Here is a 288,358-nt window from a genome sequence, read left to right as displayed (position 1 = left end):
TCAGTTATGCCTTCAGGCTCATCAGGTATGCAAGTACAACATTCCTTACTGGCAACCACGCATGTTCCCCTTTTAAATGTTAAGAAAAGATCTAATGCATATGATTTTGAAGAACCATCTTATGTATGACAACCACTTTTGCTGTTTCTTTTCCCAAGGCTTCAACAGTGTCATTGCTTGCTGTAAACATGACTCTACACTTGACCTTTCATCCGAGAAGTTTTAATAGCAAAACAAAAAAAGTGAGTTGCAAACAACTACCTATGCAATGGACTCCAAATGAATCAAATCTTTAAACCATTTCCCACAAAACTCTAGTGCAAATGGTTAGAAAACAACAACAGATGAAGAGACAAAGCTTTCAGCATTTGGCCAGAATAAGTCTAACCCACAAATCTCACAGAAACCAACTGTTACCAAAGGCTGATCATTAACTTTGGTTTTATGAAACTATTAGATGTGAAATACACTCAGCAGTCACTTTATTACGTACCTCCTGTATCTAGTTTGTGGGCACTAGGTATATAAAGCTGGTCACTGATTTTATAGTTGTGTTTGTGGCTGTTGACACTGAGTGCAAACATTAAGTATTATTAACTTCTATGGAAATTAATAAAATTCCATGAAATCAACATAATTTGCCCTTTTTTTACCTCTCCTGATTTCCCTGAAGCCTTTTATCTGATTCTCTCAGATGGTCCCATTCACTCCTAATCTTTGAGATTCAGGGGAAATAAAACAAATGCATATAGGGCGCGCACACACACAACACGCAAACTCCACACAGACAGCACCAAGGTCATAATCAAATTGGAATTCTTCCATCTGTGAGGCAACATTAAATATTGCTGCACAACACACACAATGTTCTGGAGGAACTCAGCTGGTCAGGCAGCATCTATGGAGGGGAAAAGCAGTTGACGTTTTGGGACTGAAACCCTTTGTCAGGACTGGAAAGGAAGGGGGCAGGAGCCTGAATAAGGTGGGGGGTGGGGAAGGGGAAAGTACAAGCTGATAAGGGGGAATGGTGAATAGGTGGATGGGGTGGGGTTAAGGAAGTAAAAATCTTGGAGACAATATGTGAAAGAGGTAAAGGGCTGTAGGACTTTCATAGGAGAGGACAGTGGACCATGGAAGAAGGGAAGGAGGGAACTGGAGGTGGTGATGGGTAGGTGAGGAGAAGAGAAGGGGTGAGGAGTAACCAGAATGGAAATGGAAAAAGAGAAGAGGGAGAGAAATTAGCTCAAGTTGGAGAAATTGAAGTTCATGCCATCAGGTTGGAGGCTAGCCAGATGGAATATAAGTTGTTGTTCCTTTAACCTGAGTGTCTCATGGGGGGCATTGAGACTGGACCCAAATGCAGGACACAGACACTGAAATACTAGGGACAAGGCGGGACAAAACTAAAGGACGGGACAGGCTGCAGTTTGTGGCATTCGTGGGGTTCTTGGAGGCTTAGGTATAGTGAGGCTAGAGACTTGGAGTCTTGGGTTGCTCAAGGCTAGAGTCTTGGGTTGCTCAAGGCTAGAGTCTTGGGTTGCTCAAGGCTAGAGTCTTGGGTTGCTCAAGGCTAGAGTCTTGGGTTGCTCAAGGCTAGAGTCTTGGGTTGCTCAAGGTTAGAGTCTTGGGTTGCTCAAGGCTAGAGTCTTGGGTTGCTCAAGGCTAGAGTCTTGGGTTGCACAAGGCTTGAGTCTTGGGTTGCACAAGGCTTGAGTCTTGGGTTCTTGGAACTAGCCTCCTGGGCAGGGCACAGGACACAACCTGATAGAGGCTAGGAACAGGGAGGGACAGTACCAACCGCAGGGTAACGGCAAACAGCCTGGCTTACCCAACAGAGGCGAGTAACAGAACCAACCACAGGATAACAGCAATCAGCCTGGCTTACCTGATGGAGGCAAGGGACAGGACGCGAGCTCAGTCTGGGGTGGCTTCAAGACTGAAGGCAGCCAGTAGCCTTAACAGGCCATAGAACATCCAAATCCATAACTCACTGAAAGAGCTCACCTTCCATTGACAGGACTGGGACCAGACGACCCCCCCCCCCCAACTACACTCAACAACCCAGCCAACAAGATGAGCATCAGGTGCAAAGGACCCGGAGTCCGGAGTACGTGGACTGGAACGTGAACCGGAATGCAGACTTCGGACCAGACCATGACAGAGCGTGGCCTCATCATTGGCAGAAGAGGTCACAGACTGACATGTCGGAATGGAAAGTAAATTAAAATGGGTGGCCACTGGGAGATCCTGCCTTTTGCAGCAGACAGAGCAAAGCAGTCCCTCAGTCTACATTGTGTCTCACTCACAGGTGATGTGCTGCCTCATCCCAAATGACTATTTGGGGTACTGAATGGTAGTGAGGGAGGAGGTATAGGAGCAGGTGTTATAGTTGTCACACTTGCAGGGATAAGTGCCAGGAAGGAGATCAGTGGGGAGGGATGAGTGGACAAGGGAGTCGCGTAGAGTGTGATCCCTGCAGAAAGTGGAGGGCGGGAAGGACGGAAGGATGTGCCTCATGGTAGGATCATGTTGGAGAGGGTGGAGATTGCAGAGAATGATGTTGTAGATACGGAGGCTTGTGGGGTGGTTGTCATGGTCCGGTCCATGAAGTCCGTGTTCCAGTTCACGGTCCAGTCCGTGGACTCTGGACCTTCCGGCTGTCCCTTGTTTCAATTGGGCTTAATCACAGGCACCTGATGCTCATCTTGAGGCTGGGAATATAAGTGGCCCTGGGTTCACACATAGGTGCTGGTTTGTCTTGTCAGTATCTTGTCTCTGTGGGGTAAGTCAGGCTGTCACCCTGAAGCTGGGCTGTTCCCTTCTTCTTTCTATAGTCCTTGGCTGGAGCCTTGCCTATTCTTGCTGTCAAGTTCTACTACTGGAGCAAGACCAGAGCCTTGCTGTATCTAGATAAGGAGCTGTCTTTCATTGTTTGGAACTGTCTCATTGTGTTCTCACCTTTGTGAGGTAGGTCTGGCTATTTGCTACTACCTTGTGTTGGGAACTGTCTCATTGTGTTCAGGTTTCTGTGTATGAGTCCTGGCCCTATGTCCTGTTCCCAAGGAGGGATCTTGGCTCTGTGGTCTGTGTTCCTGTCTCCCAAGTCTGAATCTGAGCTTCATGTCCTCTAGCCCAGAAGTCCTGCATCCTGCCCCCATGTCCAGTCCTGTTGCTCTGCTACATCTTGTCCTTGCCCAGACCTGGAGTCTGAGCCTGAGTTAAGACCCAGGTTCTGGATCCCTGTCCGGTCTCTGGCTCAGTTCTTTTCCAGGTTCCTAGTTCCTTGTCCAAGTCCTGCTTTCCTAGACTTGTCCTAGCCCAGGTCCTGTAACCTAGTCTCACCCAGGGCCTGTGTCTTGTCCAGTGTTATTTCTCCCCCCCCCCCCACTTCTCTTGCTTTCTTGACACATCTGGTCCTGTCCCTAGTACTTCAGTGTCTGTGTCTTGCATTGGGGTCCATTCCCAATGCCCCTCATTATGACAGAACAAACTGGCCATACAGCAATGCAGACACTATTGTCTAACACTCATCATCCTGGGTTCCTTCCTGATTGAATACCCCCCACCCACCCACCCAGGTGGTCCTGAGTCCTGGAGAGCCTGTTAGGTTGCCTGGAGTCTCTCATTGAGGGGGGGGGGGGGGTAACTGTCATGGTCCAGTCTGTGGACTCCAGACTCTGGGTCTTCCGGCTATCCCTTGTTTCAATTGGGCTTAATCAAAGGCACCTGATTCTCATCTTGGGTCTGGGAATATAAGTAGCACTGGGTTCGCATGTAGGTGCTGGTTTGTCTAGTCAGTATCTTGTCCTTGTCTCTGTGGGGTAAGTCGGGCCATCTTTGCTGTTACCCTGAGGCTGGACTGTTCCCTTTCTTTCTGTAGCCCTTGGCTGGAGCCTTGCCTGCTACCTTTTGCCTGGGTCCTCTCCTGCGTCCTTGCCTATTCTTGCTGTCAAGTTCTACAGCCGAAGCAAGACAGGAGCCTTGCTGTGTCCAGATAAGGAACCGTCTTTCATGTTTGGAACTACCTTTGTGTCCTCACCCTCACTAGGTAGGTCTGGCTGCTGGCTGCTACCTTGTTGAGAACTGTCTCGTCGTGTTCAGCTTTCTGTGTACGAGTCCTGGCCCTACGTCCTGTTCCCAAAGAGGGATCTGTGTTCTGTGTTCCAGTCTCCCAAGTCAGTCTGAGCTTCATATCCTCTTCCAGCCCAGAAGTCCTGCGTCCTGCCCCACGTCCACTCCTGTTGCCTTGCCATGTCTTGTCCTCGCCTAGATCCGGAGCGGATAACACAAAGGTTGGGAGTGTTGTGGGTAGTCTGGAGGGTTGTGGTTGTCAGCGGGACAGTGATAGGATGCAGAACTGGGCTGAGAAGTGACAGATGGAGTTCAACCGAAGTAAGTGTGAAGTGGTTTATTTCAGTAGGCCAAATTTGAAAACAGAATCTAATATTAATGGTAAGACTCCTGGCAGTGTGGAGGATCAGTGAAGTCTTGGGGTCTGTGTCCATCGGACGCTCAAAGCTGCTGTTAAGAAGGCATATGGTGTGTTGGCATTCATCAACCTCGGGATTGAGTTCAAGAGCCGTGAGGTAATGATACAGCTATATTAGGCTTTGGTTAGACCCCACTTGGAGTACTGTGTTCAGTTCTGGTCACCTCACTACAGGAAGGATGAGGATACTATAGAAAGAGTGCAGAGGAGATCTATAAGGATGTTGCCTGGATTGCAGAGCGTGATTTATCAGAATAGGTTGAGTGAACTTGGCCTTTTCTCCTTGGAGCGACAGAGGATGAGAGGTGACCTGATAGAGGAGTATAAGCTGATGAGAGGCATTGATCATGTGGATAGTCAAAGGCTTTTTCCCAGGGCTGAAATGGCTAACACAAGGGGCATAGTTTTAAGGTGCTTGGATATAGGTACAGGGGGGATGTCAGGGGTACGTATTTCACACAGAGTGGTGGGTGCATGGAATGCTCTGCCAGCGATGGTGGCAGAGGCAGATACAATAGGGTCTTTTAAGAGACTCTCTGATAGGTACATGGAGCTTAGAAAAATAGAGGTCTATGCGGTAGGGAAATTCTAGGCAATTTCTCATGTATGTTACATGGTCAGCACAACATTGTGGACTGAAGGGCCTGTAGTGTACTGTAGATTTCTATGTTTTATGTAATACTGAGGCTTTATAACCGCATTGGTCAGTCAGTCTTTGCAGTAGTGTGAACAGTTTTGGGCCGCTTATCTAAGAAAGGATGGGCTGGCGTTGGAGAGTTTTCAGAGACAAGAATGATCACAGGAATGAAGCAGTTAACATGTGAGGAGCTTTCGGTGGCCCTGGACCTGTACATATTGCAGCTGAGAAGGATGGTGGGGGGGGGGGGGGGTCTCATTGAGACCTATCAAATATTGAAAGGCCTAGATAGTGCACATGGAGAGGACGTTTCATATAGTGGGTGAGTCTAAGACCAGAGGGCACAGCCTCAGAATACCAGAGATTGTGAACCTTTGGACTGGTCAGATTTCTTAATAGATATTAATAATTATTATTATTTATAACATTATTATTATATTATAAATAACATTATTATATAACCAATATTATTTTTATTTCCAGTGTTTTCTTTTGCACATTGTTGTTTGTCAGTCTTTATTTACTTTTAGTTTCTTTGTAAAATTCTATTATATTTTTTCCTGTAAATGCCTGCAAGAACATGAATCTCAAGTTAATATATACAGACTTTGATAATAAATTTACTTTGAACTTCAAACTTCCTTTCATTTCATATGCTTCAATCACCTGTGCTTCTCTAAGTCTTGCAAATTCCCTGAATTGAATTGACTGTATTTCTTACATCCTTCACATACAAGAGGAGTAAAAATCTCTTATGTCTGTCTAAATGTAACACAGATGCACTCAGATCAGCGTGAGTTAATCAGTCTGATGGCCTGGTGGAAGAAGCAGTCCAGGAGCTTGTTGATCCTGGCTTTTATGCTGCGGTACTGTATCCCGGATGGTAGCAGCTGGAATAGATTGTGATTGGGGTGACTTGCATCCCCAATGATCTTATGGGCCCTTTTTACACACCCAACTTTGTAAATGTCCTGGATCATGGAAAGTTCACAACTACAGATACGCTGGGCTATCCGCACCACTCTCTGCAGAGTCCTGCAATTGCAGGAAGTACAATTCCCATACCAGGCAGTGATGCAGCCAGTCAGGATGCTCTCAATTGTGCCCCTGTAGAAATTGTTGTATAAAATGTTTATTAAAAGTTCCTAAATACTAATAAAATAATACCCAATGATTCAGAAAGACTACTTATGCAATACCAGCAACGTCCCAAAAGAGCCAGATTGATGGAGGTTATTTTGTAGTGTGATCACTTGACCTGAATATGAGGGTTGTCTGTTTGTGGGTCTTTAAGTGGCTGCAGTGACTGACCTTGTCAAGAAATGTAGAGGAGGCTTGTCCCAAAAGCAGAGCCATGAAGACTATTCAGCAGTAAATGATATTTTACTAATAAACTGCAAAATAACAACCCACAAGGGGCTACAAAACTAGAGAGAACAGATAATTAACATGACAAACAACAAGGTAACCAAAGGCTAGGAGCAACTGGTTGAGGATGGCTTGTTCAATGGGTGAACAAAAGGCTGTGGATGAGAGTTGGGTTTAAATAGGCTGCAGGTGATGAGTTGCAAACGAATGGTAGGCGACTCCTATTGGAGACTGGAAGGTGCCTGCCTGTGCAGGCCTGAGAGTTCTGGGATGCTTGAATGGATTCCTTCAAAGGAGGACGCCTGTGTGTGACTTTGTATAACGTGGAGAGGTTGATGCACAGGAAGCTACCACATGGTCCTTGACAGATCAGGGTCAGCGTCCAGTGGCATGGAATTCAAGACAAGTGGGGACCCTGCACTGCCATTGTGATGTGTAATCATCTTCTGCCAGCTCCACTGCTGAGGTCTTGGTTCGATTGCTATTTATCTGGAACCTCCCTCTTGATCTTATTGCCACAACTGAACTTACCAGGCGCTAAACACCAGATGACATTGCTGTAGGGATGGCAGGAACTCACAAGCGTCTCTGCCATGAAGATGATCCTAGGAGGAGAAAGCTTTATTCTTCAAATACACAAAGAGAGACCTCAGGAGAAAGTTCCTATTGAGGTCTGTAAAGGAATGCCAAGCAGGTTTTGACCATTTGAATCAATAAGTGAGAAGAAACACTCCAAAGTTGCTACAGGTATTAGAGTATAGTAAGTGAAACAAAAAAATAGAAACACAGAGACAGATAAAACGCTCGGTTTAAAACAAGGTGTAAAACAATTGATAAAAGAACAAGTTCCATACCTTTCTACCAAGTGATGCAAAGGATTAACAAAATAACAAGTCTAAAACAGAGTACAGGATAATTGATATGATAGCAAATCTCAAAACCTTCTGCTTTTCAAGGACTCCAATTTAAATATCCTTTGCACTCATTGCAATTCCAGTCCGAGAACAGAAGTCCAATCAGCTAGATCATTGCTCATATTTACTGTATATTACTGTTTGTTTTTTAATCTCCATATACAGTCATCTACTATTCTAAAACAATTTCTTAATGATAGATGAGGAGGATTTTACATTTCCATTGAATAAGTCTGACTTGTTTCTGAAAATCTTGTCAGTCAAAACTATGCAAACCAAGAAAGAAAACAAGTTCCTTAAGAGCTTGCTCCATATACTTCAAGACCTCATTGACCTCATGAATCAAGACCTTATGTTTTAATTTTCTTTCTAATAGGCTTGCTCATTATAAGTTCCATGAACAGAAAGCTCTATTCCAAGTAAAAAAGATCTGTTTTTAACCCTCTCATTACAAGGTCACAGAAAAATGAAAGGAAGAGGGAAAATGTCGGGAAAGGACCATGCAAATAGGTGTAGATCATATCTGAATTGTTTAGGCAGATAAAATACAGAGAGCAGACAGAGCAGCAAAGAGAGGAAGTACGCTTTGCTGTCTACGGCCATCAATGCGTGAAACTGAAGAGCTTTTCCTATCCATCTGAAATCCATAACCATCCAAAATCCTCTGGGTTATCTCCATTTCCTCATCTGTCAGCTGAGCTATCAGAGTCTTCTCCGGATCCTCCGCACCTTCTGCCAGCAGACATCTTTGCTCCAGGCACCACTTTTCATCAATTATTGTCACCTGGAGAACCAATTAGAGTCAAAGTGTTATAAAATTCTTACAGTCCAGGAAGCCTTTACTTGAAATTTTATTTCTTTACATGCTTAATGGAATTTAATTCTTACCAGATCTCGTTGTTTCGATATAATCTTTGCCTCAACACAGTGCGCCAACAGGATTAAAGTTTCAGGATCCATTTCTGAAAAGGAAGCAGAAATTAGAGGTGGCATGGTTGTGTGCTGGTTAGCATAACACTTTACAGCACCAGTGATTGGGGTTCAATTCCCTGCGCTGTCTGTAAGGGGTTGGTGAATTCCCATTGTGACTGCACGGGGCATCCACAAGACATAGGAGCTGAATTACACCATTCAGCCCATTAAGTCTGCTCCATCACGGCTGATTTATTATCTCTCTCAACACCCTTTTCCACCTTCTCCCCGCAACCTTTGACGGCCTTACTAATCAAATACCTATCAACCTCCATTTTAACTATACCCATGGACTGGCCTTCACAGCTGTCTGTGACAATTAATTCCACAGATTCTCCCCCCTCTGGCTGAATAAATTTCTCCTCATCTCTGTCCTAAGTGGATGTCCCTCTATTCTGAGGCTGTGCTCTCTGGTCCTAGACTCCCCCACTGTAGGAAACATCCTCTCCATATCCATTCTATCCAGACCTTTCAATGTTTGATAGGTTTCAATCAGATCCCCCCACCACCATTCTTCTAAACTCCAGCAAGTACAAGCTCCTCATACATTAAACCCATCAAACGCTCCTCATACATTAATCCTGTCATTTCCAGAATCTTTCTCACGAACCTCCTCTGGACCCCCTCCGATGCTAGAACATATTTTCTTAGATAATGAGCCCATAACTGCTCACAATATTTCAAGTACAACCTGACCAAGGCCTTATACAGCCTCAGCATTGCATTCTTGCTCTTATATTCTAGTCCTCTCAAAGTGATTGCTAACATTGCAATAGCTTTCTTTACCACTGATGCAAACTGCAAGTTAACTTTGAAGGAATCCTACACGAGGACTCCCAAGCCCCTTTGCACATCTGATTTTTGAGTTTTCTCCCCTTTTAGAAAATAGCCTACGCCTTTAATCCTTGCAACAAAGTGCATGACCATACACTTCCCTACACTAGATTCCATCTGCCACTTCTTTGCCCATTCTCACATCTGAATTAAGTCCTTCTAATGACTGCCTGCTTCCTAAACAATATCTGTCCCTCCACCTATCTTAATATCATCCACAAACTTGGACACAAAGTCATCAATTCCATCATCCAAATCATTGACACGTTACATGAAGAGAGAAGGTCCCAACACCAACCCCAGTGAAGCATTATTTCTCATCAGAACCCCTTTAGCCCCACTCTTTGCCTCCTCCCAGTCAGCCAATCTTCTGTCCAAGCTAGTACCTTTCCTGTAATACCATGGGCTCCTATCTTGTTAAGCAGCATCATGTGTAGCACCTTGTCAAACGCCTTCTGAAAATCCAAGTACACAACATCCACTGACTCTCCTTTGTCTATCCTGCCTGTTATTTCTTCAAAGGATCCCTACAGATTTATCAAGCAAGCTTTCCCCTAAAGGAAACCAATCTGACTTTGGCCTATTTTATCATGTGCCTCCAAGTAATCCAAAACCTCTTCTTTAATAATGAACAACATCTTCCAAACCACTGAAAACAGCTAACTGGCCCATAATTTTCTCTTTTTTTTGCCACCCTCCACTCTTAAAGCATGAAGTGACACTTCCAAGTTTTCCATTCTACCAGAACCATTCCAGAATGTAGGGATTCTTGAAAGATCATTACTGATGCCTCCACAATCTCTTCAAGTGTCATCCCTCTGGTCCAGTTGACATATTTACCTTCAGACATTTCAGTTTCCCAAGAACCTTCTTCTTACTAACAACTACACTCACTTTGCCCCTGACTCCCTCTAATTTCTGGCATATTGCTGATGCCTTCCGCAGTGAAGACTGATGCAATATACTCATTAAGTTCATCTGTCATTTCTTTGTCCCCCTCTAGCATCATTTTTCAGCATTTCAATATCCAGTCTGACCCCTCTTTTACTTTTTATGTATCTGAAAATTCTTTTGGTATCCTCTTTTATATTGTGGCAAGCATTTGGTTCATGACGACAGATGAGGAAGCTCATTTAGCTCAACAACCATTTTTATTGGATTAGATTGGATTCAACTTTGTTGTCATTGTGCCGAGTACAGAATCAAAGTCAATGAAATGCAGTTAGCATCTAACCAGAAATGCAAAGAATACTGTTACTTAAAAAATAACTGTGCATAAAAAATAAGTGCTACAGCACACAAATATAAATGTACTGAGACAGTACAATGTGGGTGCGATACTGCTTAGCGCTGAGGTTCAGCAGGGTCTCAGCCTCAGAAGAATCTCTTCCTGTGTCTGCTGGTGGGGAGCAGAGGCTCCTGTTGCGCCTAATGGATGGGAGGAGAGTAAAAAGTCCATGGTTAGGGTGAGATGCATCCTTGATAATGCTTTTCGCCCTGCCCAGGCAGCATTTATGGTAGATGTTCTCAATGGTGGGCAGTTGAGTGCTGATAATTCGCTGGGCAGTTTTCACCACACGCTGGAGAGCTTTGCGGTCCGATACGGGACAATTGCCATACCACACTGAGATGCAGTTGGTGAGTATGCTCTCAATGGTACAGCGGTAAAAGTCTGTCAGTGTCCTGGGACAGAAATGAGCTTTCTTGATGCTCCACAGGAAATAAAGGCGCTGTTGTGCCTTTTTGATCAGGTTGGTGGAATTCAGGGACCAGGTGAGATCCTTGGAAATGTGGACACCAGGAATTTGAAGCTTGATACACGCTCCACTACAGCTCCATTAATGTAGATGGGGACGTGAGTGTGGCTCCGAGCATGCCTGAAGTCCACAATGATCTCCTTGGTCTTCTGGGTGTTGAGGGCCAGGCTGTTGTCGGCACACCACGTGGCCAGATGCTGGACCTCATCCCTGTAGGCCGTCTCGTCATCCCCTCTGATCAGGCCAACCACCGTGGTGTCGTCTGCGAACTTGATTATGGAGTTAGAACCATGTACAGGAATGCAGTCATAGGTGAAAAGGGAGTACAGAAGAGGGCTCAGCACACAGCCTTGAGGCACGCCGGTGTTCAGGGTGAGAGTGGAGGAGGAGAGGTTGTCTAACTTAACAGATTGGGGTCTGTTAGTCAGAAAATCCAAGATCCATTTGCAGAGGGATGAGCTGATACCAAGCTGGCAAAGTTTGGCGATCAGCTTGGAGGGGATCACAGTACTGAATGCCGAACTAAAATCAATGAACAGCATTCTGACGCAAGAGTTGGGGATGTCCAGGTGGGTCAGGGCAGAGGGACGTGCCGTGGAGATGGCGTCCTCTGTTGACCTGTTGGTGCGATAGGCAAATTAATGGGGATCCAGGGTAGTGGGCAGACAGGATTTCAGATGTGATAGAACCAGTGTCTCAAAGCACTTTGCAATGATGGGGGTGAGTGCAATGGGACGGAGGTCATTCAGGCCCGTGGCAGTGGATTGCTTCAGCACTGGCACAATGGTGGCAATCTTGAAGCTTGTGGGGACAACTGCCCGGGCCAGGGACAGATTGAAAATTTTTGTGAAGACCCCGGCCAACTGCCCTGCACAGACTCTGAGCACATGGCCAGGTATTCCGTCCGGACCAGCTGCCTTCCGTTCATTCACCCTGCACAGGGTGGCGCAAACATCGGAGGTGGGAAGTGAGAGAGGCAGTTCACCAGGTGGGAGATTCACTTTGAGGGTGACCTCCTTGTCCTCTCGGTCAAAGCGAGCGTAGAAGTAATTGAGATCATCAGGGAGAGAAGCAGAGCTGGAAGGGGGCACAGTACTAGGTGGTCTGAAGTCTGTAATAATCTGTATGCCATGCCACATGTGCCGGGGGTCCAAGGAGTTGAAATGCTCCTCAATTCTCTGTTTGTCTGTGTGCTTGGCCTGAGAGATTCCCCTCCTCAGGTTGGCCCTGGCTGAGATCTGAAGGCTGAATCTCTGGCTTTGAACGAGGTGAACCTCTCTGTTCATCCATGGTTTCTGGTTGGGGAAAACTTTTATTTGTTTTTGTGATGTCACTCTATCTACACACTTGTTGATGTGCTCAAGGACAGAGTTGGTATATAAGTCAATAAGTCAAACACCAAACAAACAGGGTGTTATGACCCAGGGAGAGAACAGCTCAGTCTCATACAGACAGGAGAAGTGATTATCACACACACCGGATACAATCAGGGTGACCCCCAAACACACGCGAATAACTGTGTAACCCAAGCTAAAATGTAACAATAAATGAACTTGTACATACCACCATAATCTCTCAAAAGCATTTTAACACAAGAACAATAAATACCAGTGGTCATTAGAAATGCTGGGGCAGGTTATCAACGAACACCCGAGATTCACAATATGATCTCTCTTTATGGCTTTTCGTTTGCCTACTGTTGATTTTTAAAGGTTCACAATCCACTAACTTCCCACAGATTTTTTGCTATATAATATGCCCTCTCTTTTCCTGTTATCCTGTCTTTGACATCCCTTGCCTCATCCACCCTTTAGAATACAATTTCTTCTTTGGGATGCATCTTTCCAGTGCCTTCCAAATTTCCCCCAGAAACTCCAGCCATTGCAGTTCTGCCATCATCCCTGCTAGTGTCTCCTTCCATTCAACTCCCTCTCAAACTGCATGGTGAATCCTATCATATTATGATCACTGTCTCTTAAAGGTTCCGTTACTATAAGCTCCTTAATCAAATCTGCTTCTTTGCACAACACTGAATCCAGAATTGCCTTTCCCCTGGTGGGTTCAACCACAAGCTGCTCTAAAAAGCCATTCATAGACATTCAACAAATTCCCTCTCTAGGGATCCAGCACCAACCTGATTTTTGCTAACTACCTGCATATTGAAATTCACTGAGACTATCGCACCATTGCCTTTTTACATGTCTCTTCTATTTCTCATTGAAATTCATATCTCCAATCCTGTTCAGGGGCCTGCAAATGACTCCCATCAGGGACTTTTTAATCTTTCTTAACTCCACTCACAACGATTCTACATCTTCCATTCCTCTGTCACCTCATTCTAATGATTTGATTTCAACTTTTACCAATAGAGCCATCCACCTCAGTAAAAGTCTCATCGGTCGGGTTCTCAGCCTCCCGGATAGTCCTGTGTACGTCTAGCTCCAGTTCCAGTTCCTTGACTTTGTCAGTCCTGAGCTGAAGTTGGGTGTACTTCTTACAGATCTGGTCATTAGGGAGACCATTATCTACCCTACAATCCCACATTTTACAGGAAGAGCATTCCACTTTCCTCCGGGAGCTCTAGTTTGCTCCCATGTTTCAAACTTTTACAGGTTAGTTAGTTAATTGATCAAATGGGTGTAATTGGGTTGCGAATGCTCATTGGGGATGGAAGGGCCGGTAACTGTGTGGTATCTCTAAATTTAAAAAAAAAATTACAATTCAGACTGTCCTACAATGTGGTATCCCTCTCCTCTCAAGGAGAATTCCTCAAATTCAGGCCATTCTACCAACTCTTTTCTGCACCACAATGGTTTTCACTTAAAGTGTAATGACCAACATCAGAGGCAACTCTCGGATTAAAATTGAGCTGGTATTTATACAGATTTACCTTGAATTCCTTACACCAAAATTCACTCTTAATACTTCTACTTTCTGTGTCCAATATTAAATCTCGGATCCAATTTCAGGAACAGGAAGAGGACACAAATGCAAAGATTCACAATCATCCAAGCAAAGAAATCTCTTCTCATATGTCCTGAACGACTAATATTTTATCCAGAGACTGTCACCCTCATGCCAGGGAAAACAATGATCCGGCCAAACCCCAGAGGAATTTCCTCTATTTCAAAGAGATGCCCTCCCATTCCCCTAAACTCCAGAGTATAGACTCTGTCTCCTTAATCCTATGAACACATCATGAAATGGATGATATCCTGTCCTGGGTTTGCTCAACAGAGTGTGTAATATGCTCTGCCAATGAATCGTGTTGCAATTCACTCCAGGTCAGGTGCAGATCTCCTGGTACAATATGGAAATCCCTCTCTGACATTGCACACTGAGAGTTTTAGGTCTATAATAATGCTGTGACACAGCACCACTGCACCACAAGACAAATGAAACAGTGGAATCAGTAATCTGTCCGTAATTGGAAGAGACATCCCATATTTACACAGCCAATTTTCCAGTTTCCCTGCTATGTCCATTTTCCGGGCTTACTAACATTTGACGAGGGGATTCAAAGAGACAAGAGGTTCTGCAGATGCTGGAAATCCAGAGAAACACACACAAAATGTTGGAGGAACTCAGCAGGTCAGGAATGAATAGTTGACATTTCTGGCCAAGACCCTTCATCAGGAATCGGCCCCAATTAGGGATATGTATTCAAATACCAGGAAATGTCGACTATTTTACCAGTCTATATGGAATGATTGTTTCTGCGACACTGCACTCCCTCGCATCAGATATCAGATACTATGTACCCATGATACTCCTGCGAGTCAGTTTTTCATTGCACCTGTACAGACATGTACTTATGCATGTGACAATAAGCTTGACGTAGACATTTTTTTGGATATACCACAGGGTAAGAGGCTCTTCCAGGCCAATGAGCCTGCACAGCCCAGTTACACCCATGTGACCTCTGGTTATGGTACAAATCAATGCATAGGCAACTGTCAGCTATTTCACACTGCAACCATGTGCATTTCCATAGCACCTTAATAGCACCGATCCCCAAGATAATTTACAGGTATGCTGTCAAAATGTATTGACATTTAGACAATGAGGAAATATTGAGACAATTGAACATGTTCAGGGAAGAGTTAAAGGACACCGAGAACATAGACATCTGCAGCTCATTAACACGCCCTTCAACTTACCTTGTCTATGCTGACCTGATCCGCTGTACAGTTTAATCTGGCCATAACTGAACCATATCCCTCCATAAGACCATGAGACATCGGAGCTGATTAAGCTATTCAGATCCCCATCATTCTCACTCATTGCATCCTGTCAGTCGGTCAATCTTCTCTCTATGCTAGTATCTTTCCTGTAGTACCGTGGGCTCTTATCTTGCTAAGCAGCCTCATGTGCGGCACTTGTCAAAGACCTGCAAACCCCTCCCATTCAGATACCGATGCATACTTTCCTTAAAAGTTGCATTTGAACCCTCATCTACCACTTCCACTGGCAGTTCATTCCACACTTGCAACACTTGTCTTCAAAGGGTCCTCGAGGGAGATCAGTGAGGTAGTGAGGGGAGAGGTTTAAGGAGGGACTTTCAGAAATCAGTGCTGAGACTGCTGAAGGCAAAGGTTAATACTTTTGCTGAGTGTGATTAAATGACTTCAAAACTTACCACTGAGTGATTGGATGAGAAAGTTTACTGCCTGGATGATGCTGTTCTGATCCTGAGTTAAGGTGAGGGGCTGTCCAGGTGGATCAGCCTTCTTAATTCCCAACAGATCCAGCATCTTCTCCACACTGGCTCTGCTCCTTTCCTCCATCTGATCCAGCACTTGAAGATCAGGTTGCAGACCTTCATGCATCTGCTCCAGCTGGAAACATGTGGCAAGGTCAGGACAAAGGAATAATTTCCAAGTGTTCTATTGATTACAGAAATGGAATTCATGCTAAGCAGTACAACATTTTCTCTTTTCTGATCTACACTCAGTGGCCATTTTATCAGGTACACCTGTACGTCAATGCAGATATCTAAACAGCCAAACATGTGGCAGCAACTCAATGCATGCAGACATGGTCAAGCAATTCAGTTGTTGTTCAGACCAGACGTCAGAATGGGGAAGAAATGTGATCTAAGCAACTTTGTCCATGGAATGATTGTTGGTGTCACACAAGGTAATTTGAATATCTCAGAGATTCTGCATACACAACACGTCAAACCTTGACATGGATGGGCTACAGCAGCAGAAGACACGAACATACACTCAGTGGCCATTGTGTTACGTAGTGGAGGTATCTAATAAAGTAGCCACTTAGTGTACAATGCAGGGATCTAGTATATTCTTCTGAGCTGTTCTGTGGCTAAAAATGAACACAAATTCCCATTCTGCATCAATGAAGTATTCCACCCTCACCATAGCTGTTCTTGTTAATACATCTGCTCTCTGCTAACGGCAAGAGGTCTATGTGATATTCATTTGGCCTTTTCATTTGTATGTGAGACAATCTGACACCGTTATTACCCACAGACCTTGTGCTGAGCAATAGAATGTTTTCCTTCTTCTGAGCTGTTAACAGCAAGGGGTCTCTGTGATATAAATTTGGCTTTAACTTTAAACAAACAACAAAAATTATCTCCTGTAATTTTGCTATAAGACCGGATCAGGTGGATGGAAGTTGATATTACGAGCCTTCTTCTGAAATTAACTTAGAAGATGACACATACTCACTGGCAACACACTCAAAATGCCAGAGGAATTCAGCAGACCAGGCAGCAGCTAAAGTTTCTCCAGCATTTTGTGTGTCGCTTGGATTTCCAGCATCTGCTGGCCAATTTAATAGGTACACCTGTACACCGGCTTGTTAGTGCAAATATCTAATCAGCCTATCATGTGGCAGCAACTCAATGCATTGAAGTGGCTCAGTGATCAAGAGGTTCAGTTGTTCAGACCGAACATCAGAATTGGAAAGAAATGTGATCTCAGTGAAACTGACAGGGGAATGATTGTTGGTGCCAGATGGGGTGGTTTGAGTACCTGAGAAACTGCTGATCTCCTGGGATTTTCATGCACAACAGTCTCAAGAGTTTACAGAAAACAGTGTGAGAAACAACAAAAACATCCAGTGAGCAGCAGTTCTGTGCGCAAAATGCCTTTTTAATGACAGAGGACAAAGGAGAATGACCAGGCTAGTTGAAGCTGACAGGAAGGCAACAGTAACTCAAATAACTATGTGTTACACTTTATGAGACAGCTAGTAAAATGGAGGGTCCAGGGAGGGGTAGCCCCTCTGGTGAAGGAGCTGGTTGTGTCCAGTCCAGGGCAGCTCGCTCACCTTTGCTCCCACCAGACACTCAGCTATCACCTATGGTTCCAAGTAGCTGTTTGCATGTGACTGTGGCCACACCCCGGTACACCGCTTCAACGGACGGGCTTTCCTTTCATTGTTGGACACACTGGACAACCACCAATAAAATTGTCACTGGGTGTACATGCAGTACGCCTCGCTCTCCATGCACCCGATGAATGCAAAGGAACGGAAGAGACCAGTACAGTCATAGGAGTTACCAGTCAATGTTGAACTCAACATAGCTCTAGATATTTCCTCTGGATTTACCCCTGAAGCCTTTCCCATGCTTTGCTTTGCTTTCCTCCTATTTCTCCACTCCTTATATTTTTAAGAACCATTAAACAACGTTCCCTAGAAAATTATCTAATGTTGCAATTAATTCCAAGGTTTTGAAAGCCTGCCATAATGCACAGCCTGGACAATAGTGCTGCAATCCTATCCAGGATAAATTTCATGCAACTCCTTGTTTAAGATGAGATGCCAAAACACTGTGGCTGCCACCTTGGGTGCTAGTTTAGAAATAACAATCTCAGGACTATTAAAACAAGAACTTCACTCCATCTTCAAAGTTCCTTTCCCCGGCAGTTAATCGGATCAACCATTCTAATTACCACCAACTCCCCCCCCACCCCCCCCCACCGCATCACTGCACAGTAAATAGTTCAAATCCCGTTTTGTAATGCTGTTTACATTGTAAATGCATGCTGGTATTTATGCACATTTTATTCCACATCTATGCTTATATATTTGGTATAAAAATTATTTATCTTTATTCTTTATAATTGTCAAACATTGCTGTTTTATGTTGCATGTCACAGCCTGACCAACACACCGCAGCACATTCCTAATACATGTAAATGTGTATGGTGAATAAATTTCATCCTAACTCTTGATAAGCATAAAAATGTTTTGAGAAATAGTCTTGAAGTGTAACCTCACTCACATTTGAGGATCTGTAGTGTCTTAAGAGATGTTGGTGTTGGTTTTAATGTCAATCAACAGTGCAGAGATTCAGTAAAGGTTTAAGACCACATCCTGCACAGTTTCAATGCACGAAGCCAAGATCCCTTGCAATGTAGAGAGAAGGTGTTTGGTACAAACCATTGCATCAAGAACTGGGAGATTTTCACTGCTGCTGAGAGTTTCGAGGACCACCTTGAGGAACAGCAGTCTCTGCTCTGCAGACAGCTTTGTCAGCCCATCGACCGAAGAAGCAATCGTGCCTTTCTTGTCTGTTTCAGCTGTCACTGGTGAAACAAGATCATAACTGAGATTGAAAAGGCAGAATCTTTAATACAATTTTAAGCACTTTATTTTTTTTTGCTAGTAATTTAATCCAAAAATCTAATATTCAGAGCAAAAGGAAAGATAAATAATGTTCTGAGATGTTTCATCGATCGGAGAATCGTACAGCACTGAAACAAACCTGTTGGGCTCAGCCCATCTATGACAACTGTAACACTTATCTACACTAACTCTACTTGCCTACATCAGAACCGAATCTCTCAAAATTCAAGATTCAGGATTGTTTATTGTCATTCTTCAGTACACGAGTGTAAAGGAAAATGAAATGATTGTTACTCCAGATCTGATGCAGCATAAAAAACACACAGTAAGCAATAAAACACAATAAATAAAAATATAAAATCAATCCTATAAAACACAATGTACAACTGCTGAGTGTGGATCTATATACATGAGATTTGATTGTATCAGTACATGAACTGATTGTATGAACTGACTGTGATGCCAGTTGCAGGAGTATCTGAACAAAAGGTGAAATGAAAGGAAATGATAAATTGGTTGTTGTAGATGTAGTAGTGGTGTTGGGGGCTGGGCTGCTGTGGGTTACTGGTTGGAGCTGTTGATCAGCCTTACAGCTTGGGGAAAGTAACGATTTTTGAGTCTGGTTGTCCTTGTGTAAATGCTACGAGGCCTCTTCCCTAATGGGAGTGGGACAAACAGTCCAAGAGCAGCATGGATGGGATCCTTTATGATATCGCTGGACTTTTTCTGGCAATCCTTTCTGTATATCTGTCCTTCATGGCGGGCAGGCTGCTGCTGGTGATGCGATGGACAGTTTTAACTACCCATTGTGGAGCCCTCTTGTCTGCTGCAGTGCAGTTTCCATGCCAAACAGTGATGCAGCTTGTTGAGATGCTCTCCACTACGTAACATGTAGAAGTTCCTGAGAACTGATGCACATAGTCCATCTTTCTTCAGCCTTCTCAGAAAATAGAGGTGTTGGTGAGCTTTGTTTACTGTGGAACTAAGCCTTTACAATCTAAATACCTGTCCCAATATCTTTGAAACTTGGCAGCAGTGTCTGACTCTTTCATTTACTCCGTGGCAAGGCGCAGCTCAAACGCCATCTATAAATTTGCAGATAAACAACTATTGTTGGCAGAACTTCAGATGGTGATGAGGGGTTATACAGGAATGAGATAGGTCAGCTGGTTGAGTGGTGTCACAACATTTGCACTCAATGTCAGAAAGACCAAGGAATGGATTGTGGACTTCAGGAAGGGGAAGTCGAGGGAACACACACCAGCCCTCATTGAGGGATCAGAAGTGGAAAGGGTGAGCAGTTTCAAGTTCCTGGGTGTCAATGTATGTGAAGATCTATATTTGGGCTCAACATATTGATGCAATTACAAAGAAGAAATGACAGCAGTTATATTTCATTAGGAGTTTGAGGAGATTTTATAGGTTATGAAAGTCTCCAGCAAATTTCTACAGATGTACCATGGACAGCATTCTAACTGGTTGCATCACTGTCTGCTCTGGAGGGGCCACTGCATGGAATCAGAAAAAACTACAGAGGTTGCAAACTCAGGCAACTCTATCATGGGCACTAGCCTCCCCTGTATCCAGGACATCTTCAAAAGGCAATGCTACAAAAACTTACCCCACACATCTCCTTTGAACTTTCCCCTCTCATCTTAAATAAATGCCTTCCAAAAGTTGACATTTCAACCCTGGGAAAAAGATACTAGCTGTCTACTCTATCAGTGTCTCTCATAATTTTATAAACAGTTATCAAGTCTCCCCTCTGCCCGTACCACTCCAGTGAAAACAACTGAAGTTTCTTCAACCTTCCATGCTCTCTAATCCTGTAGACCTCTTCTGAACCCTCTCCACATCCTTCCTATAATGGAGTGACCAAGATTGATGCAGCCTCACCAGGGTTTTATAAAGGGGCAAAATAACTTCCTGACTTTTAAACTCAATCCCTGACTAAAGGCAAACATGATATATGCCTCCTTCACCACTTTGTCAACTTCTGAGGCCATTTTCAGAGAGCTAAAGACTTGGACCCCAAAGATCGCACTATACATCGATGCTATTAAGGGTCCTGCCACTAACTGTTTACTTCCCTTTGATTTTTGATCTCCCAAAGTGCAGAACCTCACACTTGCCTGGACTAAACTCCATCTGCCATTTCTCCACTCATATTTACAGCTGACCTATATCCTACTGTATCTTCTGACAATCTTCAGCACCAGCCCCAACTACACCAATCTTTTAAAAGGTAAAACAAACACAACATCTAGCTGTAATTAGCACCACCCTGCTTCACTCCACTGCAATATGCAGGACATATCCCCAATCATCTAATCTAGTTCTCTCCTAAATTAAGGGAATAGGATCACATGGAGATTTTTGGGAATGCCAATAACTGCTTTCCAGGATGCACAAAACATGGGAGCCCTGAGGTATCAATCTGACACACTGAGAAGTTTTGGGTGTCACCAAACTTAAAGTGTGAAAGACAGATACAAAGTGAAATGCAGATACACTTAGAGTCATAATGCATGGAAACAGGCCCTTTGGCCCAACTAATGCATGCTGACCAGGATTACCAGCAATGGAAGTCCCACCTGCCCTCCTTTGACACCCCTTCCAATCAAGAACCTATCAACCTCCGTTTCAAATATACCCAATGACAGCATCCACAGCCATTTGTGGAGCCAAAATAGAGTTAACATGCCTCAGACAAGCAGGCTTGTTAATTCTCAAATTCTTAATGCAAGTAGGCTTTTTCCATTGAGGTTGGGTGAGACAGGAACTAGAGGTCATGGGTCAAGGGTGAAAGGTGAAATATTTTAAGGGAACACGAGAGGGAATTTCTTCACTCAGAGGGTGGTGACAGTGTGGAATGAGCTGCCAGCGCAAGTGGCGGATGTGGGATGGATTTGAGCATTTAGGAGAAATTCTGATTAGTACATCAATGGGAGGGATATATAGGGCTTTGGACCAGGTTTAGGTTGATGTGACCAGGCAGATTAATACATAGTTTGGCATGGACTAGACAGGCCAAAGGGGCTGTTTCTATGGTTCTATCACTCTAAGACCATTTTATCAAAACACATTCATCAAAAGGGACTGAATGGCCAAATCTTATTTCTCATGCTGGTGTTTAATGAAGGCAATAGTGACAACTTCCCATCTGTATGAAGAGCCATGAAAGCTCATTTCTTTGTGATGATATAGAGAAGTTTCTTCATGCCGAAATCTTGAGCCAATTAATGTAGCAACATTCTCACAGTTTGTGTTAATATTAACATTTTAAGAAGATATTGTAACAGTGGGCAAGGATTACCCCTGTGCTTTAAGACAAGGAATTTGGAGAGAACACTCAGTCTTTCCATCAGTCCTATTTGATTCTTTGGGGCCATGACAGTGTGTGTTTGGAGTAGAGATAGTTTCAAACTAAGACACGATCAGGAAAGTGAAACAACTTACGACACTTCTGTAACCAACACCAATTTAATTCTGAAAAAAAAAACAGAAAAATTGTGTCACATATTTGGACAGTTAGCATGTTCTAAGTTATCATTGGAAAAAGTTAAATAGTTTATCAACCAGTCTCATATTCAAGTAATCACTTTATCTTCATATTATCCTTTTACATACCCATGGTGTCTTCTGAAGAAATCCTCAGTTCAGAGACGTTGTACGCAATTGTTGTTCCGGCTGAAAAAGTTAACTTCTTCTCCAAGTTTATACCGAATCCACTTTTAACCTAAGGCAACAAAGAAGACTACAATATTTAACTGTGAAAGTCAATCGTACAGAAGCTCATTTTGCAGGGAAGTCAAGAATCACATAGCTGGACTTTAACCTAACTTCAGTAATGCAGAATAATTAAGACAATTTTAATCAAAACTTAAATGGACCCCACAAACCAAAGGAATAAAAGGAGAAAAAATAAACCATTGAATACTCTGCCACCACCGAGGTCATGTCATTAGGACAGCAAGCTGTTTACTGTTTCCTGCACTGTTGAGTGTTTACCGTTTACCGGTGATCCATTTTATAAATTATATTTATTAACTTATTTGTTGTGTTACATCCGTAGCCCCCTCCTTTGTGAGAATCGCAAGATCACTGTTGGGTTGGGTCAAGGGGCCCAGGAAATGGGAGAAGAGACGTGCAGACTGTCTTGTTTCCCCGGCGATGTAAAGCTATGGGACATGGCCATTGTCTCTTAGAGACCAATTTGTGGATTGAGATACTATGCTACGTGAACGCCCTCAGGCAAAGTCGGCTGGTTGAGGGAGAGAGTGCACACCCCCAACCTGATTGACATCTACGACCCTGCGAGTCAGGATAAAAGAGGGTCTGTAGGAACAGTCCCTCAGACGCACCAGAAGAAACATTAAGCGACCACGTAACAGCAGGAAGTCATCTGAAGGAGGCCACATGCATTCAGTTCCGTTGCTGGAATTGGTGGCTGGAACCACGGAAAACGGCTTTTAGCTAACAACGGGGAAACCCACTCCCCTGACTCAACGGATTGGCATCATAAAAGACTTGGGCAAGTTTAAACCACCTCGCTCTTAAACCCAACGACGCTGCAGCTTGAACGAACTAACAGTGACTGTTATCTTTCCATCGGACAACACATTAGCCCCTAGACAACGATAGAGCTATTTCTTATTGGTTATTATACCTGCGCTTTAGATTTAGTATTGACGACGTATATTATCTGTATGTTTGCATTAATCTTATTTTCGTGCCCTTTATCAATAAATACTTTTAAAAATAGTACCATCAGACTTCAACGGACCTCTCTATCTTTGCTGGTAAGTGATCCAGTTACGGGAGTTCGTAACAGTTGTAATATTTTGTTTTATGTGCTGTGTGTGATATATGTTTTGTAGATGCACCATGTTTCATTTGGTTTTATCTGTGTTCAGTCAGATGACAATAAATTTGAACTTGAACGTGAGAAAATTAAAAAGGCAGTGCTACACCATGTTTCACAAAGATAATGCCAGAGAGAAGCTGCAAAATTGGATCAGGGCAAATCTTGGAAATGCGCATTGGGTCAGGCAGCATCTGTGGAGAGAGGTACAGAGTCATGGTTGCATATCAATGACCTTTCCTCAGAAAGGTTTTGATGGTAAAACAAAAAAGAGTCGATAAACAATTGCCAATGCAAGACTCGGAATGAATCAAATCTTTAAATTGTTTCTCAGACAAAGCTAACTGCAAATGGTTAGAAAACAATAAAGAGACATTACCTCATCATTATAAAGGGACAGATAAAGGCCATTTGCTCCGTTGGGCCAGCTCGCAGGAGAGCAAACTCATTTGCCCATTTATCCCTCTCCTGATTTCCCTGCACCCTTTTAACTTATTCTCTCAGATAGTCCCATCAACTCCTGATTGATTCTTTTCCCACTAAGTGATTCAGAAGTCAAATAACCTGGATCTGCGCAACTATGAGACAGCATTAAATACTATGTCGCCCAGGATAAGTGCTGAGATATCTCAGAGAGCTCCAAGGTTCTCTTGAGGTCTCGATGCAACCATAGCCAGGACATGACCTGTGTAGCTCAGTCAGTAAGCTCAGGATTGCCGTATTTGCACGTGACCCTAAACATACCCACGCTTATCCTGAAAAATGTGAAAATGCCAGCAAGAGACAATCCAAGCTTCTAAGTAACATGCACAAAATGCTGAAATTTGTTTTCTTTTAATGCCCTCCATGGGTCAGGATCGACCGTGGATGTAGCGTCCTAGCCGCTACAGCCGCAAAATAGGGGAGGTTTGAGATCAGAGTTGTCCTTCTCCTCGGAGAGTTGCCAACCACGGCTGACAAGTCCCATCTGCCCGAAGCGACTGGGTTTAATTGGTCAGTTACCAGCGCCAGTAAACATATGAGATTTTGTAAATGCTGGAAACCCAGAGTAACACACACCAAATGCTGGCAGAACCCAGCAGGTCAGGCAGCATCTGTGGAGAGGAATAAATAGTCAATGCCTCAGGCTGAGACCCTTCATCAGGGCTCAGGTCTCGATCCAAAACATCGACTATTTATTCTTCTTCATTGATACCTCCTGACCTGCTGACTTCTTTGATTTTGTGTGTGAATTCTTGAGCAACACACACAAGTTGCTGGATTTCCCTATTTCTTTATGTATTGGTTGCTCAGGTTTTCCAGCATCTGCAGAATCTCTTGTGTCCAGGTTTCTAAGGATCTATTGGCTGACTTGGATTTTTATCTCTGCTTCAGTGTTTCAAGATTCAAGATGTTTATTGTAATTCTTCAGTACACAAGTGTAAAGGAGAATGAAATGATTGTTATTCCAGATCAGGTGCCACATAAAAAGCAATAATTATAAATATAAAAACAAGGATAATGATAATGAAAGTTTAAGGATTATGAAATAAATAAGTTATACTCACACTCAGAATATTAAACCGTATACCTAGTTTTGATTCTGCCTCAGATGTCCAATCTACAGTACATGACTTTTCTGTCTCTATCACTTCTGACACTACATAAACAACATCCGCCATAAGCTGCTTCATAAAGCTGTGTTCTCTGTTCACCTTCCTGAAGAGATAAGACAAGTAAAAATGGTACTGATTATTTATAAAAGACTGACTGAGGAAGGAGGTGGTGATGGTGAAATTAGACATCAGTTCATTCAAACTAACTTTCACCTTACTCATGAATCTTTTCAGAGTTTGTTTTTTTCCGATGTTCGTCACCTGACCTGGTGCACAGACATGCAAGTTCCTGAAATATCAGGAATGATGCTGATCATTGATGCTGAACTCCTGGTAGGGTCACCTGCGTCGGTAAGGTCGGGGGAGTGAGGGGGTTGGTTCCAGACAGAGAGCGATCCAACCAAGACCTCAACTGTGGAACTGGCAGAAGATGATGACACATCACAATGACAGTGAAGGTGGAGGAAGGCTACAGCAGTGATGGGTCCCCAGTCATCTTTTATTCCATGCCACTGGACCCTGACTCCAATCTATCAAGGACTGTGTGATGGCTACCCGTGCATCAGGCTCCCCATGTTTAAACAAAGTCACAAATTACCTTCTCCATTAAAGGAATCTCCAACTCTATCACCATCAGAGTTTTTATCAAAAACAATAATTAGAATTATTCTGTGCAATAATCTGGTGTATTTTTAATCTACTGCTGATATAGTTTTGTTGGAAATAAAATTGTACAATTTGCCAGTCTATTGCATTCTCCATTGACCCGCACATTAAATCCGCACTGACCTGCAGTTGATCCCCATGATTGATGCTACATGTAAGACCCTGTGTGATGTGGGACCGTGTGGTTGTCAATCCTATCACATACAGGAGGTTGAAGCAAGTCTCACCTGGCAAATTGTTGGAAATTACATTTGCAGCCAGTTTGTCAGATATTTTGCCTCAGCCAATTGTCAAGTGTTTCTTATATTTGGAAACATTAAAATGTTATAAAAATATTTAACCCATTACCATCATACAGCACTGCAGCACAGAAGCAGGCTCATCGGCCATTCTAGTCCATATTGAACTATTATTTTACCTAGTTCCATTGAGCTGCACCAGGACCATAGACCTCCACACCCCTCTCGTCCATATACCCATCCAAACTTCGCTTAAATGTTGAAATTGAACCCATATGCACCACTTCCGTTGGCAGCTCGTTCCACACTCTGAGTGAATAAGTCCCCCTCATGTTCCCTTAAACATTTCACCTTTCACCCTTAACCATGACCTCCAGATCTTGTCTCATCCTGCTGCAATTTACCCTATCTATACCACTCAATTTCATATATGCGATCAAATCTCCTCTTATTCTTCTATGCTCCAGGGAATAAAGTCCTAATCTATTCAACATTTCTCGATAATGCAGGTCTTCAAGTCTTGGCAATATCCTTGTAATCTTTTCTGCATTCTTTCAATTCTATAGCTACCTTCCCTGTAAGCAGGTGACCAGAAGTGCACATAATACTCCAAATTAGGCCTCGCCATCATCTTATTCAACTTCAACATAGGTTGGAAGTTTAATAATTTGTTTAAAGCAGAGTTGAGTCTGAAAGGATATGCCATTGGTTTTCACACTCTAATGCCAAGGAAAGAAAAACAAGCTGCCTAACTCCAGACCACAGTGAAAAATACACTATGTCAGCTTACACCCAGTGGCCACTTAATTGGGTAACTCCTGTACCTAATAAAGTGGCCACTGAGTGCATATCTTTGGCCTTCTGCTGCTGTGGCCCATCCACGTGAAGGTGTGACACATTGTGCATTCAGAGCTGCTCCTCTCCACACCACTGTTGTAACACGTGTTACTGTTACCTTCCTGTCAGCTTGAACCAGTCTGACCATTCTCCTCTGACCTCTCTCTTTAACATGGTGTTAAAGCCCATTGAAATACTGTTCACTGGATGGTCTTTTTGCACCATTCTCTGTAAATTCGAGAGACTGTTGTGCATGAAAATCCCAGGAGATCAGCAGTTTCTGAGATACTCAAACCACCCCATCTGGCACCAACAATCATTCCATGGGCAAAGTCATTCAGATCACATTTCTTCCCCATTCTGAACAACAACTGAACCCCTGCATGCTTTTATGCATTCAATTGCTGCCACGTGATTGGCTGTTTAGACATTTGCATTATCAAATAGGTATACCAGTGTATCTAATAAAGTAGTCACAATGTGTACTTTGGCTTATTAGCCTAACCTGGAATTGAATGTAAATATCTTCCTTTTATTGCTCTATCCCAATGCCGTTGCCACTATTGATTTGTCCTACTCCACACTATGCTCTTCCCCTCAGATTTTGGTAGTTTAATATTGACCTCTACAGATCCTTTTTTGACTGCTGCTTTTGCCAGCTTATTTCCCATAATACCAAATAGATATGGGAAGGAGTAGGGGAGTGAAGTGGAAGGAGCAAGTAATTAAAAGTAGACTGAAAATTGGGCATAGCAACCTTAATAGTACTCTGGCCATCATAAATAAACGTCCAACAAGTTTTTGTGATCTATGTCAGGAGACTGAAACAGTAGAGCATATCCTTATTTCATGCAGGAAATTTGCACAGGAAAGACAACAAATGCTACAACAATTACGCAAAATAGGACTGGTAGAGAACAGTGTTAAAGGTTTATTGGAATGTGGGGAAAGTGATCAGGGGAGGAGATGGTGGTTTAGTTTTTTTAAGGGCGATGGAACTGGACAGACAACTTTAGGCAGTCAAGTGAATGGACAATGAGGGGCAGTAAATCCTGAAGATTGGAGTAATGCAACAGTGTGGATGCCAACTGCCGTAAAAACTCAAGGAAGAAGCCTAACCTGGTGAAGTATGATTACCTGCTTCCAATAACACCCAGTAATTTATTTACATCTATTATTTGTTTTCTCATTTCCACGACAGATACAGAATTCGAAGTACTTCCTGACACTTGTATTCCTGACTCAATATTACTGACATTCACATCAGCATTCCCGCTGACTGAGCCGCTGAAATCCTCAGAGTAACTGGGAAGGCTTGAGCCAGTCAATCCTAGGGAGAGAAAATAAATCCATTGTTAGCTCCGATTGGTTACTTTCTGTTGTAACATCAGAGAACTAACTAGTGTTTATTAACGATAAACTGATAACAATGTCCACCCTAATCAAAGGCACAACAGCACCTTTATTTCCTGTGGAGCATCAAGAAAGCTCACCTCTGTCCCAAGACACTGATTTGCCGTCAGTGACGATGGAGACTTCTAAAGAGTGAATTGCTTTAATCTTCACAAAGCTCTGTCCTTGGATAATTTATTGTATAAAATACATCTGGCCGCCCATTGCCTCAAAAACTGCTCAATTTTAATCCCATTTGTATGCATGAAACTTTACTTACAGTAAAATGTTGTTAAAAATAATTGATTTTTACATCGTGATTCATTGTCTTTTGCTGGAGAACTCTTCCCCATAATCGATTGGCCAACCTTCATGAAGGTAACAGAGTTCCTGATTCTCACAGTCTCTTACGGATGGTCTACACTGTAAAGTGTGTCACAGCGGACAAGTCTAAAGCCACAGTGCCTTCTACAATTAGGTGAGAAGCTTTCTTTACCTTCCCATCACTTCCCTCTAGTTTTACTCTTCCTTCCCTTTCTTCCATGGTCTGCTGTCCACTGTCTTCTTCCTCAGCCCTTTACTTCTTCCACCTTTCCCCACTCAGCAGCTTACTTTATCCCCAATCTGTCACCCACTGGCCTTCCCCCATGCCTGGCTTCAGTTATCACTTGATAGCTTCTACTCTTTCCTCTCCACTTCATTCTGACTTCTTCCTCCCTTCCTTTCCAGTGCCAAGGAAGAGTCTGGGCCAGAAGCATCAACTGTTTATTCCCCCAATTGATGCCACATTGTGTTCCCCCAGCATTTTGTGTGTTTTACTCTGGATTTCCAGCATCTGCAGAATCTCCTGTTTCTAGTGGTGACGAATGCACTTTCATTTCCAAATGGAAGTTCAGGCTATTATTACATTCATTTGCACTTCCTCTTTGTTTTACTCTCTCTCTCTCTGCTTTCTAATATTGAAGACATTGGGTTTCACAATTTTCACATAACAAACTGAACTTTCTTGGACATTTGTACTGATAGCAGCTTATTATTCTGACTATATTTAATTACTTGTATTGAAATCCTTCTGTTGTCACAGTGTGACAAGAAAATGGATGTTATTCTGGGTAATTGCCACTGAGCAAACATTTCCCTTTTACAACATTACTTCACATTTGTAACCACTTAAGATTGCAATGTCGATTTGAATTCTCAGAAATTATTCTAAAAATGGCAAATATTACCAAATTTTAAATCTTGGCCATCTTTCAATATATCTCTCAGTGTGAATGGTGTTGCACGATATTTATTTCTACTGGAAAAGAAGGATTTCTTCATCTTGATGAGGAGACGAAGAGGCTTGTAGCGATCAGAATTATATGCGCTTTCTATAGGGATCAATGTGCCTTCAGGGTCCATCTCCTCCACAATTTTCTTGGTTGTCTTTCGAAACATGGTTCTAAAGATCAACAAACATTAAGTGGAAAATTAATTATGGAAATACTTAGCAAGTTAGGAAGCAACTCGAAAGAGGGAAACAGCTCGTAAGTTATAAACAAGAGAAAATCTGCAGGTGCTGGAAATCTTGAGCAACACACACAAAATGCTGGAGGAACTCAGCAGGTCAGGCAGCATCTATGGAAAGTTGGGGGGAGGGGAAGGAGGCTGGCTGCAAGGGGGTAGGTCTAGCCAAACTGGTGGGAAAGGTCAAGGGATAGAGAAGAAAGAATCTGACAGAAGAGGAGAGTTCACATAGAGAATCCAGGAAAAGATGCAGAACTTAGAACTGACAGTCCTAACGAACCATGAAATGTGTATGAGTAACCTCCAGCTGACCAACGAACTGCCTGTTCCTTGTGGTGATTCCAGGGTTTTAATCCAGCATTTACTGATGGGAAGCAGGTGTGTGTAATTAGTGGAACTAGGAAAGATAGGAAATTAGACGAGGGGATTGAAGCCCAATTACTGAGGTAATAGCAAGGTGGGGCATTGCCCTATGGGACAATGACAGTACCACCCCACCCCCCCCAAGGGGAGCCTCCAGGCTTGTCTGGATGGTCCCAATGAAAGTCCTGGATGAGGGAGCGGGGAACCCAGGAATGTTCTTCTGGACCGTACCCTTCCCAGCCTACCAGGTATTGGAAACCCCTGCCCCGACAGCGCACATCCAGTAGTCCGACGGTGTATGCCACATGCTTGTCCACGATACGGGCAGGTGGGGGAGTTTCAATAGGAGGACACAAGGGGTTGACGGAAACTGGTTTTAATTGTGAAACGTGAAAGTAGGGGTGGATGCGCATTGATCTTGGCAGTTTAAGTCGGACTGCTGTGGGATTGATGACCCCTTCGACCTTGAAAGGTCCCAGGAAGTGAGGGGCGAGTTTCCTAGGCTCCTTTTTGAGCGGGATGTCCTTGGATGAAAGCCAAACCCTCTGCACAGGTCGGTATTCTGGTGCCGGAGACCAGTGTCGGTCAGCCGTGTTCTTATTGTGATTAGCTGAACTGAGTAGGGACGTGTGTGTCTCCTCCTAAAACTTAAGGCACCGATCGATATGGTCATGAACAGACGGCACCGCAATCTCCTCTTCTTGCGCGGGAGCAGCGGGGGTTGATACCCAGGGAGCACTGGAAGGGAGACCTTCCAATGGCAGAGCTCATTTGTGGGCGTCCTCAACCCACGGGAGGAGGTCATTGCAGGTAGACGGGTTGTTGGCTGTTATACAACGTAGCGTCGCCTCCAAGTCCTGGTTGACCCGTTCCGTCTGCCCGTTCGTCTGTCCGTTCGTCTGTGGGTGGAAGCCGGATGACAGGGGGACCGATACACCAAGGCTTGACAGAAGGCCTTCCATACCTACGAGATCATATGATCTTATGATCAGTCCACACAACAAACGCGTGTTCCGCTCCCTCCAGCCAGTGCCTCCATTCTGACAATGCTAGTTTGACCGCCAGTAGCTCCCGATTCCCCACGTCGTAATTCCGCTCGGCGGGGGACAGTCGGTGAGAAAAGAAGGCACAGGGGTGAAGTTTTTCGTCCGAACTTGATCGTTGGGACAGGACTGCCACCTATCCCGGAGTCAGAGGCGTCCACCTCAGCAATGAATTGGCGGGAAGGGTCCGGTTGGACCAGGATGGGAGCAGTTGTGAACCGCCTCTTCAGGCCAGTGAAGCCGAGTCAGCTTCGGCGTCCCAACAAAAAAGTGTGGTGGCGAGGCTAAACTAGGGAAGGGGGTCCGCCACTCGACTGTAGTCCCTGACAAATCGGCGGTAGAAGTTGCAAACCCCAGGAACCGCTGGAATTGCTTCAGGGTCATGGACCTAGGCCATTCTTCCACTGCCCGGCTCTTCTCGGGATCTGCCCTCACCTGCCTCTCTCAATGATATAGCCCAGGAAGCTGACCGAAGGGTAAACGAATACGAAGCGATTAACAAAGTCCCTCAGCCCATCATTAATGAGGGCTTGAAAAACGGCGGAAGCACTGGTGAGGCCAAACGGCGTGACCAGGTATTCAGAGCGGCCCTAAGGAGTATTAAATGCCATGTTCCACTCGTCTCCCTCCCTCACCCTGACTAGATGGTGGGCGTTACGAAGGTCCAGCTTCGAGAAGATGGAGGCTCCGTGAAGTGGTTCAAATGCCGAGTTAATGAGGGGTAGTGGGTACTTATTTTTAACTGTTATATTGTTTAAGCCTCGGTAATCAATACAAGGACGAAGCGACCCGTCATTCTTTTCTACAAAGAAGAAACCGGCCCCTACCGGGGAGGATGAAGGACTAATAATGCCCGCCGCGAGGGACTCGCTAATGTATCTCTCCATGGCGTCTCTCTCCGGTCGGGATAGGTTATAGAGACCACTGGTGGGTAGTGAGGACCCGGGGAGAAGGTCGATGGCACAATCATACGGGAGGCAGGGGAAGAGCTACTTGTTTACTGAATACCTGTCCCAGGTCATGGTATTCTGTGGGGACTTTGGACAAATCGAGGGGCTCCATGACCGGCGGGGTCGTGGTCGTCTCCCTGGGAGATGGGACCCACCGCAGACAGGTGGCGTGGCAAAACGGGCTCCAGCTGGCTATTCTCCCGGTAGACCAGTCGATGTGGGGTTGTGGTGGTTCAACCGTGGGTATCCTAGAACTACAGGGGCTTGAGGCGAACGGATGAGATTGAAACGTACCTTCTCCCGATGGTTTCCGGTTAGAATCAAGGTCAAGTGCAGCTTACAGTGGGTCACTCGAGCCAGCAGTTTTCCGTCCAGTGCCCGGGAGTCCAGAGGGGTATTTAACGACTCCCGAGGTATTCCGTCCCGGGAGGCGATGTCTTCGTCCAGCAGACTTCCCTTGGCACCGGAATCCACCAAGGCGGATATGGTCATGGACTGATGTTAATGATTTTCGATAGCCGGGATCTGCATCGGGTTTGGGGACCTGACGGGAGTGCCGCCTGACTCACCAGAACAGTAGGAGCGGGAGTTCTGCGAGGAACGGAAGGGAGAGAGAGGTTAGGGCTGGTTGAAGATGGTAAGGTGGGACGTGGGCTAACCCGAGGAGCGGGGCGACTGGTCTTTTCTCTCAGACGCTGTCGGAATCGATGACCTAGCCTGGTGGTTAGACAGACCAAGGACTCCAGGCTGCGAGTTTGAACTCGTTCAGTTTGGTGGTTACACCCCTGGAACTTGTCCAATAAATAGTCAATCTTCAGGTTGTTATAGCCAGGGGTGGTGATGCACCATCAATAACTCTCGCAGACGGGAGGCGAACGACAGGCTTTTATTATCTGCAAGAAACGACCACACAACATCCTAGAGACTGAGAGGGGGTCGGGGAAGGAGTGCCTCCAACCGCCTTTATACAGGGGTCTGAGGGAGGAGCAGTCAGAGGGGGCGTGTCCAGACAGGTAAATGTAGTTCACCACAAGTGTTAATGGGGACAAGCTCCCACTACTTGTTAAATGCTCTCAATGGTGTGCATCTCAAATAGCCTCTAACAACCAGGTCCAGCTCCTGGCTTTCACATGGGGCTTAGCTACTTGCCTAGTGGAACTGTTTCTACTGATGAGAAGGGGCAAAGGCGGGTCGTGTAGGAGAAGGAAAACTCTGATCTCAAACTTCCACTGTAGCTATACCCACTTGTGAGGAAAGCTTCAGGAGCAAACCCCAGGGGGGTGGGGGAATCTGGGTCTGGAGTCCCTAAGGCAGTCCTACATCGAGTTCAACACTGACTGGCAATTCCTGTGACACCACTGGTACCAAACTGTATTGGTCTCTGCCGTTCCTTTCAAATCATCAGATGCGTGGAGAGGGGGAACTTGCTACATGGGCAACAGCTTGCTCTCCATTTCGTACTGCCCAGGCTTCTGTATCTAGACAGCCAGGGTGCAACATCCATGGTCAACTCTGACCAACTCATCAAAAGTTAAAATATTGCTTCTGGACAGTTTGTACATAAAGTCCCATACAATGTCCAATTAATGAAGTCAATGGATTATGTCTATTCCCAAAACTTGTGAAATGTATAATGCAGTCTTTTTATAAAATGACTTAATTTGTTTTTTTTTAAGTGAGAAATGGCACATGAGTCACATGCCAAAGAATCATCCTTGGAAAATGTGCTCATTCCGGATCTGTCCAGATACTTCTTAAATGTTGTTACTGTTCCTGCCTCCACTACCGCCTCAGGCAGCTCATTCCAGAGAGTAACTACTCTGTGTGTGAAAAGGTTGCCCCCAGATCCTGTTTACACCTCGTTCCTCTTACCTTAAACGTGTTCCTCTAGTTCTGGATAACCATATTATGGGAAACAGAGACTGGCTATCTACACTGTCTTCTTCTTAAGCCCATCACCCATATTGGGGTACGGGCTGCCGAAAGCAGCTCACCAGAGTCCTCTGTCCCGGGCCAGTCTTTCCAGCTGTCCCCAGGAGAAGCCCACAGAAGATCCTTCCTCTCCTAAGGATGAGGTGCTTGGAGCTTGTGTTGGTGTTTCTGTAGGGCTGGACATTTACTGGATGGGGTTGCTAGCCCTAAGCCCAAGGCTCCTCTTTTTGCAGCCAGAAATGGGACCATCCATGGCAGAGTTACGCTAACTATGACTCTCTTAATTTGACAAACCACTATCACATTATCTGAAACATGAGAAATTCTGGAAACCCAGAGCAACACACACAAAATGCTGGAGGAACTCTGCAGGTCAGGCAGCATCTATGGAAATGAAAAAACAGTTGATGTTTCGGGCTGAGACCCTTCTTCAGCACTGTTACCTCTCTTCAGGACTTCAGCATCACGTTATCTCTCAGCCTCCTTCGGTCCATGGAAATGAGTCTTAGCATATCCAATTTGTCTTGATAACTCCAATCAAGGGCAACATACCTGTAAATATTTTCTGCACCCTCTCTAGCTTAATCATATGTTTGCTATTGGGTGGCAGGGCAGAGAAACATCTCTACCAAAGGAGGTGTACGGCGTTCCTTCCCTCCACTAGCCTGCAGGTCACCCTTGGGCAAGGTGTGGCACCTGCTTAGCTCCCAAATCACGGTCACGTGAAGCTATAGGAGTAGGTGGTGATGGTCGTATGAGCAGCCGGTGCACATCACAAGTCCTGGTTATGTGATCACTGATGCCAGGCAGACAATCTCTGAAGAGTATTGATAATGGTTGGGGTCACCCATCTGGAAAGACCAAGGTCGCCCATGTCATACAACACAGCACATAATTAACGAACTAACTACATAGCAGGATTGAGGGACTTGCTAGTTCTAGTGGACATGCATGTGTTACGACTTAGATACAAACTTGTTCAGATTAAACTGCATCTTATATTTTTCCCTGCATATTTCCAATTGATCCACGTTCACAACTTTTCCCACTATCCACAACTTCACCAATTTTCGTGCCCGTGAATAGGTACCTGGTCAGAAAACTTTAGAGGATATGGGCCAAATGCAGGCAAATGGGATTAACATAGATGGACCAATATGACCATAAGACCAGAAGATATTAGCAGATTTAGGCCATTCGTCCCATTGAGTTTGTTCAGCCATTCCATCATGGCTGACTTATTGTCCTTCTCAACCACATTCTCCTGCCTTCGCCCCGTAACCTTTGAAGCCCTGATTAATCAAGAGCCTATCAACCTCCACTTTAAATATACTCAATGACTTGGCTTCCACAGATTCATTACTCTCTCACTAAAGAAATTCCTCCTCATCTGTGTTCTAAAGGGACATCCTTGTACTCTGAGGCTGTCCGAGACTCCCCCACTATAGAGGACAGCCTCTCCACAACCACTTTATCTAGGCCTTTGAATATCCAATAGATTTCAATGAGATACCCCATCATTATTCTAAATTCCAGCTAGTACAGGCCCAGAGCCATTGAAACTGCTTCATACATTCCTGCAAACTTCTTCTGGATCCTCTCCAATGCCAGCAATTCTTTTCTGAGATAATGGGCCCAAAACTGTTCACAATTCACCAAGTGCAGTCTGACCAATGCCTTTTAAAGACACAGCATCACCCTGATGCAGGTGACTTATCTGCCTTCAGACTTTCAGCTGCAAGCACTTTCTCCTTGGTAATAGCAATTACACTCACTTCTGCCCCGACACCCTCGAATTTCCAGCACACTGCTTGTGTCTTCCACAGTGAATATTGACGCATAGTACTTAAGTTTATCTGCCATATCTTTGTTCCCCCACTGCTACCTCTCCAGCATCATTTTTTAGCAGAATGGATGTTGAGAGCTGAAGGGCTTAAGAGTTGATTGTGGATTTTAGGAAGGGTATGACAAGGGAACACAAACTCATAGAGGGATCAGAAGTGAAGAGAGTGAGCAATTTCAAATTAATGGGTGCCAATATAGCTAAGGACCTAACCTGGAAGCAACATATTGATGCAGCTATAAAGAAGAGAAGACAAGGGCTATATTTCATTGGGAGTTTGAGAATTGGTTTGTCAAAGCCTTCTACAAATGGACTGTAGGGAGCATTCTGATCTGCTGCATCACTGTCTGGTATGGGGGGGGGGGGAGGTCTACTGCACAAGATCGAAATAAGTTGGAGAAATTTGTAAAATTAGTCATATCTATCATGGGTACCAGCCTCCATAGTATGCAAGACATCTTCAAGGAGCAGTGCCTTAGGAAGGTGGTGTCCATCATTAAGGATCCCCATCACCCAGGACATGCCTCCTTCACACTGTTACTGTCAGGAAGGACTTACAGAAGCCTGAAGGCACACACTCAGTGATTCAGGAACAGCTTCTTCCCCTCTGCCACCTGATTCCTAAATGGACATTGAACCCTTGAACATCACGTCATCACTTTTTTTTTGGTAGTTTACACTACTCATTTTAACGTAACTATTTAATGGACAGATATATACTCAATGTAACTCAGTTTTTCTCTCTCTAAATAAATATGGTGTACTTTATTGTACTGCTGCCATAACTTTAACAAATTGCACGACATATGCCGGTGATATTAAATCTGATTCTGATTCCGTGCTGTTCAGTTGTCGATCGGCAAGATTACATGATGTTATTTGGAAAAGTATTTCATTACATATCTATCCTTTAAACAAATTATCTGCCACCAATTTAGCCGTTGTGTTTCTTGTATAGCAACAGAAACGACACCTTGGAAAAACTTACGATATATATGTGACATTGATGTACAATTTCCAATTGATTATTAAGCCCCTGGAGCCCGCAGAACTATTTTTCAATCAGGAGGACATATATTGCAAAGGACACAGGCCAGTTTATGTCATATACTTGAGAAAAGATTTCCTTGGTTTAACAAAGAGACATGAACTGTCTGACAGCTTTGGTGCAACTAGCACCTTTTACCTCTAGGTTCGCCAACAGTCCTATGCCGAATTATTAGTGCGCCGGATGTGAGGTCATAATCTGCGCCGAACGAAGGGAGGGAAGGCGAAAATGGCGGCGATACAGGGGTTTCCCGTCTCGATGCCTTTTGGTTACGGCGGCGCCGCGGAGCCTCCGGTCGGTGCACAGCAGCCGGGGGCCGTTGAGCGAACCAAGGATGAGGCGACAGGTGAGTTTGGGGTGGGGGTCGGGCAATGCACTCGGGTTCGGAGTTCGGCGTCACATCACAATTTTCATTACTCTTCTTCTCCATCCACGACGGCGCCTCTTCTCCCTCCCCATCCCTGTTTACTCTACGCCTCTCTCTTCTGTTGCCCCCCCCCCCCCGTCTCTTCCTTTACCTCCCTCGTCCCCAGACTCCTCCTCTAATTACCGCCCCACCCCCAACCTCCCTGGCCCCCTTCCCTTCACCGCCTGGTCGAAAGTGAGTAAGGCAGTAGCATCTCTCTCCAATCAGCTTAAGTGAAAATGGATTGTTCGAATAAAATTAATGTAGTAATTTTTGAAGGAACTCGGGACCTGATGCAGGGTTTCAACTTGAGACATCAGCAGCTCCTTTTCCTCCACAGACGCTTCTCGGCCGCTGTGTTTCCAATTGTTATTTGTTTCCCCTTCTAGCATCTGCACTCAGTTGTGTCTCCAGCGATTGTTGGAGCTGGCCTAGTTGATCTTTGTAGCAGTCCTCGTATGAGGATACTCTATCCACACACAGTCCTTATAAGTAAATTTTATTTGAAGTTTCAACAATTGGTTTAAAAAAATCAAATACCCTATGATATTTATTAAACTTAATATCGCTAGCTTAGAACTGTTTAAATCTTAAAATTATGTAGCAAATGGACTGTTTATGATTAATCATTGCATTTCGTATTGGCCATGATCCTTCAGATTTTGTGACTGATGAATCCTATATATAATCTCTTAGGCTTGTATTAGGACAAAATGTGAGAAACAAACTGAAACTGTTCCTTATTTTTCTCTTTTGAGAGTTTTAGTTTCTTCAAAGTAAGGTCCGCTTCATGTGGGGAAACATGCTAGATGCCACAGTAGCTTAGCAGTTAGCTATAACATCTCGGTGTGTTGGAGTTCAGAGTTCAATCCCACTGTCTCCGTAAGGAGTTTGTATGTTCTCCCTGTGAAATGCGTGGGCTTTCTCCGGATGCTCCGGTTTCTGCTCACAGTTCAAAGATGTACCAGTTGGTCAGTTAATTAGTCGTTGTAAATTGTCCCATGATTAGATGAGGGTTAAATCAGGGGTTGCTGGGCAGTGTGGCTTGGAAGAGCCTGTTCCGCGCTATATCGCTAAATAAATAAAATGCCATGTGTGCAGGTACGTAGAACATAGTTATACCATTGCTTGTACCTTGTTCTAGTCGTAGCGACAGAGATCTGACGCAAGAATTAGTTTTGTATGCAGCTCCTGTTAATACTACAAAAGAACAGACATTTCATTAGTATTTATAATCCCAACACAAAATCAAAACACTGGAAGAACTCAGTGGGTCTAACAGCATCTCTGGAGGAAAAAGGTGACTATCTGGGTTACACCTTGCACTGACACTTGCAACACTTAGTGACGCTTGCGGGTTGTCTTCATCGGATGTGTTAGTTGTTAACACAAACAATGCATTTCACTCAGTTTCGGTGTACGCATGTTAAATTTGAATATTAAATTCTTCCAGTGTTTTATTTTGTTCTAGATTCCAACCTAAGCAGTTTCTTGTCTTGTATCTTACTAAGGCTCAATGATTGTATGTTTGCTGTTTTCAAAAATTTAATGATTTCAAGACTTGAATGTATCATTCTTATGTAGTTTTGAGGAACTGTTACGGTCTCAGAGGTATAGACTTCCATTATGGAGTTAAACAAGAGGAGACCCAGGGGAAAGTGATAGTCAGATGAGAAGAGGTAAGAGGCCAGAGTGAGGAATAGAAGAGAGGAGGGGGAGGGAAACATTTTTTTTACTGGAAGGAGAAATTAATATGCCATCAGATTGGAGACTACCCAGATGGAATATAAGGTGTTGCTCCAACACCCTGGGGGTGGCCTCATCACGGCAGAAGAGGAGGCCATGGATTGTCACGTTGGTATAAGAATCGGAAAGTTCCGTTTTTGATGGGGGTTCTTGATGGAATGGTCTGCCAATTTACGATGGGTCTCACCAACATAGAGGAGGCACTGGACACAATAGACTCCTGTAGATTAGCAGGTAAAGCATATCCTCACCTGGAATGAACAGAGGTGAATGGGCAGGTGTAGCATTTTGGCCGCTTGCCAGGATAAGTGCCAGGAGGGACGAATAGACAAGCGAATCACAAGTGGCATGATCCTTGCAGAAAGCAGAGTGGGGGGATGTAAAGATATGTTTAGTGGTATGGTCCCTTTGGAAATGGCCAAGTTGCGGAGAATAATGTGTTGGATGCAGAGGTGAGGACAAGAGGAACTCTATTCCTGTTGAGGTGACTTTGGAATTTGAAAGTTTGACTTGATGCTATAGCGTTTCTGCAGCTAATGTTCAGGACTCCAAAGGCTATTCCCCTCTGCCAGTTTGGTGCCTCTGATGCGTTTGCCCTGGGAGCCATATTACAAATTAAGTTGATCTTTTGGTAGTGTCTAGATTTTATTTTCAAAATGTCATGGTGTTCTGAGAGCACATTGTGTCAAGTTTAGCTTTACTGGATGAAGTGAGAGGGAGTGTTGTCCCTTTTAGAATTTGCTTTTTATGGAGTGATGGCTGTGCTGTTTTACAGCAGATGAATCTCTCGACTTTTCGGTCAAGCATTAATTGTGCAGCGTAGGATCACACAGTAGATGAGGAGCAACACTGAATTAGCCAGCGACTACACTGAGTGTAATGATCAATATCGTCTGATCCTAGTTCATGATTACATGCATTCTTTTCAAATTGCAGCAGACAATGGTAACTTCTAATTTCAATGTGCCATTGTGTAACCGTTTCACAGCTCTTTCGAGCTGGTGAGCTGACATGGGATTTGAAACACAAAAATACAACTGCAGATGCTTTGGATCAAAGAATACGTACACAACGCTGGAAGAACTCAGCAGGCCAGACAGCATCCGTGAGAAAAGAGTAGCCAATGTTTCGGGCCGAGACCCTTCATCAGGACCCTTCCTGATGAAGGGTCTCGGCCCGAAATGTTGGCTACTCTTTTCTCACAGATGCTGCCTGGCCTGCTGAGTTCTTCCAGTGTTGTGTATGTATTCTTATGGGATTTGATAATCCTCTAAGGGAAAAATGGGCAGTTTAAGCCCATATACTATGCCATTTGCAAGAAGGAGAGGTGATCGTCCAGAAGCAAAAGGTTTCTAGGAGGTTTGACAGAGTAAATGCTGCAAGCTGTTTTCCCTTGTTGAAGAATTTAAAAATAAGCTGGATAGCTTCAGAATAAAGGGCTGGAAATGAGGTTCAGAATCAGCCATTATTTTGAATGGCTTCTCCCACAAAGCCAATGTGTAATCCAATTTGCTACCTCTTCTTGAATGCCGAGCGACTGAACCTTGTCCAGCCTCCCATGTGGGGCCTTGTCAAAGGCCTTATTTGTAAAAGGGGGAAGTTTAACAAAAGGGAAATATTGTTGCAAAAAAGTTTTTTTCTCTTTGCAAAGGAGGATGAGAGGTGATTTAATGGATGTGTACAAGATGAAAGGCGTTGATACAAGTGGGCAGCCAGCACATTTTTCCCAGAGTGAAAATCAGGGTGTAATTTTCAGGTGACTGGAGGGAAGTATAGTGGGGGTGCTGGGTAGTTTTTCCCCCCACAGAATAGTGGGTGTGCAAATGTGCTGCCAGGGTGGAGATAGAGCCAAATACATTTGGAGCATTTAAGAATCTCAAGCAAATGGATGGAAGAAAATGGAGGCTTATGCAGGAGGGAATTGTTCGATTGATCTTGGAGTAGGATAAAAGATCAGTAGAACATTGTGGACCAAGGGCCTATATTGTGCTATACTGTTCTATGTTCTAATGTACAATTTACTCCCTTTATTTAAGTAACGATATAGTGACCTTGGGGAGCAGTCCAGAAGAGATTTGACTAGGCTAATTCCTGGAATAAGGAGGTGGTCTCATTATGTGGCTGCAGAAATTACATCATATATTGTTTGAAGTTTTCAGGAATGAGGGATGATATTGAAAATTGATCCTAATGGAAGCGTTATGTGCATTTTGTGTGTGTTGCACAGGAAAAAGTCAATGTTTCCATTAGTGGGAGAATCTCAATCACACTTGCGGTAGTCATTTAAAACTGCTGGATGGTAGGCTGGAGATGCGTCTCTAAAGAAGTTGCATAGCGCTTCTTCCCTCTGGTAGCCTGCAGGTCACGCTTGGGCAAGGTGTAGCATCTGCTTAGCCCCCCACCATCCGATCAGAGTCACATGAAGCCATGGGAGCAGGTAGTGGATGGTCGCGTGAGCAGCTGGTACATATCACAAGTCTTGGTTATGCAACCACTAATGCCAGGCAGACAACCTATGAAGAGTATTGATAATGGCAGGGGTCACCCATCTTGTAAAGTCACTGCTCAGAAGAAGGCAATGGCAAACCACTTCTGTAGAAAAAAATTGCCAAGAACAATCATCATGGAAAGGCACTGATTGCTCATGACATATGACATGGCACATAACAAACAAACAGTTTAAAACTGGAGCTACACAGGAGCTCCTTCTCATCGAAGGCGACAAATGTGTGACATTTTTACCTCGGTGTTACAGATGCCAGATCAGCTGGGGTATTTAAAGAGGAAGAGCAATTTGGGTTTGATTCCCACTGCTGTCAGTAAAGAGTTTGTACGTTCCCGCTGTAACCATGTGGGTTTCCTCCGAGCACACTGGTTTCATCCCACGTTCCAAAGTGGTATGGGCTAGTAGGTTAATTGGTCACATGAGTGTGGTTGGGCACCGAGGGTTCATTGGGCCAGAAGGGTCTGTTACTGTACTGTATTTGAATAAATAAGAAATAAATTGAAGGCTATATGGAACTGGCACAGAAGATGAAATGAGGCCTGGGGCTAATCTACCACAACCATATTGAATAATAGGGTAGACTTGAGGGACTGTGTTGCCTGATCTCCAGGTTTTTTTTGTGTTCTAATGAGGCTTTCTGCTCTTAATGTTTTACTGCAGTTCAAATTAACAATTATAGAACTTAGTTTTTCCAAACTTATTTCACAGCTGCAGAGACCATTGTGAAGCACATTATTCAAAACAGCCACCCTAATAAATGTGAAACTTGTTTTCTTTCCTGTTGTTTCACAGAAGCCGAGAAGTTGAGTAAAATGAACTCTTTGCTGGAAAAGCTGCATGCGAAGTATGGTCAGACAAGACCCTGGTCTGAGACAGCAAAACTCGTGCGACAAGCTATGGTAAAGTTATAGAGCAGATTTAACAAGAAGCAATGTGATGATTTGATGCTTAGATCAAAGCTTGCACATCAGTCCGAAGCTGTGTGGACTGGCCTATCTCTTATTATTATTATCAACTCAGGGATCAGACCTGATTTGGTGAGGAGTGCAGAAAGGCATGACAGCATTGGATATATCCAAGTATGAGGTGTTAGTCCAATGCATTGGACTACAGGAACATTGATGCACCATCAATAACTCTCGAAGACGAGAGGTGAGATATAGGCTTTTATTGGCTGGAAGAAAGAACAAGCAGCAATTGACCACCACACTGCATCCTGGAGACTGAGGCCTGGGCGGTGTCTAGACAGGTATATGTACTTCACCACAAACGTAGAACAGGAAAGCTTCTCTAGCCTACAACGTTGTGCTGACCTTTTGACCTAGTTTAAGATCAGTCTAACCCTTCCCTCCCACGTAGCCCCCATTTTTTTTGTTCATCCATGTGCCTATTGAAGAGTCTCTTAAATGTCCCTAATGTATCTGCCTCTACCACCACCTCTGTCAGATCATTGCATGCACATACTCAGGGTATATGTTTATATTTTAAAAAAACATACTTTCTTCTAGACACCTTTAAAATTTTAGCATTGCCACTCTGGGGAAAAAGGTGTTGATTCTTCATTCTATCTATGTCTTTTATACATATCTATCAAGTCACCTCTCATCCTCCTTCGTTCCAAAAAGAAAAACCCAAGTTCACTCAACCTATCCTCATGAGACGTGCTCTCTAATCCAGGCAGCATCCTGCTAAATCTCCTCTGAACCCTCTATAAAGCTTCCACATCCTTCCTATACTGAGGGACAAGAACTGAACTTAGTACTCCAAGACACGAAGAAATCTACAGATGCTGGAAATTCAAGCAACACACACGAAATGCTGGTGGAACCCTTCGTCACCCGAAATGTTGACTGTACTTCCTATAGATGCTGCCTGGCCTGCTGCGTTCCACCAGCATTTTGTGTGTGTTGTTAGTACTCCAAGTGCGGTTTAACCAGAGTTTTATAGAGCTGCAACATTACTTTGATGCTCTTAAATTCAATCACCCGATTAATGAAGACCAACACATGATATGCCTTCTTTGTTACTGCTCTGCCACAAAACTGGCATGCAATAGAGGGGCCAAAAATCTCAACCAGTGAATCAAACCTAAGTTCTGCAGTCCTACCATAGCAAATTGTAAATGGTGATGGACAGTTAAACAACTAATGGGAAGTGAAGTCTTCAAGAACATTTCCATCCTCAACAATAGTGACACCCAGCATGCAAGTGCCAAGGCTGACCTATTCACAACTGTATTGAGCTATTGATCCATTGAAATAAATTATGAATCTAATCTTGGTGGTGGGTATTTTGGTATATTTTGTGTAGTGTTGGTAAAATGGTAGTTGACCATTGAGTCACATTAACCAATAAGAGTGTCACATTCTAGCTACTATATTGTCCTGTTATATAGGAGAAACGAAGTATAATGAACACAGGAGGCCACCAGCATCTTATTGCCTGTTTGGAGACCCTGCAGAAAGCACTTAAAGGTTAGTGAAACTTTTTTTTTGGCCCAACACTGGCATTTACAAATGTGCAGAATTTATTTTTGTTAAGGTTGTGATAATCTGTGTGTGATTTCTGCAGGAACACAGCCAGTTAGTCCATCAATTCTGCCCTTTCACAAATCATGCGTATATAGTCTATCTGAATTGTTGCCTCCATGTATCCGAGAAAAGCTTGCAGATAGTTTTAATGATTTCAAAGCTCGAAGTAAATGTATCGAAGTATGTGTATGTTACCATATGCATTAATTGATTTTCTTGCAGGCATTGCAGGGGGAGAAAAGAAATTCAGTAGAATTGATTAAAAACTATACATAAAGACTGTCAAATAACCAATGTACAAAAAATGACAAACTGTGTAAATAAAAAATGCTGTGAACCTGTGTTGTGAAGAATCCTTGAAAGTGAGTCTGTAGGTGGTAGAATCAGTTCAGAGTAATAGTGAATGCTGGCTCAGAAACAAGGTGGTTGTAATATAGCTGTGTGGGACTGAGTGACTTGCATGGAATTTCAGAGTACCAATGTTTCCAATATGTAAAATCTGGACTAAAACTGGAGAATCAAAATCCTCTATTATTATCATTCAGTATTTTTCAAATTGTCAACAAAAACATACCACATGCCCAATGTATGTGTGCACACGTGACTGGCAGTAAATTGGCTACTCGCTATTGGACGACTAATGGAAATAAAAGTGTGATAGCTTCTGCAGCATCATCTGCCTGTTGCTCTCCACTCTGCCTCACATGCTAAGCTATGAGAATGAAAATGGTTTTAAATTCTGTGATAATTTGTATTAAATTATGGTTTACAGTACGGAAGCGGGTCAGTCAGCCCAACTCGTCAACTGTATTGGCCAGTGAGCTGATCCCATCTGCCCACATTTGGCTCATAGCCATCTAAACCTCTCCTATCCATGTAGTTATTCAGATAGTTGTTTAATGTTGCTAATATGCCTGCTTCAACCACTATTTATGTCAGCTGATTACAAATACCTCAGCAAACTGTTCTGAAAATGATCTATTATTTGCTATGTAAAGATAGAAGAGCTGGTCAGTGATCATAATTACCCTGCGTGGTCATTGCTGAAGTAATGTTTTCATACAGTTCCTGCCCTTTAGCCTCCTGTACTAATTAAATCTACAATAAAAGTTGGGTTAGTGCATAAACATATATCTTACATTCTCTTTCATGAGGTGCCTGAATTTTGGGAGAGACTGGGCAGGCTAGAATTTTATACCTTGGAGTGTAATAGTTAAGAAATGTCCTCAGGCATGTATAAAATCATGGGGGGGAGGGGTGAGGAGTGAGGATAGATGGGGTGAATGTGGGTAATTTTTTTCCAAGGGAAATCAAAAACTAGAAAACATTGATTTAAGGTGAGGGGGAAAGATTTAAAAAGGGGTTTGAGGGGCAATTTCTTCACACGAGGTAATCTGTATATAGAAGGAGCTGTCAGGAAGTGGTTGGGAGGTAAAATATCTTAAAAAAACAGTAGGGTGGGTACATAGATAAGTAAGTTTAAAGGGAAATGTGGAAACATGGGAGTAAGTTAAATGGCTGTCAAGGTCAACATGGATGAGCTGGTCAAAGGGCCTGTATCCGTGCTGTACTGTATTAGTCTTCTAATCTATAAGACATTGAAATAAAGACCGAACAACCCTGCCTGATTTATCTCTTGTGCAGCTCAGTGGTTATTACAATCAATTGTAGTGACCCTCTTCTCTAAGTGTAGTTCAAATCTGCTAAATACACAAACCAGGATTCAATCCTGAAGCTTTCAAATCCTTCACTCAAAGCTATACTGCCTGCAAGGTCATTTTGACAGGAATTTTATCTTTTTGTTTGCATAACTTGGCACACTGGTACTGTTGGTCAAGCCACTGACTCACAGCATCAGAGACTGGCTCAGCCCTGACATTGTGTAAAAGCAGCATGTTTTCCCTGTGACTGTGTGGGTTTGATACTGTTTTCTTCCCACGGTCCCAAACGTGTGGAAGTCATAGGCTAATTAGCTGCTGTAAATTGCTCTTAGCACCATATAATCTGGGGTGTTGTTGAGAATGTGGGAAGAATAAAAATTGGGATTAATGTAGGATTGGATTAAAAAAAGTGGTTGATGATCGGCACAGGACTCCATCTGCTGTGTTTCCATGCTCGGTCTCTGACTGACTGTCTGACATATGCGATCTGACTGACTGTCTGTCTGACATATGCGACCTTGCATAACCCTTAAAGGCTCACTCTTAAAAATACGACAGACATTCTTTGATATTTATGTACAGCCATTTGTTCTCATGTGCATATATATTTGGTAGTTCCAGGTTAATTTTAGGCCCGTGATCTTTACTACAGGAAAATCTTTGAATTTGTGTATCTGTGTTTGTCAGTTCCAGACCCTTGGCACTTGAACTCAGCGGCTAGCTGCCAAATCATTCTGCCAAATCCAAAATTTATCTAAAACTTTATAACCATTTTAACAGCAAACTTCTCAAATTCAAGAGCCTTCTCTGAACAATATCGGTCGCTAACATTCTTAACTGACCTTTACTGGCAATCAACTTTCAGTGGATGCAGTTTAAGAACCATGTATATAAATTCACTCCACAGCTTGTTCTCTCCTCCCACTGCAAGATTCCCAGTCCTGTCAACCTTACTGCTTCCCTCAAACACCGGAATTCTGTTCATTTTCCTGCTTCTCCCTCCAGCTCATTGGTAGCAGAGCCTTTGAACACTGTCTTATTCTCTGGAGCCTCCTTCTTAATCCGCAAAGCTCTTTTGGAAAGCCTTCTCTAAACTGGTTTCTTCACTTAAGTAGATCTACAGGCATAGTCTTGATCTATGTAACACCTTAGTTCTCCTGTGTTGTTCTGATAAACCTGGCGGGCATTCGATATGTGGCGATACTTGCGGGCTGCCCACAGTACGTCCTTGGTGTGTTGGTTGCTAATGCAAATGACACATTTTACTCTGTTTCAATGTGCATGTAATAAATCTAAAACTAATCTCAATCTCATTTTACTTTAAAGCCCATCTATAAATTATTTTTTATACCTCAACTAGCCCTTAAATCTTCTCACTGATGCTAACTCACTGCTTTTCAGTAATGTCTTTGCCTGCAATGACGGACCGTCTAGAGTCGATTGCCAGACAAAACAGGTAAGGGCTAAATTCATGTAATCTGGGCACCGTTTTTCAGCTTTTGAAAAATAAAACCAATTATTTCTATGAGTTGTAATTCTAAGCCAGCCTTTTTTCTCAACTAGCCTTTGTTCACACCTGAGTCCTTCAGGCACTGAATGCTACATCACGTCAGACATGTTCTATGTAGAGGTGCTACTGGATCCAACAGGACAAGTCTGTGATGTCAAGGTGGCACACCATGGAGAAAATCCTGTGGTAGGACTTTTGTTATGATGCTATTGAAGATTAATGGCTAATTCACTGTCACTAATACTCTTAATCCTTGTTAGAATATTCTTTTTTAAAACCAATATCAGTTTATGGTTGCTCAGCAAATAAATAACTAAAGGTATCATTTTGAGAAGCACAGAGAAGTACGCCTTATTTTCAGAAGGATGTAGAGGTTTTAGAGAGGCTGCAGAGGAGGTTTACTCAGATGCTGCCTGGATTAGAGAGCATCTCTAATGATAGATTGGGTAAGCCAGGGCTTTTCTCTTTGGAGCGAAGGAAGGTGAGAGGTGACTTGATAAAGGTGTATAAGATGTTAAAAGGCATGGATCAAGTAGACAGCCAGAGATGTTCTCCCAGGGTGGAAATGGCTAATATAGGGGGCATAATTTCAAAGTTATTTGAGGAAAATGTAGGAGATATCACCACCATGGGTGGCGATGGAAGAGGGAGATACATTAGGGCCTCTTAAGAAACTCTTAGGCAGATGGTTGATTAAAAAATGGAGGACTCTGTAGGAGGGATGGGTTGGATTCATCTTAAATAGGTTAAAAGGTGGACACAAAATTGTGGGCTGAAAGATGTTCGGTGCTGTAGTGTTCTATGTTCTAAGAATTTATAACCATATAACAATCACAGCACAGAAACAGGCCATCTTGGCCCTCCTAGTCCATGCCGAACCCTTAATCTCACCTAGTCCCACCTACCCGCACTCAGCCCATAACCCTCCACTCCTTTCCTGTCCATATACCTATCCAATTTTACCTTAAATGACACAACTGAACTGGCCTCTACTACTTCTACAGGAAGCTCATTCCACACAGCTATCACTCTTTGAGTAAAGAAATACCCCCTCGTGTTTCCCTTAAACTTCTGCCCCCTAACTCTCAAATCATGTCCTCTAGTTTGAATCTCCCCTACTCTCAATGGAAAAAGCCTGTTCACGTCAACTCTATCTATCCCTCTCAAAATTTTAAATACCTCGATCAAATCCCCCCTCAACCTTCTACGCTCCAATGAATAGAGATCTAACTTGTTCAACCTTTCTCTGTAACTTAATTGCTGAAACCCAGGTAACATCCTAGTAAATCATCTCTGCACTCTCTCTAATTTATTGATATCTTTCCTATAATTCGGTGACCAGAACTGCACACAATATTCCAAATTTGGCCTTACCAATGCCTTGTACAACTTTAGCATTACATCCCAACTTCTGTACTCAATGCTTTGATTTATAAAGGCCAGCATTCCAAAAGCCCTCTTCACCACCCTATCTACATGAGACTCCACTTTCAGGGAACTATGCACAGTTATTCCTAGATCTCTCTGTTCCTCTGCATTCCTCAATGCCCTACCATTTACTCTGTATGTTCTATTTGGATTATTCCTGCCAAAATGTAGAACCTCACACTTCTCAGCATTAAACTCCATCTGCCAACATTCAGCCCATTCTTCTAACCGGCATAAATCTCCCTGCAAGCTTTGAAAATCCACCTCATTATCCACAACACCTCCTACCTTAGTATCATCGGCATACTTACTAATCCAATTTACCACCCCATCATCCAGATCATTTATGTATATTACAAACAACATTGGGCCCAAAACAGATCCCTGAGGCACCCCGCTAGTCACCGGCCTCCATCCCGATAAACAATTATCCACCACTACTCTCTGGCATCTCCCATCTAGCCACTGTTGAATCCATTTTATTACTCCAGCATTAATACCTAACGACTGAACCTTCTTAACTAACCTTCCATGTGGAACTTTGTCAAAGGCTTTGCTGAAGTCCATATAGACTACATCCACTGCCTTACCCTCGTCAACATTCCTCGTAACTTCTTCAAAAAATTCAATAAGGTTTGTCAAACATGACCTTCCACGCACAAATCCATGCTGGCTACTTCTAATCAGATCCCGTCTATCCAGATAATTATAAATACTATCTCTAAGAATACTTTCCATTAATTTACCCACCACTGATGTCAAACCGACAGGTCTATAATTGCTAGGCTTCCTTCTAGAACCCTTTTTAAACAATGGAACCACATGAGCAATACGCCAATCCTCCGGCACAATCCCCGTTTCTAATGACATATTAAAGATCTCCATCAGAGCTCCTGCTATTTCTACACAAACTTCCCTCAAGGTCCTGGGGAATATCCTGTCAGGACCCGGAGATTTATCCACTTTTAAATTTCTTAAAAGCGCCAGTACCTCCACCTCTTTAATTGTCATAGGTTCCATAACTTCCTTACTTGTTTCCCACACCTTAGACAATTCAATATCCTTCTCCTTAGTGAATACCGAAGAGAAGAAATCATTCAAAATCTCTCCCATCTCCTTCGGTTCCACACATAGCTGACCACTCTGATTCTCTAAGGGGCCAATTTTATCCCTCACTATCCTCTTGCTTTTAATATAACTGTAGAAACCTTTCGGATTTACTTTCACCTTATTTGCCAAACCAACCTTGTATCTTCTTTTAGCTTTTCTAATCTCTTTCTTAAGATTCCTTTTACATTCTTTTTATTCCTCGAGCAATTCCTTTACTCCATGCTGCAATTTTAATTGATTATGGTCGTGGATGCTCTACCAAATGTTAAATAAATTTTTAGCATGAAAAATGTTAGAGGGCAGAAGAATTGGACTGTGTGTTATTAATTCAGAATTGCTGCAGATATGGGCTATGGTATTCTTTTCCAAGTATGATTGAACAAAAGATGAAAAATGGCAATTAAACATAGAAACATAGAAAACCTACAGCACAATACAGGCCTTTTGGCCCACTAAGCTGTGCAGAACATGTCCCTACCTTAAAATTACAAGGCTTACCCATAGCCCTCTATTTTTCTAAGCTCCATGTACCTATCCAAAAGTCTCTTAAAAGACCCTATTGTATCCGCCTCCACCACTGCTGCTGGCAGCCCATTCCATGCACTCACCTCTCTCTGAGTAAAAAACTTACCCCTGACATCTCCTCTGTACCTACTCCCCAGCACCTTAAACTATTTCAGCCCTGGGGAAAAAGCCTCTAACTATCCACATGATCAATGCCTCTCATCGTCTTATACACCTATATCAGGTCACCTCCCATCCTCTGTCGCTCCAAGGAGAAAAGGCCAAGTTCACTCAACATGTTTTCATAAGGCATGCTCCCCAATCCAGCCAACATCCTTGTAAATCTCCTCTGCACTCTTTCAATGGCTTCCACATCCTTCCTGTAGTGAGACAGCCAGAACTGAGCACAGTACTCCAAGTGGGGTCTGACCAGGGTCCCATATAGCTGCAACGTTACCTCTCAGCTCTTAAATTCATTTCATTCATTTCCACGATTGATGAAGGCCAATACACCGTACACCTTCTTAACCACAGAGTCAACCTGCGCAGCTGCTTTGAGTGTCCAACTCGGACACCAAGATCCCTCTGATCCTCCACACTACCAAAGGTCTTACCTTTAGTACTATATTCTTCCATCATATTTGACCTACCAAAATGAACCACTTCACACTTATCTGGGTTGAACTCCAGCTGCCACTTCTGAGCCCAATTTTTTATCCTATCAATGTCCTGCTGTAATCTCTGACAGCCCACTACATTATCCACAACACCCCAAACCTTTGCATCATAGCAAACTTATTAACTCATCCCTCCACTTCCCCATCCAGGTCATTTATAAAAATCAGGAAGAGTAAGGGTCCCAGAACAGATCCCTGAGGCACACCACTGGTCACCGACCTCTGTGCAGAATATGACCCATCTACGATCACTCTTTGCCCTCTGTGGCCAAGACTGTTCTGGATCCACAAAGCAATGTCCCCTTGGATCCCATGCCTCCTTAATTTCTCAATAAGCCTTGCATGGGGTACCTTAACAAATGCCTTGCTGAAATCCATATACATTACATCTACTGCTCTTCCTTCATCAATGTGTTTAGTCACATCCACAAAAAATTCAATCAGGCTGGTAAGGCAGGACCTGCCCTTGACAAAGCCATACTGACTATTCCTAATCATATTATACCTCTCCAAATGTTCATAAATCCTGCCTCTCAGGATCTTCTCCATCAACTTACCAACCACTGAGGTAAGACTCACTGGTTTATAGCTTCCTGGGCTATCTTGAACTCCCTTTCTTGAATAAGGGAACAACATCCGCAACCCTCCAATCCTCCAGAATCTCTCCCATCCCCATTGATGATGCAAAGATCATCGCCAGAGGCTCAGCAATCTCCTCCCTCGCCTCCCACAGTAGCCTGGGGTACATCTCATCAGGTCCCGGCGACTTACCCAACTTGATGCTTTCCAAACGCTCCAGCGCATCCTCTATCTTAATATCTACATGCTCAAGCTTTTCAGTCTGCTGCAAGTCATCACTACAATCAACAAGATCCTTTTCCATAGTGAATACTGAAGTAAAGTATTCATTAAGTACCTCTGCTATCTCCTCCGGTTCCATACATACTTTTCCACTGTCACACTTGATAGGTCCTATTCTTTCACGTCTTACCCTCTTGCTCTTCACATACTTGTAGAATGCCTTGGTGTTTTCCTTAATCTTGCCCGCCAAGGCCTTCTCATGGCCCCTTCTGGCTCTCCTAATTTCCCTCTTAAGCTCCTTCCTTTTAGCCTTATAATCTTCTAGATCTCTAACATTACCTAGCTCTCTGAACCTTTTGTAAGCTTTTCTTCTTGACTAGATTATTACAGCCTTTGTACACCACAGTTCCTGTACCCTACCATAACTTACCTATCTTATTGGAATGTACCTGTGCAGAACTCCACACAAATATCCCCTGAACATTTGCTGCATTTCTTCCGTACTTTTCCCTGAGAACATCTGTTTCCAATTTAAACTTCCAGTTTCCTGCCTGATGGCCTCATAGTTAGCTGGCTAGTGGCATAGTGGCATCAGCGCTGGACTTTGGGGCGAGAGGTCCCGAGTTTGAATCCGGCCGGCTCCCTTGCATGCTCTCCATCCATGCCTGGGTTGAGTGTCGAGCTAGCAACTCGACCTCGTAAAGGAAAAAAACCTGGAGAGGGATGGGCTCTGCCACGTTTCAGATGCCCAAGACACACCATATGATGAGCAATCACCAAAAAGAATGGTACAAGAAGCTTGTCATGACGGTACTCTGACGACTCCACCAGGAGTTAAGGGCGCGTGCACACACACTCATAATTCCCCTTGCTCCAATTCCCCTCACATTTTTCTAACTTGTCTGTTCCTATCTCTCTCCAATGCTATTGTAAAGGAGACAGAATTATGATCACTATCTCCAAAATGCTCTCCCAATGACAAATCTGACACCTGACCAAGTTCATTTCCCAATACCAGATCAAGTACAGCCTCTCCTCTTGTAGGCTTATCGACATACTGTGTCAAGAAACCTTCCTGAACACACCTAACAAACTCCACCCCATCTAAACCCCTCGCTGTAGGGAGATGCCAATCGATATTTGGGAAATTAAAATCTCCCATCACGAGAACTCTGTTATTATTACACCTTTCCAGGATCTGTTTCCCTATCTGCTCCTCGATATCCCTGTTACTATTGAGCGGCCTTTAAAAAACACCCAGTAAAGTTATTGACCCCCTCCTGTTCCTAACCTCCACCCACAGAGACTCCGTAGACAATCCGTCCATGACGTCCATCTTTTCTGCAGCCGTGACACTATCTCTGATCAACAGTGTCACGCCCCCACCTCTTCTGCCTCCCTCCCTGTCCTTTCTGAAACATCTAAACCCTGGCACTTGAAGTGACCATTCCTGTCCCTAAGCCATCCAAGTCTCTGTAATGGCCACCACATCATATCTCCAAGTACTGATCCATGCTCTAAGCTCATCCGTTTTGTTCACAGTACTTCTTGCGTTAAAATAGATACATCTCAAACCGTCCATCTGAGTGCGTCCCTTCTCTATCACCTGCCTATCCTCCCTCTCGCACTGTCTACAGGCTTTCTCTATTTATGAGCCAACTGCTTCTTCCCCAGTCTCTTCAGTTCAGTTCCCACCCACCAACAATTCTAGTTTAAACTCTCCCCAGTAGCCTTAGCAAACCTCCCTGCCAAGATATTGGTCCCTCTGGAATTTGGTACAGGTCACACCTGCCCCAAAAGAGGTCCTAATGATCCAGAAATCTGAATCCCTGCTCTAATCCCTCAGTCATGCATTTATCCTCCACCTCACTCTATTCCTATACTCACTGTCATGTGGCACAGGCAGTAATCCCGAGATTACTACCTTTGCGGTCCTGCTTCTCAACTTCCTTCCTAACTCCCTGTAGTCTGTTTTCAGGACCTCTTCCCATTTCCTACCTATGTCATTGGTACCAATATATACCATGAGCTGTGACCTGTGACTGCAGGATATCTTGGACGCGATCCGAAACATCCTGGACCCTGGCACCTGGGAGGCAAACTACCATCTGAGTTTCTTTCCTGCGTCCACAGAATCGCCTGTCTGACCCCCTAACTATAGAGTCCCCTATCACTACTGCCTTCCTCTTCCTTTCCCTACCCTTTTGAGCCACAGGGCCAGAGGCACAGCCACTGTTGCCTCCCCCAGGTAGGCTGCAACAGTACTCAAACGAGAGTACTTATTGTCAAGGGGTACAGCTGCTGGGGTACTCTCTAGTGTCTGACTCTTGCCCTTCCCCCTCCTGACTGTGACCCACTTGTCTGTCTCCCATGGCCCCGGTGTGACCACCTGCCTATAACTCCTTTCTATCACCTCCTCGCTCTCCCTGACCAGACGAAGGTCATCGAGCTGCATCTCCAGTTTCCTAACGTGGTCCCTTAGGAGCTACAGCTCGACACACCAGGTGCAGATACGGGAAGCTGGGAGACTCTAGGACCTCCCACATCTGACACCAAGCAACAGAAAACCGGCCTCACACACATACTTCCTTTCTGCAATGAACACAGGTAAACCTACCTCGCCTCATTACCGCCTAGGCCCATTGAGCCAAAGCCCTACCACTCTGCTACCCTCTCACTCCGATGCCCACTGGATATGGTGGTCTTTTTAACCTTTTCCCACTCTACTGGCTGACATCACACACGCCTGCACAGTCTTGCCTCTCTTTTACCCCAAGTAGAAAAATGCCTTGGCTCCAGAAATCCTTAGCCATTCCACTCATGGCCTTCGTGCTCTGAATCAAAAACCGCTGAAGACTTCTTGCCTTTTTAAACTTTTCCCGCTCTACTGACTGATGTCACGCACCTGCGCAGTCTTGCCTCTCTTTTACCCCGAGTAGAAAAATGCCTTCGCTCCAGAAATCCTTAGCCATTCCACTCGCAGCTGCCTTGCTCCAATTGCTATTGAAATCTAAGCAACTTCCCCCACCAGGAAAATAAGGAAAGAATAATGGAGGTGACATCTTGTAGATAGCTGCTTCCCCTGAAAGTGTCAGTATCCTCTGTCTGTGAGAACAACATTAATCCTCATGTAGTAGTAGGCCTCCGTTAGTCTCGATAGACCGTGGATTTGCACCTTGGAAAGTTTCCAGGTTTTTTTTATGGAAGACCGGCAGTTGCCCAAGCTGCAAGTCTCCCCTCTCCACACCACCGATGTTGTCCAAGGGAAGGGCATTAAGACTGATACAGCTTGACACCGGTGTCGTCGCAGAGCAATGTGTGGTTAAGTGCCTTGCTCAAGGACACAGCACGCTGCCTCAGTCAAGGCTTGAACTAGCGACCTTCAGATCACTAGACGAATGCTTTAACCAGTTGGCCACGTGCCAACACTGATCCTCATGTATGTCTCACAGTCACAACATACCTTCTGGCCAATTTAGCACTTCCATAATGTGGTGGCATTTGTAATCAGGTGATATATGGCAGCCAATTTGTACGCCTCAGTAAGAAAAATACAAGGTTCATTAATCTGTTTTTGGTACTGGTGGTTGAGGGATGTTGGGTTGGGTAGTTGTGGTCATCACACAATAGAATTGTGCTGAAGGGGATGCAGGAGATGTTGTCTTCATTGGAACATTTTAGTTATAAGGATCTATGTGAGCTGTGTTTGTTTTCCCTGGAGCGGAGGAGGCTGAAGGATGACTTGATAGTGGTATGTAATGGTGGGACTGTCTTAAGATGAGGACAAATTTAAGAGATTTAGTCAGAATCTGAGGGGGGATCTGGAATGGGTTGTTTGAGGAGGCGGTGGAGGCCGATACTCTCACAACGTTTCAGAAGCATTTAGGCAACACAATTCGCCAGGGCATAGATGTCTACGGACTTAATATAGGCAAATAGTATTGCTGAATTGAGCAATCAGTGCAGACGCAGTGGGTTTATGAGCCTGTTCCTTTGCTGTATGACTCGATGACTGCGGATAGCAAGTGTACTAAACGACCCTTCACTTCCACAGAATCTTTTATAGTCACCCCAAGCAATACCTCCAAGCAGTATGGTATCCCTCATAGATGCACTGTAAAGTACCGTAAGAGTGGCACTGCAGGACCACAGCTAAAATAGTTTCTCAAAACTAAAATCTTCTTAGTACCACAACCAGCCACAAGTTACTGATGACAACATGATGTACTTTTAACTGTATTGTGTAATACATTGTTTTAAAAGAATAAAAATGGTTGAAAAGATATTACTCCGAAATGACTGATCGTGTTCTGTTTTCCACAGAGCTGCCAGGAGCTGGTGCAGTATCTGAGGTATGCCATTTTTAACAAGGCGCAAAACAAATGTAGCATTCAGACCTTGTGAGTAATTTTAAATCTTGGTGCAGGGTCAAAGCCAGTCTGCTGGTAACTACGTGGAATTAGTTAATGTCAGTGAGGGGTTGCTTTAAGCAATGCCAATTCTGCTGAGAAACTAGATTAAGTAACAAGACTCTAATGTTCTGTTGTATTATCTGTGGTTAGTTCCTCTGCTGTTGCAAAGTTTGTATTGAAAATGGAGGTAAGCAGAACAGCATGTGGTTCTGCTGCTTCCCCCCCCAGAGACAATAACCTTCTGTGACTAGCAGGAAGATGGTTTAGACCCAGCACCGCCTCTTGATTGTTGAATGACAGCTGCTGGTCAAGACTCCCCATCTGATTTGCTTTCAGGATTTAAGATTGTTTAATGTCATTTCCAGTACATAAGTGGAAAGGAGACCAAAATGATTGTTACTCTGGATCCGATGCAGCACACAAAAAGCACAAGAAGATAAAGAACACAATAACAAAAAATCAGAATAAATATAAATGATAGCTTATGTACATGAAGTGACGCTAAGTACAGAAGTGTCTGTATATGTGACTCTGACACAAACTGATAAAATGGTTGGTGGGGGGGGGGGGGTTTAGTAGGTGGAGGTGTTGACCAATCTCACTGCTTTGGAGAGTTAACTGTTTTTGAGTCTGGTGGTCCGAGTGTGGATGCTACATAGCCTCCTCACTAATGAGTGTGGGGCAAGCAGTCCATGATTAGGGTGGGTGGGATCCTTCTTGATTTTGCTGGCTTTTTTTCTGACATCTTTCTATATGTATATCTGTGATGGCAGGTAGGCTGGTGCCAGTGATACTTCTGGTAGTTTTGACTACCATACACCCTGTGGCCTGCATCTTGGTAACACTGGACAGCAAATTTTTTCAAAAGCGTTGCTTTCTCAGAAATTTGTGTGGTTATGATAGACTGCTTGAAAATGAACACAAGTAGAATTTCAGACTACTTGTATCACGTAGGAATTTGGCGAAACAAGAAATTAACTTTTATTGAATATAATGCATTTTATTTGCATAACTGACGCTTTGCAAGAGTTCAACTAAGCTAAAAATGTTTTGTTGATGATTTTCATTTGTACTCTGTGTCTAAGGCTTCTCGCTTAAGTGTCCAACAATAATCAGCCAGCACTGATGGGTTCCAGTTGCCCTGATACTGTTTCTCCATGACCGCAATGTCCTGGTGAAACCTTTTACTGTGCTCGTCACTGATAGCGCCAAGATTTGCAAGAAATAAGTCTAAATGGGAATGCAGAAAATGAAACTTTAGTGACATGTTACGCCTCATGGTTTTGTCTGCTTGAAGCATGTTGTCAACCAGCTGCACGTAATTTGGTGCTCTGAGGTTGCCAAGGAAATTTTCAACAACATCCATGCGATTTTCTCTGGTCCCACTAGGTTCTTCGAATTGCTTGACATTGATGATCTTATTTATTTGTGGGCCAACAAAAATGCCTTCCATAATCTTGGCATCAGTTATTCTGGGAAACATCTGTCTCAAATATCAAAATCCTTCATGGAAATTTTTGTGCCTGGTGACAACAGATCCCATCGTTGCAGTCTTGAACCCAGTAATTCTGCTTCTGCCTTTGACAAGCCCAAGTCTCTGACCAGGTCATTTAACTCAGATTGAGTTATCAGATGAGGCTCACTTGACATAAAGGGTTCAAAATCTGTATCAGTATCTGTCATTTCCATTCCTGGCTCATGCATCATGACATCTTTGTCTATCTCCTCTAGACCCCATGTCTCTGGTGACTTTGGTACTAGAAGATTATCATCATGTGGCACGGGTCTCATGGATGAAGGGAGATTGGGGTATTCGGTGGATTTCTTATTTTTAGCAGAGGAACCATGGTCACCTGGTCAGAGAGAAGTAGCAGTCTGTCATATCATCAGGACAGTGAACGACATTGATTTCCGAGTACCTTTGAGCCAAGGTCTAAGATCAACAGCACATGTTGCACAACAAATGTGAGGAGCCCAGGCTTTGTCTTGGACCCCAATTTTTATACCCAAGTTAGAGCTCTTACGATTTCTTAATATGAGGAGTCATGCTCAGTCTTTGAGAGTTAAGCATAGACTCGTCACAAATATAACAAAGTATTGCGGCTGTTGCAACACTAGCGATGTTTTGCTGTCACAAATACTCTTGAAAATACTGTATGTACTCATAATAAAGTAACTGTATGCTATGAGCGTAGAGCAAGCGCATCAATGTGATCGCAAACTGATATACAAGTAAACGCAATGCACAAAACGGTGTGTGTGATGCTTTTATAGCCTTTCTAAAACCTGTCCTGTCATGCAGCAACTGCCCTGCCTGAGCCCGCCCAGGAATGCCTGGACAAGATAGAAAACTTTTCAGCTTACGTTGTGGGCAACAATTTAATTAACTTGAATTATGAGTTGAAATAATAAATATAAGTGATTTTAAAAAAAGGTGTGTAATGGGGAGCTTTCATGGTGATTTTCATGATTAGCAGCCCAAAATCCATAAGATACACCCAAAAGTATTCAGGAAACAAAATGTTTGTTGTCCAGTGTAATTTATAAGGCATCTGGATCAGAGCAGGTGGATTGGAAATTCGGTTCTAATTCCATCACTTATTACCATCATTCATTTCTGGAATAATCACCAATAATTTATAGAATGAAAAATAAGCAGGTTTTACATTCATGCCTTGTTTGATTTTTGCATTGTATTTTCTTGGTTCTGTTACAGAGAGAAGAATTTCTTGGAGTTCTCAAAACACCTTAAAGGCCTTGTCAACTTATATAAGCTCCCTGGAGACAAGTAAGAATCTAAATAACAATTTCATTTGACGTATAGGTGATGTTATTGCTGTTTGCTTACAAATGGATTGTAGGCACTTTTAAAACTTGTATTTATGAAGCCATAATCTCATATCGAGAGAGCTTGGTTTATGAACATATTAGGGTCAAAATATTCACAAGGACAGGAGAAGGAAAACAAGGATTATATAATCTTTCCAAGTTCAGGTTGCAATAGAGCACCCCACTGTCATAAAACTTTTAATTGTCTGCTTTGTAGGCATCATGTGTTCTCTTACTATGTCAGATCCAAGTGATTTACTTCCAAGAAAGCTGATGAATTTACCTAGAAAAGATGACATGGGCGTGGTATAGAACATAGAATAGTACAGCATATTATAGGCCCTTCAATGTTGTGCTGACCCTCAAACCCTGCCTCCCATATAACCCCCCCACCTTAAATTCCTCCAACTATTTCTGGAATTTGTTCAGTATTCAAAACTTGATCTAGCGATTAGTATCTGATAAATATGTGCAGTTATTTTGTACTTCAATCCTAAATTGCATTGCATTTTCTAAATTGCAATATCAAAACCATCTTGAATATTGTTTTACCATCCATGCCTGGTCAAGGTTTATTCAGGACACTCTGACCTAAAATTTTTGATTTATAGTAGATTAATATTTCACCTTATTTCACCCCTTTCCACCCACCCTTGGTTGTCCGTATGTTTAACTGCATTTTAATGTTTGCGCATGTGTATGTGTTGAGTCTAGACAGTGAATCCTACCATCTCTAGTTAAATTAAGTGATAATTGAGCTTGGAACTGCTGAAACAATGTATAATAGTGACTGCACCACTTATGTTGTGGCTTTTTCTTTAATATCATCCAATTTTTCTGAATTTTGTTTTTTGTTTATTTTTGAGTAAAAGAAATCGATGTATTTACTGAGGTGCATTTTGAGTCATGGTTGTAACACATCCAGTAGTCAATACAACTATTGATAGGCTATTAACTTGAGTTTGGAGTAGAAATACAAATTTTCTTGAATGTGATTTGTGCTTGAGAGTTCAGAAGTAATCTGGGGGTTGAGTTTAGAAGAAGCAAAAGTTAAGAGTATTTCTGTGGAATCTAAAATTAGCCGTGTAGTTTAAGGTCAGCTACAGAGAGGAAGTCTGCATAATGTAAGCTTAACCGTCAGTGAAACATGGAGATAAAGTCCATTGAAAGGAAAACCTCAGAAGAGTTCAGATAGTTACAGAGGAAAAGTGAAATAGAACACAATTGTTTTGTAAAAATATTTCAGTGCCATGAGAAAGTATGCAGATGCTGGAAATCCAAAGCAACACACAAACACTGGAGGAAGTCAGGCAGCATCTATGGAAGAGGATAAAAAGTTCCAGCCTAGACCCTTCAAGACTGAGAAAGGAAGGGAGAAGATGCCAAAATAAACAGTTGGGGGAGGGGAAAGAGGCTTGCTGAAAGATGATGAGTGAAGCCAGGTGGGTGGGAAAGGTCAAGGGCTGCAGAAGAAAGAAACTGATAGAGGATAGTGGACCATAGAAAGGTGGGTAAAGGAGAGGACCCAGGGGGAAGTAGTAGGCGGGTGAGAAGAAGTAAAAAGTCAGAGTGGGAAATAGTGGAAAGAGGGGATGGGAAATTTGTGTACTGGAAGGGGAAACTGATATTCATACCACCAGGTTGGAGAGTACCCAGATGGAATATAAGGTAGTGCTCCTCCACCCTGAGGGTGGCCTCATCTTGACATAAAAGGAAGCCGTGGATGGACATGTCAAAATGGGAATTGAAATTAAAAGGTTTGGCCACCAGCAAGCCCCACTTTCACTTGCTTCCCTGAGCAAGTATTTTTGGTTCCATCCAACACAGATCATGAAGATCACCACTGTTTTGACTCCATGGAAAGGGGTGACTGTGAATTATGGGAATGTGTTTAATAGGGGAATCTGTTTGTTTACTTCTACAGTAAGCTGAAAACTAAGATGTATTTGGCTCTGCAGTCCCTAGAACTCGATCTTTCAAAGATGGCGCACATGTTCAGGTAAATATTACATTCTTTGATCTGATGCAACTTTTGAGATTTTGTTAATGTGTAGAATCTACAGGGAGTTAACACAAGATGGGGCAGCACAGTTGTAACACTTTGCACCACTGTCTGTTCTCCCTGTGACCTAGTGAGTTTCCTCTGTGTGCTCTGGTTTCCTCTCCCACTACAGGTTGGGGTTTGTAAGTTGTGAGCTTATATGGGCACTAGAAGCACGGCGATACTTGCAGGCTGCCCTGAGCACAGTCCTTGGATTGTGTTGATCGTTGACACAAATGGTGCACTTCACTGTATGTTTCAATGTACGTGTGACTTTAAAGTCTCCATATGAAAATAACTCCATGCACACTTGCTTTTCATTGGGTGAGGGGAAAAACTTGGCTTTAAACAAATTCATATCTTGAATGCTCCAGAAAGGAAAGGTAGATGAAATTTGGGTATACATAGACTTTACGATAATATTTCCTTTGTGTACCTGAGTGGTCTACTAATAAATTGCTCATTTGTATTTTTAGAAATGAGATAAATTTGGCGTCTGTGTGGATATCATTCATATAAAAATTGTGGACTCTTGCTGTGGGTTCATATGCTGCTTTAAGTGTTAGCTGTCTCATTTAGTGACATTTGTGCATCTATATTGGAAAGCACTCCCACTTCAGGCTGACATTCCAGTCTGTCACTGAGGAAGTGCTGTGTGGTTAGAATTGTCTTTCCACCAATCCATTAGCTCAAACCCCTTCCCCTTCCGTAGCTCATTTTTAAAAAATTCCTGATAGATTACTTTGGAGACACAGGATACTTTGACACTACAGGACACTAGATACTTTGCATCTAGTCAATGCTGAACTGATTTATTGCCAATGTCCTGAACAATATTTATCTTTTGAAGCAACTTAACTAAAACTAATTAGTCATTCTCATTGTCATTTACAGGAACTTGTTGTGCAGAAGTTAGCTATTTCAATTACAGTATGATAACAATAATTACCCTTCAAAGGAATTCATTACTTGTATTTTGGGAATGAAATTTTGTTTTTAAACATATTCATATCCTGAATGCTCCAGAAAAGAGCTTTTGGGAGCTGGCAGAATGGATGGGATGAATTTGAAGGCTGCAGGCATTTTCTGCTGTGTGGGAACAGGACATTTCTTTTTCTCTTCTCCCCACCTCCACCCGCAACCCAGAACATCAATGATCAAGTCTGGTTTGGGTTAAGCAGAGCTGGGAGCACTGAGCTTTCAGTGAGGCCAACTGGTGGTACTCTCTGTTATAGCTATTTCTGTGTTCTCTCAGAGTTTTTGTTCATTTCTGACTTATGAACAGTTTGGGTTACAAACAGTTCCCAGGAATGCGACCCTATTATAACCTCTATTCTGTTGACAGCCTGCACAGTGCTACATGTGTCCAAGTTGTCAGAGCTCAGGGCTCTCTGGGCTGCCGTGGCAATCAAGCCCAAATGAAAGGCATTTTCTTACTGGGTTGCAGGAAAGGAATTGAATATCTGGATATATTTTTGTCTTCCCATCCTCTTCTGTATAATGTTCCTGCTGAGCTTTATTAACCAACCAAGGTTTGTGAATGTAAGCTGGTATTGAGAGCCACTTAAACTATCTAAGTTGCTGCTGGAGTTTTAGAAGCTTTTAGTTAGTTTTCTCCCTTCTGAATTTGTTGACTTCTCTATAATATTCCCGTATAAATTTCAAACTTCTCGCTCTTCATTTGACAAATAATACTGAATAATGTGTCAGTTATCTGATTGAGGACCAAGGCCACTGCCTTTGGTTTCTGCCACATCCTCAGCTCCATGACTAGCATTCCCAACCCAGGAACTGAAAGCCCTCCACCACAGAATTTACATACTTGTGATTGTTGAGGAGCTGTGTTTTCATTTAAGGATCTGCTCTATCACTAAAACCAGCTAACTTGACCTTGCTACTGCTTCACTTTATCTTCTACGTGATTCTTCAATGCCTTCATTTCTTCTGAATGTGTTAATTTTTTTTCTGGGAAAGTAACTACCTTCTTCATGTGCTGCTGATACTCTGCTGCCCGCAGTTTAATTTGCTCATGTCTTGTTCATTCATGCACCTGTACTTGTTAGCCTTCACCAGCAGCTGTTGTAACAATGTTCCCATGGACTTATTCCTACCTGCCTTCCTCTCCCCTGTCCTTCACCACCACTGTGTCTGTCGTACTATCCCACCCTACAGAGCCTACATATATATGAAACCAGAATATGTGTGTGTGTGTGTGTGTGTGTGTGTGTGTGTGTGTGTGTATATATATAGTATGTTTTTACAGACTTTTGTTTTTCAGTTGCCTTGTTTGTACACTTAGGAGCTTTCTTATATCTCCACCTTACCTCTTGTAAGAAGTAGCTTAAAGCCCATCTTTTTAAACAAACCTGTGTGTGGCTTGCTCTCTCAACTGTCTGGAACGTCAGATTTTATCGATTTGTTAAAATACTACCACCTATTGGGGTGTTTCATTTTGGTAAGAAGGTTGTAAGGATTAATTATCAGTATTCAGATAGTTGACTTTCTGGTCCAAGTACCCATAGATTAATGCCAGCATGTTTTTGACTGTGAAGGAAAAACAATTTGTGAAAAGTTTAGAAATTTACTTTACAATTTTTTTCTACGTTCTTTTTTTAATCCATCCATAATTTTAATTTATTTCAGATTAGCCACCAATGCAAGTAACCTTGATACAATACTCCAAGGAAGCGTTGGCTATCTTACACCAAGAAGTGGCGGTATGTTGTTTGACAATACAGTGGATTCTGGTTAATTGGGACACATCGGGACCAGTGCATTTTGGCCTAATTCAGTGGCTGCCCCAGCAAACTACCATTTAGCTGAGTAACAAATTGTGTATTTAAAAGAAATATAGAACCTGTTAGAGCTCTACCAATACTACTACAGTACTATCAAACTGTGTATTAGTTCTTAATAGTTATCAACGGTGGAATTTCATCCAGTGTTCACTGCTGTGTTCTTTAGATAGACTGTAAATGAACAAAATCAGTACAGGCACCTATTGCAGATAATGGACTGCCTTCCTACAATGCTTTTGACTATTGCATCTTCCAAAACTTCAGTTTCATTGTAACATTTAAGGTGGTTGTTGATATCTTCAAATTCTTCATAGTTCCTAATTTGCTGAAGTAGTGAAATTGTTTCATTTTCACTCCTGACGGTTGCTGGCATCTCTCAGCCTGGAATGCTTGAAACCGCAGTGAGCAAAACCATCCTGAATATCTTACTGCTTATGTCTCACCAACTCTCAGTGACAAAACACATGCAACTGACACTATTTAAAAACTGTTTACTCTTAGCACGGCATAGTGTCTAATGGACACATAAGTTCATCCATTAGTTAGTTGGCTAGTTAGAAACTGACAACAATCTCCTTTCCCAATTAAGCAGCATAGTGTCCTAAATAAACAAAGGAAATCCTGGTTATTTTCTCGATTAGTTTTTGTTCTTTAAGAGTTGTCCCAAATAAGTGGCTACCCCAATTAACCGATGGCCCAATTAATTGGAATCCACTATTTGCTATTTCTGAGTAAGGGGCTTGGGGAGGAAATTGGTGTTAAGTATGTTTTGTGTCTAGTCTCTGAAATATAATTGGCTTTCATATCTTTGGAAAGATAACTTGAGATTATTTAACAATATTTTGAATTTTAGTTCAATCTCATCGTTGTAGGCCAATCCAGTAGCACCGCTATTCCCTTTATAGTGGAACTTTCCCCTTCACCTTTGTAGGCAGGGCTGTAATTGACAGGATTAAAGTTATGTATGGAATTTGTATCTCATAACTGTCATTCATTATCTTGCTGGAGAAATGTCTTGTTTTTTACATAGACCATAGATATTGCCTTGACTTGGACTCATAAGAGGTCAATGGTGGCCACAGATTTTTTTTGTCCCTCTCGCTTCTCACCTTTGTAAACTGGTGATTCATGTTAATTTTGCTGCAGCAGTTCTGAAATTTCTCATACAGACCCTATTCTTTGCCCTGACTTCACCAGAGAAAGTTTCAGAACAACTCTTCTTTAGAACAGATGAAAGCAACCCCACAAAATATTAATCTTTTTCATGATCAGCTGACTAATTTGTGTATTTCAAATGCTTTTAATTTTGTGAACCAGTTTGTTTATCAATGGATTTTGACTGAAAATATCTTTGCTGATTTTACAGGACACTTAATGAATTTGAAGTATTACGTCTCTCCGTACGACCTGTTTGAAGATGGAACTGGTAAACTTACGAACCTGAACGAAAATAATGGTACAGTTCCAGGATCCTTTTCATGTTGGTGAAAATTAAATAGGTGGGGATGGGATGAGTTTATGTCCAAGACAGCAAGTTGGTGTTGGATAGAACTTTCTGTGAAAACATGATGCTCTAGTCCAGGAGTGGCAAGCGCAAAATGTCTCACACAAAAGTGTTGTTGGCATGCAGCATGCAGTGCTGCTGCTCGATTCTTTAAACCCCACCCATAACAAAAAGATACACAGTGGTTATCTTTACTGCCAGATGAAGCAGTGAATGATTTTTTTTAAACAACCTGTGGGCCATGAGATTTTTTATTGAAAGGGAAACTTCTCATGCCAGCTAAACAGTTGCAAAAATTTATGATGTTGGGTGATACATTTTCAAATCCTCGCAGACCTGATGTACACAGTAGTAATTAGACAATAGACAATAAACAATGGGTGCATAAGTAGACCATTCGGCCCCTCGAGCCTGCACCACCATTTTGAGATCATGGCTGATCAATTACCATCAATACCCAGTTCCTGCCTTGTCCCCATATCCCTTGATTCCCCTATCCATAAGGTACCTATCTAGCTCCTTCTTGAAAGCATCCAGAGAATTGGCCTCCACTACCTTCCGAGGCACCCCACAATTCTCTGGGAGAAGAAGTTTTTCCTTAACTCTGTCCTAAATGACCTACCCCTTATTCTCAAACCATGCCCTCTGGTACTGGACTCTCCCAGCATCTGGAACATATTTCCTGCCTCTATCTTGTCCAATCCCTTAATAATCTTATATGTTGCAATCAGATCCCCTCTCAATCTCCTTAATTCCAGTGTGTACAAGCCCAGCCTCTCTAACCTCTCTGCGTAAGACAGTCCAGACATCCCAGGAATTAACCTCGTGAATCTACGCTGCACTTCCTCTACAGCCAGGATGTCCTTCCTTAACCCTGGAGACCAAAACTGTACACAATACTCCAGGTGTGGTCTCACCAGGGCTCTGTACAAATGCAAGAGGATTTCCTTGCTCTTGTACTCAATTCCCTTTGTAATAAAGACCAACATTCCATTAGCCTTCTTCACTGCCTGCTGCACTTGCTCATTCACCTTCAGGGACTGATGAACAAGGACTCCTAGATCTCTTTGTATTTCTCCCTTACCTAACTCTACACCATTCAGATAATAATCTGCCTTCCTGTTCTTACTCCCAAAGTGGATAACCTCACACTTATTCACATTAAACGCCATCTGCCAGGTATCTGCCCACTCACCCAGCCTATCCAAGTCACCCTGATTCTCCTAACATCCTCATCACATGTCACACTGCCACCCAGCTTAGTATCATCAGCAAATTTGCTGATGTTATTTTCTATGCCTTCATCCAAATCATTAACGTAGATGGTAAACAGCTGTGGTCCTAATACAGAGCCCTGTGGTACCCCACTAGTCACCACCTGCCATTCCGAGAAACACCCATTCACCGCTACCCCTTGCTTTCTATCTGCCAACCAGTTTTCTATCCATGTCAATGCCTTCCCCCTGATGCCCTGTGCTTTGATTTTACCCACCAATCTTCTATGTGGGACCTTATCAAATGCCTTCTGAAAATCGAGGTACACTACATCCACTGGATCTCCCCCGTCTAACTTCCTGGTTACATCCTCGAAAAACTCCCAACAGATTAGTCAAGCATGATTTACCCTTGGTAAATCCATGCTGGCTCAGCCCAATCCTATCACTGCTATCTAGATATGCCACTATTTCATCCTTAATAGTGGACTCTAGCATCTTTCCCACCACCGATATCAGGCTGACAGGTCGATAGTTCTCGGTTTTCTCCCTCCCTCCTTTCTTAAAAAGTGGGATAACATTAGCCATTCTCCAATCCTCAGGAACTGATCCTGAATCTAAGGAACATTAGAAAATGATTACCAATGCATCTGCAATTTCCAGGGCCACCTCCTTTAGTACCCTAGGGTGCAGACCATCTGGACCTGGGGATTTGTCACCCTTCAGTCCCATCAGTCTTCTCAACACCATTTCCTTCCGAATGTCAATCTGTTTCATTTCCTCTGTTACCCCATGTCCTTGGCCCATCCATACATCTGGGAGATTGCTTGTGTCTTCCTTAGTGAAAACAGATGTAAAGTACTCATTAAATTCTTCTGCCATTTCTCTGTTTCCCGTAACAATTTCACCCAATTCGTTCTTCAAGGGCCCAACATTGTTCTTAACTATCTTCTTTCTCTTCACATACCTTAAAAGAAGCTTTTGCTATCTTCCCTTATATTCCTGGCTAGCTTGCGTTCGTACCTCATTTTTTTCTCCCCGTATTGTCTTTTTAGTTAAGTTCTGTGTTCCTTAAAAACTTCCCAGTCATCTGTCCTCCCACTCACCTTAGCTCTGTCATATTTCCTTTTTTTTTAATGCTATGCAATCTCTGACTTCCTTTGTCAACCACTGTGGCCCCTTTCCCCACTTTGAATCCTTCCTTCTCTGGGGGATGAACTGATTTTGCACCTTGTGCATTATTCCCAAGAATACCTGCCATTGCTGTTCCACTGTCTTTTCTGCTAGGCTATCCGTCCAGTCAACTTTGGCCAGCTCCTCCCTCATGGCTCCATAGTTTCCCCTGTTCATCTGCAACACTGACACCTCCGATCTGCCCTTGTCCTTCTCAAATTGCAGATAAAAGCTTATCATATTATGATCACTACCTCCTAATGTCTCCTTTACTGCAAGATCGCTTATCAAATCCTGTTCATTACATAACACTAAATCCAGAATAGTCTTGTCCCTGGTTGGCTCTTGTACAAGCTGTTCCAAGAATGCATCCCGTAGGCACTCTACAAACTCCCTATCCTGTGGTCCAGCACCAACCTGATTCTCCCAGTTCACCTGCATGTTGAAATCCCCCATAACTACTGCGACATTACCTTTGCCACATGCCAATGTTAACTCCCTATTCAACTTGCACCCAATATCCATGCTACTGTTTGGTGGCCTGTAGACAACACCCATTTGGGTCCTTTTGCCCTTACTGTTCCTCAGTTCTATCCACACAGACTCTACTTCTCCTGACCCTATGTCCCCCCCTTGCAAAGGACTGAATCTCATTCCTCACTAACAGGGCCACCCCACTCCCTCTGCCCACATTTCTGTCCCTACGTTAGCACATATACCCTTGTACATTCATTTCCCAGGTCTGATCTCCCTGCAGCCATGTCTCTGTTATCCCAACAACATCGTAGTTACCCATTCGCACCTGGGCTTCAAGCTCATCCGCCTTATTTCTGACACTTCGTGCATTCAGATATAGAATTTTTAACCCATTTCTCCTCTCTCTGTTTGAATTGCTGCCTATTGTGCTTAACCCAGCTCCCCGAACTCCCAACGGGCTATACGCCCCTAGAATTTTGTTGTCCTTCCTAAATTTACTTATTCTTTCAACACATTTAACTCCATGTTCCGTCAGACAATCCCTCTGTACATGAGTCCTCCTTATCACTTGTTCCGCCCCACCTTCCTCAACTACACACTTAATATTTCGGAACCGTGTAGTCCCCACCTGTCCTTTATTCTTCCACTCACTATCCTCTCTCACATTCTGGATCCCCGCCCCCTGCAAATTTAGTTTAACCCCCCCCCAAAGAAGCACTAGCAAACTTCCCTGCAAGAATGTTAGTACCGCTCCAGTTCAGGTGTAAACCATCCCTTCGGAACAGATCCTACCTTCCCTGGAACAAAGCCCAATTATCTACAAACCAGAAGCCCTCCCTCCTGCACCATCCTCTCAGCTACGTATTAATCTTTATAATCCTTCTGTTCCTTGCCTCACTTGCACGTGGCACAGGTAGCAATCCTGAGATTGTTACCCTGGAGGTCCTGCTCTTCAGCTTCGCACCTAACTCCCTATCCCTAATTGGATATTAAGTGGTTACAATATTATTTAGGAATTGTTATTTTTCAAATGTCTTTTTAAAAGATTAATATTAGTAACTTTTGAACAGCTTTTCTAAAATGTTTCATTTGTTCCAAGCTGTTTCTGTTATACCTTTATTAATAGTAAATCAATGAATTTATGTAAATAGGTAACAAGACTCATCCCTTTTTCACTTTTTAAAAAAAAACTACATTTATTGTTACTAATTCATTAATTATGCTAATCTGTGCTCAAAATTACCATGGCACATGAGAATTTTTTCAAAGATTATCATCAATTTGGCCATAGGGTCTCAAAAAGTTTCGTCACTCCTGCTGTAGTCTTTTTCTGATATGTATATATTGAGGGGCATTAGGTTTCTGTGAGGCTAGAGTATTAAAGTGGTTCTGCGCTATGATTTCATTTTGAATCAAGATAATCAGCTGTCAATTGTACTTGCTGTTTTGAATGTGCATTGAGTTTTTTCACTCTTGTGTCCAAGTAGAAACCAAGCATTCTCCCCTCGATTGTATGGACTTCCACCCACAGGGGCAACACTGTAACAAAGCAATTAGTATAACACTATTACATTGGCAGCAACCCAGGTTCATTTCCTGCTGCTGTCTGTAAGGAGCTTGCATGTTTTCCCCGTGACAATATGGTTTTCCTCTGGTTTTCTCTCACATTCCAGAGACGTATGAGTTAGTAGGTTAATTGGACAGCATGGGCTCATTGGGCCAGAAGGGCCTGTTACCATGCTGTATCTATAATAAACATCCCAAAAGTGTATTAGTGAACTAACTGGCTATGTTAAATTACCCCATTATGTATGTGACTATCACATAGGATCAAAGAGGAAATTCATGGGTCTGGGAGAGAGAGAGAAGGGTTTGCAGGATTACTGGGGAATACAGTGGAACTGATGGGACTTGCTCTTTTGGAACCTTTCAGGCCATTTTCTGTGTTGATAGGCAAGTAAGGAATAGGCCATTCAGCCCCTCTAGCCTCAAACCCAGTTGGCTATTCAGTCAAAATTTGCTATCAGGTAAAATATTTCCACACCCCCTACTTCTGCCCATATCACTTAATATTTTAGGTTGTGCAAATTAAATCTTACCCTGATTTTTAAAAAAAAAACAGTTGGCTTAACATTGTCTACTGTTCATTGATCCCCTTCAAAAGCCTTCCATTCCAACTTGGTTTCTAAAGGGCCTTTCTTTGAAATTAATGCCATGTTCGTTTATATTGGACTTAATCCACTAAAAATCTATCTATCCTAAGTTCCCCTTTGATCAAATGGACTCCAAACCTAAATCTCAATGAGTATGTCTGTATGAACACTCATAGTTTAAACCATGAAGTTCAAAGTAATTTTATTATCTAAGTATATGTGTCACCATATACTACCCAGAGATTTGTTTTCTTATGGTCATTCACAGTAAATACAAAGAGAAACAATCGAATCAATGAAAAAGCTGAACGAAAGATGGGCAAACAACCAATGTGCAAAAGACAACAAATGGTGCAAATACAAAAAAAGAAAAAACAAATTACATTCCAGTAAATCTGTGTTGCACCGGTTCCAAAATGCATTGCTTTTCTTTCCCCTCAAAAGTTAAGATTGTTCTCAAATTGTAATGAGCCATTGAGACCAGGGCTGAAGAGGCATTTATGAATTGACAATATTAAAAAGGGGATGGTGAAGGAGAGGAGAGTTTGAAGTCGGTAATGCCCCATGCCCTCTCTTCACCATTCCCCGTCATCTTTGCCCTTTCTCACCTTATCTCCCTGCCAGCCCATCGCCTCTCTCTGGTGCTCCTCCCCCTTTTTCTTTCTTCCACGGCCTTCTGTCCTCTCCTATCAGATTCCCCCTTTCTCCAGCCCCGTGTCTCTTTCACCAATCAACTTCCTAGCTCTTTACTTCACCCCTCCCACTTCCAGGTTCACCTATCACCTTGAGTTTCTCCTTCCCCTCTCCCCACCTTTTACATCTACTGTTTATCTTTTTTTTTCTCCAGTCCTGCTGAAGGGTCTTAGCCTGAACATCGACTGCAGTCTTTTCCAAAGTTGCTTCCCAGCCTGCTGAGTTCCTCCAGCATTTTGTGTGTTATATTAAATAAGTATTTGAAAGGGAATAACAGATACCTGGGCTACAAACACGAGATTCTGGAGATGCTGGAAATCCAGAGGAACCCATGCATAATTCTGGAGGAATTCGAGGTCAGGCAGCATCTATGGAGATGAATAAACGGTCAACATTTGGGGCCAAGGCCCTTCAGGATCTGATGACAGGTCTCAGCTCATATAATCAACTATTTATTCCCCTCCATAGGTTCTGCCTGACCTGCTTAGTTTCTCCAGTATTTTGTGTGTGTTAGCTTGGGTTTATAAAGGAGCTTTCTGACTAGTGAAGCAATTTCGTAATGTAGGAACTACAACAGCCAAATTGTAATGCTGCCTGACCCACTGAGTTCCTCCAGCATTTTGTGTATGGTACTCTGGATTTCCAGCATCTGTAGAATCTCATGTTTATAAACCCAGGTCTCTTAGTCCCTTTCAAACACATTGTTTATTTAATGTTAGCTTCTCACAGTACATTACACTTCATGAATGTAGACTCACTTCATGAATCTTCCCTGTTAGCTAGCGCTTGTGATGGGAAAAGGTCATGTAAATTGGTAGCATTGGTTGAATGATAAATATTGGCCATGACACACAGAATTACTTCACTATTTTCCTCGAAGAATTGTCATTGGGAGTCTTTCTGCCTATTGGAAAGAACTGGCAAAACTTTAGTTATTCTTACATCTAAAGGAAGCACCTCCAACAGTGCTCCGCTCTTTCAACACAATATCAGTGTCAGTCAAGAGGTTTCACCTCGGGTTTCCAGAATCTGATTGAATTTACTAATTCAGGCCAGGTAGTGAGATTGTTGGCTGGCACAGGACTTATATTTACAGAATTAAATGGTAAACTTGCAGGATCTGGTTGTGCTAACTACTTGAATAAAAATATTTTGTTTCAATTTTATTTTTGTTGCTGTTGTCTTAAATCTCCTGGCATGGCAACCTTCACTTTCCAGGCCATGCTATTTTAACATTCATACTTCAGTTTTTATATTCATACCATATTTCCTCCTTGCTTTGGACATTGTGGTTCTGTGTTTATGGCAATTCATTCACTTTATTAAATGTCTTATTTACAGCTGCTGGCACGAAAGTTTGGAGACTTTAATCCCAAAAAATTGTATTTAATTGGCTGCTACCCCATGGCCAAGCTGAATGTGTAGTTGAGCTCTGCCTACCCATTTGCTCAGTTCAGCCTGCCTCTCAATATCAGTTATACAGCATGCATCAGTTAGTTTTGTCCTTTAGTTCATCTATCCCATGCTGCATCTGACTCGTACACCACCACTTGCAGTGAAGTAAAATGGTGATAACATTCTTATTTATCTATAAAGAGCATGTGACTTTTCTTCAAGGCACAAATAGTTAGATTCTGTCAGTTAGCTCTAGCCATATCTGTCTCCTTTGGAATGCAGCTGCTCATATTCACCACATTTAATAAACTATCTCTGTTCTCTCCTTGCATGCTAGATTCTAAAGCTTGTAACAACTTAAGGCAACCTAATAAAGGACTTAATGTCTTTAGTCCTTGTGCTCTGGTAGTTGGTATTCTTAGACTCCATATAAACGTTAGAATGAGAACCAGCTGTTATTTGCTAAGCACACAAAATTCTGAAGAAACTCAGCAGGTCAGGTAGCATCTATCGATGTTTCAGGCTGAAAACTGATGAAGGATCTCAGCCTGAAATGTAGCTGTTTATTCCCCTTTATAGATGATGCCTGACCTGCTGAGTTCCTCCAGAATTTTGTTTGAGTTGTTCTGGATTTCCAGCATTTACAAAATCTTGTGTGTGTGTTATTTGCTAAATCCTTTGATTATAAAGTGGTTTATAAGTTTAGTGAAATATTTCAATCCTGATGCAGGGTCAACAATCCCATTCCACCCCTTTCCCCCTCCCCCCCCAAACACAAACACACAATTTGACCTGCTGAGTTCCATCATCACATTATTTGAATATCTCAATTCCTGACGTGCTCCCAACCAGCACATTGAATGTAGTAATTAGAACGTTAACCCGTATATTAAATAAAAACATGGATGAAGCACAAGAGCATCTGCAGATCCTGGAAATCCAGAAGCAAGTCAGGCAGCATCTATGGAAAAGAATAAGCGGTCAACGTTTTGGGCCAAGGCCCTTCATTAGGACTGGAAGTTAAATGATTAGAATTTTATCATAGTTGCACGATAAGAATTTCAGAAAACTTGTGCAAAGCTCTTTTTTATGCATATTTGATAATAGATTTAGTTTATGTTCATAGACTCCAATGTTGGAAGGTCTGTAACATAAACAGAATTGTTTGCTAATTTTGGTAACGAGCAATACTATCAGGAATTTCACACCTCTGTTTAATTTCTCTCATTCTGTTGATGTTTTTTTATTTGTGGCCTATTGTTTTCTTCCTGTATAGTTCCACGATCCTTGGGCATGAATGTGTTTGTGACGATTGAGGGCCCCACAGGGATGTGCAAACTGCCTATCGCTCCCCTGATCACAGGCTCCCATCCCACAGACAACAAAGGGTAAGAAAACACTGCTGGCACATGGGGCTTATGGGATGGAAAGTAAACCATTCTTAAACATACCAATTATTGTTCAACCATGTATTCCCATGGTATGGTTTTGTTGTGAATGGCAATGGTCCCAATACAGATTGATAATTAGCATTAACACGACGGTGCATGGAAAGTGTAACTATGTCTTAAATAGCATTCAAATTCCAATCTTACTGCCAGTGGAGAGTTTTGCTCTACCTGACTCTAAAGTCAGACTTGGACTTTGGTTTTTGACCAAAGTTAAGTTCATTATTAGAGGCATAAGTATGTGTATGACAGGTGCAATGTAAAAGACCCAACATTCACAAGACAAACACAGTAAATATAAGTTATGCAATTACTTATAGAAGAACGCAATTCGAACAAAAAAAAAACTAAGTTAATTGCAGTTCAAATAGGTCCTGCTGTTGCTATGCTGAGGTAATGATTAGAGTAGTGCAGGATGGTTCAAAACCTGAATAAGGCCATAAGATGTAGGAGCAAAATTAGACCATTTGGCCCATCGATTCTAGTCCACCATTCAATCATGGTTGATTTACAGTGTTGATAAAAAGTGATCACCCCCTTGGAAGTTTTCATGTTTTACAACATTAAATCACAGTGGATTTAATTTGGCTTTTTTGACACTGATCAACAGAAGAAAACTCATGTCAAAGTGAAATCAAATTTCTACAAATTGGTCTAAATTTATGCAATCAATTATTGTGTTTAATAATTGCAATAAGTATTCATGTCCGTCAAGTCAAAATTTGGTAGATGCACCTTTGGCAGCAATTACAGCCTTGAGCCTGTTTGGATAGGTCTCTTATCAGCTCTACACATCTGGACACTGCAAATTTTCCCCATTCTTCTTTACTGAACTGCTCAAGCTCTCTCAGATTGCATGGGAATTGTGAGTGAACAGCCCTTTTCAAGTCCAGCCACAAATTCTCAATCGGATTGAGGCCTGGACTCTGACTTGGCCACTCCGGGACATTAACTTTGTTTTTAAGCTATTCCTGTGTAGCTTTGGCTTTATGCTTGGGGTCATTGTCTTGCTGGAAAATGAATCTACCACCAAGTTGCAGTTCTCTTGCAGACTGCATCATGTGTTCTTGCAGGATTTCTCTGTATTTTGCTGCATTTATTTTACCCGCCAACTTCACAAGTCTTCCAGGACCTGATGCAGTGAAGCATCCCCACAGCATGATGCAGCCAGTACCATGCTTCACGGTGTGGTGTGTGTTTTTGATGATGTGCGGTATTTGGCTTATGCCAAACATAGCTATTAGTCTGATGGCCAACAATCTCAATTTTGGTTTCATCAGACCATAGAAACTTCTTCCAACTGACTTCAGAATCCCTCACATGCCTTCTGACAAACTAGCTGAGATTTTGTGTGAGTTTTTTTTCGACAGTGGCTTTCTCTTTGCCACTCTCCCATGAAGCTGTGACTGGTGAAGCACCCGGGCAACAGTTGTTGTATGTGCAGTCTCTCCCATTTCAGCCACTGAAGCTCGTAACTCTTCAAGAGTTGTCATAGGTCTCTTGGTGGCCTCCCTCACTAGTCCCCTTCTTGCACGGTCACTCAGTTTTTGAGGACAGCTACTGTAGCCAGAATTCCAGCTGTGCCATATTCTTTCCATTTCTTGATGATTGGCTTTACTGTATTCCAAGGGATATTCAGTGACTTGGAAATTTTCTTGTATCCGTCTCCTGACTTGTGCTTTTCAGTAACCTTTTTGCAGAGTTGCTTGAAGTGTTCTTTTGTCTTTGTGGTGTAGTTTTTGCCAGGATACTGACTCACCAGCAGCTAGACCTTCCATACAGGAGTATTTTTACCACAATCAATTGAAACACCTTGACTCAATACGGTGATCTCCATTTAACTAATTATGTGACTTCTAAAACCTATTGCCTGCACCAATGATGACTTGGTGTGTCATAAGATAAGCTTTTGACAATATTAGAGCATGCAAACTCTAAAGTGCTGTAGGTGCCTTTGATTCTGTGTTTGGCTGACTGGTATCTGTACAGTAATCCAAACTTTTCTCTCTTTCAGCACACCTTCCTTCTCTTCTGTGACTAACGCCAACAGTGTGGACCTGCCAGCCTGCTTCTTCCTAAAGTTTCCACAGCCAATTCCTGTGTCAGCTTTTTGCATTCAGAAACTTCAGAGCTATTTAGGTTAGTTTGTTGAAAAGCCATTGAGGGGTACGATAAATATGAAAGGGGCTACATCCAATTTTCCTTGGTTGCACCAGCAGGTGCTCCAGTATGCCAGAATTTCAAGCCTGGTTTGATGAAAATTGTACATTGGCTCAAAGTACTGTTTCTCAGTGTTTGCTCTATTCAGACGTTTCATAGAATATCCAATATCTTCCATTCTTCAATAATGACCTTAATTTGTATAGTGCACTAGTTGGGCTATACCACTAGTAATCTAGAGGCTGACACTGACAATCACACTAATTGCTGGAGGAACTCAGTCAGGTAGCATCAATGGAGCAGAGTGAACAGTTGATGTTTTGGGCTGGGACCCTTCATCTGACGGGAATGAAGCCAGAATAAGAAGGTGGGGGCCGGGACAGAGTGCAAGTTGGCAGGTGAGTGGGTGAGGGAAGGGGGGGACAATCCAGAAACCTGAGTTTAAATCCCACCACAGTTGTTAGTCACTTAATAATTTGGAACTTGCAACAATAAGGCATGGTGACCACACGAAAATAAATGCAAGAATGTTGTGGAACAAAAACCCAGGAATTACCCAGCACAACCAAAATCAGGTGCGGGAAGTAATTGGCAGGTTCTGCAGAAGAGGTTGCCAGATGGTTCACTGATCTGACTTTGGCTGTGCTAAGTCACCTGATTTTGGTTTAGACAAAACAACTGAACTCAATGTGTTGAAGTTAGGGTGAATTTAAAAAGAGCCAGTAAGAATTTACTTGGGGATCTGTTCAAAGGCAGAAAGCAGCAGCAGTTTGAGGACAGAATCAGACTTGCCTTCTGTTATTCTGTAGGTTTCTTTTCACATACTATACTACCAGCTTTAGCGTTTTCCCTAAGTAACTTCCTGTGGTCACCTCCAGGCTTGTGTATGGACAAAAGTTCAGGCATTAAACTAGAGCAATTCTACTGCAGAAGATGAACCTTTCAGAGTACGAGAATGAATCTTTGGAGGACAAGCTGAATCTTAAAATCAACTTTGATATCCTTATCCAAATTCAAGTATTTCAGTTAACATGACGGTCTGTGTTAGGAATCACTTTAAATTCAATTTCAGAAATATACATCAAGCTGAAGGTATCATGCTAAACAAGTGCCATCTAGTAGTGAAGATTAGTACTACAGCAGAAAGAACCGTATTTATTTCCATTGCAACTTATTGACACTATTGGACCATTATGATAAACTTATGACAAGCATGAGTAAAATTGAAAGGAATGGGTAATTATGAATTTCATTATACTTTTTAGATTGGGAATCACCCCAGACATTACTCCCAGTATAACTAATATATAATTTTTAACAGTAATGTTCCATGTTTTTTTCCCACTATATTTGGCATTGGGGGATCTTCACTAATTTCCTGGTGTATTTTTTTCTTGGACAGGTGTCACTCTCTTTGATCCTCCTACCACTCTAGTTCCACTTTATGAATTAATCACACAATTTGTACTTTCGGGGAAGGATGACAGTTCTTCAACTTTGAAACACAACATGCGCTTTTATGCTGTGAGTTGTAATGTTAATCTGATTTAGAGATCTGTCTCTTACTTTGAAACATTATTGGTTTAGTAACTAATATGTATTTACTTACTGACTTAACTGATTGCAGCAGTAGACATTGTGAGCATCTTTGGGTCTCATTGTGGGAAGGATGTACTGGCATTGAAGAGGAGGTTCGAAAGAATTATCCTGGGAATGAGAGGGTTAAAATGAGTGTTTGATGACCTTGGGCCTGAATGACGGTGGACCTCATTTAAACCTACTTTGTCTTATGGTCTGTGGTCAATGGACAGTGCAAATATTGGTCAGTGATGTTCTGTATCTTTGAAGGACAGCACTGGATTTGGCTGTGATTTCCTCTGTAATTGTTGTCATTAACCAAAAGGGTTTTTGTATGTCTCTGCACATGTAACTATAATAAGCCAATAATAAGTTTTGGAGGGCTTTGAATTCCATGAAGCTGGTTGATAGTTTAATGCAGTTTTGGTTGCTGTTTCAATTCATGTTTAGGTACTGTGTTTTATTTGAGCAGTCTCAGGTGGCAGACACGCAGTAGTAGCTCTCACTCATGCTTACCTTGAGCAGAATTAAGGGAAGGAGGGAGAAATGAAGACAGCTCTGCACTTTGACACATATCCTCCTCGGTTAAAATCAGTGATAAATGCATGCTGCTAATTGTGTCAAATCATCATTGTTTCGCCATTGAGATTGTACGTACAGCATAAAAAAAACATTGTTGTTGTTGTTCCAGTCTTTGCCAGGCCAACAACATTGCTATTTTCTGAACAAGGATGCCCCAATCCACAATGGGAGGTGTTTACAAGGTGCAATGCTTCAGAAAATTCCTTTCAGGCACCCAGCTCAAGTGCCTCGGATCTTGGAATTTATCCGGCACCAAGTGGCGTACAACACTCTTATTGGGAGCTGTGTGAAAAGGACCGTGCTGAAGGAAGGTAATGGCAACTTTTTATGTTTTCAGTAACCTGTTGCTGAGTTCAGGGGGTGGAACCTAGCTATCCACTTTAATGTGACAGAAACCAACTATGTGACATGCAGGTATTGGGTCAGCTGTACCTTTTGATAGTGTCTAGGTTGGATCTTGCCTTTCAATGCCAGTCAGGCTCAGCATCTTATTCAAGTCTGAACAATTTGCTTCATATCACTGCCTGTATTCAATGGAGTTTAGAAGAATAGGGGATCTTATTGAAACCTACCGAATAACGAAAGGCGTTAGATGTAGATGTAGAGATGTTTTCTGTAGTAGGAGAGTCCAAGACCAGAGAGCACCACCTCAGATTAGAAGCACATCATTTTAGAACAGAGATGAGGAGGAATTTCTTTGGCCAGATGGTGGTGAATCTGTGGAATTGCCACAGTTGGCTGTGGAGACCAAGTCTTTGGGTATATTTAAACAGAAGTTGATAGGTTCTTGATTAGTACAGGCGTCAAAGATTATCCTAGAATGTTATGTGTCTTCAGGCTCTTGTACCTTCTCTCTGATGATAGTAATAAGAACAGAGCATGTCCTGGGTGATGAGGATCCTTTTTCTGATCCTGTGCATTGGCCCCTCCATATCAGATGGTGATGCAACCCGATAGAATGCTCTCCATGATATATCTTTTGAAATTAGCTTGACGTACCAAATCTCCTCAAACTTCTAATGAAATATAGCCATTGGTGTGCCTTCTTTGTAATTGTTTCAATATGTTGGGCCCAGGATAGATCTTCAAAGATGTTGACACCCAGGAACTGCTCGCCCTTTTCCACCGCTAGTCCCATGATGAGGACTGGATTGTATTCTGACTTAAAGGAAGGTGATTCTGTCTGAGGGGAACTGTGAAATATTGGCTACTGCACCTGATCTGCTTGTAAGAGATAGAAATAGAAGATGAAGAATTAGAACAGAGGGAAAAAGGTGGGGGGGAAGAACAGTGCTAGAACTGAATATGAAACACAACATCTGATATAAACGAGAAAACTGGAAGAAGAAAGCTTAGCAAGTCTAGCAGTATCTGTGAAGAAAGAAGAATAGACTTAACATTATGAGTTAATACCTTTCATTGGCTCTCATACAAATGGGAAAGGATGACATTGAAGATCATGACATCAATATTAGGTCCTCAAGCCTATGATATTCCTAATTGGAAAATGTGGTTTATGAAATACAAAGGGGCAGAGATGGTCAGTCCTTTTCCCAGCATAGTTGGATCTGAAACTAAAGGGCATAGGTTTAAGATGCAAGGAGAAAGAATTAGACCATAAGATGTAATAGCAGAATTGGGCTATTTGGCTCATCAAGTCTGTTCCACCATTTGATCGTGGCTGATTTATTACCCTCTCAACCCCATTCTTCTGCCTTCTCCCCATAACCTTTAATGCCCTTACTAATCAAGAGCCTGTCAATGTCTGTTTTAAATATACCCAATAACTTAGCTTCCAATGACTTCCACAGATTCACCACCATCTTGCTAAAGAAATTCCTTCTCTTCTTTTTGTTCAGGTACAAGGGAGGAAAGGTTTAGAGGGATACAGGCCAAACTCGGGCAAATGGGACTAGCTCAGGTAGGCACCTTGGTCCGCATAGATGATTTGGGTCAAAGGGTGCAGACAGATCAGACTAGTAGCGGTATAGAAAGGCAACTGAAAGCCCAGGAACACTTGCAGACTGAACAAAGGTGTTTTGCAGAACAATCACCTTATCTCCATTTGGCTCCTCTGTAATAGAGGAGACCATACAGTGAATGCCATATGCAGTAAGCTGAACTACACCTGTCAATCACTTCATCTGAAAGGCATATTGATGTCATTGGCTGCTGAAAAGCAAAGTGGTAAAAGGCTAGGGGGTTGCATCTCCTGTGGCTGCATCAAAGTGTGCTGTGGAAAGGATGGAATTAGCAGGTAATTATAGAAGGAACAGTTTGGAGTGCTGAAAGCTAGGGGAGAAGGAGAAGATCTGTTGAATGTAGAAGTTGTGTAGTGGAAGAGGAAATCTTTGCTATGGATAGGAGAAGAAAGGGTGAGAGCAAAAGTGCAGGAAGTGGAACATTCGTGGCTGAGAGATGTCAATGATGGTTAGATAAACAGAAAACCTCTTAAAAGCACGGTGAGGGAAGTTATTAACAGAAGCACAAGAGGGAGGAACTGGGAGAGTAGAATGTAATCTTTACAATAAGTGGGTGGGAGGAGGTTATAGTTGTAACAACTCTGCATCTTTACAGTGACCCCAGTGTGTGCAAGGAAACAGCAATGATGAGTGAACATGAGCAAGGAGCTCCATTATTTTTTTTTGGTCATAGCTGCTCACGTCATGCTTCCAGTTGGAAGTCATTTTAATTCTCCCTCCCAGCAAACTTTCTCTGATCTTGCTAAGTTCAAGGCATGTTATAGCCCTCAGGCCTTTTTGCTGCATTTAACAATTTCAGGTAACCAACCTTTTGATGCAGAGTTGTTAACTTGTAACCTTTATTCCCATTTTCACTCTGCTGATCTACCATTTTATTTTAGATTTCCAGCTACTGCATTGTTTATGGCACTCAATTCCAGCTTTGTTTTGTCTCTGCTGTCAGTCATCTCCTGCATACAACAACTCCAGACAGATTAGCTGTTATTAAAACTTTTCTTCATGCTCTCGTAGCCAGTACCACCACCATTTATTCGTTCGGTCTCTCTTGGTCTCTGCCCTCCTCCATGCTCTGCAATGTAAATGATTCCATGTAGATGCTGTCTGGCCTGCTGAGTTCCTCCAGCATTTTATGTCTCTTACTCTGCAATGTAAAATGTGTTTGAAAGGTCATCAACCAAGACTTTTAACTTTCTCCATGTATGTTCTCACTTGCTATAAACTTCCAGCATGTAAAGCTTTTATGTAAATTTACATCAATACTCAAGTGTTTCACTTTAAATAAAAATTGTTATGACACTCAGTGGCCACTTTACCAAATGCACCTGACCACCTGCTCGTTAATGCAGATATCTAATCAGCCAATTATGTGGCAGCAACTCAATGCATAAAAGCATGTAGACAAGGTCACATGGCTCAGTTGTTGTTCAGACCAAACATCAGAATGGGGAAGAAATGTGATCTAAGTGACTTTGATCCTGGAATGATTGCTGGTGCCAGATGAGGTAGTTTGAGTATCTCAGAAGCTGCTGATCTCCTGGAGTTTTCACACACAACAGTCCTTGCAGTTTACAGAAAATGGTGTGATAAACAGAAAAAAAAAATTAGATGAGCAGCAGGTCTGTGGGCAAAACCTCTTTATGAATGAGAGAGATCAGAGGAGAATAGGCAGTCTGGTTCAAGGCAACAGTAACTCAAATAACCACACGTTACAACAATGGTGTGCAGAGGAGCATCTCTGAATGCACAACATGTCACACCTTGAAGTGGATGGCCTACAACAGCAGAAGACTAGGAACATACACTCAGTGGCTACTTTATTTGGTACCCTCCTTTACCTAATGAAGTGTCCACTGGGTGTAGGAATCCTCTGAAACAACAAGGAACAAAGAGGTTGAAACTGTCTTGATGCAAAATATTTTAAAGAGTGAGTGCTGACTGAAGGACTAAAATGACTAGAGAGATCCTGGCTTTGTACATATTTGGCAGGAAATGAGGTGTGATGGGGGTATGGTAGCACAGTATATTGAAAGGATATGATATAGTTTAAAAGGTAGAATTAAAGTGAAAGGATTGAAAAGTTAGTTTTGTCCTGGAACTTGAAAAAAACTCTTACCAAAAATGATGCTTCCAGTCTTTGAGATCAATAGCATTGCTACTTCCCCTGCAAGGGTGCACCAGTGTAAAAATCACTGATTTTTATAATGTGTTAGTTTATGAATATGCAGAGCAACTTCGAAGCTCCACACAAGTTGCTAGACTGAGTTTCTCCAGCATCTTGTGTGTTGCTCCAGATTCCAGCATCTGCAATCTCTCACAGCTCCAAGACTGAAGTGCCACTCATTGATGTGAAATTCCACAGTTGTCAGCAAAATGAGGAAACTGGGATATTATCACATCTGAATCGAGTTTCCATTTTATCTATCTGAATAGCAGTTTGGATGTTCTTTTTGCTGCAGTGTTCTTATCATTGCAATGTGAATCGTGTGTTTGCAGATTTGCCTGGCCGTTTGCAGTTTGAAGTGTGCCCGCTGACTGACACCAGGTTCAGCCTCTCCTTCCAGCATCCTGTCAATGACTCCCTTGTGTGTGGTATGCTACTGAGTATTTCTGCCTATGTAGTCTTGTTTACTAAAGCTATGTAACTACTTACACAACAATAAATGGTCTGGTGTTGTGACAGGAATGCATTTTTGTTCCTCCAAGTATTTCCCCTCTGACTTGTGCTGTAAAGGTTTAGAAGCCACACAGCTGTTAACTGGACCTACACCAAGTGGCTGTTGTCATCTGTGATACTCGGTGAGATGTGGCACCACCTTGACCAGCCATGGTTGCCGAGTCATGGAGCCTGCACCTGCCATCAAACATCCACTTACAGAAATCCTATGCTCCCTGCTCATTTCCTTCAGTGCCCAGAGATTCTACCACTCTCCTACATGTTAGGTGCAATTGACCTACCAACCTGTACATGTCTAGGGTGTAGGAGGAAACAAGGGCACTTACTGGGAATTCACATTGCCACGGGGAAACCATGCAAATACCAGAGGTATACTGGAGGTCAGGATTGAACCTGGATCACTAGTGCTGTGAAGGAGCAGCTCTGTTAGATGACTCAGTATGCCTTCTGCAGTGAAATTTGTTAGCTCAGCCATTTAGCCTAGGATCCTCCCATCCACTTCAAGTCAGGCAACAGATTCAACGTGTGGACAAGCCGAGGGAATTGTAGACTAGAGCTATATTTTTTTAAAAAGGCCACTCAACCTACTTTGCCTGTGCTGCTTCCAAAGTAGAACTGTTCAACTCATCTCACTCCCCTGATCTTTCCTCTTAGCCCTGTAACTTTTTGAACTTCCATGACCATTTGGGCTGCATTATTAGTGTTGGTTTTCTGCATTTAGAAAATAATTCTCCCCATCTCCCTCTGTTTCTTTACACTGTTGTTGTCAGAGAAGGGATGCCCTGATTGCATCTGAGAACCTCTTGTTCTGCTCTACCATTGAGCTTTGCTTAATCTTGTCTCAATCCCCAGGTACATTACACCTATGATAATCAACTCTTGATTATTCAGAAATCCTGATGGTGATGTTTCCTTCACTCTCTTTAAACTCATCATGTTAACTGGAATATCTATTGTCCTACAGTGTCACATCTTTTTTAAAAAAAACTAATCGATTAAAATTGTGTTGGGGTTGTAATAGTTGTAATAAACACTAGTCCAGCAAATCTGTCAGTATGGCACTAATCCTCAGGGTGTGGATTACCAGAGTTTAAAGCACTTAAATATTTCCAAGCTTCATTTTTATTTTAAGCAGTTGCTCTGCCGCTGAGAAACCACCTTTTGTTTTTAAAAAAAAAATCACCACTTGTAGTCATGATCTTCGGGGGTAGCTTCTATTCTCCTTTTTAATTTTTTTCACTGCTGCTTATTTTACCAGTTGTGATGGATGTACTGGACTCCAGGCAAGTTAGCTGTAAGCTATATAAAGGACTTTCAGATGCCCTCATCTGCACTGATGACTTCATTACCAGAGTGGTGCAGAGGTAAGTATTTTCTCTGAACTTGGTTTGCCCTCGAGAAACATGTGGCAGAAGATCGGGGGGGGGGGGGGGGGGGTGGGGGGTGGGGGGGGGGGGAATGAGGACATTCACCAAGTAATTCAAGACCCATTTTGAGGGAGCATTCTGGCATTAATTTCAATTTTGGAGGTAATATTCTGTGGTTGTCTAATGGGAGAAGGGATTGCGGATTTAAGACAGACATAGACCTGAGAAGCTCTAGCTTGAGGGCGATTTAGGCAGGGTATTCTGTTCCTAATCAACTATGCTAACATGATTGCAACTAAGATAGCAGTGTAATACAGCTGCTACCAGACCACTGCAGCTGCAGAACAAGAAAGCTCCCATCCAGATATCTAGATAAAGCCTTTTTTATACTTTAGAATAAGAATAACTTGGGCAGTGGAAATAAAAGAATTATCTGACATGCAGTGGGATACCTGTCTTCACTGAAGGTTTTAATAATTCATAGTTATTTAGTATTGTACAGAATCAGAATCAGGTTTAGTATCAATAGAATGTCATGAAATTTCTTGTTTTGTGACAGAATTACAGTGCAATGCATAAAATACTGTAAATTACAATAAGAAATGTATATTAATTATTAAATGGGTATTAAATATTAAATGGGTAGTGTAAAAATAGTGAGGTGGTGTTTGTAGGCTGGGTCATTCTCTGTTCAGAAATCTAGTGCAGAGGAAGAGGCTGTCTCTAAAGCTTGTATATCATATAGCACGGAATGTGCCCTTCTGCCCATGTTGTCCATGCCAACCAAGATGCCCAACTAAGCTAGTTCTATTTGGCCCACTTCCTTTTAAACCCATCTGATCCAATTGTCCTTTACATGTTGTTAACGGTAGGGGGGTTTGGAGGGTTTGGACTTTTCTGTGTGCAGTCACAGAATTTTCTCGATAAAGAAGTTCTTCATTGAATTCCTCTTTGGTGTAGCCTAACAGTTTGATAAGTTCCTGGCAGGTGTGAGTGATTTCTCTGGCCCCCTGTGTTTTTCAGATGTATGTCCATCCCAGTGACTATGCGAGCCATCCGCCGCAAGGCTGAGACCATCCAAGCAGACACCCCAGCTTTGCCACTCATTGCCGAAACAGTGGAGGATATGCTGAAGCGAAACCCGCCTCCTCCCAGCAGTCCAGGCTACAGCACACAGCTGGGTAACAACCCACCAAGCGGCACCACCACGCCAACCAACACCTTTCCTGGGCCTATCTCCACTATCTTCAACTTACAGGGCATGAAGGAGAGGCACGAATCTGGACATGGGGACGACTCCTTTAAGGTCAACCAGAACCCAATCCTGACTAGTTTACTTCAGATCACGGGGAGCGTAGGCTCTTCCATTGGTTCGAGTCCTACCCCACCCGGCCACACTCCCCCGCCGGTTTCTTCCCCTGCAAGTAATACCAAGAACCACCCCATGCTGATGAATCTGCTCAAGGACAACCCAAGCCAAGATTTCTCCACGCTGTATGGCAGCAGCCCCCTGGAGAGGCAGAACTCTTCCTCCAGCTCACCTAGAATTGATGTCGCTTCGGGCAGCACAAAGCAGAAGAAGAAGAGGACACGGTCACAGACAGATAAACCCAAGCAACCTCAGACTGAGGAGGACTTTCAGAGAGAGCTCATCTCCATGGACTTCGATGCCCCTAACAGTGTCTTTGATGTGAACCTGGCTGGAGATACTTTGGACACCCCACATATTACCCCTGCCCCCAGTCAGTGTAACACTCCTCCTACGACATACCCTCCAACTGTGGTGCATTCCCAGCAATCCGGCGCACAGAGAATGGTACGCCTCTCCAGCACGGACAGTATTGGAGCTGATGTTACAGAGATTCTGTCAGATATAGCGGAGCAAACTACTAAGCTGGCTGCCTCTGTGGATGACTGTCAGTCCATTGGGACCCCTGTCCGTGATTCTGCGGTCAACAGTACGTTTGATGCAGATGTCTTCCAGGCTGGAAGCAATGAGAATGCGTACACTGACCCTGCAGATTTAATAGCGGACGCCACTGCCACTCCAAATAGTGACTCATCAAACCAGTTTTTTCCTGATGGAGTAGATTTTTTATTGGAAAATCAAGGTGGGAACAATTTTGTGAGCAGTTATTTTGACGAGAACAGCCAAAGTGGTGATATGGATGAGATGAAAAGTTTCCCCTCACAGGGGTCTGCCTCAATGAATGTGCAGGCAATGAGCAGTGACACAGGAGAACGTTCCAAAGGGAGCAGCCACACTGACATGGTTGATTTTAGTATGTTTACAAACAGCACTAAATCATTAGGATCATCGGAGGGGATGGAACACTCGGGGAATCAGAGCCCTTTACTGAGCACAGTGGAGGTTGCGAAAATGGACAAGTCCCAGAAACAGCGATCCAGCAAGGAAGGAAATGGCGGAGGGAGCAGCAGTTTGTCTGGAATGGCCATTGACAGTAAACCCGGGAAGCGTACTCGGACTCCGTCAAGTGATGGGAAGAACAAAGAAAAGCCTCCAAAGCGCAAGAAAACAGACTCTGAAAGCAAGTCTCCATCTCACAGCGTGTCGGGTCGTCCCTTCACACCCCCTGCCAGCACCTCTGGCTCCAAGTCCCCCGGGAGCTCCGGGCGGTCGCAGACTCCACCCAGTGTGGCCACGCCCCCCATCCCCAAAATTACAATTCAGATTCGCAAGGAGATTGTCGGCAAGTCGTCTTCGCACAGTCAGTTCGGGTCTGGCCCCTCATCCAGCAGTAAAAGTCATCACTCCCATTCCTCCAATTCCTCTTCAAGCAAGTTGAAAAGCAGCAAGTCTGAGAGCTCTTGCAGCTCAAAAATGAGCAGCAGTAGCCTGTATCCAGGGCAAGGTAGTACCAGTTCTAGTCAGTCCAAGAGCTCCTTGCAGTCCATGGGAAAGCCCAGCTCTTCTCCGGTCACCAAGCATGGTTTGACCAGCAGCGGCAGCATGTCCAGTAACAGCAGCAGCAAAATGAAGCCACAGGTCAAGTCATCCTCTTCCCTGGCCAATCCATCCGGAGGGAAGCCCAATGTGTCTCCCTCACACTCAAGACCTTCGGGCAACTCAGAGAAACTCTCTTCGCCCTTGAAGCCCATTCCGGGGACTCCACCAACAAAGGCGAAGTCTCCAGTCAGCTCGGGCTCAGGGAGCTCTCACATGTCGGGGTCCAGTTCTAGCTCAAGCATGAAGCAGTCCTCTGGTATGGCATCTTCCAGTTCCCTGAGCCAGAAGCCTCCAAACTCATCTTCCTCCTCCTCCTCATCATCATCCTCGTCATCCTCATCATCTTCTGCTTCCTCGATGTCTTCATCTCAAAATGCTCACGGAAATTTAATCAAAGGAAAGTCTCCCAGTCGGACCAAGAAGCCATCTCTGACAGCAGTGATTGATAAACTGAAACATGGTGTGGGTGGTGTTGGTGGTTCCAGTTCCGAAGATGGTGCAGATGGTCAAATGGCAGCATCAACGATGTCGTCCACTCATAACATCCCATCCAAACACAACATGTCGCCAGTGGATTACCAGGGAAAACGTGAGAAAAGCGACAAAGAAAGTAAATCCAAGGTCTCGGTCTCAGGGGGTTCTGGTGACAGCGGGAAGAAATCCTCAGACTCTAAGAATGGTGGAGGAACGGGTGTGGCAAAAATCATCATTAGCAAACATGATGGTGGTTCACCAAGCATCAAGGCCAAGGTGACCTTGCAGAAACCGAATGATGGCAGTGGTGACGGCTTGAGGCCACAGATAACTGGAGCAAAGAACTATGGCTCACCCTTGTTCAGTGGTTCAACACCGAAACACGAACGCTGTTCCCCGAGTTACAGCAAGTCCCCTGCCTATACCCCTCAAGGTGGTGATAGTGGCAGTGAGTCGGGGTCGTCCTTTGCAGAGAAGTCCCACCAGAATAGTCCCAGCTCAGATGATGATGTCCGGCCGCTCCCCGAATATAGTTTGGAGAAGCATAAAAAGCACAAAAAGGAGAAGAAGAAAGGGAAGGACAAGGATCGGGACCGGGACCGAGACAGAGAGAAGAAAAAATCTCACTCGAGCATTAAGCCAGAAAGTTGGTCAAAGTCTCCTATAACAACTGACCAATCCTTGTCCATGGCAGGGAGCACATCCATGAACTCCGAAAGGTCATCCCGCCCCAGTCCAGCATTTTTGATCGGCGATGATGATGACCTGATGAATGTGGCCCTGATTGGTAACTGAAATGAAACACATTGTTGATAAACCAAAATAGTCAATCAACAGTACTGTGATTGTATTCTGCTTCCAACTACGAGGTCCTTGGCTTTGTCCCGTTTGGTAGGTGCCTCGGTCACACAGAAATAATGTTCTAAGTTAACCATTATTTTTAATGTCAGCAACCAGTTATCAATGGTGTATATGAAATTTTCTGTACATTTTTGAGTTGGTAGTCTATGACAAGATTTACATGAACATCCTCTTGTCTTCCTTTACAGAAGAAGGTTGGATCAAATCTAAGTTAAAAAGGTGTCCTTTGCGCAAGGTTTTCTTTGAATTTCTTTAGCAGAGCCTAGAATCTCCCAACCTGGCTCTATCATGACTGTGTTTGCTTGCCACATTTACAGGTCATTTTATTAACCTAAAGCTATTTTAAGATCAAAAGAAGTTGTTCCTTTGCGTGTTAAAGCCTTTCGTATTTTTCTTAAAGTCAAAATAGCCTGTGTGCTTAATTTTCTGGGACTCCCCATAAAGATAGATTTTATTTAACTATTTGCTAGGCCCAGATTCTTTTACATAAAACCTAATATGCTTTTAGATGCTATTTTTAACTATTTATTAATCTCTTAATTTCAGAATTCAAATCATTTTAACAGCTTCTAAAGCTTTGTTGATCAATTTTGAAGACAAAATTTGTACATTGCTTTAAATGTCCCAGTTGTACTACAGTGCTGTTTTCTTTGATTATTTTTGTGAAAAGCAAGAATACATTTGTGTAATTAATTGTATTGACCTTTTAAAATTGATAGTTCTGCTTGTTTGGAGAATGTCTTTATCACTTTTCTATAGCCTCTGCCTCAACTGTAAGTTTGAGAATGTGATTTGCAATTCCACTACCCCTCAGTGTCATGCTGTGAGTTGGATAATGGAGTTTGCATTTAAACCATATGTTTAAGCTAAAGGTAATGTTGCTCTTCAAACATCAAAATTGTTCTCTTTGATGCTTGTTTTATTTTCCATAATTTTGTGTCCTCAGTATGACCATTGAATCCATAACTGTGAAGGTTTTCCCACTTTGCATTAATAACTGCTGAATTATGCTTAATAGGCTTAATAGAGACCTAGCAGACACCTAAAGAACCCTGATCTGTAAGACATTTTTTTTTACCTTCCAAGAGCTAAAGGAAATTGATACCCAAGTTGAATAGCTTATCACTGGGAAGCGAGATTATATTCTGATTTAGGTGAGGGTTCTCACCCACTGGGAGAGTCAGATGGCCAGTGCAGTAATGTGTTGATTGGCAATATCAGCTCAAGACCATATATTCAAGCCATGAATCCATATTGCTCAGTGGTTCATAATTAGTGACAGCAAGTACATGAGCTGTTACTGTATCCAGTAGTAATTAAGAAATACTGAGCAATAAGTTTGTGAAACTGTACTTGGTAAATCCATTTATTGATTTCTTCACCCAGGCTTGATCATGACACAAGATTCATACGAACCCCCCCCCCCCCACCACCACCACCAATTATCTGAATCATTGTATAGATCAGAACTATTTTATAATTATGGTATATCACATTTTAATGGTCATATTTCCAATATTTTTACTTTGCTAGAGTAGCCTACTTGGTGCCTTGAGGTCATTCTCCCATTTAGACCACAAGACATAGGAGCAGCATTAGGCCACTTACCCATCGAGTCTGCTCCGCCATTTCATCATGGCTGATTCATTTCCCTCTCAGCCCCATTCTCCTTGTATCCTTTCACACCCTGACTAATCAAGAACCTATCAACCTCTGCCTTAAATTCACCCAGTGACTTGGCCTCCATAGCCACCTGTGGCAAAGAATTCCACAGATTCACCACCTCTGGCTAAAGCAATTCCTCCTCATCTCCATTCTAAATGGACATCCCTCAATTGAAGTTGCATTCTCCCATCCTAGAATCCCCCACCATTAGAAACATCCACTCCATTTAGGCCTTTCAACATTCAGTAGGTTTCAATGTGATTTCCCCCCTCATTCTTCTGAATTGCAGCGAATAAAGATCCAGAGCCTTATTTTGTTAAGCAGCCTCATGTGCGGCACCTTGTCAAAAGACTTTTGAAAATCCAAGTTCACAACATCCACTGATACTCCTTTGTCTATCCTGCTTGTTATTTCTTCAAAGAATTCTAACAGATTTGTCAGGCAAGATTTTCCTAAGGAAACCATGCTGACTTTGGCCTATTTATCATGTGCCTCCAAATGTCCCAAAACCACATCCTTAACAATTGACCCTAACATCTACCAACCACTGAGGTCAGGCTAACTGGCCTGTAATTTTCTTTCTTCTGCCTCCCTCCCTTTTTGAAGAGTTGAGTGAGATTGTATTTATGTGTGCTTAATTTTCTGGGACTCCCCATAAAGATAGATTTTTGTTTAACTATTTGATCTAACTCTTTGCTTCAAAAAAAATCCATCATACATTGAAGACCAGTTATATAAATTCTATCGCAATGGAAATCACCGTTGGGGTATTTAACTTAAAGTCAGCCAACAGTTTTCATCTGGGCACAAAGTACAAGTTATCTCCATTATTTTAAGGTAGGTTGTTGTGGTACTAATGTCAAGTGAACTCTGAGTGTTTCTTCCCTTCACTTTTTGAAATGTACACTTATTATACAGAACCATACAAGGGGCAGCTAATTGGCCCACATAGGTCAAAAGCTGTTGAGCCTAATAACACCCTCCAGCTCTCAATCCATAGGCTTTGATAATTGTGTATTAAATGCACACTCAGCTGCTTTTTAAATGTGTTGAGTGTTTCTGCTTTCAGGCAGAGCTCCATACCTTCCCCCATTCTCTGGGTGATTTTTTTTTCCCACCCGCAACACTATAATTTTTATGTCATTTACTTTAACCCCATGCCCCCTTGTCTTGCCCTCACATTTCTGTTTTCCCTACCACGGCCTGTAGTATTTTATTTTTATTTTATATTAGCGATACAGTGCAGAGTAGGTCCTTCAAGCCACACCAGCCCAGCAACCCCCAACTAACCCTAACCTAATTACAGGATCATTTACAATGACCAATTCACCTAGCCAGTAGGTCTTTGGACTGTGGGAGGAAGCCAGAGCACCCAGGGGGAAACCCACGTATTCCACAGCGAGGACGTACATACACCTTACAGAGTGCTGCCAGAATTAAACTCTGAACTTCAGAACACCCGGAGCCGTAATAGTGCCTCACTAACTGCTACACTGCCATGGTGTCCATAAACTACCTTGACCATCAGCTTGCTTAGCAGAGACAAAGAATCCACCCCATGTTCCCCCAGCTGTAGATTTTGAAAAACACTTCCTTTGAGTGTGAAAATTAGAATATACCTGTCTCAATAATCTTTTATTGTGAAGAAATAATAGTAGTGGGAATTCAACTAGCTGTCATTGGGAAGTTTTTTTTATTGAAGATGACCAACCTTACTAAAACAGGCAGGGGTACAACAGCTCATTGTTAAATCAGTCAAATTTGAAGGAACCTATATTGGTAGTATTAAGAAATCAAAAATTAATGGTAACTGGGGTGTGTTTCAAACATTTAAATTGGGTCCTGTTATTAATTACAGCTAATATTGAATCGTAAACTTTTAAACATTCTAGTAATTCTCCTCTGTACTCTCTATTTTTTTGACATCTTTCCTATAATTCGGTGACCAGAACTGTACACAATACTCCAAATTTGACCTTACCAATTCCTTGTACAATTTTAACATTACATCCCAACTCCTATAGTCAATGGTCTGATTTATAAAGGCCAGCATACCAAGAGCTTTCTTCACCACCCTATCCACATGAGATTCCACCTTCAGGGAACTATGCACAATTATTCCTAGATCACTCTGTTCTACTGCATTCCTCAATGTCCTACCATTTACCATGTATGTCCTATTTTGATTAGTCCTACCAAAATGTAGCACCACACACTTATAAACTCCATCTGCCATCTTTCAGCCCACTCTTCTAACTGGCCTAAATCTCTCTGCAAGATTTGAAAACCTACTTCATTATCCACAACGCCACCTATCTTAATATCATCTGCATACTTACTAATCCAATTTACCACCCCATCATCCAGATCATTAATGTATATAACAACATTGGACCCAGTGCAGATCCCTGAGGCATACCACTAGTCACCGGCCTCCAACCTGACAAATTCCTTGAAGTAACTTCACCAACAACTTTTAAAGTAACACACAAAATGCTGGAGAAACTTAGCAGGTCTGGCAGCATCTATGGAAAGGAATAAATAGTCAACCAACTCCTAAACCATCAGTTTCTTTGAAATGCTTCCTGGGTGATTGGCAGTGTGTTCTCTTCTGCAGTTTATAGGTATAAAATCAAGATTTGCTTAAAATAACAATCATTTCTTTTTATTTATGAATATCAAGTATTGAAACCAGCCTACCATTCAAGGGGTAGGAGAAGATCATGAAGTGTTGAAGAAAATATTAGTATCTTTATTGTGTATTAAATGTTCTGTTAATGTTGTCTCAAATATTAATTACATCTCTTCAGGTAAAACAGTCCTTATTTCAGGTAAAAAAAATTTAAAAATCAAAAATATATTTGGGGTTGAAAGGTTAGCTTAACTGGATATATTGATATATATATATGTCCCTAGTGGTAGCCTGTGTGCCTGCCAAATTGGCACAAGATAATGCTGCCAATAATCTAGAGGATTAAGGTTATATCTTGAATAAATCTGAACATCACAAATTAGAATCACAGGCTCGTTTTCTAACCTGTGCTAAGTTTAAATGGTCAGACCATGTCCATTAGGCTAGAGGGACAAGTCTTCAGGTGCAGTTTATCATCACTGTACAGTGTTACTGGCCTAAAAATCTGGTTGAGAAGGGATATTATTGGTATTTGGGCAGATGGCCAAGCACAAGCTATTGTACTCATGTTCAGAGACCCAAATGTGGTCTGGGCCCAAATGAAGGATGCTTGCTTCAAGGGCATTTTAGAAGCCATCCCAATAACCATTGGTAACTCCAGAGAAAACTAGGGTCAGAAATTAACTTTGGAACTTCATTCTAAAATTTCTCTGTTCCATCCTCCTGATCAGGGAACCATTTTGAAATGTCCAGAGGATGTTTGAGATAATTGGTTGCCTGTGTATATAAACAAAAGTCAAAATATTTGATTTTGTTTCAAATTATTTCCACAAACATTGTTTTTTTCAATAAACTATTTTTATACGTATTTTGGCATAAAACCTTGACATTTCTCTATATGGTGATCTTGCAGTGTATGGGCTAAGGACCCAGTGTTTTCCAAAGCAGATGTAACTAAAAGAAAATGGTTGACTGTCTTGTGCTTTGTGAAGTGTTCTTTGCTTTAATATACTCTCTAGCATGTAAATGAGTTGTGAATTTCCTCTTATTACCCAGGTTTGATTTGTGCCATACTTTTTTGCAAAATGTAAATTCCCATCATTTTCACAATAGAGAATGTTACTTTGCAATGTTATAAATAAACAATTCAGCAGGACTATGTCTCTGTGTGTTCTAATTTCCCATTTGCAGTGATCTCTGGATTCTCTGATGGGGTGTAATTTTGGTTTGTAACTAGTTTCAGCTACATAGATTTAATATAATTTGTGGATAAACTGGATAGGGAAGGGCTGTATTTACCAAGTTTCCTAATAATACACCTCCAGCCTCATGAGTATTCAAAACCATCAGAATTAGGTTTATTATCACTGACATGTACATGAAATTTGTTTTACAGCAGCAGTACAGTGGACTGCATAAAATGTACCATAAGTTATATTAAGATAGAGAAGTATTTTTTTAAAGTTGAATTTGAATATTACTTACATCCTTCAGAAACACAAGAAATAAAAATCTTTACGTTACATCTGTCTAAATGAGCAGGGGAAATTTATTGTAATTTATAATAAATAGTATGTACAAAAAGAGTAAGTGTTCATGGGTCTATTGTCTGTTCAGAAATCTGATGGTAGTAATGAGAGGAGGGTATGTCCTGGGTGGTGGGGATCCTTACTGATGGAGCTGGCTGAGTTTACAACTCTGCAGCTTTTTCAGATCCTATACAGGGGCCCCTCCAAACCATACTGTGTTTGAAGCAGCTGGAATGCTTTCCATGGATGAATAGTTAGCCACTGCTGATATTTAATTGCAAGAAATGTCATTACACTTGGTGTAAACTAATCTGAATCTGATATGGTGGACTTGATGTAATGTCTCTGCTTGCCTTTCTCATGTTAATCCATTTTCTCTCAAAACACTACCTCGACCTTGATTTTTATTTAAAGGGTGGAGTTTATTGTTGTATACACAAGTACGTGGATGCACAGGTAAAATGAAAAACTTGCATCAGCATCATAATTACGTAGCATCAGATACACAGCATTCACAATAACAAGATTCCTAGTCTGAGTTTTTTGTCTGATGGCCCTAGAGTCTCTAATCAAAGACATGGGGATGTGGTGAGATTGACTTCCAACGATGTACTGGGCGAGAGCTCTCTTGGAGATTGCTGAAACTGGTGATTTATGTTCCCCTTTGGCTGGAACTCTGCATCCTGAAGCCAATTCAGAGTTTGTCCTTCAGTTTTGGAATATTAAGATGGAAACCCTGCCAATGCACATAGAGTTGGTCACTGATTTATGAACTTGTGTCTTTGACTCTCAAATCATAAATCAGCAATAATTGTGAGCAATTAGTGTAACACTTAACAGTGCCAATGTTCCAGTTTCAATTCCTACAGTTGTCTGTAAGAAGTTAGTATATTCTCCTGATGACTGTGTGGGTTTCCTCTGGGTGCTCTGGTTTCCTCCCATGTTCCAAAGATTTGTGTTAATAAGCTCTTTGCATGCTGTTGATGCCTGAAGCATGTCAACAGGTTGACCCCAGCATTTCCTCAGACTATGTTGGTTGTTGACACAATGCATTTCACTCAGTTTTAATGTGCATGTGATATATAAAGCTAACCGTAAATCAGTAAAATACTACTTGATTCTTGTGGAATTGTGCCCCACTTTAACTCTAGTTTACACAGGAAGATGACCACTTGGGTTTTCTCCGATATCCCAAATGTGTGCAGGTTGGTAGGTTAACCGGTCATTAAATTGCTCCAAGTGGTTGGTGAGTGGTCAGATTGGGAGTTGGGGAAAATGGGGAGAATAAAATGAGATTACCATAGGATCAGAATAAATGGTGGTTGATGGTTGGCATGAATTCAGTGGGTGTGTTTTTGTGCTCTGGGGTTCTTCATATTGAGTATGATAGGTATATGGAATGGACTGCCAGAGGAAGTTATCGAGGTGGGTACAATTGCAATGTTTCCAGTTCAAGTTTATTGTCATCTCCACAAATATAAAATCAAATGGAACAATGTTCCTCCAGACCACTATGCAGCCACAAAACGTGTGCTTATTCTTTTGCGCAGTACTGTAGTAATTTTGTATTGCTACCGCAAAAAAGAAAACAAATTTCACAACATATGTGAGTGATGATAAACCAGATTCTGATATGAGTCTCTGTTGTGGGGAGAGGGGAGAAAGCATTCTGTAATAATTAGTAAACCAATTGTTTGGAATCAAGTTGCTTTGCTTGGTGTCTGAGGGTTAGATGTCTGTACCCATGGGTTCCCCCACCCTTAGCACTCCTTCTCTGCCACCTGTCCCATACCCCTCCAGTGGCACACCACCTTCACTATTCCCAACATTTTTTTCCCACCAGATTTGCAAACTCTCCAATCCACGTTGACATATACAGTACTGTGCAAAAGTCACAGACACTAGCTATATACAGTGCTTATTGAAAGTATTCACCCCATTGGAAGTTTTCGTGTGTTTTTCAACATTGAATCAGTTGATTAAACCAGTTATGATTTGGTGTGTCATATAAAGGGGAGGGGTGCATAATTATGCAATCAATTATTTTGTGTTTATAATTAATTTAGATCACTTTGTAGAGATTTGTTTTCACTTTGACACAAGACTCTCTCTGTTGATCAGTGTCAAACTTCTGGGGGGGGGGGGGGGCGGGAGAGAAATACTTTTAAGAAGCCTTGTATGTGCCTAAGAATTTTGCACAGTACTGAATAGCACACACACCACATAAAACCAGATACCAAAAAAGTTAATAAAATAATTCAAAATGCATACAGTACATAGCACAGGTTAACAGTAAACAGGTAACTGTACTTGTGATGAGACCTAGCAGGGTATTCATTGGTGTCTCAGCCTGAGGGAAGAAGCCACTAACTAACCAGTCTGGCAGTTCTAGTCCTGATACTCCTGTCTTTCCTGACAGCAGTGGGTCAGAGAGATGGGTGGTCGGTGTCCTCAACAATGCTTCATCCACAACGCTCTTGGTAAATATAAATATAGGGGAGGGAGACCCCAGCAATCCTCTTGTCAGTTGTTTGCTATCTGTTGGGTCTTGAGGTCCAATGCCTTGCAGCTTCCGTACTGCACAATGATGCAGCCAGTCAGGACACACGATGGTACTCCTGTAGAAAGTTGTTACAATGAGGGTGAGGAGCCTCAATCTCCTCAAGGTGTAGACACTGTAGTGCCTTCTTTACTAACAAGGAGGTGGTGTGGGTCCAGGTTAGATCATCTGTTACTTGCAGAGCAAGGAACTGTATGCTCTGCACTCTCTCCACAGCAGAGCCATTGATGTGCAATGGGAAAGTCCATAGTCATTTCTTTTGTCTTGTCCATGTTGAGACGAGGGTGTTTGATCTCATACTGTTTGTCAAGCCTCTCTACCTTCTCTCTCCATTTGACAAGCCACTCTACCTCAATTCATCCTTGTTGCTGATGATTGTAGTACCATCAGCGAACTTGATGTGGTCTGAGCTGGATCTGGCAGTGCAGTCGTGAGTCAGCAGCAGGCTGAGCACACAGCCCTGGGGAGCACCAGTAATCCGTGTGACGTTGCTGCTAACTCAGACTGACTGAGGTCTTTCTATCAAGGAGTCCAAGATCCAGTTACAGAGAGGGGTGTTGAATCCCAGTGAGGACAGTTTACCCACTGGCACCTGAGGGCTGATCATGTTAAACACTGAGCTGAAGTAAATGAACAACACCCAAGCATATGAGGCACTGTTTTCCAGGTATGACGGCAGAGAGGAGAGCTGATGCAATGGCATCATCGGTGGACCAGTTTGAGGGTGCAATGTAGCTGGAAGGTGAGATTTTATACTGTCCATTACCGGTTGCTCAAAGCACTTCATGATTTGTGAAAACCCAAGACAAAATCTGCAGAAGCTGGAAATCCAAGCAACGCACACAAAATGCTGGAGGAACTCAGCAGGGCAGGCAGCATCTATGGAAAAGAGTAAACAGTCGTTGTTTCAGGCCGAAACCCTTCGGCAGGACTGATGATTGTTGAGAAAACATTTAGATAGGAAAGGTTTAGGGATCTGGGACTAGCTCTGATGGCCGTCCTGGTCAGCTTTGTTAAGTTGGGCCAAAAGACATGTTTCCATATTTTATGACTAAGAAGCTCCTCTTGTGTATATGTTCAAAGGTCCAATTTAACGTCCGAGAAATGTATACAATATACATCCTGAAATGCTTTTTCTTCGCAAATATCCACGAAAACAGAGAAGTGCCCCAAAGAATAAACAACAGTTAAACATGAGAACCCCAAAGTTCCCCCCAGCTCCCCCCTCCCGCGTGTAAGCGGCAGCAAGGCAATGATTTCCCCCTCTCCCCAGCAAAACAAAAGTGCACCCGTTACCGAGCACAAACGTGAGCTAGGTGATAGCAAAGTCACAGACCTTGTAGTTACCCCAAAGACTATTGCAATTCATCCAGCATTTGACAAACCACAGGCTCTCTGTCTCCCTGGCAAAGGAGAGGGAGGTGTCCCCCATTTTCACAGCGAGCGGGAGACATAACAAACAACTCTCTGGTTTATGATGTTTTAAAAAGTCTGTTTCATCGCTTTTTACGAGCTCTGTGCCTGAAGATTGCAAAGATCTCAGGTCTTTGGTCCCACAGTGAAAGATTTTATGGCCTCCCCGACGACACTCGAGTCTCCTGCCATGACACCAACCTTCAATCCACCGAGATCCAGATCTTAGGCTTCCAAATGCGAGCCGGACTCTCTGGCCGAACCCTTGCTGTACCGAACAGCAACGGCCGGTCCTGAAACCCCAAGAACAGGTCCCATTCCCACAAAGAACCAAAGTCGGCGTGTAGCTCCAGGTCAGGGTCTTCAAAAGAACCCTGAAAGGGAAAAATAAAGAGATTAAAGGTAGAAACAGATTTTGTCTATGTTAACAGATTTTGAAATTATAACATGAATGAACTGTAAATGTTCTGAATTTTTTGGTTACTAATTCAAAATGTTCTCTAGTGCTAATTCCTATTCAAATCTACCTTTTAACATAGGATAACACACACAAAATGCTGGTGGAACACAGCAGGCCAGGCAGCATCTATAAGGAGAGGCACTGTCGACGTTTCGGGCCGAGACCCTTTGTCAGGACTAACTGAAAGGAAAGATATTAAGAGATTTGAAAGTAGTGGGGGGAGGGGGAAATGCTATATGATCCGAGAAGACCGGAGGGGGTGGGATGAAGCTAAGAGCTGGAAAGGTGATTGGCGAAAGTGATACAGAGCTGGAGAAGGGAAAGGATCATGGGATGGGAGGCCTTGGGAGAAAGAAAGGGGGAGGGGAGCACCAGAGGGAGATGGAGAACAGGCAAACAACTAAATGTGTCAGGGATGGGGTAAGAAGGGGAGGAGGGGCATTAACAGAAGTTAGAGGTCAATGTTCATGCCATCAGGTTGGTGGCTACCCAGACAGAATATAAGGTGGTGTTCCACCAACCTGAGTGGGGCTTCACCTTGACAGTAGAGGAGGCCATGGATAGACATATCAGAATGGGAATGGGATGTGGAATTAAAATGTGTGGCCACTGGGAGATCCTGCTTTCTCTGGCGGACCGAGTGTAGGTGTTCAGCGAAACGGTCTCCCAGTCTGCATCGGGTCTCACCAATATATAAAAGGCCACACTGGGAGCACCGGACGCAGTATACCACACCAGCCGACTCACAGGTGAAGTGTCGCCTCACCTGGAAGGACTGTCTGGGACTCTGAATGGTGGTGAGGGAGGAAGTATAAGGGCAGGTGTAGCACTTGTTCCGCTAACAAGGATAAGTGCCAGGAGGGAGATCGGTGGGAAGGGATGGGGGGGACGAATGGACAAGGGAGTCGCGTAGGAAGCGATCCCTGCAGAAAGCAGAAGGGGGGGAGGGAAAGATGTACTTGGTAGTGGGATCCCGTTGGAGGTGGCGGAAGTTACAGAGAATTCTACGTTGGACCTGGAGGCTGGTGGGATGGTAGGTGAGGACATAGGAATTGGTAGAAAATAAAACTACCCAATGACTGGCCTTTTAATACATCTGGTAATAATTGGTCAATTTCTGATCTGAGATAGTGCCACTATGTTTGGTACACATTATACTTTGGATATTTTGTACTGAGTTCAAGGTTTGAATACTGTACTGTGTTGCTATTATAGTTTATTCATTACAATGTATCAAACGAGGCTTTATCTGCCTGTTCCAATACCTGGAAACAAAATGTTTATTCACAGAAAACTGGGGGATATTGGTGCCTTGGCTAACATTTACTTCGCAAAGAAAAACATCAAATCAGTTGAGTGTTCAAGACAAAACAATATACTGTAAATGCACATACATTCTTCATTAAATAGGTCACCCTGTAAACAGTGAGGACAGTCAACACAAATAACATTATATGGCATTTTTTTTTCATGCTTCTGCTGAGCCATTGAAGAAAAAAAATAGGCCTGAAAGTATTTCTGGAACTGCAATGCATTGTAAGCAAATGGGAAGTGATTTGCCTAATAGCATATTGAGGAATGTGGTCAATCCAATACAAGTGGATAAGACTGATTAATGTGCATCTTCAGTCCAAGACCCATTTATTAATCAGAATATAATTATAGCTATTAGAATAAGGATAGTTCACAAGAATAGAAGTAACTAATAAATATTTACCATCTCTGAAGATTAGTGTATAATGCCATTTTTGGTAGGATCTGATGATCTAATTGAACCAATTCAATACAAATATGGCCAAACCAAATCTCCAACAGATTCAGCATCACTTTCAAAGTTTTATATGCCTAACTGATGAAGGCAAGTATACTGTATGGCACCTTTACCACCCGATCCATGTGTTGCTACTTCCAGGGAACTTGTACATCAATTTGAACTACGTACATCATATTGATGCATAGGAGGAGTGGATAGCCAGAGACTTTCTTCCCCAGGGCAGAAATGGCTAAATCCAGGGGGCAGAATTTTTGCCATTGGAGGAAAGTACAGGGTCAGAGGTAAGTTTTTTTTTTGCACAGAGTGGGTGTGTGGAACACCCTGCCTGGGGTGGTGATAGAGGCAGATAAATTAGGGGCACTTAAGAAACTCTTAGATAGGCACATGGATGATAGGAATTTGAAAGGCCATATAGGAGGGAAGGATTGATCGTAGAGTAGTTCAAAAAGGTCAGCATAACATTGTAGGCTGAAGGTCCTGTACTGTCCAATGATCCTAAGGATGATCATTAACTCTTGGCTTACTCTGGATCTTGGGATATTAATAAAATAATTTTTTTCTCCTGGAGGTGAACAGGTTTAAGATTGAATTCAGGTGTTTATGAAAGATTACATTGTATATAAGGCCTATCTTTTCCCCATATTGTGAAAATTGAAAGCAGGGAAAGAATTGCTTCGTTAGTCAGGCCACTGAGTATAATCATAAGGAGATGGTGCTGCAGCTGTTCATAACTTTGGTTAAGCCACACATTGGAGTATTATGGACAATTCTGATTTCAGGAAGGATGTAAAGGGAGCAGAAGTGGTTTACCAGGATGTTGCCAGGACTAGAGGCTATAAAATACAAGTGCTTGGACAATCTTGGGTTTCCTTTCTCTGAAGTGTCAGAGGCTGAGGATAGATAAGGTCATCTGTTCATTACGTGACATGTCATATGATGGAGGCGATCAAGGTCTTTCCATGACCTTGATTGTCCTTGGCATTTTTTTTCCTACAGAAGTGGTTCACCATTGCCTTCTTCTGGGCAGTGCCTTTACAAGACGGGTGACCCCAGCCATTATCAATACTCTCCAGAGATTGTCTGCTTGGCATCAGTGGTTGCATAACCAGGACTTGTGATGTGCACAAGCTGCGTTCATACGACCATCCACCACCTGCTCCCGTGGCTTCATGTGACCCTGATCGGGGGGCTACACCTTTCCCAAGGGTGACCTGCAGGCTAGCGGAGGGAGGGAGCACCTTACAACTCCTTTGGTGGAGATGCAGCTCCACCCCGCCACCCAAGATCACATAGAAGTTTATAAAGCTGCAAGACATGGGTAAGATAGACAATCTTATTTTTCTCCTCAGGTTAGGAATATCCACTACTAGAGGACAAGCATTTTAGGTCAGAGGGGTAAAGTTTAAAGGAGTCACCATTTGGTATGGAGGCTCCCATGCACAGTATCAAAAAAAAAGCTCCAAAAGGTTGTAGACTCAGCCAGCTCCATTACAGCAACAGACTCCCCACCATCGAACACATCTTCAAAAGGCAGTGCCTGAAGAAGCAAGCTCAATGTTTTAGGAACAACTTCCCCTCTGCTATCAGATTCCTGAATGGTCCATGGATATCACCACTGTTTCGCTCTCTTTCTGCACTAATACACATATATCCTGCGTATAATTCTCAATCAAAAATAGGGTAATATTTCTATTTTAGATATTAATGACAATTGAAGGAAATGGATAGCTTTGAGTGTGATTTCTCTTCATAGGAGAGAAAATTAATTGGGAGAATTTCTCTTTCATTTTTGAAGCACCAGTCATAACTAATGGAACCATGTGAATGTTGGATGTGAGTAGCAGGAAGGAGAAGGAAAGTTTGCTTGACCTTTATAGTTTGCTCTTTGTTAAGTGTCCTGCTGTTATTCCAGCTGTGTGGAATGTGCTTGAGCAGTAACAAAGAACAGGGCACCCCTGCCTCACCAGGACTGTATTCCTAGAGAATTGTCTGTATTCTGATCTTTTCTGACTTTCAGGTGACCTGGTTTCATAGGTTGGCAAAAATAAATTGATTTTTTTTTAATCCCATGTCTATTCTATGAGAATGAATTCTATTCTGTATCTTAAACGGGTGATTTGACAATTCTTCAAGGGCAAATTTCTCTTATTTAAATGGCTGTAACCAGGGTTGCCTGTATGTCTTTTTGTTTGTATCACTATCTGTGCGATTATTTGGCAGGTATCACTTTGCAAGCGGTAAGCTAGAAACAAAGAGGATTGGCTTTCTGCAATAAACTGGCAGTACCAGTTGTTCAAAGGCTACTTACTGTCACTAGCTCCCAGTTACAGCATTGGAAAGCACTGGTAGAAGCTTCTAGGACTCTATTTTCTGAGAAGGCAGAAGAGAACTGATCTTTGCACATCAATACCCATGCCGTTCTCCAGATGTGCAATAGAGAGCATCCAGACAAGCTGCATCACTGTGTGGTATGGAAACTGCACTGCAACAGACAGGAAGGCTCTATAACGGGTAGTAAAGCTGCCCAATGCATCACCGGCACCAGCCTACCTGCTATTAAAGACATATATACAAAATAACAGAGCTGGGAGAAGGCCCACTATATCATGAAGGACTGCTCATCCCATTCCCATCAGGGTAGAGGCTATGTAGCATCCACACCAGGACCGTTATGCTCAAAAACAATTACTTCCCCCAAGCCAACAGCCTGATCAACACCACCACCACTACATGCACATCACCTAGTGTCCCTTTGTGTACATACAGTCAGCCCATGTATATAACAATTATTGTACACTGTTTTATAGAATACTTTTGTATGCACTGTGTTCTTTATGATGTATCAGATGCAGAGTAACATTAATTTTGTTCTCCTTTACGCTCATGTACTGAAGGATGACAATAAACAATTTTGAATCGTTCAGGAGCAGCTAATTGAATAAATAGTCATGCTTCATGGGAGTGCTTGAGTTTTGACGATTTTGTTGAACACTCCACACCACAGTCAAACAGAAAAGCTAGATATTAGACAGTTGAACCAACGTGCATTCTCTATCAGGGCAACTAAGCAGCAATTGACTGTTTGTGCAACACAAATAAAAATTTTGCAAACTCTTGTTTAAAGGAGAACTGATATTACACACAAAGTAACATACTGATGCTGAAATACATCCTAAGATGCACTAGGACACATCATCAGGAAGGTAACCTGGGGTCATCAGGTGCTTTGGGTCTTTCAGTATCAGACTCTCTCACCCAAGCCAACCCTAATACTGTAATTAAAATGCATAAGTCTGTAAAGTAGAAATAATTCCCATACCTACACTTGTTAAACACATTGTTCCTGGAATGAATATTTCTTCAGCTCTTCAGCAGAGCTTAATGTCTGGCTCCTTGATGATTCTCCTTAAGAATCTCTGGAGCCAGAGAGACCATTTCTAAAAGGTGTTGATTAGCAGTGGTTGCAGTGAACCAAATCTTCATAAACCTACATCTCAGCTAATCTTGCTAAAATTGCAACAGAGCATTTCCTGTTTAATGGCAAGATATTGTGATAAGCACAGCAAAGTGCTCTGATGTAACTGTCTTGAACAGCCTAGTCTGCCATTTGTTCCACTGTATATGCCAGCTCATAGAACAACGCTGTTCCCACTAATTTTCCCCATAATATGGTTCCCCCTCTATTTCCATAAGCTCCCCAAAAAATATACCACACACTTGTACTCCCCTCTCCTGCAGTGGCCAGTTGGCCTACCAGCCTTTGGTGTGGGAGGGAACCAGAGTACCAGGAGAACCCACATAGCAGAAGGGAGTGATACCTGTTCAGCCCAGAGTTTGGGATTGAAGAACCACAGTACTGACACAATGTAATTCAGAAGCAGTATAGAACAAGACAGCATAGAAACAGGCCCCTTTAGCATGTGATTTGCTGAATTAATTAACCAATGATGTGTGCTGAGCTAATTAAGCTGGTAATTAAATGTCAAGCAAGAGAAAATCTTCAGATGCTGGAACTCCAAGCAACACACACAAAATGCTGGAGGAATTCAGCAGGCCGGGCAACACCTATGGAAAAGAGAACAGTTGCCGTTTCAGGCCGAGACCTTTCACCAGGACTGGAGAAAAAGATGAGACGTTAGAGCAAGAAGGTGAGGGGAGGAAGAAGCACAAAGTGATAGGTGAAACCGGGAGAGGGGTGGTGGGGTGAAGTAAAGAGATGGGAAGCTGATAGGTAAAGAAGATAAAGAGCTGGAGAAGGGGGACTTTGGGTAATTGCTCCCCGCCCACTTCATTCCCATTCCCCTTTCTCTCTCTCACCTCATCTCCTTACCTGCCCATCACCTCCCTCTGATGGTCCTTCCCCTTCTTTCATGGTCATCTACCCTCTCCTATCAGATTCCCCCTTCTCTAGCTCTTTGCTTCACTCCCCCCCCCCCCTTCTCCTGGCCTCACCTATCACCTACCACTTTGTACTTCTTCCTTCCTCACCCCACCTTCTTACCCAAACTTCTCGTCTTTTTTTCCAGTCCTGATGAAGGCTCTCGGCCTGAAACATTGACTGTTTATTTATTTCCATAGATACTGCCTGACCTGCTGAGTTCCTCCAGCATTTGTTGTGTGTTAATTAAATTCCAAACTAAACTAATCCCTTCTGCCTGAACAATGCCCGTATTAAAGGTTTCAAAGGTAAATTTAATGTCAGAGAAATGTATACAATACACATCCTGAAATGGTTTTTCTTCACAAACATCCACGAAAACAGAGGAGTGTCCCAAAGAATGAACAACAGTTAAACGTAAGAACCCCAAACTCCCCCCCCACACCCCTCTCTCCAGTGCGTAAGCGGCAGCAAGCTACAATCCTCCTCCCCCCACTGGCAAAATAAAGCATCAGCACCCGCCACCGAGCACTCAAGCCTGCAGTAAAGCAACAGCGAAGACACAGACTTGCAGTTGCTCCAAAGACTACTCGTTCACCCGGTAACATGACACAGGCTCTCTCTCTCTCACTAATAAGGGAGAAAGACGTGTCTCCGTTTCACAGGGAGAGGGGAGACATAACAAACAACTCACTGGTTTACAATGTTAAAAGTCTGTTGTGTCGCTTTTTCCGAGCTCTGTGCCCAAAGATTTGGGGTCTCTGGGAACACAGCCAGAGGTCTTCTGTCTCCCACGACACACTGATTTCCTGCCGAGACACTGACCTTCGATCCGCTCGTCTCCAAAGCCAGGAGATCTTAGACCTCCAAAGACGAGCTAAGCTCATAGGCCGCATCCTTGGCATATTGAATAGCGGCCAGTCGTGAATCCCCGGGAGCGGGTCCCGTTCCCACAAAGAACCGAAGTCAATGTGTAACTCCAGGTCAGGGTTTTCAAAAGAACCCTGAAAAGGAAAAATAAAGATATTAAAGATGGAAATAGAGCTGTTTCCGAAAATGTAAGCAAAGGAGTCACCGTTCGGTGCCATTAACCCTCCTAAACTCCTCCTCCCATTTTCTTCCTATCAAAGGTCCTCTTGAACACCTCTACCATATTTGCCTCCATTACCACCCCAGGCAGTACATTCCATGACCCACCAATCTGTTAAAACAAGGCTTCCCTCGCTCATCTCATTTGTCACAAATTTGTCCAACCTCTCCTTATAACCGTTTTCTAATCCAGGCACCATCCTGGTAAACCTTCTCCACACCTTCTCCAAAGCCTGCACATCCTTCCTGTGATGCAATACTCCAGATGCAGCCTATCCAGGGTTTTATAAAGCTGCAATATGATTTTCCAATTCTTGGACTTGATGCCTCGACTAATAAAGGCAAGCTTGCCACATGCCCCCTCTACCACCCTGTCAACTTGTACAGCCACTTTCAGGGACCTATGGACTTGGACCCCTAGATCTCTGAGTGCCAGCTCTGTGCAAACTAGGGCTAGCTCTTGGACACCCTAGTATCTATAGTTCTGTACACTGTCACAATTATTCAATGAGCCATTGCAAGACTGACACTGACAGTTAGAACTGGTCTTCCAGTCAAGATAGTGCCTGCGTACAACGTTCCTTCAGTCAACATCTCCTGGATAGATCATGAAACCATATATTTCACTTCTTTTATGTCTTTTACATTTGTTTTTCGTCTTGAATGTGTTTCTGGAACTGTGGTTTGCAGTCTGGAAATCGTTTGGGTGTTTCACTGCTCTGGTGTCTCCAAAGGAATTCCGGAGACCCCTTTGCTCGCTGACTAAAGTGGTGAGGGAGATTTTATCACTGGGGTATCGCTCTGCTATGGAGAAGAGAGACTGCCTTTTTATCACTGGTGAGATTACTCTGCTACAGAGAGGGAGAATGTTGCCCAGATTTTCTGCATTTTGGATGTGGACTTGGACTGTGGACTTTTTTCAGTCTTATGGTTTTTTATATTCTGTATTTTCACCTGATCTTTCTCTTCTTTTATGTGCGGGGTTGGGGGATTTGGAGGTCAATGTGCCTGTTTCATTTTTGTTTATTTTTTTGTGTGGTGAGGTGGGATTTGGGGGTTGATAATCATACTGATATTCTTTTCTTTCTTGGTTTTGTGGCTAGCTGGAGAAGAATTTCAGAGTTGTATAGTTTAATAATAAATAAACCTTTGAACCTTTGAATAAGAAGGTGAAGGGACGGGAAGAAGTACAAGCTAGAAGGTGATAGGTGAAGTTAGGTAAGGGGAAAAGTGGGTGAAAAGGGGAGAGTGTTTAACTGAGAAGCTAGATGGTGATAGGTGGAAGAGGTAAAGGGCTGAAGAAGAAGGAATCTGATAGGAGAGGAGAGTGGGCCATGGGAGAAAGGGAAGGAGGAGGGGCACCACAGGGGTATGATGGGCAGCTGAGGAGAAGAGAAGGGGTAAGAGGGGAGCCAGAATGGAGAATGGAAAATGAGAGAAGGGGAAGGGGAGAAATTACCAGAAGTTAGAGAAAATGATATTCATGCTGTCAGGTTGAATATATTTGAATTTCTTTGATGATTACTTTCCACAAACTGATTCACAGTGTTGAAACTTGTACCCGATCCACATTTGCCAATTTTTTCATATGAAAGCTGAACATATGGGCTTATCTGTACCATTTCTTGTAACCTTGTAGCTGTTTCATGCTTGCCTCTTTTTACTTAATAAAACAGAGAGATACAATCTTGTATGGTGTGAAGGTTTTGCTCCACTTCCCTCTTAAACCCACTCAGAAACAAATATAAAATTGGTATCTAGCCTTAAATAACAATGCTATTTTTAAAGCTTTAATCGCCAAAATAATAAATTGTGCTTCTCACACAAAATGCTGAAGAAACTCAGCAGGTCAGGCAGTATCTACATAGATGTTGCCTGACTTGCTGAGTTCCTTCAGGATTTTGTGAATGTTGCTCAAGATTTCCAGCATCACTGATGATGATGAGTCTGAGTACAGAGAGGAAATTAAGAACCTGGTGGCATGGTGCGAAGACAATAACCTATCCCTCAACGTCAGCAAGACGAAGGAATTGGTTATTGACTTCAGCAGGAGTAGTGGACCGCATAACCCCATCTACATCGGTGGTGCACAGGTGGAACAGGTCAAAAGCTTTAAGTTCCTTGGGGTGAGTATCACAAATGACCTGACTTGGTCTAACCAAGCAGAGTCCACTGCCAAGAAGGCCCACCAGCGCCTTTACTTCCTGAGAAAGCTGAAGAAATTTGGCCTGTCCCCTAAAACCCTCACTAATTTTTATAGGTGCATCGTAGAAAGCATTCTTCTAGGGTGCATCACAACCTGGTATGGAAGTTGTCCTGTCCAAGACCAGAAGAAGCTGCAGAAGATCGTGAACATAGCCCAGCACATCACACAAACCAGTCTTCCATCCTTGGACTCACTTTACATCACGCGCTGTCGGAGCAGTGCTGCCAGGATAATCAAGAATAAGTCCCACCCAGCCAACACACTTGTTGTCCCACTTCCCTCCAGGAGAAGGTTCAGGAGCATAAAGATTTGTACGGCTAGATTTGGGAACAGCTTCCTTCCAACTGTGATAAGACTGCTGAATGGATCCTGACCCGGACCTGACTTGCACTACTGTACTTTCCCTTTTCTATTTTCTAATTATGATTTATAATTTAATTTTTTATTATATTTACTTCAATTTGTACTTCAGGGAGCGTGAAGCGCAGAAACAAATGTCACTGTGATGATTGTACGCTCTAGTATCAATTGTTTGGTGACAATAAAATATTTGTATTTGTATCTGCAGAGTCTCTTGGGTTTATAATCTGTGCTTCTAATAACCTCTCTGCTTCTTTCAGCGATTGAGGAAGCAGAGGATCTTTCCCACTTTTGGTGAAACATTTTATTTTTTGAGATTTTGTGATGAAAAATATGACAGACCAAGTCTTAAACAACAAAGTAAGGGGAATATCTGACTGCTTCTGTCTAAATCATATCAAATAATGATTTAATAGATCCATTAAGTTGTACAGCACAGAAATAGTTCCTTTGGCCCACCATGTCCATGACAACCATTTTGCCTCTCAACACTCATCCTGCTGGCCCACATTAGGGCCGTCCATGCAAATACCTCTTAAATAGAGTCATTGTAGCTGATTCCATTACTGTGCCTGGCATGTATGTAAATGGGTGCTGGATAGATGTTTTGAACTTGTTTACTCTGAATGACAGCTGACTCCATAATAAAGTCTGGTCTGGGCCTTCAACCTGCCTTCATTTAGTTGGTATTGAACTGGTTTGGCATCTTACTCAAGAAATCTCCTCACTTTGATTGCAATGATTGAAGATTTTGGGCTTCAAGTCCATTGAAACCATTTTCTGTTATCTATAGGTATTTCAGATATTTGAAATTGGAATACTAGGATTAACCTAATCTTTACTATTGCAACGATTTGAGTTGATCATGGTGCAATAGTGAAATTAAATACAATATAGCATTAAATTAAAGACCTATCAGCTTCTTTAGGTTCATAAGGCATACCAAAGGAATTAGGCCATTCAGCCCATCAAGTATGCTCTGCCATTACATCCTGGCCAATTTATTCACTCTCTCAACCCCATTCTCCTGCCTTCTCCCGCTAATCTTTGACGTCCTTACTAATCAAGAACCTACCAACCTCTGCTTTAAATATTCCAAATGACTTGGCCTCCACAGCTGTCTGTGGTAATGAATGTCTTAAGGAATTCCTTCTCATTTTTGTTTGGTGTAAAAGATTTTACAACACTAGTCTGCGAAGAAACAGGGGAGTTCTCTCTGGTGTCATTGGCCTTTGCTGTTTGCAGTGAGTAAATTCCAATAAACAAAATTGGCTGTAATGTTTCTAAAATTAGAAATGAGATCATACTTCAGGAGAACCTAATTAGCCTGAAAGCACTTTGAGTCATCTCAAAGATACAATAATAAAGTAAAGCTTTTAAAACTGGAACAGATATAAAATGCTACACAGGGAAAGTAAGTGGATGTTGTGAGTATTCTTATAAGAAATACTGAAAGTAAAAAGGTTTTAACAGACCATAGGCCCAATCTCCAGTTGTTGCAATCAGAGTATAGAGATTTCTTGAGTAAATAATCAAACTGCTTTCGAGTCATAGAACACTAGAGCACAGAAACAGGCCCTTTGGCCCATTCTGTGCCAAGCTACAATGCTGCCTCATCCCATTGACCTGCACCAGGACTATAGTCCTCCATACATCTCCCATCCATGCACCTATCCAAATTTCTCTTAAACATTGAGATCAACCCCGCATCCACCACTTCCACTGGCAGCTCGTTCCACACTCTCACCACCCTTTGAGTGAAGAAATTCCCCTCACATTCCCCTTAAACATTTCACCCTTCACCCATAACCTGTGACCTCTATTTCTAGTCTTACCCAATCTCAGTGGAAAAAGCCTGCTTGCATTTACCCTATCATAATTTTGCATGGAAATAATTAATTACCAGTGCAGAAACCCAGGATTGAACCAGTACCTTTAGATCTTCAGCCTAACGCTCTCCCAATTAAGCTATCTTGGCTACGAATATCAACCAAAATCTTGTTATGAAGTCAGACAATCCTTCAAAGTGTAAACAGGCCCTTCAGCGCAGCAGGTCCATGCCAACCACTGAGCACTCATTTCCCCTAATGCTATACCAATACCAGTCCCACTTCATTCTCCCCACATCCCCATCAGCTCCTGGATTGGGAGAATTTACAGTGGCCAATTAACGTACCGAGCCGCAGGCATTTGAAGTGTAGGAAGAAATTGGAGCACCTGGAGGAAACCCACACAGTCTCAAGGAGAATGTGCAGGTCAAAGCCAGAAGGCTGATCGGAAGTCCAGAAGATGGAGCCCCAAGTCTGCAGATCTCTGCAAATTCACTAGGGAAGTTGAAGGCCCAACATCTGTGAATCCATGAGTCCGCTGGAGGCTGAATCGGCCTGTCCCGGAGTTAGAGGACTGTGTACAGTATGTGTGTGTGTGTGTGTGTGGGAGGGGAGGAACGGGGTTTGTTTTGCTGTTGTTGCTTTGTCACTTGTTGTGCTTTGTGTTGTTCTGCTGAATGTCGTGGGCATGCTATGTTGCCACCAGAATGTGTGATGACACTTGCAGGCTGCCCCCAGCACATTCTTGAGTGTGTTGGTTGTTAATGCAAACAATGCATTCCACTGCATGTTTCGATGTACATGTGATAAATAAATAAATCTGAATCGGACACCACACACGGATTGAGCGCATGTTGATAGAGCTACGAGGCAGGTAGTATCGGAACCCTCTGTGCCACTGAGTTACACACTTGTGTTCGTTTCTGGGTCTGTTTCTGCTCATCAGGATAGGCAACATCGGCGGAGCAATAACCAAATTCAGAGTCAAGAGGTGGGGTTAGGAACTGGGATAATCAGCTACTGAGCTGCCAGCTTTAGAGGATGCAAAACAACATATCTTATAGTTATATGGCAGCGTGCTTGGTCGCAGTGGCCTCTGGGTCCAGCAAATGGTACAAATGTTAGTCTTATGTATGATTCTCATGATTGGAAGTCCCTGTTGGACATTAATAATACTGTAAGTCTGGTACTTTAAGACTGACAGCAGAAGAGCTGCATTGCCTTGGGTTAATGCACAAACCAGGATGTCCAAACCTTCATACAATGGCGTCACCTGTCACAGACACCCAGAGAGAGAGCACGCTGAAATCTGTGCTAGGTTAAAGGTCAACCCCCACTGGCCGGCTCTCCCATCAATACTGCTCTCCAGTGTTCGCTCGCTGAAAAACAATCTGGATTGCCTCTGTCTGCAACTGACCCAGTGTGAGATGAGGAACTGTTGTGTGCTTGTTCTTACAGAAACATAGCTCCGGGACAACATCCTATTCACCGTCAAACTTCAGGCCATGACACTCAGGGACTTGTGCTAATATAACCTTGAGACTGTATGTGCTAGGTTGTAACTATATGTGCTGTGTGTGACTGTATGTACTATGTTTTACAACTTGGGCCTAGGGGAATGATGTTTCATATAGCTGTATACATGTGTATAGTTGAATGACAATAAACTTGAACAGTTTGGTTTGTGATAGAGTGGAAGGGTTCACTCCCAGTTGGACTGCTGTCTGGAGGCAGCTTCTCCCCCATCCACTTGGAAGTTAAACTCTTCATTACGAAGAGGACACACCAGAGGCTATATTCTCCTCAAACATTTGGAGTTTGAGGAGACTTGGTATGTTACCAAAAACTAGCAAATTTCTACAGATATACCGTGGAGGGCATTCTGACTGGTTACATCACTACCTGGTATGGAGGGGGCCACTGCACAGGTTTAGAAGAGGCTGCAGAAAGTTGTAAACTCAGCCAGCTCCATCGTGGGCACTAGCTTCCCCAGCATCAAGGACATCTTCAAAAGGTGATGCCTCATTAAGATGGCACCAATAAGTGGCGACCCTTTGCGTACAGCTCAATGGGAATCATCAAATACTCCCATTTTGGACTACTACAGGTGAAATCCCCAGTCACAGCCATGGACACATCGGTTAACGACATTTAAAATGTCTATTCTACTCAAATCTAGTGAACTCGGTGAACACTGGACAACAAACTCAGGTCACAAGTGCAGTTCCCCTTTAAGAAAATGGAAGCAGTGATGGTGTACTGGTTTACAGGTACAGTTGAAACACAGAGGACGTAGACCCCATTCCCAATTACCCTGCTGGCCAACACACAGTCTCTGGAAAATAAAACTGAAGATGTCAGAGCAAGATTGCGGTACCACAGGGCCATCCATGACTACGATGTACTTTGCTTCACGGAAACATGGCTCCCCAGCATAATTTCCAATGTAGTGCTACAGCCCGACAGTGTCATCATCCTCTGCAAGGACAGGACAATTCAGTGTTTTAAAAGTAGAGGAGGTGGAATATGTTTTACGATCAACTCATCATGGTGCAGAGACATGGTAGTTCTGTCTCAGTCCTGCTCACCCAACCTGTTTATATACCAAGGACTGTCATCCTGGTAGCGGTGTACATTGCACGAGGAGTGCTAATAATTACATAAAGTACTTTTACTGTGCTTTGTGTTCAGTGTTTGGAGTACAACAAATGAGTCATTACAGTTTTTCTTAAACATAAAATACCTCTGCCATTTTTATTTGCAAAAACCTACAGTGGAAGCAGAGGAGCCAACACACTTGACCACTGTTATCCCACTATCAAGAAAGTTTACCATGCCATCCCAAAGTTGTGAGGATCAAGAAGCTATGGTTAAAGGAGGTGTAGGAGGGCTTACAGGACTGCATTGAATCAGCAGACGGGACAATAATCAGGAACTCATCTTTGAATCTGAATGAATATGCCACAGTTGTCACCTACTTCATCAAGACCTGTGTGGATGAGTGTGTGCCTTCGAGAACATACCGGACAAACCAAAAGCCACCAAGAGACTAGTAGTCTGCTGAGGGCTAGATCTGTGGCAGGTGATCTGGAACTTTGCAAGTAGTCCAGGTACAACCTGTGGAAGGTTATTTTAAGGGCGGATAAACTATTGCAATTGAGGTTAGCGACAAAATTGGATAGAGCTGAAATTACAGATGAAGCAGCAATGAAAGTTCGCAAGCCCTATGAAGTACTGCACCTGTTTCACCATAAATGGTTTGGGCCACGCCGAAACTGCCTGAACTTTACCTGGGTCTTTTGGAACTCTGGAAGGAGTGAGTATATAGCCCAGAAATGACACCTGCTCTTTATGGAACTCACACTTCTCTGGCTTGGCGTACAGGTTATTCTCGAGGAGCCATCTGAAAACCCTCCGGACATGCTGGGTGTGTTCCTGGTGAGAGAGGGAATATATCAGAACATCATCCAAATACACAAAAACAGACTGATTCAACACTGTTGGCTAAGGCCTGAAAACAGCGGCTGTTATTTGCCAGACCACAGGACATCACAAGGTACTCATGTTGGCCAGCAGAGGTATAAAAGGTTGGATTCCACTCATCTCCTTCTCAGATATGAACCACATTATAAGCATTAGCTTAGAAAGAACAGCTGCTCTCTGGAGATGTTTGAATGCAGAAGCAAGCTGGGTAGCGTTTCTTCACGGTGATATTGTTTAAGGGCTGATAATCAATACAGGGACAGAGTTTGCCGTCCTTCATCTTCACAAAAGAAACCCACCCCTACTGGCAAGGCTGATGGGTGGATAAATCCTAAGGCCAATGCCTCCTCGGTGTACTCTTCCATGGACATCGCTTCAAGATGAGAGAGAGAAAAGATCCAGCCCTGGGGAGGACTAGTTCCAGGTAAGAGGTCAATGGCACAGTCATATGGCCAGTATGGAGGCAGAGAGATGGCTATCTTTTTACTGAAGACCTCAAGAGGCTCAGTTTATTAAACTGTAATGCCAGGCAGGTCCACACTGGCAGTTGACATGGGAGGGGATTCACGAACAGGGGCATGCCAGTCCTCGCTCTTGGAGCACCTTTAGGGACTAGTCGATCCATGGGTAGTGTCAAGGTAGGCCAAACACCAGTTGCTGTTGAGGTGAATCAAGAAGTCAGAAGGAGAGATGTTCCCTATGGTTGCCTTCTAGCAAAAGTTGGAGTAGTTCTGTGGAAAGGTGCATCTTGCTGGTGCCCAGAGGCCAGCCATTCAGGGCCTTGATGTCAATATTTTCTCTCAATTGCTGAGTTGGAACTGTCCATCTTTGATCCAGAGAGATATTCACGAGGTTGCTGGCTGCCCCAGAGTCAATAAATGCCTGAATCTCACGGGTCTGAGACCCACACGACAAGGAAGCTGGGAGCTTTACAGGATTAGGGGAGAAGTTACTCTCCCCAACTCTTCCTGCGGTATATTGATGAATCCATTGGTGCTGCTTCATGTACTCATGTTGAGCTCATCAATTTCATCAACTTTGCCTCCAACTTCCACCCTGCCCTTAAATTCACTTGGTGCATTTCTGACACCTCTCTCTCCTTTCACAATCTCTCTTTCTCCACATCTGTCTATCAACATCTTTTATAAACCCTATCAATTCCCATGCCAATCTCGACTGTACCTCTTCCCACCCTGTCTCCTGTAAAAATGTCATTCCCCTTTCTCAGTTCCTTCGTCTCTGCTGCATCTGTTCCCACGATGAGGCTTTCCTTTCCAGGGCATCAGAGATGTCCTCCTTCTTCAATGAACAGGGTTTCCCTTCCTCCACCATTGACAGTGCCCTTACCTGCATCTCCTCCATTTCCCAACATCAGCGCTCACTCCATCTTCTTACCGCCTTAACAGGGATAGATTTCCTCTTGTCCTCACCTACCACCCCATGAATCTCTGCATCCAACACATCATTCTCCAGAACATCCACCATCCTCAATGTAATCCTAACATCAAACAGATCTTTACCTCCTTCCTCCCTGCTCTCCACTTTCCTCAGGGATCACTCCCTCCGTGATTCCTTTGTTAATTCATCCCTCCACACTCATCTTCCTCCCGGCATATATCACTCCCATGACAGAAATACTACACTTGCCCACACATTACCTCCATCACTTCCATTCAGGCCCCCAGCCGTCCTTCCAGGTGAAGCACCTATGAATCTGCTGGGGCTGTCTATTGTGCCTGGTGCTCCCGATACAGCCTCTTCTACACTGGTGAGACCCATCGTAAGTTGGGGGAGTGCTTTGATGAGCACCACCACTCCATCTGCCAAAAGCAGAATTTTACAGTGGCCAACCATTTTAATTCCTATTCCCATTCCTGTTCCAACATGCCAGTCCATGGTCTTCTCTTTTGCCATGATGAACCCACCCTTAGGGTGGAGAAGCAACACCTCATATTCTGATTAGGTAACCTCCAACCTGGCGGTATGAACATCAATTTTTCCTTTGGATAATTTTTTCCCTCCCCCCCTTCTCTCTTTTTCTGTTCCCCCACTCTCTCCTCTTACCTGTTCTTCTCACTTGCCCGTCACCTTCCCCTGGTGCCCCTCTTTCTTCCCTTCTCCCATAGTCCACTCTCCTCTCTGATCAGAATTTCCTTTTCCTTCAGCTCTGTACCTTTCCCACCCACCTGGTATCACCTATCACCTTCTAGCTATCCCTCCCCACCCACCTTTTTATTCTGGCATCTTTCCCCTATCCTTTCCAGTCCTGAAGAAGGGCTTTGGCCCAAAACATCGACTGGTTATTCATTTCCAAGGATGCTGTCTGACCAGCTGAGTTCCTCCAGCATTTTCTTTGTGGTGCTCTGGATTTCAAGTAACTGCAGAATCTCTTATGATGTTGGTGGGAAATATGCTTGCGGGGAGAACCAACCTGTCAGAACTCCCCTTCCTGCTTACCGGAATCCTTTTTTACTGGGGGCTTGGGACATGAAGCTTGAAAGTGTCTGGATCACCACAAAAGAGGCAGGAACCTGTTCTCCTGCGCTGGTCTTGTTCCTCCTGAGGTAGGTGTATGGGCCTCCCCTGCCGATTGTGAACTGGGTGATGGGGGAGAGGGTACAGGCAAATGGTGATCTAAGGATTATGTAGCTCAGGGCATTTTTTTTCTCTGCATCACTCAGTTGTCTGGTTGTCAATTTGAATGGCCTGATTAATCAGATCATCCAGGCTGTCCTGCCCATCATGCACCGTGATGTTTAGCTGGACCCCTGTGCTAAGCTTCCACTGGAAGACAGTGATGGGGTTCTCTTGTTCCACTCCGTCTCCACCACAAGTGGGTGGTACTTTACTGCGTAGTCCCTCACCATCCCTCTACCTTGGCATGGTCCAGGAGTCGGTGGACAGCCTCCTGACCCTGTACAGGAAGATCAAAAACTCTCTTGAACTCAACAACAAATTGCCAAAATGACTTGGCTGCAGGGGAACCTTGTTCCAGTAGAGCATTGAATAGCGAGTGATGGTCCATCTAAGCTCACCAAGTACAGCAGACTACATGCACCACCACCGAACCAATCAGGCTGGGCTTGGAAAGTCGCCTCACACTAGGTAATAAAACTCGGGATCACCGGAGTATCTGGTGGACGAATACTCAGTTCTGGCTCAGATGCTGTTACAGGAATCAGGGCATTAGTGGCCGAGGTTAATGAGGCTATGGAAAAGGATGATCTAGGAGATACTGGGAGTGGTCATGACATGGCAAAAGGCTGCTGAATTGCAGAAGCGATAGTGGTAGTGGCTATCACCTGATTTTGGCCATTGGCGGTGAGTTGCTGGACCATCACTGTTCTTTCAGATGGGAGTGAGCTTGCTGCTCTGAAAGTAGCTGTTGCACTGCATGAGAAATTTTGGCCATTCCAGCTTCTACTTATGTTACTTATTTACTTACTTTGGCCTGGACTTCAGAATCAAAATCAAAATCAGAATCAGGAGACGTGAAATTTGTTAACTTAGCAGCAGCAGTTCAATGTAATACATAATCTAGCAGAGAGAGAAAAAAAAATAAAAAATAATAATAAATAAACAAGTAAATCAATTATGTATATTGAATAGATTTTTAAAAATCTTGCAAAAACAGAAATACTGTATATTAAAAGAAAGTGAGGTAGTGCCCAAAGATTCAACGTCCATTTAGGAATTGGATGGCAGAGGGGAAGAGGCTGTTCCTGAATCGCTGAGTGTGTGCCTTCAGGCTTCTGTACCTCCTCCCTGATGGTAACAGTGAGAAAATGGCATGTCCTGGGTGCTGGAGGTCCTTAATAATGGACGCTGCCTTTCTGAGACACCACTCCCTGAAGATGTCCTGGGTACTTTGTAGGCTAGTACCCAGGATGGAGCTGTCTAGATTTACAACCTTCTGCGGCTTCTTTCGGTCCTGTGCAGTAGCGCCCCACCCCCCCATACCAGACAGCGATGCAGTGTGTCAGAATGCTCTCCACGGTACATCTATAGAAGTTTTTGAGTGTATTTGTTGACATGCCAAATCTCTTCAAACTCCTAATAAAGTATAGCCGCTGTCTTGCCTTCTTTATAACTACATTGATATGTTGGGACCAGGTTTAGATCCTCAGAGATCTTGACACCTAGAACTTGAAGCTGCTCACTTTCTCCACGTCTGATCCCTCTATAAGGATTGGTATGTGTTCCTTCGTCTTACCCTTCCTGAAGTCCACAATCAGCTCTTTCAACTTACTGACGTTGAGTGCCAGGTTGTTGTTGCGACACCACTCTACTAATTGGCATATCTCACTCCTGTATACCCTCTCTTCTCCATCTGAGATTCTACCAACAATAGTTGTATCATTAGCAAAGTTATAGATGGTATTTGAGCTATGCCTAGCCACACAGTCATGTGTCTATAGAGAGTAGAGCAGTGGGCTAAGCACACACCCCTGAGGTGCACCAGTGTTGATTGTCAGCGAGGAAGGGATGTTATCACCAATCCGCACAGATTGTGGTCTTCTGGTTAGGAAGTCGAGGATCCAATTGCAGAGGGAGGTACAGAGGCCCAGGTTCTGCAACTTCTCAATCAGGATTGTGGGAGTGATGGTATTAAATGCTGAGCTATAGTCGATGAACAGCATCCTGACGAAGGTGTTTGTGTTGTCCAGGTGGTCTAAAGCCGTGTGGAGAGCCATTGAGATTGCATCTGCCATTGACCTATTGTGGCGATAGGCAAACTGCAATGGGTCCAGGAGTTCAGTCTAGTCATGACCAACCTCTCGAAGCATTTCATCACTGTCGATGTGAGCGCTGGCTGGCGATAGTCATTAAGGCAGGTCACATTATTCTTCTTAAGCACTGGTTGCCTTTTTGAAGCAAGTGGGAATTTCCACCCTTAGCAGTGAGAGGTTGAAAATGTCCTTGAATACTCTGCTAGTTGGTTGACACAGGTTTTCAGAGCCTTACCAGGTACTCCATTGTGACATTCCGCCTTGCGAGGGTTCACTCTCTTTAAAGACAGCCTAACATTGCCCTTTGAGATGGAGATCACAGGGTCATCAGGCACAGCAGGGATCTTCACAGCTGTAGTTGTGTTCTCCCTTTCAAAGTGGGCATAGGAGGTGTTGAGTTCATCTGATAGTGAAGCGTCGCTGCCATTCATGCTGTTCGGTTTTGCTTTGTAGGAAGTAATGTCTTGCAGACCTTGCCAGAGTTGCCGTGCATCCGATGTCACCTCCAACCTCGTTCGAAATTGTCTCTTCGCCCTTGAAATATCCCTCCGCAAATCACACCTGGATTTCTGGTAGAGGTCTGGGTTGCCGGACTTGAATGTCACAGATCTAGCCTTCAGCAGACGACATACCTCCTGGTTCATCCACAGCTTTTGGTTTGTGAATGTACAGTAAGTCTTTGTGGGCACACACTCATCCACACAGGTTTTGATGAAGTCGGTAACAACTGCAGCATACTCATACAGGTTCGAAGATGAATCCCTGAATACAGTCCAGACCACCGATTCAAAGCAGTCCTGTAGGCGCTCCTGTGCTTCCCTTGTCCAAACCTTCTTGGTCCTCACTGCTGGTGCTGCAGTCCTCAGTCTCTGCCTATACTCAGGGAATAGAAGTACGGCCAGGTGATCAGACTTCCTGAAGTGAGGGCGTGGAATAGCACGGTAGGCGTTCTTGCTGGTGGTGTAGCAATGGTCCAGTGTGTTGTTTCCTCTGGTATTGCAAGTGATCTGTTGATGGTAGTTGCTTAGTGTGTTTTTCAGACTGGCTTCTCCTCCTCCCTTTAAACACCCAACGATTGCTGAGTCATCAGAGAATTTCTGCAGATGACATGACTGTGTTGTAACTAAAGTCTGAGGTATACAGGGTAAACAGGAAGGGAGCCAATACAGTCCCCTGTGGGGCCCCAGTGCTGCTTATAGCCATGTCTGACACACAGCTCTGAAATCACACACTGTGGTCTGCCAGTCAGGAAGTCCGTTACCCAGGATACAATGGAAATGCCAACCTGCATTGAACGGAGCTTTTCCCCAGCAATGAGGTCTGTATGGTATTGAAGGCACTTGAGAAATCAAAACCATGATCCTCACAGTGCTGCCCTGCTTATCCAAATGGGAGTAGGCTCTGCTCAGCGGGTAGATGACAGCATCGTCGACTCCAATGTGCTCCTGGTAGGCAAACTGCAGGGGATCGAGGGCTGATCTGACCAAGGGTCGGAGGTGAGTCAGGACCAGCCTCTCTGGGGTCTTCATGATGAGTGAGGTCAGGGCCACTGGACGGAAGTCACTCAAGACTTTCAGTTGGCCCTTTTTGGATAATGGGACCACACATGATGTTTTCCACACAGTCGGGACCCTTTCCAGGCTGAGACTCAGATTGAAAATGTGCTGGAGAACTCCACACAGCTGCTCAGCACACTCCTTCAGGACCCCGGGGTTCCCACCATACAGTCCTAAAGATTTCCCCAGAGATCTTCTCATCTGCTCAGTAGTGAAGGTGAATCCATGATGACTGGAAAGGTGGTGGAATGTGGGGGAGGTGAGGACCAGGATGATAGCAGTCGGTATATGGGGATGTGGGTGGTAGGTACAGGACAAGGAGGGGATGTAGACAGTGGTAGCCTGTGTTGTTCATCCATGTGTTGAACTGGAGGGGGGAGGAGTGAAGAGGGGAGGCTTTGGTGCTGAGGGAGCATTGGGTGCCATCCTTGCAGATACTGATGCAGATACATTAGCGACATATAGAGTAAGAGACGCTTAGAGAGTCACATGGAAGAAAGAAAACTGAACAGTTTATGTGGGAGGAAAGGGTTAGATTGATCTTGGAGTATGTTGGCACAACATTGTGGGTCAAAAGGCCTGGACTATGTTGTACTGTTCTAAGTTCTATGTCTTCTCTGAGGATCATCACCTTGTTCTGGATGAGAGGATAATGAGTTCCTGAGATCCCAAGAGCGATTCCATCTGGAGTTTAGCCATCTGGCACTTAGCTCCTGGTAGGGTCACCCAAGGCTGTAAGGTCAAAGGGAGGTTCCAGACCAAGAGTTATCAAACCAAGCCCCCAATGGTGGAGCTGGTGGAAAATAATGATGCAGCACAATAACAGTGAAGGTGGAGGAAGGCTGCAGCAGAGAGGGGTGCCCAGTTGCCTTGAATTCCATGCCATTGGACCCTGACCCTGATCTGTCAAGGACCACGTGGAGGCTGCCCGTGCATCAGCCTCTCCACATTAAACGAAGTCACGCTCTGTCACTCTGCATTAAGAGACTGTGTCCTAACATCTTGGTTATGTGCATCCTGGATCAGCCTCTACAGCCACTTGAGGGCCCACCAATAGACAACACCTTAGGAGAATGTCGTAATCGACTCGAGTGATAACACTGCTACTACTATGGGAGAGTGGGAACATTTAAAGGAGATTTGTGAGGCAATTTTTTGACATAGAGAGTGGTAGGAGCTAGGAATATGCTGTCAGGGGTGGCAGTGGTAGCCAATATGATAGTGATTTAAGGGGCATTTAGATAGGCATGTGAACAGGTGGGGAATGGCGCAATATGGCCCATATGTAGGCAGACCTGGTTGGTTCAAGGTACAGACATTGTGAGCCATATGGCCTGTTTCATTGCTGTTCAATGTCCGGGAACTGCTCTTCAAGATTTGCCAGCTCAGTCTGTGGTGGTTCTGCTAAGATACTCTCGATGATATATGTTGAGTTCCCTATCCAGATTACATTTGGTGCCTCTTACCTCCAGCAATGCTTCTACATATTGTTCAACTGATTTATCACCTGAGGCTCTATGATTATTGTTAAACATCTCCTCATCTTTTTTTTTCTCCAGTCCTGCTGAAGAGTCTCGGCCTGAGATGTCAACTGTACTCTTTTCCATAGATGCTGCCTGGCCTGTTGAGTTCCTCCAGCATTGTGTGTGTGTTGCTTGGAGGCCTCCTTGCTTATGTATGGCCCATTGCCACAAGACTTTCTAGGGTGTGGAATTTATGTTGAGGACTTTGAGGGCTACACATTTCTGCACATGCCACCTCCTCTGTTAAGTCCCAGAACACAACCTTCGCAGTCAGGAAAGCTCACCAGTACCTTTACTTTCTGAGGAGGCTGAAGAGAGCTGGACTATGCACATCTGTTCTCCAGACCTTCTCCAGATGTGCAGTAGAGAGCATCCTAACAAGCTGTATCACTGCATGGTATGGAAACTGTAGTGTGGTGGGCAGGAAGGCTCTACAACAGGTAGTGAAAACTCCCCAATGCATCACGGGCACCAGCCTACCTGCCATCAAGGACATGTATACAGAAAGCTGCCGGTAAAAGGTCAGCAATGTCATGAAGGATCCACACACCCTGCTCACGGACTGTCTGTCCCACTCCAATCGGGGAGGAGGCTACGTAGCATCCATGCTAGGACCACCAGACTCAGAAACAGTTACTTCACCCAAGCTCCCAGGCCGATTCACACTTCCACCCATTTCCACCCTAACACCGCTACATCCACATCACCTAGTTTCACTTTATGTACGTACAATCAGTACATTGTGGTTATTGTGTTTTTATTATGTTGAACCGGATGCAGAGTAATAATCATTTCTTACACTTATGTACTGAAGAATGAACAATCTTGCATCTAGAAGTCTGTCTTCTCAGAGGGACAAGGCGTGCCCAGGCATTGTGATGGAGTCATCTGCTACATACACTTTCACATATGATTCTGTGAGTGCAACCACATCATGTAGTTGTTTGACCTGTCCCACAGTCAGATTTCCCAATTTCCTCACCAATCTTCAGATGTTTATGCACTCAGTGGACACTTTATTCGGTGCCTAATACAGTGGCCACTGAGAGTGTGTGTGTGTGGTCTGCTGCTGCTGTAGCCCATCCACTTCGAGGTTTGACATGTCGTGCATTCACAGATGTTCTTCTGCACACCACTGTTGTAACACGTGGTTATATGTGTTACTGCTGCCTTCCTCTCATTAACAAGGCATTTTCACCCACAGAACTGCCGCACTTACCATATTTGTTTCCCGTTTTGATGTTTGGGCTGAACCATGTCTGCATGCTTTTAAGCATTGAATTGCTGCTGCATGTTGGGCTGAGTAGATACTTGCATTAACAAACAGCTGCACACGTGTACCTAATGAAGTGGCCACTGAGTGTATATAAAAAATTAAACAAGTAGTGCAAAAAAAAGCAAAAGATAGGGAGTAAGTAAAGTCAATGTTCCAACTATCAAGGTAGTATAGTGATTAGCATAACTCTATTGCAGCGAACAGCGACTCGTGTTCACTTCCTGCCCCTGCCTGTGAGGAGATTGTACAATCTCCCCATGACAGCGTGGGTTTCCTCCTACATTCCAAAGACGTACAGGTTAGGAAGTTAATTGGTCACATGGGTGTAATTGGGTGGACGTGCTCATTGGGCCAGAAGGGCCTGTCACTGTGCTGTATCTCTAAAGTGAAAAAAAAATACAATATCTTGTTATAAACACAAGTTTGCAGAAGCTGGAAACTGTGAGCAACACTCACAAAATGCTGGAGGAACTCAGCAGGTCAGACAGCACCTATGGAGGGGAAGAAACTGTTGATGTTTTAGGCCATGATCCTTCATCGGGTCATCTTTCATTCTGTAAATTGGCGCTTTTCCAGCATGTGTCAATACTTAGAAGAAGCCAGCTTTTGGAGATCCACGTGTGGCACTTCAGTGTAATAAAGCAAACCACTCATTAAATTTAGTCATATAGGTAGGCAGTGTCCAGTGCGCCTAAGAGTAGGGCATTTTTCCCCCAAGAGGGTAACATTTGCATAATTGTCCTGAAAAAATGTCTTGGCTGAAACGTTGATTGTTTTTTTTATTTCCATAATTGCTGCCTGACCTGCAGAGTTCCTCCAACATTTTGTGTCCATTTTGCCTCTAGTATTTTGCATCTGCAGAGTCACTTGTGATTAAAATTTTCACAATATATTTTTAAATGCATATCAAAAATTAAAACTTTATATTTTTAAGTCTTTAACAAATTCAAATGTTTTATTTTTCAGGTCTATAATTTCCTTTGTTTTAATTACAGCAAAGTAATTAATTTTATCTGTACTTACATTTTGTATGTATTATATGAGATTTTAAATATTTCTACAAAATATTACTTATAAAATGTTAATTCTCCCAGACTGGGAGAGCATCTTTTTTCGGGGTCAGCCTGTCAGTCAGAGGGGGTGGGCGGGTCTTTGCTGAAGTCATTCCGTTAGTTACAGGTCGAGGGCGCGTCTTATCTGGACCAGCCTGTCAATCACAGGCGTTTGCCGGGACCGACATGTCAGTCACAGCGAGTGGGTGGGGCCAGAATGTTAAAGGGAGCTCATACCACGATTGTTTTTTTTCCGCAAAAGTGACGTCCGGCCTCTGGATCCCCGCCTCTTTTCCCCGGAGCGGCTCCGTAAGGCCGCCACTGATTGGGTGTCTCGGTCAGCTGGTGGCCCGAGGCGGAAGCGGGAGTTTGGGATGATTTCTTTAACACCTGACTTTGTCAACGGGGGATACTGAACCGGGAGGGGGGCAGGGAGCAGGGCGGTGGTGCTAGTATCCACAGTGGGGGTCGGTTCAAACGGGAACGGTAGATTAAGCTGCGGTGAACCGGGCGGCGCGTGCAGTCCAATCAGGTGCGAGGATGCTGGCAGGTGGGTGGAGAGTCCTGTGTGTTTTTGTTTTAATGTTTTTGTTGAAAAGTTGAAGCCGCGAGAGAATAAAAGAAATCAGCACCCCCCCTCCCCAGCAAGAAATAACCCTTCCGCCTGCGGCGAACCGAGTGACGACAAGTGGGGCAGGGGGGCCGGAGCCGGCGGCAGGATGAATGGAGTCACCAAGAGCAGGTTCGAGGTGAGTGAGGCTGGGAGTTAGGCTTCTGTGCCCCCCACTAGGCCACCTCTGGCAGCGGCCCCCGGGAGTGGGGTCGGGCCCGGCCCCGCACCCCGGCTCCTTCCACACCAACCACCGCCCCGCACTGCCGCTCCCCCTGCTTACACCAATCTATTCCTTTGTGTGATATGCAACAGCTGATAAGTGTTTGTTAGCCTTCTTCCTCTTCCCCCCCCCCCCCCGAGTTACTCTTGTGTTTTTCTTCTGTGCGTTTTCCTTCTGTTTCTTTGTTTCAGGTAATAGATTCAGCTTTATTTTAGATGCTTCGTTTCCTCTAAGTTTAGTGCAGATTTAAATGTAAATGCATATTTTTATTTAGCTAATTGTGTATCTTTATGTGCAAGTATCGTGTGTGTATACATTTAAAAATACATATAATAGTTCTGGTGGTATCATATGCATGATACATTAAAGACCCTTTTTTCTTTTAATTGTTTTGAAACCTTGGCCATTTCATTTACTGGTTCTAGGTTAGCAGATCATATAAAGTTTTAAATTTTGGCCATCAAGGAATATAATGGTTTGTTTAACTGAAAGGTGGAGGAGTTGAAATATTGACTTGTTGAGCATGTAAGTAATTCTGTCTGTGATAATTGGTGATAATCTTCTTCATGGATTGCTACAGCACAACACCAGTGGGTTTGGTCTGTGGTTACTAGTATAGAATTGTTGGTCTTGCTTGAAATGGATGGTGGGGTATAATGACTTTGCACTGCGAGGATAATTTTTTTTTTTGCATTCGGCAAAGTAGACAGCCTTTTAGTATGTAATTAATGGTATAATTGATTGTTTCTGTTATAATGTCACTCTGAAAGGTGAAAAATTTGCAGTTCAGGAAATTAAAGGTTTATTTTTAAAATTCAGGTACAGCCACCTGTTCTTTTCCATGTTTGTAAGTTTTTTTGGGCTCCCTCTGGTCTTGTGGTTAACATTTTATCTTGTCAGGAATGTGTGTACGTATCATTATGGTGAGGTAGTGAACTAAACGAGGAAAATAATCCTCATAAGCATGGGACTGGAAAAGGACCAGCTGGTTGATGAGACATGTCCCAAACAATCGCTGTACATGAAAGTGTTGAGACTTCATGTTGGTGACAGAAGTGTTAGAGTAATTAGTGGTTCTGGTGGTAAATTGTTAATCCAGAGACCTAGCTGGACTGCTGATCTGGACACTGACTTCAAATGCCAGTTGAGAATTTTAAATTAATTTAATGAGCAACTCCTTATTTGTGTGTAAATGCCCAACTCTGTATTTTATTTCTGATGCAAAGGTTTACTGAATGTATTCTGACTAAACAGGTTCACAACAATGCATTACACATGGGGAATTTAATAATTTTTATACTTGAGTTTAATACTAATTTATACTAAAGTTACAATAACATGTTCATTTTCTGGTCCTGTAATTTAGCAGTGCTGGTAATACTTTCAGATTATGTGGGTTTCTCCACAGTATTGCAAGTTTTCTTAATTGGGTGGAAGTTTAGATGGATTTCTAAAGAGACAAAGGATTGACACAAAGGCCAAGTTAATGTGTCTGAATAGATTTGCTGGGCTAAATGACCTTTGTTCTCAAAACAGATTGTTGTAACTCGTTAGTACATTCAAAAGTTATGCTGAGACTTTTGAATTCTTTCATGTGACAGAACCAGTGATATGGGGGGGGGGAGTCATTTTTTAAAATGATTTTTACTGCTGTTACTTATTGAACATTAAATGGCTGTTGTTCAGAATGGAAAGAACTTGCATTAGATGAGTCAATTCATTTTTTTGTGTGTGTGTTGGACGGCAAGATCCATAATGTCAAGGGTTTAAAATTAAACACATAATAGGAATGTTTAATATGTTGGTAATAGTGTTGTTACAACTTTTGCCACTATTACTGCCAAGCAAAGAAAAGCCTTTTGAGTCATTGCCCAAGCAAGTTTGGTATACCTTTGGGAGTGATGATGCAGTTCCATTAATCTAAAGGGCTTCATGCTAACTTGCAATTCTAGCCAAGCAATTCTCTTCTCCCTCCCCACCCCCCAATTCTTTTTAAAGTATCCTGGACCAGACTGTTTCCTTTCCAATGGTCTGATCTTGGCTAGACCAGCATCAGTTGGATGGAAAGGAGTCAGTGGTAATCAGAAAATTGACTGAACCAGCCATACTGTGGCCACGAGCACATTAGAACAGGTATCCTGTGGCAAAACTTGACCCCTGATGTTCCAGTGCACTTTTACAAGGCCGTTCCAGATGGGGTGCAACTCCGGCAGCTTTTGAAGCTGGATGCTATCCAGGTCAGCAACTTTATTTGTGTATTGTCCGTGCTATTGATGTGCATTGGCTATGGTGTAAGCCATCCACAAAATGGACTCCTTGCCTAGCCCATTACCTTCCAAGGCCATAACTTTTACATCCAGTAACAATAACAGGAGCAAGCTCATTAGAGCACCATGAGCAGACTTTTTTCCAAGCTACTCCCCATCCTGATTTGGAAATGTTGAGAATTCCTTGCCCAACTAGACTGAGAATATCTGCAGCTGTTCTTGACCAGCTGCTATTAAAGCACACTAAAAAGGCCAGAAGGATCTTTATAGGGAGGAATTTGTTGATTGAACAGGTAATGGAATTCCCTTTGTACCTTTTGTCACTCAAAAATAAAGCCTTGTTTTTCCCTCTAGACTATTAACACTGAGATCTGATACTCAGGCATGTTTTGGAGGGCATTGTATGCCTGTGCATAGAATATCCTATATATTAGATGAGCAGCGGTCACTTTTTTTTATTGTTCTATTTGTTTGGTCTCCTTATCCACATTAGTTCCCTTTTGCTTTTAAATCTGTTGCATTTTGCAGTTATTAATGGTCTTGCCTCTTGCTTCAATTATATCAGCTAATATCTATATACCACATTTCTATGTTACATTTGTACAAGACCTTTGGTAAAGCCACATTTAGAGTACTGTGACTTCTGGTCATCCTGTAATAGTTTATTTGTATATCATTAAACTGGAGAGGGTTTAGAAATGATTTACAAGGATGTTTGTGTGACTGGAGGGCTTATAATAAGCTAGGACAATTTTTCCTTTGAGTGTAGGAAGCTGGGGGTGGGGGTGATCTTGTAGAGGTGTATAAAATCATGGGAACATAGATGAGGTGACTAGCGACTCTCTCCCAGAATTGTGGAGTCTAGAACTAGAGGACACAAGTTTAAAGTAAGAGAGGAAAGATTCAAGAGGGATCAGATGGCAACTTTTTCCACACAGATAGTTCAAAGTAAATTTATTAATGAAGTACGTACAGGTAGTCCCCGAGTTACGAATGTTCGACTTACCGACAACTCGTACTTACGAACCGCGGAAGGAGAACGCTGTCCACCATTTTATGTCATTGCCTTTGACACTGAGTGTTTAGCTTTGTATTTGGCTTATATTTTTCTTAGCAAGATTCACCCTGACCCCCCCCCGCCCCGGTTCCGGTCGGCTGGTGGCGCAGTGAGATCAGCGCATGGCTGGAGAATGGAGGTTCCCGAGTTCGATTTAGTGACAGACTGCTTCTGTGCCGGGTTGACGTCGAACCAGTGACTCCCGTACCATCCGTGCCGGGTTGATGTCGAGCTCGCAACTCGACCTCGTAAAAAAAAATACTGCCACCTCCAGTTTAAATTCCCACGCGGAATATTGTGGAGGGTCAAATACCCAAACCCAGCACAGACCCCACTTGTCCCATTTAGCCTGTCTGTGTGGTGGAGTTTAGGACCTGGGGAATTCAGTGTGGTAGTCCTTAGGACCCAGTGGACCTTGGGAGCAGGCGGAGCTCGGAACCCGCCACCTGCAGTGTTTCTGCTCCATTGACGGGAGGTGATCGCGATTGAAAATAAAGTGGAAATAATAAAGCATTTGGAAAGGGGTGAAACGCCATCGGTCATTGGAAAAGTGTTAGGCTACAGTTAATCAACAATCGGAACAATTTTAAAGGATAAAGTGAGAATAATGGAGCATGTGAAAGGCCCTGCCCTGATGAGAGCTACAATTATTTATAAGCAACGCAGTGGTTTAATTATTGGAATACATAAGTTTCTTAAGTGTTTTATATGCATAGAAAGGTAAAATATATACAAGACAAATGTTTGACTGACGCTAAATAATACCAGATATACTTGTTCTAACTTGCGTACAAATCTGACTTAAAGATGGACTCAGGAACGGAACTCATATGTAACACGGGGACTGCCTGTAGTGTATATCACAATATGCTACCTTGTGATTCATTTTCTTGCAGGCATTCTTAGAGCAGAAATAATAGAATGACTGAAACTACACAAAGACTGACAAAGTACCAATGTACAAAAGACGAGATGCAAATTGAAAAAAAATACTGAAAATGAGTTGTTGAGTCCTTGAAAGTGAGTCCATAAGTTGTGGAATCAGTTCAGAGTTGTGAGTGAAGTTATCCACACTGATTCAGGTGTCTGATGGTTGAAGGGTAATAACTTTTCCTGAACCTGGTGGTGATGAGGGGGAGCATATAGAAAGAGCTGCCAGTGGAAGTGGCAGTGGAGGTGGGTACAATCATGTTTATAAGGTATTTGATTAGTTGGGAATATGGACTTGCTCAGTTAGGCAATTTGTCACCATAAACAGGATGAAAGACCTCTTTTCATGCTGCATAATTCTAAGACTGATTCTATTTCCGTGATGTTGAAGGAGACCATTTCGATTGAGCAAATCTATGATGGCTCTCAGCAATTCCATTAATTTTACTTGAAACCTGTATTGTTGCACAGTTAGAAGTTTATGCTTTACAGCGTCAGTCGTAAAATCTTGTCATGCAATACTGTCTGTGTGGAGCTTGCATGTTCCCTCTAATTGAGTTTGTTCTGGGTATCTTAAACACTTTGTAAATGTGACTGAATGTTATAGGAATTTGACATGAATTTTGAGAGAATGAAGTAGCATATGGTTTTGTTCATGGTCAGTGTATAGTCATAGCTGAAGGGCTCTTGTCTGTTGTGTGAATCCATGAATGTGAGCTAGAGAAGAGTTTAGACTTGTTCTTCGTGCCATTTATCCAGTGGAACATTATCTTAAAATTGATATGCAAGTATTAATTCTTTTGTTTGGGTGGGGGAGGAATGGAGATGCCTCTCTACCAATGAGGTGTAAAATGCTCCCATCAGTTTGCTAGCCTGCAAGTCACCCTTGGGTAAGTGTAGCACCTGCTTAGCTCTCTTCCTCCCCCACCCCCCAAAGGTTACTTGAAGCCATGGGACCAGCTGGTGATGGTCATATGAACAGCTGGCACATATCTCAAGTCCTGGTTATGTGATGACTGACACCAGGCTTTGAAGAGTATTGATAATGGCTTTTAAAGTTACTGCCCAGAAGAAGGCAATGGCCAACCACTTCTTTAGAATAATTTGCCAAAAACAATCCTGCTCATGGATAGAGAAACAAATAAGAACAGTGTGAAGGAGGTCTTCCCCACAGGCAACGATCAGATTAAGGACAGATGGAAGATCATGATCACCCAGTCATACGAGACAGCGCACAATAATTTGCATTAGCACATGAATTGATGAGGTTGTTGAGAGTCCTTCCATCCCACCCCCTACCCCCAATCATCATATAGTCACTTCCAGCTCTGAGCCCAATACTTCAGTAATGTCTGGAAAGTTGTAACTTCAATCCACTTTCTGCCAATCTTTGGGACCCTCTCAGCTTGGCAGGGCACAGGCTGCTTTTGGGTAGCTGGTTGTTTCAGGTGAATGCTCTGCAGTAGCTTGCTTCTTCTGAACAAGTTCCAGTTGCTAGCTGGTGGTTATTTAATTTTGCTGGTTCATTTCTGGGAGACTAACTGTGTGTTCTTGTTGGGCACTGGATACCTGGACAGACCAAGTGCACAAGATTATGCACAAATTCTTGACATCTGTCCAGAAGGTTTAAAACCAAGTCAACCTTCATTCAACCATCAATGAGTTTGAAGCTTGCTTGCTATCAGGTCTTTGAACCACTAGAAGCTGTCTGTTCACAATGAGCAGTCACTCTGAAGGGACAGTTAGCTAGCCTCTAGAGTCTATTTGAGGGCTGTTAACTTGCATTAAAACGCCATAATGTAACAGCCAGCTGCTGAAAGCTAATTGGATGAGTGAATGAGGAAGAGAAGTTTTACTGGATTTGAGTATTTGTGTTGATTGGAAATCCATGTATTAGTGACTTCCCTTGCTCACTAGATACAGGTGACCTTTTGTTAAGGGAGTTGGCAGAAGGAGGAATCATTCAGTCAATTTCCTAGCCTCTAACTCGTGCCATATAATGTGTTCACCCATGGGACAGCATGATGCTGAGTGAAAAAACCCAAGTGGCTGTTTTCTTTTCTCCCACGTATTAAGATGCTGATTGTAGAGTCCTATGGGTGCAGGCGGCTGTGTATTTAAGTTTGTGCAGTGGGAGGTGGCAGTATATTGGTGAGTCATTCAGTAACATCCAGCCTGATTTTGGTTTCATGTCCACATTTGATGATCCTGCAAAACTCGACTATTGCTTTCTAATAGGGAGGAAATGTGTAGTCAGTTTCCTTTTCTATATACCTGGCTATGGGGTATTGAGGCTAATTGTAAAACTTCAATTGACATGCTAACTCATCAGAGATTGGGAGTCGTGCTTGAGACTTTTACGGTGGAATGTTACTTAAGACATTACTGTTCAGTTGTATTGTCTACCAACAACTATCATCGCCTCTACCTCCAGCCTTGGTAAAATGGAAATGAACCTTTCTTATAGAATTTTGCCATTTCCACAGATGAAACGGGAATGATTATCCACCATCTTTAGTTTCTGTGCTGATACTATCAGGAATTATAGAACTGTCTTTCTCATAGTGACCAAGGGTACTTTGAAGTTTTGGTGACAGTATTGAGTTGTCTGAGGTGTCTACTTCTCAAGTGTAATTGAGAAGAAAATAAAAATAAATTCAAGGTTGTTGCATGTAAGCTATGCTTCAGAACTAGTTGCAGCTCTAAGCCAATATGTTCTGATAGTTGGTCATAGTGCTGTAGTGTTCTATGACGTACTTGCAGAACTGGCATCAGTCGACAATATTTCAAATAAATAGGTAGATAGATAGATTGATAGGTAGATAGATAGATAGCCCAGGCATGTATAAAATTCATTGCATGTTTGGCAGATCTCTGATGAACCATGCACTTGCCAATACCGGCTTACTAATTCCTAGTCAGAGCCTTGTTTGGACTACTTGGTGCCAGACCTCACATAGCTTTTGTCCAAGAGCTAAATTCAAGAGGTCAAGGGAGAGTGATTACCTACTACATCAGAAGCTGAAGTCAGAGGGGAAAACCCTCCAGGAGTTGAAGTCATATGTTGCAAAAAGGAAGTGAATGTTGAGAGCACATGATCCTAGAGGAGTACTCTGGGCCGTGTTCTGGACTGAATTATTTTCAGCAGCTTCATCTGTAAACTTCCTTCCATCATAATGTGCTAAGTGGGGATGTTTGGTTGCACAACGTTCATTTCCATTTGCAACTTGGTGTAAGACCCAAGGCTCCTGTACCACTTCACTGATGGCAGAAGCGAGAAGAGAGCTTCTCTCTTCATCTTGCATTTTGGGATTGCTTGGTTTATTTTGGACCTTTGAGATATAGCACAAATTCCAAATCAAATCTTCAGGCAAGGACCAAATAATTTACCATTCAACTGTGAAGGAATTTAAAAATGGCTTAAAATTAATAGAGCTTTTTTTCATAACCCACTAAGAAGGTTTGGATCCTTGTTTATCTGTGGTATTAGATGCATATTTGTGACTGCAGAAGTTAATTGGTCTTTTTAAAAATTCATGCTTGTTTACATTGCCCTGCTGGCCATAGATTGCACAGTGTTGTAGAAGTGTTGACAAAAATCGACATGAGTTTAATTGCTTCTAATGTACACTTTATTCCAACCGCAAACAAATGGCAATGTTGTGTGTACAAGGGTTAGATCGTCTTGTATGTTATTACATTTTGGGGGCAGGATTTGTATATCCTGGGGACAGTAACATACAGCATAACATGGTGATCTTGTCCTTTAACAGTCTGGGTGAATTCTGCCTAATAAAATTAATGAGTCCCTACAGTGTGTACAATATGAAATCAGTCTCAGGGGAATGGGGTAGGGAAATGAGCTCATTTAATAATTTTCACAAATAGTTATTCAGCAACTTGTAAAATGCCCATTTTTCACTTTTGCTTTTGTTTGGGAATACAAGGGCTCCACACAAATCAAAGATCCAAGGTATGTTTGACTATGGGTGTAAAACCTCATATGGATAATACAATGTTCTGATTGGAGTATTTGGCAGAATTATCAGTGTCTGTGGTACAGAACTCAAAGGGCTAAAGCAATGCTTGTCTATTGTGACCAACTCCCAGAATCCTGTTTTCTTTAAATGGAATCATGGAGCATTGAAACAGGCCTTTCCACTTGGATGAAAATGTAGATGGGAGGGTTAGTAAGTTTGCAAATGATACAAAGACTGATGGTATTGTCAATGGTGTAGAAGATTGGCAAAGAATACAGTGGGATATAAATCAGTTGCAGATTTGGGCAGAGAAATGGCAGGTGGAGTTTAACCTGGCTAAATACAAAGTATTGCAGCTTGGTAGATCAAATGTAAAGATATAGTAAACAGTTAAGAATAAGACCCTTAACAGCAATGATGAGGATCTTGGGGTCCAAGTTCATAGCTTGCTAATAGTGGCTACTTGGGTTGAAAAGTCATGAAGTTGTGTTGTAGCTTTATAACACAAAAGTTAGGCCACATTTGACATCATCTTTTCATGCAGCTTTGGATCATCACCTGGACAATACAGGATGCTGTTTATTGACTACAGCTCAGTGTTTATCACAATCATACCCACAGTTCTGAATGAAAATCTCCAGAACCTGGGCCTCTGTACCTCCCTCTGCAATTGGTTCCTTGACTTCCTAACTGGAAGACCACAATCTGTGCGGATTGGAAATATCACCAACTCGCTGTTAGTCAACACTGGTGCGCCACAAGAGTGTATGCTTACCCACTGCTCTACTCTCTCTACACCCATAACTGTGTGGCTAGGCACAGCTCAAATGCGACCTATAAATTTGCTGATGACACAACTATTGTTGGCAGAATTTCAGATGGTGATGAGGAGTGAGGTAGATCAGTTGGCTGTGTGGTGTCACAGCAACAACCTTGCACTCAGTGTCAGCAAGACCAAAAAACTGATTGTGGACTTCAGAAAGGGTAAGATGATGGAACACACGCCAGTCTTCATAGGGGAATCAGAAGTGGAAATGGTGAGCAATTTCAAGATCTTCGGTGTCAATATCTCTGAGGATCTATCCTGAACCCAACATATCGATGCAGCTATAAAGAAGGCACAACAGTGGCTATATTTCATTTGGATTTTGAGGAGGTTTGAAATGTCACTGTAGACACTTGCAAATTTCTACAGATGTACCGTGAAGAGTGTTCTAACGGGCTGCATAACCGCCTGGTATGGTGGGAGGAGGGGGTGGCTACTGCACAGGATCGAAATAAGCCGCAGAGACATGTAAACTCAGTCAGCTCCATCATGGGCACTAGCCTTCATAGTATCTGGGACATCTTCAAGGTGTGATGCCTCAAAAATGCGGCATCCATCATTACAGACAGACAGACAGACATACTTTATTGATCCCGAGGGAAATTGGGTTTCGTTACAGTCACACCAACCAAGAATAGTGAGGAAATATAGCAATATAAAACCATAAATAATTAAATAAAAATAAGTTAATCATGCCAAGTGGAAATAAGTCCAGGACCAGCCTATTAGCTCAGGGTGTCTGACACTCCGAGGGAGGAGTTGTAAGGTTTGATGGACTTGGAGCTTTGCATACAGTTCTGGTCACCCCACAATAGGAGGGATGTCAAGGCTTTGGGAAGGGTGCAGTGAGGTTTATCAGGATGTTGCCTCGATGAGCCAGTGGCCTAAATCTGCTCCTATACCTTATGGTATTGTGGATAAGAGGGCATGAGAGTTTGGACATGCTTGGGTTGTTTCCTCTGGATTGGCAGAGGCTGAGGGAAGATTTATAAGATTGAGAGACATAGGTAGACAGGTACCATCTTTCTCCTCAGGATTGAAATGTCTGATACCATTAAGTATTCTTAGAAGTTTAGATAGGCATGTAAATGAGGCAAATTGAAGGCCATTTTGTAGGCAGAAGGGATTTGTTTAGTTGGACATTTGATTACTAATTTCATTGGCTTGGCACAACATTGTGGGCTGAAAAGCCTGTTCCTGTGCTGTGTTCTATGTTCACCCATGGAGTCTCTTACAACCATCAGCTCCCATCGGCACTAACCCCGTTTTATTCTCCTTGTGTTCCTGTTAACTACACCTTCTGCCTCCCCCCACCAATTTGAAGTGGTCATTCAACAGATCAAGCCTTGTACAATATGGGAGGAAACTAGAGTACCCAAAAGAAACTCTTGTCACGGTGGGGGTGGGGGGTTGGAGAAACACATGGAAACTGGAGAGTGGGAAATGTTGAAGGTGTTAATTCTTTAGGAACTGCAGAGATTTTCTTTGCGTCTTAAAGATCTTTTTTATATACCTTTGCATGTACTTCAGGCATAGCTTCTGTTTGTCAGTCTACCACATCCTGGAGCTACCATTACAGAATTATGTTGATTAAAATTGGACATGAGGTTGGTTTAGAAGTTACTGGTGAGTAACATTTTGTTGGTGGGTCTTGTATAGGAAAAGTTTGCTGTCTACCCTATCTGTGCCCCTCATAATTTTGTATGTCAATTATTCCCTTGGAAACCTCTGCTTTAAGAAGAATGCAGTCTAGCCAGTATCTTGTAATTGAAGCATTCCATCTCGAGCATCATCCTGACGAATCTCCTGTATGCCCTCTCCAGTGCAATACATCTTCTGTCTACAACCTGCAACTGAATATTCCAACTAACGAGGGTGGCCTTGTCAAGATTATTAATTTTTCTTTCTGTTGATTTCTGCCACTTATTGTTTTTCTCTTAACATCTTTAGAACAAAAGTAGTAAGCAATGACTGACAAATTTTATGTAAGGAATGTGCTTAAATATTGTGTATCCCTTTGCCGGGGGGGGGGGGGGGGTGGGGGCGGGTTGATATGCTGTGCTGTTACTTCTGGACTTGTTCTACCACTGTTAATAAGGATTAGGGTAGGTCTTTGTTTGGAAGCAATTTCTGTAGTTAATGTCTCTTTAGACATATTTTCCTAGATCAACTATAAGTGATTTTGGGTCATAGCATCATAGATTTGAAGAATCCAGTGGTATGAACTGCTACAAGTAAGTAGTTAACCATAAAGTTGTAGTTGTACAGCATAAAATGTGTCCTTCTAATTTTAAGCCCAGTCCTATTTTTTGGCCCATTTACACCTATTCCATTTAAATATGCTAGATCTGTATTCTTTGCTTTTTTAAGTGTCTGTTTAAACATCTTTAAAGTGTTTGGTCTGAAAGACAACTATGTGTGCTTTTATGAATTGAGTTGCTGCTACATGATTGGCTGATTAGATATCGGCATTTGTGAGCAAGTGTACTCAATAAAATGGCCAGCAACCACTTTCAAGGACTCTTCACCTCATGTTCTCTATTGCTTGTTATTATTTTCCTTTTATTTTGAATTTTCACTGTTTGTTTTTGCACATTGGTTGTCTGCTCTGTTGAAGCAATTTTGTCAATTCTATTATTGGATTTGAGTATATTAGCAAGAAAATGAATCTCCGGGATGTATACGGTGACATATGTACTTTTACTTTGAACTTGTATGCATGGTTCCTTGGACAAAATTGTCAGCCAGAATGATATGAGCTTGTGTTGCAGTCAAGCCTTGCAGCCATGCACACCCTTGTAGATCGTACCAACCGATCAGGAGTGGAAATGCAGATGTTTAGTTCTGGCCTTGGGCTGCACAAATGCTGCAGGTCTTGGCCATTATACTCCTGAACATCAGAAATTGATACAGTTCTATAAGTTGCTGTATTTTTAGACAAATCTACTGTGTGTAATTGTATAAGGATTCTACTAGTTCTTTATAAAATAAACTCCTTCATAAAAAAAGCAGCCTTAATAATGCATTATGTATTGTGAAAGCTGTCTATGAAGTTACTTAGCAAAAGTTGAACTTGATATACTGGTATTGAGTCCATGGCTGGAGATTAGACATTGGGATAGCATTTAGCTTTCTGCGATGGTTCCAAATAAATTTGAGCAAAGTAATGTCTCATTTTACATCTTTGATTTTGAGATCTTTGAAAATAAAACTAGATTCATAAGAGACTTCCTGGAGACTTATGATCACTTGGTTTACAAGGGCATAGTCAACATTTTTACTTTTGTGGTTAGTGGTGTGTTAGCGTGAGATGTGCCATTTCAAGATTCAAACTTGACTAAGAACATATTTATCAATCACCTGCAGTGTTGAATCTACATCTCAATGTTTAAAACATTCAGTTATTTTTCACCAAAGGGTTGTCTCTTCAGTGCTCTGGCCTATATATATTCTTTTGCCACCACAATCTAGCTATTACAACAACTGGCTACTCTTGCATTGCATTTGTGAGGTCCTAGACGCAATTATTTTCCTGTGAATAGACTTTGTGATACCATGGGATTGTGAAGACATGCATGTATGTGTGCAAAGCTTTTGATTTTTTTTCCCCTGACATTAACACCAGATTTAAGGAAGATCAAACTAACATTTGGAATGGTAAATACCAATAAATTAAATTGACTATCCTTGACTCTGAACTGCAAGTTGAAAGCTGTGTTCCAATCTGTGTTATAGCATAAAGCAGTGGACTGATTTAGAGGAGTCTGGCATTTGGTGATTGACAGTTGCAATATAAGTGAAACAAAAAAAATATTTGTGATTTTGGGCACTTCACCTCTGGGATATTTTTTCCATTTGACATTAATCACTTAGCATTTTAATGCTGTTTAGTTTAATAACATGAAGAGCAGTCAATAGTGTAGCCTTCCACTGAGACTGCAAGAGTACAAGCAGTGTGCCAAGATGCACAAGTTTAATTCACTTGAATATTCAATGTGGAGTATTTATAAGCCCTATCCCATTTTGTGAAAGTTAACTGGTTGGTTCAAGATAGCTTTGATGAGAATGTGGAGTAGCAGTATGATACGTGTGAGCACATGCAGTTCCAGGGATGGGTGTTGCAGGTGTGATTTGTATGCTTATTTCAAAGTACATTTTTATCAAAATATGTATGCTACATACAACCTTGAGATTTGTTCGCCTTTTTACTGGCCTTTAGCAACATTGTAATAGATGTTGTAGGGCTAAAGTTCTTTTTGCCAATAATTCTCTAATGCAGTGGAATCAATTAGTTTGATAGCTCCTGTTTTATATTGTTGTTCCTCTGTGCTTTGTGATGTATCTGGCAGTAACCTTGCTGTTTCTTTAGCATTTGTCTTTTTTAACGAGGCTGAATTGCTAGCTTGATGCTCAACCCAGCAGCGATGGAAAACATCAAGGATCCAGCTGGTTTCAAAGCTCGGAACACTCACCTCAAAGTCCGTTGCGGATGCCACCACACCACTAGTCGACCATGTTCTATATTGGATTCCATTTTATCTCCTATTCCTACGTTCTGAAATAAGGGTCTTAAAACAAACTTCCTTGCATTGGCCAGGTATGTGCATGCAGTTTTTGGTTGCTATAAGGTAATTTGAATTAGCAGTGGTTGTCCACACAGCCCAGTGCAGTCTTTATACTAACAGAAGATGCAATAGTTTGGAAGATGGCCACATGGCCGGAAGCAATCCAAAATCAAATAAACCATCGAGTTTTTGCAAAATATGCCCCTTTGTAGTTCTTGAAAATAAAATTAAGCTGATAAGTTTTTGGTAAAGTTGCTGTTAATATGTACAAAAATACTTATGACCTTTGCAGATGAGAATCTCTCCAGTATAGTCTACAGAGCAAGTCACAGATTTTGGGTGTCATGCAGTGTCCATGAGACTGGCCAGCATTAAATTCCCTGTCTTGCAGTTCTGTTGACCATTTCCCAAGCTTTCCCATTTGAACTGGAGTCCAGTCCTGATGAAAGGTCACAGCCTAAAATGCAAACATGAGGAAATCTGCAGATGCTGGAAATTCAAACAACACACACAAAATGTTGGTGGAACACAGCAGGTCAGTCAGCATCTCTAGGGAGAAATGCTGTTGACGTTTCGGGCCGAGACCCTTCGTCCAGTTTTGTGTGTGTTGCTCACAGCCTAAAGTGTTTATTCCCTCCATAGATGCTGCTCAAGATTCCCAGCATCTACAGAATCTCTTGTGTTTATGACTGTATAACTCTCAGCCTACCCTGCTGGACATGTCCCATGGTCTTGCTGTTAGCAAGATAACACAATGACCAGAGGGTGGTTGTGAAATTGACTGAGTGCACAGTGGAAGTGTGCATAGCAACAGCATTTTAAGCCTGGAATTTACAAGGCATGCAAGACTGACTCAAGTACTGTTAACTGGGATTAATGTAGATGGGTCAGTATTGTCACGGTGAGCTGGAGGGTGTGTTTCTAAGCAAAATGTCTCTTTCATTGGGAGTCTGGTAGTCCTAAATTATAAAAATTAGAGATGCAACGAGCCATCCCATTGGCAGAAAGTGCCAAGAAATAGTGAGTGTAAAATGGTGGATGGCAAAAGAACCAAAAGTGAAATGAAAAACTTGAACTGTAAGTAGTTAACTGGAATGCATTTGGGTTGTGATGGTAGGCATTTTGTTTAACTATTCAAAATTGAGCAGAAAGTATTTGAAAGTAAGTATTTGGGTGGACCAAGATGGCGCTGTGAATCACAGCAAAATGTTACGAACAGCTTAAAGTTCCAAATGTACCTTGTAATTACTGTCTGCATTTGCAGCCTTTAATTTCTTTTTAAGCAGCATACTTTTGGATTATCTTAGTGAACAAGCGATTTGACTGTCTTCTGGAGAACTTGGCAGACTTGACTCTCCCATGCAGGTATGTCACCTTTAAACAAAGTACATCACCACAGCTGGAAGAGGAGGGGAGAACTCCAAGCCAGACTGAAATGCTGAGGAATGAAACCCCCTCCCTTATCCAGCATCTTGTTTGCAAATGTACAGTCGCTAGAGAATGAGATTAAGGACCTAAGGGTCCTTGGGTGCTGTGTTCTGTGTTTCATGGAGACATGGCTCACTCTGGACATGCTGAATTCTTCATTAAGACCTGAGGGCTTTTCGATTCACCAGATGGACAGCACTGCTGATTCGGAGAAGGGAAAAGGTGGGGGTCTGTGATTCACAATAAACTACTTGGATGCAGCAATCTTATCGCACTCTTGTTCGCCTGAACTGGAATATCTGATGATTAAGTGCTGACTGCTCTACTTGTCAAGAGAGTTCTCCTTCATGATCCTGACTGCAGTTTATAGACCGCCAAAAGCACATGTTAAACAAACACTTGATGTATTGAATGTAGCAATTAGCAAACAAACAGCTGACCCTGACCACTTCAGATTATTGTTGGGGACTTGTTTGAAGAAAACTCTGCCCAATTATCATCAGCGTATCACCAGGAGTCCCAACACACTTGACCTCTGTTACACTATGATGAGGAATGCTTACAGTTCCATGCCTAGACTGCATTTTGGGAAACCTGGTTGCTTAGTCGTCCTCCTCTTACCTGCATACAGGGAAAGTCTAAAGGCAAAGGCTTCAGAGATGAGGACAAACAAGAGGCTAAGGAGCAGCTACGGAATTGCTCAGTCTGTAGTCTGGGCTTTGTTCAAATACTCATCAGAGGATATGAATTATACACCACAGTTATCACTGACTTTATAACAAGTCATAGATGAATGTTCCTCCACAAAATCATTCAGTCTTCCCTAACCAAATTTGTGCATGAACCATGCGATCAGTGGCATTCCGGTCTGGCAACCAAGTTTAAATACAAGAGGTCTGGGTCCATCTTGCATTGAAGTGGTAATTCCAGACCAAACTTGAATCACTGAAGGATTCTTGACAGCTGTGGCCGAGTTTAAATGCTATTACCTCCAACAAAGTGAAATCTTGACATACAGTTGCAAGAAAATGTTTGTGACCTCTTTGCAATTACCTGGTTTTCTGTGTGGTCTGATCTTCCTCTAAGTCACAATAATAGATAAACACAATATGCCTGAACTAATAACACAATTTTACTTTTTGTGTCTTTATTGAACATTGTCTAATCATTCACAGTCCAAGCTGGAAAAAGTACGTGAATCCTTGTATTTAATAACTGGTAGAATCTTCAGCAGCAATGACTTCCACCAAACGCTTCCTGTAGCTGCTGATCGGACTTGGACAATGGTGTAGAGGAATTTCAGACCATTCCTTCATACAAAAGTGTTTCCGTTCAATATTTCTTGGATATTTTGCATGAGCAGCCCTCTTCAGTTCATGCCAGAGCATCTCAATTGGGTTAAGGTCTGGACTCTGACTTGGCCATTACAGAGCACAGATTTTCTTCTTTTTAAATCATTGTTGTTGATTTACTATTGTCTTAGATCATTGTCTTGTTACATCATCCAATTGCTATTAAGCTTCAGGTGACAGACAGCTACCCTGACAATCTCCTGTAAAATGTCTTGATACAATTTTGAATTCATTTTTCCCTCAACAGTTGCAAGCTGTCCAGGCCCATGTTGCTCCCTTAACCATGCTTCATAGTTGTGATGAGGTTTTGATGTTGGTGTGCCTCCAAACATAGTGGTGTGCGCATTTCTGCCAGAAGTTAAATTTTTGCTCATCTGTCCACAGAACATTGTCCCAGAAGCATTGTTGAGCATCCAGGTGGTCTTTTGCAAACTTGAAAACATGAGATGTGCAGTAACTTTTTGACAGCAGTGGATTGCCTCTGTGGTGTCCTTCCATGAACCATTCTTGTTCAGTGTTTTGTAGTGGACACATGAATGGAGACTTTCTGCAGGTCTTTTTCTGTTACTCTTGGGTTCTTTTTCAAATCTTTCAGCATTGCATGTTGTGCTCTTGGTGTGATCTTTGCAGGATACCCACTCCAAGGGAGAGTAGCAACAGTACTGAGTTTCCTCCATTTGGAGACAGTTTCTTTTGCTGTGGACTGATGAGCACTCGTGTCTTTAAATACTTTTGTAGCCTTTTCCAGCTTCATGCGTCTCTACAATTCTTCTAAGGTCCTTAAAGTTGTTTTGATTGAGGCATGGTGCACATAAACAGATCTTTCTTGAGAAGAGCAAACTGTGTCAGTAACCTGATTTTGTGTGTCTTTTTTTCTTAAATAGTGCAGGGCACACCTACAACTCGCCTCCAATCTCATCTCATTGATTGAAACAAATGACTCCAAATAGCTTTTGTAGAAGACATTACACCAGAGGTTCGCATACTTTTATTTGAACCCAGACTGTGATCGTTTAAATAGTATGCTTCTCATCAATTACTGATTACAAGTTTGTGTTATTAGTTTTGGCAGATTGTTTGTCTATTACTGTGACTTGGATGAAGATCAGATCACATTTTGAGTGAGTAATGCAGAAAGCAAAGGAGTCACAAATGTTTTCTTGCAATTGTAGTTGATATCAGTGCTTCACTCCCAGATGAGCTCAATGCATTTTATGCTTGCTTTGACCGCCAAAAGTTCAAAGTAAATTTATTATTAAAGAGCATATGTCACCTGATACAACCCTGAGATTCATTTTCTTATGGACATAGTCAATAAGTCCATGATAAAATAATAATCATAATAGAATCAGTGAAAGACTGCACCAACTTGGGTGGTCAGCCAGTGTGCAAAAGGTGACAAATTGTGCAAATACAAAAAAAAATCAAGAACATGAGATGAAGACTCCTTGAAGGTGAGACCATAGGTTGTGGGAACATTTCGGTGATAGGGCCAGTGAAGTTGAGTGAAACTATTCCCTCAGGTTGAAGAGCATGATGGTTGATGGGGTAATAACTGTTCCTGAACTTGGGACCATCTTTGTGGTGCCAGTAGTGAGAAGAGAGCATGGACTGGGTGGTGGGAGTCCCTGATGATGGGTGCTGCTTTCCTACAACAGTGCTCCATGTAGATGTGCTCAATGGTAGGGAGAGCTTTACCCATGATGGACTGGGCCATATCCTCTACTTTTTGTAGGCTTTTCATTCAGGTGAACTGGTGTTTCCATACCAGGCTGTGTTGCAACCAGTTAATATACTTTCCACCACCCATTTATATAAGTTTGACAAAGTTTTTGCATATTCACGTTAAGTGAGAATCTCAGATCCGGTATAACATTAAATTACAGCAGTCCCTGAAATGTTTGCTGATGCCTGATAATTATGGAGAGGAGTTAAAGCTCCCCCCCCCCCCCCACCCCCAAAGTAACTATGTTGTGGGTACTAGTTCCTGCTCACTCCTATGGAATAGATGCTGGCATAAACCCATCTTCTTACTCATCTTTACTTCTCCAGTCCTGATGAAGGGCTGAGGCCTGAAATGTCGACTGTGCTCTTCTCTCTCCCCTCCCCTGCCCCCCCCCCCCCCCCCCCCCAAGATGCTGCCTGGCTTGCTGAGTTCCTCCAGAATTTTGTGTTGCCCAGCATAAGCTGTAGTATTGTATTTTACTTGCAAATTATTCAGTTTTTTCACTTGTAGGATAAAGTAAATCCCCAGTATTCCTGGAAACATTACAAATATGTTTATAAATAATCATAAGAAATCAATACATTGCCCAAGCTATTGAGAAATGACAAATAATGAAATTGTGGCGACCCACTTCCCAGTGCACTCGAACCGGCTCATAAATCGGCGCGCGCCGGCATTGAGGCCAGCCCCAAAAAGGGCACCAAGCCTGTTTCACCAGCAAAGGGAAAAGCCCGCGCATGGGACGGGACTGTGAATATGCGCCCCCTACAGCATTCCTGCCCGGGAAGGGCGGGAACAGGGGGAACAGGAAGGCTTTAAAGCAAGGCTGCAAAGTTTAAATAAACCTCTTTTGCAACTGCAGCTCACCGACTACGTGTCGTTATTTCAGTGCTGTGTGTAGCACACTTCTACAGTTGGTGACCCCGACAGCCCAAATGATACTTGGACCGGAGATGAACAATGCCGCATCTGTTCATGCAGTTCTGTTGAAACTGCCAAGCTTCTGCTCGCTGCGACCTCACCTATGGTTCCAGCAAGCAGAAGCCCAATTCCACATTCGGCAGATAACCTCGGATTCCACACATTACTACTACGTGGTGAGCTCCCTCAACCAGGAGACAGCTGCCCAGGTTGAGGAGTTCATACAATCACCCCCAGCAGATGGCAAATACACAGAATTCAAAGCCCTGCTCATAAGGACTTTAGGACTCTCGCGCGCAGGCGAGCTGCCCGCTTACTGCACCTGGATGGTTTGGGGGACAGGCCACTGTCAGCTTTGATGAACGAGATGCTGTCCCTGGCCGGAGGACACAAGCCCTGCCTCATGTTTGAGCAGGCATTCCTGGAGCAGCTGCCCAAGGACATACGCGTGCTGCTGCTGACGTGGATTTCAGCGACCCCTGGAAGGTGGCGGCCCGGGCAGAGGTGCTGTGGAAAGCCAAGAAAGAGAGTGGGGCGTCTGTCGCACAGATCACCAGGCCACACTCCCAGCAGCAGACCAGACCAGGCCCAGCCACAGAGCCCACTAACCCCAGAGGCAGGGGTGAGGAGACCAACGAACAATGGTACTTCTACCACCAGCGGTGGGGCGCAGATGCCTGCCACTGCAGCCCGCCCTGCAAGTTCCTGGGAAACGCTAGGGCCAGCCGCCACTGATGGCTACGGTGGCTGGCCATCAAGATAACCTGTATGTTTGGAACAAGCAGTTGGGACGACACTTTTTGGTCAACACCGGAGCCGAGATCAGCATTTTACCTCCAAGTTACGACACCCACAACAGAGAACCGGGTCCCACCCTGAGGGCCGCGAACGGCAGCACAGTAAGGACCTACGGCACCCGTACGGTGCAGCTACAGTTCAGCTCCAGCCAGTTCACGTGGGACTTCACACTGGCCGCCGTAGCCCAACCGCTCCAGGGATCAGATTTTTTGCGAGCTCACAACCTACTGGTCGACCTGCCAAGGAAGAGACTGGTCCATGCCGAGACCTTTCAAACATTCTCCCTGGGTGAAGCCCAGTTTCCGGCCCCATACCTAGACTCCATCACATTGTCTGACAATGACTTCACCAGAGTCCTGGCGGATTTCCCATCGGTTCTGGCACCGCAGTTCGCGGCAGCCATGCCCAGACACGGCGTACAGCACCACATCCCGACACAAGGACCACCCCTGCACGCCCATGCTCGGCGGCTTCCCCCGGACAAGGTCCAACTGGCGAAGGAAGAGTTCAAGAGGATGGAGGAATTGGGGATCATACAGCGGTCCGACAGCCCATGGGCCTCCCCCTTGCACATGGTGCCCAAGGCAACTGGGGGCTGGAGGCCATGCGGCAATTACTGCAGGCTGAACGAGGCTACAACACTGGACCGCTACCCTGTGCCATCCATTCAGGACTTTGCAACAAACCTGCATGGATCTTCTCCAAGGTAGACCTTGTCTGGGAATACCATCAAATCCCAATGCATCCGGATGACGTCCCCAAAACAGCACTCATCACCCCATTTGGCCTTTTCGAGTTCCTCTGCATGCCGTTTGGCCTAAAGAATGCTGCACAGACATTTCAGCGGTTAATGGACGCGGTGGGACGCGAACTGGACTTCGCTTTCATCTATTTGGACGACATCCTCATAGCCAGCAGTAGTCGTCAGGAGCATCTGTCCCACCTCCGTCAACTCTATGCCCGACTGAGTGAATACGGCCTAACAATCAACCTGGCCAAATGCCAGTTTGGGTTCGACACCATCGACTTCCTGGGCCACAGGATTACTAAAGATGGGGCAACCCCTCTGCCCGGCAAGGTAGATGCTGTCTGCCATTTCCCCCAACCCAACATAATCAAAGGCCTTCAGGAATTCGTGGGTATGGTGAATTTCTACCACCGCTTCCTCCCTTCAGCTGCCCGAATCATGTGCCCCCTGTTTGCCCTGATGTCGGGTAAGGGCAAGGACATTACCTGGGACGAGGAGTCCGCCGCCGCTTTCATTAAAACCAAAGAAGCCTTAGCAAACGCCGCGATGCTAGTGGACCCCAGAACGGACGTCCCTACCGCCCTCACAGTGGACGCATCTAACACGACAATCGGTGGGGTGCTGGAACAACTCATCGAGGGTCACTGGCAACCCCTGGTGTTCGACCACCCGAGCTCAAATACAGTGCTTTCGACCGGGAACTGTTGGCGCTATACCTGGCAATCTGGCATTTCAGGTACTTCTTGGAAGGTAGGCCCTTCACCGTGTTCACGGACCACAAACCTCTTACCTTTTGCGTTCAAGAAAGCATCCGACCCCTGGTCGTCCCGCCAGCAGCGACATCTGTCCTACATCTCCGAATACACGACGGATGTCCGGCATGTCTCGGGGAAAGGACGTCATGGCGGACGCTCTCTCCAGACCTAACATCCAAGCCCTGTCCCAGGGGGTAGACTATGAAGCACTGGCAGAAGCGCAGCAGGCAGACGAGGAGATCCCTGGTTACAGAACCACAGTCTCCGGTTTGCAGCTCCAGGGACCTCCCTGTAGGCCCAGGTGAGAGGACCCTACTTTGTTATGTCACCACCAGCCAACCCCGCCCCGTCGTCCCGGCAGCCTGGCGGCAGCGAGTTTTCGACTCCATTCACAATTTAGCGCACCCCACCATCAGGACAACCGTCCGGATGGTAGCCAACAGGTTCGTTTGGCGCGGACTCCGCAAGCAGGTCAGTGAATGGGCCAAAACGTGCATGCACTGCCAGACGGCCAAGGTGCAGCGGCACACCAAAGCCCTGCGGCAGCAGTTCCATCCCACCCACCGGCGTTTTGACCATGTTCATGTGGATATCATGGCCCCCTGCCAGTGTCGTGAGGAGTGCGGCACCTCCTCACTATCGTGGACCGGTTCATAAGATGGCCAGAGGCGGTCCCACTCACCGACACCACCTGTGAATCCTGCGCCCGAGCACTGATTGCAACCAATGTATCTCACTTTGGTGTACCAGCCCACATTACCTCCGACAGAGGCGCCCAGTTCACCTCCAGCCTGTGGTCAGCTATGGCCAGTCTTTTGGGACACAGCTGCACCACACAACTGCCTACCACCCACAGTCGAACGGACTAGTGGAGCGTTTCCACCGTCACCTGAAGTCGGCTCTCATGGCCTGCCTCAAAGGGCCTAACTGGGTGGACAAGCTTCCCTGGGTCCTACTCGGCATCCGCACGGCGCCCAAAGATCTGCACACCTCATCGGCCAAGTTGGTATACGGTGCACCCCTGGGCGTCCCAGGAGAGTTCATACCAGCCCCAAGGGGGCAAGAGGAAGAACCCACAGCAGTCCTGGGCAGACTATGCGAGAGGCTCGGTAACCTGGCCCCCATACCCACTTCACAGCATAGGCAGAACCCGACCTGCGTACCCAAAGACCTGAAAAACTGTGTTTGTTTTTGTACGACAGGGCGGACATCGGGCACCGCTACAGTGGCCCTACGAGGGGCCGTTTACGGTGATCAGAAACAACGGGTCCAGATTCACAGTGAACCAACTCAAACCGGCCCATGTGGACTTGGCGCAGCTGGTCGAGATTCAGGCACCACGGCGCAGAGGCAGACCTCCCAAACAGAGTCAGACTGAGGACATTGGAGGGTGTATCGCCGGTTCTGGGGGTGGGGGGTGGGGGGGGAGTTATGTGGCGACCCACTTCCCAGCACACTCGAACCGGCTCACAAAGTGGCGCGCGCCGGCATTGAGGCCGGTCCCAAAAAGGGCGCCAAACCTGCTTCACCAGCAAGGGGAAAAGCTTGCGTGCGGGACAGGACTGTGAATACGCGCCCCCTACAGCATTCCCGCCCGGGGAGGGTGGGATCAGGAAGGCTTTAAAGTGAGGCCGCGAAGCTTGAATAAACCTCTTTTGCAACTGCAGCTCACCGACTACATGTCGTTATTTCAGCGCTGCGTGTAATACACCGCTACAAAATGAACATTTACAAAACTTGAGTGCAACCATATACAATGCAATGCATCAATATACGAAGCTTAATGTTTAATGAGTTTTGTTCTTGAAACCACAAACTGTGGCCTTTGTATTTAGAGTTGCTCTTGAATATGTATTGTGATTTGTAGTTTGAAGACTTGAAACTGCTCTTGCTGAATTGTAACTAGATGTGCATTTACTTTTTAAAATGAAATGTAAACAGCACATTAAGATTTTGTTTTGGAACAGTAATGTGCCAATCCATGAATAGTGTCATGTGAGTTTAATCACTTGGCTTAAAATGAACCTCAGCATTGTATATGGTGACATGTATGTACTTTGAACTTTGAGGTAGGAGGTTTAGATCAGTTGATTTGAATGGCCTAATAGCGTGTCATAAATTTGTATGAATGCTTTGTATCTCACTAATCCCACAGGTCCAGTTATTTCAATACTGAAATCCTTCAACAATTGCCAGTTGAAATGATGGTGGGGTGAATGTAATTCTTTTGATATGTTACAAATGATTTAACTGACCTGTTTAAAGCTGCTTTATTTAAGCCACTTTGGAATGAATACATTGACTCTTGTGTAGATTGGTTGCTCAAATACATTGCCTGCCTGTGGAACAAAATTGGAGTCCTTGTAGGTCATGAATGTTAAATGACTAGTTTAGGCTAATGAAGTAATTTTTTTTTTGTAACAGGAATCAACAATCAAAACCCTAATTTACAGATCAACATGCTGAAACAGCAATTTGAAATCAATGTTTAATTTGGTCCAATCTGACCAATTCCTTAAGAGTGACTGTAGGATGACTGTCTGGAAAAATTGCTTCAAGCAAAGGGTAAATTGATCCTTGAAATAGACACTTGGGGAAAACAATGAAGTTAAAATGCCTATTAAAGGTGTGTTGGGTAACTAGGTAACTCATTTTGGATGAGTTGATAATGGTCTTCCTTATTTAATTCTATCTTCTATTGTTGCTCAGCAGTCCACTGCTGACTCATCTAGATATTGAAGATCTGAGACCTTGACTCGTGGAGACAGCAAAACTGGCATCCTGAAACTTCCCACTTTCATTTTTTTGTGTGTGCCATACTCTGGCAGAGCCTTGGTGACAACTTTTTTTTTCCAAGTGGTCGTCTTGGAGGAAAGATTCTGTGAGTGGTCCCCCACATCCTTCTCACAGTGCAGTTGTTTTTTTAACAAGGCCGACTTGCGAACTCGACACTCAACCAAGCACGGACGGAAAGCGTGCCTGGGAGCGGCCCGGCTGGGTCTGAACTTGGAAACCTTCGCTCTGGATTCTGGCGCTGATGTCACTGCCATCATCAAAAACATTTAAATCATTCAAGACTAACTTTGGATGTAGGTTTTCACTTTTTTTGTTAAACAGAAGAATGTTTTCAAAAATGGACCATGTTCACTTTTTCATGTTGCTGAAAAGGCCCTTGTGAATAAGGCCGTAATACATTGGAACAGAATTGAGCTACTCAGCCCATCAAGTCTGCTGTACCATTTGATCATGGGTGATTTATTTTTTCTCTCATTTGCCTGTCTTCTCATGACCTTTGACACCGTCACTAATTAAGTGCCTATATACCACCTCTGTAAGTATAACCAATGACTTTTCCTCTGCAGATTTGCCTCCCTATGGATAAAGGAATTCCTCCTCATCTCTGGTTTCATTGAGATCCCCCATCCATTTAAACTCCAAGTACAGGCCCAAAGCCACCAATGCTCCTCATAGTTCCCAGGGTCATTCTTTGAAACCTCTTCTGGGCCTTCTTCAATGCCAGCACGTCCTTTGAGAAATGGGGCCCAAAAATGCTCACAGTAATCCAGGTGTGGTCTGACCAATGCCTCAATACTACATCCTTTTATATTCTAGTCCTCTTGAAATGAAATTTGCCTTAATTTATTACTGACTCAACCTGCAAGTTAATTTTTGGGAAATCCTGCACTAGGACTCAAAGTTGCTTTGCGCCTGATTACTGAATTAGCACCCAATTTAGAAAATAGTCTGTGTCTTTATTTCTTCTAACAAAGTGCAAGACCATGCACTTCTCTACACTATATTTCATCCACACTTCTTTGCCCATTCTCCTACTCTGTCCAAGGCACCCTATTTCCTTAACACTGTTGGCCCCTTTGTATGAATCTGCAATGATTCCAGCCATCCTGTTGGTGTAATTATTCTTTCTTGAATCCCCTCCACAGCATGATCTTTCAACCATTATTCTGATGCCCACAATATCATACCTGCCAGTTTCTAACAATGCTACAAGATCATCTACCTTATTTTGTATACTGTGTGCATTTAAATATAACACTTTCAGTCCTGTATTCACTACCCCTTTTTTCAATTTTGTCTCCATGTTACCTGAAGATGAATTCTTATCCCTTTCTAAACTTGTCATATTCTTTATATTGGAGGCTTCTGTAACCCCTCTTATACTATTTCCCCATTTACTTTATTCTTGCTTTAACACTACCCCTCACTTCCACTACTATTTGGTTTAAAGCCCTATTCACAATCCTCATTAAGCATTTCACCAGGATCTTTGTCCCAGCATAGTTCACTTGGAATCCGTCCCACCTAGCAGCTCCCCCCCCCCCTCCCCGCTACTGGTACCAATATCTCACAAAATGAAGCCCACTTCTTTGAGCCACACATTTAGCATTCTGATCTTATTTGTGCCATTTTGCATTTAGTTCAGGTAGTAATCCAGAGTTTATTACATTTCTAGTTCTGCATTTTAATTTAGTCCTTAACTACTTAAATTCCCTCAGCAGAACCTCTGTTTTTTCTACATTGTTGGTACCCACATTGACCACAGTAACTGGATCTTTCCCCTCCACTCAAAATTCCTCAGATCAGATGAGATGCCCTGAACCTGGGCACTAACAGACAACATAACCGTCAGAGACAGGATGGTATCTATTCCCCTGACTTTCCTCACCCCTTGTAGGTTGGGTGTGTGTATTTGTATCCTTCCTCAAGTATGGAGACCAAAACTGCACGTGGTACTCCATGTGCAGCCTCACCAGTACCCTGTACAGTTGCAACATAACCTCCCTGCTCTTAAATTCAATCCTTCTGGCAATGAAGGCCAATATCCCATTTGCTGCCATGATAGCCTGCTGCACATGTAAACCAACCTATTGTTACCTTCTCCTAGCAGGTCATCCTTGGGGGCCATCTTCCTGACATATTTGTGGATGTTTCACATTTCTTTCAGGACTGTGCCCTTGACATTTCCAAGTCCCTGTCGTCCTCTATTCCAGTGGGTGTAAAGTCCTTTAGGCTTTGGGTGGAATCCTCAATGTATTGTTAGTACTTCCCGAGTTTTGATGTCAGCAGCTTCCAGTTTGTTCCTCAGCCATCACACTATTACAGCTGGGTATCTGATGACAGGTAGGGTGAAAGTGTTGATGCCTCTGATCTTGTTCTTCCCATTCAGCTGGCTTTTAGGACCTGTCTCACCCTTTGGAGGTATTTAGATGCTGCAGTTTTCCTTGATTCCTCATTGTGGTTTCCATGTGCCTGCAGGATCCCCAGGTATTTGTAGCTGTCCTGTGCATCTGGTTTGTGGCCTTCAAGTAATGCAACTCCTTCAGTCTCGATGAGTTTTGCCTCAATTCGCTACCATCCAGCTGCACTTTTCCAGTCCAAGTGACATACTGATGCCTCTGCTGTATGCCCTTATTAATGAGTCACATTCACAAATGTAATTTTATATATATACACACACATACCTACCTACCTACCCTGACACTCAGCCATGCTCCTAACCTCTTCAGCCAAAGTGTTAAACTCTGGCCCACTCGTATAATGGTGGCTCCAAAAATGACCTTTGCCCCTCTGAAGCTCTTGAGCCAAAACCTCACTGTTTAACAGGTTCCAGTCTTGTAGAAAGTTGAAATCGAGCAAATTTGAGTGTAGAAAAAGCCAAGTAGTAACAATTGACAAAATATCCAGTATTGGCAACATCAGCAAGATGGAATAATTCAGAAACATGGTAAAATTGAAATTGATTTACTGTTACATGTGCTGAGATGCAGTGAAAAGCTTGTTTTACATACTGCTCATACAGGTCAGTTCATTCACCTAGTGTATTGAGATAGAACAGCGTAAAAATAATAACACAGAATTAAGTGCAATAGCTACAGAGTGCAGTTCAGGTGCCATATCATAATGAGGTAGATGGTGAGGTCCATCATGCCATACTAGGGAACCATTCAATAGTCTTACAACAGTGGGTTAAAAGCTGTCCTTAAGCCCTGGAGGTGTGTTTATGCATACAGAAAAGGATGCTTTTGCGCTGCATTGATAAAAATTAGTGGCTGATAGAGACGTGCAAAAAGTCAGAGGAAATGGAGTATTCTGTGAGTGTTGGAAATCCTGAAATAAAATTGAAAATGCTGAATAGCAGATCAGGCAGAATCTGTGGGGAGAGAGATAGAGCTGATGATCTCTTTTGACATTGGGCAAACATGCAACTGAAATGCTAGCATGAAGTAGCTAAATTTAATGGAAGTAATTCATAACCAGAGGGGCCTTGGATCTCAAGATTCATGATTGTTTAATGTCAATTCCAGTACACAAATGTAAAGTAGAATGAAATAATTGTTACTCCAGATCTGATGCAACACACAAATTAAGGTAAATGACAATAAAAAAGCACGATAAATACGATAGTCTGCTTTTTGATGGGAGTGTGACAAACAGTCCATGAGCAGGGTGGGTGGGATCCTCCTTGATGTTACTAGCCCTTTTCCAGCATCTTTCTGTATATGTCTTTGATGGTGGGTAGGTTTGTGCTGGTGATGTGTTGGACAGTTTTGACTACCTGTTGTAGAGCCGCTGCAGTGCAGTTTTCTTGACTGGTGCTGGTTTTGCTATTGTATCTCTTTGATGACCTGGTTTTAATATTGGTACTGAACGTCAAGCCTCCCCTCACACACACTAGGTTCCGCTTATGAAAGTAAGAGACATCTAAAGCTCCTGAGAATATCATCCACATGGTTGGTATTTGTGCTATATCCTGGATGCTTGCAGTCTATTAGGTAACTATGATCCCTGGTATGCTTCTGAGATGAGAGCTACTAACTAGCTCAAAGCAGTAGAAGCATGCAACTTTCTCCAAAAACCATTCAAATCCACTGGGGTGATTAAGCATGTAAACTTAGTTTTCTCTCTGACAAAATGTCAAGGCTTTAACTAACATTGGCTGGGCTCTGTTGGGCAGGCATGCATGACACTAGGCTTCAAAAACAGCACACTAATTAGACCACTTACGGGAAGAGATTACCAGATCAACACAGGAAAGTGTTTGAGATGCTACTGACTCCTTTTTCTATGACTGTACAAAATGGAGAAGGAGTATTCAGACAACACACACAAAATGCTGGTGGAACACAGCAGGCCCAGTAGCATCTATAGGGAGAAGCACTGTCGATGTTTCGGGCCGCGACCCTTCGTCAGGACTAACTGAAAGGAGAGATAGTAAGAGATTTGAAAGTAGTGGGGGGGGGGGGGAATGCGAAATGATAGGAGAAGACCGGAGGGGTGGGGTGAAGCTAAGAGCTGGAAAGGTGATTGGCGAAAGTAATACATAGCTGGAGAAGGGAAAGGATCATGGGACGGGCCTCGGGAGAAAGAAAGGGGGAGGGGGGAGCACCAGAGGGAGATGGAGATGGGCAGAGAGAGAGAAAAAAAACTAACAACTAAATATGTCAGGGATGGGGTAAGAAGGGGAGGAGGGGTAGTTAGAGAAGTCAATGTTCATGCCATCAGGTTGGAGGCTACCCAGCCGGTATATAAGGCGTTGTTCCTCCAACCTGAGTTTGGATTCATTTTGACAGTAGAGGAGGCCATGGATAGATATATTAGAATGGGACATGGAATTAAAATGTGTGGTCACTGGGTTTGGTTTTTCAAAATCATATCTTTGTGCTTGATGTACTCATCCAGGATATTTATCTGGGGTGCTGTGTATGCAGGGCCTTCAGCATTGTCAAGGATCCTCCTATCCTTCCCATAGTCTCTTTGGGGCCCCTCTTTCTTTCCCCCCCTCCCCTCACCCATCCTACCATCAGGCAGGTGGTATTAGGATCAGGATTGTTAGAATGCGAAACAACTTCTTTCCCTAAGGCATGAGACTACTGAACTTCCTGTCACCTGCCAGGTCTCATCTTGAGTATGAAGTGCTGTTATGTTTTGTAACTTCAAACCATTAAATGAATTCATAGGAAGTCCAAAATGTGAGTCTAACTTTGCCTACTTTAAGTGAGGTCTGCACATGTCGTGTGGTAGAGTGACATATGCAATTCACATATTTGTACATATAATGCATGATGTATTATACAAAAAATGCTTAATTAAACAAATTTACGAGATTGATTAAATATTACATACACAACAGTCCTCTCTGCTTGGTTATAAGCTCCAACTCAAGAGAGGATGCATGTCACGTGTATATACACAGAATTCTGTATAATACAACTACTACGTACAGACATCCACAGCACAGTAAATTTTAAATTGTCTTATTCAGGCCTAAAGATTTAATTGTTATGGATGCTTTGCTCTTGTGGGATAACATCATTCATGAAAAGGGGGAATCACTCTGCTTGGCAGGTGAGACTTGTAACTGTGAAGCAATCTCAGGTTCCTGGGGCTGCCTCTGTGGCAGGTGTAGGAGTTGATGCCGAGACTAGGGAGTAGTTCTGACAGTGGTAGCCACCTTTCTTCCTTTTTCTTCTAGTTTGTGCATCTTGGAAAGGTGCATTTAGTTCACTGGAGTATTCTCTTGTCCTATTGTTCCCTTTATGATCTGATCTCTCCTCTTGGTTTCTTCATCCACAACATAATCTAACAAATTCTGTTTTCAAATCTCCATCGACTCCTTTTTGGCCTTCCATTTATCCAGCTGGGCTTTGGTCTCTGGATCTGTTTTACAAGGAGCTTTTCATGTCCCACTTGAAGTTCATGCAATAACCATAATGCATGTACAAAAGCCGAATGCTTGTAACTTTTCTGAAGCTCCTTGAGCTCTCTTCCAGTTTAAAACCAAGCCACATTTCGCAAGTAACTGCCTGATTAGCATCAGAAGTTTTCTCAGATATTGCCTACAAAAAGATGTTGGACCACTGCTTTTGTCCCTTTTATGATTCCTGTGAGTAGCATGGCCCTTCCTTGGTCCAATATGTTTTCCAACCAGAGGCACAGATGATGACACCAACAACTGTTTGTTCTCTTTGGCAATGATTACTGGTGTACAGCATGGAGACAGCTGTGGCATCATCCAGTATTTTCATTTGCTTTTAGTTGGCTTCATTGCAGGGGATATGGCATGTAAATTGCGGATGGATCTCAAATCAAGTTGTAGTTGTCTCAGACAATCTTGTCTCCACAGTGCTGGTCCACCCAGAAGCTCTGTGTGGCTCGTTCGTTATTGCATTTCACTGTTAAGAATGTCTTTCCAACAGGAGTTATCTTTTCTCCATTTTAAGTTCTTGGTTGGATATGTCCAGGCTTCAGTTCAGTGTCTTTGAAATGCCGTTCAAATTCATTTTGTGGAATGGCTGAAACAGCTGAACCAATGTCCGGCTCCATTTTAATTAATTTGCTGTTCACTTCTGGCATAAACCATATTGCTTGTCTGTTTTCACTTTATAAATCTCAAGGCTACAGAGTCCTGTGTCACTGTCATCATTATCAGACATTTCATCAACAGCATGCAGATTAGTGTTCCATGAAACTGCAATTTGACTTTATCTTTTTCTCTTGCTTGTGCAGTCCATTTATTTTTCCCTGCCAGATGGGTTCTTTGAGTGTGTCCTACTTTGTTTCAATTTATGCAAATTTTGTCATTAAATATGTATTGATCTGGTGTATGTGAGCCCCTTCCACAATAGTAATAATTTTGTTCACTCACTTTCATTCCTCACTGCAACTCAATTGCATTTGTCTACTGTTTCCATTGGTACAGCAATTTCAACTACTTTTAAATGTAATTTGTGCTTCAGTTAGGAGCTGTTCTTGAATTCTGTTTTGTAAGACTCCACGAACTATCAATCTCTCAGTGCATTATTAAGCCCATCATTGAACTGGTAATGCTTAGACAATCTCTTCAATGCAGCCACGTACACTGAAATGGACTCCTCTTCCTTTTGATACCACTTATGAAACTTACACCATTCTGCAATCAACGATGGCTTTGGTTCTAAATATTCCTGCATTACTTTCACAATATCAGCAAAGTTTATTTCTGCTGGTTTAGTTGGAGTATTTAAACTTTGAAGAAAACTGTATGCTTTTAAACACAATGCACTCCCAAAATTGTCACTCTTATCACTGGCTTCAAAATTTGTGCAGTTAGCTTTAGTATACATGAGCCAGTTACCCATTGAGCAATCGAATGTGTCAATTTTTACAATGTTGCCAGCCATTTCTACTTTTATTTATGATTATTATCACCCGGTACTCTTTATGAATCCATGAATTCTTCCATTTTCTATTTTTTAAAAAAAATTGTTGTCCCTTCTGAAGAACATGTGCTGCATTGCTTTTTTTAAAAAAAACTCTATCTGCATGTGGTGCACTTTCTTTTTGCTTGTCGTTCCTCACTATGTGTCAATAGGTCATTAGCTGTCTCAAGTTGATTTAAAATACTTCATCCCCACTTATGTTTTGTAATTTCAAAACACTAAACTAATTCATAGGAAGACATGAGTCTAACTTAGTGTTTACTTGAAGTGAGGTGAGCAAGTATCATGTTGTAGCATGATGACCTATGTAGTTCTCATATTTATGCATGTAACCCAAAATGCTTAATCAAACAATATATTTACAACTTAAATTACTGAAGTATTAAATAGTGCCAATTGCGTTATACGGTTTACTTTTTAAACTTGTGTCGTAAATGCATCGTGCTAAATGTCCATCTTCTGGAATATATTTTATAAATTTAATTTATTTGAAATATTGCTCTGTATGTTTGAGAGTTATGTGTATTGTCTTAGTCACCTTGGTCCAGAGGAATGTTGTTTCGTTTGGCGGTATGTGTATATGGTTGAATGATAAACTTTTAACTTGGAGATTTGTTTTGAATTACCCGTCTGCCCACTTTGTGGCAGAGTTGGTCTTATCCACACTATAGAACTAGCGTGGAAGTGAATTATTCTCAGCTCCAAGGTCATACTCATTTTTGGGAGCCATCTTAACAATGGAAGATGTTTTGAAATTCACCATCTTGGGTGCACCAGCACAACTTTTCATTGTTTGAGGAAGAGTGTGTTTGTAGATTAAGCCAGTAATTCCAGCAGAAATCTCTGTAGCTGTCATTTTTAATGTTTTTTTTTATTTAAACCTTGTTCTTCTTGCTCTGTATAAATCCTCCAGTCTGTAGCCTTTTCCCTGGTGCTCTCTTCTGATTCTTTACACCCTTTGTCTTATCACTGGTTCTTCTCCTTCGGTTCAATATCTGTTGCTCCTTTAAATGTTCCCAAAAATATTTGGGGACCTTTTCTCCCCAGTGTTTAATGTATAGTGTAAATGCAAGCTATTGCCTGTTTATGCAGTAATGTAAATGAGGAATAAGACGTTGATGCAGCAAGTACTCTAAAAGATTGTGACTTGAATAGATTAAAAAAATAAGTGGATTCTAATGACTTCATGATCATTGTATTTACTGATGTAATTCAGTTTGAGTATAGATGGTCACTGTTTGGGCTTAAGTTTATGAAAATAACCTTTAGTTAATGATGGGGGCTGAAAGCTATTTTTGTAATGTTTGATGCAAGTATTTTTCAAATGGTTGGAGCAAACTTTGCTTGCACAGCAATCCCTGGAATATCTTTGCTGAGAGGTGACATTATCTCTACTTCATGATTTGGCTTCATTCTAAGTTAAAAGAAAAATGCATCTGATGCTGGAAATTTGAAATGATTCAAGTTAGTTGCAGTTATCAGATTTTGATTTGTCTTAATGATTGGCGTTCATAAGTTGCATACAAGAAAAAGATTTTAGGAATTAGAACTTTGCCGTTTTCTGTCCTTGCTCGTATGAAGGTGGTTTACCTATTTATGCAAGTTCTTCTCTGACAATAGATGTGTAACAGCCTAATGTAACATTGTATGGAAATACAAGATAACACTGACGCAGTCATGTTTTGTACATTTAACAAGGTGCTTTATTAATGTAGCAGAGTTGATCAGTTTTTCAATGTTTGTCGTCAGCCAGATCAATCTGTCATTGAACTCCGTCGGTTGTTGCCGTATGCTCCAGTATTTGTTGTTTTTAGTTTTAAGTTCTCCTGCGTGAGAGCCAACAGAGGGGTGTCCATTTAAAACATGTGGAAAAAATTTCTTTAGCCAGAGGGTGGTGAATTTATGGAATTTGTTACCACAGGCAGCTGTTGAGACCAGATTGTTGGATGTATTTAAGGCAGAGATTGATGGGTTCTTGATTGGACATGGCATCAAAGGTCATGGGGAGAAGATTGGTGTGGGTGGGGGGGGGATCAGCCATTATTGAATGGTGGAGCAGACTTGATGGGCCAAATGGCTTAATTCTGCTCCTGTGTCTTGTAGTCTTATGGGTGGGGCAAAAGGTGCTCAGGAGGATAGTAGCCTGAATCTGCCAGTTCAAAAGCCTCCTTTTAAAATGTATGTATACTATTCATTGCATTAATTCTCAATAGTAATGAGTTTCACATTGTTACTACTCATTTGGTAGAGAAGTTTCTTCTAAATACCTGATTGAATTTCCTGAAGGTGTATCTTCTCCATTGTTAGGTGAACCCAACAATCTGAGCTTGCAATTGGTCTACAGGCAAGAATAATGCACTACATAGTACACAAGGTATTGGTTTATGGTCTAGTAGTGCAATCACTCAAGTTGAATAAGATGTCTGTTGGTGGGTCCTCGGGGGCTGTAGAGGCTGATCCAGGTTCCACCTTCTGGTACAGTGTGGGCAAGAGTAAGTGGTGGCTGTGGTTAGTTGTTGGGTCTTTTGGTTGTTCAAATGATCTAAACAACTAGAACTCGCACTGTAATGATGCTGCTTTGTAGGTGAAAAAGTTAATTAAGTAAATACAGTTTAACAATTCTTTAGTTAAGAATTTCATCTGTTGGAACATTGTCTTGTCAGACTAGTTTCCAGCTTCGAAGCATGCCAAATTTCAGATAGCTTTGCAGTGCGATGTCTGTGCCAGCAAATAATTTTGAATGGATTGGAAAACCTGTAATTAGCATGCTGAGCTGGAAAGCTAAAATGCCCTGTAAAGTATTGAAATTGTATTAAGGCAGCATTAATGGATTGTTTCTTTTAGTTTTGTGTATTAGGTTTAAATTGTAAATGTTGCTGGTAATATTCGCTTCCTTTTTTAAAAGGTAAAAATCGAGATACATGGCAGTCATGTACAGTAATGATGTAATTATAAGTACATTTTTAATTATGGGTATTTGTCCTCCAGATACTGATATTTAGCTGAACAAGAGCTTGGTCGAGGGGTTGATTGCCTCAACTTCACCTGAGTTTGTTTGCATGTTCTTGAGCTAAAGGTTGTCACTATTCACCAGCTTACAGTGGCATTGACTTCAGGATTTACTGTAATTAGACATTAAGTTCTAAAAGTAACAGGGTGGATTAATCACAGCTGAGTCTTGGCAGCAGAATATTGAATGTATAATATAAAACAAAGGGTAAAATATAATTATGTTAAATAAAACATTATTGTGAATTAATTTAACCTTTTTAAACAATACCCAGTAATGTCTCTAAGCAGCAGTAATTTTGTGACATGTAAATATTATTAGTGTAGTTGGCAAATGGAGGGGTCACTAGCATTGGTACCATTCAGTGACGTGTGTCCTCAATACAAAACAGCTTGTACATTACTATTAATTCGGAGCTTGGAAGCTAATTCCTTGTTTATACAATGACCTGTACTTTAAGCTAGGCTCAGCAGTCTAATCCATAAATGCAGATTGAATGGTCAGTTTGCCCAGATGAGCACCTCTGCGTTCTGTGTGTACATATTAAAATTCATTAATGCGATGTGTTCTCTTTGCATTCATGAAACTTTATTGTTCTTCAGAACAAGGGTCTGATTATGGCAAAAGTAGAAGTGTAGTAGTTGGGAGATATTCTGACAGACATTCATAACTTGATGCCTCTGCTTGAATTGGCTTCATTCCCTGAATGTAACCCATGTCCATTTCTGTATGGGGTCATGTTAAAGTTGCCAGCATTTGGAAGATATTTATTGGCTTAATTAAGTGAGTGATAAATTGGATTTCAGCAAGTCTGACCTTAATAGGATGCTATAAACAGTTTAAAAAAAACTACAAGATCAGTAACTGGTGCAGATCAAAGAGAAACACTATGGAGAAATGCAAGGTCATACTACACATTAAGTTTGCCAAAATAACATTCCTTGCAGCACCCCGCCTCCCACCATAGTCTAATTAAACTGTCAGTTTGGACTTTCCCACCACATTTGTTTGCTGTACAACTCGCAAACACTGGATGTTTATCTTGATACACTTTTGTGTGTGTGAACAGCTAACTAGAAGCTTAATGTGTCAGTGTAGCTAATGTAGGCTGCACAATAGCTAGCAAGTCACAAGATAGTTCAGGACCTACACTGCCTTCTGAAGGAACTTGGAATAGGTCAGTCAGCATCTGGGGGGGGGGGGGGGAGGAATTGTCAAAATCCTTTATCAGGTTTCTACTTGCCACCAACAACTTTCTCCTCTTTAGCCTTCCTTTCTCTCTTCTTCCCCCCCCCCCCCCCCCCACAGCTGCTGCTTGACTTGCTGAGTTCCTAAAGTAAATTGTTGTGCAGTTGCTACTCTGATCAGTTGTGAAAAGCTCCCACACTTAAATTAGACCCATACTCTTGAGCAAATATACAGTATATTGTCTGATTTCTTTCTCTCTGCTCATGGTTAACAATGTGATTGCTGAATTTGCTCTTTGCTATCCTGTAAATGACAGGCTTCAAATCTTGGTAGTGTACTTAAGTTTTCTCATGAAACAATTCCATCTTACTGGTACTGTAAAAGTAATCATGTTGTTGACCATGTTATCTCTCAAGTAAATCTCAGACCTCTGCTTTTCAATAAGGTTGAGTTGTTTTTGACCTGACTCATCTATCTGATAACTTGATACCAATATCATAGTCTTAAACTCGTGCTGTTTATTGGATAAGAGCCCTGGCGATAGATTCAACTTGTGATCAGCAGGACTTTTAGACAAGTGCTCTTACCATCACAGTTTGACCTGCCATCAACCTAAATAAAACAAAAATTGGCCTTTTTATGAAAAGATAATTTCAGAAAATTTCTCTATGAAAAGACCAAGGAATTGCCTTCTTGAATGCATGTAGTTGTTACTGTCAAAGTTGTACAGTTATAGAAATTACAAACTGCAAGTGTTTGAATCTGGAGCGATAGCTGGAGGAACTAAATGGTTTGAGCAGCATGTTACTCTGGCTTTCCAGCATATGCAGAATCTCGTGTTACAAGATACAAGGACATTGCTTTAGAACAGATGATGAGGAATTTCTTCCGCTAGAGGGTGGTGAAGCTGTGGTATTCATTGGCTGTGGAGGCCAAGTTAGTGGGTATATTTAAAGCAGATGTTGGGTTCTTGATTAGTAAGGTTTGTCAAAGGTTACAGGGAGAAGGCAGGAGAATGGGGTTGAGGAATAATAAATCAGCCATGATGGAATGGTAGAGCAGACTCGATGGACAAATGGCTTAATTCTGTGTCTTGTACGTGGAGGGGAGGAGTGAAGGGAAGGTGAGTAAGGGAAGGAATTGTTGACATTTCGGGTTGAAGATCTGCACCAAGACAGTGGAGAGGAGAGATTAGAGAGAAGTGTGATACAAGGGCAGAGCATAAACCAAGAAAAGGGTGGGGAGGGAGTGGTGGTGAACAAAATGTGGAGGCAAGAGATGGGCAGGTGGATGATAGATGAAAGCAACCCAAAAAGAGGCAGATGAAGCTGGTGGAGTTTTTTTTGGGGGGGGGAGGGAAGGGTTTAGAATAGGTGGTCGAAGATGGAGACAGCTGGGAGTGAGAAGCAGAAACAGTCTACCAGTGTTGGAATCTGATGATAGGTCCATTTGAGGAGAGATGAAAGGTGGATAGATCCAGAAATGTATTGGGGAGGGAGAGCCAGAAAGTAAAATATGAAGGTAGTACGTTGATGTAACTTGGTGGGGAGGGTTTCTATGGGGAAAGAGGCAAAAGTAGGTGTACTTGAGTAACACAAAATGCTAGTTTAAGATGGCGCATCTGAACGTGGGCAATAGCTTACTGCTGGCTCTCAAAGCAAGAAAATCAATGAAATACTCTTTATAAAACTGCTTGTATGGAAAGGTGTAGCGAATGATCACCACAGATAATGAAGGTGCAGCTGAATCGAGGGTCGAGGCATGCGGGTGGGAAACAGTCAAAGCAAGGCAGAGGCAGGTTCCAGGGGAAGATGAAGTTGGAGAGGTAGTTGGAGTGAGTGGCGTGGAGAAAAGCTGAAGCACAGCTGTTTCGGAGCCCATTCATCTAAACCAGGAATGAGGTTTGATCCATCTAAGTGCAGAGTTCAAGTGGCGATTGATGCTTGGGCAATTTAACCACTGGGCCAGATGGACTGAAAAGTCAAGGTGTCAGGACCGGAGGTGAGGGTTGAGCTAGTTTTGCTCCGTGATGTTCTACTTTGCTCTGTGTCGTGCCCGATCTGCTCCGGCCTTGGTGTCTGTGAGCTTAGTGACAATTTGCTTCTGTATGATGGACTGAGATTATGGACCTACTCCAGCAATTCCTGGCTTCGGTTTTATGGTCTTTTGTCCTGAATGCTGATGCTTAATTGTTTGCATTATTTGATTTGATTTTTTTTGAGTTGGGTGTTGGTTTTTTTTTAATTGAATTTTTTTGGATTTTTTGTTTTGTGGCTCCCTGTAAGCGGGTGAACCCAAGGTTGTATAATTTATACATTGATGATAAAATATACTTTGAACTCAGCAAATCAGGCAGCATCTATGGAGGGAAATGAGCAGTTGACTTTTTGGGCAGAGACCTTTCTTCAGTGCTGGATGAAGGGCTACATTAGGAACTGTAACCTAGTTTCAAAGAATTATCCCACATGAAGCTGGCAGGGATTTTCTACATGTATGAACTGAGATGCAAATGACTGCCCTTACAGGATTTCAAGTGAATGTGTTGCGAATGCCTGACTATTGTAATTTGTAATAATTGATTAGAGCTCTAAATCTAAGCTGCATTACTAATCTTTATAATTGAAACCACTTTCACTGCAGGGGTGACAAATTCCACCATTTGGAAGTCAGTGGTCAGGCTATTTTCAGGACTTGAACAAAAGTAAATATGGTGAATTCTGGTTAATTGGGCAACCAGTTATTTAGGGTAACCACTCTTAAAGAACAAAAACTAATTGAGAAAATGGCAAGGGTTCCCTTCACTTATTTGGGACACCATACTGCTTCATTGAGATGTGAGAGAGTTGCTGAACCATTTTTAACTAGCGTCAGTCGTGTGCACTTGTGTGACAGTTGGGACACTACACTATACTTAGAGCACACAGTTTTTCAATTGTCAGTTGCATGTGTTAGTTCAAAAAGCAGAAATTTTAGCAAGATATAAGCAGTAAGACAATTCAGAACTTTTGCTCACTAGTTTTGGGCACTAAGGCTTGGAGATGCTAGGTACGGACGGGAGTGAAAATGAAACTATTTCACAAGTTAGGAACTTCAAATAATTTTAAGATAATAGCAATCATCTTGAATGTTACAATGAAAATTGAGATTTGGAGGTGGCAATTGGCAAAAGCATTGTATGAAGGTATCTTCACTGGGTATCTGTGCTGATTTTGTTCACTTGCAGTCAGTCAAAAGAAAATGGTGGCAACAATTCCCCCGATAACTAATACATAGTTTTATAGTACTGCAGAGGTATTGATAGTGTTCTAATTTGTCTGTATATCACTTAAGTACATAAATTTTTACTTATTTAAAACTGATCAGAAATATATCAGAGCCATGTATTTTTAGCTGGTCTTTCCGAATGTGTATCCTATACAAATAGGTTGACAGTTGTGATGTACTATTCACAAATTGGGAAGGGGATTGAGTCCTGCTGTGCTTTGGTATTGCAGTTACTGATCTTATTTTTTTAAATTCTGTGCTTTATACGTTGCCCCCATTCATGCATTTGCAAATATATGTATGCTTCTCAGTTGAACACTTTGGATCTAAATAAGTACTTTTAAATGTTTTTTTTTCAATTGTCAGATGAGATCTTGACGGACAGGAAGCCAGGATTATTCCTAAGCTTCAACCTGCTCCACTTTGAATTGATGAGCTTTTTTTGTGTGCAACAGCTGAATGTATTTTTCTCTGATAATTTTCTCCTTTAACCTTCAAGGGTGGATGAGGTAATGATGCCATTTCTCCATTTTACATAGTGCCAACATCGAACTGCTGGTTTTGATACCTTACTGGACCACTGAATGACCCGTCTTTTAATAGTTGTAATCACTTCTTCGTTCCCTTCCCCAGTTTTTCACCTTTATATGGTGGTGAATTGTGAATGGAGATTCCAGATCAATTTCTATTATTGTTTGTACAAATTTTGGTTTGCCATTGACACGTTCTAACACTATAACCCTCTGTTTTCTAGATGTTCTCGAATAACGATGAAGCTGTGATAAACAAGAAACTCCCAAAGGAACTGTTACTCCGGTAAGGAAAACACAAGCCTCTTTCTGCTACCATGTAGAAGACATTTATCAGAAAGGATTTTAAAATGCTGAATTGTTAAATCTACAAATCATTATTGTTGAATTGTGGTTGACGAGCAACAAAAACTGCTGTGTGAAAGCTAAAATATGAAAAGATCACAATTTGAAATTAGCTGATTTTCTGTTGTAGCTTAAAAAATTGAACATATACATGTATTTAGTTTTTAGCTAAACACTAGAGGCCTTTTGTTAAGCATTAGTTATCCCACTTTGTCTCTTGAAGTTGATCTTGATGTTTTTGGTAAATTTCATCAAAGTATTCAAGCTGTAAGAAGCTACTGAAAAGTTATTGTTTGAAACTTAATATGGATTGAAACCTTGAACAAAAGCTAACAAAAATTCTTCTAGAGCTCTGATTAGCAATGCCAATATTGTCTCAGGTTTACAAGTAAATTGTATTATTAGACTGAGTTAAGTACAAATGCCAGTAAATGCATTAAACTTAAGAAAGAGGACTGGCTCATGGACCTCCTGGTTTTCTCCTCATGAAGTCAATAATCTGGTTCTTGGTCTTGCTGACATTAAGGGGTAGGGGGAGGGGTTGTTGTGGCACCGCTCATCCAGATTTTCATTCTCCCTCCTGTATGCTGATTTGTCACTACCTTTATTCAGCCAATGACGGTGTCATTAGCAAACTTAAATGTGGCATTGGAGCTGTGCTTACTGCAGTCGTAAGTATAAAACGAGCAGAGCGGGGGGGGGGGCTTGTGGGGGACCTGTGCAGATGGAGATTATGGAGTTGATCTGAACTGATTGGGGTCTGCAAGTGAGGAAATCGAGGATCCAGTTGCACAAGGAGGTATTAAGGCCAAGGTCTTGAAGCTGAGGGGATGAAAGTATTGAATGTTGAGCTGTAGTTGATGAAGAACATCCTAGTGTTTCAGAATTGGATGAAGAGCCAATGAAATGGCATCTGATGTTGACCTGCTGAGCTGGTAGGCAACTTGGAGTGGATCCAAGTCACTTCTCGGGCAGCAGTTGATAGGTTTTTATCACGTCTCAAAACACTTCATCACAGTGAATGCAAGTGGTACTGGATAATAGTCATGCGGCAAGTTACCACATTCTTATAATTGAACCCTGTTTGAAGCAGGTGGGTACCTCGGGCTGCTGAAGTCAGGGATTAAAGATCTTGCCAGTTGATCAGCCAGTTTAGTACTCGGTCAGGTACCACATCTGGTCTGGATGCTTTTCGTGGGTTCACCCTCCTGAAGGATGCTCGCACATCAACCTCAGACTGAAATCACAGGGTCATTGAGGCTGTAGGAATTTGCAAATGTCACTCTGTTTTAATGGTCAAATTGAGCACTGAAGACATGGAGCTCACCTGGGAGCGAAGGCTTATTGTCACTTAGGTCTCTTGATTTCATTTTGTAAGAGGTAATGGCATTCAAGCCCTTCCACATCTGTCGAACAAACTTCAGTGATTCCTATTTGGTCAGGAATTGTCACTTCATATGCGAGATTGCTTGCTGGAAATTGTACCTGAACTTTTTGTATCTTGGTCACCAGACTTCAATGCCACGGACCCTGGCTCTCAGCAGACTGTGGATCTCATTGTTCATCCTGGCTTCTGGTTAGAAGACTTTGAATGGTTTTGTGGGGACCGACTCATTTATGACTGTTTATATAAAGTCCGTGACAACGGTCGTGCATTCATTCAGAGCCTGAGTCCTTGAACACGGTCCAGTAAGCCAACTCAAAGCAACCCCATAGTTGTTCCTCTGCCTCATGTGACCACCTCTTTGTTGACCTTGTCTCTGGAGCCTTGTCCTTGAGCTTCTGCCTGTATGTAGGTAGGAGAAGCACAACTAAGTGATCATATTTCCTGAAATATGGTCTGGGCATGGAGCAGGAGAGGTACGTTATTGTAGTACAGCAGTTTTCTCATATGTTGGGTCCCCTGGTGCTGTAGGTTTTATGCTGATGATGATTGGGCAAAGGTTTCTTCAAGCAAGTCTAAACTAATGACCAAATAACTAACTTTAAATTCACCAGCTGACAAAACAGAATTCGAGTGCATATCTGTTCCTCTGTATTACTAGTCCAATAACTTTACTGTTATACTAAAGTTCCTTCCATGGTAATTTAGTAGTGGGTCCTGGCACAAAGTGGCTTCTGTTACCTGGAAACGTTGGTTGGGTTCCTCCCACTGTGACATTTGGTGAAATGGCATTGCACACATGCTCCATTCAATCTCTGTAATGGAATTTGTTGCAATTCATTTCACATAGATGTTGTATTGTGAGTGTTTAATGAACAGCTGCTTTCTGGCATGATGGTGCTGGGTCTGTAACAAAATTTATTCTTTTTAACCCTTGAAATGCAGGTAACTTTGAAATCAAAGTTGACCAAGCCTGCTCAAGGTTGGCTGAGCCATGGCACCCCAAATTGAGTTGTTACTAAGATTCTCATGCCTGGAGATGAAACCTAGCAGCATTTTTCATAGTATATTTCAAAACAAATTTTGAAGAGTATCTTAATTTCTGAGCATTTTCCATAATTCTGTGTAATGTAAGTGATACTCCTATAGAGTATAGAGCGGTACAGGGCCTTTGGCCTCCTATGTGCTGACCTTTTTATTTATTTTGTTTAGAGATTTTTTTGATGAGCAGGCCCTTCTGGCCTTTTGAGTTGCACTACCCAGCAACCCTGATTTAACCCTAACCTAATCACAGGACAAGTTACAATGACGAATTAACCTACCTGGTACATCTTTGGATTGTGGGAGGAAACCAAAGGAAATGCACAATTCCACGGGGAGGATGTACAAAGACTCCTTACAGAGGATGCTGCAACTGAACTCTACTTTAAGATCAATTTAAACCTACCTTTCTACATAGCCTTTCATTTTTCTTTCATCTGTGTGCCTTAAAATTATGCTGGCTGTCCTATCTTTTATAATCTTCTTCAGCTGTCAATCACTTCACATCCTCCACTTTCCAAAAGAAAAGCCAAGGTCACTCAACCTTTCCTCATAAGACATGTTCTCTAATTCAGGCAGAATCATCTCCTGTGCACCCTTTAAAGCTTCCACATCCATCCTATGAGGGGACCAGAACTGAACCCAATACTTAAGTGTGGTCCAGAGATTTATAGAGCTGCAGCATTACCTTGAATCAGAAGCAGGTTTAATATTACTGGCATATGTCATGATATTTTTTTGTGGCAACAGTACATTGTGAAACATTTTTAAAAAAACCTAAATTGCTGTGTGGGTTGTGTGTGTGTGTATACACATACGTGCGAAAAGAGCCTTGGCGATGGGGTTCCTTAATGATGGATGCTTTTTTTTTTGGAAGCATTTCCTTTTGAAGGTGTGCTAGATGCTGCAAAGGCTAGAGCTCATGATGGAGCTGGCTGAGTTTACAACTTTCTGCAGCTTCTTCCAATCTGCTACAGTGGCTCCTCCATACGAGTCAGTAATGCAACCAGTTAGAATGCCCTCTATGGTACATCTATAGAAATTTGAGTGTCTTTAGTGACATACAAGTCTCCTCAAACGCCTAATGAAATACAGCTGCTGTTGTGCCTTCTTTGGAGATCTATCCTGAGCCCAACATGCTGATGCAATTGCAGAGATGTTGACACCCAGGAACTTGAAACTGTTCACCCTTTTCATTGTTGGTGTCTGTGTTCTCCCTCAACCTTCGCCTTCCTGAACACAATCATTTCCTTGGTTTTACAGATGTGGAGTGCAAGGTTGTTGTTGTGACACCATTCAACTAGCTGAACTATCTCACTCGTGTATGCCTTGTCTCCACCTGCAATTCTGCAAACAATAGCTGTGTCATTGGCAAATTTCTAGATGACATTTGAACTGCGCCTAGCCACACAGTTGTGGGTTGAGGGAGTAGAGCAGTGAGCTAAGCACGCATCCTTGAAGTGCCAGTGTTGATTGCCAGCGGGGAGATGTTACTACCATTCCGCATGGTCTGTGGTCTCCCGGTGTGCAAGTTGAGGGAGGTACTGAGGCCCAAGTTTTGGAGCTTGTTGATTAATACTGAGGTTATGATTTGTGTTGAACACTGAGCTGTAATCAATAAAGAACAGGCTGTCCTAGGATTACTATTGTCCATGTGATTGAAGACTGAGTGGGAAGTCAGTGAAATTGCATCTGCTGTAGATCTATAGTGACGATAGGCAAATTGCAGCACGTCCAGGTCCCTGCTTATGCAAGACTTTGTTCTAGCCATGACAAACTTCTTGAAACATTTCATTAGAGGAGATGTGAGTGCCACTGGGTGATGATTGTTGAGGCAGTTCACCTTGCTCTTGGGCATTGGTATGATTGTTGTTTTGTAACAGGTGGGAACCTCTAACTCTGTCAGGGAGATGATAGATATCCTTGAACACTCCTGCCAGGTACACTATCAGGGCCTGATGCCTTGTGAGAGTTCACCCTCCTGAAAGATGTTCTGACGTCAGCCTCTGGGACAGATCATCAGATGCTGCATGGATTCGCACAGGTGTAGTTTTATTCTCCCTTTCAAAGCATGCACTAAAAAGGCACTGAGAGTATCACAGCCATTCATGATATTAAACTTCAATTTGTTGAAAGTAATGGCCTGCCAACCTTACCTGAGCTGCGTGTATCCGATTCCATCTCTGACCTCAGTTACAATAGTTTTCTTCGCTCTTAAAATAGCATTCTGCAGGATGTACCTGGACTACTTGTATAGTTCTGGATCACAGTCTTAAATGCCACAGATCTAGCCCTTGCAGACTACTAATCTCTTGGTTCATCTGTGGCTTTTGGTTTGGGTTTGTCCAGTATGTTCTTGAAGGTGCACACTCTTCTACAAGGTCTTGATGAAATAGGTGACAACTGTGGCATATTCATAAATGAATTGTCCAGTCCATTGACTCAAAGCAATCCTTTAAGTGCTCTCTTCACCGTGCCTTCTTGGTCCTCACCACTGGTGTTGCAGTCTTGGTCTTTGCCTGATTGCTCAGAGTAGAAATACAGCCAGGTGATCAGAACTTCCTAAGTGTGGGTGTGGGATGGCAAAGTAAGCATTCTTATGATTGTATAGCAGTTGGCTCCTGTTTCCCACAGGTGACGTGTTGGTGCAGTAGTTCAGAGACTTCAAGATGGCCTGATTGAAATCCCCTTTTAATGATAGGGAAGGCATTTGTGTGCACTGTTTCGTGCCTGCTGATTACAGTGCTGAACTCCTGCCCGATGTTGGCCTGAGGTGGAATGTACACCACTATCAGGATGGTGAAAAACACCCTTGGCAAATATAATGGACGACAGTTAACTGCTAGATATTCCAGTTTGGATGAGCAGGACTCAGACAGAATTACCATGTCTCTGCACCACAATGTGTTAATCATAAAGCATACTCCACCTCCTGTACCTTTAAAAGACTAAACTGTCCTGTATTTGCAGAGAATGGTAAAGCCATCTGAAATGGCAGAAGATAGCCGAGTTTCCATTTAAGCAGTTCCTCATGTTCCTTTTGAGGTCTTCAGTTTTATTTTTCAAAGACTATACATTTGCCAGCATGATAGTCGAGTGGGGGGGAAGGGGTCTGATGCCTTGGCGTTTCAATCGTATCTGTAGACCGCCTCAGCTTCTGCACTTAAGGAGCCACTGCACTTGTGACCTGAGTCTGGGGTTTATCGATTTTGAGTGCTGATACATTTTTTTTAAAAAGTCTTAAAACAATACTGCTTACTGAAGTACCCATGGTTGTGCCTGTGGATTTCAGCTATAGTAAATGGGAATATTTGTTGATTCTGAACCACCCAAACAACTTTCACAGCCAGATTTGAGGGATTAGGTTCAGGGATGTCTTGAATTGGGTCCATGGCATTCTAAGAGGGGAGGGTGAGCAGCCAGTAATACATATTAGTATTGCATGCCTCCTGACTCTCCGAATGAGGCTACCACGGGGAACCTAGTTTAATGCCTTACTAAAGTTCAGATGTACCACATCCACATTTTGTTTTATCACTTCCTCAAAAGTCAATTGGGCTCTTGAGGCATGACCTGCCCTTAAATGCTGTGCAGGCCATCCCTAACCAGACTCTGCTTTTCCAAATGCTCACAGTCCTGTCTCTAAGAATCCTCCCCAATAGTTTGCCCACCAGTGATGTAAGACTTGCTGATCTATAATTCCCAAGGTGATCCTTATTACTTAAAAAAAAAAACATTTGCCACCCTCTAATTTTGTAATACTCTTGTGGCTGGTAAGGATGCAGAATACAGGCATTGCCACAGCAATCTTTCACTTGCTTCTTGGAGTAATCTTGGATATATCCCATTGGGCCCTGTGGACTTGCCTATCTCAATATTTTTTTTTCAAAAGTTGCAGCACATCCTATTTCTTCAATATGTTCCAGCACATTAGCCTGTTTTATGCTGACCTTGAATTTGTCAAGTTCCCTCTCTCTGGTGAATGCAGAAATAATATTTTTCAGGACGTCCCCTACCTCTGACTCGAGGCACATAGTTCCTCTTTTATTTCTGATTGTCCCTACCCTCACTTGTCATCCTTCTCTTCATATACACGTAGAACACCTGAGGGTTTTCCTTAATACTATTTGCCAATTCCTCTTCTGTCCCCTTCTAGCTCTAAATCCCTCAAGTTTCTTACTGGCTACTTTATAACTCTTCAGAGTCCTGTCTGATCTTTGCGACTGAAACTTTAAACATGCTTACTACTTCCTCTTGACTAAATATTCCACTTTTCTTGTCAACCATAGTTCCTTCACCCTATCATTCTTTTTCTGTCTCAATGGGACTATCTATCATGAACCCCATGGAAGTGCTTCCTGAACAACTTTGGTATTTCTGTCATGCATTTCCCTCCAAGTTCCTGTTCAATGGCATCATAAGTAGCCTTTCAATTAAGTACTTCCCTATTCTATCTGTTCTTATCCTTGTCCAAGGTTATGCAAAAGATCGGGGAGTTGTGATCACTGTCTACGAAATGCTTACCAATTGAGAGATCTATTCCCAGGTTCATTGTCTAGTCCTAAGGTCTAGTATGGCCTGTACGCTGCCTTCTGCAGTCAACCTATCCACACAGTCAGGAATCGTTGGATACACCCAATTAATTCTGCCCCATCTAAACCTTGGCACCTCTTTAGTACAAATCTTCAGATGAACTGGAAGTTCTTTAGCAAAGATTTAGTGCAAAGTATTGATCTGAGATTTATAAGAAATTATTTTTGTACTACTTTTTGACTCCTGAGCTTTGAGCACTTGGCGTTGTTGTTGCCTGGGTGGTAATGTTGCAAATTCACTTTGTATTTGATGTAACTTGGCTCACTCTTGAGTGTTGGGTTTCACCAGTCTTCCTGTCAATCTTTGGGCCACACTGAGGTTCCATTTCCCTTGCTCTTTTTTAAAAAAAAACAAAAACAAGTTCCTCAAGGCTAGCTGAAAGATAGTGGGAAGTTATTCCAATATTCATCCAACTAGATCACCACTCTATTAATTTATTAACTTTAATTTTTGATAGAGAAGTTGGTTTGAAAAAATGTGGTTGGAGGTGCAATATGAATTGCTGACACTTTTCTCCTTTAATTCTGTTGAAAGAAGCTGAGGATATCAACTTGGTGTTAATGGCGTTTTGAGTCTAAGTCATGGCCCAGAGCTTCAGAATTTAAAGGAACACTATCCAATCTGTTTTTGTAATAGACATCTAAAAAATTCTTTATTCTTTGCATTCCCAAAAATTATTTAGGAAGGAAGCAGAATTTAATTAAGCAAAATGTAATTAAAATACTCTTTAGCAGTTGGTTGAAAAACAGCAAGTATTTGTGTAATCAAGTGGGCAGTTAGGAATGTATATTGTGCTGTTGTGAAAGCTTTGATCGTAAACATACCATTATAAATAAATCAGGCCATAAGTGTTGATGCAACCAGATTCATCTGTTGTGCAGCAAGCTCATGATTTGTCTAAGTTCACAGCTGTGATCTCTTGGATATTGGCAAAGGCAACATCTTCCATTAACATCTTTCATTAGGGTCTTGATGAAGAGACCTGATGAAGGACCTTGGCCCAAAATGTCCACTTTTTATTCTTCTCTACATGCTGCTTGAGCTGCTGAGCTCCTCCAGCATTTTGCATGTACCTCTAGATATCAAGCATCTGTAGAATCTTGTATGTCTCTGTCAGTAATCCGACCATGGTTTTCCAAATGTGTTTAAATCCCAGCCCTAAAAATCCTCTCCAATGGCTTATCTACCAATGATGAGAGGCTCACTGGCCTATAATTTCCTGGATTATCCGCATTTCATTTTTTCCTTTTGAACAGAAGAACATGATTGGCACCTGTCCTGTCCTCTGGAGCCTCACCTGTTGCAATTGAGGCACCAGCAATCTCCTCTCTTGCCTCGTAAATTCTTTATTGAAGCAAGGGAGGCAAAAAAACAGGAAATTATAGGCCAGTTAGTGTGACTTCTGTGGTTGGGAAGATGCTGGAGTCTATTGTTAAGGATGAGTTATCGGGGTACTTGAGGGCACTTGATAAAATAGGCTGAAGTCAGCATGCTTTCCCTCAGGAAATCTTGCCTGATAAATCTGTTGGAATGCTTCGGAAATAACGGATAGGTCAGACAAAGGAGTCAGTGGGTGTTGTTTACTTGGATTTTCATAAGTTCTTTGATAAGGTGCTTTGCTTGAGGCTGCTAAACAAGGTAAGAGCCCATAATATTACAGGAAAGATACTAGCATAGATAGAACTTTGGCTGACTGACAGGAAGCAAAGAGTGGGGATAAAGGGGGCCTTTTCTGGTTGGCTGCCAGTGACTAACGATGTTCCAGAGGGATTGATGTTGGGACTGCTTCTTATGTTATGTCAATGATTTGGATGACAGAATTGATGACTTGATGATACAAAGATAGGTGGAGGGGCAGGTAGTGTTGAGAGAAAACATGATATCTGCAGAAAGATTTGGACAGATTAGGAGAATGGGCAAAGTGGCAGATAGAATATAGTGTGGGGTAGTGAATGGTCATGTACTTTGTAGATGGAATAAAGGTGTCGACTATTTTCTAAATGGGGAGAAAAATTCAAAAATCAGGTGCAAAGGGACTTGGGAGCCCTTGTGCATGATTTCCTGGAGATTAACTGACAGGCTGAGTTGGTGGAAAGGAAGGCAAATACAGTGTTGGCATTCATTTTGAGAGTACTAAATTATAAAAGCAAGGAATATTGCTAGCAATTAAGAAAGGATGTGCTGGCATTGGAGAGGGTCAAGAGGAGTTTCAGGAGAATGATTCCAGGAATGAAAGGGTTAATGTATGAGGAGCAAGGAGAAAGGGTCCAAACATGTGACCCCCTCCCCCAATATGGGCTTGGAAGTTGAGACCCAAAGTCACACCTATCTAAAGGGCAAAGGTTGAAGAGTGAAGATAGAGACCAAAGAAGTCTTGAGCCATGTGTTTGGATTTTGAGGCCTGAACATGTAATCAACATCCTGGGATGAAGTCTAAAGTTGGAAGCATTTGAATTGTGGCTCAGCTCAGATCTAACAAGTCTGCATTATTTTTGATTTTCCTTATGCACAACCAAAATAAAAATTATGAGCCAATAAAACCACTGGCCAATCTGTTGTCGTGAAATATTTTTGTATTTCCTAAATCTGCACCTATTTTAATCTCTTATTTAAATTTCCAAATTAAACAGAACCATCAGAAAACATTAACTTCAGTAGTCACAGGAGTTGACTTGATATTGTATACCAATTTTTACTGATGAATCAATAAATCACAAATCAATTTGCAATCAAATTCAATTTTTTTAACAATAATAACTCTAAGCATTACACAGATTTTGAAAGAACAAGGTCTATGGGTGTGATATTCACCCAGTTACCCAAAAAATTGCACTTAATGAAAAAAAATATTTTATCTGCAGTCATTAATGTGGAACCATTTATGGCAATTAATGTCTTTTTTAAAAACCATGGACAGCACACTACAGAACACAACTCTAACCAATGGGGTCAACTGATGCCTACTTCTAACAAATAGAATCTCTGAACTATTCAGATTTAGTCATGAGAGTGGGCAGATTTAAACCAAGCCAACTACTTGTTTGCTGATCCAAATTGTTTAGAAATTTTAGATTTACTTTAATCAATTTGAGCAATTCCACATTTTTAACTAAATAATTGGATTCCATAATAAGAATCATGCAAAGGTCTAACCTAGCAACGAGCACAAGATAAATGGCCAAAATCACCAAGCTATACATTGTTTGAATTGAAGTTTATTTGGGGGAAAAAATCTGTTCTCATCAGCATCTTCAAAAGCTTAAATCAATTTAAACCCTTGTCCTCAACTCTTTTGTATAGTTCTGAAACAAACTAATTTTAAAAAAAGCTACATAAAAGTAGAGCAGCTTTCAATATAAAGCATCTCAATTTCTACTACAAAGGCACGGGCAAAGCCTTTACTTAAGAGTTTACTGGAGTGGCTGTTGGACAGTTTTAAAAGCCAAAAAGTGAGATGTATAAGCACAAGAGTTCCAGAGTGACGACCTGGACTGAACTGAATATTTTAAGTCGTCAGCACCTATTATTATTTTGAAGGTCATACACTGGACCTCTGATACAACGTATCAATAAGACATACCATTGTAGAGTCATAGTAATACAGCACAAAAATGGGCCCTTTGGCCCAGCTGTTCCAAATTGACCACAGCGTTCTGCTGGTAGTCCCAGATGCCTGGGTTCAGTCCACGTCCCTTTGAGCCCTTTCCCTCCATGTACCCATTGAAATACTACTTAAATGCTGCACATATACCCACCTCAACAACTTCCTTCAGCAGCTCACTCCAGGTCCTCTCTGTGCTCTATATAAAGAAGTTGTTCTCTGGTCTCTGTAAAATCTCTCCCCTCTTGTATTTGTGCCCTCTTGTTTGGACTTTCTTTCTTTGAGGTCACCTCTGATTTTCCTACGCTCCAAGAAATAGAGATCCAGCATGGCCAGCCTCTCCCTATAACTCGGGCCTTCTAGTCCAGGCAGCATCCTTGTAAATCTCTTCAGTACTCTATCCAGCTTGACAATGTCTTTCCTATAACAGGGTGACCAAAGCTGTACATAATATTCCAAGTGTGGTCTTAACATTGACTTAAATAATTGCAACATAATGGCCCTGATGGCATGTTACCAATGAAGGCCAGCATGCCAAACACCAGTCTACTTGCGTGGCCACTTTCAGTGAACTGTGCACTTGTATTCCCAGGCCCCACTGTTCCATGACACTTGTCAATTCTCTGCTATTCATTGTATAAGCCCTTCCCTGGTTTGAATGTCCAAAATGAATCACCTCTCTCTTATCCACTTTGAAACCTATTTGGTATTCCTCAGCCCATCTCCCTAACTGATCAAGATCTCTGTAATTCATGGTAACCTTCACTGTCAAAAAGTCCCTCGAACTTGGCACCGGCAAACTTGCTAGTCAGGCCATGTATGTTCTCATCCGAATTATTTACATAAAAAATGAACAGCAAAGGTTGCAACACTGACCCTTGGGGCACTCCACTTCATAGGCCTCCATGTAGAGAATTGACCTTCAAACTAAATTTATCAAAGTGCATCTATGTCACCAAATGCTACCCTGCGATTAATTTTCTTGCAGGCATTCACAGTAGATCAAAGTAACAGCAGAATCAGTGAAAAACTACAAACTATTGGCAATCAATTTGCAAAAGCCAAACTGTGCAAATACAAAAAAAAACAAATGCATAAAGAAGTGATACTGAGAACATGAGTTGTAGGGTCTTTGAAAATAAGGCTGTAGGTTGTGGAATCAGTCAGCGCTGAGTGAAATTATCCATGCTGGTTCAGGTTCAACCATCACCCTCTGCTTCCTATCGTTGAATCCACCTTGTTAGCTCCCTCTGAAGCTGATGCAGCATAATTTTCCAGATCAGAATGCCATGCGGGACTTTGTCAAAGGCCTTACTAAAATCCATATAGACAACATCCATTCCCTATTTTCATTTATCCTCTTAGTTATAATACCGTAAGATATAGGAGCAGAATTAGGTCATTTCATCATGGCTGATCCATTTTCCCTTTCAGTCCCAATCTCGTGCCTTCCCCGCCACCCCCCGCTGTCCCTTCATGTCCTGACCAATCAAGAATCTATCAGCCTCTGCCTTAAATGTACATAAAGACTTGGCCTCCATAGCTGCCTGTGGCAACAAATTCCATAGATTCACCACTCTCTGGCTAAAGAAATTTCTCCTAATCTCAGCTCTAATAGGACCCCCCTCTATTCTAAGGCTGTGTCCTCTGGTTTTAGACACTCTCACCATAGGAGACCTCCTCTACATTATTCTTTCAGGCCTTTCGCCATTCAGTAGGTTTCAATTGCGTCATTCCTCATTCTTCTATGTTCCAGTGAATACAGACCCAGAACTATCAAATGGTCTTCATATGACAGGTCACTTAATCTTGGAATCATTTTCATGAATGTCCTTTGAACCCTCTCCAGTTTCAGCATATCCATTCTAAGATACGGTGCTCAAAACTGCTCACCATACTCCATGAGACCTCATCAGTGCTCCATAAAGTCTCAACATTGCATCCTTGCTTTTATGTTCTAATCCTCTTAAATTGAATGCTAACATTGCATTTGCCTTCCTCACCACAGACTCAACCTGCACATTGACCTTTTGGGAATCCTGCACAAGGACTCTCAAATCCTTTCTGCACCTCAGACTTTTGTATATTTTCTTCATTTAGAAATTTGTCAACCCTTTCATTTCGACCAAACTGCATGACTGTACACTTCCTGACACTGAATTCCACCTGCCACTTCTTTGCCTATTCTCCTAATCAGTCTAAATCCTTCTGTAGCCTCCCTGTTTTCTCAAAACTACTTGCCCCTCCACCTATCTTCGTATCGTCTGCAAACTTGGCAACAAAGTAATCAATTCTATCATCCAAATCATTGACAAATAATATAAAAAGAATTGGTCCAAACACAAACCCCCTGTGGAACACCACTAATCACTGGCAGCCAACTAGCATCATTTTCCAGCGGTCCAATATCCACTATTGTCTCTCTTTTACAGTTTGTGTATCTGAAGAAACTTTTAGTATCCTCTTTAATATTATTGGCAAGCTTACTTTTTTATTCCATCTTTACCTTAATTACTTTTTTAGTTGCCTTCTGTTGGTATTTAAAAGCTTTCCAATCCCCGAAATTCCCACTAATTTTTGCTCTATTACATGTCTTCTCTTTGGCTTTTATGTTGGCTTTGACTTCTCATTAGCCATAGTTGTGTCATCTTGCCTTTAGAATACTCCTTCCTCTTTGGGATGTATATATCCTGTGCTTTCCGAATTGCTTCCAGAAATTTCAGCCATTGCCACCCTGCCATCATCCCTGCCAGTATTCTTTTCCAATCAATTCTGGCCAACTCCTCTCTCGTGCCTCTGTAATTTCCTTTACTCCACCGTAATACTGATACATCTGACTTTAGCTTCTCCTCAAATTTCAAGGTGAACTTGATTATATTATGACCACTTGATTTGAAGGGTTCTTTTACCTTCAGCTCTCTATCCAATTATGGTTCATGCACAACACCTAGTCTGGAATAACTGATCCCTTAGTGGGCTTAGCCATGAACTGCTCTTAAAAAGCCATTTCATAGGCATTCTAGAAATTACCTCTTGGAATCCTGCACTAACCTGATTTTCCCAGTCTACCTGCATATTGAAATCCCCATCACTATTGTAACATTGCCCTTTTGACATGCATTTTTCTGTCTCCCGTTGTAATTTGTCAACCACATCCTTACTACTTTTTGGGGATCTGTATACAACTCCCATCAGGGTCTTTTTACCCTTGCAGAACCTTAGCTTTATCCACAATTCAACATCTTCCTACCCTATGTCACCTCTTTCTAATGATTTAATTTTTTTTTACCAACAGAACCATGCCTCCCCCTCTGTCTTCCTACCTATCCTTTTGATCAATGTGTATCCTTGGACATGAATGTTCCAGCTATAACCATCTTCCAACCATGATTCAGTGATACCTACAACTGCATACTGTACTTGCCGATCTGTAACGGCTACAAGTTCTTTGAACCTATTCCGTATACTGTGTGCATCCAGAAAACACCTTTAGTCCTGTATTCACCTTTTTCAATTTTTGTTCACCTTTTACGTTGCAACTCCTATTGAATGCAATTTTGCTGTATCAACAGTCTCTCCTTGCTAGGAGTCTCCCCACACATTGCTTCTGTTTCTTAACCAACTATCTCATCTTTAGTACAATTACTCCAGTTCCTATTCCCCTGCCAAATTACTTTAAACCCACCTGAACAACACTAACCAACCTGCCTCTTCAGAAAACCTCAGAAGATTCGTTAGACATGACTTGTCATGTACAAAACCAGGCTGAATATTCCTGATCAGGCCTTGACTATCTAAGTGGTGATTCCTTGGAGTGAATTATTCCTTTCAAATATGCACTGTTATATATTTCCATGCAATTTGTACAGACTTTTATCTTTGAAATGAGCCAATATCACAAAATTCAAAGTCATTGTAGATATATACAGCAGGGAATAGGAGAGTGATTATTTGAATCTGAAGTATTGATTCAAAATGAAGTATTTGTATTTAGAAAACAATTCTTTTAGGAACTAAATTCTGGTTGCTGCAATGGGTTGACTGATGAATAATCAGAGGGAAATCAAGTCTGAATTCTAATGATTATTAAATTTAAAGGCGCAAACGCAAGGTAATCTGCAGATGCTGGAAATTCAAGCAACACACACAAAATGCTGGTGGAATGCAGCAGGCCAGGCAGCATCTATAGGAAGAAGCACTGTCGCCGTTTTGGGCTGAGACCCTTCGTTAGGACTAACTAAAAGAAAAGATAGTAAGAGATTTGAAAGTAGGAGGGGGAGGGGAAATGTGAAATTATAGAAGAAGACGGGGTGGGATGAAGCTAAGAGCTGGAAAGATGATTGGCAAAAGGGATACAGAGCTAGAGAAGGGAAAGGATCATGGGACGGGAGGACTCGGGAGAAAGAAAGGGGGAGGGGAGCACCAGAGGGAGATGGAGAACTGGCAAAGAGTGATGGGCAGAAAGGGGGGGGTAATAAATCAATAAGGGAAGGGGTAAGGAGGGGCATTAACAGAAGTTAGAGAAATCAATATTCATGCCACCAGGTTGGAGGCTACCCAGCCGGTATATAAGGTGTTGTTCCTCCAACCTGAGTGTGGCTTCATCTTGACAGTAGAGGAGGCCATGGATATCGTATCAGAATGGAATGTGGAATTAAAATGTGTGGCCACTGGAAGATCCTGCTTTCTCTGGTGGACAGAGCATAGGTGTTCAGCGAAAGTCTCCCAATCTGCGTTGGGTTTTATTTTTCAAAAAAAAAGAGCTTTGCATCCATCACGAATTTTCCTGTCATCTTTCAGTGAAGTGGTGCAGTCATCAGAGAAACAATTGAGCTCAGACCTGCCATTAGAGAACCTGTAACTTGACACTTGGAGCTCAGCATCCAAGTGCACGTGTGGTCTGCACACACTTCAGCTCAAGACAGATGTTTAGGTGACCTTTCTTTTGCATTACAGTCACTGTTGGAATGAGTTCCCATTAGTTCCAAACATTCCTATGGGACGGTTGCTGCAACTTTACAGTAAAAAAAAATTAAGCGGTGTTGGGTTATTGATGCCAGTTGTTTGCCAGTATTAGAGAGGATGGAGCTTGCACTCAACATCCTTAAAGCAAAAGTTCTCTACCAACATACCCCCACTGCACTACACTGCCTTTCAACACTGAAGGTTCACAATGAAACCCTGAAAAATTTGGGCCACTTGTCATATCATGGGAGCCACTTCCCAGTGAAGGCAGGCATAATTGATTCACCATGACTTTGCATATATTAACACAGCTTCAGTCGATTGAGCAATAGCATGTCTGAAGATCAGGATCCATGACCTGGCATGATAATGCTGTGGATTGAGGACTGGTTGACGGAGAAAACAGCAGAAATAAATGGGCTATTTTCAGGTTGAGTAACTAGTGGATAGATTTTTTTTTGTCAATATTGACAATTTGTATTGGGGGGGGGGTAAGTGCACCAACTCTGTTGATACCATAAAGCTGGGGTGGGGGGGGTGGTGGCATGTGCAATGAGAGTCCCAATAACATTACAGAGATGGTTAACTGGTGAGAACATGGCATAGAGTAAAATGTGAAACATCATGACATCGTCCAGCTTTGTAGAAAAGTCGAGTATTTATTTTAGGTGGCGAGAGGGTGGGACCTGGGTTACCTTGTAAACAGATCAGTCAAAGTTAACATGCATGAAGAGCAAACAATTAGAAAGGCAAAATGTATGGTGGCCTTTACTACAAGAGGAATAGACTCCAAGATAAAATACAATACTGTGTGCCCTAGAATTTTTCCCATAATTTTGTTTCAGATGTTTTTTTGTCTTCTGCATTAGTGTGTCAGTAGAAAAGAGCGAATTTTAGATTTCGAAACATTCACTTTCTAAAAAATTAAATGTTAGAGAATTTTTTGTATTTCATTAAAGAAAGTAACTTTTTAATTAATAGACCACTTTTCAAATAAAAACTTGATTACTTTATTAGTGTATAGTCCAGTGCATGATTTAACAAAGATAAACAGATCAATGACGTAATGAGTTGAATGAGCTGAACTGATTAACTGAAACAGAAATGGGTCTAAAAGGAATGAAACTGGGTGAAGGACAACCAGACTTAAAGGTGAGGGTGTGGCAGATATGACTGTTTAACCATCAAATCATCAATTCTTACACCATGGCAAGAGTGTGCACAGTGGTCATCCTGCTGAAGTAAGGTCTCTCCAAAGCAGACATTTTTGTGGCAGACAGGAGTTTCAAGGTTAAATGAGAGAAAATTTGCAGATGCTGGAAATCCAAGCAACACACAAAATGCTGGAGGAACTCAGCAGGCCAGGTAACGTCTATGGAAAAGAGTACAGTCCACAGTCTTGGCCCAAAACATCAACTGTACTCTTTTCCGTGGATGCTGCCTGGCCTGCTGAGTTCCTTCAGCATTTTGTGTGTGTGTTGTCAGGAGTTTCAAGATGTGCGGTCAGCCATGGAAACTGAGTGCAACAAACGAGAGAAACATCAAACTAATGTCACTTTTAAGTGGGAGGAAGTCCAGCATTGCTATCAGCTCTGAACTCGCAGAAACCACTGGAACCCAAGTAGACCTCTACAGTCAGGAGAAGTCTTCTCAAAACTGGTCCTCATTGAAGAGTTGTTGTTAAAAAGCCATTCCTCCAAAATGGAAACAAAGCCAAGAGACTTACCTATGCACAAAAACACAAGGACTGGGGTACTGAACAATAACAGCAAGTGCTCTGGACTGACAAGTCAAAATTTGAAACTTTTGCCTCAAACAGGAGGCAGTCTGTCTGTAGAAGGGCTGGAAAGTGCTACATGAATGAGTGTCTGCAGCCAACTGCGAAGCACGGCGGAAATTCCCTGCAGGTTTGGGGCTGCATTTCTGCAAATCGAGATGGTGGTCTGGTCAGAGTTAATGGAATCCTCAATGCTATACAAGGTACAAGCAGATTCTCGTCCATCATGCAATACCATCAGGGAAGTGTCTGATCAGTCCCAACTTCATTCTGCAGCACTGCAATGACCCCAAACACGTGGCCAAGTTCATAAAGTGAAAAGACAGTCAAGGAGTTCTGCATCAGATGGTGTGGCCTCCACCGAGCCCTGATATCAACATCATCCAGGCTGTCTGAGATTACCTGGAGAGACGGAAGCAAGTGAGGCAGCCAAAGTCTGCAGAAGAATTGTGGCAAGTTCTCCAAGATGCTCGGAACAACCTACCAGCCTATTTTCTTTTAAAACTGCATGGCACTGTACTTAAGAGAATTGATGCAGTTTTAGAGGCAAGGTGCGGTCACACCAAATATTGATTTGATTTATTTTTTGTTTACTGTTCTTTATAGTAATTTTCTGATATTTAGAAACCTTTCATTTCATTATTTTTGAAAGCATCTGCTCTTTACAGAATTTTCTTATATGTGCTTAAGACTTGCAGATTACTTTAATGCCAGTAAGAGGCCTGGTCAGACTGCACCTAGAATATTGCAGAGAAGTCTGGTCTCCCAACCTAAGAAAGGATATACTCAAGAAGCGCAACAATGGCTCACCACGCTGATATGGAGAATGATGGCTGACCCCGTATTCTACAGGGTTTAGAAGAATGATAAACAATCTCATTGAAGAATCCAAAGTTCCTAAAAGGGTGGATATTTCTCTGTACTAGAGTATTTAAAAGGAGGAGAGTCTTAATCAACAATTTGACACTCAAGTGTTTCATTGTTATTCAGTTAAATGGTCCTTTTTATTTGTATAACTTTTTAACTCTTTCTATGAAACTTTGGCTACTTGGGGCAGCCAATGTGTCCTTGTTAATTGGAATCCACTCTATATAAGAAAAAAACAACCAAATGACCCCTTGGAGCTGTTTTAAACTGCTCAGTTTAAATCTATGCCCTCTCATTTTTTGATATATTTCCATGGGGGGGGGGCAGGGAAGAGGGGAGATTTTGACCATCTCCCATCTTGTCTGATTCTTCTTCTGTCAGGTCACCCCACCCCTCAGTCTCCCTTGGTCCAGGGAAACCAAGCCCAGCTTATCCAATCTGTCTCTATAGTTATAAAACTCCAACTCAAGCAACATCCTGGTTAATCCCTTATGCAGTCACTTTAGGGAAACTATGGACATGGACCCCCAGCACCCTCTGTTCAACAACTTTCCTTAGTGCCATACCATTTACTGTACATGCTCTACCCCTGTTTCACTTGCCAGAATTGATCACCACTTGACGGGGTTAAATTTCATCTGCTTTATATCCTGCTATTCTCAAGCACCACCAATTTTTGTGCCATTTGCAAACTTAATCATACCTCGCAATTCACAATTGAATCATTAATATATACCAGAAGCAGCAAAGCTCCCAGTCCCTCTGGCACATCACTAATCATTTTAGAAGTAGCTTCCTTGTACAGACTACAGAGTTTCAAGAAGGTGTCCAATTTACTGCACTGGAATTTTATCCTGAAGAAAAGATTGAGAGGTAATTTATAAGTTTCTAAGATGCTGAGTGAAATGAATTTTGGGGCTGAGCAGAGTTCCAGGGATCAAATATGAATAATTTTACATGAAACAGACTTTCTTGTAAAGTTGTTGGTATATAAGGTGCTTTTAAGTATTTTGAAGGTGTGGTTCTTTACGAGTTGTCCCAAATAAAGAGCTGCCCCTATTAGCCGATAGCCCCAAAAACCAGAATCTACTGTTTATGGATAGTGTTAATTTCTGAAATGTGCTGCCAGTAGTGTTGGCCGGAACAGATACAATTCCCATGTTTAGGAGGCATTTAGATAAACAGGCATAGCAGGATGCAAGTCCTAATGTGGGCAAACAGATTGGCCATGAGATAGGCCAAAGGGCTCATTTCTGTGCAGTAAGACTTTTTGGTAACGCAGCCTCTTCAATGTTTTCCGGTCCTAAGGCTAGGTGGGAGCAGAGGTTGGGTTAGGCGGTTGATGGATCATTTACTGTACAAATGCAGATTAAAAGTGAGGATGCTTGAAGTTTTTTTTAAATTGTTTTATGTAAACAAATCATCAATATATGCAGTTTCCTTTGGGGAATTGAATATTTGTACAATGTAATGCACTCTCCTCTGACTCTACCAGAAAGGAAAACCCATGTTCTTTTTAAAAGATGACTACACTCACATTCTAAAAGGCTTCTTGCAAAATGTTAAATCCCAACAGGAAGAAGAACTTTTTTGTATTAAATATGGTATGTTTCAAATTATTTGATTTAATTACACCCTAGTGCATGTGCTTTTACTTAAGTATTGAGTTTGCATGCAGAAATCTAGAAGTGAAAATTGGGAATAAAATGGTTGTGAACTTCAGAGGTCCGAAAAAATGTAGATGGAACTTAAAATAAGACATTATTTGCAATACCTCCTAGGATGTTACTGAATGGAAAAGCAAATCTTCCTGAACAAATAAAAAATCAATTTAAAACTACTTTGGAACCTTTTTGGGAATAGTTTTTGTAGCTTGCATGAGCCTGTCTCCCTCCTTGGGTAGATATTTCAAGATATTATTAGGAGAATTCAGGAGCTTTCTCCCAGAATTTGTCTCCCAATTCTGAACAACCATTTGTGGGAGCTTCCTGAAATGAATTGCTTGCTACATTTCCTAAATCACCAAAGTGACTATTTCATTAGATGCAAAGCATTTGGGATATTTAGTTTATGTCATTTTGAATTTTGAGACCTAAGCTGTTTTCTTAGCGGTGAATTAACATAGCATAGTGCAGGCAGCTGGGGAATTCTGAATCCCACAGTGCTGTCCTGGAGACAACGCCATTTATTTACATTTGGCAGTGTTGTTGACTGAGAGGTGCTTTGTATGTTTCATGTGTTCAAAAGCACTGATGACTAGTGTAGAGCAAGAACAATGGTATAGCAGACCACCCTTTCTCCAGTGTGACCAGGAGAACGTTATGGAGAGAATAAGAATAGAATTATACTCTTTATTTTTTGTTTTGTCAATAACTATAAATTATTTATTTTAAAAGCTTTATCTGCATATCTGGATGGACTACTTTTAATGTTTTGTTTGTAGTTACATTGGCTTGTTAAAGTTTACATTAAACTTAATTGTTGCTGCAAATATAAACCCGCAGCTTTCTGGATTGGACCAGCTTTTAATTTGCTCATTTGTATGCAGAATTCTTTGACAGAAAAGGACTTGATTTATTTACCATTTATTCAAGATGTGCAATCAGCTTGCTAAGTATTGCCAACATTTTCACTCATGTTTTAACGAGTAAAAATTAACATTTTAAGTCTTAAGAACATACAAAAAAAGATTGTCCTCTTGACAGTGTTTGGGTGACAAACTTAAAATTCTGCTTTTAGTCTTTTAATGTTCTTAAGACATTGCATAAACCTGTGTCATATCCTTTCCTCAAAATATATAGTAGATAATGAAGTACAGCTGTTGTTTAACTAAATCTGGTGCATGTTTTGGGCAAATTAACAAATGTAAATTGAATAATCAGGTTGCCCACTTTTTGTGGTGGTTCCATGTTGAGGGATTTACTTAAAACGTGTCAAATACTGTTTAGCTTGTACAGAAACTAGATAGAGTAAGAGGTATGATTTAGTAAGTTTGCTGATGACACAAGATTATTGGTGGTACTGATAGTGAGGAGGGTAGTCTTCATTTGGTAAGGGCAGGGAACTGGCAGATGGAATTTAATCCTGAAAAATTAGGTTATATGGTTTGGCGGACTTGGAAGGCTGGGATATGCACAATTAATGGCAGGATCCTAGGAAGTATTGAGCCACTGAAAGACCTAGATGTACATGTTCACAGATTCCTTCAGATTGCAGTATGGGGTTGAAAAGGTGGCCAGAAGGTGGTGAATTTGTGGATTTCATTACCATAGACAGCTCTGGAGGCCAAGGCATTGGGTATATTTAAAACAGGGGTTGATAGTTCTTGGGGTGTCAAAGTTATGGGGGGATGCAAGAGAATGGGGTTGAGAGGGATTAAAAAATCAGTCATGATGGAATGGTGGAGCAGACTCGATGAGCCCATTGGCCTAATTCTGCTCCAGTGTCTTATGAGTAGCTGCCTTTATTTGGAGCTGAAAATTCCTTGTAAGTAATGAGTGAAGGTTACAAAATTCTGAGGGAAACAGCTGGTAAGAAATGCCCTTTTTCAATGTGGTATTTGTGACTAGAGGGCATAACTCAAAGGTAAGGAGTAGGAGGATTTTATTTTGCCCAGATTGTAGAATACATTCCCTGGGGGGTGGATGATAGAGATACTTGCAATGTTTAAATAGGTGTTTAGATTATTACTTCAAGTGCCAAGGCATAGATGGCTATGAGTAAAGTGCTGAAAAAAAGTCTGTTGAATTAGATGTTTCAAGAGTCGCAATTGCAATGAAGGTGATTTACAAATATGAAAGTGAAACCACTGGACAATTTTAAAACCACTATTACCAAAGATAGTTGCATGGCAAGATCTTGAAATGGTAGTTTGAATAAAATGAACGAAAACTTCCACCAAACCAAAATAGATTGCACAGCCTAACCATGCAGATGAGCAGGAATTAAGTCCAAAGTCAGCTCTGAGTTGGATGGTTTAGCTTGGGTAGTTTCAGAAGTGAAGCATTTTCTCGCCAGGAGTGAAAGAGAGGGAGGGGTTGTTTTGTGTGTGTATGTGGGGGTGGGGTAGATGAAGACAAAAGAGGCTACAGATGCTAGAATCTGGAACAAATACTGCAGGTACTCAGCAAGTCAAGCAGCATCTGTGGAGGCAAAAGGTGCAAGTTGATGTTTCAAAGACGATTCACCTGAACGTTGCCAGGATGGAGCATTTCAGCTCAACACATATTGGATAGCTGGCCTTGTTTTCTTTGGAACAGAGAATGCTTGAGTTGGGTTGAGATGCTGAAACACTGAGCATTGTCTAAAGCAGGGGCTCCTAGACTTTTTATGCCATGGACCAATACCATTTAAGCAAGTTGTCCATGCAGCCCAGGTTGGGAACCTCTGGCCTGAAGGAACAATACCTCATATCCTGCTTGGGTAATCTTTAACTTATAGAATTTATTGAATTAACTTATTGAATTTTTTGAAGAAGTTACGAGGAATGTTGACGAGGGTAAGGCAGTGGATGTAGTCTATATGGACTTCAGCAAAGCCTTTGATAAAGTTCCACATGGAAGGTTAGTTAAGAAGGTTCAGTCGTTAGGTATTAATGCTGGAGTAATAAAATGGATTCAACAGTGGCTAGATGGGAGATGCCAGAGAGTAGTGGTGGATAATTGTTTATCGGGATGGAGGCCGGTGACTAGCGGGGTGCCTCAGGGATCTGTTTTGGGCCCAATGTTGTTTGTAATATACATAAATGATCTGGACGATGGGGTGGTAAATTGGATTAGTAAGTATGCCGATGATACTAAGGTAGGAGGTGTTATGGATAATGAGGTGGGTTTTCAAAGCTTGCAGGGAGATTTATGCCGGTTAGAAGAATGGGCTGAACGTTGGCAGATGGAGTTTAATGCTGAGAAGTGTGAGGTTCTACATTTTGGCAGGAATAATCCAAATAGAACATACAGGGTAAATGGTAGGGCATTGAGGAATGCAGAGGAACAGAGAGATCTAGGAATAACAGCGCATAGTTCCCTGAAGGTGGAGTCTCATGTAGATAGGGTGGTGAAGAAGGCTTTTGGAACGCTGGCCTTTATAAATCAAAGCATTGAGTACAGAAGTTAGGATGTAATGTTAAAATTGTACAAGGCATTGGTAAGGCCAAGTTTGGAATATTGTGTGCAGTTCTGGTCACCGAATTATAGGAAAGATATCAATAAATTAGAGAGAGTGCAGAGACGATTTACTAGGATGTTACCTGGGTTTCAGCACTTAAGTTACAGAGAAAGGTTGAACAAGTTAGGTCTCTATTCATTGGAGCGTAGAAGGCTGAGGGGGGATTTGATCGAGGTATTTAAAATTTTGAGAGGGATAGATAGAGTTGACGTGAATAGGCTGTTTCCATTGAGAGTAGGGGAGATTCAAACGAGAGGACATGATTTGAGAGTTAGGGGGCAGAAGTTTAAGGGAAACACGAGGGGGTATTTCTTTACTCAGAGAGTGATAGCTGTGTGGAATGAGCTTCCTGTAGAAGTAGTAGAGGCCAGTTCAGTTGTGTCATTTAAGGTAAAATTGGATAGGTATATGGACAGGAAAGGAGTGGAGGGTTATGGGCTGAGTGCGGGTAGGTGGGACTAGGTGAGATTAAGAGTTCGGCACGGACTAGGAGGGCCGAGATGGCCTGTTTCCGTGCTGTGATTTTTATATGGTTATAGGCTACCTGTGTCTTGTGCTTGCTCACTCTCCTGATCTACTCATTCTTCTTATACCTCCATCCCCTTCGACCTGTTCCTTCCTTCTTCAGGCACTTGATCTGCCCATCACCTTCTCACTACATCCCTATCACTATTGTTCCCATCTGCCCATCTCACCACCCTTATTTGTTTCCATGCTCCACCCTCCTTTGCTGTCAAAAACCCATCATCAGCAATCATTTATTATCGCCATCTATTCCAGCTTCTACTATTCCCTCCTCCATCTGCCTGTCACTCCTCCTCACCTGGATTCACCTATCCTTTGCCAGCTCTTGCTCCATTCATACCCCTTACCTCTTTATGCTGGCTATCTACCTTCTACTTTTTCAGTCCAAATGAAGGATCTCAACACAAAATATTGACTAGCCACTTCACTGATGCTGCCTGACCTGCACTTTTCCCCTAGCAGTTTGTTTTTGCTTAGATTCCAGAAACTGCAGTCTTTTCTGGCTCTTTTCTGGTTGGTTCAAGGAGTGGATTCATTCTTACTAATCACTGTTCAGTGAGTTTTTAATTAAGTTTTTCACTATTATCTGTATAGAAGCACTACCTAGGCCTCTTTGGAGGTTATTTAAGAGTCAGTCATATTGCTGTGGGTCTGGGGTTGCACATTGACCTGACTGTGAAGTTGGCAGATTTTCTTTCCTAACATACATTAATTTTAATGATAATCCACTAGTTTTATAATTAATAAGAATAAGTTTCTGAATTGCAAATTAATTGAATTTGTATTTAACAGCTGCAATAGATGGATTTGAAATATGGTCTCTGGTTTACTGTGGACTGGCAGCTTCATAGCTATACCTCTGTTTCTGCGTATTATACATATGAGACAGTAAGATTAGTGGCACATTGTCTATATTGGAATTACTTTCATTGTACAAAATCAAAGATCGCTACATAGAAGGAGGCCAATTGGCCCATGCTTGCTCTGTGTGAGAGCACAAAGGACACTGTAGATGCTGTGGTCAAATCAACATGTAGAAACAAGCTGGATGAACTCAGCAGGTCGGGCAGCATCCGTTGAAATGAGCAGTCAACGTTTCGGGCCGAGACCCTTCGTCAGGACTGAAGAAGAAGGGGGCAGGGGCCCCATAAAGAAGGTGGGGGGGGAGGGGGAAGGTGCAGGTGAAAAACCAATCAGAGGAAAGATCAAGAGGTGGGGGAGGAGAAGCAGGGAGGGAATAGGCCGGAGAGGTGAAGAAGGAATATAGTAAGGGGAAAGCACTTTGGGTAGTAGAAGGCAGAGTCATGAGATAGGTGATAGGCAGCTAGAAGAGGAGGCAGAGTGAAAGTGGGATGGGGAAAGGGAGAGGGAGGGAATTACCGGAAGTTGGAGAATTCGATGTTCATACCCCTTGGTATAACATTCAATCCCCTTGGTATGGACATCAAATTCTCCAACTTCCGGTAATTCCCTCCCTCTCCCTTCCACATCCCACTTTCACTCTGCCTCCTCTTTTAGCTGCCTATCACCTATCTCATGACTCTGCCTTCTACTACCCAAAGTGCTTTCCCCTTACTATATTCCTTCTTCACCTCTCCGGCCTATTCCCTCCCTGCTTCTCCTCCCCCACCTCTTGATCTTTCCTCTGATTGGTTTTTCACCTGCACCTTCCCCCTCCCCCCACCCTTATAGGGCCCCTGCTCCCTTCTCCTTCAGTCCTGACGAAGGGTCTCAGCCCGAAACGTTGACTGCTCATTTCAACGGATGCTGCCCGACCTGCTGAGTTCATCCGGCTTGTTTGTATGTGTCTATGTGAGAGTAGTCATGTTGCCCTTCCCCATTGTACCACTGAGCAATTACAGTCGGCCCTCCTTATCTGCGGATTCAACCAACCGCGGATTGGGAAAACCCGGAAGTTCTCTCTCCAGCACTAGTTGCTTAAGCATGTACAGACTTTTTTCTTGTCATTATTCCCTAAACAATACAGTATAACAACTATTTACATAGCATTTACATTGTATTAGGTATTATAAGTAATCTAGAAATGACTTAAAAATACAGGCAGTCCCTGGGTTATGAATGAGTTCCATTCTTGAGTCCGTCTTTAAGTCGGATTTGAAGTCGGAACAGGTACATCCGGTATTATTTAGCGTCAGTTAGTCAAACGTTTTTCTCAATATATAGTACATATTTTACCTTTCTATGCATATAAAACACTTAAGAAACATACGTATTTCAATAATTTAACCACTGCGTTGCTTAGTAATAATTGTAGAGTTCATTGGGGCAGGGTCTTTCACATTCTCCATTAAAATTGTTCCGATCGTTGACCGACTGTAGCCTAACACTTTTCCAATGACCGATGGCGCTTCACCTCTTGCCGATTGCTTTGTTACTTCCACCTTATTTTCAATCGCGATCATGATTATTTTTGTGAACAGAAACACTGTGGATTCAGAGCTGTGCCGCTAGGTCCTAATGTCCACCGCATGGAGACATGTTAAATAAAGTCCAGGGTTCCGCTGGGTCCTGAAGACCACCGCACTGATACATGTTAAATCAGGGACTTGAGCATCCGCGAATTTTGGTATCCGCAGGGAGTCCCAGAACCAATCCCCTGCAGATAAGGAGGGCAGACTATACTTATAAAGAAAGATCTACGATTAATTTTTGAATGCCATGATTGAATCCATTGTACATTACAGATCCTAACTGCTACTGTTGCCAGTTACTTTCATTTTACATCCTCTGTTTCTTGACCCTTCAACCAATTGGAACACTGTCTCAATCTATTTTGTCTCCTTAGTATTGAAAGCCTCCTATCCTATTTTCTGCATGACCTCTTCTGTTTTATGAAGAACCCTGCCATCTGGATCTTTGTCAGAGATATTTTTGTCACCGAGACTTTAAAATGTTGTCAAATTTGGCTCCTTTAGGAGAAGAGGACAAACTGTAAGTAAATATGTGGAATTCAGCAAATGAAGTTTGGAGAACCAGACCATGTATCTTAGAAATCGAGGTTGTGAGCCTGAATAGTGAAACATCAGGTAGATCCTAGTTACCTGAAGCCTGAGATTGATGTGTTAAATTGCTAGAGTTAATTTTTTTTGCACAGCCTTCGGTGAAGGCAGATTGAGTCTATGTGGTTAATAATTGTGCTGAATCTACCTGTGGGCTTGCAGTTGTGAGCTGCTTAATGTATTACTCAAAGCTTTCTGTTTCTGCTAAAGATCAATTGGAGAGTAGACCTGCTGAGTGTTGCAGTTTCTTTAGTAATTTTTATGATCCATTTATTTTCATTATTAATAAGTAATTAATTTTACACTTGGCATTATTATTAATTTGTGAATGAAGCATTTTCAAGGCAAAAGTGATTAGATTGCTGAGAATGTTGTCTCTGGTACTGGATCATTTTCATTGATGATACATGCAAGGCTTTTCTCTTCCATATTGGATAATTGTTCCCATGGTGATGGCAACAGAACTTATAATGACTGTACTGGTTGAATTCCTCTGTGGACACTACTTGAAGTCATCGAGGAAAAGGAATTATTTGTGTTTTAACCATATACCACCTACTAAACTTTTTTTTAGTTGCTTGCACCATTCCTCATCTCTACATAGGGACCTCAAAGTCGAGCAATGCTGCCAGACATATCTACTTCCTTCTCGTTTCTTTTTCTTTTGTATAGAAAATTGTGTTTTTATTATTTGTTGACAGCATGTGGATGTCATTTTAAAATCAGAAGGTATTTTTTAATTATTCGCTGAAATGTGGTTTGTTGAGCCATTTCTGATGGTATTTAAAATTGGAAGTCAGAAGACCAGATCAGATAAGGATGCAAATTTTTTTTTTTACTAATTAGTGAATTCGATAGATTTTTATAATGTAATAACTTCATGGTCATTGTACTCTGGATTTATTTAATTTGTGGATTTTAAATTTCCCAGTTGCCTTCTGGTTAAGATGGCACTACCGAACATGTGCAACAGCTCTCTGGTAGTCAAAAAAACTAAGAAATCTGACTAAAAGCATCACTAAAAATACCTTTCCTGAGGAAAATTGGGTTAAATTATCGCCACAGTGAAGAGGTGAGCAATGGCGAGTCAAGATGGTGTGTTGCAGAATCGTTGCAGATGGAGTTCCAATGCTCATACAGCTGACTTGGGAGCAAGGTTGGATTGGTCTGGGTGGCAAAAGGAGAAGTGAGGACTCGGGCAGAGAAGTTCCGATGCTTGGTCAACTGGCTTAGGTGTGAGATTGGATTGCTCTGTGCGCTGAGCTGATTTGAAGAGCTTGAGAGCAACTTTTGGCTGAGTGACGGAATCTGGGCCCAGAGCAAGTCACTGGGTGGCATGGTCTAGGCCCGGAGCCTTTTGCAGCAACGGTGCCTAGACCCTGGTGCAAGGTACAATTCACTGTTTAGATAATTTAAATGCTGGTCCAGATCGGAGCTGAGAGCTGATTTCACTTGCTCTCCGTGATCTTCACACCTCTTTCCAGGGCACGGAGCCTTTCGGTATTCTGTTGTTGGATCAATCTAAACATCGGCTCAGATAGACTGAAAAGATAATAGTGTCAATCGGGATGCGAGGCAGTTTCACTAGTTCACAGCAATGGTCATCTCTATGGCACTGAGGCTTTGAAGACTGCCCCAGCTGCTGTGCTTTGTGCCTGCAAATATGATGAACAGATAATCGAGGCTTTGAGCCTATTGTGGGCAGCTCCGGAATTTGGATCTGAGGACTCAATTTTGGTTTGGAATGCTGTTGTTTGCTTCAATTGTTTCTTTTTTTCTTCTTCTTGTGCATTGGGTATTGTTTTTTATTTTTATATTTTTCTTTATTTGGGTTCTTTTGGTTTCTGGCTTTGTGGGTACCTGTGAGCAAGCAAATCTCAAGGTTGTATAATTTATACATTCTTGTACTTGATAATAAATGTACTTGACTTGACTTGAATTTGAATTCATGTTTGTATCTGCATCAACCAATTTAGCCCTCTTTATACCAGTCTGAATAATTGTATCTTGCTCCTAGATTTCCATGATAAACTGAACGAATAAAACCATGATCAAAAAAATGTGTTCTGGTGTATGACTTATCCTTAATTTGGTAGTTTAGTGAAAACTGTCCTTTCCAAATCCTCACCAAACCAGAAGCCAAGATTAATTGTGCCATTGGACTGAAGTTTGTAAGTTGGTTTTCAAGCCCTCGGTGTGATATGAGCTGTAAAATTTGATAACCCTGTTGTAGATTAATAATTAGATTTTTTAATAGGAGGATGAAACTTAATGATTTGCATTTACACCTTAAATTGTTTTTGCGATTTAAGTGAAAAACATCAATTAGTGGTCATCATCTTCAACATAAGAACCGGAAATAGTGCTGGAAATACTTAGTAGATCGTGGAGCAGTAAATGGATAATGTTTTTCTGATCTTTTCAATATATTATTTTAAATTTCTGATTTCCAGCATCTTCTGTTTTATTTGTCTTTAAACTAGAGTTTTTAGCAAGGATGCGGGGCTGATCCTGGTTAGAATAGACAGCAGCTGGAAGAGATGTACTTTGTCAAAGACTTGCTTTGTAGATACAAAAACCTGCATGGTGCTGTGTGCAGATACAGTTGTGTGATATCTCTGAACTTTATGCCTCCAACAATATATGGGACATTAGCTTTTATGCACCCTAACAGCTGTGTTATCTGATGCCCTGCAAGTTACCAGCTTCTATCCCCACATATCTTTGACAGACTCTGTGCTGGAAGAGCACTACTTCAAACCAAATGGTTCAATTTAATATCAGAGAATGTATACAGTATACAACCTGAAATTCTTACTCTTTGTTGACATCCACAACACAAGAAACCCCCAAAGAATGAACGATAGAAACATCAGAACCCCAAAGCCCATTGTAGCTACTTGTAGGTGATGGATCTTCAACTGAGTCTTGGTTTCCCTGCATAATGGCAACTATCATTTCCAGGTACTGTGATGATAGGACACATAGTCCCAGGGAGGGAATTATCATCATGGTCTTGGGCAATTGAGGGTGACTTGTTCCTATTCTGGTTATTTGAGACTTCTTATAACTCAGTGTGACTACTTGAAGTTGAGATCAGGTAGATCTATGAACAGTAGTGAAGTCATAATTAAAATTAAGTTGTGGTTGAAAATCTGATTTTATTGAATGGCAATGTAGATTGAAGAAGTCATAAACTATAATTTTCTGATATTAACATTATGGGTCTCGAGTTTTACCACTGTAATTGCATAGAATCAGTGAAAATTTGAAAATCTAGTTTGCTATAATTTATCTTGGAGGAAATTGGCAGCAGCTTTTGCTGCCAGCGCCCAAGTTTAGATAATTGTTCCTGGGAATTCTTTAGATAATTGTTCTTTAAAAGAATAAGATCAGTTTTTAAATAGTTTTCCCTGTAGTAATGGGATGAGCAGAATAACTTGTCCTTGCTTTCCTTTACCTATTCCCACCAAATCCCTTTTCTCTCCCTGCCATCTCCCCACCCCACCCCCAAGAAAAACATCCTAATGTTAGTGAAGTAAACATCCTACTTAAAAGAAACATTTGTTTGGGTCACAAAGCCATTACACAATTAAGACTAATCAAACAAATAGTTGTTAATTGTTAAATTTATTACACTACTTTTCTTAATTTCAGCTTATCTACATCCTTCATTGCTCAAAGATTAGTTGATTCTGTACAAATTTAGGATGGAGTCCAAAACTTTCTCACCATTAAGCACAGTGCTCATAGATTGAGAGACTAGGTGGGAGCATGTATACAGTACCTGCACGCAAAGCATTGTACATTGCTTTACCTGGCCCAATTCTAATTTTTGGCTGAGCTATTTTTTCAGCCATCTACTTTACCAAGACTTAAAATAAAAACATTGTCTAGATTTCCAACACTGGCTATAATTTAAAACAAATACAGTGGACTCCAGTTAATTGGGACACATCAGGACCAGTATATTTTGGCCCAATTAAGTGGCTGCCCCAATTAGCCGGTTTCATGGAAACAGTTAAAAAGGTATTTTTAAAAAAAAGACAACTACCATTTAACTGAGTAACAAATTGTGTATTTAAATGAAATACAGAACAAATTAGAACTCTACTAATACTTCTACAGTACTAAAAAACTGTATATTAGTTCTTAACAGTTATTGACGGAGGAATTCGACCACTGTACACTACCATGTTCTTTTGAATGACTTCAATTCAACAAAATCAGCATAGACACCTAATGCAGATAATGAACCACCTTCATACAATGCTTTCGATGATTGCATCTTCCAAATCTTTATTTTTATTGTAACTCTCAAGATGATTGCCAAAACCTTAAAATTCTTTATAGTTCTTAACTTCAAGTAATGAAGTTGTTTTCTTTACACTTCCAGCCATTTCTTGCAACTCCAAGCATGAATACTTAAAACTCCAGTGACTAAGACAATTCTAAATTGTCATACTGCTTATTTCTTGACATCTATCAGTGACAAAAATGGCTGCTTTTTGAAAACAAACACAGGCAACTGACGCTATTTAAAGACTGTTATGCTCGAAGCACAGTGTAGTGTCTAACAGCCACACAAGTGCATACGACTGATGCTAATTAGAAAATCGGCAATGACCTCTGGTCCCAATTAAGCAGGATAGTGTCCCAAATAAATGAAGGGAATCTCAGCTATTTTCTTGATTAGTTTTACTCTTTAAGAGTTGTCACAAAAAAGTTACTGCCCCGATTAACTGATGGCCCAATTAACCCGAATCCACTGTACCAAGCAGATTGGTGTAATGTTCCACAGTAACCTAATCTGAAAACTCAATCTTGCCATCAACATGGTGATACCTGATTCTACCTCTGCACTCTTTCTCTTGGCACATATTCAGAAATGTAGAATTGGGTGAGATGGTTTTATCTCAGAGAGCATTTGAATGACCAGAACTATTGCTCTGGTTACCTATTTCAACTTGCACAGTGAGGTTCTGTTTCAGTGCTCTCCTGATCAGGCATCCAACTAGCTGCTAGAATATAATTTAAGAAATAGTTTAAAGGTAAAGATTAGCTTTCCAGCATTTGCAGAATCTCTTGTGTTTAAGATCAGCTTTTTGTCATATGTACATTGAAACATACAGTGAAATGTTATTTGCATTAAATAAAATTAAATCAGAATCAGGTTTATTACCACTGTCATGTGTTGTGAAGTTTGTTAACTTAGCAGCAGCAGTTCAATGCAATACATAATATGGAAGAAGAAGAAGAAAAAATATAATAATAAATCAATCAATTACAGTCTACATATATTGAATAGATTAAAAATTGTGCAAAAACAGAAATAATATGTATTAAAAAAGTCGGGTAGTGTTTATGAGTTCAATGTCAATTTAGGAATCGGATGGCAGAGGGGAAGAAGCTGTTCCTGAATTGCTGAGTGTGTGCCTTCAGGCTTCTGTACCCCCTACCTGATGGTAACTGTGAGAAAAGGGCATGCCCTGGGTGCTGGAGGACCTTAATTATAGACGCTGCCTTTCTGAGACACCACTCCTTGAAGATGTCCTGGGTACTTTGTAGGCTAGTACCCAAGATGGAGCTGACTAAATTTACAACCCTCTGCAGCTTCTTTCAGCCCTGTACAGTAACCCCCCCACCCCCCCATTACCAGTGATACAGCTTGTCAGAATGTTCTCCACGGAATGTTCACCCCCTCCAGTTCGCCTACCAGCCCCAACTAGGAGTTGAGGATGCCATCGTCTACCTGCTGAACCGTGTCTACGCCCACCTGGACAAGCCAGCGAGCACTGTGAGGGTCAAGTTTTTCGACTTCTCCAGTGAGTTCAACACCATCCGCCCTGCTTTGCTGGGTGAGAAGTTGACAGTGATGCAGGTGGATGCTTCTCTGGTGTCATGGATTATTGATTACCTGACTGGCAGACCACAGTACATGCGCTTGCAACACTGTGTGTCAGACTGAGTGGTCAGCAGCACTGGGGCTCCACAGGGGACTATCCTCTCTCCCTTTCTCTTCACTATCTACACCTCGGACTTCAACTACTGCACAGAGTCTTGCCATCTTCAGAAGTTTTCTGATGACTTTGCCATAGTTGGATGCATCAGCAAGGGAGATGAGGCTGAATACAGGGCTATGGTGGGAAACGTTGTCACATGGTGTGAGCAGAATCATCTGCAGCTTAATGTGAAAAAGACTATGGAGCTGGTGGTGGACCTGAGGAGGGCTGAGGCACCGGTGACCCCGTTTCCATCCAAGGGGTCAGTGTGGACATGGTGGAGGATTACAAATACCTGGGGATACGAATTGACAATAAATTGGACTGGTCAAAGAACACTGAGGCTGTCTACAAGAAGGTGTCAAAGCCGTCTCTACTTCCTGACGAGACTGAGGTCCTTTAACATCTGCCAGACGATGCTGAGGATGTTCTAGGAGTCTGTGGTGGCCAGTGCTGTCATGTTTGCTATTGTGTGCTGGGCAGCAGGCTGAGGGTAGCAGACACCAACAGAATCAACAAACTCATTCATAAGGCCAGTGATGTTGTGGGGGTGGAACTGGACTCTCTGATGGTGGTGTCTGAAAAGAGGATGCTGCCCAAGTTGCATGCCATCTTGGACAATGACTCCCATCACTGTTTTTCATCATTGAAAACAGCATTTCATCACTGTTGATGTGAGTGCTACTGTGAGGACAGCTTGCAAGTGTGTGTTCCCTCAGTCTGTTCTGTAGCTGATCTGATTGGGGCTTCAATTCTAATATGCTGCCTGAGCTCCATGAATTTTACTTCCCCTCTAAACTTTTCCATGTCCAAGTAGTTTAGGGAGGAAATACAATTTCCAACTTTAGACAGCCTGTACATACAAGGGAGCTTTTGGGAGACCAGCAGGATGAATGGGTATGGATTTGCTGGCTCCTGCAGGCATCTGTTGCTGGGTGGGCATGAGGCATTTTCACATGCCTACTCTCCCCAAACCATTTCCCCTCCCCCATCCCACTGCTGCAACAATTGGAGGTTTGGTCGAGCCTAGCAGAGTTGGGAACGCTGAGCAGACTCACTCACTCACAGGCTCATTGAATCAGTGAGGCTGACTGATGGATGCTGTTTCTGTGCCAGTCCACTCTCCCATCGCAGCTGTTTTTATCTATTTTTGTCTCATGAACAGTTTGGATTACAGATAGTTCTCTGGGGCAGAACTCCATCATAATCTAGGGACTACTTGAATATATTTAATGATCTCATACACCCAGTGCTCTAGGGTAGGGCATTTCCAAGTTTCACAAACCTTTGATAGAAGACAATCCCCTTCATTAATATGGGCATCTTTATCTTGAGACTATACCACCCAATTCTAAATTCTTAAAGGGGAACAATTTCTACGTGTTTACTCTATCAAGCCCCCTCACTCTGGTGTTTCAAGAAGTGTACTGGGTGCAGTTTGTGTATTTGTAAATATATCTTTGCCATTTTTAGCACATCTCACGGGTACAAACCAATCATATTCCTTCAGAAATTAACTTAATCTTTTTCCATTAATTTTCATCAACTTCCATTTGAAAGTTCTGTTATTCATATACAGTGGTGCTAGAAAGTTTGTGAACCCTGTAGAAGTTTCTCCATTTCTGCATAAATATGACTTGAAGTATGATCAGATCTTCACACAAGTCCTAAAACTAGATAAAGAACCCAATTAAATAAATAATGCAAAAAAATTACACTTATTGAGGAAAATAATCCAATATTACATGTAAGAAACAAGAGAAAATCTATAGGTGCTGGAATTCCAAGTAACGCACACAAAATGCCAGAGGAACCCAACAAGCCAGGCAGCACCTATGGGGAAGAAGCTACAATTGATGTTTTGGGCCAAGACCCTTTTGCAGGACTCCTCCAATTGTCGACAATTGCTCTTACTGTGGACTGATGAACACTCAGGTATTCAGAAATGCTTTTGTAGCCCTTTTCTGCTTAATGCATCTCTATAGTTCTTCTAAGGTCCTCAGAAAGTTGTTTTGATCAAGGCATGGTGCTGATAAACAGATCTTTCTTAAGAAGAGCAGGCTCTGTCAGTATCCTGACTTTGTGTGTCTTTTTTATAGGACAGGGCACCTCGACAACCCACACCTCTAAACTCAACTAATTGATTGGAACACCTGACTCCAAATAGCTTTTGTAGAAGGCATTACCCCAGAGTTTCACGTACTTTTTCCAACAAATACATGTAATATTGAATAATTTTTCTTAAGAAGTAAATGAGCAAGTATAATGTTTTTGTGTTATTTAATTGGGTTCTCTTTATTTAGTTTTAGGACTTTTGTGTGAAGATCTGATCCCATAGGTCATATTTATGCAGAAATAGAGAAAATTCTACAGGGTTCACAAACTTTCTAGCACCACTTTACATAAGGGAAGTGTGTACTGATCAGTGAACCTGCCAATCTGAACATCTTTTTGGGATGGGGGAAGGAAGCTGAAGCACCCACAGAGAGAAGCTATAAACTTCACGCAGCTCCAGGGATCAGGATTGAATTGGGGGCACTGGAGCCATGAGGTGGCCACAAAGGTTTGGTCGAGGGAGGCAGAGGAGCGCTTATAGGACTACTTTGAATTGGTGGACTGGACAATATTCAAGAATTCATCTTTGAATCTGAATGAATATGCCACAGTTGTCACCAATTTCAAGGCCTGTGTGGTAAATATGTGCCCTTAAGAACATATAAATCAAAAGCCATGGTCTTTCATGGTCTGTTGAGGGCTAGGTCTGTGGCGTTCAAGACCAGTGAACCAGAACAATACAAGAAGTCCAGATACGACCTACGGAAGGCAATTTCAAGAGCGATAAAACAATTCCGATTGAAATTAGAGATGGAATCAGATGCAAGTCAGCTCTGGCAGGGTTTGCAACGCATTACTTCCTACAAAGAAAACCTAACTTCGTGAATGGCAGTAATGTTTCACTCCCAGATGAGCTCAATGCCTTTACGCATGCTTTAAAAGGGAGAATAAAATTACATCTGTACGAATTCCTGCAGCATCCAGTGTTCTCTGTCTTGGAGACTGATGTCAGATATCTTTCAAGAAACCTCATAGGACCCCAGGCCCTGATGGTGTACCTGGTAGCGCACTGTAAACCTGTACCAACCAACTGGTGGGAGTATTCAAGGACATCTTCAACCTCTCACTGCTGTCGGCAGTGGTTATCACCTGCTTCAGAAGTGCCCAAGAAAAGTAGGGTGAGCTGCTTCAATGACCATTGCCCACTTGCACTCACATCTGCTGTGATGAAATGCAAGGATTGGGACCCACTGCAATTTGCCTATCGCTACAATAGGTTTGCAGTGAATGCAATCTCACTGGCTCTCCACTTAGACTTGGATCACCTGGACAATAGCAATACTGATGTCAGACTGCTGTTTGTTGATTAGAGCTCAGCGTTCAACACCATCATACCTTCAGTACTAATCAACAAGCTCCAAAACCCAGGTCTCCCTCTGCAACTGGATCCTTGCCTTCCTCATTGGGCAATCACTGTCAGTGTGGATTGGAAATAACATCACTCCTCACTGACAATCAAGGGTGCATGCCCAGCCTACTGCTCTGCTCTCTCAACACTCGTAACTGTGTTGCTAAGCACAGCTCAAACACCGTCTACAAATGTGCAGATGAAATAACTATAGTTGGCAGAATTTTAGATGGTGATGAGGAGGCATACAAGAGCAAGATAGGTCAGATGGTTGAATTGATTGTGAGCTTCAGGATGGGGAAGCTGAGGGAACACACGCCAGTCCTCATGGAGGGATCAGCAGTGAAAAGGGTGAGCAGTTGCAAGTTGCTAGGTTTCAACATCTCTGAACACCTATCCTACGCCCAACAACATATTGATGCAATTACAAAGAAGGGATGATAGCGACTGTATTTAGTCTGTTATGTCCTGAACATTTCCTGGCCTATGTTTCCTCTTTAACCTGTGTTGTTGTTCCCTGGGACACCTGCAAGGCCACTCCCACTCTCTCTTTCTCTTTCCCAGCACTATCACACCATACGTCACCCTTTTTTTCCCCTTTACCTTAACTTTAATAAATACCTTTTGTAATTCCTGTTGTGGCCTGACTCTTTTGTGTTACGTCCAGAGAGCTGAGGTTGTTACATAATGAGGGCTCATCCAATTTTTTTATTTTGAAAGGATGGGCCTAAATTGAGTTTGCCCTTAGATTTTTTTGTTGTGTGGAGGCCTTTTGTTTGTTATTTTGTTTTGTGGTGTGTTGTTGCTTTTCCATTTATCTCCCTTTTGGTATAACTGCTGCTGGGTGAGTATGGTTGTTTGAGTACATTAATTAGTGCATGAGTACCCTGGTTAGATAGGGGAGTGTTCCAGCTGGACTGAGTAATCAGTTTGTCATATGGTTCACGCCTTTATTGTTTTTCTCTTATTGTTTTCAAGGTTATCCTGGGTAGAAACTTGTTCTCTGGTGGGGGTAAGCATTTCAGTACTACATGACCATTAGCCTGATGGTCTGTGCTTCCTGAAGTTTCGCTTTTAAAGTCGCCTCTTGCCCTGTACACTTCAGAATGTGGGTAGGATAGAGTCAAGGCTAGGCTTTTATCTGAGGAGGGACGATTGCTCATTTGTATGTTTGTTTAAATCTGCACTTATTGTGTGTTGTTTAGATTAGTATTCAATCGCCATACTCACTTTGCAGTGGTGGTGGGGTGTGGGGGGACAAAATGAGAGTGAAAGCATTTAGTGAATTAGTTAAGTTGGATGACTTAAAGTGACTAAATTTTAGGCATGTTTGACCGCTGGAAGGCTGTTTACAAGAGATCAGTTTTTACAGCTGGCTTCTCATTACAAAATTGAGCTTACCAGCACTGAAAAATAGTTAAAAGGGAGTGTAAAAATCTTCTTCAGGGAAGTGTTGATAACACTGGTGTTCTTGAGATTAGTTCAAACAGCCCCTGTGCCCTAACCTACTTTGTCAGAGGCTGAAGCTAAAGGAGATAGCACTGCAAAAGAAACAGAGGACAGGCACAAGGAATTATTGTTAACAGAACTCCAACTGCACTTAGAATATGAACATCTCCTTCAGGAGTTAGAGTGTAAGGTGGCTCATAAGTCTGATCCTTCTGAATTTGATGTAGGTAGCCATATTAAGTTAGTTCCACCATTTGCAGAGAAGGATGTCGAGATGTACTTCTCTCTTTTTGAACAGGTGACTACTGGACTCTGCTTTTACAAAGCATTTTGAAAGGGCTCAGGAAGGCTACTCTGCTCTGAGCATTGAAAAGAGCTCAGATTATGATTAGGTCAAAGTGGCTATCTTGAAATTTTAGAAGTTGCCTCCTGAGCCTTATCGCCAATACTTTAAGAGCTATAGTAAGCTTGACCAGCAAACATATGTTGAGTTTGCCAGAGAGAAGAAATCTGTTTTACCGCTGAGGTTTAGCTCAACAAATAGAAACTAAAGAACAACTTAGTCAACTCGTCTTGCTTGAGGGATTTAAGAGCTCCCTGCCTGATGTTGTATCTGTTTATTTAAATGAGCAAAAGGCATCAACTCTTGTGCAAGCTGCTGTATTGACAGATGAGTATGTCTTAACCCATAAAGTCAGTTTTGGCATTAAACAGCAAGTTGAGTACAGGGGTAAAAGCCTATCCCATTGGGCATGATTTTTAAAACCAGTACCCCATGCCTCACTCTTAGCTACGAATTTTACATCTGAGAATGCCACAGTATGTTTCTACTGGAAGAAGCCTGGTCATCTAATTGCTGAATGCTCAGTGCTTAATAAGAAGCAGAAATCTGTGAAGCCTTTAGCTTTTGTGAAAACTGTAACAAATCCCTCTCACTCCAGAAAGTGATATCTCAAGCAAGAAATACAAGTTGGCTGGCTCTTCTTCCTTCCTGATGGATGGTTTTGTTTCTTTTGCCTCTGATCCTGAGTTAAAGCAAACCATCAGGATCTGAAGGGACACAGGAGCTTTTTAGTCTGTGATTCTGTGGGATGTTTTGCCATTCTCCAATGAGTCTATTTTGGGTTCAGAGGCACTTGTAAAGGGTTTGGTGTAGGTTTTTTTTGTCCATGCATTTGCATAGCATTTGGTCTCCAATCAGGTTTGGTTTCTGGTGAATTTGTTGTTACCTTTTGTTCCTATTTGAAGATGTGTCTTTCATCTTAGGGAGTGATTTGGCGAGTGGTAGAGTGCTCTCTACTCCTGAAGTTAATCCTGTGGTGCAAGAGGGCCCAGATGAGCTTGAACTGACTTTCCCAGACAACTTTCCTGTTTGTGTTACTACTCATGTAATGTCTAAGAAGATCAAAGCAAAGGCTAGAGCTCTGACAAATCTATCTCTGTAACACCTTTAAGGCCAGAGGTGATGTAGATCTAACAGGGTTTGGCCAAGTATTTTTCCCTCTTGTGAACAGCTAGTGCTTGAACAGAAAAGAGACCCTTCTCTGTCTCCTTGGTTTGAAGAGGTGGTGTCAGAGGAAGCAATTGTACAGGCCACCTGTGGCTATTTTATTAGCAATGAAGTGTTAGTGAGGAAGGTGGAACTCCTCCAAAAAATGTCCATTCAGGATAATTGGGGTAGTATTTATCAAATTGTTTTTCCTGATGTTTGCCAGTCTGACTATTGTGTTTGACTCACAATCATTGGCTTGCTAGTCATTTAGGCACTGGGAAAACTCTTAATTATGTGTTTAGGCATTTCTTCTGGTGCCAAGTGTGTTAAGTTGTTGGTAAGCCTAATCAAAAGATATCTGTTACTCATCTATGTCCTGTACATTTCCTGGCCTGTGTTTCCTCTTTAACCTGTGTTGCTGTTCCCTGGGACCCCTGCAACTACCCTTCCACTGCCAGCACCTGCTGGGGATTGCTTTCAAACAAGGCCACTTCCACTCCCTCCCCCATCCTGCAGCCAGCACTACAACACCACACCATGCTTTTTCCCTTTACCTTAACTTTCATAAATAACTTTTGTTTTTAATTCCTGTAATGCCCTGACTTTTTTGTGTTTCTTCCTGACAACCAAGGTTGTAACAGAGGCATAGCATCATAGACCACTATAGCACAGGTACAGGTCCATTTAGTTCATGCTGGACTATTAATCTGCCTAGTCCCATTGACCTGCACTTGGAATGTAGTTCTCCATACCTCTTCTATCCATGCACCTATACAAATTTCTCATAAATGTTGAAATCAAACCCTCATCCACCATTTCTGTTGGCAGCTCGTTCCACACGCTCACCGCCCTCTGAGTGAAAAAGTTCCCTTTAAACATTTAATCTTTGACCCTTAACCTATGGTCTCTAATTTTAGTTTTACTCAACCATAGTGGAAAAAGCCTGCTTGCATTCATTTTGTATAACTCTCTCAATTCTTCTGTCAATCTTCTACACTTTATTCTCTAAAGTCCTAACTTATTCAACCTTTTCCAAGTGTTGGCAACAATTTTGTCAATTTTCTGTGTACTCTTTCAGTCTTATTGAAGTCTTTCCTATTTCAGTCCACACTTGCCAGATCCTTTCTGATACCATCAAAATTGGTCTTTCTCCAATTCAGAATCTCAACTTGAGGACCAGACCTATCCTTTTCCATAATTATCTTGAAACTTTTGGCATTATGATTACTAGATGCAAAGTATCTCCCTGCACAAATATCTGTCACCTGCCCTTTCTTATTCCCTAATAGGTGATCTAGTATCTCATTCTCTCTAGTTGGGACATCTATCAACTCATTTGACAAAGCCTATCCTGTCCAGCCATTTTACAGTGTGGAAATCCCAGTAAATATGTGGAAAGTTAAAATCGCCTACTATCACAGTCATATTTTTTTACAACACTCTGCAATCTCCATATAAATTTGCTCCTCTAAATCCCCCGATCTGTTGGTTGGTCTATAATATAATCCCATTAAAATGGTCACCCTTTCTTACTCCTTAGTTCCACCCAAATAGCCTCAGTAGACGAGCTCTCCAATCTGTCCTATCTGAGTACTGTTGTAATGCCACTGTCCCCCTTTAATCCTTCCTGCTCTGTCACATCTAAAACAACAGATTCCTGAAACATTGAGTCGCCACTCCTGCAGCCAAGTCTCACTAATGGCTACAGTTATAATTCCATGTACTGATCCATGCTCTGAGCTCATCTGCCTTTCCTACAATATTCCTTGCATTGAAATATATGCAGCTGAGAACATTAGTCCCACCATGCTCAACCTTTCGATTACCAACTTTGTACGTAGGCTTAACATCTTTCCTCACAACACTCCAGTATCTGTTCTAATACTCTGGTTCACATCCTCCTGCAACTCTAGTTTAAACCCATCTGTGCAGCACTGGCAAACCTTCCTACAAGCACGTCAGGTGTAAACCCTCCCTTCTCTACAGGTCCCGTCTTCCCTTATAGAGAGCTCAATAATCCAGAAATCTGAAGCCCTCCCTCCTGCTCCATCATCTTAGCTACATGTAAAACTGTATGATCTTCCTATTTCTGGCCTAACTTGCATGTGGCACAGGTAGTAATCCTTAGGTCAAAACTCTAGAGGTTCTGTCCTTTAACTTAGCACTAAACTCCCTGAACTGGCTATGCAGAACCTCATCACCCTTCCTACCCATGTCATTGGTATTGACAGTGGCCATAACCTCTGGCTGACCATCCTCCCACTTACTGTGGAAGTGATCCGAGATGTCCTTGACCCTGGCAACTGGGAGGCAACATAACATATGGAAATCTCTCTCTTGTCCACAGAAGCTCCTGTCTGTACCCTAACCATCGAGTCCCCTCTCACTTGCCTCTTTTCCCCTCTTCCCCTTTGAGCCAGAGAGCCAGGCTCAGTGCCAGAGACCTGACCACTGTGCCTGGTCATTCTTCCTTCTCCATCACCCCCCCCCCCCCCCCCCGCCCCACCATCAGTATCCAGAGAGGTATACCTGCTGTAGAGAGGAACAACACAGCGTTACTCTGAATGTTCTGACTATCCCTACTCACTACTCTTTCTCCCGCCATGCAATCCAATGTCTTCTTGGCAACTGTGCCACACAGACTTTCATGAGGAGTTTGAAGAAATTTGTTATGTCACTAAAGACTAGCAAATTCCTACAGAAGTACCATGGAGATCATTTTGACTGTTTGTATCACCATCTGGTATGGAGGGGCCACTGTACAGGATCGGTAAAAAGCTGTATTCACCTCCCCAGCATCGAGGACATCTTCAAAAGGTGATACCTCAAAAAGGCGACATCTATCATTAAGGACCCCCATCATCCAGGACATGCCTTCTTCTCATTACTATCATCAAGGCAAAGGTACAGGAGCCAGAAGAGAGACACTCAAAATTTAAGGATTAGGTTCTACCCCACTGCCATCAGATTTCTGAATGGACAATGAATCCATATACATAACCACTTTTTTTTTGTTCTTGTTTTACACAAGTTAATTTAATTTATTTGTTCAGTGTGTGTGTATGTATGTGTATATACAGGAAGTCCCCAGGCTATGAACGAGTTTGGTTCCGGAGTCCATCTTTAAGTCAGATTTGTACGTAAGTTGGAACAAGTACATCCAGTATTATTTAGCATCAGTTAGTCAAACGTTTGTCTTAATATATAGTATATATTTTACCTTTCTATGCATATAAAACACTTAAGAAACGCATGTATTCCAATAATTAAACCACTGCGTTGCTTAGTAATAATTGTAGCTTTCATCGGGGCAGGGCCTTTCACATGCTCCATTATTCTCACTTTATCCTTTAAAATTGTTCCGATCATTGCTCAACTGTAGCCTAATGCTTTTCTAATGACCAATGGCATTTCATCTCTTTCTGATTGCTTTATTATTTCCACTTTATTTTCAATCGCGATTACTTCCCATCAACGGAACAGAAACACTGCGGGTGACCGGTCCTGAGCTGCGCTGGCTCCCGAGGTCCGCTGGGTCTTAAGGACCACCACACTGAATTCCCTGGGTCCGAAAGTCCATCGCACTGAGACAGGTTAAATGGGACAAGTGGGTTCGGGTATTTGATCCTCCACAATATTCTGTGTGGGAATTTAAACTGGAGCTGGCAGTGTATTTTTTTTACGAGGTTGAGTTGTGAGCTCGACATCAACCTGGCACAGATGGTACGGGAGTCACTGGATCGAAATCAACCTGGCACGGGAGCGGTCTGTCACTGGATCGAACTTGGGAACCTCCGTTCTCCAGCCTGGCGCTGATCTCACTGCGCCACTAGCCGGAACGGGTGGGGCAGGGTCAGGGTGAATCTTGCTAAGAAAAATTTAAGCCAAAATACAAAGTTACACAGTCAACACAGTGTCAACGGCAAGGACTTAAAATGGCTGTTGACATTCTCCTTGCTTGGTTCGTTAAGTATGAGTAGTCCGTAAGTCGGACGCTCATAACTCGGGGGGAGAGAGAGAGAGTGTGTGTGTGTGTGTAAAAAAAAAATCTGCAATTTATAGTTTTTTATTATGTATTGCTGCTGTACAACAACAAATTTCATGAAATATGCCAGTGATATTAAACCTGATTCTTACTTTTACCACCTTAACAATTCTGAGTATTCTGTTCCTTCAGCACTGATCTCTCTTGCTGCGGCTATGTCCTTTTCTCCTTCAGCTATGGAGGTCATAAGTTATTCAGAGCAGGAAGGGCTAAGGCTTTTGAATTGGTGATCTGTGTTGGGGAGAAAGTTGAATGGTTAGTTATTAAGGTAAACACCAATGACCAATTAATCTACTAACTGGTACATCTTTGGACTGTGGATGGAAACCAGAGCACCCAGAGAAAACCCACATGCATACGGGAAGAACAGATAAACTTTCTTACCGAAGATACCGGAATTGAACTTCAAACTCGAACACAGTGAGCTGTAATAGTGCTGCGCTAGCCGCTATGCTACTGTGACACCCCACTATAAATTGTTATTCCATTAATACTCCAATGCGCTTTTAATTTTGTTCTTAAGCTACATAATCTGATTTTCCAGTGAACCTTTCAAGAAAGCACAGGAAACAAAGCTTTAAGTTTCAAGGAAGCATGAGAAATTGAAGATATGAGGCCAAGACCTGGAGCTTCCTTTAAGCTCATGTGGTTCCATTATCACCTGATGAGCTAAACTGTTGGTATTTCTGAATAGTATGAAGGTTAATCAAATGTAATACTTTAAGTAGATACCTACTAACTTTCTTTCAAGTTCTCACCCACTTCCTACTTAACTGTGATTCAGATATAATGTCTGAAGTACTTAAAAAAAACATTTTAACTGAGAATCTGAAAGTAGTAATTAGAAATCTCCAGCCTTAAACCTCAGATGTTGGGACTTTTTTCTGATCTCTTAATTAACCCCACATTTAGTTGATACACCCTTATGGTTGACCCTGCTACTGCATGGACTCTTGAATTGGAATTTTCCCCCTCATTATGAAATCTTTCCTATTCTGAAGATGCTCTCCAGGTTTTTTGCTCTAAAGCTCCAACGCCAACATTTTTAACTAAACTTAGCCATTTGTCCAAATTTCAATTTGTGGCTGGGCACAGAAGTTTAGCAACTTGTCCCTTGAAGTATTCTGGTATATCTAGATGTGTTAAAGGTGTTAGGTAAATGCAATACAAAAGATTTCAAATACGTTTATGTGCAGGGAAAGTGTCAAATAATGATCAAACTATCAGCTCTGATATTCCATTATCAGATATTTCTTGAGTGAGCAAGTTGATTTATTATTGAATAAATGTCCTTGATTGTTGCTTCACTATTTTGAAACCTGGAGAAAATGCTTAGACCATAAGATATAGGAGCAGAATTAAGCCACTCAGCTCATTGAACCTACTCTGCAAGAACAGCTATTGATTTGTGTGTTACTACCATTTGCAGAACCAGAACCAGTGAAACAAACTGTTTTGTGTCTTCTTGGGTAGTGCCCTGTGATTAATGAGTTCTTTGCTTGGTGATTAGGTTAATGTTTGGCCCGGATTTTACCTCTTTTAGAGCAGGAGATGTCTGATGGGGTAGACAAGTGATTAGTTTGTGAGGTGATAATGTTTTTTCCACCATTTACACTGGGTTCTGATTTATGAACTTGCAGCTCTCAGTGCCACCCTGAATTCTTCTCTTCTACTTTTTATGTTCTTGTGGACCAGGGCATTGCCTTTTCTCAAGACTTGGAGCACATCCTTTAATCTTGCATTTATAAGACATTAGACAAACTCTGCAAGAGGTGGCTCACAAAAGTCTTCTGAAAATGAATGGAGAAAGGGTTCAGCCAATAAATTATGCCTGTCATTTCACTGCAAAATTTAGATCAAATGCTTTAAAGGAGTTTGGAAATGTCTCAGCATCATTTCATGTTTGTCATGAAATGCTCTACATGATTCAGATATACAGTGTCTGAAGTACTTTTCCACTGAGAATCTGAAAGTAGTAACTGGTTTTATTTTCAAGTATTAAACATACAGTATGTACACATCTGCCTATTTCTTCTATGTTTTGTATGGTTCTTCTATATAACTAGCGAATCAGCATTGCAAAGTAATTAAGACAGCACCAGAACAATATAATAACAATATAATAATAGAGACAGAAGCACTGCCTCTATAATAATAAAGGGGAGGCTAGTCTTGCTCAAGCACATTGAGCTCAAATTTATTGCCTCAACTGTCGAGTTATCTCACCAATAATTGAAACTTTTTTTGTATGGTTTAACACACTGATGATGGAATTTGATCAGTAATGTGAGTAAACAAAGATAACAGTGCCTGTCTTTATTTTCTAGTTGTTCTGGGTTCACTGCTCAAAATTGGAGCCCATGAGATCCCTTAACCATAGAATAAAAAATATGGATTGCCACTTGTCCTTGTGTGATGATTCTATAGCCTAGGGAATCCATTACAGTAACCACCAGAACCTGTTTTGCAAACTATTAATGGTGACAGTTACAATATTTGCAATGGCCAGTCCACCTGTATGCATGTGAAATTGCTGGTTTATTTGTTTTTATTTCCATCCAACTCTGTTTCATTTTCTGTCTCTTTCCACAGGATATTCTCCTTTCTAGATGTAGTCACCTTGTGTCGCTCTGCTCAAGTCTCCAGGGTAAGGTTTAAGTATCCTTCTGTTTTTTTTGAAACTCTGATCCAGTCTGTTCCCAATGATTAAGCTAATTGAAGAAGTATATAATGTAGACTGATAAAGATCTAGTTTTTGCCCCTGGTGAAATCAACTGATTCACTACCAAGAATTGGCAAGAATTACTGTAACTTACCATTTGTTTTGGAAATGCATGTATTGTTGAGGTACAAGGGAGGCGAACATTAACAAAGGGTGGAGAGGCAATTAGAACATCTCTATGAAAGCAATAGAGGAAATATACAAAGATTCATTCATTATAGCATAATGCCAACTATGCTGTTGATAACCTAATGTTACTTGGGCAACCTAGTTGGTATGATACTTTACAATGAACTATCTGTATAACACACACAAAATGCTGGTGGAACACAGCAGGCCAGGCAGCATCTATAAGGAGAAGCACTGTCGACATTTTGGGCCGAGACCCTTCGTCAGGACTTCTCCTTATAGATGCTGCCTGGCCTGCTGTGTTCCACCAGCATTTTGTGTGTGTTGTTTGAATTTCCAGCATCTGCAGATTTCCTCGTGAATGAACTATCTGTTTTTGGTTTGTGCTTTACTTTTCCAAATCGAAATTAATTGTATGTTGCTGGGTTTAGCTCTGTGGGGTTTGTGTGGCCACTGGAATGTGTGAGCTGAATATTATGCACAAATAACTTGAATGTAGGCTCCAGCAAAAGCTGCTGGTTTGCATTCATATTGATGGACGGTAACCCAGCTTGTGTTCCTGTTCAAGAACATCAGCCCAACTGTCAAAAACCCATTACAGATTCCACTGATCAGTAGATTAACACAGTTTAGAGACTACACCTTGTATTGGTTGATTCTAATCCCAAACAAGAGAAAATCTGCAGATGCTGGAAATCCAAGCACCACACAAAATGCTGGAGGAACTCAGCAGGCCAGGCAGCATCTATGGAAAAGAGTACAGTTGGCGTTTTGGGCAGAGACCCTTCATCAGGACTGGGTGAAGGGTCTCGGCCCGAAAGCTTGACTGTACTCTTTTCCATAGATGCTGCTCGGCTTGCTGAGTTCCTCCAGCATTTTGTGTGTGTTTGTTTGATTCCAAACAGTTTAGTTGCACACTGAGAGTGGGCCTGTGTAGAACCTTACAATGTATTCTAATACTACTTAATAGAGCTATATAAGCTATACTCTTATCGGAGGCTAGTTTCTATGTTGGCAAAATAGTAGTGATCTTGCTAGTTGTGGAAAATTAACTCCTTTAGCCAACTAAAAATGTTTTAACTTATAAATTTTATTTTGATAACCATCGTGCAGTGCAAAATCTTCAGAATATCTAAACCTTTTACTTTTAAATTATGTGCACATCATTGAGAAGGCCAGAATTGTGGGTAGTTTAACTTTAATAGGATACTTAATGCTATGATGAAGATTCAGCGAAAAATTCCTTTTTGGGCACCAGTCTGTGATAGCTAATCTTCTTTCTGAGAAAAAGATTGAAAGAAGTTCTGATCCAAATCTCCAAGATAACCTGAAGTAATATTTTGAAGATTTTCCATCAACTTTAAGCTGTGATCCAAGTTTAAAAATCATGAATAATGGCGCAAATTCCATTCCCATTGCCCTGAAAACTACGTATTCCCCATGTTTGTTTGATTCTTGTCAAATGACTAACGCTGAGAGGGGAATCTATTATGTGTGTGATTAGACATTACCTGACTTCTGGCCCTGTCAGATTATAGTAAGCAGCTGGTCAGAGTAAAAATAGTTTGAATCTCCAGTTGATTTTGTGAAAGTTTTGGTCACATTTTATCCTTGAATAACTTGAGACATTTGACTTTGAAGATCAGCCAGTCATGGGTTGCATGCATGAAGAATCTGATTAAATTGTGAGAAATCTGCTAAACATTTACAGGTTTTTGCATTTGACCCAGTTTATTGGATGGGGCCTTAATGAAAAAGCTGGTCTTTCCTTGCAACTTTTTTTATGCCTTTGAATTTGTGTTGTTCTTTTGTCATGGATGTAAAAGAAGAAAGCAAGATAAAAATAAAGTTGCATGTTATAAGTGCTGGAAGGAAAGGTAAGATCATTTTGCCCACCTCTCATGACCTGGATGTTCCAAATCAGTATCTGGTAGTATTTTGATCAATCTTCACATTCTTTTTTCGCCCTGTTGCAAATTAATTTCAAGCATTTGGTACTACTGAATAAACCCATTCAGCATTGCCAATCTAAAATTTGTTTATGCTATAGTGTTGCATTTCTGGTTTAATAATGAAGTTTCCATGATTAAATGGGACACTGGCAGTATAAATGTGCAATTAGATAATGGATAAAATGCAGAGTATTGGTGAATATAAATATTCATGTTTGGGTAGCTACCATGGAGAGAAAACTGAAAAAACAACACCAATTCCTAACTTCATGAACATTTAGAACGTTTTTTTGTTTTTTTTCAGGACCTTCAGTATTTTGCTGATTAGTGCTGGAGGGTAGTATGCACAGTGTCCCCTCAGAATTAGTTTTTGGACTGCTTTTTAATCTTTTTCCATAACAGATGAAAATTTCAGCTGATGGAATAAGAAATTGGTCAAACAATAATGTGTACAGATTTCAGGAGGACTTTGAGGTGCATAAGTACAGTGCAGATGAAATACAGTGCAGAAAAGTGTGCATATAGGCATGAGTTGATCAGTTTTCTGCATTATTTCATTCTATTATTCTAGACCTAACCATGTCTTATAACCATTTAAATACTTTGTGTAATATGGTTTTCCCACTTCTTCCTTCCTCCTTTTCCCCCATTAGTTTACTTTTAAATGTTATGTTCATTTTTTATTTGTTCTTAGCTGATCATTTTATACTTGATGTTTTGTTACTGCATACCTTCTCTGGTGTATTCAGGTACTGTTTGTTTCAGATTTGTGAACAGATCTAACTGCAAAACTTTGTAGTCTCGCTTTCGTTCATGTAACTTCAGCACTTTACTAGTCCAGTTTGCACAGGATCATGTTAGTTTAAATAACTATTACTAATGCAGAAATTGTGATATTTACATTCTCAAGGAAAGGAAGCCGAAGGGTACGAATTATCACATGCTTGTTATGCAAGTTATTTTGAAGTGCTGAGTGAGCTGCCAAAAATTTGGGTTTGGGCCCATTCTGTTACATTTCATGATTCAACATCTTTACAAAGTGATTAAATTCATAAGTGAGTTCAACCCAGAATAATCTGGATCTAATCTACAGGAAGCAACTCCAACTTCAAATGAATTGGATGGAGTTGTAGATCCAGATGATATTTAATGGTCAAATTTGGGAGTGCCACATAAAGATAATAGTGGCTTATTTTAGAGTAACACACATTAAATGCTAGACAAACTCTATGGAGAGAAGTAAACAGTTGACATTTTGGACCGAGACCCTTCATTAGACCTAAAGAAAAGCCTTAACCTGAAATGTCAAATGTTTATTCCTCTCTATGGATGCTGCCTGACCTGCTGAGTTCATCCAGCATTTTGTGTGTTACTCTATATTTACAGCATTTGCAGAATCTACTGTGTTTGAATAGCTTATTTAGTTCCATTAAGGGTTTTGAAAGGTATTGAGGATAAAATTGAAAAGAGGAGTTTTGAACTATGAGTCTCCTAAATATGTCTAATCACTGCTGAACAGCAATCAATAAAACATATTGTAGCTTTACTTTGGGGGGGAGGAGGTGTGGTGGGAGGAAACACCATTCAGATTGAGTAATACTGTGGTCAGATTCCCAAAGCACCTTGAATGATAATTGTAATAACACAAAATATATTTTAGTATATCTGTCAGCTGCCCGAGCTACAAAGCAAGAGTGAAGACCAAACTTTTCTGCTCCAAGATGATTAAGTAGTACATTATGAAGTCTTCTGGATATTATTTTCCTCTGCAATTGTCACACTTAATAACAGTCAAACAAGATTGATATAACTGGTTAAAGATAAAATCTAAGATCAATGTTAGGAAATTATTTCTGAAACCATTTAAATTTTTGATTGAGGAGTTGAAACTGTAGAACCTTCCTTGGCCATTAAAATGGGTGAGCTGCGACCATTGTCACTTGCAGTTTGGCAAAACTTATTGTAAGTTCCTTGAAAGACTGCACACAATTTGACTTGAAATCTAGAAATCTAATTATTAATATTTGAGGATTAGTCAATTAGTATTGAAATATTTATAAATGGTAGTGAAGATTTATGTAAAAGTATGAAATACTTGTTCTACAAGTAGATAAAACAGTCCATAATTTCATTAGAAGTAGCTGATAGGAAGAAATGTTGTTTTTGCAAAATGTTATTCAAAACTCTTTTGTGCTCAGTTAAGATTGAATAATCTTTGATTTAAGTTGAAGAAAATGTAACATTGGTCTTACTTAAATCATTGGTTAGTGAACAACGTACTCATTTAAAAAAAATTCTCCCAAGTTGTATTAGAGATAAATCTTAAATTATTACATTAGACTGGTAAAATAATAGAGTGGCTTTTAATGTTCTATAATTTGAAAACGTATTGATACCTAGCGATTTTATTGGACTTCTACTGACAATCTGCAATTAAAAAAACTACTTGGGTACAAGATCTTGAGAAACTATTTGCAAGATGGGTTTACCCACTCTCAGTCATTTAGTGTGTCTCATGGTAGAAGAGTTTTGCAGTGAATTCTGAGTTTCAGATAATTTTTATTATCTTTCATATTTACTATTCAAAATGGTTAAGTTTAGCTCAAAAGTTTTTTTTCCCAGATTTGGATGTAAAAAAGTGAAACATTTTTCATAATGGAAACTTTTTTTAAGAATTGGTGTTTACACATTCTGTTGTGTTACTCAGCCCATGTAATTACATTTATAATTTTTCTTTTAACCTCCCTCCACCCTGTTCTGACCATTGATTTCTGATTCTTGTCCAGCCTAGCTTTTTGTTTGATTTTCCCCTTCTGCCACTTCCTATGTTCTGCTGAATCACATATTTTTGTTTTTGCAATTTGTATTTTTTTGCCCCTGATGAATGGATGCACGGTGTAATGAATTGACAGCTAATAGATGAAAGGCAGGCACTGGGTACTAAGAATAGATGGCAAAATGCAGAACACTCCGGTGTAAGGGCATTGAGTTTGAGCCTAGGAAAGAGTTGGGTAATTGGATTCCAAGATTGGTATGTGAGGGATATGTTTGGGCTAGGCTGGCACAAATGACGTAGCACACCACACTAGTATTTTAATGCTAAGTCCATCAGTGGAGAGAGTGGCTAGACTCCATGGGATTGGGAGTCTTATATGATTGTAACATTACAATTTTAGTCGTTGTAAAGAGATGGTCATTTGGGGGTTTTCAATGGACCCAGCAAAAAAAACAACAGCCTTTGTGACATGCTTACTTTGTTGTGTTTGCCTTGTTTCTCATTTTAAATTAAAATGTAGAAAAGCTACCAGAACTGGCCCTTAAGGGACTGTTAAATGTTATCCAAGGGAGAACTCATCAGCTGTGTTTTAAGGTAGCACTTGGTCTTAGAACACAGAACAGTACAGGCCTTCAGGCCACAATGATGTACTGCCTTTTTAACTTAAAGATCAATCTAATGCATCCCCCATACACTCTCCTTCAATCACTTTAAAATTACACTTCCTCATATTAGCCATTTCTACCTTGTGAGAAAGGCGCTGTCTGTCCACTCTATCAGTATCTCTTATCATTTTGCACACTTCTATCAAGTCAGCTCTCATCCTTCTCCTCTCTAAGTGCTCTAAAGAGAAAAGCCCTAGCTCACTCAGCCCTACCAGGACCATTTGGCCAAAGTGTGGAAAGATGAGCAGATTTCCAGTTGAGAGGTGGCTCTGAGAGTTCTTGATATTGAGCAGCATTCAACTTAAGGGCACTAAATTAGGGAAGCAGAAAAACAGCTAGTAGAGGTATTCCCTCACATCTAGTGACTCTGGTGCTGTCAGTGGACTTTGCACATTCACACTGTGACTATGTGGGTATTCTTCTAGATCAGGGGTAGGCAATCTTAAGCACAAATGATTTTCTAGCATGCGTTATTCATTAATTTGAGGCAATACATAACTAGATGTACTTAAATGGATAATTCCCATATTTCAAGTTTTTTATGGCATTTATCTGACCCACCGTCCACCCATTAATACGCGATCCGACCCACAGAGGCAAAAAGGTTGCCGACTCCTGTTCTAGATTCTCTGACTCCCTTCAGATCTCAAAGACAAGTTGTTGACCATTGCAAAATTGCCTCGTGTATCTGAGTACTAGAATCTTGGGGAGGTTGTTAGGAAGGTGAGGAGAATAAATAAGGTTGGTGTAAATGGTGAATACAGACTTGGTGGGCCAAGGACTTCTGTCTATGTTAGGCACAGGTGAGATATTGGAAAACAGAATCATAGCTAATGATTTTATTTATTGATAGCAGAAATTAGCCAGATAACTACAGAAAGTGCGTCATGTGTCAGTGGTCAGAAATACTGGAGAAATCCTAAGGTATAGGAGAAAGTTCATTTCAAAAGTTAGCTGATCAGGGATAGCATGACTTTGTGCAGGGGAATCCCATCTCTGATTTGAGTTTTTTTTTGAGGTAGGAAACTGAGAAGATTGATGAAGGCAGGGGTGGCTGATTCATGTATGGACTTGTTTTATTAACACATTTGATGGGTTTCTGCATAGCAGGTTGGTTCAGAATATTAAGACCCATGAGATCCAAGGCAAGCTGACTAATTGGATTCAAAATTGGTTTGATGATGGGTGGAGGACAGTGATGAAGATGTAATTTTATGATTGAAGTCTGTGATCATGGTGTACCACAGGGATCAGTGCTTGGACCCTTTTTCTAATGTATATGATAAACTTGGATGTGAATATAGGAGGTATTAGGAAATTTGTGAATGACATAATAGTTGGTATTATGGATAGCAAGAAAAGTTGTCTAAGGCCGCAATATGTTGTAGATGAGATGGAAAGTTGGGGTGGATGTTAGCAGTTGGAATTTAATCCTGACAAGTGCAAGGTGATGTATTGTGGGAAGTGAAATGGAGATAAGATATATATGGTGCTGATGAGCAGAAGAACCTTGGCATTCAAGTCCTTAGTTTCCCAGAAGTGGCAACACAGGTAGATAGGGTTTTGAAGAAGCCGTATTGGCATGGTTGCCTCATGTTTGTATGGACATAAAATATAAAAGCTTGGAGGCTGTGTTTCAACTTCACAAAACACTACTTGGACTGCACTTGGAGTATGTGTGCTGTTGTGGTTGCCACATTATTGGAAGGGTGTAGTTGTGCCAGGGAGAATGCAGATGAAATTCATCAAGGTGTTATTTGGATTCTAGGAATTCAGTTATAGCGATTGGATAGGCATGGTTTGCTTACAATGTAGTGAAGAAGGCTGAAGGGGTAATATGATGGAGGTATGTAATTATAAGAGGCATAGAAGGGTAGACATTTTTTTCCTACATGAGGGGCATCAAAAACAAGTGGGCATAAGTTTAAAGTGAGAGGATTAAGTTTTGAGAGGAAGTACTATACAGAAATAGTTGATATGGGGAACTCACTGCCAGAAGAGGTGGTGAAGTTTGATACAATTGCAGTGTTTTCAGTGAGATTTACACAGGCACTTAAATAGGTAAGGCGTAGAAAGATATGGGCCTAATGTGAGCAAATATTGTAGATGATAAAAAAGTTGGCATGGACCAAAGGGCTCCTTTCTGTGCTGTACAGTTTTCTCTGGGTATGACTTTATATGACCTTATAAAGCTGAGGTCAGTGAAAAACAGGAGGAAAACTGCACTATGCTGGAGTCATACTTCACACTGAAGATAAACAAGGGTATTGGAAGCCACATATCTCAGCCCCAGGACCTTGCAGCAGGAGTTCTTCTGATGTGTATTTTGAAACCAGAGGTTGCTTGTTGAAGCACATGTACCCCAGGTTATAAAAGCAGTGCCTTTGGCTTGAGAAGTGATATCAAGCCTTATGAGGTTAGTGCTGTTGCCTTTCTCATTTGAGAAGAGGGACAGATGCAGCATTAATAGTTGTTTCAGATTTAAGTGTAGTCCACTATGGAAGCATGCGCAACATTTTAATTATAGCAGGCCATTTTGCCCTTTCAAATAAATATGAAAGAAGTTCATTTCTCCACCTATGTGTAATTTTAGCTGTTACTAACTGTCACGTTGCTATTATGCTTCCTGCAATTGTGTTCCCACTGGGCGTATTCACAATGTCTTGAACTTCCTTACAGACCAAGTTGGAAAGCTGGTTGTTCTTTTACAAGTTGATCGTAACACTTTTATAACAAAATAGATAAAATCTAGTTGTTAAGCATAAGACTCTCAAGCTCTCAAAGAATAAATTAAACAACATTAAAAACTTGGCCCCTTAGGAATATTTTGCTGTAAATGAAATGTGAGTTGATGTATTTATTACGACAACCTCATTAACTCCCTAGCTTCTACAGAGCTACCAGATGGTAGAAAATCTGAACTGAATTGACACTGACTATAGTAAAATTCTATGTAGCAAATTATCTAATACAGGCTGAAATATTGATGCATTTCTTAAGTTGATAATATAATTCCTAATCAATGAGATTGTAGGTCTGCTTAAAAATGGATGAGTATCTATAGCAGAATTTTATTGTCCATCAATGCTTTGTGTGAGGGTAGGGAAATCATATCAAAGCAGCTGATGGACTGAAAATAAAATAGTGAAAAATGCTGCTGATGTTCCAATATACCATTCCAACATTGTTGTAAACTCGTCCTGTACCTTAGTTTGCGCAATTCATCATGCTGTAATCATCAAGAATCAGGATTGGTTGCTTATATGTTTGCATTTTGGACTTTTGAGATGTTAGTCTATGCGCTAATATTGTCATTGCTTAATAACTTCTGAAGGTAGAAGGCAAAATAGAAATTCAGACAAACACTTCAAACCGATCTCCATGTACTAATGATTGTAATTATTGACCGGTATTCTGATTGAATGAACAGAAGAACTCCCAAGTTTTTCGAAAAGGGTTTGAAGTCTCTAACTACCTAGTTGATTCAAATTCATGGCCATGATCTTATGGGATGATGCAACTCTCAGGCCTTTGATCATGGTAGAAACCTAAGTTAGAACTGGGACAAAATTTATTCTATTTACTTAGGAAATTGTTTTATTAGACACAATCTCAAAAGGGAAATGTTATTCAACTTAGTAGCATCCTTCTTTATAAATCCATTTCTTCACCTCAGTCTGTTTATTCAAATTTTCTCAGATTAACTGAATTATTTTGTGTTTTCAGTATTGGAATGTCCTGGCACTGGATGGTAGTAACTGGCAACGGATCGACCTGTTTGACTTCCAAAGAGATATAGAGGTACAATGTAAAAGACCTCCTGAACAGTTACAATGGAAAAATTGAATATTGCTACAAAAATTGAAATTATCTTCTATTAGGTTGACTGCAATCTCCTAGAAAAGTATAATTGTACTGTACTTAGATCATCATGAAGGTTCTGGGTGAACAACCAGCAAAAGTTGAACCATGGAACAAAATTGTGTAACATTTGATTAATTACAAATGCATTACACTTGATTAGTAATGAAAAGCAATTTCCTTCTTGACTACTTCAGTCTGATGTGGTTGATAGTGGTCCTTTTATAATCATGAGTTTGTGAATTCAAGGACTGTTCCTAGTCTTGAAGCATACTTTTTATATGTTGGAGCAGTTCTTGTTGAAATGAGACAGTGTTCAAGGGCTCAGATGACCCTTTCCAGTGGCTTATCCCATTATGTATGGTTCAAAAAAGAACAAGCAGTTCCTGCTCTTTTTCCACCCAGTTCTATCAACCAATCCCCATTACTTGAGCCTACATTTTGTTTTGGAATAAAGCAGTGAATTTTGGATATCTATGTCACATTCCCAATAGTTACTTTACTACAAATTAATTCAATAGTTGTGAAAAACTTTGGGACTTCAGATGCACAAAAGCATTGAACTCAAATTTGTTGCTTAGATCAAAAATTGATGAATTCTTGGTGATAAGTATGAGCTTACACTGCAGTTGATTAATTGATGTCTTTGTGTTGATTATAACATTTCAAATTCTATTCCTTTGAGCTAATTTTCAACCATGGAATTGTAGATGTTTGTGATTGAATCGTAACTGGGTACCTCAATAACTGTTAATAATGCTAGCCCTCTTTTTGTTTGCATTAATTAGTATATTGCTTAGAACAGAAGTTCTAACTGACATCTTCAACATCTCTCTGGAACAGTCCATTGTCCCCGCAGACTTCAGGATGGCCACCATCATCCTGGTGCCCAAGAGAGTGACCACTAACCTGCCTCAACAACTACTGTCCAGTTGCACTGATCTCAACAATAATAAAGTGCTTTGAACAGTTGGCTATGGATCACATCAAGTATTATCTTCCTGCCACATTGGACCCTTTCCTGTTCACTTATCGCTCAAATTGGTGCACAGATGATGCCATAGCCTCTGTCCTCTACTCTATCATGTCCCACCTGGAATATGACGCCTCAACTGTCAGGATGCTGTTTGTTGACTTCAGCTCAGTGTTTAATACGATTGTCCCTCAGAAGCTGGAGGGTAAACTGTCCTTGGTGGGTCTTAATACCTCTTGCTATAACTGGATCTTGGACTACTTGACAGAAAGGCTACAGTCAGTCTGTGTTGGCAGAAGCATCTCTAGCTCCATCATGCTGAGCAGTGACAGCCCCCAGCATTGCATGCTCAGCCCACTGCTGATCATTCTGCTGATGCATGACTGCACTGCTAGATCCAGTTCAAACCAAATCATCAGCAAACTTGATGATACAACAGTTGTTAGCCTCATCAACAATGGCAATGAGATGGCATACAGAAAGGAGGTAGAGAGGCTGGTAGAATGGTGCAAGCACAGCAACTTGAGTTTCAGTGTAAACAAGACCAAAGAGATGATTATGGACTTTAGAAAGATACAAACTGACCACTCCTCACTGAACATAAATGTCTCCTCTGTGGAGAGAATTAGGAGCACCAAGTGTTGGGAGTACATAATGGATGATCTCACCAGGTCCCCCAACACCACTTCTTTGGACAAGAAAGCACAACTGCATCTCCACATCCTGAGGAGATTGAGGCGAGCAAGGCTTCCCTCTCATTCTAACCAATCATTACAGAAGCACCATCAAGGGTGTTCTGACCAACTGCATCACTGTCTGGTAGGCTAGATCCTACAAATGATTGCAAGGACTGCTGAGAGGATCATCAGGATCTCCCTTTCACCCATCAGAGATAATTGTCTGGAGTGCTGTGTTTGCAGGGCTCTTAGAATTAATGATTCCTCCCATCCATCCAACAATCTCTTTGACCCTCTACCATCAGCCAGGAGGTGTCTTAGCATTAGGACAAGAACAGTTAGGAAAGGAAACAACTTTTTCCCCCAGGTGGTAAGTCTACCAAACTCCCTGCCATCACCCAGGCTGCATCTCTTATGAAGTGGCAGTAGCATTACACTGTTTACTTTTTAGCTTGTGTAGTAAATGCACCTTATTATTTGTTAATTTATTTGTGGTAATAACACAACTTTTATGTGTTGTGTGTATGAGTTATATTTACTGTGTTTTGCACCTTGGTCCAGAGGAAGGTTGTTTCATTTGGTGGTATATGTGTGTATAGTTGAAAACAGTCAACTGAACTTGAACTTGAGCTAAGGAAATTGCTTATAACAGTTTCATTCTGATATGATAGAAAAACTAACAATAGGAAGCAAACAGTTCATTGAAAAAAAACTTTGCACTTCTAAAAGGAGTATTATTTCAAATTAATGCTTATTTACTAAAATTTTCTCTCCAACCCCAACCTATTAATATATTTGTCAAATCAAATAAGCCAAGAAATAAATAATGAACGTGTCATGTATTCTCTGTTGAGTTGGGGATGTTGGAATTTTCTCCCATGATGTATCCGGGGATAACGGAAGAACTGTCTTTCAGTAAGGGACACTGTGTTCAGCTGTATTCTAATGTTAGTGTAAACTAAGCAAGTTTAGCTTTCATTGAAAGGTCATTGTGGCATTTTACAACTGGGAGGTGTATTGCTGTGTCAGCTTACTAAAATTGTCTTTCACATCATCTATTAGAGTGCAGGAATAGAAAAAGAGAAAATACGAGCTGCATTGGAGATTAAAATAGAAGCGTTATATCATCATAACAGGCCTGAACTCGTGGTTAGTCAGTGTGGGAAAATTTGAATGAACTTGGGGACCAATGACCAAAGTATTTGGTGGGGTGTGTAGGCGCACATTTTACCCTTATTGAGGTACTTGGCAAAGGTTTCCTGTTTACTTAAATAATTTTTTTTAACAGTTTGAGTTCTTTTTCATAGGGATAAAGCAACTGGAAAAAAATGCTTGTAGAAAGTTAATTCTACTTAATTCATCTGGAGTGTCATAGGTTTTATGTTGTAGATATCTTAATGCAAAAGTGATATCTATGATTGTAGTCTGTCCATCTTCCTTGTGTTGTTGAGGGCTTCAAGCATACACATGCATAGATTGTTTTTGCTGCTTGTGTTCTGCTGGGGGGCATGCTATATTGGCACCAGAATGCGCTGAAACTTGCGGGCTGCCCCCAGCACATCCTTGGATGTGTTGTTTGTTAATGCAAATGGCACATTTCATTGTATGTTTTGGTGTACAGTACTGTGCAGAAGTATTAGACATGTATCTATCTATCTTGGGTACCATAGATTTTATTTGTATATCTATCTATCTATCTCTAGGGTACCCAAGACTTCTGCAGCGTGTTTGTAAACGTGGAGCAGAGAGTGAATTAGTAAATCTGGTGGGAGCAACGCATGTTGGGAATGGCAAGGGTGGAGCACCATGTGAGGGGAGTGAGGCGGCAGAGGACTGCTAGGGGTGGGGGGTGGGGAGAGGAGGTGGGTGCGGGTGCAGACACACTCTGACCTGAGATGCCAGGCTTGGTCATTTGATTCCAAACAATTAGTTTACTGATCATTACAGAATGTCTCTCTGGTGCTTCCCTCTCTCTTCCACTTTTCCCATCTATGATTCCCCTCTCCCTGCCCTCTTCCTACGCTCAGTCCACAATAATGTCCTGTATCAGAATCAGGTTTATCATCACTCATGTATGTCATGAAATTTGTTTTATTTTGCGGCAGCAGTATAGTGCAATACATTAATGTCTTAGGCTCCCCAGCTATATATATGTGCCTAAGACTTTGTCACAGTACTGCACATATGACAAATAAATCTGAATCTAGAGTCATCTTGCTTAAAAAATGTTGCACGTAGTGGTCCATGCATTACACAGCACCCAATTCTAATTTTGTTCTATCAGTAAGCTTGCTGCGGTTGAGACTGGCTGCAAGTTAATTCCCTTGATTTGTCATTATAGCAACTGCTTTTTTATTGTTTTGCTGTTGTTCTGTGAGGAAAAATTTGATAAATTAATCTCTGATAAATTAACCTGCATGGCCTCTGGGCAGTTGTTTGATCAGAAATGTCAAGCAGGTGTTCTCTCCTAAATTTCTTCCCTACACCAGTCAAATCCACACGTGGTTCCAAAAGATCCTTGATCTTAGATGATGCCAGTCAGGAGTTACCTTCTGGATATGAGAGTTAGACCACATTGTCCACATTTTGCCTCACTAGAAACAACTTGACCAATGCTCTGAAGCATCCCTAGATATTAGGTTGCTGGAGTGTTAATGTATGGAACAAGAGGATCAATGCATTTTCATCATAATGCAGTGTGATTTTAGATGATAATGAGTGGGAAAGGACAAAGGAGTGGACACAGTGCCTGTAAATTGCACAGAGTACAAAAACACAAGAAAATAGCAGCATAAGTTGGCCATCAAACTCATGAAAACTGACATTTTTTTAATAATGTAATCATGGTTGATCTACACTGGCCTCCCCTTCAGCACTGTTGGTGCATAGTTGTCTATACCTCTGTCTCTCCCCCTGGTCACAATTGGATGGTTCAGCTCACTCCTGGATCAACATCCTCTTCAAACCAGAGCCCATCACGGTCAGATCCCCCAATGTTACGCTGGTGTTCTTCTCTGACTGCTGCCTTCTCGAGTCTCCTGTTACCAACGGGAGGACCAGGAAACAGGCAGGGGGACGTGGAAGCTGAACATTAAGCTGCTGACTCCAGAGAACATTAAGGAACTAGAGAGGGAATATGCAGGTTGGAGAACCTTGAAATCAATTTTTGATTCCCCTCTTCACTGGTGGGAAGCGACTAAGGAGAACATCAAGAGGTTTTTCATCTGCAGAGGAGTTCAGAAGGCAAGGCAGAGTCCGAGGGAACTGTATAAACTCCATACAGTGTTGCAGCAACTTCGCGTTCTGCAGTCGAAGGAGGTGAATGTGAGGGAGTAGCTACAAGAGATGAAAAGCCAGCAAACCCAGCACTTTACCACCAAATCCACCAAGATTATCTGTTCCAGGGTCCATGTTTTTCATGTTTCTTCTTCCAAAAGGTCTATATGGGGATCTCTGTGATCCACAGCCTCAAGAAAGAGGGCAGCTAAGTAGTATCCTCACAGACAGAAAATTTGAGGATCCGTAGATCCTTCTATGCCAGTCTGTATTACAGAAAGGCCACAGATACCACAGCTGCCCAAAGCTTTCTGTTGCCTATCATGGAGCTGTTTGTTGACAGCAAGCAGGAGAGTCTGGACCAGCCACTGACCCTAAAGGAGTTTACTGGCTCCATCCATTCCTTTGACTCGAATAAAACTACTGGAAGTGACGGCTGAGTTGTATTTGGCTCTGTGGGACTGGATAGGCCCAAACCTGCTGCAAGAGTCCAATGTTATGTTTCTAGCTAGCAGCATGTCATGCTCCATAAGGAAGGCCATCATTGCTCTCATCTACAAGCAAAAGGGGGAAAAGGATGGCATCAAGAATTGTAGACCCATTTCGCTCTTGAATGTAGACCGTAAAATCCTGTCCAAGGCCATCACCAACAGGGTCAAGTCTGTTCTGGGACCAAACCTATGCTGCACCTGGCAAGAAGATCTTTGACTGCCTCGTGCTGCTGAATGACACCATTGCCTATGTGCAAGACGGGCACCTGCCCAGTCAGCTTGGACGAGGAGAAAGCCTTTGACAGGATATCACATGCGTATGTGGTGGACCTACTCTCCAAAATGAGATTTGGCGTGGGAATCAGGAATTGGATCCAACTGCTCTACACAGGCATTTGTAGAGTTAGTACAAGTCAATTTGTGGGAAACAGATAAGTTCCCCATCAAGTCTAGAGTCAGGCAGGGTTGCCCACTCTTTCCTGTCTTGATAGTGTGCTGTATAAATTGTTTGTCAAAGCACTCAAGAAGGATGATAGCATAAGAGGGATGATGCAGTCAGGCAGTGGGGGGACCCAAGTGAACTCCTCCCTGTACATGGATGGCGTCACTGTCTTCTACTGAGACCCAAGTCAGCTCGCAGATTGATCAGCATCTGAGACAAGTTTGAGTTGGCATCAGAGACCGGGGTTAACTGCATGAAGAGCAAGGCCATGCTCTTTTGACAACTGGTTTGACCAATCCAGTATCCCCTTCACCATCAAGTATGATCTGGTTCGGTGGGGTAGTGGTGTTTAACAAGAATTGGCTGGAGCAGACTGGGAAGGTAAAACAGAAATTGGGACTGTGGAGATGACGCTTCCTATCAATAACCGGGAAGAACCTGGTCATCAGGTGTGAGGTGCTCTCAGGGCTGCTGTACTTGGTGCGGGTGTGGTTCATCTCCCACTTCTCCAGCTTGGGAATCACCCAAGCTGTCTTTAGATTCATCTGAGGATTCACGACAGAGCAGGTCAGACAGATCACAATGCACAAGTCACTGCACAACGAAGGAAAAGTGTACCCAATGTCGCAGTCACCATAGTGACCACCTTTGTGTGTGGCAGCATCAGGCTGTGTGTGGAACCTAAATACGTGGGCATCAAGTACCACTAAGTGCCGAAGTTATATCAGTCCCTGGTGCTGTGAAGGATATGTCTGGCCCTGTTGCCTGTCCTTTGTGGAAAAGTTCTTCCAGCCCAGCACCTTTGACCACAGGCTATCTGGCAGTTGTCAGCATGAAACATCCGCAGACATTGCAAGAGAAGGACTCAATGGATACTGTGGGCTGGTTTGTCAAGCAGATTGTCCACACCATCTAGCAGTGAGAGCCCATTGCCTATGGGATGACTATAGTGGGAAGTGACGGTATCTCTTCTCTTCACATACTGTTGTTGTGCAAAGATGGTCTGGAGATGCATTAAAGGGCATGTGTCACATTTCATCCCGAGTCGCTGCGTGACAGAAGACTCTGATCTACAGGCGGTTCCCAGGGAAGCACACATAGACAAACATCAAGTGCTGCTGGCAATTCATCAACTTGGTGAAAGATGCTCTTTGGTCTGCCCGAAACTTTGTCAACAGCACAGTGGGATGTCTGTGGAGGAATGCTGCCGACTGACACATTCCAGGCTGCAGGATTATGTGCTGAGAGATGCACTAAAGCTTGGTGCAGCCACCACAAACGCTTGATAGGGATGGAGCACGCTGTAGGGTTGTCCTGCTGGAAAGGCAGGGGCCAGTTGGTGGGGGGAGGAAGTCCTTCAATTATTGTAGTCGTTAAAATACCAGCTCAGAATGCCATATACAGTAAGTGGCACCCAGTGCTGTTAACGTACATGAACACTATGGAAAGCATTGACCATGCATGTAAAGAATGAAGGCTTTGTAGCGTGTGTTACACGCAGTGCTGAAATAACGGCACGTAGTCGATGAGCTGCAGTTGCAAAAGAGATTTATTCGAACGTCATGGCCTCGCTTTAAAGCCTTCCTGATCCCACCCTCCCCGGGTGGGAATGCTGTAGGGGGCGCGTATTCACAGTTCTATCCCGCGCGCGAGCTTTTCCCCTTGCTGGTGAAGCAGACTTAGCGCCCTTTTTGGGACAGGCCTCAATGCTGGCGCGCGCTGATTTGCGAGGCGGTTTGAGTGCGCTGGGAAGTGGGTTGCCACATAACCCCCCCCCCCCCCCCCCGAACCGGTGATACACCGCCCCCCCCCCAATGTCCACAGTCTGGACCGGACTCTGTTTGGGAGGTCTGCCTCTGCGCCGTGGTGCTGGAATCTCGACCGGCTGCGCCACGGCCAGTTTGAGTTGGTCCACTGTGAAAACCTCCTCTCTCCCCCCAAAATCCAGCACGAATGTGGACCCGTTGTTTCTGATCACCGTAAATGGCCCCTCGTAGGGCCGCTGTAGCGGTGCCCGATGTCCGCCCCGTTGTACAAAAACGAACTTACAGTTTAGCAGGTCTTTGGGTATGCAGGTCGGGTTCTGCCTATGCTGCGAAGTGGGTATGGGGGCCAGGTTACCGAGCCTCTCGCGTAGTCTGCCCAGGACTGCTGCGGGTTCTTCCTCTTGCCCCCTTGGGGCTGGTATGAACTCCCCAGGGACGACCAGGGGTGTGCTGTACACCAACTCGGCCAACGAGGTGTGCAGATCTTCTTTGGGCGCCGTGTGGATTCCGAGCAGGAACCAGGGAAGCTCGTCCACCCAGTTAGCTCCTCGCAGGCGGGCCATGAGAGCCAACTTTAGGTGACGGTGGAAACGCTCCACCAGTCCGTTCGACTGTGGGTGGTAGACAGTTGTGTGGTGCAGCTGTGTCCCCAAAAGGCTGGCCATAGCTGACCACAGGCTGGAGGTGAACTGGGCGCCTCTGTCGGAGGTAATGTGGGCCGGTACACCAAAGCGAGATACCCAGGTGGTGATCAGTGCCCGGGCACAAGATTCGGAGGTGGTGTCGGTGAGCGGGACCGCCTCTGGCCATCTTGTGAACCAGTCCACGATAGTCAGGAGGTGCCGCGCTCCTCGCGACACTGGCAGGGGGCCCACAATATCCACATGAGTGTGATTGAAACGCCGGTGGGCGGGATGGAACTGCTGCGGCAGGGCTTTGGTGTGCTGCTGCACCTTGGCAGTTTGGCAGTGCATGCAAGTTTTGGCCCATTCACTGACCTGCTTGTGGAGTCCGTGCCAAACGAACCTGTTGGAGACCATCCGGACGGTTGTCCTGATGGAGGGGTGCGCTGAGTTATGAATGGAGTCGAAAATGCACTGCTGCCAGGCTGCCGGGATGATGGGACGGGGTTGGCCGGTGGTGACGTCACAAAGTAGGGTCCTCTCACCTGGTCCTAAGGGGAGGTCCTGGAGCTGCAAACCGGAGACTGCAGTTCTGTAACTTGGGATCTCCTCGTCTGCCTGCTGCGCCTCCGCCAATGCTTCATAGTCTACCCCTTGGGACAGGGTTTGAATGGTAGAGCGAGAGAGAGCGTCCGCCACGACATTGTCCTTTCCCGAGACATGCCGGACATCCGTCGTGCATTCAGAGATGTCGGACAGATGGCGCTGCTGGCGGGACAACCAGGGGTCGGATGCCTTCGTGAACGCAAAGGTAAGCGGTTTATGGTCCATGAACGCGGCGAGCAGCCTGCCTTCTAAGAAGTACCTGAAATGCCGGATTGCCAGGTATAGCGCCAACAGTTCCCGGTCGAAAGCACTGTATTTGAGCTCGGGTGGTCACAGGTGTTTGCTGAAAAACGCCAGGGGTTGCCAGTGACCCTCGATGAGTTGTTCCAGCATCCCACTGTCTGCTGTGTTAGATGCGTCCATTGTGAGGGCGGTAGGGACGTCCATTCTGGGGTGCACTAACATCTTGGTGTTTGCCAATGCTTCTTTCGTTTTAATGAAAGCGGCAGCGGACTCCTCGTCCCAGGTAATGTCCTTGCCCTTACCTGACATCAGGGCAAACAGGGCATGATTCGGGCAGCTGAAGGGAGGAAGCGGTGGTAGAAATTTACCATACCCACGAATTCCTGAAGGCCTTTGATTGTGTTGGGTCGGGGGAAATGGCGGACTGCGTCTACCTTAGCGGGCAGAGGGGTTGCCCCGTCTGTAGTGATCCTGTGGCCCAGGAAGTCGATGGTGTCGAGCCTGAACTGGCATTTGGCCGGGTTGATTGTCAGGCCGTATTCACTCAGTCGGGCATAGAGTTGACGGAGGTGGGACAGATGCTCCTGACAACTGCTGCTGGCTATGAGGATGTCGTCCAAATAGATGAAAGCGAAGTCAGTCCATTAACCGCTGAAACGTCTGTGCGGCATTCTTTAGGCCAAACGGCATGCAGAGGAACTCGAAAAGGCCAAAAGGGGTGATGAGTGCCGTTTTGGGGACGTCGTCCGGATGCATCGGGATTTGATGGTATCCCCGGATGAGGTCCACCTTGGAGAAGATCCGTGTGCCGTGCAGGTTTACTGCAAAATCCTGAATGTGCGGCACAGGGTAGCGGTCCGGTGTTGTAGCCTCGTTCAGCCTGCGGTAGTCGCCGCATGGTCTCCAGCCACCTGATGCTTTGGGCACCATGTGCAGGGGGGAGGCCCATGGGCTGTCGGACCACCGTATGATCCCCAATTCCTCCATCCTCTTGAACTCCTCCTTCGCCAGTCAGAGCTTGTCCGGGGGAAGCTGCCGAGCACGGGCGTGGAGGGGTGGTCCCTGGGTCAGGATGTGGTGCTGTATGCCGTGTCTGGGCATGGCTGCCGTGAACTGCGGTGCCAGAGCCGATGGGAAATCCGCCAGGACTCTGGTGAAGTCATTGTCGGACAGGGTGTTGGAGTCTAGGTGTGAGGCTGGCAACTGGGATTCACCCAGGGAGAACGTTTGAAAGGTCTCGGCATGGACCAGTCTCTTCCTTGGCAGGTCGACCAGTAGGCTGTGAGCCCGCAAAAAATCTGCGCCCAGGAGTGGTTGGGCTACGGCGGCCAGTGTGAAGTCCCACGTGAACTGGCTGGAGCCGAACTGTAGCCGCACAGTACGGATTCTGTAGATCCTTACTGTGCTGCCGTTCGCGGCCCTCAGGGTGGGACCCGGTGCCCTGTTGCAGGTGTCATAACTCGTCGGAGGTAAGACGCTGACCTCGGCTCTGGTGTCGACCAAAAAACTGCGTCCCGACCACTTGTCCCACCCATATAGGAGGCTATCCCGATGGCCAGCCGCCGCAGCCATCAGCGGCAGCTGGCCTTGGCGTTTCCTGGGAACTTGCAGGGCGGGCTTCTGCGCCCCACCACTGGTGGTAGAAGCACCATTGTTCGTTGGTCTCCTCAGTCCTGCCTCTGGGGTTAGCGGGCTCTGCTGCTGGGCCTGGTCTGGTCTGGTCTGCTGCTGGGAGCGTGGCCTGGTGATCTGTATGACGGACGCCCCACTCTCCTTTTTGACGTTCCACAGCAAGTCCGCCCGGGCTGCCACCTTCCGGGGTTCGCTGAAATCTGTGTCGGACAGCAGCAGGCGTATGTCCTCGGGCAGCTGCTCCAGGAATGCCTGCTCAAACATGAGGCAGGGCTTGTGTCCTCCGGCCAGGGACAGCATCTCGTTCATCAAAGCCGATGGCAGTCTGTCTCCCAATCCTGCACCTGCACAACTGCAACAATATCTCCCTATTTTTAAACTCCAGACCAAAATGTTGTTTGCCGCCTTAATTATTGTGAGTAGTGCACTAGAGCACCTAGAACTCTTTGTACTTTGCATTTTCTCTCCATTTAGATGACCTGGCTTGATTTCTCTTCCTGAAGTGCAACGAACAATAGTTTTGTTTAAAAAAAACACCAAGGAAGTGGAGACAATGCATGAAGTGACAGAGAAGAGTGAAAGTGTGTTTTGTTTCAGTGTAGTACTTGTTAGAATCAGATATATTATCACTGATCTATATTGTAACATTTGTTCTGTGACAGCAGAATAGTGCAAAAATACCGTAGGCTAAAGTACGAAATACTAAGATAGTGCAAGGAAAGAGCAAAATAGTGAGGTAGTGGTCTTCGACTGTTCAGAAATCTGGTGGAATAAATTTGTTATGGACAATCTGAACAGAATGTGGTACTTTTACTGTAAGGACAGCATAAGAATAGGAGCATTATGCAATTATGTTTAATAGCACATACATTTTTGGGCTAATAGTTGGTTAATTAGGTGATATTGTATAATGAACATTCATTTTGTGGTTATAGATCTGAATGGAACATAACATTGGCTGTATGTACAATGAATATTACATGCAATTATTGTCTGCATAGTGTGACCGCCAAAGCTGAATTTGTTCATTATATCATGTGTTTTGTAAATTCTTCAGAACTGTAAGCGTTGGTAAATTGATATTGTCACATGTACTGATATATAGTGTACAGTCCATACAGATCATTTTCATTATAATAGTGTATTGAGATACAAGGCAAAACAATAACAGAATGCAAAATCAAGCGTTACAGAGATTGCAATGTAGGTAGACAATAACGCGCAAATAGCAAGGCAAATTGTGAGGGCAAGAATTCATCTTGGTTCATTAGTTTATAACAGAGGGAAAGAAGCTGCCCTTGAGCCTGGTAATATATACTTCATCTTTTTTGTGTTTTCTGCCTGACGAGAAGGGGAGGGGGAAGAAGAGAGAATGTCCAGGGTGGGTGAGGTCTTTGATTATGTTTGCTGGTTTACTGAGACAGCTCATGCTAAATTGATCCTTCAATAATGAGTTCTTCAATAAGGAGAAAAGATGATGCAAAATGCCATCAACCTGGTCTCCCGCCACACTTTTAGGGGTTTTGCTGACACTTTGCAGCCCTGCCAGTCTGGTTCTGAAATCTTAAAAAATCTTTCCAGATGCTGATGAACCAACATTTTCTGTCTTCAGATTAGTCTATACTACTAGGCATTTGCAATTGGTCATCTCCCTGACAGCTTGAACCACCCATAATATTCAAATTGGCAATTGTCTATGCATACCTGTCATTCCACTGGGTGCTTAACTTTTTAAGACATTAGCACCCTTTGTGGAACAAATATTTTAATTTGTAAAACACTTCTTTTGATATCCTGGTTGCCCAAGAACATAATCTTCGTGTTTTTATTATGCAAGCGCTAACTCTTATCATCTGGTGCACTTGCATGTTGAGAAAGTTTGGTGGTTTAATGCAAAAAAATATAATTGGCTATGTAGAATCATGGCATTTTGATGATGTCTCTAACACCAAGTTTACCTTTTAAAGGCAAAGTATAGGAATTTTTTTATTGTCCTTCTCTGAACTTTGATTATTACAACCTGATAACAGTATATGTTTCTTCATTTTGTCTGCTAAAGTAGGGGGCTTAGCCTGAGTACAAGGAATATAATTTAGATAAGGGCCTATCTCCAAAATGTTTACTTACCTTTTCATTTTCTGAATGTTATGTGGCACTCCAGCATTTCTCAATTCCTGTAAATTTCTACATCTGTCTTCATCTTATTTTTATACAATTAACTGTCCAGTTAAAATATTGACACTTTCTATCATATTTTGATTTGAAAAATGGAATATTTTCATTTGGGTTTTGAAACTATTTAATTTATCACCTATATTCTTTTATATTGTGTTACACAGGGCCGAGTAGTAGAGAATATTTCCAAAAGATGTGGCGGCTTTTTACGGAAGCTTAGTTTGCGAGGATGCCTTGGAGTGGGAGACAACTCTTTAAGGTAAACTTGTACTTTAAAGCAATTACAAGTAGTGTACAACTGTCTTTGTTGAATGGTGATGCAGTGGAAGATTTTGAAAGACCAAAGAAACAAGCAATATGTAAAGGTGAAAATGCACCACAACTGGGATTAGTTTTTATTTTACATTTATTTGATAGAATGAATTCTTTTCCAGATGTGCCTGTCTAGCAAACATAGCACTTGTTTTTTCCAATACATTTAATGATCTTTGAGGCTTCCCAGACAAATATGAGGGGTGATTGATAAGTTTATGGCCTAAGGTAGAAGGAGTCAATTTTAGAAAACCTAGCACATTTATTTTTCAACATAGTCCCCTCCTACATTTACACACTTAGTCCAGCGGTCGTGGAGCATACGGATCTTGGACCTCCAGAAAGTGTCCACAGATGGGTTTGCGGCCTAAGGTAGACAATAGACAATAGGTGCAGAAGTAGACCATTCGGCCCCTCGAGTCTGCACCGCCATTCTGAGATCATGGCTGATCATTCACTATCAATACCCAGTCCCTGCCTTGTGCCCATATCCCTTGATTCCCCTACCCATCAGATATCTATCTAGCTCCTTCTTGAAAGCATCCAGAGAATTGGCCTCCACCGTCTTCCGAGGCAGTGCATTCTACACCTCCACAACTATCTGGGAGAAGAAGCTCTTCCTCAACTCTGTTTTAAATAACTGACCTCTTATTCTCAATCCATGCCCTCTGGTACTGGACTCTCCCAACATCTGGAACATATTTCCTGCCTCAATCCTATCAAATCCTTTAATTATCTTAAACGTGTGGCGACCCATTTCCTGGCACATCCGAACCGGCTCACAATTAGATAGCCTACGGGGGTTTGCGAGCACAGAGCTTTGGAGCCTCTGCGCCACGGGGGGCAGGTTGAGGGAGGCTTAAAAGTGAGGCTGAGGATTTCGAATAAAGTTTTTTTCCTTCGACTGCAGTTACCGACTCCGTGTCGTAATTTTAGCGCTGCGTGTAGCACACCGCTACAATTGGTGACCCCGACGGTCCAAACGATTTTTGGACCAGAAATTACCAACGCCGCCTCTGTTCATGCGGTTTCGTTGAAACTGCCGGGTTTCTGGACACAGCAACTGAACCTATGGTTCCAGCAAGCCGAAGCCCAATTCCACATTCGTCAGATCACCTCAGAAGACACCCGCTACTACTACGTGGTGACCTCCCTCGACCAGGACACAGCGGCCCAGGTCGCGGAGTTCGTACAGTCGCCCCCGGCAGACGGCAAGTACACGGAATTCAAAGCCCTGCTCCTCAGGACTTTCGACTCTCATGGCGCAAGCGGGCTGCCCGTTTACTGCACCTGGATGGCTTGGGTGACAGACCTCCATCGGCTTTAATGAATGAGATGTTGTCTCTAGCCGATGGACACACACCCTGCCTCATGTTCGAGCAGGCATTCCTGGAGCAGCTGCCCGAGGACATACTCCTGCTGATGTCCGACGCGGATTTCAGTGACCCCTGGAAGGTGGCAGCCCGGGCAGAATTGCTGTGGAACGCACAGATCTCCCAGCCACGCTCCCAGCAGCAAACCAGTCCAGGCCCGGCCGCAGAGCCCGCCATAACCCCGTCCCAAGGAACACTGGTGCTTCTACCGCCAGCGGTGGGGCGCAGAAGCCCGCCGCTGTCGCCCGCCCTGCAAGTTCCCGGGAAACGCCAGGGCCAGCTGCCGCTGATGGCTACAGTGGCTGGCCATCGTGATAGCCTCCTGTATGTGTGGGATAGAAGGTCGGGACGCCGGTTTTTGGTCGATACTGGTGCCGAGATCAGAGTTTTACCTCCGACGAGTTACGACACCCGCAGCAAGGCACCGGGTCCCCCCCTGAGGGCCGTGAACGGCAGCACAGTAAGGACCTATGGCACCCGTCAGGTGCAGCTACAGTTCGGCTCCAGCCAGTTCACGTGGGACTTTACACTGGCCGCCGTAGCCCAACCGCTTCTGGGTGCGGATTTTTTGCGGGCTCACAGCCTACTGGTCGACCTGCCCAGGAAGAGGCTGGTACACGCCGAGACCTTTCAGACGTTCTCCCTGGGTGCAGCCCAGTTGCCAGCCCCTCACCTCGGCTCCATCACGCTGTCCGACAACGACTTCACCAGGGTCCTGGCGGATTTCCCATTGGTTCTGGCACCGCAGTTCACAGCGGCCATGCCCTGACACGGCGTACAGCACCACATCCCGACCAAGGGACCACCCCTCCACGCCCACCCTCGGCGGCTTCCCCCGGACAAGCTCCAACTGGCGAAGGAGAAGTTCCAGAGGATGGAGGAATTGGGGATCATCCGGCGGTCCGACAGCCCATGGGCCTCCCCCCTGCACATGGTGCCCAAAGCGACGGGAGGCTGGAGACCGTGCGGCGACTACCGCAGGCTGAACGAGGCTACCACACCGGACCGCTATCCTGTGCCGCACATTCAGGACTTTGCAGCAAACCTGCACGGCGCACGGATCTTCTCCAAGGTAGACCTCGTCCGAGGGTACCATCAAATCCCGATGCATCCTGACGACGTCCCCAAAACGGCTCTCAACACCCCGTTTGGCCTTTTAGAGTTCCTCCGCATGCCGCTCGGCCTGAAGAATGCCGCACAGACGTTCCGGCGGTTAATGGACGCGGTGGGACGGGACCTGGACTTCGCGTTCATCTATTTGGACGACATCCTCATAGCCAGCAGCAGTCGTCAGGAGCATCTGTCCCACCTCCGTCAACTCTACGCCCGACTGAGTGAGTACGGTCTTACAATCAACCCCGCCAAATGCCAGTTCGGACTCGATACCATTGACTTCCTGGGCCACAGGATTACTAAAGACAGGGCAACCCCTCTGCCCGCTAAGGTAGATGCGGTCCGCCACTTCCCCCGACCCACCACGATCAAAGGCCTTCAGGAATTCGTAGGTATGGTCAATTTCTACCACCGCTTCCTCCCATCAGCTGCCCGGATCATGCGCCCCCTGTTCGCCCTGATGTCGGGTCCGAGCAAGGACATTACCTGGGACGAGGAGTCCGCCGCCGCTTTCGTTCAAACGAAGGAAGCTTTGGCGAACACCGCAATGCTAGTACATCCCAGAATGGACGCCCCTACCGCCCTCACAGTGGACGCATCTAACACAGCAGTCGGTGGGGTGCTGGAGCAACTCATCGCAGGTCGCTGGCAACCCCTGGCGTTTTTCAGCAAACACCTGTGGCCACCTGAGCTCAAGTACAGTGCTTTCGACCGGGAACTGTTGGCACTCTACCTGGCAATCCGGCATTTCAGGTACTTCCTAGAAGGTCGGCCCTTCACCGCGTTCACGGACCACAAACCGCTTACCTTTGCGTTTACGAAAGCGTCCGACCCCTGGTCGTCCCACCAGCAACGCCACCTGTCCTACATCTCTGAATACACGACGGATGTCTGGCACGTCTCGGGTATGGACAATGTCGTGGCGGATGCGCTCTCTCGCCCTACAGTTCATGCCCTTTCCCAAGGGGTAGACTTTGAGGCACTGGCAGAGGTGCAGCAGGCGGATGAGGAGATTCCGAGTTACAGAACCGCAGTCTCCGGTTTGCAGCTCCAGGACCTCCCCGTAGGCCCGGATGAGAGGACCCTACTCTGTGACGTCGCCACCGGCCAGCCCCGTCCCGTCGTCCCGACAGCCTGGCGGCGCCGTGTTTTCGACTCCATTCATAACTTGGCGCATCCCTCCATCCGGACAACTTTCCGGATGGTTTCCAGCAGGTTCGTTTGGCACGGACTCTGCAAACAGGTCAGTGAATGGGCCAAAACGTGCATGCACTGCCAGACAGCCAAGGTGCAGCGGCACACCAAAGCCCTGCTGCAGCAGTTCCACCCCACGCGCCAGCGTTTCGACCACATTCATGTGGATATCGTGGGCCCCCTGCCAGTGTCGCAAGGAGCGCGGCACCTCCTGACTATCGTGGACCGGTTCATAAGATGGCCAGAGGCGGTCCCGCTCACCGACACCACCTCCGAATCTTGCGCCCGGGCCCTGATCACCACCTGGATATCTCGCTTTGGTGTACCGGCCCACATTACCTCCGACAGAGGCGCCCAGTTCACCTCCAGCCTGTGGTCAGCTATGGCCAGCCTTTTGGGGACTCAGCTGCACCACACAACTGCCTACCACCCACAGTCGAACGGGCTAGTGGAGCGTTTCCACCGTCACCTGAAGTCAGCCCTCATGGCCCGCCTGCGAGGAGCCAACTGGGTGGACGAGCTTCCCTGGGTCCTCCTCGGCATCCGCACAGTGCCCAAGGACGACCTGCACGCCTCGTCGGACGAGTTGGTATACGGCGCGCCCATGGTCTCCCCGGGGAGTTCCTACCAGCCCCATGGGGGCAAAAGGAAGATCCCGCAGCAGTCCTGGGCAGACTACGCGAGAAGCTCGGTAACCTGGCCCCCATACCCACTTCACAGCACGGGCGGAACCCGACCTGCATACCCAAAGACCTGCAGAACTGTAAGTTTGTGTTTGTACGAAGGGGCAGGCATCGGCCACCGCTGCAGCGGCCATACGAGGGGCCGTTTATGGTGCTCCGGAACAACGAGTCCACGTTCGTGCTGGACTTGGGGGGAAAGAGGAGGTTTTCACGGTGGACCGCCTCAAACTGGCCCATGTGGACCTGGCACAACCGGCCGAGTTTCCGGCACCTTGGCGCAGAGGCCGACCTCCCAAGCAGGTTCTGGCCCAGACTGTGGACATTGGGGGGTGTATCGCCAGTTCTGGGGGGGGGGGGTTATGTGGCGACCCATTTCCTGGCACATCCGAACCGGCTCACAATTAGATAGCCTACGGGGGTTTGCGAGCACAGAACTTTAGAGCCTCTGCGCCACGGGGGGGGGGGGGGGGGGGGGGGCAGGTTGAGGGAGGCTTAAAAGTGAGGCTGAGAATTTCGAATAAAGTTTTTTCCTTCGACTGCAGTTACCGACTCCGTGTCGTAATTTTAGCGCTGTGTGTAGCACACCGCTACAAACGTTTCAATCAGGTCCCCTCTCAATCTCCTCAATTCCAGCGTGTACAAGCCCAATCTCTCCAATCTCTCCAATCTCTCTGCGTAAGACAGCCCTGCCATCCCAGGAATCAACCTAGTGAATCTGCGCTGCACTTCCTCAATTGCCAGAATGTCCTTCCTTAAACCTGGAGACCAAAACTGTACACAATATTCCAGGTGTGGTCTCACCAGGGCCCTGTACAAATGCAAAAGGACATCCTTGCTCTTGTACTCAATTCCCCTTGTAATAAAGGCCAACATTCCATTTGCCCTCTTCACTGCCTGTTGCACTTGCTCATTCACCTTCATTGACTGATGAACTAGGACTCCTAGGTCTCTTTGCATTTCTCCCTTACCTGACTCTACACCATTCAGACAATACTCTACCCTCTTGTTCCTGCTTCCAAAGTGGATAACTTCACATTTATTCACATTGAATGACATCTGCCAAGTATCTGCCCACTCACCCAGCCTTTCCAAGTCTCCCTGTATTCTCCTAACGTCCTCTTCGCATGTCACACTGCCACCCAGTTTAGTATCGTCAGCAAACTTGCTAATATAGTTTTCAATGCCCTCATCTAAATCGTTGACATAAATCATAAAGTGCTGTGGTCCCAATACAGAGCCCTGTGGTACCCCACTAGTCACCTCCAGCCAGTCCGAGAAACACCCATTCACTGCTACCCTTTGCTTTCTATCTGCCAACCAGTTTTCTATCCATGTTGAAACCCTGCCCCCAATGCCATGAGCTCTGATTTTACTCACCAATCTCCTATGTGGCACCTTATCGAATGCCTTCTGAAAATCTAGGTACACAACATCCACTGGCTTACCCTCGTCTAACATCCTTGTTACACCCTCAAAAAACTCCAACAGATTAGTCAAGCATGATTTGCCCTTGGTAAATCCATGCTGGCTCAGCCTAATCCTATTACTGCCATCAAGATGTGCCACTATTTCGTCCTTAATAATGGACTCAAGCATCTTCCCCACGACTGACGTTAGGCTAACAGGGCGATAGTTCTCCGTTTTCTCCTTCCCTCCCTTCTTGAAAAGTGGGATAACATTAGCCACTCTCCAATCTTCAGGAACTGATCCTGAATCTAAGGAACATTGGAAAATGATTACCAATGCATCCGCAATTTCCTGAGCCACCTCTTTTAGAACCCTCGGATGCAGACCATCTGGACCCGGGGATTTATTAGCCTTCAGTCCTACCAGTCTACTCATCACAGTTTCTTTCCTAATGTCAATCTGTCTCAATTCCTCTGATATCTTATGACCCTGGCCCATCCATACATCTGGGAGATTGCTTGTGTCCTCCCTGGTGAAGACAGATCTAAAGTACGCATTAAATTCTGTTGCCATTTCCCTGTTTCCCATAACAATTTCTCCCAATTCATTCTTCAAGAAGGAGATGAGTTATACAGCTCTCGTTACGTGCACATGCAGGTCAACTCTTTGAGTGATTATGCAGAAAGTTTGGAGTTAATAACTCATCGGGGTGATTGATAAATTCTTGGCCTAAGGTAGAAGGAGATGAGTTATTAACTTCAAACTTTCTGCATAATCACTCAGAGTTAAAATGCATGTGCATGTAACAAGAGCTGTATAACTCATCTCCTTCTACCTTAGGCCACAAACCTATCGATCACCCCTGCTGTGGACACTTTCTGGAGGTCCAAGATCTGTATGCTCCACGACTGCTGGACTAAGTGTGTAAATGTAGGAGGGGACTATGTTGAAAAAATAAATGTGCTAGGTTTTCTAAAATTGACTCCTTCAACGAACTTATCAATCACCCCTCAATATTCAGAATTTTGAACATGGCAACACAATTACATGAAGGGAGCTGCATGCTTGCAGGATCAATCTTTCAGTAATAGGAGGGGGCCATTTTACTTTGTGATCAAGGTGCATCAAGACCTTTATTGTCACTTAATCATTTACCAAAGAGAAAACATCTACCCACTTTAATTGCAACTTGCCCAGCATCTCATGAATTTTTGTGCCTAAAAGTATGTTTCCATTCCTCTTTATGCTTCCTGATTTTAGCTCTTGATTTACTCCAAATTTTATGCCTTCATGTTCTTGGTCTGAACCACATTTATCATCGCTGATGTGCAGTAAGTCGTGAAATTTGTTGCTATGCAGCAACAGTAAAGGAGGATATATATAAAATACTATAAATTATAATAAGAAATACAATACCTATAAAAAGTATTCACCCCCCCCCCCCCGGAAGTTTACATGTTTTATTGTTTTACAACATTGAATCACAGTGGATTTAATTTGACTTTATTATTACACTGATCAACAGAAAAAGACTCTTTCATGTCAAAGCGAAACAGATCTCTACAAAGTGATCTAGATTAATTGCACTGAAGCATCCCCACAGCATGATGCAGCCACCACCATACTTCACAGTAGGGATGGTGTGTTTTTGATGATCTGTGGTGTTTGGCTTACACCAAACATAATGTTTAGTCTGATGGCCAAATATCTCAATTTTTATTTCATCAGACCATAGAATCTTCTTCCAGCTGACTACAGGGTCTCCCACATGCCCACTCCAAACTCTAGCTGAGATTTCATGTGAGTTTTTTTTTTAACAGTGGCTTTCCATTTGTCACTGGGTGACTGGTGAAGCACCCAGGCAACAGTTATATGTGCAGTCTCTTCCAGAGTTGTCACAGGTCTCTTGGAGACCTCCCTCACTAGTCCCCTTCTTACATGGTCACTCTGTTTTTGAGGACATCCTGCTCTGGGCAGATTTATAGCTGTGCCATATTCTTTCCATTTCTTGATTATTGACTTTATTGTACTCCAAGGGATGTTCAGTGACTGGGAAAGGATTATTGGAAGGTAATGTTCAGGCAAGGCAGAGTTAGCTTCAAAGTTCAAAGTAAATTTATTATCAAAGTACATACCTTGGGTGGTGGGGTGGAGATTCATGTCTACCGAAGGAGGTATAAGGCATTCCTTCCCTCTAGTAGCCTGCAGGTCACCCTTGGGCAAGGTATAATGCCTGCATAGCCATTCTCCACCCCCCACCCCCAATCAGGGTCATGTGAAGTCACGAGACCAGGTGGTGGATGGTCATACAGACATGTGGTGCATGTCTCAAGTCCTGGTTATGCGATTGCTGATGCTAGGCAGACAGTCTCTAAAGAGTATTGATAATGGCTGGGTCACCTGTCTTGTAAACATACCGCCAAGAATGGCAAACCACTTCTGTAGAAAAATTTGCTAAGAACAATCGTCGTCATGGAAAGACCATGATCGCCCATGTTATAGACATGACACATAATAAGCAAACATATATGTCACCATATACAACTTTGAGATTCATCTTCTTGCATGCATACTCAATAAATCCAATAACCTTAATAGAATCAATGAAAGACTGCACCAACAGGGTGGACAACTGGTGTGCAAAAGACAACTGTCACATACCCTGTGACTGGGTTACCAAACCAGCAGAAATGGGATAATACGTTGGAGTCTGGTGGTGCTGTAACTAAAAGTGTTTATTAGTAAACTAAGTAATACAGTACAATAAAATGCAAATATACATATAAAAACAGGTTAGCAATGATATATACAGAAGTGTGGAAATATAAATCAAATCCAAGCTCTATCTAAGTCTAGGGGTAAATGAATAGTCTTAAGATGATGCAGAGTTCAGTTCAGTTTAGTTTAATTTAAGTCGTGGTAGTTGCTGTGGTACCATTGGGGGGGGAGAGAGAGAGTGAGCGAGAGGTGAGCAGTTGCAGCAGGCAAACCTTCCGTTATCTTTTTGTCCCGTTGTGCTGTTGTGGTCACCGACTGTGACCCCTCCGTTCCCAGCCAGACCATTCTTCAGTGGTGAGCCCATCAGCCAGGCAAGGATGGACACACACAGAAGCCCCCACTGGTCTGCCTTCACACACTGTGAGCCTCTGATCGATTTCCCCCGAATTGATCCTCCAAACCCCCACCTTCCTGTGGGTGCACAACGCTCTTTCAGTGTCCTGTGGCGTGTCTGTCTGTGTCTCAGCAGACTTTCCTTTTATCTCCCCTGCCGGGGTACCAGCCATCCATCAACTGACCATGTCCATCAAACTGGGCCACTCCTTGCTGTTTCAGCAAGAATGTTAACGAGCAAAAAAGAGTGTCCTTGTAGCAAAGGTAAATAATCAGTGAAGAAGCCATAATACTAAATTATGTGTGTGTGTGTGTCTCTCTCTCTCTCATCTGTGTAAGATGCCTCCACCCCTGCTCTTCTCTCTCTCTCATTAGCAGTACAAACAGTGTCCAAAAGCCAGTCTCATTCTCCCGACATTTTAAAGTAGTTGTCCACAGAAAATATGAACCCTAGGGGTACATAACACAACAAACTGAGCAAATGCAAAAAGAAAAAAACACAAAGTAAAAATAAACAAATTAGCAATAAATGGAGAAGATGAGATGACAAGTGTTTGAAAGTGAGTCCATTGGTTGTGAGTATATAGAAACAGAAAACTTACAGCACAATACAGGCCCTTCAGCCCACAGTGCTGTGCTGAACACGTACTTTAGAAATCACGTAGGCTTACCCATAGCCCTCTATTTTTCTAAGCTCCGTACCTATCCAAGAGTCTCTAAAAGACCCTATTGTATCCACCTCCACCACCGCCACTGGCAGCCCATTCCACGCACTCACCACTCTCTGAGTAAAAAACTTACCCCTGACATCTCCTCTGTACCTACTTCCAAGCCCTCTCATGTTAGCCATTTCAGCCCTGGGAAAAGCCTCTGACCATCCACATGATCAATGACTCTCATCATCTTGTACACCTCTATCAGGTCACTTCTCATCCTCCATCGTTCCAAAGAGAAAAGTTCCTCAACCTATTCTCAAAGGCATGCTCCCCAATCCAAGCAACATCCTTGTAAATCTCCTCTGCACCCGTTCTATAGTTTCCACATCCTGTAGTGAGGTGACCAGAACTGAGCACAGTACTCCGAGTGAGGTATGACCAGGGTCCTATATAACTGCAACATTACCTCTCGGCTCTTAAACTCAATCCCACGATTGATGAAGCTTAATGCACCGTCTGCTTTCTTAACCACAGAATCAACCTGCGCAGCAGTGAGTGTCCTATAGACTCGGACTCAGACCCAAAGATCCCTCTGATCCTCCACACTGCCAAGAGTCTTACCATTAATACTATATTCTGTCATCATACTTGACCTACCAAAATGAACCACCTCACACTTATCTGGGTTGAACTCCCATTTGCCACTTCTCACCCAGTTTTGCATCCTATCAATGTTCCGCTGTAACCTCTGACAGCCCTCCGCACTATCCACAACACCCCCAACCTTTGAGTCATCAGCAAATTTACTAACCCATCCCTCCACTTCCTCATCCAGGTCATTTATAAAAATCACAATGAGAAGGGGTCCCAGAACAGATCCCTGAGGCACACCACTGGTCACCAACCTCCATGCAGAATATGACCCGTTTACAGCCACTCTTTGCCTTCTGTGGGCAAGCCAATCCTGGATCCACAAAGCAATGTCCCCTTGGATCCTATGCCTCCTTACTTTCTCAATAAGTTTTGCATGGGGTGCCTTATCAAATGCCTTGCTGAAATCCATATACACTGCATCTTCTGCTCTACCTTCATCAACGTGTTTAGTCACATCCTCAAATTCAATCAGGCTCGTAAGGCACGACCTGCCTTTGCCTTTGACTATTTTTAATCATATTATGCCTCTCCAAATGTTCATAAATCCTGCCTCTCAGGATCTTCTCCATCAACTTACCAACCACTGAAGTAAGACTCACTGGTCTACAATTTCCTGGGCTATCTCTACTCCCTTTCTTGAATAAGGGAACAGTATCTGCAACCCTCCAATCCTCCGGAATCACTGTCCCCATTGATGATGCAAAGATCATTGCCAGAGGTTCAGCAATCTCCTCCCTCATCTCCCAGCCTAGGATACATCTTGTCCGGTCCCAGAGACTTATCCAACTTGATGTTTTCCAAAAGCTCCAGCACATTCTCTTTCTTAATGTCTATATGCTCAAGTTTTCCAATCCACTGTAAGTCATCCCTGCTATCACTAAGATCTTTTTCCATAGTGAATACTGAAGCAAAGTATTTATTAAGTACCTCTTCTATCTCCTCCAGTTCCATACACGTTTCCATTGTCACACTTAATTGGTCTTGCTCTGTCCTCTTGCTCTTCACATACTTGTAGAATGCCTTGGTGTTTTCTTTAATTCTGCTCGCTAAGGTCTTTTCATGGCCCCTTCTGGCTCTCATAATTTCATTCTTGAGTTCCTTCCTGCTAGCATAATTTTCTAGATCTCTCTCATTCCCTATTTTTTTTAACCTTTCGTAAGCTTTTCTTCTTGACTAGATCTTCAACAGCCTTTGTACACCATGGTTCCTGTACCCCACCATCATTTCCCTGTCCCACTGGAATGTACCTATGCAGAACGCCACGTAAATATCCCCTGAACATTTCCCACACTTCTACTGTACATTTCCCTGAGAGTATCTGTTCCCAATTTATGCTTCCAAGTTCCTGCCTGATGGCTTCATATTTCCCTTTACTCCAATTAAACACCTTCCTAACCAGTCTGTTTCTGTCCCTCTCCAATGCTATGGTAAAGGAGATAGTATTGTGATCACTATCTCCAAAATGCTCTCCTACTGAGAGACCTGACAGCTGACCAAGTTCATTTCCCAATACCAGATCATGTACAGCCTCTCCTCTTGTAGACTTATATACATATTGTGTCAGGAAACCTTCCTGAACACACCTAACAAACTCCACCCCATCTGAACGCCTTAGAGAGCTGCCAATCCAATATTTGGGAGATTAAAATCTCCCATCACAACCACCCTGTTATTATTACACCTTTCCAGAATCTGTCTCCCTATCTGCTCCTCAATGTCCTTGTTACTATTGGATGGTCTATATATTTAAAAAAAAACCAGTAGAGTTATTGACCCCCTTCCTGTTTCTTACTTCCACCCACAGAGACTCAGTAGACAATCCATCCATGACTTCCTCCTTTTCTGCAGCCGTGACACGATCTCTGTAATCAACAGTGCCATGCCCCACCTATTTTGCCTCCCTTCCTGAACTTTCTGAAACATCTAAAGCCTGGCACTTGAAGTAGCCATTCCTGCCCCTGCACCATCCAAGTCTCTGTAATAGCCACAACATCATAGCTCCAAGTACTAATCCACGCTCTAAGCTCATCTGCTTTGTTCATGATGCTTCTTGCATTAAAATAGACACATCTCAAACCATTGGTCTGAGTGCATCCCTTCTCTATCATCTGCCTATCTTCCCTCTCGCACTGTCTCCAAGCTTTCTCTATTTGTGAGCCAACCACCTCTTCCTCCGTCTCTTCAGTTTGGTTCCCACCCCCCAGCGATTCGAGTTTAATCTAGTGCATTTCAGTGATAGCAAATGAAGTTGAATAAGGTTATCTCCTCGGGTTCAAGTGCCTGATGGTTGAGGGGTAATAACTATTGAACCTGGTGGTGGTGTGAGTCCTGAGGCTCCTGTACCACCTTTCTGATAGCAGCAGTGAGAGGAGAGCATAACCTGGGTGGTGGGGGTCCTGATGATGGATGCTGCTTTTTTGTGATAGCTGAGGGAGTTCATGATGATTCCTCAATGTTTTGACAGTCAAAATGAGCATAGATAGCATTGAGCTCATCTGGAAGCAAAGCTTTGTCACGTATATCTCTTGATTTCATTTTGTAAGAGGTAATGATAGCATTCAAGCCCTGCCACATATGTCAAGCATCCTTCATCGATTCAAGATGAAATTTATGAACTTGGAGGTTAAAGGACATTATATACTGCATTCATAAAACAGTTAACTTAATTTGTGAATCCATTCTAGAATTTTTAATTGCCCTATAATAGACTGGGGGAAATGGCTCAGATAGTCAGACCCACTTTAGACTGAGAGGCTTGTAATACTTAATCTTCATTGATGCCTTCTAAGGATGAGAGGAGTGAGCTCAGCATGGAAACTGGATGTGAGATTTTTGGATGTAAAATTCCTGGCAGTCCTGTTTAATGTTTGGGAGGTCAACTAAATGTTGATTAAATTCAGATTCAAATATTTAACACATATACATGGAAACATACAGTGAAATGTATCATTTGTGTTAACGCCAGCACAACCAAAGGATGTGCTGAGGACAGTCCGCAAGTGTCACCATACATTTCAGTGCCAACATAGACTAGAGTGTTCATCAGAGCAATAGCAAAGAAGCCTTTTTCCTTCCTACCACTTAACCACCCAGTCACACAGATGTCCTCCAACCCCAGGACAGGCCACCTCCCAGGTCTTCATCCTCCACTGGACATGCAGACCCATTGACATCTGGCCTCCTGATAAATTTCAGATTGATTCTGTATGATCTACTAAATGTGCTTGATAAATGTGAATTTTGGAAGGCAATTTTCTCCTCTTTCTGTTCTCCCACCCCAGATGCTAATGTCACTGATCTTGTGAAACCAGGAACAATGAAGCTATATTAACAAATAATTATTTCTTTTGGATGAGTAGCCTTGTCAAGAAGAATGAATTTATCAATGTACTTTATCTACAAGCTCCATAAATTTGGTGTTCTGTAACTTCATAATTTAGAAACCATTTTGAGAATTTAAATCAAAAGAAAATTGGAAATAGAAAATACTTCAACCATATGAAACTCTGTGATTAATGCTGTGCTGTGTTCTTTGAACTTTGGACTAAAGTTCACAACCGACATAGAACAAAAGTGCTCTCTTGAAGGAGAATGATTTTTACATCTGGCATTATCACAATTTACAAGTATAATTCAACAAATTTGATTTAAAAAAAAAGTATAAATCTGCCAAAATTAAAAGTAGTGAAATGAGAAATTGCTGTGTAATTGTAACGGAACAGAGATCCAAAGACCACTGCTGACTTTGATCATAGAATATTAACAACTGTTCATGGTAAATTCAGAAAAATACTGCTTAATTAGGGAAATAAAAGCCAGCCAGTCAGGGCTAATTATCACTTTCAGTCCACAATACACATTCAGCTTGATCATATTTAACCCTAGATTGAACAGGAGGTTGGATTCTGGCCATACATATTTTCCTCCTTTCATTAAGGTGAAAGATCTCTGCAGCTTGATCATGTTTGTGATGGATACATTTTCCGATTTAGTGAAAGACCTTGTCTGTTTCATTATTGCAGCTTTGCATAGTTGTCTGCTAGGCATTAACAACCAACACAACTTAAGGATGTGCTGGGGGCAGCCCACAAGTGTTGCCACACATTTAGGCACCAACGTTGGATGCTCACAATCTCAGCAAAACAATACAGGTCACAACAAAACAGAACATAATAAGTAACAAAGTAATAGCAGCAAAACAAGCCCCTTTCCTACCTCCCACACACACCAGACCAAACTCCAAACCCAGGTCAGGCCTCTGGGCCTCCAGTTGGTTCAATAAATTATTAGTTTCACAGTTAAATTCTCTTTCCTTGCAGTTTTAAATTGCAGTGTTGTAGTGTGGAAAGCAAGTAGCCTAAAAGATTTAAGGTAGTGGAGTAAATGGTGGGGACCAATGACTCAAAAGTACTGGTACTGGGAAAATACATCCATAGGCCAATTATGAACACTGTAGTAAGTCTAGCATCAATAGGGTTGGCACACAAAATACTGGAGGAGCTCAGGAAGTCAGGCAGCAACTATGGACAGCAGTATAAAAGGCTGGCTTCTCTCTTTCTTTACATTCCTGATGAAGAGTTTCAACTGTCCATTAACCACAGAGTAGCTTTATGTAGGTCAGCATAATATCATGGGCTGAAGTCCTGTACCATGATGTACTGTTCTTTGTTCTAAGTGGGTTTCAATTCTTTGGGCTGACAAGCCTCGAGAAAGAGAGAGCTGTTCCATTGGACTAAGATTGACTTGAAACTATCTGGATTAATGTTCTTGCAAATTGATTGAGAAATTAGAGGTGCACGTATCAAGGATAATATAATGAGATTCTAATCTATAATAAGACAGGACAAAGTAAATTAGAAGTAATAATTTAGAGGATGAATTCATGTAGAATGTTCTGTAGATCAGTTGATTGGGGAATCAATGAAGGTACTAGATATTTTAAACGCAGTGTTGCATAATGAGTGGATTAATTGATCTGGAGCTTTAGGGGTGATGTTCAAAATCTGAAAAGACTTGTGTTTAAGAAATTAAAATCTCAATTCTGAATAAAGCATAAAATTGCTTTGGTAGATCTGAAAAGTATCAAAAGGTAGGAGAGTAAGCATTTGAAGAATTAATTTATAGTTAATAAATAATGTATGTCCCATTTTAAGGTCATGTTAAAACCCGGGAAAAGTGGTCCAGCAGTGGCCGTGAAGAAATTGAAGATAGTATTAGATCAAATGAAAATGTTGCCAAGAAAGAGAGTAAGACTGAACTTTTAGGAGCTTTTCAGAATTAAGTAGAGTCCAAGACATTGATAAGGATTAGGAGAACAGAATGAGAATCTGGGAAAAATGCAAAACAGGTCCTGAGATTATACAAGTATTTAGAAAGGAAAGGAGTAGCTGAAGGATTAGGTCTGTGCAGACAGAGATTAGAGAAGTTATATTATGGATTAAAGAACTGGAAGAGAAATTAAACAGCATTCGTATTGGTACAGGCGACATAGACAAGAAAATGGAGGAGGTCCTGAAGAAGGAATATAGGGAGTTGGGTAGAAAGGGAAACATGAGGGAGAACTTCTTTACTCAGAGGGTGGTGAGATTGTGAAATGAGCTGTCGGCAGGAGTGAATATGGGTTCGATTTCAACACTTAAGAGAAGTTTGGATAAGTATGTGCATGGGAGGGTATCAAAGGCTATATTCAATGTGCCAGTTAATGGGATTTGGCAGAATAATTGGCACAGACTAGATGGGCTGAAGGGCCTTTTTCCATGCGGTAGTGCTCTATGGCTCTATGCCCTATTTGATTATATTAGGGTCTACTGAGACATCTAGAATGTTGTGCCGACTTGGTCTCTGCATTAGGGGTAATATGGAGGCTTGGTCTCTGCATTAGGGGATGATGGGTTTGTCATATGACAGGGGATTAGACATACTGCTGCTATGCTCTTAAATTGGGGAAAAAATGCAGAGTATCTTGGTGAAATGTATAAAATTCTAATGGGTTTTGACAAAGCAGATACAGATTTGTTTTCTTTGGCTAGGATGTCTAGAATTAAAGGATTTTTTTGGGGGAAAAAAAGGTCAGTTGTTTAACAAAGAGAAATTCCTTTATCCACCACGTGATGAATCTTTGAAATTCTCTTTCCGAGTCACTCAGCATAGAGTTTGATGTTAAGGAAGTCCGTGTATATGGCGATCATCAAGCCATATAGCACTGAGAGCAAATGTCATCTGTGATTTTATCTGCTCTGCTGCTCAATGAGGGACCAAGTGGTCAATTTCAAAGTTCAAAGTAAATTTAATTATCAAAGTACATGTATGTCACTGTATACTTCCTTGAGATTTATTTTCTTGAGGGCATTCACAGTCAAACTGCACACAAAGGTGTGCAAAAGACAACATTGTGCAAATGCAGAAAGAAAAACTAATACTAATAAATAAACAAGTAATAAATACCAAGAGTATGAGTTAAAGAGTCCTTGAAAATGAGTCCATATGTTGTGGAATCAGTTCAATGTTGGGCAAGTGAAGTTACCCTCTCTGTTTTAGGAGCCTGATTGTTGAGGGGCATTAACTGTTCCTGAACCTGGTGGTGTGGGACCTAAAGCTCCTGTACCTCCTTCCTGATGGCAGCAGCATGAAAACAGCATGGTCTGAATGGTGGAGGTACTTAATGATGGATGTTGCTTTCCTGTGACAGCATTCTTTGTAAATGTGCTCAATGGTGTGGAGGACTTTACCTGTGATGGTGTGGGCTTATCCACAAATGTTTGTTGGTTTTTCTGTTCACAGGCTTTAGTATTTCCAAACCAGGCAATGAGGTAACCAGTCAGTATACTCTCCACTATGCATCTATAGAAGTTTGTCAGAGTTTTAGATGACATACCAAATCTTTGCAAACTCTATTTCTATTTCTTAGTTGCTTTCAGAACCACCAAATGAAACTAGAAGTGTAGCTTTCAGGTGCAGTCTTGTTCTAAGGTGAAAATGTGAAAGATTCCAGACAGGTCATTGTATTGTATATGATAGTACTTATGTGAATGCATGCCATTGTTTTTCAGGGCAGAGCGTGGTAGTGATTCAATGCTAGTGTAATCCATTTGGTGGAAAGTTTTTGTTTCTAACTTTGCAATACATTTAAAGTGCAAGTACACTTCGTAACATCTCTATTTTATTGTTCCAGAACATTTGCTCAGAATTGCAGGAATATCGAACAGTTAAATCTGAATGGATGCACAAAAATCACAGATGCGTGAGTAAAGCATTTTACAATAACAAGCTTGTAGCCTTTGTTTTCTAATGTGGGCCTGGATGAATGGTAAACGTTACAGTGCAAGCTGTGACCAAAGCTGGAAAGAGTAGTAGAAATGATGTACCTATCAGTAAATAACCTACTTCCTTTGATGCAATGATGTGCTGCTAACTTTCAAGAAGGCAGCTTTTTATGTTTGTTTTCCAAATCCAGTGTCTACCAATATAACTGATGAAGTGTGAATTTCTGGCAAGTTACTGTAAAAACTCTAGATCATGAATTCATGAACACAGTGAATTACAAGCTAGTTTCTATTGTTACCAAAAATACATTGTTTTTAGCATTGCCTCCACAAATGGTTGTCCTTGTAGCTTGGGTTTTATAGTTGCAATACTTTAGACAAAGCCATAATTAATACAAACTTCTGAGGTACTCCATGGAATCCAAAAGTTACTGTTGGTAATTTCCTTGTCCTACTCAGACATTTGCTGCTTTTTCCAATATAATCTTAAGAAATAAGTAAAATGGTGAAAACTTCAGCTATATACAGTGTTGTATAAGTCAATAACACCATTAGACATAGTAGCAGAATTAGGCTATTTGGCCAATCAAATCTGCTCCACTGTTCCATCATGGTTGATTTATTTTTCTCCTCAATCCCATTCTCCTGTTCTAGCCATAATATACTGCACACTAAAATTACAATGACATCTATTTCATAGCGTATGAAGCTACTGTTAGCAAATGCCCTTTCCTTAAAAGCACTTATCCTGAACAAATACTTAATTTTAAAAAATATTTTATTTTAACTGTATACGTTCATCTGCTCCTCAGTCTACTGGTGCTGTTGATCCTGCAGTCCAATCATTCATGTGTATGTATGCTCCCTAAATCATATTTTTTTAAAAAGATGCTTGACAGTGCCAGGAACCTGGTGTTACCTGTCTACAGTGGGTTCATAGAGTGCAAAGAAATCTATACGAACTTCTTCCTCCATGATCCTTTAGCAATAAAAAGGTGATGTCATTGCCAAGGTCACAGTGATATCCTGCACACTAAACCAGTGAATAATCATACAGCACAGAAGTGGGTCCTTCAGCCTAACTTGTTCATGCCTTCTAGATGAACATCTAAGCTTCCATCTATTGCTTGCATTTGGCCCATATCCCTCTAAACCAGGGGTTCCCAATCTTCTTTATGCCATGGACCCCAACCATTAACCGAGGGATCAGTGGACCCCAGGTTGAGAAATCCTGCTCTAAACCTTCCCAATCCACGTATCTGTCCTAATGTCTTTTAAGTGGTAGGCTGCTCCAGAAGATTAGATTAGATAGAATCCGGGGAAAGCTAACAAATTGGATATGCAATTGGCTTGATAGTAGAAAAGATTTGAAGTAGAGGGCGATGGTGGAAGGTTGTTTCTCGGACTGGAGGCCTGTGACTAGTGTCAGTGCTGGGCCCGTTGTTACTTGCCATTTATATTAATGATTTGGATAAGAATGCACAAGGCGTGGTTAGTAAGTTTGCAAATTACACTAAAGAAGGTAGTATATTGGAAAAAGGAGAAAGTTATCAAACATTACAGGGGAATCTTGATCAGTTTAGTAGGTAGGAGAGGAATGGAGTTTAATTCAGATAAATGTGAGGTATTGAAGTTTGGAAAGAAATCCAGGTCAGACTTTCACAATGAATAGCTGGGCTCTGGGGAGCGTTGTAGAACAGAGAGATCTTAACATACAAGGATATGATTCAGTGATAGTGGAGTCACAGGTAGATGGTAGTGAAGGAAGCTTCTGGCACACTGGCCTTCATAAGTCAAGGCATTGAGTATAAAAGTTGGGAGGTCATGGTGTGGTTGTACAGGAAGCTAGTGAGGCTGCACTTGGGGTATTATATTCAGGTTTGGTTGCCCTGCTATAGGAAAGGTGTTATTAAACTGGAAAGAGTGCAGAAAAGATTGACAAGGGTGTTGCCAAAACTTAAGAGACTGAGTCGTAGGGAGAAGTAGACTAGCTAGCACATTATTCTTTAGTGTGTAGGACATTGAGACGTGATCTTATACAGGTGTATAAAATCATGAGGGGCATAAGTTGAATGGATTCATTCTTTTTCCCAGGGTTGAGGAAATGAGAACTAGAGGTCATAGGTTTAATGTGAGAGGGGAGAGTTTTAATAGGAACTTGAGGGGCAACCTTTTTTAAACAAAAGGTGGTATGTACTGTATGTGGAATGAGCTGCTGAAGGAAGTGGCTGAGGCAGATACAATAACAAGTTTTACAATACAGATGGAACATTGCATGGATTGGAAAGCTATAAAAGATGTGGGCCAAATACAAGTAAATGGGACTAGCTTGAATAGGACATCTTGCTTGGCTTAGATCAGTTGGGCTGAAGGGCCTTTTTTCCTGCTGAGTAACTCTGACTCTAAATGGTATTTTTGTACTTGCCTCAACCACTTCCTCTTGTAGTTTGTTCCATATGTGTGTGAAGAAGTTGCCCCTCAAGTTCATTTTAGATCTTTCACCTCTCATCTTAAATCTCTACTGCATGGCATGCTTCAACCTGACTAGCAACTACCTTTGAATCACAAATTTCTGGGTGGGGAAGAGCTGTGCAACAAAACCAAGAAAGGAGCAGACAACAGTTTCCATCATGTCCAACAGAAGATGATGAGAGGGGCTAGGACACATATAGGCTGAAACAGCCTAGGCATTCAGAGAGGTTTCAATTAAAGTCTAATGAACTTTGTTGGAATGTACTTCCAGAAGTCATATGACAATGCCTATTGACACTGCCATTTACCACATGTCAAACTGATTTAATTGATTTTCTTTTTACTTAGCAATCAGAGACCAGACTTTAATCAGTTCAAATGTATCCAAATGCTTAGACATTTGTTTCTAATGACTGATTCTTGTAATCTCCCACCTCAAGATGTCAAATCTGCAATTACAAGCCTGTAGTTACTGTTTTTAGTCTTGCATCCTTAAATAATGTAGAGAGGTATTTTTGTTTGCAAACTAGTTATTTCGTCCCATGCTGCCATTGTGATAAATTAGTATGCACATTGGAAATTGCCTGCTATGCTAAAAATGCTGAATTAAATGTAGTTGTGGTTAAGTGATGTTAATTTTATTCCCCGTGGCATTTTGATGTTGCATATTGCCTAACCCTGGTTGTCTGTTATGATCACTCTTCTAAACAAAACTGCAAAAAAGTTTATTTTCCTTCCATTGACCTTGCACTTCAAACAGTGTATTAATTTATATTGACAAGTGAAGTTTTAGTAAATTTTTCAGTCAGGCAAAACTCTGCAATGATTTTTTTTCCCCCCCAGTGTGTTGTTGCTATTATTGGAGAAAAGGGACAAAAGCAGAAAACGATTGAAATACTCAGCAGCAGTGAACAGAGGAGGATGTAATCCTTTTGACAGTCTTGTGCGAAAATTAACATTGAACAGTTAAAATGGATTCTTGATCACTTTTTCTGTTCTTGTTTTACAGAACCTGTACTAGTCTCAGTAAATTTTGTTCCAAGCTAAGAAGTTTAGACTTAGCTTCATGTACATCTATCACAAATCTTTCTTTGAAGGCTCTGAGGTGAGTTTCAATGATAAACCATTTTGTTATCAGGGTCATTTTCTTTTTATTAAACATTTTCAAGTGGTTGTGATTTTTAATTCCATGTTTGTACTTGCATTTTGCATTGCCAATCAGTAAATTAATGCAAAGTTAGACATTCCACTGAGTTAATGAATAGTAATCAGTTGAATAATCTGATTGTATTTGGATAATGAAAGTACTAGTGTGAAGTGGATAAACTATTCTGAAGAGAAGTAATTTATAACAGAAATTCTATTACCACAACATCATAAAATAGCCAACAAAGACCCAAATAAGGCATTAAAAATCTCATGAATGTGATTTTGTGTTGGGAGTCAACATTAAGACTGCAAGCACATAGTGGAATTTGCCTTTCTTTAATGAAATAATAAAGTTGTTTATTTTCAAAATACAAGAAAAAAAGCATTGGAAATTCTCAGCAGATTATCCAACACCAGTGGGGAAAAAATAGATGCAAAAATAAGTATTGAGGTAGTGAAGCAGTGGCAAGAAGGAAATGTCAGTGATAGGATAGCAAGCAGGGTAGATAAAATTACACCAAATAATAGTACAAAATAGAGCAAAAGAAACACAATGCATCAGGAGACAATATAAACTGCAATGATGTAATCAATATCACCAAGTGGGTGTAGGGAGGAATGAGTAGTGTTTGATTAGAAATTAAGTCTGGAAGACTATAAAATCCATAATGCAGAGATAGTCATTTTGTCATCCAGGCTCTGAAATGTATGAAAGAATTGATGTCCATTTAGAAAGAAATGTCTAAAAGAGATTTAAAAGTTAAAGAACCTTTGGTTTCTGCTGAAATACAGAATTGAGATAAGGTATAAAGGGAAGGCTTAGCACATGAACTATAGAAATCACCTTATATCTCCAGTTTTCCTGGACTAGAAGATTTCATGCTGTGTCAAGGAACAGCTGCTTGCCTCTAATGCAATGTAGAATCCCAAGACAATTAGTTACATAATGGTAATAGTTTTGTAGGTTAAATACCTTCCAACAACTAAAAGCACAACAAAAACTAACATAGTAGGTGTGATACCTTAATGGATATTTTCCTGGATAATATGTGAGCTCAGAGTTCAAATCCTGTCACATCTTGGCATTTTTGAGAATTCATTTTGAAGTAGTTATAAAGCTACTCAAGTGCCATTTTAAAACAAAAAAGGTTCTTTGTTGCTCATTAACTGTTGCTTGTTTTAACCATAGTGTAGCTTGACTTCCATGTGAATTGGCCCTGTAAGCCCTTCTGCTAAGCACAGCAGTGCAAAATGAATGCAGCCTCACAACACCCACTTGAAGGAATGAGGGATGTTGTTGCTGACAGTCCACAACAGCAGGATTTAATATCCTTCCATGAACTGTGTAAACAGCCTTGGAAGTATCCATATAAACAAACACTGTGGTTAGATTAAATACTCCACTGGGCACTACTTTGATTCTGTGCATTGATTATAGTATTTCACTGAAATTTCTTCGTCTTCCCATAATTTGAAAAGTGCCAATTTCTGGTTATTGCCGTTCTCTCTGGAGAGAGAAAACTTTCTTTGGTAGTTTTGTCATTAGATAGTCATTTGCAAAGATTTTATCAAGGAAATATTATGAATTTTTAAAATAATGCAGTGTAAAAGACCATCTCATTTCAAAGCAATGCAACTAGTAAAGTAATATACTTGCATGACTGAGCCACAAGGAAAATTAAACTTGCTCTGCCTTTACTTCTAGTGCTATTCCTTGGTTAAGTTGATCATTACATTGGGGTGGAATTTGTTAACAAAGTTTGGAATTCTTATGCAAATACAAAATTCTCATACTCTTGAGTTCTACTAGTGAGCTCCTAGGTTTGCTTTGATGCTAGAAGCCAGGTGATGAAGTGTAGGTTTGCAGAATTTCCCAGTGCCTAGTCTGGGGAAAAGGGCCAACAGAGCTAGCAGAGGATCCACAAGCCCTTTTATTTTAATGGACAGGGACTCTTAAGGAAGAATGGAAAGAAAAATAGAATGCATTTTAATTAATTTTGTGTTTGCTTTAATATCACAACTCTGAATGTAAATCTTTTAATAAATTAAGTCATTAAAAATTGAATTTCAGGGGGGAAAATACAGAAACCTTTAACATTTTTTATGGCTAGCATAGCTGGGTTTTTACAGCCTGTCTTGGGTTTTGTCAGTTATTTCATTGGTGCAGCTTGTTCTGACCTATCTGTGTGACAGAGTTTGAATACACTAGATCCTGCTGCTTTCCAGAACCTTGACTTTTTGTATCTGGATTAGTCTTTCACAAAGTTCAGTCTCTGCAAATCGGGTGAGTGCACAAGTTAAATGCACCTTACTGATGATTGTGAGCAGCTGAGTGGCACTTGAAGTTTTAGACCCTTCCTTAAGTTAAAAGCTGCTGTAAGATTTGGGGAAAATAAGTTGAGAGAGGAATAATCTCTAGCAGCCTACATGGTACAGTTCCTCAGATTTAATCTATGGCTAGTTTGCATAACTAACAAGCTGGGCGATGTACTGACAAATATTCTCTAGTTTCTGGTTCAGTAAATCCATTAATAAAATAATAGTGATTTTCCTTGTCAAATTGCATCTGTTTTATACTAGTGGGGAAAGGAATCAATGTGACACTGCATTTGATTTGTAATGTTTTAGGATGATATTCTGTAGTTGTGATTGAAGCATTTGAGCTTAGTTCTAGTGGTACGACCTTGCAATACTTGTCAAGGGATGGCAGTCATGGTTGTTCCCTGTGGAGATTGGTTGCAGAGGTTTCCCAGCCAAATCAACATGGTGGTTGTCATCAGCTCTGGGCCTGGACGAAAGGAGCAAAAAACAAGCAGCTCGTAGGATGGGGTAAGAGGCAGAATGAGCCTCTTGTTGGATTTGGAGTAGGCGAAAGGAGGGAAGCTGGAAGCCAGGAGCAGATGGGCAGTGATCTGGCCATCTCTGCTGGCCCACCAGCTGGAGAGTGTCGTGGTTAAGGGTCGAAACACTCTGAAGGTTGGGAACCACCTGATGACATCTGCTCCTGGCTGAAGGCTACAGCTACCTCATAAGGTATCTGGAGAATGCACCCTAACAGGTGTATGTAACAAGTCCAACATCTATTTGATTGCCTTTGTTAAAGTTGCAAAGTAAGTCATGTTTTTGGGAAGTAATTATTTTTCACTCTTGTCAGCTTTTCTCATTTAGGGTTTATTGTGATCATCTACTTTGAGCAGGAGCCTCATTCAGTTGAAGTTCTAATAAGAGTATATATTATAATTCAATTGCCAATCCATTCTGCCAGTGAATGATGTTGCTTGCTTAGGTGCTCATCAACATGAATCTGTCCTTGTATAGTTTGTTACAAATATGATTTTATTTTCCACCACTATTACATGTCTGCAGTTATTTTTGAAGAATTGTTTGTTTCCAGTGAGGGGTGTCCACTTCTGGAACAGCTGAATATATCCTGGTGTGACCAGGTGACGAAGGACGGAATCCAAGCCCTGGTGAGAGGTTGTGGTGGTCTGAAGGCTCTGTTCCTTAAAGGATGCACACAGGTCAGCACACTGATCCATCATATGTCTGCCAGGCAAAACCACTGCAAAATTTTATTTAGACTGACAATAATGGATAGTTGCTCTTTAGCCTTCAGGTTTCATCTTTTTCTTTGTTGCTGTTGTGCTTGCTGTGATTTATAGTAACACAATGATTGAACGGAACAGCTTTTAAAAGCAATTCAACAGTAGATAGTGTTAAAAAATTTTAAAGAATGTTGAAGGTGGTAGGTGTTGTCACTGCTATAATTTGGGACACAGCTAACTTGTATCCTAAAAAGAATCCAGTCAACATTTTGTTCTTTTATAATCTTTAACTTAACCGTCCTCATGATCTGACAGTAGTCAGTCCATCATGGTGATGTCAGGAGGATTATTGAACCAAATGGAACTGACTCAACGTAGAGGCTAGCTTGATATAACTAGATGGGCAATAGACTGGCTTAAGGCTTAATGGCTTATGTTGCCTTTTAAAGTTGTCATTTATGCAAAATATGGACCTATGCATTGACTACTATTGTCACTTATTGAAGCCTGTTTCCTCAGTTGTTCCAGTAGTTAAGGTATTGGCTCAGGTGTTTATTGATCGTTGAGTTGAATTTCTGTTTTGCCAGTATTGGTGCAACGTTTTACTTTGCAGTGAATAACTACTGAAAGATGTAAGCAACTTAATCTATGGTCATGGCCACCTTGACACTAGAGTGTAGTGAAGTATGACTCCCTCAAGCTAAAAAAGCCTTCTAATTTGCCTTAGAATCAGGTCAAGTTTACACTTGTTTTTAATGTTTGTTGTTGATATGCTGCTGAAATGGCATTGTGCCAGTTGGTCCTCACCTCAACAATTGCACTGCTGGAATGGTACAAATCTGCAGAACTAATGAGAAACTACTTAATTCACATTGCCTCCATTCCAGAGCCAAGGACACCCCGAACATTGGGGACTGAGTTCCAGGTTATTCATTTTGCCTGTGAGAAGATGAGCCTTGTGCTCAACACCTGCAGAGGTCCCCTACTGACTTCCTACTGTACCACACTAACATCCTACACTAACGATTCTTGGCAAGACTTGGAAAATATATAACACTTTGTATATCTGGTGGGGAGGGGCCCTCAACAATGATGAAATTCACCACAATCTTCATTCTAGTATGGCAGCCTTGTTTGAGGAAAAGGCTATTTAAAGCTACAGGCATCGAGTGGAGCACAGAGATGTTGGTTTAGTGGGCAGCAATAATTCTTGTCCTTTTATATGCTTATTTGTTTAGAGATGCAAAATGGTAACAAGTCTTTCAGGCCCACATTGCCCAATTATATCTATGTGACCGATCAACCTACTAGCCCATGCTTCTTGGAATGTGGAAGGAAAGCAGGACACCAGGCGGAAACCCATGCGTTCACAGGAGAGTGTGCAAACTCCTTACAGACAGTAGCGGAATTGAACCCGGAATGCTGGCACTGGAAAATGTTAGACTAACTGTTACGCTATCAGACTGCCCTACTGTAGGCAATGCAGTTCCTGAGTGCTGTACTACCGACAGCAAATGCTTTTAAGATTCTGGAGTGATACCATTAATGCTGTGACTGCAGGATCTTCCAAATTCACTGGAAGGATAACTGAACCAATACCATCTTACTCTTACTTGCTAACACCTGCAGTTGAACTCATTCAGTTACTGTGGCTAAACCATATTCTTTACAGATGTGACATCTGACCTGAATTTTACAATAAGAGATTGAGATTGTTTCACCAAACTGCTGAAGCAACATTTTGGATGGCCGTGAGAATATGGAGTTCAGCCAATAAGAATGCAGAGAAGTCCAGTGTAAATGGCAGGAGCCTATCACCTCCAATTACCAACCTACCTGATTCATTGGGCATCTCTTGACCTATTAGCCTCATAAAGCAAGTAGTTCTTGATTGTGAGAGATAGTCAAAGAAGGAAGATGCTAGAGATGCAGGGTTCCCCAACCTGTGGTGCACAGAGTCCTTAGTTAATGGTAAGGCTTCATAGCATAAAGATGGTTGGGAACCCCTGCTATAGATGCATCTTGAGAGTTGAATTTTTTAAAAATGTTGCCTTTTTTAAAAATCAAAACCAACAACATTGCAGTTCCAATATTAGGAATAAACATTCTAGCAGACATATTTGGGCCAGGTCTCATTTATAGAGGGAGAACCAGAGTTGTTGTTTCAGGCTGATGACTCATCAGAATTATTTTGCCTGAAACCTATTATAGTCAGACAGCATGGAAATAAGTCCTTAAGCCACTGAACCCATGCCAACCATCAAGCTAATCCTATGCTGAATCCCATTTCATTTTCCCATTAATTGCCCCCCAATTCTACCACTCACATACATACTTGGGACAACTTACAATGGCTAATTAACCTACCACACTGCAAGTCTTTGGGATGTGGGAGGAAACTGGAACCCCCCCCCCCCCCCCAGGGGAACCCTCATGACATAAAAAGAAAATGCAAATTCTACCCTGTGCCCATTTCACTGGAGCTGTGTGGCAGCATCTCTGATAGCTCTGCCATTGTGCCATCACGCTGGCTGTTCTTTCTTGGAATCTCAAAATTATGTTTAGTGTTCTGTCGTTTCCAAATAAAGTGGGCAGGCAGGGTAGAGTAGCTGTTAGTGTAACGCTATTACAGTACCAGCGACCCAGGTTCAATTCCCACTGCTGTCTGTAAGTACATTCTTCCCATTGCTTCAGCTTCCTGTCGCGTTCCAGCGACGTATGGGCTGGTAGGTTGATTGGTCACGTGGGTGTATAGGCAGCATGGAATCATTGGGCCAGAAAGGCCTGTTTACATGCTATAAAATAAAATAAATAGAAGTTGGAACAGTGGTTATATTGCATTGAAGGTTGGATCCAGGAATGACTGAATTATTAGTTCTATTTATGTAATGATTTATAGTTGATCCTTGTTACCTTTTGAGTCAGTAACTTGTACATCTTAAAATAACTTGTTCTTCTTTTCTACGCAGCTTGAAGATGAAGCTTTGAAATATATTGGTGCTCACTGTCCTGAGTTGGTCACCCTGAACCTACAGACTTGCTCTGTAAGTGCATCTGATGAAAAAAGAGGAAAAGATTTTTGCTTATAAAACACAAATAAAACCAAAATGAGGCTAAACATTGCTAACCCTCTCACCCATTCCCCCCCCCCGTGGTTTGCAGAAGAGCAAAGCATATTTTGCAAAAATGCAAGCAATGTTAGTTTGCTGATGAAAAGGTTACATTGTGTCACAAAATTTTGTTCAGAATTCCAGTCAAATCTGCAATATTTACCTTAATATTTTTAATTAGCTTAATGATTGTTCAGCTGTAGTAGGGTCTTGCTATTTCAGTCAGAAGCAGTTCATTTTTTTTTCTCCCTTCCCTCACCTCAGTTTAAGACCATAAGAGATAGGAGCAAAATTAGGCCATTCAGCCCATCGAGTCTGATCCACCATTCTGTCATTGCTGATTTATTATCCTTCTCGACCTTACTGTCAAGACATATCAAGCTCCGCTTTAATTAAGGACACCCAAAGATTTGTCCTCCACAGCCGTCTATGAATGAATTCCACAGATCAACTACCTCGAGCTAAATAATTCCTCCTTATCTCTGTTCTCAAGGGACATCCTTGTATTCTGAGGCTGTGCCCTCTGGTCTTGGACCCCCCCCCCCCCCCAACTATAGGAAGCATTTTCTTCATGTCCACATATCTAGGCCTTTCAATATTCGATAGGTTTCAATGAGATCCCCCTCGTTCTTCTAAGCAGTGAGTACAGGCCCAGAGCCATCAAACACTCCTCATACATTAATTCTTTCACTGCCGGGGTCATTCTCATGTTCCTCCTCTGGACCTTCTCCAATGCCAGCGTGGATTGAGGCATTTGCTGTCACATAAAAGGGGTGACAGGTTTCACCAGCGCAAACCACCCTTGATTTGTTCTTTAATGGGTCAATCCTGAAACGTTGCTTTTTCCCTAGAGACCTGCAAAATATCTTTCCTAGGGGCTTACCTGGTACCTTTTTGAAAGTCCCAATTATCTCCATTTTGACAAATTCTATAAGCCGTGAGTTCCAAATCATAACTACTCTGCTTCAACAACATTGCAAATAGTGTAAACCATACAGTCCCTCAAGTCTCTTCTTTATTTCATTAAGATCATGGCTGATCTGATCTTTGGCTCTTTGGCTCCCCTGTACATTCCTTTCTTTTCTTTCTTTTTCAATCTTTTTATTGATTTTCATATATACACAAAAAAAATAACATAGTAATAAGTAAATTATGAATACAATAGACTTGAAATCACATTGATAATAAGATAACAATATCCTACTAAACATCAACAGAAGAAAATACCTTAATCAATCAAGTCCACATGATTATATGAAAAAAAACAAAAATAACCATTAAAAAAGAAAAAAAAATATTAAAAATATGTGAAAAAAATATATATTAAAAAAAATAAAACACTAAACTAAACTAACATGGGCAATAATAACAGTTTACAAGTATATGATAGTGTCAAAGAACTCCGGAACTCCATACCTGAACATGAATAAGCAGAGAGAAGGTCTGGAAAAGGCCAAATTAATTCATATGAAAATGTCGAATAAACGGTCTCCAAGTTTCTTCAAATTTAATTGATGAGTCAAAAATAGTGTTTCTAATTTTTTCCAAACTCAGATAAGAAATAGTTTGAGAAAGCCATTGGAATGTGGTAGGAGGATTTACTTCTTTCCAATTTTGTAATATAGATCTTCTGGCCATTAATGTTACAAAAGCAATCATTCGTCTGATTGAAGGGGAAAACTGATTACCATCTTCATTTGGTATGCCAAAAATTGCAGTAATAAAATGAGGTTGTAAATCTATATTCCAAATTGAGGAAATAGTAGTAAATATGTCCTTCCAATAATTATGTAAAGTGGGACATGACCAAAACATATGGGTCAATGAGGCCACTTCTGAATGACATCTGTCACATTGAGGGTTAATATGAGAATAGAATCGAGCAAGTTTATCTTTAGACATATGAGCTCTATGTACAATTTTAAATTGTATTAAAGCATGTTTAGCACATATAGAAGAAGAATTAACCATTTGCAAAATTTTTTCCCATTTATCTGTTGATATGTTATATTGAAGTTCTTTTTCCCATTCTTGTTTAATTCTAACTGATATTTCTGGTTGTATCTTCATAATCATATTATAAATAAAAGCTACTAATCCCTTCTGACAAGGATTTAAGGTAAAGATCAAATCTGTAATGTCCACCAAAGTTGAATTAGGAAAAGATGGTAAAACTTTATGTAAGAAATTTCTAATTTGTAAATATCTGAAAAAATTAGATTTAGGTAATTCAAATTTATTGGAAAGTTGATCAAATGACATCAAAGTATCTTCAAAAAAGAGATCACGAAAACATTTTATACCTTTCCTTTTCCATATGTTAAAAGCTTGATCTGTCCAGGAGGGTTTAAAAAAGAAATTAAATAAGATAGGGCTATCAAGAACAAAGTTTTTCAAAATAAAAAACTTACGAAATTGAAACCAAATTCGTAATGTATGTTTAATAACAGGATTAAATATTTGTTTATTAAATTTAACTAAATCCGCAGGAAGACAAGAACCAAGAACAGAGAATAGAGAATATCCCTTTACCTCATTACATTCCAAATTTACCCACTGTGGGCACAGTGGTGAATCCAAATCTAGTTTCCAATACAATAAGTTATGAATATTATTTGCCCAATAATAAAATCTAAAATTAGGTAAAGCTAAACCACCATCTTTTTTTGATTTTTGTAATTGCTTTTTACTTAACCTAGGGTTTTTATTTTGCCACACAAATGAGGAAATTTTTGAATCAATGTTATCAAAAAAAGATTTAGGAATAAAAACTGGTAGGGCTTGAAATAAGTATAAAAATTTCGGTAAAATCATCATTTTAATAGCATTAATCCGACCAATTAATGATAAAAACAAAGGAGACCATCTTGTAGTAAGTTGATGAATTTGATGAAGCATAGGTAAAAAATTCAGTCTAAATAAATCTTTATATTTCTTGGTAATTTTTATACCTAGATAGGTAAAGTTATCAGTAACAACTTTAAATGGTATCCTATCACTCAATAAAGTTTGTGCATTTAAAGGAAATAATTCACTCTTATCTAAATTTAGTTTATAACCAGAAAAAGTACCAAATTGAACCAACAAGGATAAAATAGCAGGAATAGACCTATCAGGGTCAGAAATATATAACAGCAAATCATCAGCATAAAGAGATAATTTATATAACTTCTCATTACGGGTAATACCAAAAATATTAGGAGATTCACGAATAGCAATAGCTAAAGGTTCTAATGCAATATTAAATAATAAAGGACTTAAGGGACAGCCTTGTCTCGTACCACGAGATAATTGAAAAAAAGAGGATCTGTAGTTATTTGTAAAAACAGAAGCAACAGGTTTATGATATATTAATTTAATCCATGATATAAAGTTAGGACTAAAATTAAAATTTCTCAATGTATTAAATAAATATATCCATTCAACTCTATGTACATTCCTGTCATCTGAGACATAAACATGCTTCAATTAGTCTTTTTAACAAGCTTAGTTTTATTCCACCACCATCAAAGAAGCAGATACAGTGTACACAATCTTTCATAAAAAAGTTAGCACAGCCCTTACAGATGTACTGTAATTTATTTAAAGAATTACGCAGCTGCTTTAAACAGTGGTGCTATTGAACTGTAAAACTATCCAGTCTAACAATTACCATTAGATTGCTCGTGACATTATTATCACCTTCTTCCACCCAATCTTCTTTTGAAAAGTTGCAAATGCCATGCTCTTAATCTACAGTACATTAGAACAATCTACAATTTGTTCTCCACAACAATTTTTCTGAAAAAAAAACTCCATTCTCTTCTCCTTTGTCAAGCCACCAGTTACCGTTGTTCTCAGAGTTCAGTCCTTTGCTCCTTTATTAACTTTGGATGCTTCTTGTATTTTCTCTGAGAATGTTGGGGAGATCTGTCTTTCTGACACTTTTTCACAGAGGAAACACAAGTTGAATCATTTCAAATCCACTTCTACTTTTCATGTTGAATCATTGCATTCTTACGTTTCTTGGTCTGTGACACCCATCTTGATGTTTAATCTTTTCTTCAGTTGTATAAATGCATAATTGCAGTTTACTCTGCAAGCAGTCCTCCAGTGTAATTGGTATTACTGAAATTGTCATTGTATGATATCATAATATTTTAGTTTTTATTACCATAGGAAGATCAGAGCTCTTTAGAGTAATAAAAACCTGTTTCTCCTTGCACATTTGCAAGTAGTTATTTGTAATTTTTTACCCACTTCAGGCCCTTCCCTCCATTCTCTTTAATCCTTTTCCTGGAAGCCTGTAACTTCAATTAAATCATTTGTACTTAAATCTTTAAAAATGTGGTTTTAAGAGTGGGGCCTGCAGTCTATTTAATATTTTTCTACAGCTCCATGATTCTTCTCCCTTCTGTTCAGCCTACTTTTTGAATCTCTTTTCACCCACTGTCAACATTGTGCACCGTGTACTGGCAGAGAGCAAGAGAGAGTGATTTTTTTTTTCCCCCTTTGGAAATCTGCTGTTGTAGTAAAATGCAGCAAACAAAAAGTGAAGGAAAATGGCCTTGTACACCTGCTGCTGCTCCTAGTGGTGATCAGGAAGCTGGTGAACAGAGCATCCCACCCACCTGTGGCACAGCAGTGTCATGTGACCACCTCAAACATCCCTGTAAAATTTTACTTTTGTTGTGATTTTTCCTTTGCAGCAGATCACAGATGAGGGGCTGATAACGATTTGCAGAGGATGTCATAAACTGCAGTCACTCTGTGTCTCTGGCTGCAGTAACATCACTGATGCTATTTTGAATGCGTTGGGACAGAACTGCATTCGACTTAGGTAGGCAAGAAGTGATGACCACATCTGTGTCTATGTAGCTGAGTTGTATATTGATAATATATTACACTTTCTTGGATACTGTGCCTTAATTCTCTGGCAACCATTTTCACTGGTGAGTGATTGACTTTGTCAACTCTATACATTGAACATGACTTGCATTATAAAAACAGAATTTAGAGAGTTGGATCTTTGTTTTTCCTGATTGAACTTGCACCATGTGATAGTTTCATGTGTTAAAGTGCAAATTCCAAGAAAAAGGAAGTCCTAGAAATAAGCATGTTTGATTTGTATCTGACAGATGGAGAAAGGATGCATTACTGTTATTAATTTAAATATAATTTCTTGAACTATCATGGGTTAAGTTAAAGTCAAAATAATGAAAAATACTTGCATTCAATAAACAATTTGATAAACTTTATAGCTAATGAAATATTTTTTATAGAAATGGACACCATGAATATGCAAACTGGCCTATATAAAATGGTAACATTGAAAAATTTTCCTCCCTTAATAAATTTTGAAATTATTTTTCAGAATATTAGAGATTGCTAGATGTTCACAGTTAACTGATGTGGGATTTACCACATTAGCCCGGGTAAGTGCACCAATAACCTGAGAGTAACCTTGTATATTGAATTGATATTTTATAAGCCTAGAGGGTAATTGTCTATCACATGAGATCACAGTCCAGTAGTATATCAAGTCAACTTAGGTCACATAGACTTTTTGTTTTGAAGTGGTTATAACAAGACTACTGTTGAAATCAGTCAGTCTTGTGGTGAGGTATTGTGGATGACAGTTTGCGTCAAATTTTTTCCAGGGAGGAATGAGGAAAAGATGTGAGTCAATTCAGGATACTGATCCTGCAGCTTATCTAAAGCTTAACTGCAGGTTAGATTTTTGCTGAAGTTCTGTTTTGTTAAAAATCATTCAACACCCAGATGCAAAATCCACAAAAGATCCTGTAGGTTGCTATAAAAACAAGCATCAAGGGAAAAGAGACCACTTGTACACCTCTTTAATGTAAATACATCTTGTTTTCATTTGTAGAATTGCCATGAGCTTGAGAAGATGGACCTGGAAGAATGTGTTCAGGTGACTGCTTTTACTGTTTTTATTAATTTTTCCTGTAGTGATTGTGAATTTAAAAAAAAACTCACAAGAAGCACTCAATAGCTGGGCAGCATCTGCGGTATGGACAGAAGAGCAGAGTTTTGAAAAAAACATTCAGTTATGAACCTTCTACTTAAAGCAATTTTGGTGCTGACCATTCTTTGCCAAGTTCCAATGTGAAGATGATTTAAAATCTGAACTGAAGTTTGCTAGCATGAAAGGAAGCTGAGTGTAAACCAGAAGTGTTACTAATAGCCAACTCTATTCGTCTATTAAAACTGTTTATAAAGTGAGCTTGTAAGTACCTTCTGTCAATGACCATTGGCTATGGATTTGTATATAACCATGTAACAATTACAGCATGGAAACAGGGCATCTCGGCCCTTCTAGTCTGTGCCGAACACTTACTCTCACTTAGTCCCACTGACCCGCACTCAGCCCATAACCCTCCATTCCTTTCCTGTCCATATACCGATCCAATTTTACTTTAAATGACAATATCGAACCTGCCTCTACCACTTCTACTGGAAACTTGTTCCACACAGCTACCACTCTCTGAAGAAGTTCCCCTCGTGTTACCCCTAAACTTTTGCCCCCCTAACTCTCAACTCATGTCCTCTTGTTTGAATCTCCCCTACTCTCAATGGAAAAAGCCTATCAACATCAACTCTATCTATCCCCCTCATAATTTTAAATACCTCTATCAAATCCCCCCTCAACCTTCTACACTCCAAAGAATAAAGACCTAACTTGTTCAACCTTCCTCTGTAACTTAGGTGCTAAAACCCAGATAACATTCTAGTAATTCTCCTCTGTACTCTCTCCATTTTGTTGATATCTTTCCTATAATTCAGTGACCAGAACTGTACACAATACTCCAAATTTGGCCTTACCAATGCCTTGTACAATTTTAAAATTACATCCCAACTCCTATACTCAATGCTCTGATTTATAAAGGCCAGCATACCAAAAGCTTTCTTCACCACCCTATCCACATGAGATTCCACCTTCAGGGAACTATGCACCATTATTCCTAGATCACTCTGTCTACTGCACTCCTCAATGCCCTACCATTTACCCTGTATGTCCTATTTTGATTATTCCTACCAAAATTCCTCACACTTATCACCATTAAACTCCATCTGCCACCTTTCAGCCCACTCTTCTAACTGGCCTAAATCTCTCTGCAAGCTTTGAAAACCTACTTCATTATACACAACGCCACTTATCTTCGTATCATCTGCATACTTACTAATCCAATTTACCACCTCATCATCCAGCTCATTAATGTATATGACAAACAATATTGGACCCAGTACAGATCTCTGAGGCACACCACTAGTCACCGGCCTCCAACCTGACAAACAGTTATCCACCACTACTCTCTGGCATCTCCCATCCAGCCACTGTTGAATCCATTTTACTACTTCAATATTAACACCTAAAGATACTAACATTTAAAGAGAAGAACAAAAATTACAGGGTAAGTGTAAGGAAATGAGTTCAGTGTCCGTGAGAACAGTGGAAGCAGTAGAGATTTCAGTAGGATATTGGGGTGAGCCCTTGTGGGAAGGATACTAACTGCGTTCTACAAGAATGGAACTGAATATGTGCGCCAAAAATAGCTCAGCAGGTCAAATGTGATATCTCTACCTTTGTTGCGTCAATGCATGATTTTTCCACATGGTATTCATAGGAAGTAGAGCAGTGAAACTGGTTTTGAGTTATAATTATAATCAAATTGGAAATGAGGCAGTTAATCTCATTCTCTGCTAACTAGGAAACTTGCCCCTTTATCCAGGTATCTGGACTAGACTCTGAGCATACATTGTAAGTTTTCATCTTGTATAGAAAATCAAACCAGATCCCTGAAACTCTTTCAAAGGGGAGATCATAGACTATTAATGTTAAGTGACTGGTTAAAGGGAAGCATATGAAATGGTTCACTTTGGAAGGAAAAATAAGAGAAGAATGAAATCAGTTCTTATTTGTATTGAGAAAGATTGCAGTGGGATTTAGGGGTGCTTGTGCATGGAACACAGATCTAACATATAGGTGCAGCAGGTCTAAGGAAAGTTAATGGATTACTTTGATTTCACGAGGTTTGGTGTATAAAAGTAGGGAAGTCTTGCTACAACTGGGCAAGGCACTGGTGAGTCTGGAACATCTGGAATACTGTGTATAATTTTAACACCCACATTTATGGAAGGGCCTCATCTGTAGGTGGTTCAGATAAGATTGACAAATGTGATCCTGGATATGGAAGGATTGTCTTGAGGAAAGGTTGAGCAAGTTGGCTTTGTACTCATCAGAGTTAAGAAGAATGAAAATCTGTTGATGAAACACTTATGATTCTTAGGAGGGTTGATGGGGTAAATACTGTAAATGTTTCTCCTCATTGGGGAGAGTTAGTCAGAGGATATTTCAGTAACAAAGTACTCATTTAAGGCTTGAGATGAAAACTTATGTCTTGAACATTTTCAGCATTGAGAAGGATAGATTTTTAGACAGGAAGTGAATCAAGTGTTATGTGACGAGGCTGAAAGTGATCTGGAACACTTACTTAAGCCACATCTACCCTACTGGGGTATAGGCCGCCAACATTAGTTCGCCACAGTCCTCTGTCCTGGGCCGGTCTTTTGCATTGTGTCCAGGTGTAGCCCATCTTCTTGGTGTTGCCTTCTTCTCCCAGGGATGAGGTCTTCAGAGCTTCTGTTGGTGTCTAGCCCCATGCCCGACCCTTCTCCTTTTGCAGCCAGACTTGGGACTGTCCATGGCAGAATTTGACCTGGAACACCAACACTCTTATTGAGTGGCTCAGCAAATTCAAGGCCTTGTTCTTCTGATGGACCTATGAACCAATATTCTTGAAACTGATATTTCTGTTTGTTTGGAGCCAAGTTTACTTGGAGTCCAAGCTGATTTTTAACTCCAGGATTAGGAATAAATCGGAAATTACCATGATGAAAGAATAAAGTCTAGTGTTTTTTTCATTGTCCCAAGAGGCCTCTAGCAAAACTCATGCCAAGTCATTGCTCTCTTTCCTTTGGTACTCCACCAAACAATAGTGGTTCTTCCTGCCTGTCCTTTAATTTGTTTCATGTTCTATGACTAGTAGCAGCCATGTTCAGTTTCTGCTCAACTGGGATTGCAATGTATATGATCCAATTTACATAATTGAGGTTGTGATGTTGTAATTCTAACCACAGAACTTCAAATGGAAACTAAACACAAATACTATTATCAGATACTGTGACACCATGAAACATATCCCAAAAAACGCAGATAGTGGGCTAGAGTGCACTTATTATTGGCTGGTGGTTACACTGAGAAGCAGTTATTATTGGCTTGTGTGTACATTGAAAGTCAGCCACAGTGCAGAAGTACAGAGCGCCCTAGATGGCTGATGGCACTAGCTGGTGGTTACACTGAGAATTGTGAACCAGCCACAGTGCAGGGATACAGAGTGTATTAGATGTTTGATAGCACTGGCTGATGGTTACACTATGTATCAGCCATTATTGGTTGCTAGTTACATTGCAAATCAGCCATTTTTGGCTGTCATGTACACTAAGAATCAGCCACTGTGCAGAAGTACGGAGTGTCTTCAAGGTCTGATGATATGGTTTGTATGTATGTTGATCCTGCTAACATGTAGCCCTTACTGTGTTACACCATCATGTCTACCCTATCTAAAAATCGTGACCTCACCCACCCCGCCCCAAATGGAGGATTGTAGAGAGCTGAATTAAACTGCTGTGGTCTTTCTTTAATTTTGTACATAACAGAATTTTCACTCTCTGATTATTTCTATTTTGCAGTTCAGGCAATTATTAGTATTGATATATTTGTTCTTTCTGACAGTGGCTAATGAATCCAAGAAAAATTGGACAGTTTTTTTGTCCAAGGTCAAGCACATTTTCTCAAGCCTACTGTGTTCAATTTCCAGTGATAATTAAATGCAGCATTTGTTTATAGACTCAGTACCTATTGCCTTTTGAAAACAAAACTAGGTATAATTTTGTAGCGTGATACTCTATTCAAACAAAAATATTGTTCACTTTTGATACAACTACCATAGAAAGGCAGACAAATTTGACTTTTAGAATTTATTTTACATTTTGGTGATTAAGTGGTTTGTGAAATGTATTGTCTTGGAAGGTGCATAAATGGCTAACCAGTAGATCAGTGGAAAATGCTTAAATGAAAACTACAGAATACTCTGTAGACTTCATAATTTTTTTTTCAAGTTTATTGTCATAGGCATTCATACCCAGGGTACAAATGCTATGAAAATTAGCTTTTGCAGCAGCAGCACAGTACAGTACATTACAAACATAACATAAATTATATAATCTTAAATTAACCTATATTATACTTAAGGTACACAACAGAAGAAACAAAAATAAACATAACAACATTAGTACAAATTGTGAGAAGTATAGTCCGAGGTAGAGTTAAGGTTTCAATAGGTATATTTAATGTCAGAGAAATATATATATACATCCTGAAATTCTTTTTCTTCGCAACCATCCGCAAAAACAGAGGAGTGCCCCAAAGAGTGAATAACAGTTAAATGTTAGCACCCCAAAGCCCCCTCCAGCTCCCCCCCCCCACACACAAGCAGCAGCAAAGCGACAGCCCCCTCCCCCACCAGCATAAAAGCATCGGCACCCTCCACCGAGCACTCAAGCAGGCAGCAAAGCATCAATAAAGACACAGACTTGCAGTGCCCCAAAGGCTACTCGTTTACTGGGTAATTCGACATACTTCAGGCCCCCTCTCTCCCTAATAAGGGAAAAAGAGGTGTGTCTGTTTTACAGGTCAGTTCAAAAATGCAGTGGCAGAAGAAGATGTTGAACCTTGAGGTGTGGCTGTTCAGGCTTCAGTACTTCCTGTCTGATGGCAGTAATGAGAAGTGGGCATGCCCAGATGGTGAGGATCCTTGGTATAGATGTCACCTGGGATATTGTCTCTTTTGTTCTTAATGGTGATGAGAGCTGTACCCTTAATACATTTGAGTGATAAAGCTTTAACTGAAGTTACAGCTTTTCATGTGTGCCCCAGAATGATTAGTTTCTTTTCTTCATTCTTCCCCTTCCTGAAGATGGTGACTCTTGGCTACATTCTCACTTCGGTTCGTGTCTTTGATCTGTGACTCAAATTACTCTTTTTGGGAGCCTGATTTATCATCTGTTTGAGGCATCAAGACTAAACTATTGTTTAGTGTGGCCCTAGTAGTTGGAAAATTGGAGCCAAGAAGCAGACACCATTGAAATAATGGATGCCAATTAGAAGCAGATACATCTGCAAGTTATACTATATATTCCTTTTTAGGTAATGATTGAACATTTTTCTATCATGACATTGAGGCATGAAAGTATATAGATGTACTAGGTTATAGTAACCAAATTATTTCGAAAGAAACCCTAATCTTTGCACCTCACGGCGTAGCAGCTAACAATTACAAAACTGATGTTATCTGCAGCAGATACAGTCGACCTCAGTAACCCATGTTGAGTCATTACTTTTTTGTTTTCTCTCTAACAGATTACAGACAATACTCTAATTCAGCTTTCTATTTACTGTCCACGGCTCCAAGTGCTGGTGAGTAGGAACAGAACAAGTATTCACTCTGCCAAGTCTAGTCACCGATGAGGTTGTGGTTCCATATGCCCACAAGAGTTCAATAACCGTTAATGTCCTTACTTAACAGACAGCTTTGTCTCTGTTTTGGAACTTTTGAATTGAATCCAGGATTCATGGTGTTTAGCAAAATGGCAAGTTCCATGTTTCTATTAATCCTGAACGAAAACATTTCTGACATCACTCCTAATGAGCCTACTTCCAATTTTATATTCTGTTCTAAGTTCCCTGTTGTAAGAAATAGTTACCACCTACTCAACAGTGCCTTATAAAAGTATTCAGCCCTAACCCTCTGTTCGCATAGATGAGTATTTTAACCAGGGATTTTGATCAATTTAACTGAGAATTTTTATTTGTGTTTCACATGCTTCTTATTTCACAGTAGAGCCCCCCCCCCAAAAAAATAGGGAAAATGTAAAGCATGAAAAACTAAAAATTCAAAAACTGAAATTTCAGTATTTCAAAAGTATTCATCACCTCTTTGTTCAGTACTTAGTTGAACCACCTCTCGCAGCTATTACAGTCAGTAGTCTTTTTGGGTAAGTCTCTTAGCTTTGCACAACATGGAGTAAAATTTGCCCATTCCTCCTTGCAAGATTGGTCAAGCTGTGCCAGGTTAGTTGGGGAGCAGCAGTGGGCAGCAAACTTGAGATCTTGCCAGAGATGTTCGATCAGGTTAAGTAAGGTCAGGGCTCTGACTGGGCCACTCAAGGACGTAAATTTTCTTCATTAAAACCCCTGCATGGTTGCTGTGGCAGTGTGCTTTGGGTTGTTGTTCAAAGGTTCAAAGATCCAATTTAATGCCACTAAAGTGTGTACAATATACGTCCTGAAACACTTTTTCTTCACAAACATCCACGAAAACAGAGGAGTGCCCCAAAGAATGAATGACAGTTAAACATAAGAACCCCAAAGTCCCCCCCCAGCTCCCCTCCCTCCCACGTGTAAGTGGCAGCGAGCTGCAATCTCCCTCCCCCACCAGCAAAAAGAAAGCATCAGCACCCACTACCAAGCACTCAAGCATGAGCAAAGCAATAGCAAAGACACAGACTTGCAGTTACCCCAAAGACTTTGCATTTCACCCCGCCTTCCACATACCACAGGCTCTCTTGTGCTCTCTCTCTCTTTGTCTCTCTCTTTCTTGCTCCCTAATAAGGGAGAAGGAAGTGTCTCCATTTTTCCCAATGAGTGGGGAGATATGCCAAAAAATTCGCTGGTTTATGATGTTAGAAGTCCATTACGTCTTTTTTTTCTGAGCTCTGGTCCCAAAGATCTCAAAGATCCCGGGTCTTTGGGCACACAGCAGTAGACTTTCCAACTCCACCGATGACGCACAGGTCTCCTGCTGTGACACCGCCCCTTGTTCCACCCATCTCCAGAGCCCCAAGATCTTAGGCTTCCAAATCTGAGCCAGACTCTCAGGCCGAACCCTTGGTGTGCCGAAAAACGGCCAGTCCTAAAATCCCGAGAATGGGTCCCATTCCTGCAAAGAACTGAAGTCAGGGTATAACTCCTAGTCAGGGTCTTCAAATGAACCCTGAAAGGGAAAAATAAAGATATTAAAGGTGGAAATAGAGCTGTTTCCAAAGATGCAAGCAAAGGAGTCACTGTTTAGTGCCACCTTAACTTCGCTCTGCCTCTGTTGTCTTGCTGAAAGATAAACTTCCTCCCCGGTTTAAGCTTTCTGGCAGAGATGAGCAGGTTTTAATCTAGGATCTGTCTGTATGTAGCAGCATTTATTTTCCCATCAAATCTGATCAGATTCCTAGTCCCTGCTACTGAAAAATATCACCGTACTATGATGCAACCTCCACCATACTTTACAGTAGGAATGGTGTTACCTGGCTGATGAGCAGTATTAGATTTACACTGCACATACTGCTTAGTGCTGAGGCCAGAAAGTTCCACTTTAGTCTCATCTGACCGCAAGACCTTATTTCATGTCTTTACAGTACCTTCTAGGTGACACTCTGCATAGTCTTTATGGGCAAGGACTGCTGCTTTGCCGCTCTTCCATAAATACCCTTTTTGTGCAAGGCCTTAAGAGACAGTTGCAGCCGCTGACCTCTGCAGCTCACTCAGAGTGACTGATGGCATCACAGTAGCCTCTCTTGCAAGTACTCCAGTGACTAAGTTTAGAGGGGTTGCCTGACCTAGGCAGTGTGGCTGTGGTTTCATATTTTTTCTATTTTTTCATGATGGACTGCAGTGAGTTTAAGGTATGTTCAGTGCCTTTGAGACGGTCTTGTACCCTTCCCCAGATAAGTGCTTCTCTATTATCATTTCACTGACTGGTCTTGAATTTTTTTTGTGTCTTCATCTTGGTCTGGTACTGTTGAACCTTGCAGAGAGGGGGGGGGAGTTATTTATACTTATGAATTCATTGAAAACAGGTGATCCTCCAATTTTCTACATCAACAAATTGGGTAAGTTAATATACAGTATCGCACCTGAGGAATGTTAGCGTAGTAATTACAAAGGGGATAGATATGTTTTCAGCTTCACAGTTTTGGTTTTAATTTTTAGTAAACTGTTGACAGGTTTTGGACTTTCTTCTTTTGATTTGACATAATGCAGAATGTTCTGTAGATAAGCTCAAAAATCCTACTTCAATATAATTTAAATTTAGAAAATGAATCAGTAAAATGTGAAGATAGCTGAGGGGGCTGAATAGCTATCCAACTCCTTTAATCATCAGAGGTGAATTTGGTGTTGACCAGCAAATCTCTGCATTCTGAATTCTGAAATCTGTTGTCACTTATTCAGGCCAAACATCTTTTAATGAATTGAATTCTTAGGTTCTTAAAGTTCTTTGTTTTGAATTATCAAACCTTTGATAATTCTGAAAAAATAAGGTCTTATTTCCTATTTGCATATTAACAGAACTTTGCAATGTTTAGCTCTGTTTTATTTCTTCATCTTTTATCCTTTCCTCTGCCTATGTTCTCCCACCCTGATAGCTAATTTACCTTGTAGCTGTTTGGGAGACAATAATGAGAAGCTTCTAGCTAGCAGATCATCAAGGCAAAACCACACTACCGATGGGGCTGCTGTCCTGCAAGCCTAATCTCCTATTCCTTTGATGTTTTATGCTGGCTAGCCAAATACATTGAAGTACTCTGGAGAATTACCAAGTCTGTCTTTAGTGTCCCATTTAGTGAAGTCTGCTATCAGCAGAAACTTCATCTCCAATTCTCCCCCCAAAATCTATGGTTAAATGGAGAGAAATTCACAGTAGCTGAGGGTTCAGTGATTAAAAATAAAATCAGTAATTCAGCTTTTATTTTTGCTGAACCTCTAATTTTGCTTTGTTTGTCAGTTAGGTTTTGTTCTTGTATTTCTGATAGTCAAGTGCACTGTTTGCTGCCATTCTTGTGATCTGTCTTCCTAATTATGTGCCTTTCCAAGGCGGTGTCTACTGTAATAGCCCCTGATTTTCTATGCGACTGAGTTTTAGGATATGCTGTCTGCTTGATGTACTTTTTCTCCTTTCCCATGGACAGCCAGAAGGCAAAGCATTATGGAATATTTGGAGAGTGACTAAACATCCTTTGCAGGAAGCCTCTGTTTGGTAGAAAACCAAATTCCAGATTTTAACAAAAAAGTATTATTATTTGTGCATTAAAGGAACTTGTGTGTTGGGAATAAGATTCAGAAGCAAATTTAAGTCCTAAATATTTGACCCTTCCCTTGCCATGCCTGTTCGCATCCATCCCAGATTTCTAGACTAGCTCGTATCTACTGGAATGTAGATTTCTGTGTATCTTACCCCATCACTCGCTGCCTTATCCCCACTCTTCAGAATCCCTTCCTTAATCTCTTCTGCCTCTCCACTATTCCCCAGTTCTTCTTCTCAATTCTTTTTGACTAAGCTTACTTTTAGTCCCTTGTCTAAACTGTTTTCTCCTTTCCTTTGTTTGCCACAACTACTTTATGTTGAAAGCACTGAATGTTCACAGTGTAATTCTCTCCTCTGCAGAGTTTGTCTCACTGTGAATTGATCACTGATGATGGTATCCGCCACCTTGGGAATGGGGCCTGTGCTCATGACCGATTGGAAGTGATAGAGTTGGACAACTGCCCACTGATCACAGATGCCTCACTCGAACATCTAAAGAACTGTCACAGTCTGGAGAGGATAGAGTTATATGATTGTCAACAGATAACACGTGCTGGGATCAAGAGACTCCGAGTAAGTGTGTTGTTCTCTCCAAGGCATTTGACTTGTACTAATTTCCGTATTACATTATGGATCCCAGTCCAGTCTACAGCTGTTACTTAAGCTGCAGGTATAGTGGCTCCAGATAATTTTTCATGCATAGGTTTTATCGCTTTTCTGTTTGACTGTGTTAATGAAAGGGATAGGGCAAAATGGTGAGAGATGAGAATTGACGGGAGAATCTTATTGAAATGTATTGGAAGGCCTATTGAATATTGAAAGTGGACTTGGAGTGGATGTATCCTTTAGTGGGAGAGTTCAGCACTAGGGGGTACAGCATCAGAATATAATAATGTCCCTTTACAACAGATATCAGGAAGATTGTTTTTTCGGCAGGAGGGTGGTGAATCTATGGAATTCATTGCCATGACAGCTCTGGAGGCCAAGTCATTGGGTATATTTAAACAGAGGTTGATGGGTTCTTGATTAGGAAGGGTGTCAAAGGGTTCAGGGAGAAGGCAGGTGAATGGGGTTGAGAGGGATAATAAGTCAGCCATGATCAAATGGTGAAGCAGACTCTATGGGCCAAATGATCTAATTCTCCTCCTTTGTCTTATGGTGTTGTTATATATCATCTGATCAAAACTAAATAGAAGTAAATGTTACCTATCACCAACACCAGATGGTAGTGCAGCAAGCCAAGGAAGAGGGATTATACTGTATTTTAATAAAAAAAATGCTTGCAATTATGTAGCACCTTTAGCATTGCAAAACACCTTATTGGAATTGGTTTATTATTGTATATGTACCAAGATACAGTGCAAAGTTTGTCTTGCATGCTGTTCATACAGATCAGATCATTACACAGTGTAGTGAAGGTAAACAATAAGGTGCAAGATCATAATGAGGTAGATGGTGAGGTCTAGAGTCCAGTTAAATGCACTAGGGAGCCTGCTGTCTTATAACAGCAGGGTAAAGCTGTCTCTAGGGCATGTCTCTAACCCTAGGACATAATATTAACACCTTTAATATAGAGTTTTATGGAAATCAGGACTGGTCAGGGATGGTTTAAAAAGCTTCTTAAGGAAGATATAGAATTATGAAAAGTCGGTGCAGGAGTAGCTCATTCAGTCTTCAAGCTTGCTTTGCCATTGAAAGTAATTGTAACTGATCCTCTAATTTACCGTATTTCTATGCTCATCCCATTTTGTACCTGGAGACCTATCGGCACCTTAGCTATATATTCAGTGACTCAGACTTTATTCACTGGAGCACAGGAGAATGAGGCAAGATCTTATAGATGTGTGCAAAATTATGAAGAATAAAGATAGGCTTTTTCCATTGAGATTGAGTGAGACTAGATTTAAGGTGAAACGTGAAATATTTAAGGGGAACATGAGGCTTCTTCGCTCAGGGTGCTGCAAGTAGGGAATGAGCTGCTAGCAGAAATAATAGTTGTGGGGGGTTCATTGTTATATTTAGGAGAAGTTTGAATAGATACATGGATGAGGAGTATTTGGAGGGCTATGGTCCAGATGCAGGTAGATGGGGCTAGGCAGAAAACCAGGTCAGCATAGACCAGGCGGGCTGAAGATTTTGGTAAATATACACGTGCACAGACACAAAAGATATTTGGCAATAGTAATTTGAAAACTTAAGAATTCCGTTAGTGGTAGACAGTAGAGGCCAAGAAGTTAATGGGACTGAGCATGAATTAAGACATAGGCACCAAAGTTTCTGTTAATCAAATTTACCGGTGATGCAGTGTGTGAGGCCAGCTTCAAGTATTTTAGAATGAGAAAGCCCGAAGAGTACAAAGATGTGTTGAGGGTTTCATCAGCAGAAGAGCAAGGAAGGGAGATAAGTTGGTCAGTGTTACAGAGGTATTAATAGTCACAGTGATGGGATGAATGTGTGATCCAAAGCTGCTCTTGCGGTCAAATGTATTACCAGGTTTACAAACAGTTTGGTTTAGCTTTGGGTAATTCCTGTGGCAAAGGAATGGATTTTGTAGGAGGGACTAAGAAAAGTAGGTTTAGTATTTACAGTAAAGTTGTGTCTTGAGCATTGATGTGCGAATGTTGATAGTAGAAAGCAAGGGAAAGAAACAATTGTGTATTGCTACATCATATTTCTTGACTTCAGCCCAACAAAATTTGCTTTGGCTGCCAAAATATTTTTTCGTAGTGACCACTATAAGTGAAACAGAGGAGCCAACTTAGATCCACCGAACTTTCAAAAATGTTATTGTAATAAGTGACCAAATCTATGTTTGATCTTGGGGAAGAATAATTTTTGACGGAAATCTAGATCAACTTTGAACTTCAAAATGGGACATTTTATATCTACCTGAGAGTGAACAGTTTTTTCTCTAGTAAGATATTGCCTCAATCTTCCTCAGTTGTACACTGGAGCATCAGCATGGGTTTTGCGCTCTTGGTGGGATTTTAAATCCATAATCTAGCAACCCTTTTACAAGACTGCTTGTCGAATTGGTTCTGAGCTCAGTAATTCAGTAAAGAAGCTATCTACCTTATTGTTAGCAAGTGTTAACAATACGGCAACGGCAAGCATGTAAATGAGTCAGAATCAGGTTTATTATCTGAAATTTGCAGTAAAATTTGTTGTCTTGTGGCAGCAGAACAGTGTAATACATTAAAATTCCTATAAATTATAATAGGAAATGTATATAAAATATTAAATAAGTAGTGCAAAAAGAAAGCAAAAAAGAAGGGTCCTGATGAAGGGTTTCTGTCCGAAATGTCGATTTTTTTTTATTCCTTTACATAGATGCTGCCTTTCTCATTTTGTGTGCATTATAAAAAATAGCAAGGTAGAGTCTGCAGGTGCTGGAAATCTAGAGTAACACACACAAAATGTTGTTGGAACTCGGCAGGTTAGTGTTCATGGGTTGGTTCATTGTTCATTCAGAAATCTGATGGTGGGGGAGAAGAAGCTCCTCCTCCTGAATGAATGAATGACAAGAGGGCATGGCCTGGATGGTGAGGCTCCTTAATGATGGATGCCTTTTTCTTTGCAAGATAGTGAGGTAGTGTTCATGGGTTCATTCTCGATTCAGAAATCTGATGGCAAAAGGGAAGATGCTGTTCCTAAAGCATTTAGTGTTTGTCTTCAGGCTCCTGTACCACCTACTTGATGGTAGCAATGAGAAGAGAATGTACACACTATGTCCAAATTAACTGGAGACATTGAACGTTAAAGGATAGGTGTGCAAGAAGGCTGCAGCTAATTATGTTCTTGTCTGATTTCAACACAATTTTGATCTGTCCCTTTCCTTTTTAATTGCAGACACATTTACCCAACATCAAAGTCCATGCCTACTTCGCTCCAGTGACACCTCCTGCATCAGTGAGCGGTGGTCGCCAGCGTTTCTGCAAGTGCTGCATCGTCCTATGACACCAACTTTGTTTTGCTCAGATCTATTTAAATAGCATTGCAATGGGGGCGATTGAACACGTCGTCAGTGGTGAATCCTGGTGCATTGTGAGACTGTACAGTAAGGGCTGTCCAATCACTGTGGCTATGACCGATCACATGGTTACCAGGCAGCACCTGTGATGCCCATGTCCGTTGGTGCAGATATATATTAGTTTTGTCACTGTATGATTCAATTCAGATTTTCCCAAGATCATGGATAATTTATTTTTTTGAATTAAAAAAAATTAGATTCCATTCATTTCAGTGGGGAAAGATTTCCACATACCCATTTCTGAAAGATGGATTGCCACCCACCAGCACACAAGTACCGTGAGACATAACCACATTAAATTTTTCCCACTAGTCTCTACATGGAAAAGGAAGGGAATTATAACATGGAATTCTTGGCTCCTTTGGCCTATAAAAGTTTTGCACAAAAGTTTATTATTGGTCCAAAACCACAGCATATTGGTCATTCCTTCCATGGAAAAGAGGCTGTCAGATTGTGTTTTAGGTTCTGCAGCTCACCATTTCTTCAGCCTTGCACAGCTTCTCCTGTGCTACTGTCCTGCACTGTAGCATGGTTTCTATAGTGACAAGGTGATTTATTCATGTCTTGAAATATTTTGAATATTATGTTTCTTGTGAAATGTTTGGGTTAATTGTCTCTCTACCTGAACACATAGAGTATGGTTCCTTGCAGTAATAGATGCCTTCAGTACCATGCACTGTTGTCCAGTGTTGCTGTGTGAGCTGTGAGTTTGTTGTCATTACTGCTTTGAGTATGATTAGGATTGGGGTGGGTGCAGTGCAATATGGTGCATTCTGTCACAGTTCCATCTTCGGTTGTCACAGTTAGATGGAACTGATGGATAGAAATGTAGAGCAGAAGCCCAAGTTGAAATTCCCTTCAATGATTGTTTAACTGAAGCTTATTATATAACCCCTGGCTAGCATTGATAGATTTGGTACAGATGAGGAATCATACTTTATTGGATAAACTTGCTTGAACCATTGGAGAACTGATGGGTTTTCTCTTTGCTTGTTTACAAGAATGGGTGGATATTTGTTTAAGCCCTGTTAACTTATTGTGCAATACAGTCAGTTGATAATGCATCTTAACCCTGTGTGTTTTGGTGTGTCAGTTCTTCACTTGGTTCAGAGTATCAGAAGTGGTTATTGGTTTCTGCAGTTCCAAATAATTCTGATATGAAATTGTAGCATTTCTCTCATCTGCCTCCCTTATTCTATATAACGCAGTGTTAAACAGTCCCAATTTTGTTTCAGTTAAAACACTACAAACCTACCAATGTGTGTAGGTTCTGTTTTCAGATCTAAAACATGTCAGATGTTGGAGGGTTGGAGATAAATGTTAAAAATTAAAATGTCACAACTGTAAAAGTCTCCCTTTTAATTTGAATGTTTTAAAAATGTTTTCATTTCAGAGGTGGGAAGGAATAAGGACGAAAGCAAGTTTTGTCATTGTATCCATGTGTTCATTCTTTATATTTTAAACTGAGCTTGTAGGAACTTGCTTCAAGTTCTGAGATCAGTTTTGCATTCCTGACTTAGTATTCTTGAACAATTCTTGAAAACTTTCACCGATAAATGAACTTTTAGCATTTGACATCTTTTTAAAGTTTGGTCTCTTGCCATTGAATCTATAAATATTTTAGCCTGCAGGGATCATTTTGATTTGAGATGAGGTTATACAAGGAAATGAGATTTGGGCCGGCCTTTGGAGGTTTAAATGTTGGAGCCTTCTTTGTATTTATGGCTCTGCAGTTGTATCAGGTGGCTCTGTAATCATTTTCATGTTTATTCAAGTTGCTTCTGAATGCAAAGGACAAAGGGTGGCAATCTGCCCTGGTCACATGCTGAACTTGCAATTTGTAAAGAGTGCATGTTGGATTCTTCTTCAAGAATTAATTTTCATTGAAGCCAATTAAATAAATTTAGAAACTGAATACAATGCAGGACCACCATTTAAAACTGCATGTTTGGTGCATGCAATTTATGAAGAATCTCTCTCCCATTGTCTATACATTAGGGATTAGGACATGCCATGGAATGTGAGGAAGTTATTGAACCCGGTCCCTCTTTCTTAAAAACATTTTGCAAATCAAATACAGAAAAAAGTTAGTAACTGAGTCATTAACTTATTTATTATTGTATATATCCCAACAGTTGTATGTACCCGATGGGAGTAATGATAAAATGAAGATAAAAAAATCAGTTTTTCTTCTGACTTGTCTGTTATTATTGATGTACGGGTTCCCTTTTAATTTATTTCTTTCTTATTTTGCTATTTAGTCATTTTTAATAGCAAATTCATTAAAAAAACTAATTACCTTTGTGTCCTTTCCATTCATTAACACTGATTATTTAAAAGAAAAATGCAATGGAAGTTTGCTCAAGGCTGTACCCAACTGGCTGCCATAACTTTGGCAAGAAAACAAGGTTGAAAACATCCACCAAAGGAATAGCAGCTGATTGAGGGAAGCAGTCAGGAAATTCTGGCAGTACAGTTTTTTAATATAACAACTGGTTCTGCATTTTCTCTACCATAGACAGCTTCCTTGTTATTTTTTTGACTTATTTTTGGGTTTTTTGCAGCTTCCTTTGCAACCAGATTTCTTTGCTTAAAGCATCTGTTCCTCTTTATTCTTCCCTTTTCTGGATATTGCCTATTGCAAATACCTTTCAGCTGACTGTTTATTAAGCAACTGCTATTTGTATTGACAGCAGATTTGCAAGAACAGCTGACTTGCATGTCACATTCATAACATACCAGCAGAAAATGTTAAATGTCTGTCTGATTCATCTTGCAACAACTTGTTATCAACTCTTTCATCCAGTTAATCAACAATCCTCCAGTGGATAAGTACAGGAGAATTGCTCAGCACCTAGTTTAAAATAAACATGACTTTTGTAACCAATATAAGAACTTTCTACAGACAGAATTGAAAATGAAAGGAGAGAATGCTGGAAGTACTTAGGTTGGGCAGCATATGCAGAGGGAGAAATGCTCAGTATTTCAGGCTGGTGACTTCAATTTTGATGGGAGTAAGGTACGAGTACAAGGCAGGGTTTGGAGTTTCGCTTGATCTGTTCAGTGATTTATTGGAACCTGATTTCTTGGTCTATTCAATTGTTCATATTTTGTCAGTGCCTTTGGATGCTGCACTAAAGGAGCTATGTGAATGCATCCTGTACATCCCTTGTTATCTCAGCACATATCCACAGCCCATAGCTTTTGTGTGCATGCATCTAAAGTAGTTGGCTTGCTTGTGCCTTCTGAGTAATATCCAAGGGCAAATGCCAGGCAGGTTTGCGGATATCCATAGCTTGCAATGGCTGTTGTCACTGAACTAGCACTGGTGAGTCTGTGTGCTCCGTCTTTCTTGATGGCCTTTGACATCTTGTGATTGGTTTTGTTGCCCACTTTGCTATAGGTGTTCCCTGCAGCTTTCTTGCTGTGGTCTGTTTTGGTCTTGACTCAATAACCTAGCTGGAGAAAGGGAGTCAGATTTAGATTATTTCTAGATGGAGGCTCAGAGCTGAAAGGCAATGCATAGAACAATATGACTTGGACAGAGATGACTTGTGTCCAAGTCCGTGCTGTCTGGAAAATGTCATTGAGATTAAATCCTTCTCCAACTCTACCTTTCAGTGCATATGAAATGCTTATCTAGATTTTTTTCTGATGGGGGTTTCAGACTCAATAAGTTTGAAATCCTTGCTCATCAGATGGAAATTTCTTTCCTCAGCTTCCTTCTAATACTTTCAATCTACCTATTGCTTTAATTCTGTGTTCTCTGTTAGCCTCTTAATTGAGGAAAAGGCTCTTCCTATTAACAATGCAAAGCTCAATTCTATACATCTTAATTAAATCTATTACCCCATAATTAGCTAAGATAACAGCAGCCTGCCAGAAAAATAGCATATCAGTGGTAAATCTAGTGGTGTCTGATAGATTTTAAATGTGGCCGTTATATTTAATGAATTGGGCACAGTATATTTAAAGCAGAGAAAATGCATCTTTGAACCAATCTAGCTTCAGTTGGAAACAAAATATATTCTGTTTAATTTTTCCTATTTTTGCAAAAGGTTCATATAGTACTTGCCTAGTAGTGCATCAGAATTCTATGATATTAAAAATAGCTTATTATGTACCATCTACTTGGTCAGCAAACCATAATACTGCAGCCCGAAAGTCAATTGGCACTGGCCAATACTGAAATGATGTTGCTCTTTTGACCTACATAACCCTTCTGTCTTTCCTCTTGGGTCTGTCATACATCTCTAGGGGTGGAGTTTGGCTTTCTAACAGATTGTTAAGACATCCACAAAGATAGCAGAAAAGTATTTGAAAAATTAGTGGCAGAGATCTCCTGGCCACCAACAGCACAGAATTCCTTTCTTCATTTCAGTATGTAAAACCTCTCTGAGGTTGGCTGGAAGCACAGAACATAATTGTGAAGAGGCAGCACAAAAAGGGACCAAAGACGAGAGACATTGATGGTTCCATATGTCAGACACAGGGGGCTTAAAAGTGAAATAGACTGGAAAAAAGACTTTGATATTAGCAATTTAAAACCCAATAGCTTTGGTAGTTTTCTATTTCTCATATGGCCTATTAATATGATGCAATTGCATATTAATATAATACAGTGCAGAGCCTGAACTGTGAATACCTGGCTTAGATGTGTGTTTGTGAACAGTATCATGCCCATTGGTGCAGTTGTGTTCTCTGATAGACTGTAGTGGATCTTGATTCAAGAAGGTTATTTTATTTCTGTGCTCCTTAGGATGTGACATTTCCAGTTTCCGTATCTACATGGGATGTGGGTAGTGCTGGAAAGACCAGTATTGATTGATCACCCTGAATTTCACCACACGGGACTGTTTCAGTAATGGCATTTCTGTGGCAATGTAGGCTTGTTTCAGACATTGCAGAAGTAGCTAAGAATCAACTGCATTGTGTGGTCATGGAGTCACAGGCAAGCTCGTTTGTTTGCTAACCAAGCTGGAACTTTATGACAATCACTACCAACAGCTTCTACAGGGTTTTGATCTCGCAGCTGCTGTGGTGAGAGATTTGAATTCCTCTCAATACCTCTGCATTACTAATGTAGAAACCTGACCACTATCTGGTCATCCCTATAGTCTGCCACATTTTTGTAAAGGAAGTTTCTGGCCTCCAGTGGTAATGTGGCTTTGGCATTGTGAGCTGCTGCTCTTGTTTAAGAACAAGCCAATGGTAAACAAAGAAAAGGTGAACAATTGAGTGGAATTCGTGTAAAATGGCAACCCAAGGTTTTGTACCAGTTTGTTTTGTTGGTAAAAATAGTTTCAGAACAGGAGAGTTTGGGATGAAGTAGCCTAGTGGTGGGTTACAAAGTATTATGGAATGGCTTCCATGTACCCTCTCATCTGATAAAAGCTTTTTTTTTGCAAAGTTGTGTAAACATTATGAATTGCACACTTTGCAAGAAGTACAATTTAAAAGAATGATCAGTTCAGTGTTAATTTGACAACTTTCTGATTATCACTATATCAGAATGTAATTTGCAGCATTGCATTTATACTGCAGAGTAGTCTGCTGGTAGGACTGATAACATATAGTTAACATAAATTAATGTAGGAGGAATTCTTAATTGTGATTTGCCTGTACTGCACTTTATGCAGAATACACATTTGCTCACTGTTGAATTTACTTAAATTAATCCAGGGTTTATTTTAGTCCTGGCCTTCAATCAGCTGAATGTTTGTGTTAAATTTCAGTTGTCCAGTATACCTTGTATTCTTTGGGGTGATAGCTTGGTGTTCATCTTTACAGCATTTTAAGGGTAGACATTTTAGGATCGGGCCATTTTAGTTTGGAAGTGGGAAGATGATTGGCCTGATTTGAGAGTGTAAACCACTTCACAAAATGCAGTATAATTCACTTTCATTTTTCAAATAACCAGTACATTTGTTTTGGACCCTACTTAAAGCAAGTTCTTGAAGTATTAATGTATTCTGCACGATCTCTGCAACCGCGTATGCAGATTTTAAATGAAGATATTTTTAGATAGTGGAAGATGTAAGTATTTGCTGATTTTTTTAAATTCCACTTCAAATTTTTGCAATTGGGCCATTTGAAGTGAACAAATTGTTAGAAAAACATCTCAGTTTGCAAATGAAATTAAAACAGGATTAATAATAAGAAAGGCACGGTAATGTAGACTTGAGCCATCATGTGCATAAGCAGTCAATGCTTGTGATTTTAAAGGTATGAGTGATCCCTGTCTAGGTTCTTGGTTGCTTTAATTTCCAATCCTTGTATTCAGAGGAATAAGCTAGTTTTGTTCTCCAGTACTCATTTACTTCCTCCCCTTATCATAAATAACAAAAAAAACTACATTATATAAAAGAATTGGTTTTGATTGTGAGAGATCACTGCAAAACTTCGGAGTTTTGGCCACTTGGTAATCCAACAGGACTTGAACCTTTAGGCAGGGTGGGTGGGGTGCATGAACAAATGTAAGTCAAATATAAGATTATAAATTTAAGCAAGGTGTGTTAGTAGACATGCAGATATAGGCAAACCTCAGCTCTGGTACAACCTTAGCAAGAGGTATTGAGTGCAGTAATGAGCAAATTTGATGATGCAAAGGGGATGAAAGTGTTAATTTGATCAGAAGAAAAATCATTATGCTTTTGAAGCTCCAGCATAATCTAAGGAGCTAAAGCATTGATTGTTTTAATATGTTTAATGAAACAGTGCAGTTCATTTTATTTATGCAAGGTTAAAGCTACTTGAAAAAGAATCATTTTAAGAATGTACATATTTTGTAAAAAGGAAGAAAAATCCCAAAAATATCTATAGGGTGATGTGCGGCCTTAAATTGTCAGTCATCAAGATTTTTCTGTTCATACATTACAGTATGTGAGAGATTGAAGTCGTTAGTTATTGAGAATGTGATTCCCAATGTGTTTTAGTCCCAGTACCACTGCTTGAGGAGGGGATGCTGCACTTCAGTGACGTCAGTGGTTGGAGTATATGTAAATGTGTAAAACTATCTTTCTCCACAATTGTTTTAATGTGTTTGTTCCTCAATGAAATGAACGTTGAACAAGCCGCAGAAAAACCAGTTCCAGCACAGGCTTAAACTGGGGCCTGTAGCAACATGATATTGAAAGGTCATTTCCTAATGCTAAGCTGAGTGGGATAATAAGGCCTTTACTTTTGTGTGGTTGGTGAGGATGTGCCTGGCTGCCAAAGTAAACTGGTGATTTAAAGTCTGCTAATTTTGAAATCTGATCATTTCCATGTGTAATTTTTTGAACAGCGGATTTGAATTTTTATTCCCCTTTGCATTTATTTTGTCTTTTTGTATTTCATCAAATTTCAACCACTAAAGTGAAACCAATGCAGATAGCTATCTGTTTCATTTCTTAATACCAAGAGGGATTGGGTCACTATAGTAGAGTCTATTCAGGCCTTACCAATGAGAAATAATCTGGTAATTTGTGTTTCAGCTTTAAAACAAAAAATGTGTTACATTTAAATGTTACATTTGGTAAATAGGTTTAAATCTTGTTAAATCCCTATATATATTATATATAAACCTGTGTTGTACATACTGTATTCCAATTATATTGTAATCTGTGCTAATATTCTCAAACACTGAGTGTTCATAATATAATGCCAATGTATTAAATAGTGAAGTATTTCCTTTACTGTGTCTTTGTTTCTTTTTCAGGGGAAAATTTTGATATAGCATAATTAATTCTTTGACTTTAAAGAATTGGGTTTTCCAATCTAGATATTGGTAGTCTGCAGAGCTTGAAGATTAAGTATTTTAAAATTTACAACAACGATCCTGAACAACATATGAAATATTGAAGCAGAGAATACTTAAGAGATTTGGCAGATGCTAGAAATCCACACACAAGCACAGAGACACACCGTACACCTGACACCCGGAG

The 288,358-nt window shown here is 42.1% G+C and overlaps 3 protein-coding genes across 8 annotated transcripts; 2 read left to right on the top strand and 1 right to left on the bottom strand.

Annotated features, from left to right (window-relative positions):
• Positions 1-6,490: 6,490 nt before the first annotated feature.
• LOC132384826 (uncharacterized) lies at positions 6,491-37,125 on the bottom strand. Of its 3 annotated transcripts, XM_059956386.1 has the most exons (11): positions 36,990-37,125; positions 32,323-32,619; positions 29,393-29,607; positions 27,909-28,101; positions 24,982-25,132; positions 22,201-22,309; positions 22,030-22,059; positions 18,385-18,530; positions 15,611-15,809; positions 8,297-8,370; positions 6,491-8,192 (listed from the first exon to the last, which is right to left on the bottom strand). In XM_059956386.1, exons 3-11 carry the CDS (start codon positions 29,601-29,603, stop codon positions 7,941-7,943), a joined length of 1,365 nt encoding a protein of 454 aa, XP_059812369.1. In that variant the 5' UTR covers positions 29,604-29,607; positions 32,323-32,619; positions 36,990-37,125; the 3' UTR covers positions 6,491-7,940. The 3 variants fall into 3 exon arrangements, with proteins under 3 accessions (XP_059812369.1, XP_059812368.1, XP_059812370.1); XM_059956385.1 differs by lacking the exon at positions 36,990-37,125 and having other exon boundaries at positions 32,323-32,918; XM_059956387.1 differs by lacking the exons at positions 32,323-32,619; positions 36,990-37,125 and adding an exon at positions 29,953-30,236.
• med1 (mediator complex subunit 1) lies at positions 37,066-93,959 on the top strand. Of its 2 annotated transcripts, XM_059956383.1 has the most exons (17): positions 37,066-37,197; positions 42,302-42,408; positions 43,905-43,983; positions 47,103-47,157; positions 47,265-47,397; positions 56,055-56,083; positions 58,860-58,931; positions 60,897-60,971; positions 63,657-63,730; positions 65,178-65,267; positions 73,697-73,808; positions 75,883-76,007; positions 77,431-77,552; positions 78,298-78,499; positions 82,664-82,759; positions 84,103-84,208; positions 85,235-93,959. In XM_059956383.1, exons 1-17 carry the CDS (start codon positions 37,080-37,082, stop codon positions 88,446-88,448), a joined length of 4,809 nt encoding a protein of 1,602 aa, XP_059812366.1. In that variant the 5' UTR covers positions 37,066-37,079; the 3' UTR covers positions 88,449-93,959. The 2 variants fall into 2 exon arrangements, with proteins under 2 accessions (XP_059812366.1, XP_059812367.1); XM_059956384.1 differs by lacking the exons at positions 37,066-37,197; positions 42,302-42,408 and adding an exon at positions 42,447-42,661.
• Positions 93,960-124,377: 30,418 nt separating this feature from the next.
• On the top strand, positions 124,378-288,109 carry LOC132384824 (F-box/LRR-repeat protein 20). Of its 3 annotated transcripts, none has more exons than XM_059956381.1 (15): positions 124,378-124,778; positions 164,649-164,710; positions 210,749-210,803; positions 220,127-220,201; positions 233,330-233,424; positions 250,840-250,908; positions 254,412-254,507; positions 257,946-258,072; positions 261,066-261,140; positions 265,898-266,025; positions 266,560-266,620; positions 267,076-267,120; positions 272,689-272,745; positions 276,764-276,976; positions 280,253-288,109. In XM_059956381.1, the coding sequence occupies exons 1-15, from the start codon at positions 124,749-124,751 to the stop codon at positions 280,358-280,360; spliced, it is 1,296 nt and encodes a 431-aa protein (XP_059812364.1). In that variant the 5' UTR covers positions 124,378-124,748; the 3' UTR covers positions 280,361-288,109. The 3 variants fall into 3 exon arrangements, with proteins under 3 accessions (XP_059812364.1, XP_059812365.1, XP_059812363.1); XM_059956382.1 differs by having other exon boundaries at positions 124,379-124,579; positions 265,895-266,025; XM_059956380.1 differs by having other exon boundaries at positions 124,380-124,778; positions 265,895-266,025.
• The last annotated feature ends 249 nt before the right edge of the window (positions 288,110-288,358 follow it).

The sequence above is a fragment of the Hypanus sabinus genome, chromosome X1, assembly GCF_030144855.1.
Source record: "Hypanus sabinus isolate sHypSab1 chromosome X1, sHypSab1.hap1, whole genome shotgun sequence".
Lineage (NCBI taxonomy): Eukaryota > Metazoa > Chordata > Chondrichthyes > Myliobatiformes > Dasyatidae > Hypanus > Hypanus sabinus.
Note: the sequence above shows the minus strand (reverse complement) of the source record. Positions and strands in the feature narration are given on the sequence as shown.

Bases quoted from the DNA above. Each gene is read 5' to 3' on its own strand.
- LOC132384824 (XM_059956380.1), top strand. From the start codon at position 124,749: ATGAATGGAGTCACCAAGAGCAGGTTCGAG. The intron at 233,425-250,839 runs GTAAACTTGTAC...TTATTGTTCCAG, and splicing joins GTGGGAGACAACTCTTTAAG to AACATTTGCTCAGAATTGCA. The intron at 276,977-280,252 runs GTAAGTGTGTTG...TTTTAATTGCAG, and splicing joins CTGGGATCAAGAGACTCCGA to ACACATTTACCCAACATCAA.
- LOC132384826 (XM_059956386.1), bottom strand. From the start codon at position 29,603: ATGTTTCGAAAGACAACCAAGAAAATTGTGGAGGAGATGGACCCTGAA. The intron at 22,060-22,200 runs GTATGTAAAAGG...TTTTTTTTTCAG, and splicing joins TTCTTCAGAAGACACCATGG to AATTAAATTGGTGTTGGTTA. The intron at 18,531-22,029 runs GTAAGTTGTTTC...TTGTTTCACCAG, and splicing joins GTGTTGGTTACAGAAGTGTC to TGACAGCTGAAACAGACAAG.
- med1 (XM_059956383.1), top strand. From the start codon at position 37,080: ATGGCGGCGATACAGGGGTTTCCCGTCTCGATGCCTTTTGGTTACGGC. The intron at 47,158-47,264 runs GTAAGGGCTAAA...TTTCTCAACTAG, and splicing joins TCGATTGCCAGACAAAACAG to CCTTTGTTCACACCTGAGTC. The intron at 65,268-73,696 runs GTACAGTTCCAG...CTTCCTGTATAG, and splicing joins GAACCTGAACGAAAATAATG to TTCCACGATCCTTGGGCATG.